Here is a 288,358-nt window from a genome sequence, read left to right as displayed (position 1 = left end):
TGCTTCTGGGATGCTTCTGAAATGGTTGAGGTGCTTCCAGTGGGGTTACAAACATTGAGTAGAATGGTGGCGATCGGCTCTGGTGGCCACGGTGTACCCGGAATGCATTGCATCTGTGCCCAGTGGAATTAATGCTCATGCTTAAACATACGATAAAAAGTGCAAAAACAATATTTTGACGAGTGGACATTGTTGGATACAGATATTGTTGGAAAACATACACATTTCAATGACGCATTAAGTTTTATAGCTTGCTGTGAGCATGAATTACCTCGTTTTCCACATTGTATTGAAAAAAAGAAGTAATCTAGGAAGTGTTATGTTTCCTCCAAAGTATTTGCTGGTGCAAATTTGTGGAATGTGAACATCATTTCTATGAGGCAGGGTTCTTTTTTTCTAATTCAAAAGAATTCGACAGAAAAGTGTGAACGGTGTGAAAGATGTTTCAGTGGCACTCTGTTTTAATTAGGCTGGCAGAGGTGTATCACAACAATTATTTTGCATTATGATGCATGTTTGCAAAGCATTTTATGCTGTTAACTCTGACGTCAGTGATTTTGTCAACAGCCCATCGCCACTGAACGTAAAAATGTGCTGAAATCTTCAAGATTAAAATTAAAATTGCATCGTTACAGTTCACTGAAAAGGGTCAATAAGTAACTGCTGAGTACAAAAATGTTTAAGAAACCATCTCTGTACTGCTGATGCTTACATGATATGCACCACACTCACCTGCATGATTCAAGTTTGATCTTCCAAATAAGAGACATGGGCCTCACCAAAGGCCACTATTATCAGTGACACTGAAATTAATCTGGGTTTCTATCTGCTGCCAAAGTGATTTACTGAGACAGACTGTTTGCTCTGACTTCCACATTAAATTAGATCTATTTTCCACCTTTTGTAAGCCCTCACAGAACACAGAAAGCAGACATCACGGCCTAAGTGGTTTTGAAAGGCACATCAAAAGAGTATATTTAAATCCCTAAAACATAACAATGAGTTGCCTGATTTTCATGTAGCTTTGATGTGAAATGTCTTGATGTTCCCTCATATTTTTCTCTTGTAATACAAAATATCTGCACATAGTGAGACTTGGAAGTGATGAGATGTGGCATGACTTCTGTAAACTCTCAAACCTTAACTCTTAGTAGTTTCTTGAAAATGCAGCACCTGCACATATGCTTTATCAGTAGACTAAGCAGAAACATTAACTGATATCTGTCCAAACTTCAGGTGATGTTCAAGTTGAACATCTATGTGTTAATATATATTCATAACAGATTTCTATTTGACAACATTGCACAATGCCAATGGTGATTGTTTAGCAGGATAACCAATCTTTTATAAATCATATTATAAGTTTTAATTGTGAACTTGATATTTAATCATGAAATAAGGATATAAATATTTATTAACTCCTCATCTCCGATCTGTAAACGTACACAATGAAAATGAAATTTGAATGATTAATCAATCAAACAGATCTTGATTGAGAAGAAAACGGTTTGAAGGTGAAGATAATATCACTCATCATAAGCTCATGAATTGGTAATGGAGCAGGCTACTTTTCAGATGAAGATTTTTTTCACTTCCAATAAACCCGTGGAATGACCTTGGTCACATACTCAGGATAATTATCTACCAAAATCAATGGTGGGGCCTTTGACAAATGTGATCATCAAGACAAGTCAGTATGCTTGAGCACCACTTCCTGTTTCAATCACATCTTTTCTCAGTGGTCTATTGTCTTAATACAAGGCCAAAATGGTCTGTATATTGTACTTTTTTGCTTGGCTAGTAAAGTGATTCAGTTATTGAAATCTCAACAAAATTTAAAGGCAACCGCTAATTTAATTGGGTGACATTTCAGTCCATTCAATGCACATGTACTGTCAACACATATAGTGAATTTCAATGTGAAATAACTGCATTACACTGTGCTATGAGTAACCATCACGTGAAGCTGTGTGACAACACAGTTAAAGGTGTTTCATACCCTGATGACATGTTGGGAGGTGTAAGATTACCCACACTGCAGGGCACAGTTGATTCCTACTGCCCTTTATATAATGCGTTATCTTTTGACTGCACTCTCTTCATCATTGCACAACTGAATTCATCTTCCAATTGAAAAAGCACTGAACATTTTCCAAATATACTTTTTTTAGGATACATTTAAGGCTATTGTAAGACTATTGTATGAAGCCTTTTTTTTGGCTTTAGATATAGATATGTTACATGAAGGAAGGTAAGAGTAAGACAGAACATGTTATGTGCTTCCAAATCAAACGTCTGACAAATGGGAGCCTAATAGTCTCTCTAGTTCATCCCAATGACTCCTAAATTCCACTGGGCAAGGCTGAGCATTCTATCTGTGTGTTCTGGCTGTATCCCGGCTGTGGGGCTGGTAGAAGAGGCTCTCGCTCACTCAGCTCCACGGAGAATACGAAAAAATATGGATCCCACGACCCACCGCCTCAAGCAGCACATAGCAGATAGCATTTGCAAGGTCAGAAATGGCATCAAGAATCTGGTCAGTTTTCAAAATAAAATCTGGCGGGCAAAAATTCTCCACTTCTGAAATGTTCCTGATATGAAGCAGTGTGGAGAATGGACCAAAACAGTGCTGCAGTGTCACACAGCTGTGCCAGGTGAAATTTATGCATCAGAGTGTTCAGTCATTGCTATGAGGGTGAAGCAATGCCATGCAAAACTGAAAAAAAGTTGCGATAGTCTTCTACAAAGTGCAAACTAACTAACTAACTAGTAGAAACTGTGATACAGGTAGACCCTCTCACATCTAAACCTAACAAAAGTATACCAGTAGCTCTAGTTTACCAGCTGTTATACACAGCATAGCAGTTTATACAACATACTATAAAGCTTCTTGTTTTTCACATGTGTTTATATTTTAATTTATGTATACATGCACTTCGATCTAACTTAAACTGCAGGTATTTTAGTACAGCTGTGCCTTTCATACATATACATATAGTTTTTATTACAGCTAAGACACCCTCAAGTAGCGTTTCTGTAATCTGCAGTGCTCAGCATGTGATGCCCACACACAATAAAAGGCACACTCTGGGCTTAAACATCTCCATATTCCTTAACATTTCTATGGCTGTGGTGTATTCACAAATGTTTAAAAGGGGTAATAACAATATGGTTTACCACTGAAATCACTAGTGAGTTCTTCATTCAGGCTTTCTCTTCTCCACTGCCATCTCTTGGGTCTCGTAGATAATTTCAGTTCTAAAAATGACTAATGTTATTGTTACTCCTGACCCTACTAAGGTAGAAATAGTCTCTGAAAAAAAAAGTGTTGAAAATCTGAATGCAGGTGGTGAAAAAACAAACCTCAAGCTTCACCATGAACTGAAAATGCAAGGCAGTACATTTCTGACATCGCTGCCAAAAACACAGCTTGTCACTAGGTCAAATGTCACCTAATAATAATAATAGAGAAATAATAATAATATAATAATAACAAAATAATAATATAGTCATAATAAATAATAACAAAAAGGTGGGGCCTCAGGTTCCCCCTGTATAAAATTCAAAACAACAAACAATTTGAACTGGTATCTTTATTCTCAATTTTTTTTATACTCAAAACCTCAACAAACAGTTTTTTCTTAGAACCTCTAAAAACATTCTTGCATCACTTGTACCTGCTACCAGTGTTGCAGGGCCAGTGGTTAGCACTATCAAATCTGGTGGCATCAGTTATCTCCACCGCCATTGAAGATTTTCTGCCCTGCCTACTTGGCTTTGTTCCGTGGCGCAGGAGGAGGGTCTGGGCTACCAGCCTCTGGAAGGAGAGGAGATCCTTCTGCCCGCTTTTCCAGGACCTAAATGAATGACAAAACAAGCATGATAGATGCATGAAGGTGCCATGTTTTTGTTTGCATACAATGCTATTGATGAATTATTAATATCATCCTTTCTACAGTGTCATGCCCCATATGTAGAATGTTCTGTAAAAACAAATATCACACTTGAGTTTGTGATGTTGGTCTGGATATCGTCACTGTTGCTCTTGTCGACCGAAGAGCACTAGCGATGACCTCGAGTCAAACATCACAAACTCGTTTGTGATATCGCTAAATAACATACAGCCTTGTGTACCTGTAATAGCACCAGCTGTTCACCATGGCACTGTTTAGGGCCCAGCTGAAGCATGGCCACCACCACTTCGTGGAGCGGATGTTGACTCTGTAGCAGCTGACAAACTGGTCATGCAGGTCCACTCCTCCCATGTGTGCATTGTAGTCCTGGATGCACTTGGGCTGTCTGACCTTGTCCATGGTCCGCTTCTGTTTATTCCACCTCTTTGCCTCAGTTTCGGTGAACTCCCTCTCCATGTTTGACACCACAGTGACCATGCTGTTGTCATTCCACCTTACAATCAGCTTCTCTGCCTCAACCAGATACTCAGCATCTCCTCTGGGTGTCTTCTTGAAGGTCTGGGGTGCTACGTAGGGAACGTTATAGAGCTGAGTTTGTCGCATCGTGCCACAGCTGTCATAGCCTCTCAGGGTCATCTCATCCACCAGGGACAGGGTTGTGAAGAGGTTGTCGTAGTAAAACTTGACTCCAGGTGGCACTTCAGCTTTCTCTGCCAGGCCAAGAACCACACTTGGACCCTGACCAAGTCCAGTTTCCACCAAATGTGTGTGGCTTCCTACATATGGCTCCATCTGATGGACAAACCCGGAGGAGGATGCTAAGCTCCATATTTTATACCCAAAACGAATAGGCTTCCCTCTAATAAACTGTTTGCACCCATGCCTTCCAAAATATTCAATCATCATCTCATCTACTGCCACATGTTCTGCTATCGGGATTGTGTTGTTGATGTCATTCAGATGCTTAAACAGGGAACGCACCTTGAAGAACGGGTCAGCTGTGATCTTCATGTTGTCTACTAAATGAACAGAAGACATAATCTCATCAAACCTGTTCCTTCGCATGGCATCTTTTACAGCAGTGTTGCTGACATCATAATCGTCTGACCAAAGAAGACCTTGGGACTGTGTTGTATCCACTGATCAACAGAATCCCTTTTTGTTCGGCATAGAGATTGGACATTTCCAGTGTGGCATCTCTGAGGGACTTGGGATAAAATGTGAGGAAGATTTCCACTGGATCATCTGATGTGAAGCCAGGATCATGTTCTTTGGGGACATAGCAAGGGATCTGATATTTTTTGTTGGCTTGTGCTGGTGCTTTGGCCACAATCTTGATTTTTTTGAATTTCCTGTCTTGGTTCTTTTGTGGAGCATGGGCCCAACGATCTGACTGGTCACCTTTTCATTTGTGCCACTGACCTTTCTAGTCTCTGTCTGACTCACTGAGGATGAGCACCCCGGATCATCATCGGGGGGATTTGGCAGTTGCATGTCTGAATTAGGTAGAAAGCCTTCACCTTTCAGTAATGTTGATGGGAGGCGGTTAGGGTCACCAGTGGCCTCATCATCAGACTGGTTACTGTCACAGTCTGTGTCATGTGCGTGCATTTCTGACTCAGGCACAACTGTGATGTCCGCCACCGTTTCAGAGTCCTGCAGCATGGCCAGGACCTCTGCTACAGTGTACCTAAGGAAAGGACAACATATTTTTTTAATTCCTGTTTTGTGGGTTTTTTGAGCTGGAAGCCCAAAATGTGTAAAAATAAACAAATAAATACTTGAAATTGTTTGAATTGTGGGCCCTGAATCTATAATCTATGAAAGTTTAACCTTTTTAATGGAATTATGGAAATAAGTAAACTTTTCTATGATATTCAAATTTTTTGGAAAGGGTCTGTACATGATTGATTTTTATTTTGACCTATGTTATTTTATGAAAAATGCTTTCATACATAGCATAGCAGAGGGAAAAATGAGATTTGTGTGTGTGTGTTACCTCAGTGAAGCACAAGCTAACGTTACGATACATCATTTTCTTGCTAGCTAATGTCAGCTAGCAAGAAAATGATGTATCGTAACGTATAAAAATCCTATACACACAGGCCTTGAATACCTTTGAATTTATTTAGCTAGGAAGAGTATTCTAAGAGGACTAAAATGAGCCATTGTACATCATTCTACAATTTTAAATAAGTAAATTAGGAGCAATCCTGCAGACAGTGTTTTCCTTTTGTTAGCGACACGCTATGTGCCCACTGGCAACTTTTGTTGCCACTCACAGAAATAAGCCCATAAACAAAAAAATATTTATCCTAGGTACTCTGGGGGAGGGTTACTCTAGAGACTTGAATGATTAAATAATTATGAATATGTTTGGGGGGAAAATCATAAGAAATGTATGAAAATTACCTCTTTCCAGGACGATTTGCATCCGCCATGTCTTCAGCCGGAAAGAGCAGGAAGCAGATGATGTCATGTGATAGGAGAAATCAAAACTTTTGTCTAAGTTGTCTACTAGCATATAAGTGGAAAAACTTGGATTAGTACCTTTGAGATTTTTTTTATTGTGAGTCGAAAATAACAGTGATACACTTTGGCAACAATTGTTGCCAGTGGGGCAATATTGTTTTCCAGTTGTAATTGTCAAAGTGTTTTATATAATTTATACCATATATTTATACCATCTTTGCCGTGTATGGGATGTTATAGTCTTCATAAACATGATTCTGATTTCAAACCTCCACACTGACATTTTTTCTTACATTAAATGTTCAGATTATTATCAAAAACACAGTTAAAGTGTGTGAAACCACATTTTATTATATGTTTTGGTTCTGGAGAAGATCAGTCCTATGAAAACAAAAACAGATGAACTTCAAAACAAAACAAAACAAGCTACAGTAAAATTAGCTTGGCTTCAGGATTAGTGGTAACCTAATCCTAGTTAACATACAGAGCTCCAGGTTCCAAACCCATTTTATGCTTATTCCATAATAGGTTTCTGCATACATGATCTGTGTATTGGTTTTATTTAACTTTTTTAAAACCTGAACTAAACTTAACACGATGTTGTTAGCACCTTGTTGTTTTAACAAAAATTATATCTTTCAGACAAAAATCTGTGGAATGAAAGCTACACCAAAACACATGTCAAGATTGTGAACTTGACCATTAAGCAGAATACTGAAAACAAGGCTTGCCCATATATTAAGCTATGTCGAAACCATGGGTATTGCCCAATGCAAAGTCCATGTTTACCTGAAAGTCTTTGTACAATGTGTGCAGTGGTAACTTCATAAAATTAATGCAGGTGTTTGCAATGGGCAGTGTAGAGGTGCTTCCTGTGTCATAGTCTTGGTGAAGAAAAAGAAAGAGAGAACCCAATTGGTGGAACAGTATTGGCTCCAGTGGCAAATGCGAGAATTGTCCCCATCTTCTCTGTTCCCTCTTGATCTAGAGAGAAAGACATGAGGAAGTGAGAATATTATTTCAGTTCATAGAGGAATAAATAACACAAGCTTAAAATATGTCTCCATTAACCTTCTGCATCTGTTAAGTAGTCTCACCAGAAAGGAACAACAACTTCTTCATCACACCTTCTGTTGCTGCCAACTGGAGATAGACGGAGGGTAAAGAGGCTGTCAACTAGGTCAGCTGTGAGTATTTTGGGAGACCAGCATAAAAGTGGGCGAAAACTCTCTGGGTGAGCTTGAATTTTGTTCAGCACACCAAGTGTTCTCAGTCCATCCCGAAATCTTAGTAAAAAAATAAGAAAAAGTCACATGCAGCAGATTTAAGAATCAAAGAGAAAACATAATAAAAAATTGCATTGAATCGTTAATAGGTAATTACCCCCGCCCCAAAACATTGGATAAAAACGTACCTCTCAAAAGGACCACACACTCTGTGTATCACTTGGAACATCAGGATGTCATCTACAAGAAGATTCTTGTCCTCCATTTTGTGCAGTGGTCTCAAACAGCAAGCACTGGCCAAATACTCCTCAACTCCGTTGTTGACAACAGATCTTCAAATGATATACACTCCGTGACCTTCCAAAATTTGAAAGTTCTATCTTTAAACATCTCTACACTTCTCACTGATGTAGAAACAGACAGACATACACCACAACACATTCTTGAAGTAAGAGAAACAAATTACCTGTTTATTTTTTTTCTGCAGGTCAATATCTGCAACATCTTCCAAAACTGGCTTAGCCAGTCTGGTCATCTGGTCCGTCAACAAGGCAAGTGAAGAGAGTTAAGGGACAGAATTTCTGCAGGAGGACCACTGCGTACAAGGCTTACTGCTGTTATGGAATTTTCTATCCTTAGGCTACACATGGTCACGTGTGGGCCTTGAGGTCCTCGGCAGTATTAATTGTTTGTCTTTGACTAGGTGCCACCATATCTCAACACTGTGGTGGCCAGGGTCGAAGAGACCTATTGCTGCCTTCCTAGTCATAATAGATAGCTTGTTGTTGATGTTCCAATCTGCGTAAACAGAAATCTGTGTCTCCAGACTAGAATATGCTGACAATAACACCTCCAAGGGTGAAGACATTCTCTTCGATTAATTCTGGGCATATAGTATTTGGGGTGTGATCTTTTGGTTTAAAGTTTATCCACCATCACAAGTTCGTCAGAAACCAACTCAAGCACTTCTGATGTACTTTGAAAGGGTCTTTAATTCTCCTTGGCCAAGCATCAATAAATAATACAGCATAAGACATCAGAGGCTCCTGAACACTTTCTTCCCTCCTGACCTCACCATTGACCTTTGACTTCAGCAATTTCTCCACAACAACTGCAATGGCCCTGCCTGCAATGAAGTACCTGTCCTCTCTCGTGGCTAGAAAAAAAACTTAAAAAATTATTAGATACTTGACAATGCATGCGTACAAATTGCACCTATATGAATGTAATAAGTGAATATCTTGAGTTCAGCAGCTCAAAGATATGAGATTACAATCAATACATACCAGTACTCTCAAGGACCACGTTCATTTTGCCTTCCTCTCCCTCAAACATTTGAGATTGGGGCAAAGCTTCAATTAGAAGTCTTTCTCTTCTTGGTCCACCTAAGTCAATAGCCTCTTCAGGTACTCCCATATCATCAGAAAACCTGGCAGAAATGGTGTGACATGGATGTATGGCCCTCGTTTAAAACATCTGATGGCTCCATCCAGGACTGTAGATCTGTTAATGTTGAACTTGGTTTTCTTCTGATACTGTAGTTTATTTTTGTTGAAAGCTCTTGCAAAATATCACTCGCTGGCACCAATCCTGTGGTCTTTCTGAAACAAACAAGATAAATACGAGTTCGAATATACACACCTGCATTATGTGTGTCTTCATGATCAAAGAAAATTCTAAACTTAAGGTCATACATGTTTTGTGTAGTACAAAGTCAAGAGATTGTGATATGTTGCACAGCAAGCTTTCAAAGTTGATTAAAATGCATTCCCAAACATGCTCAGTGGCCATTCATGTAACCTCTTGCCTGAGGGTAACAATCTTATTGCTGTTATTAGCCTATGGAGCCATTTTTGAGACACACTAAAGCAATGGCACTCTCAAGGGATGGAGGAATATGTGACTGAAGTGTTTGTTTTGGACAACAATGGCATTCTACATCACAGAAATGTCAGCCAAACATACAAAGAAAAACTTGTATGATATACATCACTAAAACTGGCTTTGATGGTCTTATATAGGGCCTTGGCTTTATATACTTTATGTATGAGATTTGCATCCAGCTCCTGTCCAGCACGCAGTTGGTGGGAGAAATCAGTCTGTTGCCACATGCCATCGAAAACTCAAGGCTGAAAATTGCAAAAGTCCAAATAAACATTCTTGATGATGGAAAAAATGGACAAGACATTCGTTCTTTCAGTTTTCCATGTCCTCTTTGGAGATGGACATAGCAGAAGACCAGTAATTAGAAAAATCAATAAAAATCTACGTAAATGGTGCCACCATATATAATATACTAGTATGGGTAACTGGCTTAATAGTTCAGATTTAGTTTGTATACATAATCTAATTTCACACAGCTTGCTGTAAATGCTGAGCGGTATACTTTACATTATATTTAAGTGAAGTGAATTAAGAGATTTTTTCTCCAAAGGCATCTCTTATTTGTTCAGTGACAGTCCTCTGCTCCCAGGATTTCTGGGACTGTTGCTGTAACTGTGTGTAACTGTTGCTTTGTGCAGTGTTTGATGACTTTTGTGCTTGATGGACCCGGAAGAAAGATGACATCCTTGTTGAAAGTATCATGATAATGTGTTCTGGCCCTACAAAACAAAGCAGACATTACATTTGCTATTTGTGGATCCTTAATAGCATCAGCATTATCAAATGTCCAACTGCCATAGCTTTTGAATAACAGTCTTGTAATTTGATGAATCAGCCCTCCTGTGTAATTGCTATCCCATATAAGAACTAAACAAGATGGCCTCTATGCATGTTATTTCATCTAAGTAAGTTTGAGCCGTAACTGTCAAAAGCAATTAAACGAAATATAGTTCAGATAAAAAAATAAAAAATAAATAAATGTCTAATAAATTGACAGGGCAAAAACGGTGAAACATGCCATGCATAAAAAATTAAATATTGGACCTGTAATAATTTCCAGTGCATAAGAAGGCTTGGGTAAATTAAGTATTATTTGGCTAACAAACATTTTTCATTTAAAACGAAAAAGATACATATCCTGCTTTTGTTGTTATTTTAAATCAGTCAGTTCATGCAGATGTCAGAATCAAACAAATATACGTGCTAGATTACCTATTATATGATCATATTGAATGACGAAATGAGAGGGAGCTGCATATCATAGTTAATGATATTATTATATTATAGATTTGTTGAATTAAATATGTGACTACTTACTGAAAACTTGAACTGTTTTAAATGTGTTATTTTCTATTGTGTTTTGAAGTTGCCATGTGTTTCTTTTTTTATTGCCTTGTATGGCTCACTTAAAACACCCTTATTCGCCATGTTGTTGAAATTTTCTGTACAGATAAACTTGTCTTGCCTGGAACTGGGTCATCATGGATCACACTGCTGTAATTTTAAGCAATTAAGTATATCTATAATTGTCTGGACTTTGTTTACACCAACATTACATAGTTTACTTCAGGCTAAAAAAGCAAGAGTAGTTCCTCTGAGACATTTCAGCTGTGATTTTCAGAGGTAGAACAGTAGTCTCCTCCACCTGAATAAAAAAAAAAAAGAACCCATTTTCTAACACATTTTATTGGCAGCACTTTTATTTTTATTGTTTTGTTACTGAAGTATCTTTACAGCTTGAGAAAATGCAATCAACCGTCCAATCCAATTACTGTCATCATTATGATATATTAAAGGCAATTCTGTGTGCTTGGCTTATTACAATGGATTCTAAGGGTCATTTGCTGCTTAATTGACTTGCCAAAGAACAGGAAACCACATAGCCGAAAGGGTTTTCTCACTGTTTACGTTTCCCCTGTGGCAGTCTTGCTGTTGATCATGGCAGCAGGTGCATATTGCAGGATTACTTTCGGGTGATATGGATTGCCTTGGGATAGTGTGGAAGAAATGGGCTTTGAGGGAACAAGGAGTAACTGTGCAGTTTAGTTGACACAGGAGTGAGGGAGCTCCGAGGACTGCCGTGCTTTGCTTAGCAGGGTCAAGTAGAAAATGCTGAAATAGCTCAGTGACAGTCAGAAATAATTTACTGTGAGTGGAAAAGTTGTTGTAGTACGTGATGGGATTTTGAAAGAATGCAATTGGTCTGCAGAAATTACAATGGTTGGTATAGCTAGTCTTGCAAGATTTAAGGACAATTTAAATTAACCACGATTCAACCTTAGAGTAATGAATTCTGTCCAGTAATAGTCTTTGCAGCAATAAAGATTTCGAGGTTGACAAGGCTGCATATTGAACAGTGACTTAACAGGATTTAAAAGTCAGCTGCAGTTTGGAGGCTATTTGGCACGAAAGCAACAGTTTATATCAACACAAAATGTCCAAATTACCTTGTGAAGCCTTTGGAATGCAAGTAGGAGAACTGGGTCTCTTTTGCCAAGTCTGGAAATTTATCAGGTTAATAATTCAATCCTCAGTGTAATTGTTGCATAATGCCTCTTAGGATATCTTAGCAGTATCTGATGCTGTTTTCCGTGGGAGAGAAATTAATTATAAAGAGGATGAGATATCAACCAGTGGGACGCTTCACACAAACTCTGGGGTCCTCCAGAAGCCTAATCACATCACTTAAAACATCTTCAGATAAGATTTTTAATGAAATTAGGAGAATCACTTCAGACAACCCCATTGGCTTCAAGTCATGATGTTTAGTCTAGTATCGTATAGATGTGTCCATAATGTGTAGGTAAGGGGAACACTTTCAAGGGTGAGTGTGAATTTTAATGAAAACAGGCCTCTGCTGCTTTGTTCTGTCTTTTCTACTTTATTTATTTTTGCAGTAAGCTTACATATTAAAGACAAATAACCTGAGTTTGTCCTCTCTGTACATAAAGCCCTCTAAATCTTGCACACTTACACTTACATGTTTGTCCCATCTTTTTTATTGCCTTACTTCCACCCCTCCCAAAATAAAAACTCAATTGAAAATATACCAAAGTGAAACAAATAAAGAAAGAAGATAATGTGCATTCATTACATAACAACAAACTAACAAAAAAGGGGGGACAAACATTATATATGTACACTATTGTATCTTGTGCTATAACTGATTTATTTTATGAATAGATGCATGGGTTTATGTCCAATTCCATTTTTATGATTTTGTGAAACAATGAACTGAATCCCAGATCAGCAATTCATCAAATTACCAACACAGGTGAAAAATGTTCCTTCTTTTGTTTTACATTCAGAACAGTTTGGTGAGGTGTTTTGGAATTGTTTTTGCATCTTTGCAGGAGTCAAGTAGAATTTATGAATGAACTTTTTGCTGTAAATGAAAAATGTATTCTTTCACAAAGGTTTAACCAGGTACTTTCATTCAAAACCTTGTCTATCGTGTCTATGTAGATCTTTAATTTTGTATTAACTTTAGTAAAGTTAGTAAAGACCTGTTCTAGACCAAAAGATCATTAATTTTTGCCTTTAACTGTAGTCGAGGATATAATTATATTCTCAGCTTCAGATGATTCAAAACTGTTTTAATTTTTAATGAGTGGACAGACCGAGTTTGATATTTTAAAAATGAATAAATCATGTTTGTTCTTAAATCAATAAATGATTTTACTTTCATATTTTTATTTATTTATTTTGTTTAAATGCAGACATGATTTTGCAGATTTGCATATATTCACTGTAGATTGGAGAACTGAAGTTCAAGTCATAATACCAAGTTTCTTAATGCAATCCAGCAGTACTATTTATCAATATTTTTAAGGGGATGGCAGGGGATCGAAGAGGTTGGCATCCATCAGGACCCATAGTGAGTCCAGCCTGCCTGCATAACACTAAGTTTCCTAATTGGGCTGAAGATTGGGGAGACTAAGACCTCCCATAGACCCTGGCTTATGACGGTCAGGCTACAGATAAATAGTGTGGTAACATTTAAAAAAGAAAATCTTGGAAGAATATTCATACAAAGAATATGTATTCTAATGGTAATAGTATTGGTAGGGTGGAGCATTTACACATGTCTGTTTTATTTTTATCCATGTGACATACTGGATCTTGCCAGGTCAGTGCAATACGAAGAACGAAAAGGGGGAAACTACCTCATGTGATGCAGCATGGATGCAGCTGGCACTGCATTTGTTTTCCCTCTGGGAGTAGCTCTTACATCCACAGGCAGGCCAAGATCCACTCAGCACTGAGCATACTGAGCTGTGTTGAGTGATCTTATCTAAGACTATAATCCCTGTAAGAAGCACTGAATTGTGATACTGTCTCACCAAATGGAAAAAAAAAAAAAACCCATAAAATTCCACCTTGAATCCTTTTTAATGTTCCTCAAATATTTGGATTTTTGCTTAGGAAAGAAAAATAACAAGTGCTGCATTGTTAATCCGTATGCAAAACACGAAAGGGGGAGAATTCAAAAGGAATGGTTTGAATAATAAATGCCCACAGCTGGAGAAAAACAAAATATGTAGGAGAAAAAAAGAGGAATAGGACTGCATCAGCAGATCTGGGACAAACAAGTAGGACAGGGGGGCTTGGCACAGGCTGCAAAATTTTGACTTGTCACCCTGTTTTCCTACCGGCTATGTGAGCAACTGGAAAACAAAGAACTCAGCACTTGACTTGGACCGCTGAAGCCCCTCCTACAGATTCATTTGCACTCTGCTTACTGCATCACATCCATGTGTTCTCTCTCTCTATCTAGCTCTCCACCCCAAGAGCCAGCCTCCTCCCAGCATTTCCTGTGTCTTTACCTCACTCTCTCCAGCTTCCAGTCCTTCAGAGCCAGTTGAGAGTCAGCTTACACTAGCCATGTCCCAGTTGTCGCAGATAAATGTGTTTGTACCTCATAAATCTGTGCCTGCTTGTCGCCTTTGTTCACAAGCAGGAAAGCAGAATTGACGTTGTTTGCTGGTGCCCCCACTGCTGTTCTCTCCTGCACAATGCAAGGGGACGTGCAAAACATTTGCAAATCCAAAGCTATGTTCTGCCTGGAACAGCTTTGGATATGAAGCAAGGGGAAGGAGGATTAAAAAGCCACCATGTTGAGCAGAGCTGCCAAAATCAATGAGTGATGTTTGTTTTTATTTATAGAAACGCTACGAAGACTGCAAAGTGAGATGCCAGTGGGGGTACAGTTGTGTATAGTGATGTTTAATTGGCTGGATGGTTAAATGGTTACTCATGCCTATGTAATTGTTTTATTTCCTCTTGAAAGTCCACAAGATGCCAGCTTGATTTCCTTCACATCACTTTTTTCAGACAGTAATGCATAGAAGTGTGTCACAAAGCTGCCAATTTCAATACAGAGAAAGGTATATGTGGCATAACTGAATGTGATGCAAGTGTCAGAGATAAAATTGGTTCAGTTGCACTGTTTTTTTATTGGGATAGCCTGACTGGCCACATTGGGGTGCATCATTTAGAGCTGATCTTTTGTTGGACGCCCTATTTCTCACTTACTCGCTTTGAAAGCTCTGCATGAACAAGACGCAGTTGATTCATGAGGCTGAAATGAGAAGTTATCTATACAGTGTCTTCTGATTTGACTACAAAGACCTACATAAAGTACAGCTGACTGGAAAGAGATCTGAAGAGAGGAGGTGAAAGTTTCAAGTAAGAAACTAACTGTTGGCTGTGTTGTCATTTCTAGTAAATAATATCTTAATATAAAACATGTTTATCTGTTTCATATGTACAAATATTGAAAGATAGCAATGACTCATCCATCTTTTACAGCTGTTATGTCTTTAGTCAGATCTCAAGTGCACAGGTGACAGGCCTGTGGTTTGTTTCCATGACATAACAGAAGTGCTTATGTGTACCTGACCACCATGGTCGTGGTTTAGAGAGGGTGCTCGAGGTTTTCGCCTCCTAATGGTAATTTCATCATTTCGATTGTCACTAAGTGTTTTCTCATGGTGGCAATTGTTGCATCTCTGTAAATGATATAAGAAGTATGATCTTGACCTGCTCTATAGAGAAATTGTATTTAGAATTGTAACTTGCTATGATTTGGCTCTATATAAATAAATTGAAACAGATTTAGTCTGGACAGAGTGTCCGATATTAGGTGATAAGAGTTAACTGTTTGCTGTTAGGATGCGGTGTTAGGTAGGCCTTACTACCTTTTGCATATAGCAAGCAAATCACATAGATAGAGGAATACAATGAAATCCTTAAAGAGCTGAGAACACATTTCCACATATACAATTTCATCATCTTAATTTAGCGTCATGCTAACATTAGCTAATTACCACTAAACAAAAGTTAAAACAGAGTGTTTTTCAGTCTGTCTGTGGTTTTGAAGGTATTTAGTCATAAAGAAAAGACAATTTGTTGAACATTACTAAAATGTTGACGTCATGGTGGATATATCGCTAACATTAAGAGACAACCAAAGTTAGTATACAGTTCATCGTGTGTTGGCCAACTCTGATTAGCAAATATTGCTAAACACAACCTCGACAAAGAGTTTATACAGCAGATTTATGCAGTACAGATGTGTGAAGTGTCTGCTTCTGTCATATGTGACTGACAGATTGATACATTTTTGGACTACTTTACTACACTGTGCACTCTGAATAGACATGTTTTTCAGTGTTGACAATGAATGCAAAGTCAGAGAGGCAAGCAGGCAATAACAAACTGTTTTCTAGCAAATGATGCCAATCAGACTTGTAGAGTGGCGGGCCACTTGCATGCAGTTGAAACACTGACAATAGACACTTATAAAATAACTAAATAACAACATAAATGAAAGACAATACAGAGCAATCCATTCTTCTGCATAGACTCTTTGTCACTGTTAAATAACGTGTCCTCACATTCATGCAGACCATTGCATTTAGAGTGAATTTGTGCCCTCAAAGTGCTTCAGAAGTCTCTCAATTGAGTCCTAAACTAACCAATATCTGACCACACTAGCACTCAATCAAATATTTAAAGCAAATTTACAGATAATTGTCCAATGAATGGTTCAATTTGATGATTTTCATTAAAATCATTATTTTGCCCCTCTGGTTTGGGCCACACTTAGCTAATAGTCATTAGATGGGCATCATTAATTATGTCTCTCCTGACAGACTGAAAACCATTTGCAGCTGGTGGGTTTCATGCCAATGAACCATGTTTTTAGAGAGCTGCTAAAGCTTCCTTTGGTCTGAATACAATTGCTTGAATAATGGAGGGGTTCATGATAGCCCAACTTGGTCCAATCCAATCCTCTCTTTGTCTTCTAATCACTTTGGTACTTTCCGTTATCCATCTGGAAAGGCTAGAGGATTTTGTGGGTTTAAGAAGAAGAAGATTTACTTTATTAATCCCTGATGCATGCATTATTTTTTTTCACACAGGCCTGAAATACAATCACACACACAGGGCGTATAGAAATGCAAATGTGGAGAGATGATGGAGTTATATTGATCTCACTGATCTATGAGCAGTTTGGGCTTTGGTGTCTTGCACCTCTGCAGTGTTCAGGAAGAGAACTGGCGTAATCCATATTGTGGTCTTAAACTGGCCGCCCTTCTAGTGCTAAAGCTATGTCCCTACACAGTAAAATTCTATAACTCTGTTTTGGGTTTTTTAAAATCTAAACTGCTCATTGTAATCAGTCTCTAGTTTGATCCTCCTTCAGAGATTTCCATAATGACAGTGAGTGCCCAGCCAGAGAGAACAAGTATAAATCTGTAGTCATGTACAGTTTAGATATGCAACACATTTTGGTAGGTTACACTAATTTAATTGTGTGTACACATCATTTTCTTGAGCAAGAAGCTGTTTAGTATGGAAATCTCTCCTCTCATGAAATGTATCAAATTAATGTACCATCTACAAGCTACAAGCACAGGCTGGATGAAAACTCCTTTTTTCTGAGGAAATTAAAGTGTGTGCATGTCTTTCCGATTGCATATGGTTGGCTGCTGTCATCAATGCATTGATAGAGGTGGGCTTAGAGGAATATTTCACATTAAAATGGAATATGATTGTGATAAACAGCAGCCACTTGTGTAAAGTCTTACACTGTCTGCAACTAAACACTCTGATGATGAACTTGATATAATATCCATACTGAATACTTCATATATCCATACTGGATACTTCATGCCTATCACAACTGGAGATCCAAGCTTTCTGATTTCATGGAAAAACCTGAGGATGCTTAAGAAAGAAGCAACCACTCTGTGGATCTGGATCTGATTGTCCACAGATACATTCTGTGTTAAATAGTGCAATTCACTCTTCGCTGGAAACTTAACCATTCCCAGCCAAATATGGAGCCTTCTCTGGAAATTTAATTACCTCCAAAGAACAATCAATCAATGCAAGTGACAGCAAAAAACCTAGCACTTATATCATTTGCTAGGAAAATTCCACCACAACCATTATGGCTGAACATGTTTCCACCTGCTTTCATTATATGTTTATATGATATATACAATCATACATATACAATACAATTGGACCATGTTATAAATACAATGTGCAGTTACGTATAGATCAAAAATGTAGCATATAGCTCCTTTAATTTTGACTACTTAGTCGGAATGCTATGTACTGTCATTAGATGTTGTCAGTCATATACATGAACAGGATACACACTAAGAGAATCAAGGGAGACAATGAGAGAAAATCACAGCAGATGACCGTCCAGCATGAGTCAGGTTCTGCTCGAGGTTTCTGCCTTTTGAAGGTAGCTCCCTTGCCACTGTCCCCAGGCATTTGCTCATGGTGGAGATTGCTGGGTCTCTCTAAATAGAGTAACCACGTACAGTTTAGACCTGCTATATTTGGAAAATGTCATGAAATAACTTCTGTTATGATTTAGTGCTTTATCGATAGATTGCACTGAAAGTAAACAGATTCAGTCTGGACAGAGAGCTGTTAGATGTTAACCTAAATAACCATACAGTACCCACTCTACTCTCATAGTGATGACAATGAAAAATCACTGTATTTTACAAGTGCTTGCATATTTCAGAGTAAAATATGTCTGATGTCATGAAGTTTGTATGAAAGCAGGTCGGTGCTGAATAATCCTCACAATAAATGGTGGTGGAGGTGATTTGAATCAGTTTGGCCATGCAGGCACCTTTATGGGGCCAGTGTACTCAGAATCTCTTACGATTCTAAGACACACCTTTCCAATGTCGGATTAGAGGGGGGCTGTGACCGTGTCCATACCTTTCTGAAAACGATGATTCAACATTCACACCCACTTCACACCATGAACAGCCAGCTGCGCAGGGGTGAGAGAGCAACCACGGGATTATGGACGGGATGCAGTAACCTCTAAAAATACAATTATTAGGTTGAACATAGACTGAAAACTGTAACTTATTATTATTTTTGTATCATCGTGTTTCAGCTCTACAATACATTGATGATAGATGAAGATGATGTTTACAATGAGTGAATTGCTCAAAGATTTTTGCTGCACAATTAATAGGAATATTCTAAATGGATTGATTTAACTAAAATATACCTTATATATATATATATATATATATATATATTTAAATTTGAATAAATAAATAAATGAATTTTGAATTAAACATTGCATGACTGACCATCTAGCAATTGACTTTGGTTTTAGATTGCAGAGCACATCTGTGTCTGTGGATGGCATGATTTTGAGTTACAAAGAAAAAAAATAAATTATTCAAAATTACAACCAAGTGCCAGACTCATCTTTGTTTTGACTAGTGCATCATGCATTGAACATCTATAAAAGTTGAATTTTTGTTGTTCTTTGCTGGTTTTATGTGGGTTGTTCTCATTTTGCTCACTTTCGCTAACAGGATTCAGACACAGAGAATCTGTCTTGGAGATGGAACACTTCATACGTAGTGGTTTCAGCAAGATCAGTGTATTATTTAAATCTAGTAAAGATTCGATGGCAACGTACCACTTAACTTTGAAGACTGAGCATGCTTCTCAGTTGTTTTCTGTACACAAGCCTATGGTGAGACAATGTACTCTTTTACGGGATTTACAGAGCGTGTGATTTGCCTGAGAGAGAGTCAAAAAGAAACAGAAGATTTAAGTTATGGAACTGTTAATCAGCTGCCACTGAGATATCCTTGACTGTGGCACTGATATCAGAGCTGTTTGGTGTTCCCACATTAGACGACAGTGATTGCACAGAGCAGCTTGTAGGCACACCTTTGTTTAACCATAAATTCTAAAATGTGTTTGAGCTTAATTTGTGGTTCGAAGAGCATGAGTAATTAAATGACAAAAACACATGAAAAGGTAGTGTTGCAGTATTGCAGGACCCTTCCTGCTGTGAGGATTTTATGGATCACTTTGCAAATGTATCAGATGTAAACAAGATATCTGTTCTTAGCATGTATGCTTCAAGCTCAAGAGCCACTTTATCCTGCAGTTCCCGTAATACAACTCAATAGCATCGTCATTATATCCCCCATTCTGATAAATGTCTTTCAAACTCAACACTGCTCATTTTTTCTACTGTATAAAGGTCCTTTCAAGCCCCATCTCCTCGTGTCTACCTTTTCCCCAAATCACTTTTATGCTCACTTTCCCTCTTCTCTCTCGTTACAGGAACCACAGGGGGAATAATAAACCCTTGAAGCCTTACAGTACTGTAAGTGTGTGTGTGTGTGTGTGTGTGTGTGTGTGGGGTGGGGGGGGCCCTACCCCCTGGGTTCCTTGCTACAACACGTGCAGGCATGATCATTGCTTTGAATTCGATCCTCTGTTCAACCCCTTGTGAACAACATTAAATCATTCACTCTCTGCCCCATGGTCTCATGCATTTCTTTTAATTTCATTGAAATCTATTAATATTTATTTATTTCTCTATTTATTTATTTGTATGTGCTCCTGATAAAAAAACAAAAAACAAACAAAAAAAACAAAACAAAGCAAATGAGACTAAAAATGTAACCTCCTTAATAATGGATGGTCCAAAATATAGACATTTAACTAACAAGATAGCTAGCTAAGATTGGTTCATTTGATAGCAGAATGTGAGGGAGTATTACCCAATGTGATGCAAAAGGGTGAACATGTAACACAACTTTGAATGTTGTGGTGATTTAATTTGATCTAACCATAGTAATTATTGGCTAATCCTATATATGCAGTCCAGCCAAAGAGGCCAAATGGGCTGCTACTTCTGCAACTTTAACCCAACCATGTGCACATCAGTGAGAACGACACAAACAAATGATCTCTGATCAATCATGGTCATGGTGAACAGAGACCAGTGTTTACAGTCAGTTTAAACAAAACGAAAACAGAATCAGCCTCCTGTGTCAAATCCTGATGTTTTTGTTGATCCATCCGTTCACTATGACCTCCTTCTTTTGTGGCTCTACAGCATTTCACCACAATATGTTGAAAGAACTAAAGTCTGATGGCGCTTAAATTGGGAAATGTTTCAGAGTAATTTGTTTGCTAAGGCACACGTAACGTATTCTGCAGTCTCATTGGGGAAATATTCTTATTTTCGTTCTCATCTGATATGCTACTTCATGCACAGGTATACTCATGTTTAGTGTGTTTAAGCAGAGTACAACCCCCCCCAGAAACTCTTGAAACTTGAAAATGAACTTCAGGGAGGAGGTTTGTTTTTTAAATTCATTATTGTCATTACACAACCAGCAGCGCACTACGATAAGACTTGATTGAGTGACCGAGAAATGCTGATAACAGGGGAATTAGGTAGCTTCATTCTGTATCTCTCGCCATGCAAATCAATGATACCCAGCTGTGAGACACAACAGCCCCATAACAAAGAGAAGCTGCTAAATAAAATAAAAAAACATTTCCTCTGTAGTATTTCACCAGGAGCCCAGCAAATGAGCTCCAGCACTGCTGCAGTCACTGTTGCTTTGCATTGCAGATGTAATTGCATCCTTCAAAAAGATAATGAATCAAGCAGGAAGAACATGCATATTGTTGGAGGTTGAAGTGGAATACGATTAGGCAAATATTTGACTTGAGTGGCACAATAAGGAACATCTGTATGGAGCTATTTTTGTCTCAAAAATAACCGTAAACGCACAGAGAGTGATCTACAAATGTTCCTTGATTTGCACACGTGTTTTGCTATCCACAAATACAAATTTCTAATTCGTAACTTGTATTTTGGTTTTTACAAATATACGTGTATTTGTAGAATATATTTCCTATTTGTAAAAACAAAAAAGCCATTTGTGAAACTGAAAATTCTGTTTGTGAAGCGTGATTCTGCATTTGTGGATCACCATTCACACACACGCTTCTCTATTCACACACACGCATCTCTTTCCTCAGTTACGCTTTTTTGAGACATTCCTGCCGAGATCCGCAAAGATCCACAAACAAATATTCAGGATTCACAAATGGCCGCCCTCCTCACCACTAGGTGGCAACGTTGTTCTATGTTGTTCTATGTGTACATTGAACGTTATATTTATTCAGCTTTCTGGCCGTAAAAACAACATTTTAAGATATATCTGGCATTGTCTGAGGACATTTCTAGCGAGAAATGTGCGTTTTACTCTCTAAATCTATGTTGAATGAAAGCAAATCGTGTTTTATCAGTCCTCTAGCGATAATTTATCGTCATGGTTACCATAGTGTAGCAGTTAAATGCTTTCCGGAGCATGGATCTATTACATCCATGTTCTGAGTCTAAATCCTTGATGAGTTCTGTATTTAACTGCTACACTAGCCAGCCTAACCCTGTTACATCCAGAACATGGACGGAGGAGTCTGCCACTGTTGTTATGGTAACCATGATGATAAATTATCGCTAGAAGACAAATAAAACACAATTTGCTTTCATTCAGCATAGATTTAGAAAGTAAAACATTTGCACTAAAACTTTTCTCGCTAGAAATGTCCTCAGACAATGCCAGATATATCTTGAAATGTTGTTTTTACGGCCAGAAAGCTGAATAAATATAACGTTCAATGTACACAGAGAACAACACGGCCACCTAGCGGTGAGGAGGGCAGCCATTTGTGAATCCCGAATATTTGTTTGTGGATCTGTATGGATCTCGGCAGGAATGTCTCAAAAATGCGTAACTGAGGAAAGAGATGCAGATTGCAGAATCACGCTTCACAAACAGAATTTTCAGTTTTACACATTTTTTGTTTTTACAAATGGGAAATATATTTAAAAATACACGTATATTTGTAAAAACCAAAATACGAATTAGAAATTTGTATTTGTGGATAGCAAAACACGTGTGCAAATCAAGGAACATTTGTAGATCACTCAATCTGCGTTTACGGTTATTTTTGAGACAAAAATAACTCCATACATCTGAGGTGTAGTTGTATAATAACATAAAGAAATGTCTTGGTAAGTTATAATTATATGAACACACCACCTCATCTTCGCAAGCTGACGTGACCCTGAGGCGTTCTAAATACCATTCTTTGTTTTCTGAAAGTGTGAGCTATGCTTTCATCTCTATATAAAGGAGGATAAAACAATTTTAAACAAGCTACAGTTTGGCACAGAAGTCTGAAGGTTGTTGTTGTTGTGTTTGCTGCAATTCATGCAAATCTCACCAAGCTAACAGCTTATTGTCCGTCAAGACACCAGACAGACAGCCATCTGACTTTTATATTTCTAATTCAACTTTTTTTTTTTTTACCTTTCTTCTTATTTTTTCTTTAGCCTATCATCTTGTACCTAACACCAGTGAAACAACATACTAAAAATATGCTAATATGTTTTGTTAAACACACAATGCCTCCTCAATTATGATTTTTTTTTCTGCAAAGAGTGTCTGTCAACAAATATCCACATAACTAAATGGTGATCAACTAATTTGTGGTTATATTTACGCAAATTAAACCAGCGGTCACAACATTGGAAGAGTTCTGGTAACCACACCATGTTTCTTACTCTAAAAGCATGTTTTAGTTGACTAATAATGGGATGTAATGAAATGCAGGACATAAATCTGTAGTGTTTGGCAGGCAGAAAACACTATGCTTTTGTCCTTAATATAATTTAGCTATGCTTTATATATATATATGTATATATATATTATATAGAATATAGATATATATATATAATATATATATATATGAAGTCTTTTATTGTACAACACATTTAGCATAGCATATCATTTGTACGTAAATATATTCTGTAGCAGGTGAGGATAAATGATGACACAAACCAGGCTAAAACAGACAAAGCAAAAAGGACACCAATGTCCAAATGCTGCCTTCCAAATGCTATCCCCCAATGGACTACCTGAGTACCAAAACTAGCTGACAGACAAAGCCACCTGTGACATGCAATAGTTCAGAAAGAATCACAGTGTTCACGGTTTAATGTCACCTCCTGAATCACTTTGTATCCTGCAAGATTTTGTCGACTGTCAATTCGACAGCTTGCCAAGTACGGCTGAAAGTCTCCTGTTGGTTGACCTGTTTGGTACCTCCTGTGCCAGACCTAGCAGGGTTGGGACATGTTAGTCAGGGTTAGGGGTGTGGAAATTGCTTAGTGATGTGTGGAAACTGACATTTTGCAAAGTCGTATTTAAAGCAATTTTCACCGCTTGTTGGTGCGGTCACCTACTGGTTGCTGTGATTTGATGTCTTGTCAGTGGTCACTCTATTTATAATGACAGACCGCAAAGGAGGTGGTGCATGAAAATCCAGTTGCTGTCATATTGAGGTATTAATGAAAATACTAACTTTAAAATTCATTCAATCTCTGCAAATGTAACAATATTATAGAACATGGGATCATCACATTGCTGAATAAAATAATTATTTTTCATTATGCATTATGAAATTGTTTGTTTTTTATTGTTTCATTCTTCCCATTCCTATAATATTGTATACAAAACTCATTATGGTGCTGACAAAGTACCTAATTTTCCTCCTCAGTGATTAATAATGCTTGTCTCTAATGAATGTAATGAATCTAAGAAATTGGCCATGATTTGTTCTTCTTTTTTTTCCCTCTATAGAAGGATTATCTATTTACATATAAATATATAATTTTTGACCAAGTAAATATTTAACTTAATTAGTATCCATTAGGTTTTTACATTATAATCTGGTTAAAAAGTTGCCAGTGCCATTATATACATCCATTATATAGATACATAGAGAAAAGATTTGGTCATCTGATAGTAACATTGACCAAAACCAGTAAAACATAAAATAAAGAAAAAAAAGGGCAACCAGATGTAGGAAGGTGCATTATCAAGACAGAATGATTGTGTCATATTTTCCTTTCAGGAATATGATGGGCTGAACTTGCCTTACATTTTTCACTACAATATCCCTTTTCTCTCTCTGGAAGATTCATTACTTGGCCCCTTTAACAATAAAACACAGTAAAATCCAATTTTAACAATGATATTGCCATTTGTGTTCTCTTTAATAAATCCATTTTCACTTTGACATAGCAACACCTTTAGTAGCATAGTATCCAAACTATAATTATCAACTGTTAGAAAGGTAAAAAAGGAACACCTTGAGATTGGGTGTTTCTTTGTAACTTCAGGCATTTTCTGTGTTAGAAAAGGTTTCTTCCTATTACTATTTCTATTGTAACAGAAACGATTACCTGCTAAAGAAGGCTAAGAGTCTACAGTCATGCATGCTAACATGTTATAAGCAATATTTAAAATTTGCTGTTTCCAATAGAGCCATTTCACACACATTAAACAGCACTAGAAGGAACGTCTAGAGATAACTGAAATACGTGGGATGCAATGTCTTGGAAATGTAAATATCAGCACAAAACTTTATATCAATCCATCCAGTAGATGTTGCTTTTTAAGATGCATGTGTCTGTAGAGCGTAAGTCAAGTTATCAAGGGAAGGACGCCCAAAATATAGCCAAGAAACTTCATGTTTTTTTGTGAATTTTAGTGCTTTCCAAGAGTCACTAATCTCTTACAAAGGTAAACATTTGGACAAAAAAGCAGCAGCAGATTGCACATTTCAGTCAAAGCGGTAGGTAGACAGATAGGCCCTTACCCGATGACTTGCCAGCAGAAACTATTGCGTTCATACCTCTTACTATGTAAATTATTTTTTCTGTCGGCTGTTAATGTGTCATTATGAAAATCTCCACTGGCAGTCAGCCTTGGCTACAGGGCATGTAGAGTGTGGGTTTCCATGAAGTGTGGCTATTTAAAGGAGTTTAAAAAACACATATACTGTAGCTCTCCCAAGGGACTATGCAAATGAGATTACAGAGTTTTACTCATCCAATAACAAGATATTTTTTCAACTAAATATTTACTGTCTTTCCCTGAAGGTTGCTGCCTGTGTTCAAGCTAATATGCTCAATTGGGCCTGATTCCCGGATTGCTGAATATGTATTTTCATGCTGTCACGTTAGCCTGTTATGTCTGAGAAGGTTCGTGATCTGATATTTTATCAGACTTACTGACTGCAGCCACAATTAAAAAGCTCATGCATATTTTGGGTGTTAATTATCTGTGACAAATTATAGAGGACCATTCCTTGCAAGGTTTGCACACCAAAGCCACATGACCTCTTAAGTAGCTCATGTATTGATCAGAAATTTAGTAACACAATATCCCATGAGGTTAGACATGTTGGTCCTGTGGCCAAACTAATCTGAAGCCATTGACTGCAGTTCACTTGGAGGACATCTGAGACTTGGAGTTTCAGACATCTTGGTGCCATTATTTGGTGAGCTCCCTAGTTCAAAGAACGCGGTTTGGTTCTCCTTGAAATAGTCCTCTAAAGTTTGAATATACAGCTCCAAACAAGCTTGATCACACTTCCTAACCCCAGAGACATGTAGTTCTTAATAATATTGGTCAGAAGTTCCAAATCCTACACTTGGACACCAGATTTAACTTCAGTGAAACAATACAAGAAATTATATATATTTTTTCTTTTGGCTGTAAAACAAAACAAATACAAGTTGCAAAGAAATTAAAATAAATGCATTTTCAGATAAAGCTCCTCAGTTCCTCTCTCACAACCTAAAACAATGAGCCATACATTCAACCACTTAAAAATCTGTTAAAACACACAACTTGCCTGAACATGTCTGAATACTGAACACCTAGCCTATTGGTCTTTTTATTCGAGTCTTCTACAGTATGTCATCAAGTTTAAGCAAACTTAAGACTGACTGGCCACCTGCGGTGCACAGTAGTTATAACTTAACATTGATGAAATATCAGCTTATAGTGTGAGAGAACAGATGACTCAGACACATTCTTCTGAGTCATGTGTGTGTGTGTTTAATATCCACTACTCTTTGGTCTCTCCAACTTGATGAATCTGGATTTTTAGCTGCTAAGTGTTTCACTTTCTTCTTCTTCTCTTCTTAGCTGCCAAGTGGTGGTTTGCCAGAGCTTTTTTTAGCTGAAAATAGCGGCTTCCTGTTGTTGCTGCTGCTGCTGCTGCTGCTGTTATTGTTGCTGCTGTGGGAAATGATTGTTATAGAGCAGCCAAAATGAATATAAACCATATAGGTGCAAGTCTTAAAACATGATATAACGATTCTAAAATGCTACATAGAGCTGAGGTGAACTGAAGAGTTTGGTATTACTTCATCACTACCCATTCACATTGCACACTGTCGATTCTTAATATAAAGTATTGATTCAAGATGTTTAAATTCTTAGCTAACCCCAACCATAAACCTTTTTTTTCTAAAGTGGTCTAATTTGTATTTTGAATCTGTCTAAAATCTAAGTTTTTGTAGCTCAAGCTATTTTAAATCATTCCATCTCTCAGTAGCACCAAGCCATAGTGGCACTTGTTTGTCAGGAGGATAGTCCACTGAAGGTTTTTCTTTTTTCATTTTCATTAAGACGGCAGAAAGCCTAAGAGGGCTAAACAGAGTAAACAAGGCACAGGACACTGTGATGTGAGAAAGTAAATACAAAGCCAGCACTGTGCCAGCAGCATGCTAATTTGAAGCTGGTTTGATAAATCAGACATTTATTTACCTGCTCTCAATTACCTCAGCTGTGTACTCCATACTGCCTGAGAGTAATTTAGAGAGCACTAACAGCTGAATCGACAAAGACACAGAAATGAAAGTGTGAAAAATGACAAAAAGACTCAAAGACAAGGACGGTGTCCATTTGTTCCAGACTTCTAGAAGTCATTTTCCACCATTTTCAACGTTGGGAATATGAGGAAACAGGGACAAAAAAGCCTGATTATATGAAGATGCTGAGATGACTCGATCACCCGTGAATTCATGGGAGCATGTTTTCCTCCAGCAATAAAGAGGCTTTCATTCAGTCCCACCATGAATTTGTACAAGTCACAGCAAATTCCACTTCATGCTCACAGCAGTCAAAGAACATGTACAAGACTGTATGTCAACACGTCAGGCCAAATCATACTACCAATACATTTTTTGTGAAGGAAAAGCATTTTGTGTACTTCTTATAATTCATGATTTTTGGTACTCAAGGAACATCCAATTTGCATCCCCCACTGAGTATTTCATCCATTGTGCACAGCAGCAAATCTCTGCCCCACTTGTCTGGAAGTGATTCAGCTTACAAAGACTTTGCAGAGTGGTAGGGTTTTCCTGGGGGTAGTGCTCCTTACATGTGGTTAGGGCTGAATAGGAGACTAGGAAGCATAGCAAGAGATTTATTTTTTTGTCTGTGAGAGCATTTAGACTGTCTGTGTGGTAGCCAAAACACATAGATGCTCTGTGAATATAATATAACTCAAAAGATTTGAGACTTTACATTTTAGCCAACAATTATTGTAGATAATTCCTTGAGAAAGTACTTTGCCAGTCCCTCATCCCTACCAACCCGATGTTTAACAGGATATGTAGTACCAGCAGAGCAAGCAGAACTTTATTTAGTGCATGGACATGCATTGTGTCTCACAGAATAAAAAAGCAATTACTGTTGCCTTCAGTTCTAGACATGTTAAATTAACTGACTCATGGTTTTGGAGTCATGGAGGTATCTTGCTAAATCCTTCATTCATGCCTACACTAGTTATCATTTCCAAGCAGCCCTGCAAAGCAGTAGATGTAAAAACAAGAAAGGAAGACAGAACAGATTTGTTGACGTCCCTGGGCCACACCACCTGTTTCCAAAAACCTTGAGGTACGATTGCAGCGCAGACAGCCGACAGACTCAGTGATCCACGAAAGTGACATTCTTTACTGTATTGTGATCAGACAATAGTTTGAGAAATGCTATTGTATGCTGTGGTGAGGCTTCAGTCTTGGATCAAAACTACAAAAGGAAAAAAATAACACTGAGGTAGGTTATTGTACTGCTGTCATGAAAGAAAAATCACAAAAATTCTGGTGTGTCTTGAATGGAGTGTTTCAGTATGCGCAAATACAAGACTTTGATATTTTGCTCTGTCTGTCTGTCTGTCTGTCTGTCTGTCTGTCTGTCTGTCTGTCTGTCTGTCTGTCTGTCTATCAAAACTTGATCGGGTCCACTGATCTAGATGAAGAGAGAAAGGAAAAAAAAACGACTACATTTAACCTATAGTTGCATTCTAAGACAGATACAGATACACAACAAGTAATTTTGAGTTTAACCACTCTCTATTCAATATTATCTAGTAACTGATTCTGGATGTGGTCTAAGCTTAGATGTCAATTATCCTCTTTTAAGGCTAGTACTGTAAATCTTCAGAATGGTGCACTCAAAAGAAAAAAAATAGTGTAGTGAGTATAAAAAAGTCCACAAATTTTCTGATTTAAATAACCCCACTCCTGCCACATCTAAAGGATTTTTTAAAACATACATATTAAGAGAATCATGATCATTTTTAATGATAACAAAGCTGAGTGCATGTGCTCTGTTTTTTTTTTTTTTTTTTTTTTTTTTTTTTTTTTTTTTTTTTTTTTTTTTTTTCAAGATGACCATCGACCTGAGATGAATTAATGAGGAGAGGTTGCATGAAAATTTGGCACACCAGCTGTCAACATCAGGGTGCAGCACTATTACATTTATCCCTGTCAGAGCGGGTCACTGTTTCAGAGACATGTGTGACAAAAAAAATGTCAAAACATGTGCAAATGGCAGAGTGTAGTTCCTCTGGATGTACAGGGCCTTATTAGCATTCATGACTCTCTGTAGTGGTATTGCATTCACAAATAGTGTGTACAATACATATTGAAGGACATGTTTCATGGTTAGATTACAGATCATTCTCACAAGGAAAATACATGAGATGTGTTTTAGAAAAATGGCAGACAAATTGTTTTACAGTACTTCTTTACGTGCATTGTTTACACTCAGCAGCAAAATGAAATATAATACAGGTGCTTGTGAGCAGTCTAAACTTATTGTCATTCAAAAAACACTTGACGCTGTGTCATTGAGGAAACAGAATAGCCTTCAAGTCATCTCAAATCAGGCCAGCAACATCTCTTTACTGGTAATTTTAGCCAATTGCTGACACTTCTGTATGATTATTTTATGTAATGTTATGTAATAATTTCAATATTTATAGAATATAATTTCAATATAAATGAAATGAGGAAAGCATTGAGTGACATCTGTAAGTATTCTAACCACAGAGTGGAAGAATATTTTACTCACATAAAAGTAGAAATGTTTCAATATGAAAAAAAAAAAATCTTATATCATGATATTCTGTGCAGCAAGATTTATGTAAAAATCACACATAAAGTATATTTCATATATATCAGTTTCAGTAGCTAGAGTGACTGATCCTAAATCTTATCTTAAATGCACTTCTCAAGGGTCAGCTTCCTGACTGACTATGGTATACTCTAATGCAAATGACAGCTGTCAGTTTCCACTATGCTCAGGAGAGCTCACTGAGCATGAAATCGTCTAAGAAAGATCACTGTCGTATGTTGTGTGTACTGTTAGTCAGCAATAGAATCAATCTACTCAATAGATGTTTAGAAATTTGTGAATGGTGAACATCCCACTAAAATGTATTAAACAAATCCTAACCTCTTCTTGACTGCAACAGATTACAGATCAAAAACAAAATAAGCTGATAAACCTACCGACTTGAAAGTAGCTCACCATTAGTTAACTATGTGCATCGCCTTTTTCTATACTGTCAAAGAGAAGGTGACCTTTTAACAGACACAGAAAGATAGCCAACAAATGAAGATGCCCACGCAAAGGTCATGTGCTTCTTTAAAAAGGCCATCAGAGAAAAACATCAACTGCAAAGTGTTTGGGGAAACTTTTTTGGGCGAACTGGTTTCATAAGTGTATTTAGGGCTGGATGGCAGACAGATGCTGACAAAGAATTGTGGCGATGCCTCAGTCTTTATTTATTTTTGCAAAAAGGGACTGTGTGCGAGTCGATGTGCAATTCTGATGTAATTCAGTCTGACAAGTGACAGTGATGCTTTACCACTCTGTGAACCCACAACGGTGCTCAGATAATAACATTTATAAAGGTTATGGAAATCTTCATGTGATCCTACCATCTGGTTCTTGAAATGACTCAAATGAGTACAAGGTTAGGAAAGCCTCCAACTGTCTTTACTGTTTTCTATAGTGATGAGAGTGCATCCAGACTGGAGGGTGGGCCGGAGCGCCCTCATGAGAAGCCATCATGTTGATCTGTTGAATTGGAAAGACTGTGACTGACAAGGGGTATCTTCTTAGCATAGATAGAAAGCTAAGGTCTTCACACCAAACTTAACGTTCGACCGAGGGGGCACAGAGAGCATGGACTGTCATGTTTGATTTAGATTTGCTCAAGTCAGGTGCATACTGCAGGTCTATATATGTACAGGGAAGTATGCTATCCCTCTATACCAACAAATGAGTGATTTAAGACAAATCTGTAAAGCATATTGTTAAATAAAAAGGCACATAATGCAAGCAAAGAGGGGACAGTAATCTGTGGCAGTTACAATTTCTCACCAGAATTAGTCTTAGCATTTAGCATGTGTTTATATTCAACACAAGTGAATTGTATCTCGTACAGAAAGTACACTGTTCACTCCCTATCACATAAAATCACATTAGATAGGATTTATATCCACATAGATGGACAAACACTGTCAATAATGCACCCTTAAATAAGTGTTCTATAATTTCTGAAAAATAGCTGCTCTGTCCAATTTAATCAGTAAGTTTTGGAATGTTGCCAATTCAAAATTACTGAGCTGGAAAGCGATTATGTAAATGCAATTTACAAAATGCTGTCACTTACTGAAGTTTATGTGGTGTGCATACTGTATATTTCAAGGTGTCTTCTATGTGAGCATTGTCGACAACAATATCTGTGCTGCTTCATATATTTAAACAAATGTATGCATTAGTTTAAGCTTTATTTTCATATTTGGAAAACATATCGCCTGCAATCATTAAAAGAGAAAAAAGACACTCCATCCACTCCATTTCATCTGAGGCCGTGCCTGGTTGCATTGTGAATTCTTGCCAATATAATCCTGTACATGTCTGACTTTAAACAGGTTTTTAGTTGTTGTTCATGCTCACCATCTCCTATGCTGAGGCTCTCTGCTAACCTTGGCCCAGTTTTGCATGAAATCTGTGATCTCTCCTTGCACCTCACACAACATCAGACTGACCTGTTCGAGACTGTCAGTCCAATGAGGCCTCATTAAAATGGTCTGTGTGGAGAGGTTAGATGCAAAGCCCCCACCTTACCTTACCATTGTCTGAACATCAACACGTCATCAAATATTGACTATAGACCATAACATCTTATCAAGACAGCTCACGAATGGACGTTATGTATGTGCTTTGATTCGAGATCGTCTATAAACATATGGAATTTTATATGTCTGGAAGTGTAATGCTATACTGTATTTCTACACTATGAGCAGAGCAGCCGATACTGAAATATGATTATCAGTCATAACAGCATTTTAGTATAGACTGTATTGCACTTTGGATAAAAGCATACAGCAATTAGAATATGGGATATAGTGGTAACTCTTTTGTACGATGTTGAACCTTCATACCTTATAAGGGCATCAGTCAATCAGTCTGTTGGTGCCTTTAGAATTAAAGAAATGTCATATTAATTCCATTTAAAAAAAAAAAAGATCTGCAGATAGTTTGAGAATAATTTAGCTTTAACTGTCTTTCATTATTGAACCAGGAGAGTCACCAACAGCTGTTCCTATGTAGGCTATATAGGTGCCACCCTGTTTTCTAGAAATTATGTTGTCATAATTTGCAAAAGAAAATGTATTTTGAAGGAAACATGATGCTGACAGATGATGCAATGTTCTTAATTAACATGTCTGGCAAATTGCAAATGTGTTGATACCAAACATACAGTAAAATCTTTACTGACAACAGATCCCATTTGTTTTCCTGCCTCAATATCCAATCTTGCAATGTAGTGACTGCAGCACAGCTACCTTTTTATGGCTGATTTCAGACACTGGCAGCAGGTCAGGGAAAGAATATGGTCTGCAGAAAAAGTCTCAAAACCTTAAGTGCTTTTTGTCTTTTTTGTAGCCACCTCCCTGTGACCCTATAATGGTGTATGTGGTGGTTGTAATAGAGCTTTATTTGGTCAAAAATTCCTTTCATTTCCTCTGAACATAATCCAGGCAGCGATTATGTTTGCCATCACGATGCAATTGGGAAAACAATTTAGTACTATACATTTCTAGGAGACTGAAGATTGGCAACACAGGTTTCTCTTTGTTTTTGGACACACCAATGAACTGATGTTAATGTGACCTTTAATAATACAGGAATTGTTATATGTAATTTGAACTCCCTAATCTTGTCATATTACGTAATACATATTAAGGTAATTAAAGGTATAAATACAACTTTAATTCTCAACTTCAGGCATATTAAAAGTGTAAGTACAAATTTAGCTCTCACATATCATAGGATTTGATCATATTGTTAAAATTTGAGTACTCCACTTTGACAACGTCTGCGATTGTTGGCTTTTCATGGCCTTTTTTTTTTTTTTTTTTAATGACTTGAAATTACAATAACTTTCTGACGACTAAGTCTGTACAGAGTGTGGAGAGAGCTCTGTCTGAATGTGCTTCTTGAATATCACAGTCTTTAAGGTATTACCGGCAGCAGAGAGATGTGTTTAGGATTCATAAGCATGAAAAGAACAAAACCAAACTTGGAATCAGTATCAAAACTTTGTGGTATCGAAGGTGTGCAGCGTAATCCCTGCTTTCATATCCCGGTCTACAAGTCTGTTCCAATCCATTTCCCAAACTTTAGAAATAAGCATTGGAGCATGAGCATTAGTAATTGGCTGCTTCACATGTTTGTTTGTTGTTTGCTTTGACCAGAGAGACAGCGTTTGACTACCTTTGATGTGAGGACCGTCTGTGATTTGAAATGGGAGCATAGGCACTAGTGAATGTCCCAGCTGACTTATCCCTTCTTCAGTGTTATTGGAGGCTCATCCTATCAAACACTACAAAACAAAATCATAATTAAGGACATTTGTAGTGGGATTCAACTTTCATTATAGCACAAGCCAGTATAAAGCCCCCAAGCCTGGTACATGCACAGCCAACAATGTCATAAAGGACAATATGGCTGCTGTAAGGTCCACAGTGACAAGACCAAATAACTCTCTAGCTAGAGATAATCAGCTTTGTACGTCATGTTGACATGAACAGGGTGTTTAGGCATATTGCACTTTGAGGCTGGCAATGTTGGCACAAAGCTGATTTTGAAAAACGCAATTGGACAACACAAAAGGAGACATTCCCACAGTGCCTAACTGGCATCTGCATGAAAGAACAATCAGGGAGCATAAGCTGGTTACGAGTGGCTTGGTGCATTAGGACTTAAATGAGTGAGGACACTTAATGTCCATTCTGCAAAGCTCCAAGCTGATATTGGATCCATTAAAGGAGTTCAGCCTTCTGGCACATCCTTCTAGAAAGGTAGACAGCTGGCATGGTGACCAGAACTTGAGAAACACTGATGAACTCAACAGTCACCAAATGAACAGCAGCCAATTTTGAGAACAACCTGTGCCTGGCCACTGGCTGTACTCAACATCAGCAATGTTTAATAGGTGGTATTGGGGAATTTCTGCTTTATGAGGACCAAGTAGAGAGTGTAACGATGCAGGCGGTGATAGAACAAGAGGGGGAAATCGCATGCAGCAAAAGTTTCGAGTGAGATTTTTATCCACTTTGTCATGTAGTATGCACCTCAGCCTGCTGAGCCACAGGAACCCCAGCAGGGTTTGAGAATTGTTTTGGTAGCAATGATAATGAGACAGAAACCATAACATCTTCAGCTGTTTTTTTTTAAGAAAAATGACAAAGCCACCTCACATAGCAGTAGTGGTTAATCTATTCCACCCACAGACTGGTGAGGAATGTGTTATACAACCTGTAGTTTATGCTCAGGGTTCAAAGCAGTGTTTCAAAAATTGCCTGAACCACTCTTGACTACGCGGTATTTGAAACCAAGACAAGATACATTAATATTGTATGTGCGCATATATATATATATATATATATATATATATCTAGCACAGACATAAACCATTGCAAACCTAGCTCCAAGAATCAATATCAAGACCCAGTTTCTTAATTTCTGCAGTCATGTGATAAATGAGGGGATGGGGTAACAGAAATACAGTACGAGGGGGGGAATAAAATAACAGAGAATATCAGTGCACACAGCAGTAAACAGGAATGTTATCTTAAAAAGAACTGAACAAGGCAACGGGTCATTAAATCTATGAACAGAATGTGATTTCTTGCGGGCAGATTTGCAAAATGTGATTATCATCTTTTGTTTGCCTCATACATAAATTTGTTTTCCCTCCAGAAGTGTGGGACAGTTGCTGATAAGTGTTCATTTATTCACCGTGTGCTACACGTATGCATTTTCTTTACAGGCTGAGGGGGAAGACAGAGGCTAGAGTGGCACTAGAAAGCCTTTGCATAGTAAAGTTGACAAAACCTGGGCATCATTTCTAAATCTTTTATAAGTCTCTTTACATAATAATGAGAGCAACCCCATTATGAAATCCATAATTTAAAACACACGCTTAATAACATTTTCACAGATAGCTGAGAACCCCACCTCTACTCCCCTCTTCATGAGGCACAAACAGAGGGGCACAGTAATGCTTGATAGGCGGCATTTAATTCCAATCCATTATTAAGAGCAGGTATGTATATGATCCTGCAGCACAGCAGCCCACACTTTGTATTCAAAACCGTTTTCTGGCCCCATGCAGTTGTATTACTTTCACTTACAGCTCATGAATAACATCAAACAGACCATGAAGTGCATAGAAATAGAAAATGTGATAACTATGAGGGTGTATCCAGCCACTGTTTGAAGTACCTTCGAGCCTCCGGATCTTAAAAATGTGGGTACAAGGAAATGCACATTGCTGTAGTGCTGTGTAATAAAAATCACTGAGTAAATTGGTTGATTAGAAGATTATGGACATAGTATGAGAGAAGAAATAGCCAAAGGCGTTATAATAATAAAATCAGAGGCTGCAGCTTTCTAATGTTGGCTTTAAACCAATATTTATTCAAAACCCACATCAGCTTGCCTTCTGCCTTTTGGAGGATCTTTGAGAAGAGAATTTTCCCAACCACTTATGTGAGGCACACATGCTCATGAGTGATTTGGAATTTCTGTATTTCGGACAGGTACCACTTGGTATTTGTACACCTACCACTGAAGCATGCCAAATGGTTGTAGAAATGCAAATGGGTGTTTTCTAAAGACCATATTCTGCATTTCAGCAAAGGAGCCATCAAGCTCATGCTTGAATACACAGTGGAGGGCTCGCTCATCATATTCTTTGAGCTCTGTGAGGTTAAATTCATTACCTATTGAAGGATAACAAAACACTTACCTATACGGCCTTACTAACTATTCCCTGTCAAGCATGGATTGGGGAGGCTTACGTTTAATGAAAGAACTTAATCATCACTGTGGCATTAAACTCCACTGATCGCAGTAATAATTCTTTTATGTGAACCACGTGACCCCCTGAATGACAGCAGGGGGTATGTACTCAACAGGGACAGGGTGTAATTTTTTTAACAAATCCATTCAGACATATCAAATGCTTGTTACAGCACCAGTACTGGCAATTCAGTAGTTAATCCACCCACTTTACCCTCCGGGGAGTGCAACTTCCACTACCTACATGTAAGCCAATTAAAATGCTTCTAGACATTACAGGCAAACACAACAAGGAATGCATGTAGGCACTTGATGCTGATTTTTATTTATTATACTGTACATATACTGTTTCTGCCTTTAGAGTTTCAAATGTTTTAATTGACTGATGAACCTATATAAATATTTGATAATAAAGAATGTAAGCCAGGATAATATACAATAATAATGTTTGTTTCTGTTCATCTTTGATGATTGTGACAATTAGATTTTGAATCCTTTAGAATTAACGTAAATATCTGAAATAAACTGGATTAAAGCACTGTACTGTATAAGTGAGGGCGCCTAAATTAAAGTTTTGAATGTCTGTGTGAAAGTGGTCGCTTGTTGTACAGAGTGTCTTTCAGCATTATTTTAGTTCACATATTGTTCTCATAAGTATTGTTTGCAGATGTTCTAAAAACCAATGCACTGAATGATGGATGATGATTTATTTTTTTCAGCCAAAAGGTGTCTTTTTCAAAATTCTCACATATGAAGTTGCTAATGGGACCGTAGAAGAAGTCTGGATGTGCTTTATCCATTTAACACTGGCTCTTGCCCTCAAAGGCTAAATCGTTGAAGACTAAAGCAAATCAAACAGAAGTTTGAATATTTGACATACACTGGTCAGCTAACGGACACACAACACCAGATAAATGTTTGTTTCTTCATGTCTGCTGAGTGTCAATAAGCTACTGTTTGCTAACGCTTTCATCTATGAAATCTATAGGGTGATAGCTGTGAGGTGATTTTTCAGGCTGGGCTCCAGGAGAACAAAGCCGTTGATACAATCTTAACTCAAAGGTCTACTTACTAGCTTTTACCATGTTTCAAACTGCATCTCAAAATACATCCTGGGTAATGGAACTCTGATATACATTAGTAAAGGTATTATCATTATCATTTTGCTTTAGATAGATTGGGGCATTATGTACATTCAAACTGGGCACATCTGATATAGGCTTTCGGTTACATACATATATGTATACATATGCATTACATATACATTTATAGTGTTATGTCTATTACAATCAAAACTACATACTGGGAAAAAGGGATGAATCAAATATTGATTTCTGGGATAGAAATATGGCTTATTGTATGAGATTAGAAAAATAACACTTCATCCATAAATTATAAAATTTGGAAACCTTTTAATCCTTATTTAAGATACAGTGAGGCTGTGAATCTCTTTATGTTTAAATATAATAGTCTACCTTAGCACTTTTTTCTTTTACTTTATTTGGTTTATATTTGGCAGATGTCTCATCACAAAAGCTCATATAAGGAGAGAGATCATGATCCTGTCACTCTTCAAGTACTGTCCTACTGACATCAATTCCCTCTTTGATCAGTGATCGGAGAAAAATCTCTGAGGTTATTCACATCCAATGGCATTCAGATCTTTGAACCAAGACTGGGGCTATGATCTTCTTCCCTTCATGTATGACCACCTGTTCTTGAATGTGAAGTTCCACACTCATGTAATGACACCTGAGCCACCGTCATTCAAAAAGCGAGGTTAATGTAGAAAGACCATAAAGCTCTGGAAATAGATAGGTAGAGGTCTGACTTAAAAACTGTATAGTTCTTGTTCTCATTCATTCCCCCTGGTTTGATAGTAGTAATTATATGTGTACTTTGTTTAATCCAGTAAATTGACACAAAATAATGTCTTCCCTTCCATGTTAAACACCCGCTCTCCCAGAGCAAGACTGTGAGGGGACTGAATATATTTTTTTCTAGCCCTTCAGAAACTATTTAAGCTATTAAAAATGAGAGTAGAATAGAACTTGCTTGCTGTACTTCTTATAATTTATTATTTATTATAATTCAGCTTTCATGTTTATCTCTCCAGAGCCAAGACTGAACTTGTGTTGACTGAACTCCCATCAGCCTTGCAGGTCTTCACTCTTGCTATGTCAGCTCTGATCCAAACAAAAGCAGTCTTTGACTAATCACTACACCCCGCCACTAATACTGATCAAATAAGGGCTGAAGGTGAGCCTGATTCAAATGCCATTTTTCTTCACTTCACAGAGTGGTGAGGCACACTGCATTCAACAAACACTGACACATTTAATATGAAGCACTTTCACAGCCACTTTTTCTTATTGAACGCTTTCCGACTTGGCAGGCGTACGGTTATTAAGCTATAATAAATAATGGCGGGCGTCTCCTGTAGGCTGTCCTGAGTGCCGGCGGTGACGAGAAAGCAGTGGAAATGAGAAAGCATGTGCAAATAGTGCAACACTGCAAACAACAACAAAAAAAAAGATCATGGTCTTTCCTTTTATGGAATATATGTTTGATCCTGTGCGATGATGACGTGACAGTCTTTTAAACAACTGTTATTGCAAATTACTTGTTATATGTTGTTATATGTATATATGTATATATATATATATATATATATATATATATATATACACTTCATATACACAACACTTCATCCACCCGTATCCAACCACAAGCTTCTTTAGTTCTTTGTCACGTGTAGTCTGCTGTTTAAAAGTTTTGCTGCAGATGGCTCATCTTTGGCAGAGTGTATTTCTCCGAGCTTTACATTGTTGGGCTGTTGTAGTCGGTGTTTGCAGTGGAAAGAGACTTGGTAAAACTTTCACACAATTATTATTGACAAAGATGTCTTTTTGACAACAAATCAAAGTAGAGAATATTTCTAACCACTGAATGTAAGCGAGTTTTCCTCATCTTTCGAGCTAGCTTGCCGCTTGGTGATATGCACTAAAGACGACTACTAAAAAGGAATCTGGGGGTGTGATTGGGTGCTGGATTTCAAATCAGTAGGGGGTGACATCAAACGTAAAGCTGTAATGAGTTATTGATAGGGATTGTACAGTAATAATATTGACATGTTATCAGTGATTCATTACATTCGTTACTGGTAAAGGTAGTAATGTGTTACTGCCCAACACTGCAGAAGACACAAAGGTAAAGACAGAATACACCGCCTCAGATCCACAGATACATTGCCGCACAGATCTCATTTTTCATTGTATGAGCTCACTTTGACAAATGAGCCTCAATGATAGCTGGGAATTTGTGCATAGCAATTGATCATCCCATGGCACTGTGCCGAACCTGCATGAAAACCTTGATCTATCGGCTCAAGTGGTGTGAGGAGAGCAGTTAATGTTTGAAGCCTTAATTGGTGATCTAAATCTTCATTATTCACTTGTTTATCCGACAACAGTTTATGGCACCACTTGATCCTGCTTGTGCAATCAAAAGCATGAACACCCATAGCAAGATGGCTGCTCATTCATTAAGCTGCATGGACAAAATAAAAGAAATGAGTTATAGAGGCACCTTTGTGCACTGCACCACTTTAGCTTCCGTAATTGTGGTCATAACTTATTTCAGGCATTTCATCCCACACAGCAACCTACCTGATGGCACATTGCTTCATCTCTCTGCTTGGGGCGCGCTAACCCTTGCGTACACGTATTATATTGAATGTTACCTGAGTGTCCATACTGGCCAGAAGCCTAATACATATGCTTAATTTATATGCATAGTCTCCAGTACTGTGTATCCTGCTATGTCATCTTGTGCTGTACATGATGTGAGCCGGCACTCTTCTATATGTAGGTAACATGCTGACCTACCACTGCATATTATAAATATCAAACAGCTGTTGTGATGCCGATTCAGATTACTTTCTCTAATGCAAAGAATTCACAGGATACATATAGCATCTTATTGTGGTATTTCCACCACAGTCTAGTTTTTCCAGATGTATATACTAACCAAATTTACTCAAATAAATGGTGGAAATTAAAATCTGTAGCTCACATTGTAGCTGTGATCGGATGTGTTACATTTGGTATAGGCTTCAATTTTGTTTGAATTCCGCCGCACAACAAAAATTGAAATAGCTAACAGAATCTATTTTTAATAGTCCCTGCCTAAGACATGGATCGGGTCCTCATTAATATTTATAAGCACATTTTAACCATACATCTTTAAGCTTGTGTAATTGAATACCCCTTTCCTATGTGTGGCTTTTTTGTGTTTCTTGTTTTCTAATGACACATTTTCACATTATTCACCTCATAAATCTCTCTCAAAGAGCTATTTCATATTAGTGCCACTTCTATTATTTGGTACACTTGTGCAGATTTAAATTAACTATGTGCCAAATCTGCAGCAATGTTCCAGTATGCAACATAAAGATTCTGCTCACAGTCTTTTGTTGTCTGTTGCACTTTGGGTTCATGACAGTGAGCCTTATACAGTTTTTATTCTTTTGGATGCTGGTGATTTGATCGTGATCACCATGATGATTAATGTGTGAGCTTCAGCAACATGTGAAAGTCTGAGGTAAGCAGATGGGGGGTGCTCTCTTAGAAATATACACAAGCTCACCTTTTTCTCTTTGATGAAGACGTGGCATTTGTAAAGCTGCTGGGCATCACTGCAGGGGTGCTGAGCTACTGTAAAAACTTCATGTTTCCACTGACATTCTTTAAGAGCATGGTACAAGTGTTAGATGTTTTTCTGTTTGAGATGTGCACCAAGCAATGGCATATGCCAAAGAACATCCTCTGTTGAATTGCTTTCCATTTAAATTGATACATTTAACTTGTGTTGCTGCTTGGCTATCTTAAGCAAGTACTTATTGGTTTTCCCTGTTTTCCCTTAAAACTGTCAAAACTGGATTATTTCTAGTTACAGTCAAGAGGCAACCTCCGTAACAGTGAAGTACAGCCAATGTGAAAATGCCAAAAACTGCAGGCCAGGTCAGAGCCACCACACTCAGAGCTTCAGACATGTTTGGCTTTCATGGTTGCAACTTTCAAAATGCCATTAAATTAAATTACAACTGCATTAATGCTATTTCAAAAACACAGTTTTATTCCAAGGACAGTTATACAGAGAGATGACATCGTGACTATTGAGCTTTGAGATTGACACTGGGCCCAGAAAACAATACGACAATATGATAAGCTAATTCATTATAATGAAAAAAAAAAAAAGATAAAGTCTAATCAAAAACTGTCTGGGTGTGTGATTCTTTTAAGAGGCGCAGAACATAATTTCAACTGGATTTGAAGTCCCCATGCACTCAAAAGTTTGTGGGGTTTTTGTTGCTACTGCAAAGAGATGCTGATCACCACAGTTTAGTAAATTAGGTCCCCCAGCAATGTTGACAGCTCAGAAAATGCAAAGTAATAGGAGAAAAGTGGAGAGAAAGCACAAATGAGCCCCACATTTTAACAGTGAAGAACAAAAACAATAACATTAATGGTATGGTGAATGCAAAAGAAAATAATATATCATGATCTAAACATTCCTATTTCTGGACAACGTGAGGTTCATAGGACAACTAAACACAAACACTAGTTTTGCCAGCATAGTTAACATAGATATATTGTTACAACTGCAGTAAAAGGGGGGCAGCAGTGACTATAGCACTGTCCATGAATATATGGAAAGCAAAGAAGCATTACTTCCAGAGGGGGCCAAAGCCTTTTCGGTCTCAATTTCTTGAAGAGATCTAATCTAAATACTTTTTTGAATTGATAGCTTTGACATTTTCTGCCTCCTTCAACCACCGTTCTCTAGTGGTTGACTGGACGATTGCTGGATGACCATTTAAAACCATTTTAATTAAAGGAAAAAGCAATTCAGAGTTCTTAGTGACCGATAGTCAGATCTGGAACAGTGTGTAGTACCATAGAGATGATTCTGTGCAGAGTGTGATAACAATATAATCAGATTGAATCAAGTAAGCAGTACAAATAAATAAAAATGGAACTGGACAACATGATAACAAGCCTCATGGAAAATCCCCAGAACTGTCAGACAAGAATCTTATTATATTTTATATTGGATTTAGATTACTGCACACTTCTGAAACCCGTGTGAGGATGATGATAATTAGATTGTAATATTTTCCCACACTGTTTGGTAGCTCATTACAAAATGCAAATGAAAATACACTTTGTCCTTTTTCTTCTTTTGGTAGAAAATAGAAATTGAGTCTGTCTGCCTCCAATATCTTCTTTAAATATATCTCACCACAATTTTAACTTACCATAAAGCACCTGTATTATAATTTTTACCCCATAAAAGGTCTGGTATATCATTAATGCAATATCCTTACAGTCAGTGAATGAACTGTTAATATGTTAGATATATACTTTATAGAGGCACTGTGTCAGTGGCTTCTTATGTTCAAGTGCTCATCTTCATCAATGTTTATATCATACAGTAATTCATTACTTTGACCCAATAATGTCTTTCTAATTAATCACAACTGCTTCTGAATGTGTTCACAAGCTGTAGCTTTGTTCATATTGTCAATATCAGAAGGTTGAAACATATTAAGTAGTTCACTCAGTACTTCACGTGACATTGGATAAAGAACACACCTAATTAAAAACCCTCACCTTTCACATTTAATACCACACATACATCACACCAAAAAAAGAACAGAAGAGAAGAACATCCATCCATTTTCCATAACCGCTTATCCCTATCAGGGTCGTGGAGGGCTGGAGCTGATCCCAGCTGACATTGGCTCGGAGAGAGGCTGGTTGCACCCTGAACAAGTCCAGATTTGAAGAAAACCATGTCCAAAAAACATATGTTTTATATATTAGACATACGTGAAAAACATTTTTTACTCAACTTCAGTGTCGGGATCTTAAAATCAAGCCATTTAACCTGTTCTGTTATATATGTCACAGATGAATTATAGTAATTTCATTAGATTCGCACACCATGTCGCATTTTCATTAAAGGTCTAGTGTGTGAAATCTATTGGGCTTTATTTTAAAAAAAACATGACATAAGAAATTAATGATAATATGTTCAGTTTTAATTAGTGTATAATCAGCTGAAATTGTTATGTTTTTGTTACCTTTCAATGAGCTTTCATGTGTACAGATGTCGCAGGTCCTCTTCTACCTAATGACAGAATAAAGGATGGACGCCCTATGACATCATTCTGTTTTGAAGCTCAAAATCTGAGCCAATGCCATGTTGGCTGTCTTGCCTCTGCCTTCATCTCAAGTGGACGTTTGAGGAGCTGCAGTTTTTGGTACGTCAACACAGGCTTCACTTCACTGCTTCCCTGCCATGTTTCTAGATAAGGTCTTTCCACTGTAGGTTCTCCTTAACACTTGACTGAGTCGAGTGTGGTCTAATCGCTAGATGCAACTAGTCCTGCACATTGGTCCTTTAAAGCAATAGCTTCAAAAAAAAAAAAAAAAAAAAAACTTACTGTAATACAATATATATTTTATGTCAAAAGAACCATAAACATGTTGTAGGTGTCTGCTCTGTTGCAGGTTTCCTTTGCCTGCTGGAATTCACATGATGGGGTCATTGTTGTGAAACTCTAGAATGACTAGTCATAATTCTGCCTTGACTGACATCATACATCATGTTTAGCAGCACATGTATTGAAGTTAACCCTGCATGATTTATTATACTGAGATATCAACGGATGCATTGTCATTTTCCAGTCACTATGTCCCGTTGTATCCTTTAGGAAGCAATGAAGCAGCAAAAAAAAAAGAAAAAAAAAGAATGAAGAATACAGTGGACATGTTGTAACAGTATATGTTTATTAACTGCTTTTATTCTACAGTATATTTTCTTGGGTTTGAATTTTAGATTTTTGTATTTCTGCAGTATATTCCCTCATATGTTGCCGTATGGTATTTACTTTTGATGCTAACAATAAATTGGCCACTAACAAAAAAAGCTAGATTTGTGTTTTACATGCTACACACTGTTAAAATATGCTGCAGCTTTTTCTGCTTTCAACGATTCAATGAATGCAAAAATGAGGGCAAGAGGATGAACTGCAAAGCACTGATGCAGTGTTCTAATGCAAAATAGATAGCAGGTGTTTGAACTGGCACACCTTCTTACCAGCTGACTGTGATAGGTGTGACAAAGGAATATGATGAATGACCTTCCTTTTCTGCATGTTCGTGTGCGAGTGTATTATAGAAGACTGGTGTTTCATTTATTCGATGAAAGGAAAATAAGGAGAGGTTGACATTGTGAGTACACAATAAAATGTAAAATGTAGCCGTTTACATTATATATATATATATATATATATATATATATATATATATAACTCTAATTCCTTCCTATCTTTAAACTAAGCACTGCCCCCAATGCAACTTTGAGCTCCTGCAGTGAATGCCATGAATAACAATAACACTCACAAGTCATTTTCATTAAGCTGTCTCCATGCTGGACCTGTGCATGATGTGTGTTGTTGCTATTAATTAAATTAGCATCATAGCACTGCAGAACAACTGTTACAAGACATCGCTCATTCTGACGCACCCTAGCTAAAATCCTTTCAAAGCCTGTAGCCATCAGTTTACACTAGGTATTGAATATTCAAAGAGTGTAATATTTAAAAGTCATCCTGCTTGTGCTGCCTTGGCCTTCAGTCAATATGACCCCACCGTGACCCCAGAATTAACCACCTGGCAGTGGCTGGATCCCTACCAACTTCCTCACTTACTGTATAATAATCTATAATTATCTCTCAAACCTTGAAAGAGGTTGTCCTATTCTCTTGTGTGTGAGATTCTGCCTGAAGTGCTGCGTTAGGCTGTCAACAACTGCTGAATAAGTATATGCTGAAGCTCTACAGGGCACTTTGATGTCGTAAGTATGTTTCTTTAATCAAGACTTATCCAAGGAGATAATGGCTTCATAGATAATAAAACGAATATAATGTGGTGGTCATTAAGGATTAAACATTTAAAATTACAAGTGAATGGACAAGTAAGCCCTGAAGACTGTCCTGTCCTTCACAACTCCCTGCTGTCTGCTCACAGGCACACATTAATACTGCAATAATCCTCTTTGACTTTTTGCCATTTAATACACACAGTCTATTATGAGTATGCATAAATTCACCTCAGAATTGTGATAGCAAAGTCCCTTTATGAGCAGAATGAAGACTATTACCCACTTTCAATTCTGCATTAGGTTTATTAGTGATAATGCAGACTTTATACAGAAAATTGACACTGAGAGGAAGTGTTGTGCTTTTAATCCATCCTTTACCTAACAAGATATCACGGCATGCAGTTATTTGCACTAAATGTTAAGAGACGTTGCAGTGAAAATTACAGTGAAAATCACCATGTGACGTTGTTTTGTGAGTTGGGATTTGAGAAACCGTACTTAACCTCTCAAGTAGGAACTCAAGCAAATGGGACTGCGTTCCCTGATTGGATGTGGGGAATGCAGAGGTCCAAGCTCTAATTGAAATTAGGGTTAATTATTTTTTAATTGTTTCCCACAGATACTGAACCATTGCTGAGCTAAAGTTGAGAGAACTCTCAATGAGTTTTTAAGTCAAGCAGAATCAGTCTTAATTGTACTTACTTACCCTTATGTACATTTTGTAATCAAAAGTTCAAGCACGTTAAGTTCAGATGACCAAATTCTTCTAGCTAAACCTGTGCAGATTAGTTGGCAAGTTACACTAACCCTAACCCATGCAAAGGTTGGGTACACGCAGATCAGGGAAGAATACGATTGTATGATTTAATGTCAACACTCACTACAGATGTGAGAGAAGATGTATTGAAGCCAGAAATTGTATAAAACTCATCCATTGCCCTGATCTTACATGTACTTTCCATGGCACTGCATAACATACACACTTACTCCAGGACCACCAATGCCTTGCTGTTAGCAACCTTTCTGGGCACAGTGGAGAGGTGACCTGGCCAGTGTATCACATCCTCCCAAATGCTCAGGATAGAGTCATTAAGCTGGTACCAAAAAAACATGAATCACTTTATTCTATTCTGCATAAGAGCAGACTGAGAAAAGAGCGATTTTAATGTTGTTGATGTTCTGCCAAACCTGATTGAAGCAACAGGCTGTATTTGCAGCAAAGCACCTTCTCTAAAAGCATTTGAATTACAAACAATAACCATCCATGAACATACCAATCTGTAATTCCAACCTAAATGAGTTGAGGGTAAATTCATGAACATCTAAATTGTCTCTAGGTGATAGAGGTTAAACCACCATGAACTCTCAGACCCCTCAGGAACAATCAAATGGGCTAATTATTATCCACATTTGCACTTTCACTGAGTGTACCACAGATGTGCTGGAAGGCTGTTAGACACGGCAGGCAACTCTAGAGCTAAGTTAAAATCAACATGATTACCAATATAGAGTATACTGTATATAAGCAGGTATTTTGAGCCAGTTGCCTGAGCGCAGTTTAGTAACAGCTATTGTATGACGACGATTTAGCATCTGGTAGCAGGTGTTTCTGGCCTTACAATGTAGCAAAAAGATATCCGAAAACTGGATAATGGATATTCGTGGCAAGACGTCCTCTGTAGTCCAATTATCACCTTGATACATGAGAACAACAGGAAAGACACACTTCTAAAAATGTCTATAAATAGCTACCTGCTGCTAATTCAGAATACAAACAGAAAACCTCCACTGTGAAATCTTGGTCCCTCACCTGATTCTGCATTGCATATATCCATTCATAGAGATTAGGGACTTGAATAAGCTCAGACTGTGCACTGCATTTAAGAACATTTGTTTTCATTGTTCACTTAATCTTAATACTTCATTTTCATGACATTAGGATGGTGTTTACTCTATTTAGTTTTCATATTTTCAAAGATTGGGAATTCATTTTATGCCCAAACACTAAATTGTACCTCTTATTGTGTTAACAGGTGCAGCAATTCAAAATTAACATATTTGGCATCTTTATCAGGCTTGGCCTAAAACTTAAGACATAATTCAGACATCTACCTCAGAATAAATTATATTGGGGATTTATTTTCATATAATGGGGCAGATAAAACTTGTAGATCACAGGGATGTGCTGGATGTCTTCCTGATCTTTATTTTAATGAGGCTTAATGAGGTATTCCCCCCCTAATTAGTTCTCCTTTAACATGTCAGAGTTTCAATTCCACTGTTGATCAATGGGGTGGAGACGAGCCATTTCATTTACCTCAAGGCTAAAAGTGTCAGACAACATTTTGTGGAAATCCCAAGCTTTAATGATTCTAAATACGAGGGCTGACTATGCAACCAGAGCCACTAGACCCACAAGATAAATGGTTAACAAATAGCCAAAAAACAGAAACAGCAGCATAAATACTGCCAGACATGAATGTGAGTGACCAGGCAGGTTCATGGGCAACAGTTCAGATACACAGAAACACCTCTTTGGTAATTGTGTCAAGACATAGGTCTGAGGATATGAGGTGTTACAGACACACACAGATAACCTGATCTGGGCTAGTCTCTTTCATCTAACATGTTAGACTGTACACAGATGAAACATTCCCAGGGGCATCATGGACTGAAACGCTGACACTGGAAAAATCCAGGCTCTCTAGGATCAGCATATAAAATGGGTGAGGTTGGTTCGTCTTTGGACTGCAAAAAAGGCCGATAATCATCAGATGTTTTCAGAAGTCAGCTCTATTGAAGGAGGCAAATCTATGGGGATAGGCACACATTTAGTGTTGAAAAGAAGCATACTGCATTTACTGAAAGACTGCACTGACTAAAGCACAGTAACTCAGCTCTCAGACAAACCTGAGCTTAGTTATTTGCAAAAAGTAATGACAATTACAAAACAAAGATGTTACAGACTGTGACAGACAAAGTTAATTGACTTTCAGTATAAACCAATGCTAAATGATAAATGGTAATATATTTATATAGCTTTACACTACATATCTCATTCACCCATTCACACACATTCATACACTGATGACATTGGCTGTCATTCGACAGCTGTTCATCAGTTTTTAGGAGCTAACCATTCACACACATTCACACAACGATGGCACAGCTTTCAGGAGCAATTTGGGGTTCAGTATCTTGCCCAAGGACACTTCGACATGCAGACTGGAGGAGCCGGGGATCAAACCACCAATCATCTGATTAGTGGACGAGCTCCAAGCTGTGGCTGAGGAGGTAGAGATGGCTCTGTTTGGTTATGATGACACAGCCAGGACAGGCTGCTTTTTCAAGTGTCTGAGATTTTATTTGTTCTATTGGATGAAGTGACTTAGGCTTTGAGTAAAATAATGATGCTAATGGCAAAAGTGCATGTCAAAGTGCAGCAGCGACTGCAGCAACAAGATTTGAATGAGCTCACTGAACCCAGAGCGAGGCTAAAGAACAATTATTGACTGACTAATCATAGCTGTACATATATGACAGAGTATTAGGGCCAGACATCGACATTTCTATTTGGCATTTCAAGAATTAAGTCAAACCAAACCTTTGATTAACCTCGTTTTTTGGAAAGGTGAGTTCAATTTCACTACCCACAACCAGGCCTGACTATTGCCAGACCTGTTAAATCAGGAAATCACTAAAATAGAACCTGACAAAGTGAAGTGCCGCAATGCAATGTCATTGAAATCTATCAGTTGGTGAAGGGTTACAAAGCTACTCCAAAACCTTATTTTTGTTTTACCAGCTTAATGACCTGAGTATTTGGAAGCATATGATACACTGGCCAGATCGTCTATAGTCTCCCACTGTGTGCAGAAAGGTCATTAACAGCAAGCCATTGTTGGGCTTGACTTCATTCACATGAGTGTTTATAAATACAGAAAATGTAATGCTCTGATCAGATAATGTGTTTCTAATTGAATACAACTGCCTCCGAATTTTTTCATTAGCTGTAGCTCTGTTAAGATTGTCAGTAACATATTTACATGACATTGGATAACGAATAAAAACTAATTTAAGCTCATTTAGGGTTTAGGGGTTCTATTCACAGAATATGTAAGGAATGCAATATGTCATTCATAAGTGTGTATGATAATCAGTTAGTCATTTGTTAGAGTACAATCAAACAGTGGCTCTGGACACTGTTTCCCACAGTCCTATTCACTGGACATTTAAATCTATTCACATCTGTTCTGCATTCATAATTTTGCATTACATTAACATTAGCACACATATACAGCAGCTATAGTTTGCAGCAGATTACTTACATCTATCATTTGGCAAAGAATGTGTCCTTATCTCCAAAAAAAATAAAAAATGGAACGGCTTGATACTAAGTTCACAAAGTATTAGCTGATGAAATAATCAGACTCTATGGAATGGGTGAGGTATGCAATATACACTTGCTGCCAGGCTAATCGACTATCACTCTCAAGGCTGGATTTGGCCACTTCAGTTGGTGAGGAGCTGTGCTCTTTTTGGTTTGAAACACCTCTGGGCATTGCTGATTGATTACAGTATGTGTGTGAAATACATTAAGATTTACCTGGCAGTGGTATGTTAAATCAGTACAGTGTAAATTTATTTTTCAAAGGCTTGCTCGAATGCATCAGACGCTTTATGAGTAATACTTTACCAATAAGACTTATTATATTAATCATATTTTATAATTTGAGTTTGGTGATGCCAGTAAAGTAAGCTGCCAGAAACTAACCCAGACTGTACAATTTGCAGCCTGGTACAAAAAACAGTTTTGATCTCTATAGCTTATTTCCCGGTTCATGACATCTGTACTGAGGGTGAATTGGATGTGACATGGCACTCTAAAAAACTGGCTGATAAGCTGGCTTTATCGAAACATGCTATCTTAAACATGTTTATTCCTGCTATGCAGTTGGGCATTTAAATACGGGCACCTATGGAGGTTGAAATGTTCTGTAGCCAGCCACCAAGCAGCTACTCAAGGGAGGGTTTTTTGGCACTTCCACACTGGCTTCATTTCCCAGCCCTGGAGGTTGCTGCCTCGTCACATCATGCCATGTTCAATCTTTGTTTCTTCGAATGGAAAAGCGTCCCAGAGCAGCTAGGCTGAAAAGAGACTTGACATAGCACAGTCTAAAATGCAGAGTTATTCAATATTCCTCAATTTACAGAATCAGAAACACATTTGTGTCCCATGCCTAAAATTTTGCCCAGGGTTACAGTACCACACAGGAGGAACTCACGTAGCTTCCACTTCTCTTGCTCTGGATCTTCCAAATGAAAGGCAGTGTGGCAGTATGGTTGCTAATAGGTAATTATCCCAGGTGTTTCAGTTTAACAAGTGATCCTATTAACTAGTGACTTTGTACCGAAGGCGCCCCATTGTAACCATAGCATTGCTATTCAGCTGAAAGTTGCCAGCTAACAGGGTCACTTGTTAAACCCAAACACAGACAGACCCGGGAAGCAGAAGGAGAGTGCAGGTGATTAGTACAAACAAGTCCTGAGTTATTTCTTCACCACCAACACTGTGGGTGGGACATGTAGTCATAATATGTTGTAGAGACAGTGTTTATTATATATATTTTTTAAACTTTTGTTCAGCATATGAATCATACGCTGGTCAAAGCTGCCCATACACAAATGCTCCTCAAGCCTGACTGTGCCAGTTAGCATAAATACTCCCTCGTGGCTGTTAAGGCTATATCCTCACATGACACTGAACTAGGATCACTTGCTCACCTCCTCTTGGCAGCGGTGCTGGATTGTGCAGTGTGATTTGTTTCTATGGTGATTTGTTAGATGAAACTGGATCTGCCAAATAGAATCCCAATTCTCTAGTCTTTTAGGGTTCTCCTCTGTGAAAACTATTTAATAATGTATTGGGCCAGGTTTTTGTCCTCAGTCTTTAATCGTAAGTTGCAGTAGCAGGGAGTGCAACCCTGTCATTGCTGGTCATTCCTAATTTAGGGAATAGATTGCATGGCAACTCCATTATAGTTTAGGTATGGGTGAGGATATCAGCTATCATTAAAGGTAGGTTTATCCAGGTTTCCATTTCTGTTCAATCCTGTTGCATTGTATGATTTTTGATTATACATATTTAGAATTTACATTTAAAGCAAAAAGAGAAACAAGTAGATACATCCAAACTTTTGGTAGCCTTTTTGAGAAGTTTACAAAAGTTGCAGTGACAATGGAATGGCAAATAGATTGTAGTTGCTGACTGTTTTGAAACATGGGCCTGTGGACAGTTGGTTGGAAGCTGTGCTGCCTCCATAATGAGATTCAGAAAGGGCCGTGCTGGTGCCTCAGCCAGAGGGCTTACCCAGGCTTATCTGTGATAGAGAGTGATAGCAAGAGTGAGAATGGGGAAAGAGAGAGGGGCATTCTAGTATAGACACTTGCCTTTCAAAGTAAACACTTGTGTTAAATATTAAAGGCTGCTGTAAATCAGTGAACATTCGTGACATTTTTAAATTGAGTATCTGACATTGTCAAAACGGACTGATCATTTAAGTCTGCAACTACCAATTATCTTTATTAATCTGTCAATCATATTCTCAATTTATTGATTAGCTGTTTGGTCCATAGAATGTCATAAATGTCCTAAAGTCCTTAAATGTCTTAATTTGTCCACAACCCTAAGATACTCAGGTTACTGTCATATAGGATCAAATAAATCTGAAAATATTCACCTTTTTCTTAAAAAATAACACAAGACAATCCATTATCAAAGTAGTTTACAATTAATTAGTTAATTTCATAGACAACAAATTGATCAATCGACTAATCGTTGCAGCTCTACACACTGTGTTCCAACTGTTGGAAGAGCAGTGAGGTGAGTGTGCGTCTTTTCTTTTGAGTATGGACTGTGAACATCGATTAGCCAATCTAGCTACTATTGGCCACAGTTGAAGACGTGCCTGAGATGTTCTCTGTCATGCCTGGATGCAGTGGAGCTAAATTCAATGTGCAAGTGCTGAGAGATTTCACTACGAAAACTATACAGTTAGCACTGTCAAAGTTGAAACTAGATCTTACACAGATGATGTGTTTGTTCATAATTGGCTTAATAATGTTTATGTAGCTTCAGGCATATATACACACATTGTAAATGCAACAGAAGCAGCCAATGGACTTGTATAAATGGACAGTATAATACAAAAGCCTTTTTTGCTTCTTTTCTTTTCTTCTTTTTAATTTTAACACTAAATTAACACTGCAGATGTCACAACTGTGAAATAACATATGGTAATATATGGTAAACAAGAAAAATGTATACAAAGCAAAAAGTTGTGTTATAGCCATGATGTTTGTTCCATTGAATTTATGGAACATGCTTCTGCTACACTTCATGGTGGGAACCACACATGCAGATATCATCAGTTTACCTTCTCCTTGCCATAGCACAGATTACTACAGTAGTTGAAAAGAGCTGTTCACTGTATCCCAACACTACCTCTGAGCAACATAACTGATGGCCTCAAATGCATTGTACTAATTAACTTTTCTAAGGGTACATCTGTTAATTTAAAGGCACTCCAGAGAATGTTACTAATGTGTACAACTGTAAACAAAAGCAAAATGAGGCTACTTTAAAAAATTTGAAATGTACATTTAACGGACATATTGTGCCTAGTTTACAGTGTTTCTGTTTACCACATGATTCCATATTTGCTGTGACTTAGCCTCGATGTCTTCCATTTTCTCATGATAATGAGTTAATTTAATTTGTTTTCTCAAATTATTTATGTCATTATCTTGGGTTAACTAATGTTCAAGATTCGAGAAAACAAAAAGGAAGTCTAGCATATTAAATCATTGCAGGAAACATCATTCAGTTTAGAAAAGTCAGAGGGACACGAGTATATTGATCAGGTCAGCATGTCATGACATCAGGTGTCACTTAATCTCAGGTCTATGACATTTGATAAATTTTGTCATTTTGAGAAAACAAAGTTTGAGAGATAACGACAAATAACTCAAGATGTTGAGAAAAAAAAATGAAAATGACTTGTTATGAGACAAAAGAAGAAAATGTATAAATGCATGATCTTAGGGCTTCCATACTGAATGAGGAGGCATGACCAAACTTGACCACACACACTGTCCATGTCAAATTGCGTCACCACAGTATTGGTGTTAAAAAAATAAAAATAAAATGCCTGTCTGGACAGTTGTAGTCGAGGTGAAGTATTGGAGGTGTGCCATTCTGAGGGTTTGAGAGAGAAACAGTGAAAGGAAGGAAAGGAAATAATGCACTCTGTGCACACTACCTTGGTGTGAGTTGGTTTGTTTAGTTCCAAAAGTGTACTTTTTTTTCTGGTTTAGAAAAACAACAACAACAACAACAAAAAAACACTCTGACACTGTTGACATGACTCCCCAAGGTACATGCACATGATGGATGGAATATAGTAGGCAAGTGACCCTGCCAGAGGCACTTTAACATTTGGCTCAGAGCTTTGGTGACAAGGTGCTGATTAGATGCGACCTTGCATTGATAATATCAAGGTCAACATCCTCTTATCAAAACCAGGTGCACATGGAACCCATGTGTAATCTGCATACTATTTGTCCTGTTACAGTTATACATGACTGACAGGTTACACTGTGATTATGCGGCGGGGATCCTAATTAATTAATTGAACGTGCGGTTGAACATGTCGAAGACAAGCAACCTCACGTGGACAGTGAAGTCCAGGCTTAGTGAGATAATTGCTTGGCTTTAGTAATGTCAGTTATTCACAGTAGCTTGTGTGTAAACAGCTATTGTTGACATTCAGCTTTGAGTACATGACCAATCGACGATGCAGAATGGTCTCTCAGTAAATACATGTGGCGAGGTGAGATACTGTATGTGTGGGATGCTTTTTCAGAAACATTTCAGAATTTTGTTTCGTGTCTAATTGTTCATTTTGTTTATCGTGCTGTACCTTTGAACTAGTAATCACAGAGTATGTACACACAATGATAACAGAATTTCAGGCAATTTGTTTAGGTGGTTAATTATATAATTATATAGCTGCTAGTGCACATGTATTGTCCTTGTTTCCATGCAGTGTGCTGCTCTTTCTCGCTATTTTTATCTTCCTCTTCAGTCACTCTTGACAGCTAGCCAGCAACAACTACTGAACAGACTCCACTAAACAAAAAAGTCAAGAGAAAAGAGAGATGCAAAACGATGTAAACTCTGGGGATATTTAGTAATCAGGTAACTATGAAGAAAGCAGATTAGACTGCCTCTTGGCTCAGTGTTCTTTTCCATGCTGCTGCGCCTTTTCTTCATATCTATTTAACTTTACATATTTATCAAGCGTTATTTGTTTCTCTGAGGAGTATGGGCAGTGAACCTTTCTGTCTGACATGGCTGGCAATGGCACAGCGGTAATTGTGAAGAGCTAGGGAAGAGCATATGCGTGTGTGTGTGTGTGTGTGGAGGTGTGTGTGTGTGAGAGAGGAAAGGAGAGGAGGAGAGAGAAAACGAAAGGGTGGGGAGGTGCAGTGAGACGCAAGGGAGGGGGCATGTATGAGGGAGGGTGAAGGCGAGAGAGAGAAAGACGGAGCGGGAGAGAACAGGCGGCTTGCCTCATTCTGCTTCTTCCTCAGCATCCATTCAGCCTATTCCGGAGTGCAGAGAGCTACACAACAGAAGAAGAGAAGGAAAGGGAACACAAATCCATTGAGGAGGGAGGATATCAAGGAAAATAACATAACCAGGGCTCAGTGGGATCCACTATCACCTCTTCTAGCTTTGGCAGTGGTGTCTGAAAGTTTCCATCCAGGGGGGAAAACCCTCCCCTTTTTTGTGGGGATGAACAGTGGATGCTGAATTTCATTCCTGAAGGCAGGAGGAGATCTGTGAAGACCGGCTGGATTCACCAGTATTGGAGCTGGTAGTGCGCAGCAGAAAAGATCCTACAGTGCCTCTTTCTCTCTCCCCACCTTCGCTCAGTCTGTCACACACGCATTTTCCAGTAGAATACATAACACTATTTCACTGTGCCGAGGTGGAATATCTGGGAAAGCAACCCAAAAAAAAAATAATTCTCCCAAACCAGGGGAGTCAAGGGGAATGGATTACGTACAGAATCAATGAAGGACATCTTGATCACAAAAAAGTAAGTTCTAATCAGAAAAGATTGGAATTTCGATTGGGTTCAGATTCTGAAAGACTTGAAGGATTTTTTGCCCTTTTCTTTGTTGTGGACCAGCACCGAGCTTCAGACAGCTTATCTTGTGGAGTATAGGTTTCTGGATGGTATTTGAAGGTAAGACGGACTCTTGTATATTAATAGCACTCTCCAGGTTTTGGAGAAAAGGGGCTGATTAGGGAGCCGAAAAGCTCAACGTGAAAGATACAGCTCAAGTGGGAAAGGGGAAGGAAGATGGAAAAGGTGTGTGTCTTATCCTGGACTGTATCTAGTCAGTTTCAAAGTTGGAATAAATGTCTTAATAATACAATAAAATGTCCCAGACCTCACAGAGGATATGATTGCTATTTTGGCTATTGGATCTCTACTCCCCTCTGCAGAGAAGAATCTATCTATGTGCATCTGCATACTTGTGCATGTGTGTTTGCTGAGAGGGGGAGATGCCTGTCTGCAAAGCAATTCATCTTTTTGCTTCCCTGCTACAGAGCGGTTATCACCAGGGGAGGCTGCTAGTGGATGGGGCATAATTGCGGTCGCTGTTTGTCCTCGTCTTTGCAACAGCTAGTGTCTGCGAGCGCAGGGAATTACTTTGGTACAGTGGCCACATTTTATTCATAATGGTGAGTGCCTCTCTGCATTTTAACGGCTGCTCTGTCCCTTTTATCTCGGCTCGCAGAGAACTGATTGTGTCCACTATTACACTATCTGAGACGCCCTACATTATACCTTCACCTTCAGTTTCTATGTGTATACAAGTTTGTGTGTGGGATTGTGTTCGAGCAATGCATTTCTTTCTGTGTCTCTTTAATCTCTGTTTCTCTTGCCCCCTTCTCTCCTAATGGGGAATTGATGATACAGTAATTTCTTCATAGCTCTCGCTTGCTAAGTTCCCTTTCAGATAGAAATGTTTCAGGAGGCTGAAGGATAAAGCAATACAATTGTGTTCTCTTTTTCAATACGCTGCCCTCTTGATCAATACCAGACAAGTGCAAGGCTACCTCCTTTTGTAAGGCAACGGTTTAAATATTAATGATTGCATGAGCATCCTGTTGGTCCCCTGAAATATTTAAAATAATTGAATAATAAATAGCCTGTCTAAGCAGCCAGAACCCAATTTTGTCCTGGGCAGATGATTATAACCCCCCCCCTCATGTAACATGCAAAACAGTGACCATTAAATGCCTTTGCCTCTGGATATAAAAATTTCAAAAGAAGTGTCTCCTCTTGCAGAACATCCACTGGGGGGAAGTGGAGCCTGATGGGAAGTTGATGACAGCTCCTGTGTATCTGGCACTGACTGGCTATAGGTGGCTCAAGTCGCCAATTGTTCCACTGCATATACAGCTTGATTGCAAAGAGCTGCCGTGCACAAATATTCTATTGAAATCACATTTACCATTCAAGAGGCGTAGTATGCAAGTCCTTCCTCTTGAAGATGCAGAGATACCTCTCATCTGCTATGCCTGCTGTATTCATTTATTCTAATGAGCTATATATGCAGCATGTATATGTCAAAAATGCATACTAGCGTGTGTGTATATAGGTGTTTTAAGAGGGCGTGCGAGAGTGAAAGGGAGTTTCTGAGTGTATCTAGTGTGTGCGTGGGTGTGTATTTGTCCAGAGCTCTGAGCTTCATCCCTTTTGATGTTTTATTGAGTGTTAACTATGGTAGGACTGACGCATTGCCTTTGCTCTTCCTTGTAGTTCCTTTAACTCTGAATTAGCAATGCTGTGTCTGCCTCTTTCTGCCTCTTTCAGCTCTTTTGGATTTGGTAAACGATTTGGTTCAGGCACTGTATATGTGCACTGGTGCAAGACTGTGTGGGTGTGTGGGTGTGCTTGTATACATCTGTGTCCATGTGTATAAGCATGATGGGTATATGTGCACTGTGGCCATGCATACAGGATGCATTTGAGGTGTGTGCATAAAGGCCTTCCTGTGTCTGTATATACTGTAGTCTGTTTTTTTGTTTTTTTCCTGTTTTTTTTTTCTTTTTTTTCTGCCATTTCTGATGTTAGCAAAGGAGCCAAAGACAAGGCCCTCCATTTTCAGTGATATTATGCATCCACTGAATCACAGTATGGACGGAACCTTCTTCTACCTCGTGATTATTCAGTGATGTTGACAGCATGATCACATGGGGGCAGAAATCAGAGGAAGCAACTTTGATGGCAACAGTGTTGGCTTTTTGATTTATTACTCACAGAAACGGAGTTTGAATCAGTATGCATGCACGCCGGTAGGCAGCTGAAATCTGACACACCTGCTTCCAAGTATGATAAATCATTTGCAATCATGTGTGCCTTTTTAGTTTGAGATCAGCAGGACATCAGTCAATTATAAGATTTAGCAAATAGGGCCTAATATTTTAATATCAGTTTTTATATTGCTATTAATACCATGAGACTTCATATTGTCAAGTAATCATTCAGTAATATGAATATTTTATGTATATAACTATGTGTTATACACTTTATACCTAAATATTCCATTCCTCATTTAGTTAGCTTTAAGGGCACGCCACACAAAGTCACAGCCTGTGGAATTAAAAAGTTTATGCGAGGTATGTGGAATATCTAGTGCATTGTTTGTTGAAGTGGTGAATGTAAACTGAATCTAATCCCTATGTTAATGGAGCAGTAAATTGTCTCTGTTATTAAAAGAAATGAAACAGAACAGATGACCTCATTAGAATCTTTCATAAAGATGAGATGTTTATGGGGGTGGTCCTAACTTCTCTCTACTAAAAGTAAAGACTTTTCTTTAATTTATGTGTTATTAAGTTTGACGCTGTCAAATGTGCGAATGTTTTCATTACATTACATATCACCTTTTTTGAATCTGTCAAAAGAAAGCAGAAAATGGCAGAACAAATATATGTGTTAGTTGATACTTGATAAGCAAATTAAATCTGTGAAAAATGAAGCTGAGATTGAAAGGAAAGATCCAGTGTGTAATATTTACGTGGATCTATTGGAAGAAATGGAATGTGTTTTTTATAATTATGTTCTAATTAGTGTATAATCACCTAAAAACTAATTGTCATGTGTTTTAGTTACACTAGAATGAGCTCTTCATAGCTGTATAAACCCCAGATGGGGTCTTTCTGTATGGAGTTAGCATGTTCTCCATGTGTCTGTGTGGGTTCTCTGCAAGGTTCTCCAGTCCAAAGACATGCAGGTTACTTGGTTAACTGGTGACCCTACATTGTCCACAGTTGTGAATGTGAGCATGTTTCTCTCTGTGTTGGCCCTGCGATGAACTGGTGAACCGCCTCTCGCCCAATGTCAGCTGGGATGAGCTCGAGCCCACCGCGACCCTGAAGTAGATAAGTGATTACAGGAAATGGATGGATAATTTTTTTATAGCACTTAACATTTTTTTGATAATATTTGAAAATGTGTTTAAAATATGTGACTTGCTTTGTTGTTAAAGGACAGAGAGCTCTGTCAGAAACAAGGCCTGTACCCAGAAGCAGAACAGCATATTTTTAGCCTATCCATTAAGGACATGGAAGAAAAATCAATGATCACAGACTGAAACACTGGGTTTCAAATTTAAGTTTTTTTTTTTTCCCCTCTATGACCTTTGGATACAGTTGGGAATATGTACTTTGTAAATATCATATTCTGAGTTGGTCACTGAAAGAGTCCCATGAATGCAGTTTCATTTATTTAAAGTAAACTTAATTTATTAGGTAACTAATACATTTATGGTTTGTTTTTCTCTAGTGTCTGGGAGGGATTATTAGTTTTCATATTTATATTGCACATCTGTGTGCCTTTACCCATACTTTCAATTTACAGGCCAATAATATGTGTTTAATTGTTGCTGTCACTTAGAAACACATTAACATGCTCAAGCTAGCTATCATGAGCCACACATCTGTAGCGTATATATCACCAGCTGACTGAGGCAAACAAAAGAGCTTATTTTAAATTAGAGGTCTGGTCAGCTGGAGACCAAAGCCGTGAACGGATTCGGCTGATCTGTTGTCAGCCCCTTTTGAATCCCTGATGAGGCGAAACACAATATGCTCCAACAGCTGGGTCATTTATGCAATATGCTTACTCATCATGGTCGACTGCCACTAAAAGGCGGGGGAACGAATTCTGTTTTAATAGAGTATGCTTTACAAGAAAAAAAGATTATTTTAAATGAAGCTCATTTATTAACTTACAGAAAAAAAAGTCAGGCATTTACTATGGTGGATTTAGGGGAAGACCTCTGCATAAACAGGACACGTACTGCACTCACCATGATCTTATAAAGTGATGTCAGTGAAGTATAAACCAGAGGTTATTTTAGTTACAAAAGAGAAAAGGTAAATTGTGATGTACTTAGTGACTGCTGGTGGCAGTGTAGCCCTTCTGGGATACAGTAAGCAGGAAGTGGTTGTCTGAGGCATGAGGACTGATCTACAAACAGCTTCCATCGACAGTGACCTTGCTGTCTGTGTCACTTTGCAGCGTGACATTCCAGGGCAAGCTGCCGAGGGCAATAAGTGTCGTGCCACCTTTGGAAAAGCCCCTTTCCGTTTGTGTCAACAGAGAGTATTAGTAAGGGTCAGGGGTGAGGTAGCAGACTAAGAATAGAGGGCAGAGGACGTTGCGCCATGTGGCAGTTGAAGTAGAACAAGAGGAAAAGAGAAAAGTCTTTTGGGCTAGTCCCCTGAGAAAAAAAAACAAAGATCAAATGTCCCAAAGCAGTTTTAGCGGCTTATATGAAGACATCTTCTATTATAACCTCAGCCTGAACTTTTGCTTCCCCTAGTATACAAGTCTTCCCCTAAGCAACCAAGCAAGTGCTAAGAGCTGTACAGTATCTGTAACCAGAAAGAATCCCAAAGTATATCTGGCATAACCTGAGTTCTGAAATGCCACCTTAGTAATTCAAAGTGATATGAACACAGCTGATTTTCACACGCAGAGTTTCATATTGTAATGTAAGTGTAAAAAAAAATCCACATGCAGGTGAAATTGCAAAAGGTGCTGTTGTGATGGGTGATATTATTATACTGGTGCTAGATTTGCCTCCATAGCTTCTTACCACCAGTGTATAAATATGCTGACAGTCAGTTCACTTGCAGTCTCTTGTCTAAACAGTGGAGTGCAGTGAAGTACATGTGTTTTATGGACTTTTACATCCTTGGCTGTGATGTTTTACAAATACCCTTTGTATGTAAGTGTATGTAAGAGGATACCTTTGTGTCTTTGTACCATGCATATTATCTTATGCTATGTTATTCATTGAGTATTCATCAATTAACCAATACATTGTTGAAGCTACAAACATGCAAACACAACAGTTAAACCACTTATGTGCCATTACTGACCAGTCCTTTTTTAAATCTAATTAAGGTTCATTAAATATTCACACAGTAGAATAACCTGCCTATACCCTAATAGCAAGGAAAGACTGATACTGGTTCTTTTCTGGCGAGGCCAGTGTTGAAGCCATCCATTTTGTGTTTTGCCTCCATCAGCCACTTTAGGATGTCCTTACAGTGACTTTGCCACCCCCATCCTTTCACCACACCCTCAGTTTTCAGCTGTGAAGCAGGGTATTTAGAGTATTGACCGCTTTGCTCTTTCCATGATAAGAGAAATGCTGCATCTCTTGCATCAAGGTGAGGGGCTACTTACATATTCAGCCCCTCATTATGTGTATTGTTTTGTTGAGCTTTATCTGTACTCTCATTAAATAGGGTATCAATATTAGAGGAGCAGATCAAGGGATGAATATCAAGGTTGGGGGAATTATTCATTTAGCATTTTTACACCAAAAAATAAATGTGTCTATGGATTTGACAAGACCAGACTTCATGTTCATGTGATGTTTTAGTAAATAATAGTATTAGGCAGACAGCAATTTCATTGTATCTTTGAGCTTATGTCATACAATATCCCCACTAATGTGTCACAAGTAGATCTGGAAATGTCAGTGTGTAGTCTTTTCACTTTAACAATAGCTGAAATGTCGGTACATGGATACTCCCTCTCCCTTTGAGGGGACTATGGACTCTCCAGCAGCACTTGTGTCTCTTACATTGGACAAGCTCCCATAACCCCATTCTGCCCAACTATGAAAGGCTTACAGCAGGACACCGGTCCTGCACTTGTTAGTGCAGGTCACTGATCCCAGGCTCCTTTGGGCTCACAGCTCATATAGGATAAAGTACAGCTTGGATGTTTGTTAGTTGCTTATGCTTTAACGAGTCTGTGGAGTACGAACTCCTACACACCGTAAAACCCCACCAAGATCAGAAGACTTGTCATTGTTATGGGAGAATGAAGTGCCTTATTGCTCCAGATGTTGGAAGTTCACACAATGATTGAGGAGCTTTCATCTCATGGTGGGAAAAGGTTCCAACATGTTTCAATGTGCGGTTAAAGAATGAAAGAATACGAGACAAAGTTGAGGTCATCCAGAAAGGAGAAACTGGGTCTAATACAGTAGTTATCATGTCTATAATTGGTGTCCCTGTCTTTTCAGAACCTAAGTTTCAATTGTGACTATTCTATTGGTGTATAGGAAGAAAAGAAAGATGACACATGACTGATTCCTGCACAGGCACTGAAATTTCCTATTATACCTGCACCGTTCTATTAAGATAGTGACAGTTGGCTGCTATCCACTAAGTGCAACCAACCCAATTTGATAACGGCATTGCTTCTGAACTCACATATGCTGCAGTCACCTCCTGCTCTATTTCAGACTTTTGCATAACCTGCCAATAAATTGAGAGGAGGGACTGTGATTCAGTGTAGCCCTTTTTAATTTACTGCATGCTTCTTTCTTACATTCCTATAATCTCAGATGGCTGTCAGTTGGTCGAGAGACTCATTAAAACCTTTGTCATGTCGTTGCTCCTGGGCTGGGGGAACATACAGAGATAAGAACTCATTCTGCTCTCCCAGCTTCTCTCCCCTTCTCATCCCTGCCTGCTCAGTGTGTTACCAGAGGTTTGACTGTCAAGTGGAAAGCTTTCGACATTTCGGAGTCTTTCAGGGAGGCGATGAAGGTTTAGAAGGCAGCACATAATCTTCTGCCTGCTGCGATCTCACTCTTGTTCGCCTTTTGCTTACAGGGGGATGTTGTCCGATGATTCAGTTGTTTGTCTGGGGCAAATGTGGAAATGTGTGTGAGAATATGAGTTGCGGGTTTATGCATAGCTATTGAAGAGATGCAGAGAAAAAGGGATTGTAAGGATCCAGAGTGTACAACTGAGTGAATCTTAGGACAGGAAGTTGTAGTCTCCTGACAAATCAGCTGTACATAAATAATGCACAGAACATGTCATATTATTAGTAACTGGAAGACTTAAACTGACACTGATTCTGATAGACGACCCCAAATATGCCACCATGAACACCATGTAGTTATAACTGCTGGTTATATATGTCATTACTGGGTTAGATTGGAACATTAATTCATTATGTTCTTGTGTATATACACTTTAGTGGCTACAAGCCATCCAGTAGGTGTGAAATGAGATGTCATTTGTTATTAACATGACATTTTCTCTGAAGACACTGCCTGCCCACTGTGGCTGTTGTTATACTGAAGAGATTCATAGAATTGAAGACCTGACATCACTGATAGATTCATAGAATTGAAGACCTGACATCACTGATGTCATTTGTGCTGTTGACATCGACAAGCGACTGTATGTCACCACCAACAAAATTGCAAACACTTGTTTTTGCTTCCATTTTTTTCTGAGTTGAAGCAAATATCTAAGACTTTATTTCTCTCTCTGTCAACATATTTTAAGAGATATAAACCTTTTGTGCACATAGAAGTCTTGGATCCCCCACTTAAACCCATAAAAAATGGATATCACTCACGGATCTGTGAGCCACACTGTATAAAGGTCTTCACTAAATGGCACATGGTAGCTGGATCATAAATGGGTCTATACTTGTATATATTATATTCAGACATACAGACTATGGGATATAAATGAAATCACATGTCATTTTGAATAAAATTGTGGATGAGCTACCTCTCCTCTGCCACCTTTAAAATGCAGGAAATGCATGACAGATTAAACATGTCCTCAGAAAATGCTCAACACAGTGTGAGTTCAGCTCGCCTGCCACATTAGATATTGCAGAGACTTCACCACTCCTGTTTGAGCTGGGAATTAAACCTCCGAATTTAAACATTGACCTTTACTTGCAAGTATACAAGCACCACTGCTATTGTCAACATGTGTAATTCCCAGCCTTGGATGCCGGCATACTCGCTGTGAATTATAAATCAATGAGCATGTATTAGTGTAAAATCCCCCAACACTTGGGGCTTTGCTTGTGAGGGAAGAATGAATAGGAGGGAAACATGGGTACCACAGGGGATGCCAGGCTGTCCAACTGTAGGTCTGCTGGTCACAGCCTGGAGCTCGTCCATACAGATACACAGAGAGAGGGGGCTTATGTAGCACTGGCTCTGAAAAAAGCATTCCTTTTGTGTTTCGGTGTCTGTGTGAGTGTGCCCAGATTTGCGTCAGGGAGTTTTAGGAATAGTTGCATCCTATATAACCAACAAAGGAAAAGGCACTGTTCATAATATAAAATGTCAAACTAAAAGTCCATGTTATTTTTATATTTGTCCATCTGGTTATTTGTCTGGCAGCAACAGTGGTGTGGAGTCATTGCAGGAGGGATAGGCTTGGTTGAAGCAATAAAGATCACCAAATACTGTACAGATAGTCAGCCTTCATCTCCCCAAAAAGAGGAAGACCACACATACTGAAGATGGGCTTGATCAAGTGATCTATGTGATGTGCAATGCAAATACAATGAAGAAATGGCTGCTTAGCAACAAAGATGCTGCCCATGCCATGAAAAAAGGGGGAAAAAACGCTGAAAAAGCATGACGTTTTTGGTTTTTGATAGATTGTTCAGTGAGCATGAGAAATGTTCGTAGAAAAACTCTTTGGTGTGGATATGACCCACACTGTATCTTAGCAAGTTATGGTCCTTGAGCAACCATAATGCGTTTGAACCTGTCTGTCTTCTGGAAAACACGAGATTACGTCTGAGTTATGTAAAGAAGAGGCATTGGATGGCAACATTCTGACTGAGTTAACCTGTTTGTAGTGGAAAATCAGCTTGTTCTGCTTGGCAATGCAGCACATGTATGTTCATGGGAAAACAGTCTTATACCGAATGTAAAATATTGGGGGAAAAAAACTGTTTTGAAAGATAAGTAATGGTAATTTGTATTACAATATAGCAGATTATGAATTTCAGCAATATACTGCCTTGCTTATGACACTATATCTTAAAGTGGTGTAGCTATGACAGTATTAACTTAAATTTAAGACATATGTGTACCCTAAAGGCATCCCACCATCGCCCACACAAACCCAACACACATGCACGGACACATGCATAAAAACACATAGCAATTTGAATAATTTAGAAGCTATGAACATGTTAAGATGCATTCTTTCTAAAAAAACACCCAACAGAAAGTAATGTGATTATTGTACATGACTGCATCGGGGAGTCTGTTCAACATGTCTGCATTACATAAAAGGGGGATTGTGCTTGGTTTTCTTTCAGCTAATTAACAACCTAATGACCTGAGACACTAAAATGTTAAAACAAAATCACCATATTTATTGTTTTATCGTAAGTAATTTATACGAATACGCGTTGAAAGCAACGTTCCACATGAGGTAAACTCAGAGGCAGATTGCACAGTTGATGATCTCACACTTATTTGCCCTGGAGGAAGAAAAAGAAATGACTTTCAACAGCTTACTGCAGTGGTATATGTATGGCTTATTGAGGTCTGAAAGGTTGTTAAAAGCGCTTTCTGAGCCCATAGTTATGATGGCATGGTACCCTGTGTACAGTGAAGTTGAGGAGTACATTATCTTGACAATTACTGCTGTAGAAGAGATGATGAAAGCCTTTTACCACATTGTTTTGTGGCCACTGCCTTTGGTCCACAGGGCTGCACATATACTCGGCGGCCCTGGTTTCCTCTCTTCCGGTGCATCACCCATCTAATCCCGTTACTGTTTGTGACTCACTACTTTCAACTGTCGGGCGGAAAAAAAAAAAAAAAAAGTGCATAAATAATGTATTCCTTGGGTGTATCCACCCCCGGATCAATGGCAATACAAAGACCATCTACAAAGACGGTTGGCTCAAGGCCATATTTGATCACTTCCACTGCGCACGATCACTGCTCCCTTTTTTGTCAGCCCGTCGAGACTCAATTATTTCCAAGTGTTTGTAAGCTATTGTTGAAAGAACACGAAGTGAATATTTAAAGTTGGTGAGGGGAAGAAAAATCTTTTGATGAGACATGAAAACAGCAGATGGATGGTAATAGTGAACTGTTTAACAGAGAGAGGAGGAGAATAATGTGATGCAGCATCCCATTCCTCATAGGGATACTGGGAAGCGTTCTATGCATGACAGCAGGCTAGCCTCTGCCGTATTCATGCAATATGAAAGAGGGAAAGGACAAATTATAAAGCACTTGATCATTTGAAAGCAGCTGATAGAGCAGGTCACAGTATTTAACTGATCAGTAGGAACTGGAGTGCAACTCGGATGAACTCTCTTATCTGGGGAGGATATAACAGTGTTTGGTGAGCTAATCTCTAACATCTAAAGCGTTGTTCAGTGTTCAGCAAGGTCCTTAATGAATACAATGGAAAAGTTGATGTGTAGCTTTGTTGTCCAAGCAACAAGTGACAGCAAACTAAATACCACAGTAGTATAGATTTATTTTCTCTAACATATCCCTAGCTGGGTTTGTTCCTCCCTAACCCAGATGGCTAGGCCCATAGTCCAAGATACTCACCATGAAAAAAGAAATCAATTTTTCAGAATTTTATTTTTCATTTCCTCCAGTGCAAAATCTTCGCTCCTTCAACAAGAATTGATGGTACATCCGTTTGGCACTGTACCACCACTCCGACTATGCAATGGATAATGAGTACTTGTGTGAAGGGCAAAGCGCACACACTAAAATTAGATCAAAGGTCTGTACTAGGCATCAGTGGACAGAAGTTATGCTCCAGCATCAGTACTGCCATTCCTATTCAGTTACTTAGATGTCATATAACTAGTAATGACTGGATCTGCCTAAGAAGACGCCTTTTGATGTGCAGTTCCCAAGTGAGGATATCTTCATATCTTCATCAGCGTAATTTACATTCCAGACAATATTTGAGGGATTAAAACTGTGGAGCTAATCAACAAACTGTTGCAGTGTGACTCCACAATCACTAATCAGTGTTCTTTGTACACATGCACAGGACAAAGACTCTTCCTGCTACAAGACTCCTTAGTCTTCCTTAGCTTGCAGTACCTCCACCTGCTTGATGTTGCACCAAGCTTTTGCTGACACTGGGCAGTATCTCCTTTTTAACTGAACTAAGAAGTGCAGTGCATAAATATGGAAGGCATGATAGCACGGAGACTGAGAATGTTGAGCAGAATGAGAATGTTTACGTTTTGTTCCATAGGAGATACCCACGTGAACTTTACACCTGCCCCCAGCAGCAGGAATATTGAAAACCTTTGCTCACCTATTGTCCAATACATTTTATATGAACATATAATATGTCAAGAGTCAGCTTGCCATTTGAACTCCAACTCCAGCAAGTTATTACAGAAAAGCACTTGTTGTTCGACTGATGTAGAAAATGAGTTCCAATTTGTTTTCTTCTGCTTTTTTGTTTTACTGGGAACTGTCCAGTACTTTGTTTAGATGTTGATTTTGTAAATGTGGATGATTCACAATGACTATGTTGGCTGTTCACATGTGAAATGTTTAAATTATCCATTTAATTAGAGAAAGCCTGGGCAGTGATGAGAAAAAATCAATCCCTCCATACGGATAAATGGTTGGTATGTTGCAGTTTGTGTAATTTGAAACCATATAGACATAATAGGAATGGGTTGGTTTCCAGTTTTGAAAGTTCCAGTTTGTTGCTAATTAGTTTTATGAAATGTGTTGCTGGAAGATGTCAAATCATATGTCCGTCATATAAGAAATACATTAACTTCATTTGATAAATAATGGTAAAGGGATTAGCAGAAAATCTGATACCAGCACAATTTGCAAGATTTGTCAGATTATTCACATGAAAGCACACATATGAGACACTGAAATGTTAAGAGAGAAAAAAAAAACGCCATCTTTGGGTGATGATGAAAAAATGAAATAAAGCACTGTGTCATTATTTATTGTTTCATTATTTCTAAAGTTGAAGTAATGACTACTGTGTTTTGGTTTATCATCCACTTGACTTGCACCTCACTATCAACGACTGAGAAAACCGTGTGCGCATCACTGAAAATGTGCCACAGATTGTGAGTTGATAAGCATGAAGCTGGCTCCCATCATCGAGGATTTGATTACAAAAGCCTGTGACGTTGGCAGGATCATCTCCTCTTGTCACTGCTGTCTGATTAAGTGGAGTTAACACCTCGGTAACGGAGCCAACCTTTCAGCATGTTGAATTGGTTGCATGTCATGTGATCCACGCTCACTACCTGCTGTATAGGAGTGGGCCACTGTATTTTAATCCCCCAAGAATGTTATTAAGAGGTGATGAATTGATTCACCATCCAACACAAAAAAAGGAAACAGTCTACAGAGGGAAAGAGATAAGGTTTAAAGTGGAAGTCCTGCTGACATAATAGGCAAAAAGGGTTCAGTTTGTTTTCATCTTGTTTTCTTGATCAAGCCTGATAAAGAGCCACTCATCTGATTGTTACAGTATCCTTCATTGAGAACGTGGTGCCTCGCAAGCTTTTGTGAAATGTTCAAAATGACTCCTTGTTGACACTGAGCTCAGGTAACCTTGTGTGTACTACTTCGATGAGAGAGTGGGGGGGGTGAACTTTCATTAGATTTTAAGTAGGTCACTCTCTGTGCAGGAGCAAGATACAGTAGATTATATGCCTGCCAGCAAGAAGCACACCTGGGAGACAGGGCTTGGCCTTGGAAGTAGAACACAAGCTTTATGTTCTATCATATTTAAGACATTAATTTAGGCCAGTGTTATTACCTTAGCTTGATTATTTTTCAGAACGTTCTAATATTCTTGTGTTCTTGGTTGAGGGACACTTAAAAGTGTCTCTGAATGTTTGATTAACTATTATCTAAATGTTTATGTGTGCAGTCCAGACTGTGAAGCTTCAAAAATGCAGGCAGAATATTGTTCTTATGACGTGCATGGCTTAAAATCATTGTAGATAAGCAACTGATATTGAGATATTTGAAACTAGAAGACTTTTTTTTTTTTTTTTAGTATGTATCTATGTGCAGATGGCTCACGAATCGCACTGCTGCAGTCTGTAGCATACTTCTCCCCTGCTGTCATCTGTACTATATACTGCATTTTATTCCAGTTGACTGTATGACTTAAAGACACGTCTCCTATCTTTTCTCCCTGTGTTGAGATTGCATTTGAGATTTCAGTCTCATGGGCATTCATGGCGTTGCTGAACAAAGACATTCAACAAAATCGTGCTCGGTATGGATTTGCATGTCTGCTCTGCTCTGTTTTCTAAAGTTTAATTTTGCCTCTGAGTTTGCCTTTACATTGCGTAACATGCACGGAACAATACATCCGGCTTTTTACAGGTGATGGTACTTTTTTGTACAGGTGGGTGTCTCAGGCATGGAGGCTGGAGAATAATAACCAGTAGTTTACAGGTTTATATCTGGTATCTCTGCGCCTTCTGACCATGAATATTCAACTTCCACCTGGGTTTAGCCTTACCAGTACACTCCAAGAAAGAAGATGTAATCTCAGTGATATTGAGTGATACTGACGGTAGGTAGAGTAATGTGTCTATACTCACTTATTCCTGTAAGATTTTAAGGAGCCTTTCAACATAAGTTCATAGGTTCAATGTTGCAGAACTTATACAGTCAGACACACTTACACTCCTATTTACGTCTATGGAAAGTCTTCATATCTTTATACTGTGAGAGGAAACCTGACCTTCTACATGGTCAAACTACCCCTGCCCTAACATTCTAACATGGTGAGGACACAGACACAGACAGCACCAGGACTGAGGTCTGAGCACAGGACATGTCAGATCAGGTGACAGTTCCAGTGTGTAGGCCGGGGCACTGAGTGATAGCCCTTGGGTTTCAGGCTCTTACTCCAGAGATCCTTTGTAGGTTGTATTAGACTGTCTGTCTGTCTGAACCTCTAAAGGAAGAACTTTGATCTCTCTGTCGCTCTGGGAGGTGGTGACATATGGCTAGCTTTGACCTTTTGAAGTAGTTTTTTTTTTGTTTCTGAAATTAGATTCAAGAGGAAGGAAGTATATCTTAGTCTTGTGAGAAGATTTTACTGTAATTTTATCAATGTATTAACCGTAACGTGTGAATAATCCTTGATAATAATACTGCAATTAGATAAATAATAATTAGTAAATCAATAAATCTAAATAAATAATTAGATTTATTTCTGAGCTAGATTTTTATATTATCGTAAAAAAATAACAACAGAAGCTTATCAGATATAATAAATGAATGGACCGGTTGAAGTAACCATGTTGTGTCCTGTTTCTTAGACTTTGTTCTCTTTGGCCTGTTTTTTGCTTTAAATATGGAAACACTTAGCCCAGTAGAATTGTAACACAATGAGACAATAACATTTGGCTTAGGAGGATTTTTATCATTTTTAATAAGCCTATTAGAGGTTATGCTTTTCCCAATAGACATCACCTCCATGCTGGTTTGCTGGAGTTGAGTACATAATGTACCCTATTTATAATTAAACAAACAAACATCAGTTCAGTTGGGGAGTTAATTTCACATTATCAGGGAAAGACTTTGTACTACCAGACTGCAATATTCTCAGCATCCAATTAGCCAAAGTATTTCCTCCATTGATTACAGAAGCAAGCAGGAAGATGATAATTTGATTTGCCGATGAAAGGGCAATATTTAAAATGGAACTGGTAGAGAGAGTGCCCATGTTTTCTTCCCTCTGCCTGGTCATCTGAGCTGATTTCTCAGCTGTGGTTAACAGAAATGAGTCAGCTAATGTAATAATAATAATAATAATAATAATAATAATAATGTAGTTTCCTTTGCTTTAGAAATGGATCGACATGAAGAAGCTGCTGAGTGCTTGTGAAGTCTATCATGACAGGGGGAAATGTCATAAATAGTTGGACGAACTTTTCAAGTAGTCTGCTCATGTTAAATAAGTGTATCAGAGAGACTATGTGTGTCACGAGTATAAACCTTTAAATAACATGAAATCGGTATTTTTGCAGTTTAGCCCACCCCAGTTTCAGAGTGTAATCCCACTGTGGTAAATATGGACAGCTGTACACATGTATTTGTTCTGATTACATTACTTATAATCAAAAACTAGCGAGTCCACAACTCTGCTAACAGCCAAACATCAAGCAAGTCCAGCGACACAAGACACAGCAGCCAGCTGATGTTACTGACTAGTCCAACAGGAAGAATCAGTCCTATATTTACTCTTGTCTGGAAGCTCCTTAGCTCCAGTTCTGGGATGACATTGTCTGCATTCCCCCACTCCCAAAGCCTGAAAACCTCCTGAGCTCACAGTCCGGCTAACAAACTGAGCTAACATTAGCTAACAGCAGCTATAGTTTATAGTATAGCAATTTACTTTACTGTTCACTCATCCAATTGCATGTCAGTGTAGCATTGCAACATTAAAATCAGTTTTTTTCTATGGTAGAAAACTGACACAGTGTTGCTAACGAAAGCAAGTGGAACTTTCTGACATGTCAACAGAGGAATGGAAAATAGAGCCAGAGTTATAAACTCTGCATATAGCTGTAAATAAAAATGTGTACCTAAAAATAAAACACTCATTGTGAAAGTCAGCCTTCTGGAGTGAGGTAACCGTAAGAATGTTATGACCAATCAAACCGGGCACCATGGCCAGCAGTTTTAATGAAGTTATTCAGACTGAGAGTAAGCTTTAATGAGCGAGGTGAAGAAACCCACATTCAGTTAAAAAAAAAAAAAAAAAAAAAAAACAATTGTTGTGCCTGCATTTCAGCAAGTTTTTGCATCATGCAGCTGAGGTGCTGCAGTGCACAATTTGAACTTGTTGATGCTAGGTTGTCAGATTTTTTTTTTTTTTCGTACAAACATTCCTATCATAACAGCTTCTCACTGACAGTTTGACGGCTTTTATCCAAAGCGGAATGTCATCAGACACTATGAAAACATGACAGTATACAAAATGATTAATAACACATAACACACTTAATTTAAAGAGCTGTCTAAATGTGTCTTATCTTCATAGATACAGTGTTGAATTAGAATGTTATTTTACCCTCATAAATACAGGTTTGTCACATCACCTACAGTTTCAACTTAGAATTAGTTTAAAAATACTTCTACCTCAGGATCTTCACTACTAAATTTAAAAAATACCTTAAAAAATAAGCACTTTATTCATACACATAACATGGAAATATAAAGTGTGTACATATAATGCATAAAGTAGTCATCATTTTTTATGCAAACTGTCCAGATCATGTCCTCCATTGAGGTAAAGGGTGTCTGGTATACTGTAGTTTCAGCTGGTAATGGAGATCCCAGGTCACAGTGGACATCCTGAGGTGTCTTCCTATGGATGTTCTGATGCTGCTGGCCATTGTGCTGTCTTTAGGTTCTTGCTGGGCTGAGGCGTGATGCCTGCCAAGCTGCCAAACAATATGTTCCTCCTCCGATGGGTCCAGGAACACCTGAGCTTCATCAGGTCACTCATATGATCTGTAAAAGATGTCGGATTCAGTGTTACTTGACAAATGACTTAATTGTGACAATTTCTGCTTCCACCTTGTGTCTGTAACTACCATGTATTCCAGGCAATCCCCAGTGTTTCCTTGTATTTTTTATTTATTTATTTTTTTGTAGATTTTTGGATTCTATCTGCTCCTTTAGAGTTTTGTTTGCTTGCGATGGACCCTTTCCTGACTTTGGCCTTTGCCTGCCTCATGATCCCATAAGCCTTGCTCTTTGACTTTATGTTAATAAATCATTGACCTGTACTAGTGCCTCCTCCTCTAGCATCTGCATATGGATGCTTTCTGTTTCCCCACTTGCACACGTCGTAACACGACGAGGATCACAGTGTAGATAAGTAAAGGAGGAAAAGGCTGTACTACAAACAAGGTATCTAAGGCAGTTCAGAAATAGTTTTTTTTAGTTGGAGAGAATAACTCCCTTGGCATGGACTTTACAGATGTTTTATATAAAAGCTATCCTGTGCAGCACACTGAAGGGGGAAACCCCAAAAACATAATATGGGCTCTTTAAATAAAGGGGATAACCAAAAGCTGCGCTCTGTAATGTGACCATAGTGAAATAATTTTCTGTTGATACCACCTTTGCTTTGTTGTGCCATTTATTTGGCATGCATACCATGCATACAGTACATGAGGGATTCTTCCTTTATTGGAATGAACAGTGCTCTAAATAAGCACTGGGAATAATTTCTCACTCAAAGTTGTTTGAGCATAGTAATTGAGAGAGCAGCAAAGAGCAGATAATTTGTTAACTTATGGATCTTGGACATTTGCCCATACCTAATCCTTTCTCTGTTCCTTGTATTTCAGCCTTACTTCCTTAACCTCAGACCACAGTCGTCACCACCACCTTGTTCTGTGGTGAGCATGCTGGCATTCAGAACTTCAAATAGTGTTTAATCACTTTGGTGAACGCCTAATACCTGGAGGCACAATTTCAGCTTCTCTCATTTCATCATTTTAACATTTTGTTAAACATCATATTTGAAAAGATCTACTCCATGAACTCAACACTTACATTCCTTTAACTCTGCAGCACTAGTAAACTGTTTCTGACCATTTACTTAAATGTTCAGTGTTTAAGATTTGGAGAAAGTAGCGTGGAGGCTGTTGAGGTCCCTTTAGATACATATATTTAGAAATTGCATTTAGATATTTTGTAAAATTATAGGTCAGCATGATTGTCATTGTTACTTGTTCCACATTGTGTTAGGCTGTTTGTCGACTTTAGCTAGCTGGTCTGATAATAGATTGAGTAGGATGATGTAAGCCGTTCTCTGTCCTGATTTAAACATGCTTCTTCATGTTTTCGCTTCTTTGATGCAAATATTCCTGCTCCCTTGGCTCTTCTTCTGCTAAATAATTAGTGTGATCATCCATTTGTTTCTAACACAACACAGTTGGCTAGAATCACCAAACGCTTCCTCTTCTTCTTCTTCTTCTTCCTCTGCATCACGTCAGTCTTCTTCATCTACTTCCTTTTGTCCTGCTATGTTGGCAATGTAGTCATGAAAGGCTGTCTGCAAAGTCCTTTGTCTGTTCTGGGCTCCTGCTAAAAAGACATCAGTGTGAGATGTTTCTTTTTTTAATGTGATTATATATTACAGAAAACTTTTTTTGATCTACCAATCAATCACCCTGAAAGTTACACACTGAACTTTAAAGTTTGATGAAAGCAACTATTAAAGGTCCAGTGTGTAAGATTATTATTCGTATAATATTAGTATCTATTAGCATGAATGGAATACATGTTTTATTACTATGTTTTTATTAGTGTGTACTCACCTGAAGATAAGAATTGTTGTTTTTGCTATCTCAAAATGAGTCCTTTAGACCTACAGTGACAGCAGGTCCTCTTCCATGTCGTGTTGAACCGCCGTTTTTTCTACAGTAGCCCAGAACAGACAAATAAAACACTAGATACAGCCTTTTGGTTTTCATGTGAATTTAGTAGCCAGTTTTTCCTATATCTTGGAAGAAGAATTTATTTGGTTTGGTATTTTTTTGGTTGCAATCTGCAACTAGGCACAGCATGACTTCTTTTATATATATAAAAAAAAAAGGTCTCTCTTTCTGTAGATTACAGCATTCCTCCATCAATTAAGTGACAACAAGACTATTCACTGCAACATCAAATCATGAGATATGAATGCAGTGTTTACATTGACAATTATCACATACTTTTTCAAAATATGATGTCACAATATTTTTGATCATATTTTCTATGTAATATGACACTACACCTGCATGTACAGTGTTTGGTTGTTTGCTTACTATAAAACAAACAACTAAACATCTTCATCAATGTAGCAGGAAGAAAAAGAGGTAAGGCCAGTCTGTTGCTGCTCACAGCCCGCACATGCCCACTTGGACATATCTGGCCTGTTGTGAGATAAGAAATCAAAGACCTTTGTGTGGGCATGAGTTTCCTAGCCAAGCCACACTGATAATTACATGCATTTTTTTTTCTTTTTCACCTCACCTCATTTTATGATTTATTGCTCTACCACAGCTGTCAGATCCCTGGCTTCACTGATTGGCTCTTAAATAGGAATGTTATTAAAATTCAAGTGCAAGGCCACTGAGCAGCGCAAATGGTTAAACAGAGGCCCCCGATGGTAAGCTGCAACCAGCGTCGAGCCAGACAGCTGTTTCTGCATGGTAAAACAGGGTGTTAATGAGCAGAATGGATTGCAGATGAGGATCACTTCACCGTGACATGTTGTTTCTTCACCTGAGACTGCTATGCATCATCTGCCAAAAATGATTGCTCAATTTAAATCCACTGTTACAGAGTAAGCTATAAATATATTGTGATATGATGTTTACAGGGGCATGTCCTCTCCACGTAGATCAACATATGATCATCTGTTCACAGTCACAGCTTCACACAGAAGACTGCTTCTTACCAAAGGGGAGCTTTTACATACAACACGTGTCCTCTTCAACACCATATGCATACTGTACCCCAGAACAGTCAAACTAGGCTCTAGAAAATTGGCTTTGGGTAGGGGCCATTTATGTTTTTCATAGAGTCGGTGAGGCAAGGGGTTGTAATCAGTAACTACACCACTAGTTATCACTGCATATATAGAAACAGTAATATATGTCTCACTCAGGCTAGTCAGCAAACATTCACAGACAGAATTTATGAACCTCTCGAGAATAATCATGATTAACCAGCGATCAAATGCATAACAAATCAGAATTTTGCATCGCTTTGACAAGTATCACAAATATAACTAAGTTCACAGATGTTCTCCAAATCGTCACACACAAAGAACAGACTTGAATAAGCTAAGAAGAAGAAGTCAAAAGCTCTCAGATACATTTTTCACTCTACAGTAAATATTGTTGAATAACAATCCAAAACAATGTCAACATGATTAGCTAGACTGCAAGTCAAAACCTGTGGGCATAACTCCTCACTGCTGCTGCATGTGTGCAAAGCGGAACGGAGGGAAGAACGCTTGTGCGTGCAAGGGAACGAGGCTGTTATTCTGCATGTCAGTGTATTTGTGTAATTTAAAGATTTGAAAGTAACGATAATAAACACTTTATAGTAATATAAACAAATAAACAAATAAATAAACAAACTGCAAGTCCAAACGCAGCTCATTTGCCAAGTCCTTTTTGGTTCATTTGCAGCTCTCTAGTCTATACTACGGCACAGTACACATCAGCGGATGAACATCCACGGCAGTGTGAATGATCATGTTGTGATCATTTATTAATCTATGGGTTCACTGCATTGCATGATCACATCAGCTCTTTGTGATCTTCCTCATGACTATTTTGACAAACTGATTTTTCTTTCCTGTGTGTTTCCATGGGCAATGTTTGGCAAATCTGCTCCAGTTACTTAGGCACTTAGAGTTCATATGTGTGTGAAAAACCATCTTAAATTGTGAGTGGCAAAAATATACTGAAGGGAGCTGAAGATATGTTTAGCCTGCTGATTAGCATCTCTGGGATCCTGTCTATGGTCTTAGGTTACACACGGATGCGTAAACACAGTGACCATGTAAAAAAGGTGCCCGGATTGCACTCAGTCATACAAACAAGCTAATACATGTCAAGAGTACAGAAACAACAGAGCCTATCTAATTAGCTGCACGACAGAGCAGCAGCTCAATAAATGCCTTCTGTTAGACTGGACCGCAGTTACAGCCAGAAACCTAATGGTTCATTGAGAATGACTGATTATTGGACCTTGAGTCTTTGGCAGTTGGGACTCGTTGAACCTTTTTTTGCAGAGGTATCTTAGAAACACAATTCAAATGGAAGAACACGAGTTACCATACATTAAAGATTAAAGATCCATTTCAGCCTACCAAGGTTTAATTTTACAAGATAAGTGGTTTATGTCACTGGGCCTACCTTCTGCTACAGTATGCATGGGAATGCATGAGAAAAACAGGGAAACATGGTGATGTTCATGCCATCTGAGTTACTTACTGGATTCTGCATTGGTGTTTTGATGTTGGCTGACAAAGGAAATGGTGTCTATCTGTAAATGTTAAAGTCTTTAGAAACAATAGGACTTGCATGGCTTGAGCCGTTGAATATAATCACATTCATTTAGAATTGTGTACATGTTGGCTCATGTTTTTCTTGGAGGCCTGGGCACATCCAGAACACTCAGATCATTATCTTAGGGCCTTTGAATGGGTCCTCAGTCATCAAGCTCCAGCCTACCCTACTTTGTATGCAGCAGCATGTGTTTACCATCCTACATGTGAAATCCATGAGGTAATTTTTATGGTAATTGGTTCCATGGTTAACCAAGCCTTGCAGTAGACTTTGAAGGTGTTTTCTGGTTCCAGAGGTGTGCACCAGACACAGTGGGTGTGACATCCTGGTTTTAGCTCTGCTCCTGACCTTGGTGGAAGGGCATTTCCATCTTAAATTTTACAACAAAGTCATCCAACACCAGTATAACAAAAGTTGGAAACAAGTACTGGCCGTGGAAGATCATCATCGAATTTGTTGCAATAGATTGGTACTGGTGTCGGTAGGAGTAGTATACTGAAGAATTTGACAGGTTGACAGCTACTTTAGCACTGAAGAAAATGGAGTCAACTCCTCTTTGGATTTGTTAGACTACCACTGCTACAGTGGATCATGATTTTTTTCTTCAAAATATATATATATATATATATAAACATGGATACATTTAAAGCATGATAAATAATTGTACCAAAATAAAACTAATAACATCAGATTAAATTTAACCACTGGAGGGTCAAGGAATTACGTACATTTTATTACATTTCAGCAGCTCAATCAATAATTCTAGAAATAGACATTTTCAAATAAAAGTCTTGCCCACAAATATGCCTCAGACTGATGCACGACAACTATGCAAGGAAGAATGGAACCTCCTGGAGGAGCACATGTCAGTATATGAGCCAATACACTAAGTCATCACTTCATCCTCACATAGAAGTGTTAATCAGGCTGGAAGAGGGTGCAGGATACTGTGCAGGATAGGTTGTGTGGCAGAGGTGACAGAAGGCTTTCTGCCTCTGACAAGGCCTTTCCATAATCTCTTGGCAGTGATTGGGCAACTTGGCTGTGGGCATAGTATAGCTCCAGGCTATTTCTCTGTACTCCTGCAGTTTTGCATTCCATAAATAACAAGGGGCAGACAGAGGCAAAGACAATGAGCAAGTGAGGACAATGTGGCAAGGATGCTGAGAGCCTGAATAAGAAACAGACAGTCAGTTGTCCTGAGGACAAAAAAGAGCCAAACAGTGATTTGTTGTTCAGAACAGAAGCAGATTGGGAATGAATAGTAGCATGACATTGGGAGAACAAAAAAAGAAAACACTGCAGTAGAGAGATAAGGCTCTTGTATAAAGGTATGGAGAAAATAAGACAAGATGCTCTTTCTCACCCTGAAAAGGGGTTTAGGCAAATTTACTCGGTTCATTCTTGCCTATTTATGTGGTTACTGTGCAGGGGATGACTAAAAAAATACTAAAAAGTAACAATATTTCTTAGCAGTAAACAGTGCACCATATTAAATTATACAAAATATTAATTAGCAGGTCCAAGACTGGAATCATGGTGCGGAATAGGTTCAGTTAAATCCTGTTTAATTTTTACTGTTAGTACACTTTTAATCATAATGTAGTATCTCCTAGGTTTGTATGTAAAATTAACCACTGCAGTATGGACTCAATTAGAAATTGTTGTGTATTTAAAAAGATTACTCTCTCACCAGGATATGTATGTTTAACTAAGTTGTAGTCAGTGCTGGAGGCCATCGGAGTGTGCTATACTGTTTAGCATCTTCTATATTCTGTTGATATTTAAATTATAAATGAGTACGCTAGTAAAGTAAGACTGAAAACAAACTGTAATGTAGCAGACAAATGAGAGAAAAATAGATTTGGACAGTGTGAGGGAGCAATAAAAGAACATACATCACTGTATACTATTATGCAGTCTAAGTGTCTTTTGCCCCACTAACTGGCTTATGGCAGATTGTCTTTATGTTTACAGTTGGTGTTGAGATGTTCTAGCTTTAAATCCATTATTATTTCATAAATATACATTGTTCGTGTGGTGGAGCTCTCATCAGTCACTTTTCATGCTAGTTTCACCACATGAAAAACGGTGCCACTCTGATATATAAGGGACTAGTTCCACAGGAAACTATAGGGGGTGGGGAAGCAGCAGCGTTTGCGTTGTCGAAAGAACCCTTTTGGATGACATGTTTTATTCATTCAAATGTACACAGAGAGCATTAAGAGCATGCATGCATGGGACTGCTACCTCTACACAGCCAACACAAGGACATTCTTATTTTTTTTTTCGGGTTAGTGAACAATCTTGGGTTGAGTATGATAGCTAAAGCAGGCATACCATGAACATGTGACACTGCTTGCAACGTTTGTAACACGACATTCAACGACGGTGATAAGACTTAATAAAACACTGTTCAGGAATGAACTAATCATGGTGTGACTTTTTCCCACTGTCAGTCACAATTTATTTCTTCTTAACTGTGACTCACCACACAGTACAGAGGATTAACTGTTGAATAAAAAGGGTGACATCAAAAGAAATGCCATACTCTCAATGCTGCAGTAGGACTGATTTAGATTACTGGCATGTCATGTTCAACAGCCTTGCTGCTAAGTAATTGGGGAAAGAGTTCAGATGATATGAAATGATATTTAAAATGTCTCTCTATAAGGTTGGGAACAAATGTGGTGATATTGAACCTGCACAACTGCAGTAATTAGGTGCAGGCTTGGCAGATACAGACTGCACTGTAGTTGATCATCTATGAAAATTCTACCAGAGACTATTAGTTAAGAATGGATGACGAAGCAGTGTGAATCATATGCGGCTGCAGTCTTAAGCAGCTAAGAACATACAACAACAAGTCACAACTGGCTTGAACAAATATCACACTAAACCACCTAGTGAAGAAGTAATATGGTATTGAACTGATCTCCCCTCTGCTTGTTGAAAATTCTTTGTTTGGTGAATTTCTATTTATATGTGGGAATAAGAGACCCTCTCCCAACTTCGGAGGGAGGCATTTATAAATAAATCATGCTTGTCCAGCTGCATTGACTTAATAAGACTGTGCCCTTCTAACTTTAAAAAGCTCAGTGCTCATTAAAATCGTATTGGCTCTCTGGCCACATCCTTTGGATTGGACCCAATAGAACAAGTTTTCTTTAGTCTGGGTGCGATGTGTGACAATCCGTATTGTGAATTGTATGGGGTACAACAGTGAGCTCACTTGCTGTGTGTGAATTGGCTGCCAGTCTGTGGACATTTCTTGGATTGCTGTTTCCTTTATTCTTTTGATTTCTTTCATCCACTGGTTGAATTCTAGTTGTCCTCCAGTAACAGTGTTTCTACCTTTCCAAGTGGTCATTCATCCAGGGTTCTGCACTTTGCAGTCTGCTTTAGATTCACTCTACTGTGACAGCCAACGGCATCGTCAAATCTTTGCACAAACAACTAGAGCCAGACAAATCAGAACGCTGCCCTGCGAGGACCGCAATCACAGATGTTCATGTTGCTGAGTAAGGAATTATTTTTTAATTAATCCATTCCACTGCCCCAGAGGCCTACAAACTTCGGGATAGAGCCCTCATTCCCTTTGGTCGACCTGGAAATGGTCTTGCTTGCACTTGAGCATTGTCTGTTTTAGCCTTGAGTCATTGGTGCTCGGAAAACATTACTCTCCAAGTGCCTACGGACAGGGGCGCAGATAGTGGGTGTGTCAGGTGTGTCATGACACACCCACTTTTGAATGACCGTAGATCCGTCCCACCCACTTTTATGTAGCTTAACGTTTTGTTTTTTTTTTGTTTGTTTTTTTAAACTTTGTCTTCTTCAAATCTTCTGATTCAAGCATCACGAGGAAACCAAAATATGAATTAACATAATATTTGGTTTACTGAGGTGTGTGCTGATGTGCATGCGTTGTGTGTAACAACGCGTACGCATCAAGCAAGTGACTCGTTTGGACTGTGCAGCAAAGAGTGTGGAGTCGTCGTCGACTTTGGTTGCCACGGTTACCAACTGATCACTTGGACAGCTAGCTGCACGTTCAGCACGGCATGGCATGATGAGAAGGACAACAAAAAAGCAAAATACTATTGCGTCATTTTTTCAAAAAGTCACTTCTGTAAGTAAATTGTACTTTTTAAATATATACTTCATCACACCACATTGCATTTCTGAGAGTCTCGAAGCAATGTCCTCTCGTGAAAGTAAAATCGTACGAGGCAAGAGACAAACTTTCGCCTTCTGTCTCCGCGTAGCCTGTAGCCTACATGTAAATACCTCGTTGGACATTAATAACGTAATGCCGTTAATGTTAATCTGACTTTCCTCGCCACGCACGAGCATAGGCCTACTGTTTAACAAGGACTGACTAAACGCACGTAGCCCACCCAGTTTCTCAGCATTTTTTTAGGCTGGCAGCCTGAGGGGGGGGGGATTTGGGGGCAGCTTCGTCCCCCCCAGTTTCTCAAACCTATCTGCGCGCCTGCCTACGGACAGTTCACGCAGGAGGCAGGTTTAAATCCTCTCCTCCTGATCTACATTTCTCTCCATAATAGTTCCCATTTGCAGGATTGTAGTGTTTTAGAACTTTTCATTTTAGCTCTGCTCACAATTTTCCCATCAGTTTAATTCATAACAAATCGTATGTGCGCGGTTGAAGTTACAGTGCTTACATTGAAACAAAATATATTGCGCGGAAGACGGAACAGATTATAAATCACATTTCAGCAATCTTATAGTTATTTTATTTGAATTTTAGTAGAACTTTCACAATATTATATGATTTTAAATTAATTAAGTTCATTTAAAAATTGTAAAATTGTTCTATGTACCACTAGAGGGAGCTCGTGTACCACAGTTTCATTAATCTAAATTACTAAAGTTATTAAAAAAAAAAGAAAAGAAAAAAAGATCTACAATCAGGACGGTGTCATCCGTGATTGGTTGACCATTGGAACCTCGCTCATCTCTTCCTGTGTGGTATAAATAGATAAACAGATTGTCTTTTTCTGTATCAGCGCTGTTTGCAGGTTGTTAATTAAAACTTTTTATTGAAGCTATTGAGTATGGTTTCTTTTAACACTAGTCTTGCACAGTTTAAATTTGGGTGTCTTGACATCCTTAATCTGTTGGTTTACCTAAATAGGCTTGTCCTTGAAACAGTATTTCTATCCGCCATCATCTCTCCAATGAATGTAGGTGAGTTCTAATCTGTGTCACTTTACAGTGACTGATGATTCCCGCATGAAGCAGTATGTGTACTCCACTTCCCTAACACTGGATTTCTTCCAAATCTTCTTGTCTGAGTTCTATTTAACCCAGTCAGCTGAGCTGCGGTCACTCTTTTTTCCTCGGGGAAAGTAGGAGGTTGAGCAGCTAAAGTCTAATTGCACCTGGTCAGGGCCCTGGCCCAGTATTCAGCACACTCAGGATTTGAGGCAACTGATCAGTTGTTCATCTTTTTTAAATCCAGTTATTTGGATGGGCCTAGGTCAAACCAAGGTCGTGCAACCGTGGAGGCAGTTCAGCAGCATAAGTTCTTGGGTGCTATAGCTCTGTTTCTTGGACATCATGGCTAGGAAGCCACTTAGACTTCTTAGTCCGAACCTAGAGACTCTTTGATTTAAAACCGGCCTGTGGCCTGATCCTTTACCATTTCATTTGTCTCCCATAACTAGTTTGGCATCCTGTGGTCTGGCCTGATCATGCCTTTGATCTCACAGGTTTAGCCTCCACATTTGGTGTAGCTTTCACATGTTCTTCATTTTTCTTTTCTTTTTCTTTTTTTTTTATTATGACTGGATCTCCATTTTGTTATCATGTTATGCGATGAAGCACATCCCTGCCAATGGCTTCACACTATTCCCATGATCAACAGGTGGCTTTAATGTCTGAAGAAATGCAGCAATATGCTAGCAAAGGCAAAGGAGAAGACGACTGCTTACTGTATCAGAATCAGAATCATATTCAGTTTGTTACCAAGTTGCTTTGCACTTATAAGGAATTTGACTTGGTGTAGTTGGCACAGAATAAACTTTAAGTTAAAATAATATTAAAGAAAAAATAAGAAGATAAAATACCAAGTAATAGCTTCGAAAACGAAAAAGGCTTTTCAAATGTTTTGTGAAGAAGGGATACATTCATTGTAACCTTTGAGTCTTGGAACAACTTTCCCTGATTGGCTGTCCCTTTGCAAACGATTTGATTATGTGTTGTTGGTTGCTATGCCATTAACTGCATTTATTACCCAATCAACAGCATACCATCTTCTGTGAGGCATCCTGTCTGGGATGAATAATTGGAAACTAAGTTTGTGATTTCTTGCAAAAATAACTGAAAATTGTGTCAAAAATGAACAGATGCACATAATTAGAAGAACGTGTGAAACCAGTTGTTAATTGCTGCCACAAACACAGGGAATCTGATGTTTCTTTCTCTAGCATGTATTTGAAGATGTTACTTCATGGAAGCAGTTGAGAAATAAGACACTAAATTCCTCAGATGCTTCAATATATAGCCATCCACATCACTAGGAACAATGTGCCAGACAGCACTGGAAATAAATGCATGCATATTTAAACTAGAGTATGATCTCTTATTTACACAAAGAGCATTGCCACTCATGTCACACACGATGCATGAGAACTGCTGAAAAGGAAAATACAATTCTGTAACTTCTCTAAATAAATCTAATGAGGTCTAAGCCAAAATATATGGGTGTTTGTGTCTGCCCTCTACTTTGAGTAGACACAAAGGAATAATTGAAGTCACAAACATTTCTAGTATAATTTATTTTATGCCAAATGCAGTCGACTGTTGAGTTGTATTGTTCAGAGCATTTTTTCTGCCCAATCTAAAAGCTCAAATCCTGCTGAAAACAAAAATCTACATGGGAAATGGTGTTGAGAAACGCAACTTTTCACATATGGCAACACACTATGTTGATGATGGTATGGTATGATGGTTAAACTATGGGACAGGTACAGTAAAAATGTGTATTCAATATATTTTTGAAATAAAATCTTGACTTTCAACTTCAATTGTGAGCAGTGCACAAATCGTAGCTCCTCCTTTTTTTTTTTACATGGCTCCCTAGTATATGGGGAACCGAACATAAATGCAGTTCTTTTCAAGTAATGACAGCTTGAAGCCTTCAGCTCATGGGCATCATCCAAACCCTTAATGTCTTCCCTAATGATGTTTTACCAAATCTGCACTGCAGGCATTCTATAGCGTCCTGCTTTTTTCCAGGGTTCTGGTCTTTGCCAGTATGTTTTGGCACAATGGGATTACTTTCCTACCACATGATAAGGCGTGGACACATGCAAAAGTTTGCTTTTGATCAAGTCTCTTTGTGGATGTCCGCTAATGGCTATGACAGAATTTGTCGAGGGTCAGGTCTTTTTAAAAAGACACATTTTAAAAAGGATCATATTGTGTGTTGGAGTGCACATGCTGGCTTTACTAATATGAGGGATGTCTGCTCTGTGATGTGCTTCTGCAAATGTTTTTCAAAAGAAAGCATAGCTTTGTGATCAAAGTCTGACATGCTGGAAACACATGACAGTTAATTTGGCCATTGCACTGAAACAAACTCAACTTGCTATACAATCTAAGACATTTGTAGCAAGTGCAATTAACTTTTTGCACTTTTGGGCTGCTTCAATTCATGAGCAATTCCTGTGTAACATAGAGTGTCTTACATTTATACAGTGTCAATGAATTCCTTCAAAGTAGTGAAGGTATTCACACATCAACACCTTTAACAGCGTGAACAGTGCAAACTATATTCATGCACTGCATTTATTTAAAAAATAAATAAATAAATCGGAGGCAAATCTCTAAACAGCTCATGGGCTCAGCTCACTTGTGTACATGTGCATCCTTGAGCACAGGAAGTGAGGATGCACTAGTTAAAACATTGCTCCATGGCACTACTAGTGGTCAACAACTCCAGAGGGTAGCTTTAATGAGATAGTAGTCATGCAAAACAACAAAACAGAATACTTTCAAAGCAGCTTTGATGGTGAAAACTGAGGAAATCACTAGGAGCACAAATGTAATACACTCCAATTGCAGTAAGTTTCATAACATTTGGGTTCTTTCTTTCAGTGATGCAGTATTATGGTTAGAAAACGTGTTATAAGTGGATAGATGAGGCAGTCACACAATCCCTGGTCTTTGTCAGAGGTACCAAAAGGAAAAATATAAGCCCTGCTGTGAAACACAGCCTTCTTAAAAAAAAAAAAAAAAAAAAAAAAAAAAAGAAAAAAGCATATTAACAGGGTGCTGATTTGAGATACATTGTCTCTGTTCCCTTTAATGTGAAAATGAACCTATTCATTCTTTTGTTTGATACATAACTGTATGAAATAATTAAAATCCAGTGGAAATGCTGTTAGGAAATTAATTAGATTTACACTGCTTGAACTGTTTCACAGTTATTTTCATAAGTAATAGACATAGTGGATATAAGTGATGCTCTTTTTGAAACATTATAGTTTTAATTTGAAATTAAGTCCAACAAATCGCATTAAAATGAAAGATCTTCATAAAAGCAAACTGGAAATGGAAGCATTAACACTGTGTTTGTCACAGCATATGATGACTCTGATTAGACTTTATGCTCTGATGGCTATACAGATCTGTTGTGTATTAATATTGCAATGGCAGTATTATGTCGAAATTGCTACTGCAACGCAGGTCTCTTCTCAGACATTAACTTGGCTAATATGTAGGCTGAATTATCATCTTCTGCATGGAGTATAAGGAATTAATTTTAAATCCAAACATTACAATATTTTTGCTCGAGTTGGTATATAGTTCTTCAACTAATACTTATAAAATGTGGCAATTTTATTGTTATATTTTCTTAATGTTCTCCAAGGATACAGAATTAATTATTTAATATTTAAAATTGTACTCAAATAACTAAGGAAATTATCATCATTCCATATGTATTTCTCAACTGAATTATTTGCTTTTTTTATTTATGTATAAGATGTAAACAAAATATATTTTCATGCTACCTGTCTCATATTGGTACATTTGCTAGGATTATAGGAACTGACAGAAATGCTAACCTTTTATACTCCACACATGAGTTTTTGTATTTTGACTTCTGACTCCTTCAGATGATCCAGACCTGAGTTGTAATACCTCTAAATTACCCTTCACATACTGTCTGCTGGGTTGTACAATGTTCACGTTTCAAAGTGTCCAACCTTTCCACCACGGTCTGGTTGCAGTACCTCTTTGGGGTTTGTTGTGGCAAACATGCATGATTCAACACTGAATGGGATTCTGTTTCCTGTGACCAGGAGTCAGTTATAGTTATTCTATGTGTATTTTATTCTATTCAGTTCAATTCAATTTAATTTATATACCGCCAAATCATAATGAATGTTATCTTATGGCAGGTCTAGACCATACTCTTTGTAATATTATCTACAGTGACCCAACAATTCCACTATGAGCAAGCACTTGGTGACGAGTCCCAAAGAAGTGTCAGTGCTTTTGTGTACATCATACAAAAGCTGCACTGTTACAAATCTATCAGTTGGACAAGCATTATGTAAAGAAACATCTCTGTGAACACTGATAAAGTCAACAGAAATACAGATCAGTGACAGCAGTTGTCAGACAATGGACTGCTACTTAGATAGTACAAATATTAGCTGTTTATATCCATACAGTTTTTGTCATTAATATGTATTTATGTTGATTTTGACGCAATTGCGAAATAATGATTTGATTACCACAACAACTCAAATGATATTTGCTGAAATCACTATTTATAGTGTATATGATAGTGTTATTTCTTTCTCATTTGATTGTCAGTCAACAGAAATAGGAAAACATATAATTGAAAATAATTACATAATGAATTCAGCTGTACAATATAGTTTAACACACAGAGGGATAAATGTACTGAACGTGAATGATTCTGTGTGCACCTCATCTCACAAAAGTGTGTCACTTCCAAGGAACAGAACAAACGTGAGTCTGTTCAGAGTTTGGATTTGGTTTACATCCGCATGAACCAATTCAATCTTCATAGTGGTCTATATATAACTATGTAGACTGAACTAAGGCTGCAGCTGCTTAAATGTCATGCTTATTTGCTGTTTTGTAAAGATGCAACTCCCACACTGCTGACTGAGGCATCCATCAAATCTCTATTTTAGGATCATAAAGTTCCTTGACAGAATCAACAATCAAGCTAAATGACAACAGCTGTACTGTGTGATTATTACTTTTTTTAATTTGTTGATTTATTTAACAGGGATAATACACATTGATAAAACATTGCTGCAGATGCACCATGGTTAGCCAAGAGGATATTTTTCATCTGGAATCCCTGGACAGATGTTACAAATTCACCCTAAAAACAGAACAGTGATCTGTGATCAGTGACAGTGTGATGCACACTGTCACTGATGCAATTTCCCTTTGTATAAACAATATTTCCTTTTTTTTAGTATGCCAAACATAGCACACATTTTATACTTACACTAAAACTGGTCAAAACTGAGTGCTCTCAGCAGTCAATCACAGTCAGCACAGCAGCTGTCAGCTACTGGTGGGTGCCAGTCAAATACAGTAAAACACACAATCACAGCAACGACCTGTCAGTAAAGTTTTTTTTTTAACTTTTTGCATGTGGACTATACATTGCGGTTCCCACTAAACTTGTCATTCTTTTCACACTGAGCATGGAACTCGAGGTAGCTGTCCTGTTACAGGACATTATAACAAAAAATAAAAAATAAAAAATAAAAACAATCATAGTGCTCTGTCCTTTTAAAACAAAGCATGTTGTGAATGTTCCCCCTATTATACTCAGATTATACTCATGCTATGCTGCGATAGAAATGTGCTGCAACCACATCGAAGTGGGGCAATTCTTGCCATAGCATGAAACACTTAAGTGCTACTTCTGTGCAGGATTCTCTACTGGATGTAAACGTTTTTCTTCAGCAGTGTATAAAATCTCTCTCACCAAACACTCTCTTATCTGTCTCTGTTGAGGCATTTAAAAGCCACAACTGAACCTTGTGTTCTTTCTGTTCCAAAGCCTTCATGCCGTGGCCTACATACTGATTCTTGAGATTAAAAATGTCCCGAAAGTATCTGCAAAGGTCTCAGTGGGATATGTGACACTGTTTACAAGACTGCTCCAGATATTTTATTGAACAACTATTATCTCAATCAAGATCATCAAATCGAAGATAACTTTTTTTTTTTTTCTAGTTCAAGATGCCCCAGAACCTTTGACTGACGATTGCGTACTGTTTTAATGTGATCGTCGGTTAGAAACTCATGAAAGTTGTTTCCAAAGCCTGCAACACAAGAGCCAAGACATTACGCACGAGTTGCAGCTGCTAGATTAATAATTAATGGAAGTCCAACTTTGTAATCAGTTGTTTTTAAGAGAAGTTCCTGTCTTTGAACACATTGTTTTGCAATTAAATGAAACTAGTACATAAATCTGGATGTAAAAACATAATTCACAAATGTCTCATTATACACCAGTGATGGACTTGCTCGAGCATGTTTGGATTCCCTTGTTTGTCTCTCTTTTTTTTTGTAGTTTTCCACCTCAAGGTACGTACATACTGTAGTATTTCATTATTTCACCACTTTGCATGTTCATAATAAAGTGTCAGTAGTTCTCTTTAAAATTAGCCGTAACTATTTCTCTATCTCTTCATTGTCTTTGTTGCAAACCGAGGCAGCCGAGACAAACCGGGCCTTTGATGTTTCTGCCTGTGAGGCTCCATTATTGTAATGAAAGTGTATTGCGTTGTCTCAACACCAAATGTTTGGCATGACAGAACACAATACTAATTCTAACTGAGGTTTGCCTGCTTCCGCTGGTTTCAAAGCTGCTGGGGCTTTTTGTTTCCCAAGGGAGTTACAGGCACTCCCTCACAGAGCCAAACAGCTTTCAGGCCCATCAATTATTTACCGCCTGTTGCCTTCAGGGAACTCCTGAGAAATTATGATGATGAATGCAATCAGGAGACAGGAAATATAAATGTATGAATCTATATTTTTCATAGTAGTTTTAATATCATTTGATGAGGAGTTGCAAGGCAAAGACTGATTGAAATGCTGTGGTTAAATCAGAATGTTTTGCAGAACTGTCTATCCATATCAGGACAAAAAAACCCAACATTACAATCACAAAAAAGCACTTTGGTAGTTAAGAGAAGCCTTTGAAAGGATTACAAAAGGCACTCTGTTTATAGTGGGTAAATACCCATGTGATGTTGAAATGTTTCCCCTACTCTCTAGTCTGTACTGAGTCCTTTTATTATGAATAAGCATGAATGTTTTAGGACTGATAACTAGTACAACATGCAGCCAAACAAGAACATTGTTTTTCTCTTATTGAAATTTTATAAGAGGACTAAAGGATGAGTCTTTAATGGACTATATGGATTATATTGAAACACTAAATAACATTTTTAAAGCACAGATTGGGACATTTCTTCCAGGCTATGACTGCTGTGTACTATATGGGATTTTCTTTATGTTTATGACACAATAAAAGAGCAAAGAGGATCTGAAACGGGCATCAATGGGCAAAAAAAGAAAATGAGGATCGGTGCATATCACCTTTTGTAGTCTTTTGTAGGCTAAAGGGAAGGTAGATGATGGCATAATGTTTGATGTGTGAGCCTCAAACCACAACAGTATAACAAGGTGTAGTGAAAAGTGAAGTTAAAATTCAATCAGAGAGAAAGAATCCATGTAACTTTTATGGCGCAAGATGCTGAAATGTGCTGTTTTGATGGAAACCTTTAGGTCATAATGTGTGCTTCAGTGTTTTTTGCTCTTTTTTGTGATGTACAACTGGGCAGCTATTTTTTTTTTTTTTTTTTTTTGTCTTTCTAAAATGTTTCCAGTGTTAATATGTGCAGGAGCTTTTTATAAATTGTCATTTACTGTTATTTAACCATAACAACACGTCAGCTATATTTTTAGTTTATCCCACAATGAAAAAAGTCCCTCAAATAGCTGTGTGTACAGTGTAACCGGGTTGAAATTATAACTTTACTTTTACATTTGAAATGTCACCAAATCCTGATGAATGTTGTTTTCTATATGGTTGAGATGTGTTTTATTGCCTATTTCTATGCCTAAATGTTGTATTCAGACCATGGTGTTAAGACCTGTACTGCCACTTTAAGAGGTCGCAGGCCTCGTCGTCATCCCGGTGCTTCTCTCAGTTCGCGCCAGACTAGCTGAGAGGAGGTAATGTTACTATTTTGCTCGTCACTTTTGAACGTTTATTTCGGTTTTTGGACAATGTGAACCTTGTTTTGTGTATGTATAGATGTTCGTTTTAGGTTGTAAACATGCAGTTAATGTGCCAATTGAATATAACGCTTGTAAACTGACTTTTTGCAAGTTAAAGTAGACATGTTTCCACATGCTAGTCTACAGGGTTTTCTGTATGCTTATTTGCTAACAGGAGCTGAGACCTGTGTGCTGTGTGGAGGAGACTGCATGTTACAGGGCCTTATATGTTTTTCTGTTGATTTGTACAGGTATGTGCATTATGTTTATTACAATTCATTCGGCATAGTGTTCACGTGTTTATATTAGTTGTATTAGTCCTATATGTACGTGCAGTTCGCGCCAGACTAGCTGAGAGGAGGAGCTGAGACCTGTGTGCTGTGTGGAGGAGACTGCATGTTACAGGGCCTTATATGTTTTTCTGTTGATTTGTACAGAGACAAATCCATCGTCCTGCCTTCATTAAAAGAACAACCAACAGCTGGTCGTGGTCCGAGTCCTTCCTTCATTCGGCGCAACATAGAACACAACGCAGAACGTATAAGGGATAACGGACGTGCATCCAACCTGATAGAAACTGTCAAAGACAATGCACGCCCGTTACAATGGTGCCGTGACCTTTCAAGGATTGGTCTGAAGATCGACGTCAGCTCGTTCGCCGCGGGAAGCTGCATTCATGCACCTTTTACTGTAGTCAGGTATTCCCTTGGACTGCATCCGAATGATGTTAATTTTTTTTCTCTTCATCAATATAACAGCGTCTAAGAGAGTGATTTACAAAGTGACTACTATTGATTGCTGATTGATGTGATTATCCAAATCTTTTATTTTGTGCTCTTCCTATTTAACCATTCAGGTTTAATTTTTTCGTTTTTTTCTCTCGTGTTTTTTTATCTGTGTGTGGTGTGACTGAAATATGGCAGAGGGCGATACATATTTTGTTGAGGGTGGAGGTGACATTGCTGAGCGTGACTTTGTTGAGGGCCAGTTTGGTGTGGGGAGGGGTTTGTTCATTCAACCTTTAGCGTCCAGAACACCAGGGCCTAGTGTCACAGCATTACACACCCCACAGCTTACCTCTACACGTTATGTAGATCGTGCCATGCCAAGCCAATTCGAGCAGAATCCAGACTTAGGCTCACTCATTACTCAGTTAGCTGAAAAGCTAGGTGAATCCATTACAGCTAAGCTGCAATCTGACAGGAGCACACTAAACACTAGTACTCCTGTACAGCCCTCAGAGATGACATTACCTAACGTCAAGGTGGTCATGCAGTCAGATGCAAAGGAGCCTCCCATATTCAGGGGTGATAGCTCAGACAAATTCACAGTTCATGAGTGGGAAAATCTTATGACTCTGTATTTAAAGAAGCGGGCTATTCCAGTTCATGAGCATTCACAAGAAGTCCTGGCAAGGCTTATGGGCAGAGCAGGGGATGTGGTAAAGATAAAGCTGCGTAACAACACATCTATTAATCACATTGTAAATCCTCATGTGATCTTTGACATTCTGAAACAACACTTCAGTGAACTGACATATTCAAGCATGCCTCTAGCAGATTTTTACAATACACTGCCCATGCCAGGTGAAGATGCTATGGAATATTGGATAAGGCTAAATAAAACAGTTGATGTGGCGGATGAATGTCTGAAAAGGCAAGGTCGAAGCATTGATGACCCAGGCCATGAGGTCAGTATGATGTTCATCAAACACTGCCCAGACCAGCCTCTTGCAAGTGTTTTCAAGTTCAAGTCTGCAGAGAAATGGTCGGCATGTGAGATCCAAGAGAGGCTTGATGAGCACATGCAAGGAAAGAAAGCTCAAGCTGCAGCTGTTAGGCCACTTAAGCCGAGCATAGTAGAGCACAAAGTCCATTCCCAGTGTCATGTGCCTATACCTGATAATATACCAGTCCCGAACACCACTGTACCGTCGGTGCCACCTCCAGCACCCATGACTACTGCAAGTGTTGACAATGTCTGCATGAGGAGTTTGGTGAACTTGTTAGACAAACTGGTCACACAGCAAACACAAGTGCCAGCTAACCTCAGGGCTCAAGCCACAGTGCCTCGCTCTTTTCAAAAGGTGTGCAGGGTTTGTGGGGCTTCTGATCATTCCACATTGTCTCACTGCAGGCAAGAGAACAGGTGTTTAAAGTGCTTATCACCTGGTCACTGGAAGAGGGACTGCCCTGATCAGACCAACCAGCGCCGCTCTCAGCCTGCCAACAGCGCTGGTGGACAGAACCAACAGTTAAACTAGAAAACCCACGCCTGGAGAGGGGCGGTGTGGGTATTGTGGATGAATCCCTCTCTGATGCACACGACCCAGCTCATTTATACGAGGACTGCTGTGCCAAAGCACCTAAGGGGACTCGAATAGTCATTCAAGCCACGCAGAAGATCGAAGCTTTCAGTGAGTTGTTTTATGCTCCTGTCCTTGTCAATCACAGTGTGCAGCTTAAAGGCATGTTGGACTCTGGCTCTATGGCATGTAGCATCAGTGAACACGCAGTAGAGAGACTCAGCTCTGCTGGTGTTTTGCCTGAGAAGCAGCACCCTGAAGAAAATATCATTTTGATTGGCTGTGGTGGTCTGCAGACTCGACCTGAGGGTTTTTATGACTTGGAGATGCAGCTTTACGGTGTTCGCTGTGTCGTACCTACCTTAGTTGTGCCTGGTCAGCATGACGATCTCATCTTGGGCTCAAATATCATCAAACATGTGATTCGTGACCTGAAGGGTGATGATGACTACTGGAACATGGCATCCAGACCTGAGCATCAGTCTGACCCCGAAATTGAGCATTTCTTGTCGATGTTCACTAATGTTGAGCGCTGGAGAGGAAGTGAGGTTCCTGACAAAATAGGCACTGTCAAGCTCACCCAAGCAGTGACACTCCTACCCAGGCATGAACACTTAGTCTGGGGTAGACTTCCTGCTAATGTGCCGATGTCACCTGGAAGCACAGTTGTCGTGGAGCCAACCAACTCCAAAGCCATGCCACGAGGTGTTCTAGTGGGTCGTCTTGTCACACCTCTCTGGGGTGATAGATGGGTGCCAATGACAGTTGTAAACCCATCCGACAAAGCTGTCACACTGAAGAGAAATTGCAAATTGGCTGATGTGTTTCCATGCTTGGCAATCGAGGATCTAGATGCTTTTCAGGGTCTAGATAAGGCTTCAGAGAAACAACCAGACGCAGACAACACACAACCTGACATTGAGATACAGCAATCTCATACAGAGAAACAAGTACCTGACACACTGAAACAGAAACCCGACACCTCGCCCAGTGCCTTTCTTGCCGATCAGTTGACTAAAAGCCTGTCAGAGTTAGGCCTAAGTGACATTGACATTGACTCATGTCAGGTCAGTGAAGACTGTAAGTCTCGGCTCACACAGCTGCTAACTGAATATCAAGACATCTTCTCCAAGCACTCATTGGACTGTGGTGAGGTCAAGGGATACACACACCGCATTCATCTCACAGATGATCGCCCTTTTCGCTTGCCATACAGGATAGTCCCTCCAGCCCACTATCAGAAGTTGAGGCAAGTTCTCACTGATATGGAGGAAAAAGGGATTATCAGGAAGTCCTCAAGCGAGTATGCTTCACCACTGGTGATGGTGTGGAAGAAAGATGGTGGGTTGCGGATTTGCACCGATTTCAGGTGGCTGAATGCCCGAACCCTAAAGGATGCTCATCCTTTACCGCACCAATCTGACTGTCTGGCTGCTCTGGGTGGCAATTGCCTCTTTAGCACGATGGACCTCACTTCTGGCTTCTTCAACATCCCGATGCACGAAGACGACAAGAAGTACACAGCCTTCACGACTCCCCTTGGACTGCATGAATATAATCGCATGCCACAGGGACTGTGTAACAGCCCAGCGTCCTTCATGAGGATGATGATTGGGGTCTTTGGGGACATGAACTTCACCAAACTCCTGTGTTATCTTGACGATCTTCTTGTCTTTGCACCGTCAGAGGATGAGGCCTTGTCCAGACTCCGCACAGTGTTTCAGAGGTTGCGAGAGAACAACTTGAAACTGGCCCCTAAGAAGTGCCATCTGCTTCAGAAACAAGTCGGTTTCCTTGGCCATGTCATTAATGGTGAGGGTGTGGCCGTCGATCCTGCCAAGGTGGAGGTCATCACTAAGATGACAGTACGAGACCTCATGGAAGACGATGAGTGCACGCCTTCTCTCCGGAGAATCAAATCATTCCTTGGCATGGTATTTTACTACCAGCATTTCATCCCAAACTGTTCCTCCATTGCGAAGCCCTTGTTCGCACTTACGGCTGGACAGAAGAGACGGGGACGGTCAGCTAAGGATAGGAAGCCTCTAGGTGCCTATCGTAAGCTTACACCTGCAGACTGGTCAGCGGAATGTAGCAATGCTTTTGACCAGTTGAAGACCATGCTGTTGGAATGTGTTGTGCTGGCCCATCCGAACTTTGACGAGCCATTTATCCTGTCAGTTGACGCGTCATTGGATGGACTTGGAGCGGCGCTCTCCCAAGTGCCACAAGGAGAGTCCAAGGCCAGACCTGTTGCTTTTGCAAGCAAGACCCTCAGTGCGTCGCAACGGAAATACCCAGCTCACAGACTGGAGTTCATGGCTTTGAAGTGGAGTGTATGTGAAAAGTTCAGCCACTGGCTGAAAGGCCGTAGCTTCACTGTCTGGACGGATAATAATCCACTCACTTACCTTCTAACAAAGCCGAAGCTTGACGCATGTGAAATCCGCTGGGTGTCTAAACTTGCATCTTACTCCTTTGATCTCAAACACCTGCCTGGGAAAAGAAATGTGGTGGCTGACGCCTTGAGTCGCAACCTCTTCACAAAACCCATTTGTCAGAGGCTGCTGAGGGAACCATACCCCACTCTGATGCAGGAAGCTAACAGGATAGAGGAGGGCTCTGTTCAGGATGTTTTCAGGGTCAGCTGCCAGTCTCAAAGCTGCAGATCAGAGAACCATCCAACACCCATGGTGGTGTGTGATTAAGCTGAGATCCGAGCTATCTGTCAGGCACACTGTGACTGGATTGATGCAGCAGAGTCCAGGGCACTCTGTCTGGCCCAACATGTCCAACAGCTGTCGAGTGGTCAGGATGTTTCACCCATGTTCTCTGCCCAGGAGCTGCAGCTCAGTCAAGAGCAAGACCCCTGCATCTCCAAGGTGTTACCCTTTGTTGCAGCCGGGAAGCGACCATCTAGGCGTGAAAGGCATGGCGCTGACTCGAAGGTCCTCAGGTTGTTCAAGCAATGGGACAAGCTGGAAGTCCATGATAAAGTGTTGTATCGGGTGACGAGAGATCCCGTGTCCAAGCAGAGAAGATCTCAATATGTGTTGCCTCTGAGTCTAAAGGAAAAGGCATTGTCAGGCATTCACGATCTGGCAGGTCATCAGGGTCAGGACCGTACTCTCTCATTGGCAAGGCAGCGATTTTACTGGCCTGATATGGAGAGGGATGTGAGAGCACATGTCAAATGCTGTCAGAGATGTGTGTTTGGAAAGTCGCCAGAACCTGCTGCTCGTGCGCCCTTGGAAAGCATCAAGAGCTCCGCTCCGATGGAGTTAGTGTGCATGGATTTTTGGTCTGCGGAGGACAGCAAGCAGCGGTCTGTGGATGTCCTAGTGGTCACCGACCATTTCACCAAACTTGCTCATGCATTCCCTTGTGCCAATCAGACAGCAAAGCAGGTCGCCAAGAAGCTCTGGGACAATGTGTTCTGTGTTTACGGTTTCCCTGTGAGAATACATTCCGATCAGGGCACTAATTTCGAGAGCAAGTTGATTGCAGAGCTCCTTCATCTGGCCGGTGTTGCAAAATCTCACACAACAGCCTACCACCCAATGGGCAATGGGGGGACAGAGCGATTCAATCGCACTTTGGGCAGCATGCTCCGTACTCTTCCCCTTAAGGAAAAACACCAGTGGCCACAACAAATTCAGACTCTCACGTTTGCCTATAATGCCACCATTCATGAGACTACGGGTTATGCGCCCTTCTTCTTGATGTTTGGGCGTGTACCCAGATTGCCAGTGGATATTCTGTTTAAGCAGGCGTTGAACGATCCAGGAGTTGTTGACTATGACTCATATGCCAAGTCCCTGCTCTCCTGCCTCAAAGGTGCTATGGAAATCGCCCAGAAACATTCTTCCACTGAGCAGCAACACCAGGCCCGACAGTATAACAGACGTGTCAAGGGTACCTACCTGTCTGTGGGAGATCGTGTCTTGGTAGCAAATAAAGGAGAACGGGGGAAGAAGAAGTTGGCCGACAAATGGGAGGATGGAGTGTACACAGTTGTTGGTGCAAATCCCAATATCCATGTCTACAAAATACAGGATGCAGAGGGACACACAAGAGTGGTGCACAGGAATCTTTTGTTGGAGGTCAACTTCTTGCCACTCTCTGGGTCGGATGAGAGCCAGAATGGCCATCCAAATGATCAGTCTTTGACCAGTGAGGAGTCTGATCAGGAAGACTGCGACTGTGGCGATGATGCAGCCTCAGTGTCTGAGTTATTGACCCAAGATGACAGTGCACAGAAGCTGTCTAGTTCCGGAGATGGAGAGAGGCTTGAAGTTTTTTCACCTGAAGTCCCGCCTGAATCTGATTCGGCTGATTCAGAAGAGCTGGTCCAGTCTACTCCTGTACACAGTCCTGCTGGTGCCATTGCTGACTGCCCATCCATTTCACCTGCACCCCCCTCAGACACTTCACACTCACCACATGCTGACGTCTTGGTTCACACTGACCCGCACACACACACTGCAGTTGATGGTCATGTTAGAACACGTGCAGGGAGAGTAGTGAAATCAGTGAACAGACTGATAGAATCCATGGTTCAGAAACCATTTTTGAGGGGATCAAACATTTTATTTAGGAGCCGTTCCCAATCTTTCATTGCTTTGTAGAGATGTGCCTTCATATTTGTTGGTAATGTTATTTGGACATGTTTTTTGTTGTTGTTTCTTTTCTTTTTACGGGCTGGGTTATGAGCGTTGCTACATGCAAATGTCTGTGGGACAAGTTTTGGGCCAAGTGTTGTGTGGCGTATCAGGCGTCACATTAAGCTAAGGGGATTCAGAGATCTGATCAACCTCTTTCTTCCCTGAACCTTGTATGTGAGGTAACTTTTAAGTTGACTGTGGACTAGGTCCTTTGTTTCATTTGTGCCAGATTGTGTCAGTAGTAGACTTATTGTACGCTCTTTGCAGTCCTGAGTCTTTCCACTATCAGGATGTTGGTGAATTTCAGGAGGGGTGAATGTAACCGGGTTGAAATTATAACTTTACTTTTACATTTGAAATGTCACCAAATCCTGATGAATGTTGTTTTCTATATGGTTGAGATGTGTTTTATTGCCTATTTCTATGCCTAAATGTTGTATTCAGACCATGGTGTTAAGACCTGTACTGCCACTTTAAGAGGTCGCAGGCCTCGTCGTCATCCCGGTGCTTCTCTCAGTTCGCGCCAGACTAGCTGAGAGGAGGTAATGTTACTATTTTGCTCGTCACTTTTGAACGTTTATTTCGGTTTTTGGACAATGTGAACCTTGTTTTGTGTATGTATAGATGTTCGTTTTAGGTTGTAAACATGCAGTTAATGTGCCAATTGAATATAACGCTTGTAAACTGACTTTTTGCAAGTTAAAGTAGACATGTTTCCACATGCTAGTCTACAGGGTTTTCTGTATGCTTATTTGCTAACAGGAGCTGAGACCTGTGTGCTGTGTGGAGGAGACTGCATGTTACAGGGCCTTATATGTTTTTCTGTTGATTTGTACAGGTATGTGCATTATGTTTATTACAATTCATTCGGCATAGTGTTCACGTGTTTATATTAGTTGTATTAGTCCTATATGTACGTGCAGTTCGCGCCAGACTAGCTGAGAGGAGGAGCTGAGACCTGTGTGCTGTGTGGAGGAGACTGCATGTTACAGGGCCTTATATGTTTTTCTGTTGATTTGTACAGAGACAAATCCATCGTCCTGCCTTCATTAAAAGAACAACCAACAGCTGGTCGTGGTCCGAGTCCTTCCTTCATTCGGCGCAACATAGAACACAACGCAGAACGTATAAGGGATAACGGACGTGCATCCAACCTGATAGAAACTGTCAAAGACAATGCACGCCCGTTACAACAGCATAAAGCACTCTTCATCATTAGACCCTCCAGACTACCGTAATGGAATCATTAATGTTTAAATGTTTTAAAACATAAAAAAAAAAATAATAATAATCTCATTTTTTTAATCAAAGTCACTCTGTGAAACATTAACAATGTGTTAGAGAGGTGTTTGTTAACCTCTTTACTAATTCGAAGTGCGGTTTGTGTCGTAGGTACAGCTAGTCATTTTTTAGTGTGTCTGGAAGCAATTTTTTTTTAATACCCAGGAAATTCAACAAGCACAACATACAATTTGCTATTTGATTAGTAAGACAGTAAAATAAGTCAGGTTCACAAAATAAATATCAGAAGTTCCACGTAGCGGGGATAGTATGCAATGTCCTCCGACGTGCGGCGGAAGGTGTGATTTTAGCTAAACTGCAGTGTATTTACTTGGCAAAAAAAAAAAAAAAAATATGCCAGTGTGTCTGTATGTTAGGTTCATAATGAATCCAGCTTCTGTGCACAGACTGGTGAATCTATACAGGCGGTGGAAATAAAAAGACAAGTGCAACCTTTATTTTATTCACACTGTTCATCAGTGTTTGTTTAAAACTCTTAGGTGTGGAATATCTCATTACGAGAAACATGCAGAGCTGATCTTTCTTTAAAAGCATTTGTGGTCAGAGGAAATACATTTTAACGTCAGTGACACTATTATTTCTTGCATTATGGATATTATCTGGTATTTTATTAACACTTTAGTAATTTTCCAACTACAGCTAGCCTTTTTTATGTATGAGTCCGACAGATATGTCATCACCCGAGCTAACTTCAACAAAGGCATTATTAATAAGATATGTGATATGTGAGTTTTATATGAAAGCCTGTGGTTTTAACATATAAAAGATAGACCTCTTTTTAATGCAGCATTAAGAGTGAAGGGTGAAAAGATCTCGAAATTACCAGAGACCAAAGTAATAACACGAAAGAGAGCTGGAGAAAGTGTGCGTCTGTCTGTGTAGGTGTACAGGCACAGATAGCCAAGTGTGAGCCCAGTGGTAATTTAGCGGTTCTCAGCAGGTTGTCTTCAGGGTAGAGCTAATATGGGCAGTGGGTTGCTATGTGTAAATGTGTGTGTGTGTGTGTGTGTGTGTGTGTGTGTGTTGGGGGGGCAGTGTTTCATTTCACACTGAGAGTTCTGCTGACCTTGGCATACTACTCAAGATTTCATCCCAGTGGTGTCTCATCCCCCCATCTCATCTCCTTCTCTTTCTCCTCGTCCTTTCACCCTTACTCCACCCAAATCCTTTTTTCCAGGACAGCGCTATTCTTCTCCTGTTGTGAAGAACAGCCAAACTGAACCAGCAGATCCATGAAAAAAAAGGGGGGGGCACCAGCATCTCTTTCACCTGAATAAATCCTCACAAGGCTGTGATTAAAACAGACAGGATGTGTGGCGGTTAGACCGGTTAGACTGCCAATACTAAGCCCAGACGCAATCATTAAGACGGCTCCGTGTTAAAAACTCTTGTGGCTGTTTGACTTTTTCTGTCGTCCTCATTTCTGCTGGCTCATACCTTTCGGGGTAAACCATGGCAGAGATCTCATTATTTCAAAACATCGCTGTCAGAAAAGGCAGAGATGCAGTGAATGGCAGATTGAGGTTTTTCTGCACTTGTTATTTTTCTCTTCTCTTCAGACACAATCTCATCAAATACAGTAGACATATTCTAGTGACAACTCTAAAACTTAGGAATTTGAATGTTAGAAGGCTTTAGAAATGAGCACACAAACCAATAGCTGTTAGATGTATGAACCGTTTTCCCCAACAAAACTTTAATATTACAAAGTGAGCGTTAATAGTTTTAACACTGAAAATGACAGTGGGAAGTTTTGACTGCTACAGTACACAGAGGCAGATTTCTGTGTTTAAAGAGCTTCATTGACAGCAGTAGAAGTCACCCAGTGCTGCTGCTAGTCTTCCTATGGGGAAGCAACTGGCAAAGCAATTTCAATTGAAATGACAAGTGCTTTTTTGTGTTGTTGGTAAAAACACCGTCTATATACACATACAAAATATTCATGAGGCTTTGATATCATCGTGTCGGATGAGGGAGGGCGATGAGGATCATCAAGATATATTGTCTATCATGATCTCTTCTTTGATAATCTCGTGTATTACACGCCTGATAGAATCATCACACTGATGCAAAAGTCCAATAATGCCATAAAGCATTCCTGCTCATCCTTCTGTAACATTGTCAACAATGGTTTAATGCAAATGGGAACATTAAAGGTATTACAGAACCATTACAGCAAGAATATACACTGATAGAGAAATCCGGTCTTACAGAACAAAATCATCACTCAACGCTCAACGCTAACTCCAGTCGGAGGCCATTTTCATTTTCTAATTTCTTGTGAAAAGAAAGAAAGAAACAAACAAACAAAAAGATTCCAATCACTAATAAAGATGTTGGAGTTGAAAGATTATTTGGAAGCTACGAACCGGGGCTTGGTTATACAACTCAATATTGGGATTATTGATGTTGGGATCATATACCAGCATGCTCAAAGGTATTGAATCATATTTTTATGTTCTTAAAGGCCTTTATGGACTCCTGCAGGATATTGTCTCCTAATAGATCAATAACCTCACTGGAATCTAATTTTGCGATCTTATGTTATATCATACTGTGTTAATACTGTTCTCTGTGCCTTAATATAATAGGAATCGTGGATTGGAGGGATATACTGTAGAGCCTACGGTGTACATCTATGTTTTAGGTATCCAGCTGGTGTGCTGTAAAGCACAGTGATTGGATGACACAAGCTTCCTGCATGCTGACATTCCAGATGTTTCTGATGTGTCTCTGTCTCATGGAATAATAGAAGCCATTATTGCGTGTCCTTACAGAAGTCCTTTCTCTTTTTGTGTTTCAGACTGAATCTGTGGAAGCACCTTTCCGCTGGCCTGGCAGGAAGCAGACATGTTCTTTGCCTCTGTTCCAGAATGGTAAGTTAATCTTTTGTGTCTCTATTAGCATGAAAAAATGTGTCCCTCAGGGAAAAAACAGCAGGACCTCTTGCATGACTTGTTATAGATTTTGATAACCACGTGTTGGCTATGAATATTCTTAGTGCTATGAACAGTCCAGGAATGTCAGACACTACATGCTTAAAAGAAAAGCTGCTCTTAAAATAAGAGTGCCGTGGATGTGGAAACCAAGATAACAGATGAAAAGCTCACTCTCTTTTTCTTCCTCTCTTGTTTATCTTTACATACTTTGTAAGGGAAAGAGGCAATTTGGACACTGTGGGAACTGTGACATGACTGAAGCTTCTGGCATCTTTGCACTGTGTCAGATTCCCTCTTGAATGTGGTAGTTATATACAAACTCACCCGCAGGTGCATTGATAGCGGGTGAATCCGTGGGTGGCTTTTCAAAATAGGCCAGCAGAACACACTGTTCTTTTCACATGCAGCTTTTTGAATGTGCAGACAGTCAGAGCAGATTAAAAAATAACATTGCTCTTTGTCAACTCAGCAATTTAAAGATAAAGAACTAATAAACGATAGCACTTAGGCTCTACTGATACTGTACTGTACAGAAAGATTCTCAATCTATACTATTTAGAGCTGTGGACTATGCACCACCATTCTGTGGCTTTGAAAAATATGTTACTTGTAGCAGCAACTCCGTGCCTCCTACAAGAAAAGATTGTAAAATTATTGTTGCATAACCATACTAATCCTTCTAAGATATGGTTGCCTCAGTAAAAACTTTAGTAATGCATTTTATAGATGCTATGTTTCAGTGCTGCAAGAACTCTCTATCTGTTGTTCAAGAGCAGTCACAAAATGGACGCCCAGCGGCACAAAACCAGAGTCAATAAAGCCATTGTCTTGTAAAAATCCCAGTCATTGTGCTTAACATGATAAAAGCAGCAGCTCACTTCCATGCCAACCACTGTGCCCATTCAACAGTTCCAAGTTGTTCTGGCTAGGTTATAGTGGAGGACATGGCACATTGGGATAGAAAGCAATGGAGCATGATGTAGCCAATTATTGCAGAATTGTTCACTGCTTATCATTGCTTTCCTTTTTAAGGAGCGTACGTGTAACTACATCGATACCTCTTTTATTAAAGGCATGAGCAGGTTATTTAATTTAAATTGCCAATATGGCTAATCAAAGACAGGGTGGAAATGTTGCCTTAGTTTATGGGGCTCTAGTAAAAACCTAGATAGCTCTGGGGAGAGTGACGGAAGAGAATCAGACGTTGCTGTTACTAGCCTGCAGTTACTGGTGTTGTGATGACAGTAAAAATGATGTATACCAACTGCAGCTTTTCAGGCAGCTTGTGGGTCTTTGAAGACATATGAAATGCTGAGTGTGGAACACAGAATGGAGGTCCAGACAGTCATTTGTCTTCCACCTTTAAAAGAAAATCACATTTGAAATATTGTTTGTGCTGTTTGTACCACCTTGAAAATGGCCATGTTAGATTACTGAAAGACAATAGCAGGTAGAAGAAGTAGGTTGACCATATTCCATTAAAGAAGGAGGCCAACAGTTTGTCTGAAATATCTATAAATTGTTTGTTTGTTTTTTTTACAACGTTCCAGGGAGACTTTCATGTGTTCTTATAAATGGAAACTGACATTTCAAGTAATTGTAAAGCTTGAAAAGTAATTATTACAGCATCCTGGGGGATTTACTAGGGATGTGAGGTCACATGTATTAAGGTAAGAGACCTAATCAATGCAAAACAAAGCTAATTTTGCTGCACATGCTCAAACAATTAATTATTCGGGAGCTTAATAAAGTGCACTTGATAACATTTTAATTAAACAAAATACTTTAACGGATTTTATTTTTGGGATACTTTTTACAGATACTGAGTTGAAAGTATAGTTCCAGTGTATGTAACTTTAGTTAAGATAGTCACTTGAAGTCTATCAAATTAAGTTCATTGCCAACAAAGTTTGTTTTGATGCCAAAGTAGATATGAATTAAAAACTAAATTAACATGTGTTTGTGCATAAACAGATAAAACTTGGGCAAATAACTGTTTATTTGATGATCTAAGTGAAACCCTTCAGTGTTTAAGGATTCTATTAACACAAGATGCTAATCACACCAGAATTTTTTCTTAGACATTAGCGACAGTACCTTTTATCTTTTGATTAAAAAAGCTTATTATTACTGAGGAATGTATTTGTATTTATTGAAGAAGCAGTAAACAGTCATTAGCAATATGCTAAGATAAACAGGTATAAAACATTTAACCTACCCAAAAGATTCAGTGTTTTGAGACTTTAATGAGTAACACAAAGAAAGGAGGGTCCTCCACATTTGTGGAATCATGTAACATGTTACATGATTCCACAAATACATAAATGGATAAATGAAATGTTAGAATTGTTTATGATTTCTATACAGCCTGAGATAAAATGTCCTTGGTTTCAGACCATTATTCATTCAAGTAGGTCGGCTGTTGTGCCCAATGACAGCCATTTCTGCCAGCTGAAGTAACAATTCTGTGTAGGGGCTTCAGACAGCATTACAGCAGGGTGCAGTGTTGCCACTGGCAGATGCAGATGCACTAAAATCAGCTCTTGTTTCATTTCCCTCACTGGTGTTTCTGTCGTTGCTATAGTCACATGACGACTTGAGCAAGTGTTGAACCATCATCATGGACTCCTCCTCCACTTCAGCTTCATGTAATTAATATAGAATTGACCAAAAATATTTTTTTTATAATTGTTCTCACCAAATGCATTGTTCATTATTTAGTCACAATTAATGAACTTTGAGATCAACTGCTGAAACAACCTCTATACAAAAAAAAGTGTATTTGTTAAAGTATTGCGGTTTTTATGGCAGTTGCTTAGATAAACTTTGAATTTATGAACCTGACTTCAAAGCTGACAGCCAGCGGCCCTGCAGCTAAGAGCGACTTTTCTTAATTGTTAATCCTGTTTTGTAGTGTTTGGGAAATAAATAGAATACACTGCGGTCAAAAGTTTTGACAAATTTTTAATGAAACAAAAGAATAAAATTATGGCAAACACTGCATGACATACTGCATAAACACAAACCATATACGACGTGTCAAGATGCTGTGACTAATTCTAAAATGAATACTAAGAGAAATGAAAAGCAGCCACAGCTCCAAACATCTTCATAAAAACTGTTCAAAAATCTGTTTAAGCAGCCAACAAGTAATATTTCAGATAATTTAATAACACATCATCACTAAATTAGTTTCTAATGATTTAAATGTAAAGCAACAGCCTACTCCGCTGCTCATCTTTTAGACTTCCGCTCATTGCTTTGGATCCACACATTCACTGTATGGTTGCGTATCACTCCCCCTTTATTTACCATCTACCATATGGCATGTGCATATTGCCATGACTTAATAAAACAGGTCTTGATAAATTATACTAAACATACTTAACCTGGTTGACAACAATCTGAGTGAGGCATCCATGCTCCCCCTTGCCATTCTAATTATTTCTTTCCCACCTAATTTTACTGATCACCTACCTATCTGTCTCTCTCGCCATGACTTCCTTCCAAGCCAATTCCCAGCACGTATACCATTATCAGAAACACATCAAGACATCACACTAATCCAAATTACAAGTCTAACTGGTGGCTTCATATCACCATCACACCACCCTTCACATCTGGTAAGGCAAATAGCATATATTTTAGAATAGGTGCACAATTGAGGACCATTTCCTGGCAATTTTATTGCTTTGTTTTTTTTTAGAGCCACATCTGCAAGGGTGCTATTATTTTAACAGTAATTTATAATAGTTTTGCCATGTTACTGCCATCGTCATGTTAGTTAATCAATATGCTGTAAACATATAGTTACCTAAGCAAAAAGGGTACAGCTTACCCCAATCAACCTTTACCATCGGCAGACGTCATCATTTTATTGTTGATTCGCTTCTTTTTTTAAGTGGATTCACATCTAAAGTTTGCACTGCACCTCAGATTTTCCTTTGTAGATTTTATCTGAACATCTGACATTAATATTCACACTTACTATGTGTGAATAAATTAGGTTTTGGGTGGAGGTGAGGCAATCAATACAGACAGTGGTTTTTAAACGGGTGGTGTGTGATTCACATCGCAAAATGATCAAAGATCTTACTCCGTAAATGGTCTGTCCCCGTCTGAGGAGTACTTGATTTACATTTTCGACAGCATTTCTCTTAAGTGTCCCCATTGTCATCCATGATGCATGATGCAACTTGTTTTTCTGTCTCGGGATTGGCACACATTCCTTTGTGCACTCAATAAAGATGGAGATCTTACATTTTTTCTTTGAGACAGGTTTAATGAAGCCCTGGGCACAAGCAAAGAGGCAGCAACAAGATATGGACAGGCCTGTCTGGTGCTGTAATCCTGTCGAGGAAAACAAGTTTTTTTTGTCTATTTATTTTTTTTATTTTTTTATCAAAGTGGATTTACCATGTCTGCACTGCAGTGAAGACAATGTAAGAAAAGGCTTCATCGGAAGCTTCAAAGTTATATTTTTGTTGAAAGATCAAAGTCGGGATTAGGTATTATGTCGTTTTGCAATGTGCACACTCTCACAGGCACACACAGAAATAACAAATAAAGAAGAATATGTTACCTTTAACATATTTTAATACATCTAAAACCTCAGCATCTACCTTGGGGCCTAAAACTGACAAGAAGACTGTTTGATACCACCTGCTGCATAACTGTTCATGCAAACCTGCATGTTGTGTTAGCGTCTCTCTCTCTCTCTCTCTCTCTCTCTCTCTCTCTCTCTCTCTCTCTATTTCAACACATCATCATCACTTTCTAACCGGAGTAGCACCAGGGGCCCAGCAGCAGCTGTAGAGCATAAGCTGCCACATCAGAGGCTCTTCTAGTGAACTGACAGTCAGTAGCATCATGCCATCGGGTGAAAAGGTGGCAGAGCATGAAATATATTTGATTGTATACAGATCAACAAGAAACCAGAACCAGTTCTATTATGCATTGATTCCAAAGACATCAATCCTTGAAATTTAGCTTTACTTATAGCAGCGAATGTGAACATTTGCTTTTTTATTTTGGATCTCCTCAGTTGATCTGTTTATCAGTTGTTTGGGCGTCATCAGCCACCTGATAAGTCTTTGCCAAAACTGATTGAACTCATGAAAGTGCTCTTTGTTGCGACCAAGTTGGAGCCACTGACAGCTGTTCTCTGCAGTGACTTAGAAGTGAATGTGCAAGAGAAGTGATTATCGATCTCATCGATCTGACACAGCGAAATTTACGCCCGTGATTGCTGTTGTTTTCTCTCAGAGCGTCAGAGCTGCCGGCGCCGGTGCTGCAGTGTCTCTCTTTGCCACTGACACAGTGTAGCAGAACTCTCTCGCCAGTTGGGTTAGTTGTGAGTGTGTAGATAGCAAGTAATGCATAAATTTGAGCTCAAGTGATAACGGAGTGGAGCCACATTGTGACAACATTGGGGAGTTGTGACAACATAATCAATCATTGCAGGGAGTTCCAGCGGACACAAAGATGATGCATTCCTTGTTGGAACTTTTGAAATCACCCACTGAGACACATTTCATCTGTACGTCTGTTATCACTGAATCACTCATCGGAGAAAATATAAGATCTATTCATCAGATTGAGGCAGAGTAGCTCAACCTTTGCATCCTAGTGTTTTAATGCTGCAACAATTTGATTTAGAATTGGAAATTGATAGATTGTGGGCTATTTGTCATGAGTAATCTGTGATACTTTTATCACTCACTCTTTGAGCAATCTCCAAGTCCCTCCTCTGTCGCTCTAGTGCCAGGTGATTTGTATTCCCAGTGCATTTGTCGTTTTTGTTGCCAAGGTAATAAGAGGGGTTTGACAGCAAGGACAGAATTGTTGACATTTGATTGACAGTGCAATGTTCCAGGAGAGAGGCAAGGAAATTATCTGAATATTCAACATAAAGATTAATCGTTCTCCTCGTATACTCCTGAATATGATTTTGTGTGAATATTGGACAGATTCAGTACCTGGCAATATAGTCAAAATGTCTGCATAATTTTAACATATGTGGAACCTACATAGAACATTACCGATTGTTGCTAACTGTTATTACAACTTCATTTTATTTAACAAGAGGGGTTCACCTGCTTTGCAGCCTTTTGGCTTGACATCCTGTAGAGTCTGATGTTTTAACAAGAGAGAAAGCAGTTCACTCGATAAACTCTACTGCACTGAGCACCAACACCTTAAGTAAGATGTAACGGCATCTCAGTCAGCCATCTAACGTCACCAAAGTCATTGCTCTGTGTCTCATTTCCCAGAGTATTGATGTCTTCAAGTGAGTTTCCCAAGTGCCTGAAGGGAGTGGATCCTGTATAGATTGCTCTCAGGAGGTTGGGACACACCTGACTGGCGTAGCGCCAGAGTAGATACCCATGGCTGTTTTTTTTTTTTTTAAATACTTGGATGAACATTTTTTGGATGAGAGGGTAATATTGATAGTGTTAAAAATAAGAAATAGATAGGCCTTTCCATGAGCAAAATGCTAAACAAAATAGACTATTACCACACTTTTTTTTGTCCCCCTAGAAAGCTACAAAAATCAAACCAAACCTAACTCACTTGAAGCATTTTCTGTTTACTTACTTCAAAATTACAGTCTAAAGGTAGTCTTAAAGAAGATGTGTGGACACAAACATTGGCTTTGTCCACACAGATGAAAGTGCCATTTGAAAAGGAAGAAAAAAGGGGAGGGCAGGGGGGTGGTTCACTGTAAAGGAAAGTAAGGGGGGAAAAAAATGAACTAAAATAAGAATCAATACTGGTCCTCTGCAGCATGGCCACGCAAGGGAAGTGAATTGGATAGAGCGCTTAGATGGATAGTTGTAGAGTTGCTGGAACCGGGAACAAATTGTGTGATTCTGGCCCCCTCTTAGAAGCTGCTCTCCTGGAGTGGACCCCTTCCAGATTGACCACCCCCTTCAAATCAGCAGTATGTCAAAGTCCACTGTCTGGCTGATGTGTATCTGTTGAAACTCATCAAACAAAGAGCTCCTATCACAAGCATGTAGGCTAATAAGTTCAGTTCAAATAAGCTTCATGTTTCCTTAATTCACTGTATGTCATGTACATGTTACAGCAGTCAGAGCAATTTTATAATCATAATGTGTAAAACTATCTTTTTTAAATATTCCATTATTTGATTTTTTTAGTGGATGTTTTTTTTTCCATAATAATTTCACAGAGGCACAGATGTTGGGTTAACTCATACGAGGATGAAGAAAATATGCTACCACCTGGTCAGTCACTCCCGCTGGATCAAATTCAAAACAACTACATTTGCAAGCATGCAGAGACAATCTGGCGGAGGCACAATCTCAAGACAACATAATGGTCTTACCCAACTGGATAAGGACCGACAGTGATTACAGAAAAGACTAGAAAAGAAGTACTCTGCGAGAGAGGCTGGGAGAGTGTAGGCAGCTGGACTGCAGTAATTATTCGGCGAGGCTCTTCGTGGTTAATGGGCAGCTGACCACTGGCTTTACTTGCTGGAAAGAATGACAGTGGGCCTTCCCTCTCACAAACATAACTGTGATTAACATCAGCAATTACTTGCAGAAAATGCAACCCCTTTCTTCCTTCAGACAAAGAGAATTGAATTGTCTGTAAAGTATAGATAGTCTCAAATACAATGGGCTTTATGTTAAAGTGACATGGATAACTATCTAAAATGAGGGTGTGTTTGCGAGTTAATGAACGTTCCCTGTTCCACAATTCTTGTCCATGCTCTTATCAATTAATCCTGCCAATGAATGGTTATTTAGATTTGTTATATCAAGAACAGAACCACAGCTGCTACTTCATTGGCTTTTATGTCACTATATCATACAGTAAAGCTGATTTTGGCAGATGTAAACAGTTTTTAAGTAGAATGGAAAGTTTTCTCTTTTTTTTCAAAATCCTAATTAAGGAAAACAACAGTACCCCACCACAAGACAACAGTGTCAGATGCTGAAAAGTCATTAAAAATTTCCATTTGATTGGGGGACCATGCATGAAGCAATTTATCTTTTTTTTTTTTTTTTTTAAGAGATATTCTCTGCAGTAAAGTTAAGCACTTTTTATTCATGCACCTATCTAATCTAACATTTGAGAAGGTCTAAAACTGAGCTCTCTGATCTCTACTGCTGTCATTTATGGTTGAGCTAATGAGCTAACCCCACGACACCTTGAGAATTTGTTGATGTTTACCTCCTCAGAATTGGGAAAAGGTGGGAGAGAGCGATGTAATATGCACATTAATGAGCATGTCACGCGTACAGCAACTAATTACAATGACGCATTTGGGGCCTCATTTGGTGATGGTGTCAGCAGTAAATGCCTTCCGGCAATTTTAGTGTCCACATTAGACTGAATTAACATAGTGAGTCCCTCTGGACGTCCGTCTTGTCTGCAAACGTAAATGTCTGTCAAAGAATGAAGGCAGAAAAGCTTTACTTTTGTTTTTCTTTAACTTTTTTTGCCAGAGAGTCACAAGAGCATGTTGCATTTGATGTGAGGCAGAAAGACCTGAGATGTTCTTTAGTGGTCCACCAGGGAATATCCATGCTAATTACAAACGTGAATATTGCTCCATTTGTAACAAAAAGTAGAAGGCACCTTGGGTCATATTTGAGTGCCAGCGTTTGTGGGTCTGGTGGACTCGCTGCATTTTTGGGTTTTTAATTCAACACAATCAAACAATTTATGCTGAAATTCTGATTTTTTATAAAAATGGAATTAAAAAAAGAGAGTGGAAAACATTCAACAAATTTACAAATGAATGAAGTTTCTTCTTAAATATTAATTTTCATTCATTCATTTTCATGAGAAATTTAACCCATTCAGGTCATGTTAAATGTCCTGCACATGAGTAACTGCCATCCATGTTGGCCATTTTGTGCATCCTTATCACATTTCTTGGACAAGAAGACCATTCCATTTTTTGACTTGCTAGCTGCTGACTGGGGTCGGCTGCTCACTGTTTGGTCCTGGGGCTGACTGATGTCTTGCTAGTCCTGTGGTTTGTCTTCGTTTTGCAACCTCTTCTCCAAAATCACTGTCAGACTTTAGAAATGTGATCTTTATATTCTGAATCATCTTCCTCTACATCATCATCAAAAGCTTCTCTGGCCTCCTGTGTGGAGAATCTTTTGGCCATTTTGATTAGTTGTATTGTATCAATTGTCACTGGCAAAGCTCTATTTATGGTGTCCCGCCCTAAATTTACAGCTGGGATAGAGTATGGGAAAATAATGATTAGATCCCACAAGAAAGAGGGAAAAAATGTGCGGGAATGTGAGCAGGTGCATTTGCAAGTGCTTGAATGTTACTTCGACACACACACACATACATGCACACACCCTAACAACAGGCCCAGAGAGGAGGAGGACAGAGTTTAGGGACACAGGACCTACAATTTCCACACCTTTATTAGGCCTGGGTCCAGTGGACCCAAACATCATGTACATAATATAAATTTGTATTTTGATAAAAAAAATGAAAATGGGTCCCACAGACCTGAACACCACACAAGGGTTAAGGTTAGAAAACCTTTTTTTTTTCCTGCACTCTTTTTTACCCATTGTTGGAATTTCATTTGTTGGCAAGAGGCATGAAAATCTGTCAAATTTAAATAAGTCTATGAGCAGTGCATTTGTGCAATACCATTCCACCATTTGTAAGTCATACTCGCAATAGCCCAATGCACACAGAGATGTAAGTGGTTATGTGGCAGTGTATATATTCATTGCAAACCTAGTAAATTTCCCTAGAAATGAGCAAATGTTTCTCTAACAAAATAGAGGTTTGACTAGTGCTGCCTGTACATGGCTCCAGTTTTTTGCATATTACATGTTTAATGCATTCAAATTATGGCACCACCAATATTGATGATATGGATAGATATAGTCTTTCTCAAGTGAAGTTATACTGTAATCATTCAGATTTATGTTGTTGGGCATTTTGACATGGGGGCTTATGGAGACTGTTGGAGACTGATTGTTGACTAACTGTTTTGTAGACAGCCTCAAGTGAAGGTTTAAGGAAGACACAAGGAATGTGCTTTGGTGAATTGGTGCATAATATTAATAAACAGAGAAAATCTACATGTGCGTAGTTAAACTAAAGAAAGAGCTGCACAGGTGTACAGAAATGTACAACGTATTATAAAGGGAATTTGAAGTCCAGCCACCAGTTTTCTGTAACTGCTTATCCTCATCATGGTCATGGTGGGGCTGCAGCCTCTCCCAGCTGACTTAAGGCGTCATGAGGGGTACACCCTTGACAAGTAGCCAGCTCATCACAGGGCACATAGAGACAAACACGCCAATTGAGAGTCACCAACAACCTATTAAGTGAATGTCTTTGGGTACTCCGGCTTCCTCCCACAGTCCAGAGAGAAACAACGCAGACACATGAACGTAGAGAAAACTCTACACAGAAAGAAAAAGAAACCAGCAAGAAACCATCTTGCTGTGAGGCGACACAGCATGAATTAAAACAAACATTTACAACGTGCAAGAAGGATTCCAGGAGATGTGCATTAATTTAAGACATAGATTCAGGTGTGCAAACTTAGGTGGGGGTAGTGGAGGTCCCGGACCTTATTAAAGAGGCCAGCTGCAGATGGGAAGAAAGTGTTCTTGTGGCATGAGGTTTTGGTCGCAGCCTCCTGCCAGAGGGAAGTGTTTCAAAAGTCTTGTATCCAAGGTGGGAGGGTTCAGCCACAATCTTACCAAGATGCCTCAGGGTCCTGGAGGAGTACATTTCTTTATTTTTTTCATCAACAATCTTTTTATGTATTTGTCTTTCTCTTAAAATTGTGCATCCACATGCAATGGATTTACAGGAAGTGGCGCAGACATACAGGATGTGATGTGAAGGACAACATTTGGTACATGTGCCACTTCATATAATCCAGTAGACACTGACTTTCACCACCATGAGGTTGACCTCTTTTTAGTGAAATGTCGCAACAACTATTGGATGGATTGCCATGCCAGCTGGTACAGACATGATGTATTGTAATTATTTTGGAACACATTGGTTTGTTACCACATGCCTGCAAAACTAATAACACAAAGTACAGCTGAGGCTGCTGAGAATATCTAGTGCCAATTAGTAAACAGTATCATACCATTGTTTCCAAAGACACCATAATCTCTATTATTACAACCTGTTATTGCTTCTACCATCAGTAACCACAGGTATTGCACAAATAGAGGAAAACATTTTAAATCTGAAGCATTATGAACAACTAATTAATTGGTTTAACAGGTTTTGGGTAGAGCATACTGTGCTGTTTTTAAAATTGTGCTGCAACCTTAGTGGATAACCTGCAATTGAAATGCAGAGAGTATGTGTTTCTTTGAACAAATGGCAGAGAGATGATGTGCCTTCAGGAATGACAGGCAGCCAGAGATGGAGAGACAAGTACAGTCTACTGAGAGCAGTAAATCTGGAAATCACAAGAGCAACAATGTGAGAAGAGCTGCAACGGCAATCATTAGGTATAAAAAAAGAAATTAAAAATGTATGTGTCACACATGTATCTGGGGGCACTGATACACTGAATCCTGCAGTCTTTCTATGATTCACCACCAACTTTTGTCATATTTAAGCAGTTTGAATCAATGTTACTGTATCTTAAATATTATGGTTGGTTTGCATCAGTGAATCATGGCTCTACTATGAGAAGTTGTCTAAAGCGATGCAGATGATCATTTTTCACAGGTCATACGGACTCTAACAGGTTCATCATAAATAATATACAGGAGGTTTGGCTGTTCAAGGTTTCTAAAGAAACAGATCCTCATTGCAGCTGGACCATTGGTCATAAGTATTATGGGCAATTTAGCTGACAAACACGCTCCACCAAAAAGCACAACTGAGAATAATTATGCTCCTTGGCTGGATAATGAGTTCAAATCCTTAATAGGAGAGCAAGATGCAATGCTAAGATGCCAAATGAATCGCTAGCAGGTTAAATAGTTCGTCTGACTGCATGACATACTGCAAACACAGTGGGGACACTGTTTCCAAGATTTACAGATAGAAATGGAAAGCATACTGCAAACACGAACTCTTACAACAACAACCAAAAAAAAATAAAAATAAAAACGTGAAATGAATTGAGGTTTATTGTTGTTGGGCTGCTGCAAATGTCCAGCTATATATTAATATTAGTTGTCTAAGAAATGTTTTATACACATGATATATGCAGGCATATGTAACTGGAGTAAAACTGGGTTTAGATATGCTACATGCTACTAGGAATGAATAAACAGAAATGAATAAACAGAAATGCACTCATTTTACTGTCTGTCATTGATTTTTGTGCTCCCTGCCTCTGCTGGGCTGCTGTCTCATTTCTTTTAATGCCTTTGGCTTTTTCAATGATTTCCTCATTTTACTTACAGTACTAATAACTGACCATTAAGCCTTTGCATAAAATTGATTCCAATGGATAAATTAAAGTTATATTTGTTATTTTAAGCATTTACATCATTACTTTAGTCAGTTTTGCATCACTGACTTGCAAGATCCGCATACTGTGTCTTATCCTAACATAAACTTTGACTTGTTTCTCTACACAAATGAAATTCCTCCTCTTCCTCTCATTTTTCCAATAAAGCTAGACAAAACAGTTAAATAATAGCAACTGTGAGACTGCAGAATGTATCAAGTGGAAGATGACATTTTTCATTCTCACTGTTGTTTTAAATAACTTTCTCTTTTCTCTTCGCTCTTTGTTGTTTGAATAGAAAATTTGTGTGGTTTCATTATTCATTCTTAAACAAATGATCTACTATTTTTAGTAGAACTGTCTAATTAAATGTATTGGTACTGGCTGTCATTAGTTAGTTTACCAACAGGGTTGTTTTTATCTGTCATAAAATAATTTACTTGCTAACCCTTTTAGGCATTGAGGTACTGTTGTCATTGTTGTGTTTTTTCTATAAAAACAGTTTGGTAAAAAAAACATGTTCAATAAGGTCAGTAGCTAAAGAAAGAATCAATGTGTTTTCTGTTGTGAGAACTGTAGTGAAGCCCCATTGAATTTCAGTCATGCTTACTATTGATTGTGAGGACCATAATTTACCTTTGTCCCAAAGCAAGCTTTTCACCTCATTACGCCCCGTTCATGACTCTTTAGCCAGAGCCAGTCTTGGTCTCCATCATCATTAACACCTGCCTGGTCATTAAATTCCACAGCCAGATAAAGGGACAGAGATTATAGATTCCATCATTGCTCTTCACATCACCCTGGCTAATGGTTTTTGTAAAGGTCCGATGGCTAGCGTGACAAAAGGCCAAACTGTGCCAAAAAGTCACAAGCTACATCACCTGAACAAGTGTCAGTGTGTTGGATTGTTTTGTACCCTCACAGTTGACATCCATTACAATACAGAGGTCCTTACTGGTCAATGAGGCCTGAAGTTGAGTACACAGTTAATTCTTTAGAATGATCTAGTTAAACTAATATGGGATGTGTATAGTCATCTGAAACACATTGGGATTTAGAGAATAATGACAACATATTTGTTTAGCCCCTTCTTTTAAAAGATCCAGATACTGTACTGTACCTCCTGGTGCTTCAACTCATTTTGGTGTCTTTTGAGACATTGTGTTCATATGTATACATGTTTAAATTCACTTCATACACATGCTCATTCCCAGACAGTTTCCTTTTTCCTTTATTTCTGGTAGTTTGCCATTTAGAAATGTTTAAAAGGGACTTTAAAGTAGACCTTGTTAGAAAAATGTGAGAGTTGGATTACTGTGACTGTCCTCAGGCGCGTTAGGATGCTCAGGCTTTTGCTAACATCATTTGCCTTTATGTTTTGTTTTAACCCTGATACAAACTAAAGTTGAAGCCCAGGAATTGATTGTCAGGATTTCCCACCGAAATCCACCTTCTTTCACTGAGAACACTGACTATAGGGAACCTGAAATTTCAACCCGAAAACGTACTGACCAAACCTGTTATATACTGATGCTTTGTAAATTTCTAATTCTGCATGTGTTTCTTATACTCGTGGCTTCTAAATTAATCTCTTTTACAATACATTTGTTAGAATAAATGTCACCAAATCAAAAGTGTCTGTGGTCAGTCAAGTGTCTACACTGAGTGTAGATGATGCCCTTAAAATAATCCTAGAAGCATGTGTCTATTCCTCAAACCACATAAACAGCTTGATAGAACTGTTGCCAACATTGTGCACAATAGCATGCTGTGCTATTATAAAACAACTCTTGAGCTATTTGGTTTTCAACAAAGTGTTTCAACATCGCACATACTGTTGTTTTTATTTTCCCAATAAAATCATTACATTTGTTATCCACAAAAATGTTAATAATGAACAAGTCTTTCGCCAGCAAATGGATTCAAATCTAACTAAGGCTCAGAGTCAATACAGACTCGTCTGTAAAGCATTCCCTCTGAAAATGTCAACTGAACCAGTAGAGCACCGACACATCAGGAAATAAATTAGGGTCCTCATCTAGGTGGACTAAGGCCCCCATGTATCATTTAGGAGTTGGATAACACCCGAAGTAGCTCGAGAAAAGGTCAAGCTTAAGAGATTGCCAATTCTCAAAGACTAATCCCTTGCTGAATAAGTTCAAACTCTCAACAACATAAATCAAGTGGAATTAAAATGTTTGCATTTAAACTAAGAGCTGACATGAATTCTATTGATAAGCATTTGGGTGGATCAGTTGGTGAATCGCTTGAGAAAATACATACACAAACACCACTAAGACGCAGCAGGAAAGGCTCACTGGAACACAACATTACAGATATGTATGGTTACATTATGCTGATGACCTTCATGTATTCATAAATAAAGGTTAGAAAACTGTAAACGTTCTGTCTGTATCCTCAACGAACTCTGCAGGTTTGATCGCTCTCATTTTGTGTGTGGATCTTCCAGCTGGCATCCTTTTTGCTTGCACATTGACGTTAAAGTTTGATAGAATGTGAAAAATCTTTACTGCCAGCTCTAAATGAGCACTGTTCGCCAATACTAAGCCTTGGACTTTACCAACGAACAAAAATACACCATATAAGCGCAGCCTGTACAGATAGAGGAGACTTGAAGATCAGACGTGTAAGTCTATTTCTTCAAGACTGACTCAAGAATTATATGTAATGGTAGAAACAAAAAGCAGAATAACTGGATCTGTCCCCAGTTAGCAGTTGCCAGTCATCGATTCAAGAGGTAGCTTGACTTTTGTTGCAGTGAAGATTCAATCCCCTATTGATCCTTAAAGTGTCAAGTTCTTGTCAAGGAGGCCTACACCACTTCCTGATGCAATGCTGGCACAGCAAACAATACATCTGAGCAAAACAGAAGAGGGAGAAAGACAGATGGAGTTTGAAGTTATTGTATGTGCGTGTGTGCGTGGGTGGGGAACAGAAGGAGAAAGTAATGTTACTGAACAAACAAACAGAAGTAAAAAAAACTGCACTGATTGAGTGGTTGGTCACGAAAGTAGTATCACATTGTTATGCAACTACAAATTCACAAATTTACACTCAAGGCTGCCATTCATTGTAAATGTGATCTGGGACTATAGGTGATAAGGTGAGAAAAGCTAAACTTTATGTAAATGCCCTGCAGTGCAATTCAAGCTTGGAGTTGTTTACTACTCTACCCCACCATTGTGGAGTGAAGATTGTTTTAGTGCAGATGCAGGACAGCAATGTCCATCAGCTTTGCAAGCTCGGGACTCATGGTTGTACTAAAATTGTTCCATCAATATGTGGAAATAAACAACTTCCTTGTGGTTAGTACGGCCGATATCTCCGAAAACAACTGTCCAGTGTAAGCAGAGTATGCCCACAGAGCTGCAGCTTCATGGCAGGCTCCTTATCTGTATCTATATGTAGCATTGGGAAGGAGATTGGGATTGGAAATTCTTGGTTTATTGTGTTGGGTAATCTCCTTAATCTTAACCAAGCAGGTCTAGCTGTCCATATTTAAGTTAACCATACTTTTATCATGTAGGTGACAGTAGGGCTGCACGATATGGCCTGTAACCAATATCTCGATATTTTTAAGCTATATCGCGATACACGATATATATCTCGATATTTTTGTTGTTGTTGTTTTGTACTCTTTTTATAGCATTTTAACACTATTTAACACTACTACTACTAATATTTTTTATGAATTTCTAATGCATTTCATAATGTACATATGAGCTTTAAAGCAGTGCAGGATCATACTTGGCTTATGAGACACACTTTTTTAAATCAAATTTTAACCATTCTTCATATTTTATAAATAAACCTTTAATAAATTTAACACTCACGTCTTATTTTGAAAACCGGAAGTGTCCACACGCTGCAGTAAGCTAGTGCTGACTTTCCCAGTTTTCTCAAAGTATTTGCCATAAAGTCGGCAATAAGGGCGCACTTGAAAATATTGGAGCAGCTGACGTGACCACGCGAAAACGAGAGACGGCTGGCGTGACCGCAGTTGTTTTTCTTCGGAACCAAGTCGTCCGTCTCCATCTTCAATTAACTCGCTCGGGCTCTTCACTTCTCTCCTCACTTGATACAGAAAGTACGCATGTGCGCAGGGGATTTTTCTGGGTGTGCGGGGCAGTGTGCTGCGTGCTGCGAGCAGCACCAGGAGTGAGTGACAGGCGAAACTCCGGAGAATTAAATGCAGACGGCTTAAAACATTTACGAGACAAGTACTCGATGGTCGCGATATAGTCATTTCATACATCTCACGTAGAACAAGCCGCGATATATCGAGTATATTCGATATATCGCCCACCCCTAGGTGACAGATTGGTGTGTTGGTTTCAAAAGCAGAAAATGGACTGTTCTGTTTATTAAACAATTTGCTCAGTTTTATAAAAGAAAACAAGCAAAAGAGAGGTCTAAAGATTGAATCATAATAATCTGATACACTCCATGCTTTAACTTGCTTCTTTCTACATGATGGATCCAGTCACCTTAAGTTCACCACACTTATTTCCCTTCATTTCTCACCACACTAAGAGATTCAGGCCCCTACTTCACCTTTACCTCCCTCTCTGACCCTGTTGTACTTGACTAAGAGCTTTATCCCAGTGCATTTGATCAGGTGATTGATGGTAGCTGCGCTCTTCCTCTCCAGGGTCATGCTCAGATCCGCACAAATATTGGTTTTCACCTCAAACACACCCACCCAACAGGTGCAAGCATACTAAAAAGCTGTGGCAAAAGGTTGTGCAGCAGTCCAAAAATACTTTTACATGGGATTCAAACCATCGTCTTCAGCATTTTTTCTAGGAAACATCCCGGATACTGCACAGGGACCTCATATTCATTCGAATGTTCAACTTTTATTCCAGAAAAAAATGTTGCTTAAAGAATTGAGTCATTTTTTGTTAACCAAGAAATGTACAAAACACTCTACATACTACAATGAGGCCTGCCTACCTCCAATGTCCATGTATCTGTTGCCTGACACAGTATGTGTTATTGGCAAGTAGCCTGCTGGTGCTGTGTTATCTGATGTTCTGTAAATATGAACTGCCTGCTTCACTAACTGTTCATGTCAACCTGCTAGTGGTAACTGCAAGTAGCATATGTTGGGGTTGCTGATTTCTTCCAACTGGCATCACAAAATGTGTCAGCACAAGTGGTGAACAGGAGCGGCAGTTCTATTAGTGTCAGCAGTCTGAGGTAGGAAGAATCACAATTAGCAGTTCACACTAATACGATCAATCACACTCCCAAAAAGTGAGAAGCATCAGTTGCAGTGTAGAGTTGAAACTTAGAAATGACTTTGGGTGTTGGCGCACTGAGAAGTCAGTCTCATGCAGAACACTAAAAAGTCAGTTTGAAGCATCTAAATCCACTTTTCTGAAATAACTAAATCAAAGCTGAAATCCAGTAATCAACATCTGCGGTATCTTTGCTATCGTGCTGAATGAAATCGCTTGTTAGATTCAGAGGCAGGAAAGCGCATTGGCTCTTTCTGTAAATAGGATAGCAGCACTTCCTCTCACCTCGGGTTATAAAATTATCTGTTGATTTCTAAAACTTACTGAGTAGGGGGCAAAAGTCCTGTCAAAGATTTGTACTGCAATCTTCCTTAGCCAGTGATCCGTTAGTTCAATAGTCTCTTTCTCAATATTTAGCCTGTAGTGTTCCACTCAAATTTAGCAGGTCAAATGTTTGGTCCAGTAATGTGAAATAAGGTATCAACAGAGCAAAGGAGGAGTTTTCTACAGGGAGAGAGACTTAAATAAACTTGATTTCTTGGCTTGACATAGTGCTGTCTGCTCAAATATTTTGTGTTTTAGTCTTATGTCATTGCTTTGCATTGACTGTCCGTGTTGGATGGTTTTTCTTGCCCTAGTTTCCACAAAAGCTTTTGAATAAAAATGTGCTTACAAGAGACTTTGTAAAGTATTGATGAAATATTTAACAAATAGTGTGCAAAAAAATAATAATGCAATGTGTAGAGAAGAAAATCCCAAAAGATTTGTGTATCCTTGAGTAACCAAAATTATAACAATATTATAATCTGCTCTCGATATCAAACAGGGCAATGCTACTACCCATTGTCTAACAAACGTGAACGTGTGATGACCCACAATGCATATTAGCTGGGCTGAGTTGTAGACTGGTTGTACAGCATTACATTTTGACTTGTCACAACAGGAAAAAACACAGGTGGACTTAACAGCATAACAACCCAGTGTCCCAGTGACAGTGAACCAACATGCACAACAGCAGAACCTCCCCTCAGTGGAATGCAGCAATCATTAATACGCCTGCGAGTTTCCTGCCATGCCATGTCAAAAAGTCCGCAGCGCAATGTCCGCATGTCACCTTGACTGATTCTGTGGCTTCTCTCACAAACTGCATGACACGGGAGCTTTTCCAAAACTTCAGACTCTTTAGATACTGTCACAACAGTCACGGGTAACAAACCACTTATTCACAGCCTGCTTTATTCCAGCTGAGCTTTCACACTTCTACAAAGAACACCATCATGGCCTATGAAGTTTTTTTTTTCATCATTTAAGCAGTCAGGAACAAGGAAGAACAAATTACAAAAATGGTCCATAGCATAGTAGATAATACAGAAATTGAACTGGCACAAAAAAAGACAAAATGACCTAGAGATGAATGTACAATATATCATTTAATTTAAGGACAATTCCTGAAATTCAATGGGATATTGCCTTAAAGGTGAGTGTTAATTTGCTACAGTAATGTAATACCCTGAATATGATATCACAATATAGATTTAGGTATTCTCATGTTGAATGCAGAACATTGTTCTACAGTCAAACACTATTGTGGCTGTGGTAGAAATGTCTCATTTCCATTTGGTCAGCTGTCTGTAGGCAAAATAAAACAATAACAATAATCACACAGTAAAATATATGTGTATATAATGCATTGTTTGGATGTTTTGTCACATGATTATACCAAAAGACACACAGAACATCTGACATTTTGAATGTGCTGTTTTAGTATGACAAAAACCATATAGAATATATACACCATGGGTATAGGATAATGTATCTCCATGATGTGTCGACATGCAATTAATTAATAATAGTAAACGATTAGTGTGTTGTTTAGCTCAGTTGGTAGAGCATCCGGCCCATGTACAAAGGCTCAGTCCTTGCCACTGCGGCCCAGGGTTCGAATCCGTCCTGATGCTGCATGTCATTCCCCATCTCTCTCTCCCACATTCCTGTCACTCTTCAGCTGTCTCTGTCAAATAAAGCTCAAAAAAGCCAAAATAATAATAATAATAATAATAATAATAACAATAATAATAATAATAATAACAACACATAGTGTTTTTGCGATACTTGAAAAGAAAAAAATAATTCATGAATAAAACAAGAAAACAAAATAACAATACACCCCACGATACATAACACTTCACATTCATGCACACTGTAACCCAACAATACTGTAATTATTATTATAATTCCCACTGTTCTCCCACAAGTTACACCAACAGCACAGCATTTTAAGTCATTCTTTTAGAATGTTTAAAGTGAAATAACTCCCAAACCGCAGTCAATTATCACTTCACATCAGCCAAAAATAACCAATACTGCTTGTGGTGATAAGCCAATTGATTTCCACCTAGGATGAAGGAAACTGCAAAAAAATCCAATGTCTGTCTAACAACGGCCTTAAATACATTAACTGTATTCATCAGACATGAATCGATGGACTCATTTTTTATCCTGTTGACTTAAGGATGCACAACTTTGAGTCGCAGTGGCAGTTGCCATCAGTGGTAACAAGCAGACTGGGACTGTGGCAGAGAAATACCTGTCTAGATGGAAGACCGAGAGAAATCAATTAAAAAGGATGCAGATAACGTCTGACATTTCTGCTAACACCAAACAGATTTTTATCTATGAGATGAATGCTTGAGCTGGGACTGTTCGATTGGACTGTGCTCTCTGACAGCTGGGGCTGCAGAGAGGCCATGTTACACTGCATTATAAGCATCTCATACGACGTCTGACATTGTTCAGTGTTACTGTCGATTTAGCATTTGTTTTTATGGTTGCTCATAAAAAGAATGTCGTCACGAGTCTGTGTTGCTATAACCTCTATATTGCTAATTTTTTTTTATCACATTATCACATTATTGTTTTGTTTTTGACAGTTCATTTCAATTAAAAAATGTCACAGTAACGTAAGACAAAACATACCAACATATGTTTGTATTTGACTCATATAGATTTTTGACATGCAGGGTCCCTTTTGAATTTTTAACACCAAAAGGAAAAACGCATTTTGATAGTTGTATGAAATCACTCACTCACTAATCTACTCATTTGAATTTAGCATAATGACTTAATAAAACTATGACATGATTCACTTGTGTTTCACTGTGACTCAAGTCTTTAATTCATGTGCCTGAGTCATTCTGTTAGACTTCTCTAATAAAAATTCATAAATTAATAATAATAATAATAATAATAATAATAGAAAAAAAAGCAAATTGAATAATATAAAACAAATTGTGAATTCGAGGGCACAGAGCTGTGCAAATGATTTGAATGAAACATGAAATATGACACCAGCAGCTATGTGAAATTTTTCATGGGTTACACAGATACAGCTGATGTTTGCTGTAAAGCAGTTGTTTGTGTAGTAAAACACTATCAAACACAGTGCTAAGGGACAAATCGGGTTGTCACTTAAAGATGGATTCATTTGAGAAATAACATAATTCTAATTGTCCGGAAACCAGTTCCCCATCTTCCCATCTGCGTCATCATCACCCATGAAATTAGATTTTCACAAGACTAGCTCTGACTTTATAGAAAACGCTTCAGGTACCAAAGAAAAGGGGGAAGAAAATCCACAGTGGTCAGTCGTTATTAATTTATTTATTTAAATTCTATTTATGTACTTTTAAAAATATATATATAATATTTGCAATGCAATCTTGAATTGAATTCATTTCTATTAATTCAGTATGTCTTGTTTTGCAAATTGCGAGGTGACAAAAATGGAGCTCTAGATGCTGACTGTTTTTTTTTTATTTGCATCAGAAACTCTACACTATACTATATATTGCATTACATCAGCTGCTTACAGGTAGCCTACCATTGTGCATACACTTATTGAGTTTTGATTGACTCTATATCGGATTCTACAGTAGATTTAACACTGTAAATATTGACCTACAGTTCATTTATCATTGCTGAAGTCACTGAGGGATTAAACCTCCACTTGATGACACGGTTTGGAACCATGGATCGAAGCTCATCATGCAAAAAATACAGATTTTATCCACAAAAACAAGGTGGATGACGCTTCATCCGGAACTGGAAAGTTAGTGCTAGTCAAACTGCAGTATTATTTATTTCCATCAAACAGCATGTATAATGATTGATTTACGACTTTCTGAAAAGTTGAGGGGTTTAATTAACACATCATGTCACATCATGGAGAAACGGCCCGCTTCCTTATTTATTTTATATAATGTCACCTTCTTGTGTGGCTGTATTTGTGTTTTCCTTGCAGTTGGCAGGTGTAAGGACTAGAGCGAGCTGTACAAGTGTAAGTGACAGGCAGCAGGTATACCTCCTCGCATCGCTGCAGGTGTGGGAAAATTCACCAGGCATCACGTTGAGTGACAAAATAATGCTACCCTCACCTCCTTCAACCTTTTATTTGATAGAAAATCGCACATCAGAGGTGCTAAAAATGTGGAAAAGATTATGACATACCGTGCTCATCATTGTTTACCCAACATATTAGCCTAATTACTGCCACCGAATAAAAAAAAAAGAGTTGCTTCATTAAACCTGTCTACTGCTTTGAATTGGAGAGACACTTGTGAGCTGTTCAGTTATCTTAAAAGGAATGGAGCTGCTTTTACCTGGAGAGAGAGGTCATCCGATTTATAGAGACTCACTCTACAGTAAAAAAGAGAAAATCAGTCAGCCAATTTATATGTGGTGTCCACAATCGGGTGTGAGTGAAACTTTATGTGTGGATTAAAACAGTGCAACCAAAATAATTGGCTGTCTATTTATTTTCAAAATATAGCAGTATATTGTAAAGTTAGTGCAGGTTTTGTCACAACAAAATAATGAAATATCATAGACACATAGAAGAAGTTATTTTATTGGATGTAAATGTTTAGAAAGGTATAAGATTAGACTGTCTTATATTTTAGATGATGCTTAGACTTGAATACTTTATCAACACTACCTCAATTACTGTTCAAAGTGAATGTTAGATAATTATTTTGTATATTTGCATATGTATACAGCAACTCTAGGGATGGCTAAGTCCATTCTGTGGCTTGAGCTGCTAACAATAATCAAATCAAATCAGATTTTGTTTGTATAGCCCAAAGTCACAAAGTACATTTGCCTCAGAGGGCTTTACAATCTGTACAGGGAGTGACACCCTCTGTCCTTAGACCCTCGGTTCCAGTGAGGAAAAACTTGCCCACAAAAAACCTTTAACAGGGAAAAAATGTGGAAGAAACCTCAGGAAGAGCCACAGAGGAGGGATCCCTCTCCCAGGACGGACAGACGTGCAATGGATGTCACGTGTACAGAACAAATCAACACAAACATATTGTACAATTACAATGAATGATAAGGTGACAATGAAGGGGGTTCAAATTCTGAAGCAAGTAAACTCAAAATTAGGAGTTAATTCCCCTCTTCCCGCAAAAAGGTGTTTATGTTTGTGGTCTTCAGTGCATTGGGTCCTAGAAATGCCATCTTTGTAAATTGCTTGCTTCCACATTGTTTCTCTATAGTCTGAAAGTCCATTACCATCTTGGACTTCCAGGGAAGCCATTTTAAACTTGAATGCATGAGTACAGCAGGCTGCTCTGTTGGCTGTCACAAGAGCCAGGAATGCCAAATTTCAACCAAGTGAACTATGTTGAGCAGAGTTTCAACCTGGGCACTCATTTGTACTCCAATATGCCAATAACTCGCTTCCACCTTTGGAGACATTTCTTTGTGTCCACTGGCTTGTCTGAGGTTTGTTATTCTTCACCAGCAGCTCCTTTACTTGAACTGGAATTCTCTGTTTCTGATGAGCTGGATACCTCTCTAAACCCTCACACCTTCCAGCAGTTAAACAACCACACGTGAACTGGCTCATGAAAATTGAGACATCCAGCAGAATGCATTTCCATAAGTCTTCTTTCTCTCAATTTGCTTGCGTGAAATCCTTTTTGATCATGTGAAATCCCTCCTCAGTACCTGGCTGCTGACCATTTTCTACACACAAATGTCCATTTGGCACAAAGAATGCAGCAGATATGATTCTGCTTAACATTTCCAAGCTGGACAAATTGGGCTAAGATACCAGCTGTTAAGCATGGGCAGGCTAATCAGTTTAGCAGAATGCTGAGGATTATGCAGTCAAAGAAGAGTTGTTGTTCTAAACACAATATTCTGTAGAGGACAATGCATCTGCTGTTGGGTTCGGTTATCTGAGATATTTCCTCTTGTTCATTTTGGAAGCTTGTCTTAGCCTCGTTATTTTCTTACTGCTGTTTACCACAGGCCTGTTGTGAAGGAAGTGTCCAATTAACTGTGGATTTGGTGGCATGTGCCATCACATCAGGGTTCCCAGAGTCTCACGTCATCTGCGCTTGTGTGGCAGGGTGTGAGGGCTTCAGGCCAGCAGTTTTAAATCACTCCCCTCAGCTAAATGTGCTGCATAAAGCATTGCATGTCTGCATGCAATAGAAAAGAAAGAGCTACAGAGAGAGCTTCAGAAAGACTGTCTGTAACACAGACTGCTTGTGTATAGGCTTAAACCCATTACAGAATAATAATTTGTAAGACACGATGGGACACTTTTATTCCTTGCATTTAAATTAGCTTAATCAGTACATACTAATATGTTTGTTGATTTTTCTAGTTAGAAGGATATTCACTTATCTGGGAAATGATGATGCACTACTTAATAGTTATTTTATTGTTAAAGATTTTGGGGAATGCTGTACTTATTAGATAATACCTGCTTCACTGGTGTATCCTCTAGTTGAGTATTAGCTAGTTAGAGATAGTTATTCTCATTCTGCTTTATTAACATCACTTTGTTTATGCCTCACAGTGCTCAATGAATAGCGCACTGTGACTATTTGAATTTTACAAACGTTACCGTAGAAATTTACAGATGCTGTTTGGGAGATTGTACATCCTTGATCTGTAACTATTAAATGTTGTTTTGGGGAAGATGGTTTTAATATATGAGAACTCTGAAAAACATCCTTTGGATAAAGGTAGTCCTATGTAACGGTGTAAGATTCATGATATATATGATATATACTACTATAATATATAAACTCTTTCATCATGATCCGATGTTTGACATTTGCAGAGGATTTTGAGATTACATGGATGTTCCTCTGGATTTATTCGTATTAGGGTGGTACCTGATGAACAGAGTGAAACATTGTGTAATCAATACATTTTCTCAGCAGTAAGCGAGGCAGTGTTCTTCCAGAAAGGGAGTTTTTTTTTCCTCCATTCAGGTTGATTTTTTTTCTATACAAGTAGCAGACATTGGAACTGAAGTTAAAATAACCTTGGGTTTTAAAATGGAAGCATGTGACCTGTTCACATAGCACATATCTATGCCAGGACACCAAAGCATCTAAAATATTCAGTAAAAATATCAGTTCCTGTTCATCTAGTTCAAATTCCTGATGACATTTAGTAGTTGTTCAATTAGGAGAATGGCTTCACATAGGTGTTGACACTGTATCATGTAACCCTTGTGCTAGGCATTAGATGGTAGGTGCAGGCTCTTTCTTTTGTCTTCTCTCTGCAAATTGCTGAAGACTAGCCCCATAAAACAAGGTCCCAAGGTCCAAACACTGTAGGAGTCTGACTCAGGAACCATGTGCTACAAGCAATGATGCAATAAACCTTTGTTTAGGGAAGTAGTCACGCAGCATTACACTGTGGTGGTCACTGAGCTCTCAGCATGGGACGAATACACAAGTACTTTCCTGTTTCAGCCTTTTTTCCTCCCCAAAGAGGATGTTATTTCCACTGTCACATGTATGGTCTGTTTTTCTTTTACTTCTAAATACTAATTTATTTTGTGTTTGTATTTATTATTATTATTATAGTCTGGCAGGTGGATGTGCCTTCATCTTCTCCTCTCCATCTGTTTATGTTTAAAGTACTGACATTTTCCTGACACCATTTTCTTTATTCACCCATTTTCTTTGTTTTATCCAAGCTGTGTGTATATAGATCTGCTTACAAAGATATACCTCTGAAAAAAGAAAAATAAAGTTCTGTGATTTCTTCTGTGACGTTGAAATGACCTTTTGAACCGATAATCTCCATGTTTCTATGCTGTCTTTGTTTTTCACACTTCCTTTGTGTGTGGAAAAAGTAAGAGAGCTGAATTTGCTGTTTGTCTATTCTCTATTATTCTCTTTGAAGAAAGACAGATGAAAAGGAGGATGGGGAGGTTATTAATACTTTTCATAAAGCTACTCCAGGCAATATGGATCAGAGGCTGCTGACAGTGTCTACATGTGCATGTAGCTTAGCTACACTGTCTAATCAAGTGTCAGAATATGTAGAATGTTGTCATTTCCATCAACCACTTCACCTGTAAATTGAAAATAGCATCTTATTCTCCTGGATAATGTAATGTGTTATTTTTATTTTATAGTTTTTGCTATACTGTATGTCAAGCTCATATGCCACATTGTCACTTTGAATTGTAGTACACTCAATATGATAGATCTTAAGTTTACAGGTAGCAGATACCGGATGTGTTTAGCCACACATCAAGACAAAAACAACAGAAATAAGATCCTGAAATTGTAGCAAAGCATTTTAGGGTTTTATCCAAGCACCAACCATCGCGACTGTGAAGTGAAACCAGTGTTAAAGTGCCAAAAACTGCAGTTCCTCAAGTCTCCACTTGAGTCTGGTTACAGAATGAGTCAGTCTCCATAAGTCCCCATGTTAAAACTTTACAGCAGAAATAAACATGTTTACAGCTAATTCAACATTCATGACAACTGTACTGAGGGTTTTTATAGAACTCTAAACCTGTTCAGATTGTATTTTGGATTAAAGTTATGCAGAATTGACAGCATGGCCATTTTGATGGACCAATGGTTGTTATTACAGAGAGCTTATTTAAGCACCCAGGCATCATTCAGCCTGCTTCAGTTCCATGAATGATCCATGTCTTTGCTCATTTTTAGATTAGCGGCTCTTCCCTGTATGGCTGATGCCACATATACAATGCCCATCCTTTCTGCTATGAATGGTTTTACCACAATACTCACTTTAATAGCTTTGTATTTCTGGCACTGTGAAGGAAGATAATATTTATCTCAGTTATATAGTTGTTGCTATGCTACTCAGTCCAACAGTACAGGGATCTACGTTTGTTATTTAAAGATACAATGTGTGAACGGTTGTGTGTACGCCGCATCTACACTAAATAATATTCATTTCCTAGATCCCCTTATTGTAAACTTCAAATGTGGTATCCACTCCTGCATTCACCAAGCATGCATCCAGGAAGATATTTCTGATCAGTACTAATGAGTAGGGCTAATGTTAGTTCAGTCAATGCAAGAGCATGCTTTGACACAACATAGGGATGAAATAATTGTTTTTAGTGGTCCTTGTTGTGCATGTAATTTAATTGAGCTTTGGATCAATGCAACTTGGCCTAAAAGCCTCCTTTGGCATGTTCGTGTCATCAATTGAACTGAATGCACAAAGTTCGACTTGGCCTTCAGGTCCGGCTTTGTAATGAAATTGCTGCCTGGGGTGTGGACTGAGTAACACTGTTGCAGATGATGACTCCAGTCCTGTCTCGAGTCTGGCTGAGTTCAGACCTTGAAACCCAGTGAATTGAAATGTGAAATAATTCATGATGGGGGATGTAAAGTCTGGTCATAAATCCAACAGGGAAATAGTGATGTACTACATAGGCTTACGGAAACGACCCAGTGATTCAGAGGATTTTATTGCAAAGTAACTGCAGCCTGTAGCGCTGGATTGAACTGAAAAGAAAAACAACAAAAAGCAAACAAAAATCCAGTCAAAGTGATACAAATGGAACTACTTTATCTTGTGGACGTTACCTGTTCAACTTTAAAAAGCAGGACATTCACATGTTCTGGTATTTATGTAACAAGGACAAAAAGACAGTGAATAAGCACTGAAGTGAGTTGAGCCTTGTTGACAGTGTGCCCTTTTGTTCCTGGCGAGGACAGTTGCTAGATTGAATTGATCTGACTTTAGAGCCTAACCATTTATCTTGGTCAGTCATATCTGATCTGTGGCTGTCGAGTGGAGACAGGCTCCTCTGAGAAATAAACTGCTTGGAGAGCAAGTGAAAGGTCTACTTTACCTCTCTACCATGACGGCAGCATTTCCTTTACAAATTATGTCTGCGTGTTCCTCCACAAGAACGACCCCATTTTCCACAATTGGAACAATTAGTCAATTAATCCTTTAGTCCATCAATTGAAAAAAAAAATATATAGGCTATACATATTTTTTAAATATGATCATATTCAAGGCGGTTTGCAGCAAAAAGGTTTCTGGTTTAACCCCCTCCAGCCGCCCGGGGCCTTTCTGTGTGTGAACATGAGTTTGCATGTTCTCCTCTTGTTTTTGTGGGTTCTCTCCGAGTACTCCGGCTTCCTCCCACAGTCCCAAGACATGCACTTAATAGGTTAATTGGTGACTTTAAATTGGGGACTGGATGGATGGATTATATTCAAGCAAAAATGCCAAGTATTTTTAAATTTCCTAATTTTCAATTGGGAGAACTTGCAAATAAACCATGTTATTTGATGTTTCATTGAGTTTTAGGGATTTTTAATGAGCATTTTTCACTATTTCTGTACATCCTATAGATATAACAAAATCAATTTAGGAATGTAGAAGCTAATCGGCAGATGAAACGGCAGTGAAACTAATCATTAGTTGTACAACAGTGGTGAAAATGTAGTATCGATTTTATGATCATATCTCCATGTAATTTTTTGGTTCCTATAATAATGTCAAAAACTGCTTAGCCAAAATATTTTCAGTTAGGTTTTATTGCAGTTATAACACCATAATATTCAGTTGATAATATAGTAAGAAAAAAAATACACTCAATTTAGCACAAGCACAGTAACATTGTAGGTTATGATCAAATGGGGAACTATAAATAACAAAATGCTCCATTACTTTCCTCCTGCTGCAACAGAATGTTGTCATTCCAACAGCCATGTTTTCCTTTGAGGATTTTCACTTTTCTCTAAGGACCCCACTGCAAAAAAATAAAAAAATAAGAATAATATTCTTTTGGCGCAGTTGCAGTTCAGCACTGTCACTCCAATTTAGAAGGCTGTGAGCTGATCCTTTTGACCGTGTCTTCTGCTACCTGGGGCATTTCTAAGCCACAGATGATAATCCTCAGGGGACCCTCATTAAGTCTTTGCTCCAATTAAGCCACGCTCATTTTGCCGCAGCACAATTGCTCTGTACCACAGTGCACAAATCCTCTAACAGTGGATTAGGCTGATCTGTGGGTGGGATGAAAATAGCAGCACTGGTAAGTCAGTGGAAGAGGTGAGCATTTCTTAGGTGTCAGCAGCCACTGCTTACACGTCTGATGGTGTGCATCAAAGAATCTGAGTTCAAGGAAGCTATGTCAGATGTGAAATTATACTAAATTTGCAGCTACAGTAGATATGGCCTATTTAAGTGGCTCAAATGTGGCTTAGCAAGTGGGAAGCACAGAGCAGGCCAGCACTGCTGAACTTTGATATAGTGAGTAAATTGCAGCAGGCACTAAGAGTTTTGGGACCAAAATTTTCCTCATTCTTCACAGTTTTATAATCTATTATGGTGCCAGATGCTGTATGTATGAGGATGGCTGGAGAAGTTGGCTTCACTAAAGACATAAATCTCGAGTTGTGATAATGACATAACAGTGTCAGATATTATAGATGTATTAATATAAACAGTCAGATGATATATTTATGAGTAATCTGCAAAACGGTAACTCCATTTCATCTGAATGATATATTAAAGGTTTAAAGGTCTTAATGTGTTTACTCTCACCGAAGAAAAAGAAGAATTATGATCAAAATACATAGGTTTTACTAGTGCATCAACACTCAATACACAACAATGTGCAATATGAAATACTGGTTTCTGCTCGATCATGTATATCAAGTAGCCTGATAGTCCAGAGCTCTAGCAGTTAAAGGGATTGATTTTATCGGTAAGCTTTCAGAAGCCAGTCAGCACATCATTTTGAATGTTGAATAGTGCTAGCACAACTTCTGACAGGCCACATCGTCGATAACTTCACCCTGATGAGGTGACAGCCGGTGGGTCTGACAACCAAATGTTTTGGCTAACAGCTGACTATACGTTCAAGAAGATACCTTCCAGCCATCATTTGATGCATTGAAATGATTTACTAACCCATCGGATTGCTACTTTTAAACATTCATTATTTTATTGTAAATTGCCATGGATTTTGGTTGTTCACCAAACCATAGCTTTCTTTTTCCATATTCTTATAGACAAACTTGCACAATGAGATCACTTCAAATGAATTTCCCCTTGATTTGGTTCACCAAAGCAGTATGTATCTCTGGCATTCTAAGAGACAAGCCTAGGGGCAAGGGTACTTTTACAGATCATGAGTGCAGTCTGGTGGCAAGATATACTGAGTGACAAGAACAAGTGAACCAGTGTTTCACATGGTGTGCATGCCTTGCAATCACTTACCTGTTTAATTCTTGCTGCTTTACGGTCGGCTGAACCTGCTGCTTTCTCGCAATCAATGAACAACGCTGTCAACCCAGAAAATCACAACCACAGCAAGCATGGGCGACTGCAGATAAATCAGGCAGTACAGGTGATTCTTTAGAAGGCAAAGTAGCTAACGTTTGCTCAATAAGTAGCAACGTTTATCGCCATGCTCTTCTGTCAAATAAAGTGGCTAAAAGGGTCTTAAAAAGTTGGTTGCTTTCATGTGTGCTCCATTGAGCTGCCTTTTAAACTGTTGACTCGTGTGCGTTTCAACACTCACTCGTCGGTAAAGGACATTTGCTGTCCAAGCCTGCACCACAAAGTTGAATGGCGTGAGCCCCATGAATGCTACTCACTCGTCTTCCCCTGGCTCAAATGGTGAGTGTAATGAGCCGTCCTCTGGCAGCTGTTTAAGCAGAAAAATGATCAAGTTGATCAGGCAAGGATAGAGATGCTGTGCATATGTCACACGGGTCTTGCCTACAACCCGGGTGTTGTATGTTCAGCTAATGTTCTTCCTTGGACTGACATTTCTTCAAGGGTGTTTATCCTGCATCGCTGGGCATTTGTGGTGGCTGAGTCGGTTTTAAGCTGTGATCTCACTTCTCATGTCTGTTCTGGTTTGTGTGTCTTTTGTTTTATTTCAGACCCTGGAGTAAGTGACCTGTGAGTCGAGTCACACGGGGATAGGAATTCTTTGCCTTGCTAACAGTGTATGGACATTTGACATTGGGAAGCCCAGCAGGTATGTCACAATAAATTTCTATCTTGTTGTAATTGTAGATGCTGTTGTCTTTTTATTTCACTTCAGGTTTGGATTTAAAGGTCAGTTTTGAATAATGAGAAAACTAAATTATACGGCCAACAGTACTTCAGTAAAATCCACACCAACCTGCATGGACATGAACTCTACATGACATCATCTATACAGAACATATCCACATATAATTGGACAGTGGTTTACAAGACAGAAATAGAAGAATATAATGTTTAAAAGGTAACTGCATGGTGTTTTATGCTAGAATTCTCTTCCACCATATAAAAAGAAATGCAGCAGAAGGGTAAGGGACTTGTGATGTGTGACACAAATGGTCACGGGACACGTAGTGTTGACTGACCAGCACTCAATTGCACGGACATCGGCATGTAACTGTTAGTCCGAGCTAACCAGCCATGAGAAAGTACTGCTTCTCTGCTGAAAGACAAGGTGTCTGGTGGAGCTTTAAAAGCACATTTATGGCCCTTTGAGAGAGTCTGTGTTGGTACCGGTGTAGCTGGCCGAGCAGCTCTGCTATGAGAGGTGCGTATGTCTGTGGGGACGTGTTAGTACATAGCTGCTACAAGGTCACTTTAAGCAGGAAATGCTTCTTTTTTTTTAAATACAATATGCATTTTGTTGGGGAAAAAATCATCAGTATTAACATGAAATCTACGTGAATATGTGAAAAAAAAGTGTGTCTTAATTTATTAACTCCCCACTCGGTTCAGCGGCAGCAGCAACACACTGAAAGTGGTGCAAGGCAAAGTTCTGCCTTATTCTCAGAACTCTCTCTCGCCTGATGTCACTGTGCCATCTGCTCCCCTGACAGCGAAAACCCAATTATCCCCAGTTTATAATATATCACATGTAATTAATATGTTTGTCTTTGACTTGCACTTCATTTTATTTTCACCATTGCACAGCCTGGAATGTATTACAACACATGTGTGGTAATTGGTTGTCTAAAACACACACACACACACACACACACACACACACACATATATATATATATATATACAAGATAACATCATGTGGAGAGGCAAAAACATGGCAGACTTATCCAAGTTGTATATTACTCAATGAGCACTGTGGAGTATAGGGGGGTACATGTCAGATTTGTCTTCCGTGTCCTCATTTCTGAAAAAGCACTGCAAGTGTGAGGGTGAGAAAGAAAAAAGGTTGCGGTGGTGCTGCTCACTGGGATTTTTCTATTTTTGGAAATTATAAACATAGATACCAGTATGCCTTCTTGTCTTTCCGGACATCTTACTCAAATAGCCTTAGCAACCGCAGTGTGAAAACCTAATGCTGTCACATTTAAAGAACAAGCCATGCATGGTATTTTGCCAACGTAGACATCTGCTGAGGTCATGGGGGTTTGACATGACAGATAACACGGCACATGTCATGAGATGATGATATAATGACAGAATATTTCAACGCGATTTTGAGCAATTTTATTGGGGATCAAATTACTCTGACTCATAAAAGCAGGTGAAGGGAGTTCAGCCTCTATAATAAGCATTTGCCTTTTTAGGACTTTTTAGGAAGTTCTGCTAAGACAAGTGGCTTCTAGCAAAGAAGGAGCAGCTTTTTCAAAACAGGTTTGTCACTGTGGGCCAGTACTTCTCACTGCAGGTGGGGCATGGATGACCCAGGGAAAAAAATATGGAGCATAGTTGAGTAATGCTATCCTACTGACCTTTATCTCACTAAAATTCAACCAAATCATTTTTTTATTATTTGCTCCTCTATCATTGTTAATGATTAATACAAAGTGGGGTGAGTGGGTGTCAATCAATCAATCAATCAGTTTTTATTTGTCAATTTCTTCACATGTACTTGACATACAAAGGAATCGAAATTACGTTTCTCACTTTCCTATGCGTTTACATAGACAACAACAACAACAGTAGTAAAGTGCAAGTTCACAAGACAAAACAAGACCTAAGCTAAGTTAAAATAAATAAGTAAAGTGCAGTGGCTTAAGGCTACTGTTACCTAGTGTTGCTAAAACCAGGTATGACAAGACAAGATGACAAGACGAGATAAGACAAGACAACACTGAATGTGTGTATTTAGAGGTAGTTATTGTAAAAGTGATGGCTAGTGCAATAAAAATATAAATATACAGCAGCATGTGAGTGCAATTTTTCATATGCAGAGTCTCACTTTAGGTAAGGTGGGGGTGGGGGTGGGTGGGTGGTGCGAGTCCAGTTTAGGTAAGGTAGGGGGGTGAGAGTCCAATGTCCCTAGACTTCCATAGACTTCTGGCTGGGGCTGAGGGTGAGGGTCTCAGTTTAGGTAAAAGGGGGGGGGGGATGAGAGTCCAATGTCCCTACCTAGACTTCTCCTGCCAGCCTGGTGTTCCTTCTGGCTGGGGCTGAGGGTGAGGATGCGGAGGGGGGGGAGTTCAGCAGTCTCACGGGTGGGGGAGGAGAGAGAGTTAAGCAGTCTCACGGCCTGGTGGACGAAGCTGTTCGTGAGTCTGGTGGTGTGGGAGCGGAGACTCCTGTACCTCTTCCTGGAGGGCAGGAGGCTGAACAGACTGTGTGCAGGGTGACTTGTATCCTTGACGATTGTGATGGCTTTGCGGGTGAGGCGGGTGGTGTAGAGGTCTTGCAGGGATGGGAGTGGTACACCAATTATCCTCTCAGCTGTTCTCACGATGCGTTGTAGAGCCTTCCTGTTGTATTCAGTGCAGCTCCCGCCCCACACGGTGATGCAGCTGGTGAGGATGCTTTCAATGGTTCCTCTGTAAAACGTGGTCATGATGGGTGGTTGAGCACTTGCCCGCTTCAGTTTGCGCAGGAAGTAGAGACGCTGATGTGCTTTCTTGGCCAGTGATGCAGTGTTGGTGGTCCAGGAGAGGTCATCACTGATGTGCACCCCCAGGAACTTGGTGCTGCTCACCCTCTCCACTGCAGTACCGTCGATGGTCAGTGGGGGGTGTTGGGTGTGGCCTTTCTGGAAGCTGACAACAATCTCTTTGGTCTTGCTGATGTTTAGCAGGAGGTTGTTGTCTTTGCACCATCTGGTCAGAAGCTCCACCTCTTTCCTGTAGTGGGTCTCGTCGCCGTTGGTGATGAGGCCCACCAGTGTCGTATCATCTGCAAACTTCACGAGGTGGTTGGAGCTGTGGGTTGGTGTGCAGTCATGTGTGAGCAGGGTGAAGAGGAGGGGACTGAGAACACAGCCTTGTGGGGCCCCTGTGCTCAGGGTGATGCTGCCTGAGATGTTGTTGCCAACACGCACCGCTTGGGGCCTCTGGCTGAGGAAATCCAGCAGCCAGTTGCAGAGGGAGGTGCTGAGGCCCAGTTTGTCCAGTTTGCAGATGAGTTGTTGTGGTATTATGGTGTTGAACGCTGAGCTGAAGTCTATGAACAGCATTCTCACATATGAGTCTTTCTTGTCCAGGTGGGTGAGCGCTGGGTGGAGGGCAGAGCAAATTGCGTCGTCTGTGGATCGTTTTGCCCTGTATGCGAACTGGTACGGGTCCAGGCTGGGGGGCAGGGTGGATTTTATGTGTGACAGGACTAGTCGTTCAAAGCACTTCATGATAATAGGTGTAAGTGCCACAGGACGGTAGTCGTTGAAGCAGGATGGGGATGATTTCTTTGGCACAGGTATGATGGTGGCAGTTTTGAAGCCTGATGGCACAGTGGCTTGCCTCAGGGAGGTATTAAAGATGTCTGTAAAAACATCTTTCAGCTCCTCTGCACAGTCTTTCAGCACCCTACCAGGGATGTTGTCTGGGCCCGCTGCTTTCCGGGTGTTGATGGCGGAGAGTGTCCTCTTCACGCTGGCAGCAGACAGGCACAGAGGCTGGTCGTGCGAAGGTGGTGGTGTTTTCTGTGGGCGAGTGGTGTTCTGTTCCTCAAAGCGTGCAAAGAATCTGTTTAAGTTGTTGAGCAGAGTGATGTCGCTCTCACAGCTTTGTGATGCAGGTTTGTAGTCTGTAATGGCCTGAATGCCCTGCCATAGGCTCTGTGCATTCTTGCTGTCCTTAAAGAGGGAAGTTATCTTGTTTGTGTACTCCTGTTTTGCTTTCCTGATGCCACTGGACAGGTTGGCTCGCGCTTTTCTCAGAGCTGATTCATCCCCAGCTTTGAAGGCCTTGTCTCGGGCCTTCAGCAGCCTATGGACGTCTCCTGTTAGCCATGGCTTCTGGTTGGCTCGGGTGGTGATGCTCTTGACGTGGGTCACGTCGTCGATGCACTTGGTGATGTAGGAGGTCACAGTGTCTGTGTATTCTTCAACATCTATGAGGCAGTTGTAGGTGGCTGCTTCCTTGAACATTTCCCAGTCCGTTGTCTCAAAGCAGTCCTGTAGGGCTGAGGTCGCCTCCTGTGGCCACACTCTTACTTCTTTCAGAACAGGTTTGATGGCTTTCACTCTCTGTCTGTATGCAGGCATTAGCATAATGGTGAGGTGATCAGAGGCGCCGATGTGGGGGAGGGGGGTGGCTTTGTATGCTCCTTTGTGCTGAGTGTAAACACAGTCCAAAGTGTTGTGTCCTCTTGTTGGAAAGTGGATTTGTTGATGAAATTTGGGAAGAACAGTTTTGAGATCAGCATGGTTGAAATCTCCAGCAAGGATGACGAAACCGTCTGGTTGTGCTGTTTGTTGTTCACTGATGGCCTGGTACAGTTCATTCAGCGCCGCGCTTCTGTTGCTGTTGTTAGTTGGGGGGATATAAGTAGCAACCAGCAGGATCGAACCTATCTCCCTTGGCAAATAGAAAGGGCGACACCTCACGATCATGAACTCCGCCAGAGGTGAGCAGTGTTTGTATACCACAGTGACATCTCGGCACCACTCTTCGCGGATGTAAACACACACGCCGCCACCGTGCGTCTTCCCTCCTTCTACGAGAGCCCTGTCGGATCTGTAGCAAGTTAGCTGCTCCAGTTGTATCGCGGAGTCGGGGATGTTGTTATTAAGCCATGTTTCAGTGAAAACTAGCACACAACAGTCACTCCCTTTTCGGTTTGCTGATCTCAGAAGTCGAATGTCATCCATTTTATTGTCCAGTGATCGTACGTTCGCCAGAAGGATAGATGGAATGGCTGGACGAGTTGGATTAGCCTCTAGCCTAGCTCGGACACCTCCGCGCTTACCTCGCTTCCTCGTCCTAGCACACCGCTTCCGACGCCTCCTTTCCAGGGGAGGGGTAGCAGGCGAGTCCGGTGAGTTAGCAGGCCAGCGTAGCAGTCCCAGTTCCCTTAGCGAGTTCTCCAATTCCGTGTTCAAAACTTGGCAGATCTGGCTTCTTCGAATGTGTAAGAAAGCCCGTCGACTGTACACATATTCCGACGTAGACTGACAGGAAAAACTTTCAGACAAACACTTGTTTGACGAACAAAACAACGCATTGTTGGGAGAGCGTGAGGTCGCTGCGTCTACACGCGCCGCCATCTTTTAGTGTGGACTTCTAAAGTGGGGCATGCTAGAATAAGAGAAGCAGATGCAGCTAAAGATGAGAGTTCAAAACATGAAATCCACTTAAACATCCTGGTTGAATGTTGTCTGCATCAGCAGCGGGCCAGCTTTGTTTTTTTGTTTTTTTTTCCGTTTCCTTAAGTGAATCACAGGCCTCGACATCCCTTCCCAATGCTTAGAGGCATCAAAGTGACATTTTCTTCCCAAAGGGCAGACATGACACAGGATGACTTGGAGGGTGTCAGACACATCTAGCCAACATGCTTAAATGCCCAGCTTCAAATGCCAATGCTGCATGTTTCTGGTCAAACTGCTTGTCTGCTGAAGTGTCCCACTGTTTATTTGCCTTTTCATGTCACTTTTTCAATAAATACACCCAGGCAAGATGTGGCAAGAAAGACTGGGAGACGGTCGGAAATTAATGTGATCACATCGGAGAGGAGACTGTGCCGAACGACGTGTGGAAAGAAAATGTGTCTGTCTGAAGTCCCCTGCTGCCGTGAGCCATAACACAATTAGACTTTAGATTGTTTTTTCCTCTCCCTCTGCCCATCTGATTTCTTCTCTTGCCAGGCTATTCTCTTTCATCTGCTTTATTCCTCTGTATTGTCATAATGTAGCAGACCCTGAGTGCTCTCACAGATCACTGGTACAGCTTATCAGTGAAGTGGTGCCGCTTTAAATTGGGTCCTTTAATTTAGTCTCTCTACATTCATTCTTAGGATTACATTTTCAGGGGGAAAAGACTGTAGTGGTGGAGAGGGTAGATAAACATACTTTAGGTAGAACAATCTAGAGTACCGTATTTTCACGACCATAAGGCGCATATAAACGTCTTATATTTTTTTCAAAATGTGCAGCGCGCCCTATAGTGCAGTGCGCCCTATGTGTGTTGTTAAACCTGTGTTGAGAACAACGTGCCCATCTCACAGCCGATGTGAAAAAAGAAGTGAAACAAATGAACGCTGCACTTGTTGTTATTCCGGGGGGGCTGACAAAGGAACTCCAACCGCTGGACATCGGTGTGAACCGGCCGTTCAAAGTAAGGCTGCGAGCGGCGTGGGAGCGATGGATGACCGATGGAGACCACAGTTTCACAAAGAGTGGCAGGCAGCGCCGGGCAAGTTACGCCACAGTTTGCGGATGGATTGTAGATGCGTGGGCTAACGTGTCTACTGGCACTGGTGTTCGAGCTTTCGCAAAAGCCGGCATCATTTCCGAGGGGCCGCACGGCACGGAAAGTGACTCTGACAGCGAAGAAAGTGGAACTGGCATATTTGATTTAGCGCAGCTGTTTAACTCAGAAACGGAGGATGAGGACTTCGATGGGTTTGATTAATGACGATTACCGGTAATGTGCTTAAAAAATGTTAGTACTTTGTAATAAAGACTTAAATAAAGCACAATCAAACTCAGTTTTGCTCCCGCTCTATTTTTAAATACGCACACTTGTATACTTGTGTGTGTGTTGTTGTAAGGCGGTGCGCCATATGTGTGTGTAGACTGCGCCTTTTCGTACGGTGCGCCCTATGTGTGTGTTAAATACAGTAATGGCATACATAACGGAGACTGCGCCTTTTCGTACGGTGCGCCTTATGGTCGTGAAAATACGGTAGTACATGGAAATCTCATGAAGAGTTTAGGAAGTGAGGAAAAAGAAAAGTTGCAGTTCTGAATCTTCAGAATTTTTCACTTTTGGGAAAGACTACCCTGATCAATCCTCAGCATTGAAGTGGAGGGTGGAATGGACCAAAAAATAAAATATGTTTATAAAAAATGAAGTTAACAAGTGCAGAACAATGCGCTGGTGTAATTAGGGATATCATGATTATAGATTTTATTTCGTGAAACAGATCTTTAAAATCACATGAGCATTTGTCGTTGGTTTGTTGGTCCACTCCAACCGTGACATTTTAAACAGTGGCTAATAGTGAAATCAGTTAATCGTTGCATCCCTAACTGTAATTAACCAGTATTATTAAAACAGCGAGAGTTACATAAATAAAGCAAATGGTAATCACCCATCTTTTTCTATTGGGGTGTTTTTCATCAATCAAATCATGCTTAAAATTACAGTTCATATGTTTGCACATATGTTGCAGCTGTGAGCCTCCTCATTTAAAAGCCTCTTTGTCTCCCTCTGAAACTGCACAATCGCTCCCATAGAGTGTTCATGGTGAATGTTATGCCATAAAACACAAGCACATTAATGGGAATCTTTTCCAGATAAGTGATAATAACAACTGTGTATTGAAATACAAAGTTCAATACTGTATGTTAAATATGGCCTGGTTGCATTAGAAACTCCATCTGCATACAGGTTTTTATATAGCAGGAAGGAATGATACAATCCTTCTGAGAAGTCGCTGACCTTGATTATGCTGCCATACTACACACTGCACTATATATCCTGTAGAAAGTAGAGAGTTTAAGGACAGGGGAGGTCAGTGTGGCCTCTTGAGAGGGGGAGAAGTACTATAAGCATGCACTCTACACTAAACTCTCTTTCCTACAGTACAATTACAGCCATATCCAAATTCCCACCTCTTCCAAGGACGGTTTTAACACATAAACACGGTCTGTGTCAGAAGCCTGAAAATTCAGAGCATGCCTTCAGAGGTATGTTTCTTCCTTGTGGTTCTGCGTCATGAAACAAATGATATCCAGTCTTAATCATAATTATTGTATTTGCTAAACATAAGAAAAGGCAGGAATCCATACACAGTACACTCATACTGCTATATGGAGTACAACAAGAAGTGCCTACCGTAAGTCACATAGGTTTCAAACGAGCAGTGGAAGATGTACCAGAGGTGAACACGGGATGTTCAGAATGGTTCCACAATAAGCACTGAAGTAATGGCATACATGGTTGCAGCTGTGGAGGGAGTCCAGCAGAGTATTTAACCATTGCACTTGCAAATTTGACTGTATTTAATGGGTTTGTGTCGGCCTCCTGCATCAGGATGTGCTCCATTTTCTGACTCGTTGTCAGATGCTGATGTTTCAAAGGCCCCTTTCAACGTAACCAGAGCAGCTGTCTCCAAATTTACATTTCAAATTGTTTTAGGCTTTACTCACGGATGTGAGAGTTAAAACAATATTCATCTTTACTGGAACCAACGTAAAGGCATGATTAAGCCATTAAGGACACATCTGCCAGCCTAATTCTTTTTTAATTTGCAAGAGAACTCTGCTGTATATTGCTACAGTGGATGTGACATTTTGATTAAGCAAAGGCTGTAAAAATGATTACCATAAGGTTGCAGAGGGCCACTGCTCACATAACTGTGGAGAATAGTAACCAGAGGTTCACGCCGGCTACCACTGCCAGACCAGCACAGCACAGAAATCATGCTTACCTCCCTGCTGTCGGCACGTGGCACACATCGAACGCAGAGAAAGGTAGAGGGAGCAGGCATTGATTTCCTCTGTTTGAGTGGAACATGGTGCTTTTATACCTGTGTGTGTTAGTTTATGGAATATTGAGGTTATAACATCAGTATGTTTAAATCTATTTTAAAGACTTTTGTTTTTTTCTGTGGTAAATCCCTCTTGAGATTTTCTTTCTTTTTTTTTTTTTTTTAATAGTGCCGCTGGCATAAACACTGCGGCTGGAAATAGAACTCTCAGATTAATTTGGCACACAGAATGCCAACTTGAAACACTGAAGCGCAGACAGAAAGCATGAATGATGATGCTAAATACTGTAAACATGTTTAACTAAATGATATCAGTAGATAATCCCTTATTCATTGCACAAGCAAAGCCTATATTCATGCTCAGGGCTGCTGTAGATATAGAACTGATGAATTATTTGACTCAACATCTGCTGCTATGGAATGACTATGGACATCAGTGTACCAGTATGTGTGTGTTTATGACCCTATGCCTACGAGACATAAAGATCTTTAGGCAGTCAAACATAAACAGGGGGAGGAAGTGCATTAGTCCTTATCAGACAGTTGCTGATTTGAATCTCCAGGAGTGCTGGATATCCAAACTGGAAAATTAATGGTTTTCACTCTCCCTTCAGCATCTGGTGTCTGCAGTGAGGCTGTTCAATAATAGAAGGAGGAAGAGTGTGACTGTACTGAGCTGCTTTCCAGTACATAATGTACAAAAGTCCTCACTCTCGCTGTGTGACAGAAGGATTTTGAAGCGCGTTACTGCTGCAACACATTTAATATATGAATCCTTATGCTTATGTAAGTCAGTGAGCATATCTATAGATAGCACCCAAGATTCAAAACTTTATGATATTAAAGAGTATTTACAGCTTCGTATTTGCTTGTTGAAGTGAAGTGGATGTGATTTTCCCGACAGTATGAATATGTATGCCGAGCTGAGAGACTGCATCGGTTAACAGTGTAGTCTCTGCACAGCTTTCATGCTCAGCAGCACGTTAGCACATGACTTGACATTATAATCATGCATTGTTATAATGTCATTGTAATGACACACATTTTCCTGTGACATTCAACAGAATCTCATGAATTCATTTGATGAAATTTCTGTGTCCCAGAACGATGGAAATATCAGACACAATTCAATTCAGCAAATGCACCGGAACACTGGTAGCATGCAATTATAATCGACTGGGGGATTTTAGGATTGTTCAAAGCGTTCAGCGCACATCCTTGTCAAAGCACAGTTTGACTGGTGTAGTGAGTGGGATGTGGCAGACAAACAAAACAGGGTGAGGACTGTCTGAAAGCGGTGATGGAGTTGTCTGTTCTGACTAATGTTGCAAAGCTTACAAGCAGAGGAAAGCAGCCAGCAGAGTGGACAGCTTCGCTCCGTGTCATGTTCTCGGGACCTTGGGACAGCTCTCCAGGGACCTGACCACAGTTAGACAGTTCATATAGTACAGTACGGCAGGCAGAGAGCCGTGCATCTCTTTTTCTTTTTCCTTTACTTCACGTTCACTGTACTTACATAAACAATTTCTGGTGAACTACAATCCCAAGTAGTCTGAGGTCCATTGTATGCACAAGATTATGGGTCAGTGTGCTAACTTTGTGCTTTTCTAGCTGGCCTTTTCGGACTCAGGAACCCACTTTAATGTGAGGTAACCATGGTAACCTGTTACTAAATGGTTCTGGTGCCTGTCTGGCTAGCGGCCAGTTGTCTGTCTGGAGAAATGTGTCCAACATAGAGGAATGCTGCATTCAAATAAAACTGCTGGGGATGAGCATTTCTGAATTTTTTTTTTGCTTTTTTGCTGAAGAGTGACAGTAGAGAGAGGGAGAGAGACAGAGACAGAGGATGACCTTCAGCAAAGGTTGAAATCAAATGCAGGCTACTGCAGTGAGGACTGAGTCTGCACATGGGGCACATGCTGTACCAGTTCTACCAATTCATTTGAAGCAAAAATACTATTCGGTATTCACTAGGAACTATTCACCAAACACACACGTCTATGTATAAATGTTGTAGACTGAGGTATCTAGCTTTACCTGTTTACAGATTCCTGGCCCCATACAATATTTCTCATATCCAGACATAGCTACATGTTTCAACCTACAGTACACCCAACTGACTTCAGAATCCCAACATCTTTGAACTGATCAAGCCTGACTCGTAGCTGGTGACTAGCATAGCAGTCCAGACAATCTCTGCTGATGAAGGATGGCAGCAAGGCGTTTATAAATAGGAACTTTATCTCCTCTGCGGCAGGATGCATGCTGCAGTATGAGCATTTAGCCCATCTCACAGCGCTGTAGCAAATGTTAAACTACGTTTGCGCACAAAACAGCCGAACCGAACCAGCTGCAGAGAAAAACAAAGAAAATCTATGTTTTTAGATGTGACTAGTCACAGAATTGCAATTAAAAATACTATATACAGTATGTATACTGTAAATGTTTTATAAGTATACATAATTCAAATTTGATCATTTGAAAAATCATGACCTTTCTATTTATTAGCAGGGAGCTTTCTGCAGGAAGACTTATTATAATCACATGTCTATGTTCTGAGTTTAAATTGGCTACCTTCAGGCAACACTGAGCAAAACACAATTAGACACTATGGCTTGTTTACTCACATTTTAGTATCTCACACAGTAAAAAAAAAAAAAAAGAAGAAAAAAAAAGTGTGGATTTTGCAGGTGGAATATAAATAAAAAATATGCCGCACACATACAAAAACGATACTTTACTCCCTGTGTCAGATGTGACATTGCCCCCAGCAACAAGCTGACACTTTATTATGTCAATGTTTGTAGCCTTTTCAGGTCCTGGCTATAAACAGAGCTTCTAATAAAAGAAGACAGCTAGTTAGTTATTGTTTCAATAGGCGAAGTTCACTGCTGCAAACCCTCTGCACTTGGAAAAAATATAAAAAAGCAGGTATCCCAAACAATGACTGGCTGAGTGTAAATGGAAGCTTTTATATTTTATCACTGCAGCCCCAACAGGCACGAGGTCGACATGAAAAGAAAGTCTTTCTATAGCTGCTGTATGACAGCACATTAGTTCACGTTACCCTGAACCACCTCACCTTATTTCACTATTTATTACCCCTGTACAATGTGAATGTAATCATACGATGATTGGAACATTCATGTAGTTTAAAAAGCACATAACAACCACCATGACACTGGTTATGCAAGATAACCCATGTTAAGTCCAATGAAAGTGGCTGTGAAGGCTTTCTGTGACTGGTTCAGGTATTAGTTTGCTGTATTGTGTTTTGTTTGTTTTTACAGATAAAGGAAAATTAAATGTCAGTCTAATTCTTTTAGAATATAGATATTGGGGAATAAAATAATTCTGAATGACAGCATGAGGAATGGAGTCACATCTGCAACCTCATCTGCAAATCAACATGATTATCGTTTTTCACACAGTCCGACCTCAACTGTGAGATTGCTGAGTCATACTGTGTAGTTTCAAGGAGCAGGATATGTGTTTCCAGGTTTTTCAAACCTTTCCTAAGATTTGTAACGTAGCATGAATGTCCTCTTTCATTGCTGCTTTTGTCTTTTGAGCAAACAAAAAATGTTAACATGAGCAGCAGTATTGTTTTTCCCCTAGACTGTCAATGAAAGTTCATGAGTACTGTGACAGTTATAAAGGATAACACCTGTGTAATGTTCCCTTTTACCTGCTTATTAATTCCTGTGAACTCTCACTGATGTATTTCGTAACTTCAGATGCTGTTGTTGTCTCGCAAAAAAACTATAAAAACTATAAAATCATCATGACAGTTAATTTACTTCCAAAATTGCAAAAAATGATTTCCCTTCTCTCATTTCTGTGCAATGTTTTTCGCTTTTTGTGAGAAAAAGAAAGATTAAGAGAATGGTTCTTGTTACAGCTATTATGTTTGCATGATAGCCATTAATAGTGTCACATTTATCAAAGTATCTGTATCTTCTAGCAGATGTTTTATGATTCAAAAGCCCAACTTGATAGAAGTGTTTAGATTTAGACAAGTAGTAGTAACATTACACCAGCTGTATCCTGTGAGCTAAAATGGCTGAATTATCTCTGATCTCTGGTGGCACCTCAACAAACTGACTGTTTAGTTTGTCCAAGTTGTGAAATACTCATGTTTTTTCTTTGTTTGCTCAAATAATTCTCTGTTGCTATATAGTCACACACTGGGCAATGACCATTTGCTCAACTATGTGCAAGAATGGCAGAAACATAAAGTTTGTCTTATATCCATGACAACATGTCCTGCTGGTTTGATTATTAATGTTACGGTTCAGATTTCTCTACATTGTTCTTATGTTGATGCCTTTTCCACCTGAACTCAAAACAATGAGACCGAGCCAAGAATGAGATCTAGAAAATGTGCATAATTTACTATAGATGTGGAGTACTTACAACTGTGAACGCAGATCCCCGGACCACTGGACTGTATTAATGAGCAGTATGGTGACAATTATATTACTGTTGTGATAAATACAATTCTTTTATAGTGCCAGAAATATAGAGCTATTAAAGTGACTATTGTGGTAAAACCATTGACAGTAGTCACAAAATGGACATCAGATTTGTGATGTCACCCTTAGTTGAGAACAGTACAGTGTTGAAGTTAGCCATAGAGACCAGGCTGTAAACATGTTCATTTCTGCTATGAAGTTGGACATTTTAACATGGGGGCTTATGGACATTGACCGGTTCTGTATCCAGCCTCAAGTGGACGTTTGAGGAACTGATTTTTTTTTTTTTTTCATATTGGCTTCACTCTTAGTTGCACTCTTCAGAAACCATTCAGATTAATGAACTATTTGGTGAATAACCTCCCTCCTGACTGGATGCATGAAGCACATCGTCTAATCTTAAAAAAAGCAAGCTGTGATCTAAATTCCCCTCTGCACATTCATGTTTATGGATGGTAAAAATGGTGGAGGTGAGTTTCCATCATGCTTTGACTGTAACACTTCAAGGCATAACCCATCTACGAGCTGGCATCACCCTGTTCTGTCCTCTTCATCTTCACTGCAGAAGGCTGTTTTCACACCTGCCAGAGCTTCCTCCCCCTCTCTCTCCCTCTCTCTCTTCCCTCCTTTTTTGGCTAAGTGTGATTTGTGCATCCAGTTTGTTTCCGGCCTCTGCCCATTGTTTGATCTATCTGTGACGCTGATGACGTTGCAGCTGGAGATTGGGCAGTGATTATTATGAGTCTTATTCATACAAGATTGAACGGAACTTTCATGATATAATTCATTCATAAAATGCAAACTGTGCCTATATCTAACGCCAGTCAAGCACCATGAAACAATAAATGTAGAGACATTCGCTATTGTGCTATCGGTTGAAATAGACACTGACAAGATTGTCGCTGTTCATTGGACTTGCACATGGTCAACAGGACATCACATCCAATGCAGAAAGACAGATTATGGAGAGCTGACTGTAATGTGCAATTCACTGGGAAAATAAAATAACTGCAGCATTAGTTAAAAGGGTGTTACAGCTATAATTTTTTTAAGACTGCTCTCCTCGACATATTTAATCATTTATTCCAGTGGTTTCCTCAGCAGATGCACCTGCACTTCAAGCACAGATCATCATAGCCTCTTCGGATGTTTCTGACATTGCGTGGTGATCTCAGCATACCAAAGCGCTGATTGCCAACCATTCTTTATCGCTGACAAGCACTGCTAATTGGCATTTAACCAAATATGACCCACCTTTTGGAGCAGTGTTTGTAATTATGATTAAGGTTGTGTAATGCCCTTGTCCATGAGGTGTTTACATTATTTTATGGGGCCTGTGCATCACTGTAGTGTAGCTGTAATGCGGGTGTGCGCCAGGTGGCAGGCAAATTAAAAAATAAAAAAGTTTACACATCGGACAGCTTGTATTTTAATAACCTTCACATTTACGCTATTTCATTCAGCGCTAGCTGTAGTAGCATAGCATGCCTCTCCTACTGTGGCCTTTTCACCGCATGTTAATCAGAGCACGGCGGTAGACAAATGGTGAAGATGCGACCGGGGGGGGGGGGCCTTGTAAAGAAAAAAACATTCACTCTCTTCTTATTGTGACTCTTCTGAGCGCCCCTTTAGCGAGAGCTTATATCTTAAACTGTCTGCTCAATAACTCAATTCAAGCCTTATCTCGGGCACAAGGAAGAGATTTAGAGTGAGGTGGGAGAGCTTTCTCTCATTCACCATAGGGTGTCTCCCACAGGCCAGACTGTAAAGAAATACAGAGCGCCCCCATCAATGATGTCTTTGAGAGATTACCGTGAAGATGAGTGTTAATAACATGACGCAGCATGTCACAACGGATGGTTTATTGATAGGTGCTACAGAGGCATTTGCAACACAAGGTGGGGGTGATAAATTGTTCCACAGATAGGACTACATGGAGAGTTTATAAATGGAAGAGATGGGTCTATTTGCTACATTGATTTTCTTTATACTTTTGCTACTAGCCTGGTCTGGTTTCAACAATTACTGGAATAAAGGAAAGGGAGTACAGGGGTATGCATTGCTGCGATGTCGATACCATCCCCTTATAAAATCAAAATGTTTCTGGTTTTTGCGTATTCTGTGGTCAGCATCTTAAAGCTGCATTGGGTAATATTTATGGAAAAGCAATAATTTAGAGAAGGGAGAAAAAAAAAACACAATGTTTGCTGGAAAACGTCTTGTGAGATAATATGTCAGGATGCTGGAAACACTAATTCCTCTGCTATTCTCATTTTTGAAGGAGAATCTGTTGAAAGCCATCTGTGCAACGAGACCGCTGTGGTAGAACGTGTGACTTGGTGTCAACCACTGCCAGGGGGGTGCGAGGAGGAGGAGGAGTGGGAAGTGTTGTTTAGGTGATCAATGTACGTGTTCTTCAAGGCATCTTTGACTTTGAAGCAGCCTTAGGTGGGATGATGGCTTGGCTTATGCAATACTGCTAGATGTGCGATGCATAGTTTTCCCTCAGGTACAGCCATGCACAGTATAAACACTTCAGACTATGAATACCTTAGCAGTGTCTTTTACAAGCATGGTGAATGTTTGTGAGCGCCGTCAATCATGAATCTTGATTCCTTTCGCCGATGTTCGGTCTCTCTACGAACTAAGCCAGTTGACGCTTTTTCTCATGACCCCTTGAAATGTCTATTTAGTGTCTTGTGTCGCTCATCAAGGCAAAATAAATGACCTCTTTGCAAGCTTTGCTTTGCCTTCTTTAGACCTTGGATTTATCTTCTGAGCCCTTTTCGATCCACTGTGCCAGGCCAGTGTGACACCATCCACTACCTGAGCTTCTCCAGGTTCCATTAAGTGAAATGAAGGAAATGTTTAATAGGTCAAAATAGGTAATGTTGGCAAATATATATTTAATAAAATAAATAAATAAATAAATAGTACAAAAAATCTAATTATTTATTTCAAGATCTCTCAAAAGGGAACAAAGCAGCGGCAGTGACAGGATGTAATGATTTGATTAGGTATTATTTGGGAAAAAAAGAACACATTTAGACTAATCTGTCCCGACTCCAGATATTTGTTCTCTGATTTCCTTCACTTCTTCCTTCATTTAAAGTTTTTCTGTGCCTTGCCCTGTTCTCAATTTATTCTCCCGCATATTTATTTATTTCCTCCATTTATTCCCCTGCATTTATATGTCTGGAATTTGTATGAGACACATTATTTGCATTAGTGGCTGTGCAGAATAAAAATTGAACTCCATTTTCTGGCTGGTGTGGCGCACCCGTGTTTGTTCCCTGCCCTTTATTTCCTTCGCTCCGTATTTGACATTATTTGGCCAACTTGTTTGTTGCCATACTCGGTTTGTTCCACTCTGTGTTTGTCTGCCTTTGTATTTGTCTTAATGTTTACAGAGACAGATTTATTTGTACTGTCTTGTTTTCTGTTGCTGTTTAGTGAGGATGTTTTGCTGCTGCAGAGAGAAGAGCTGTGCTCCCCCCGTCATAGTCACCTGCTGATATTTGAAAGGCAGCAAAACATGAGCAGTATAATCTAACCCTACCATTAAATGCCACTTTTGAAAAGGCTATGGAAGCTTTCAACCGCACCTTCAGACATATAGAACTCTTATATTACAACTCTCAAGTTACTTAAGAGTCATTATTGTCGCAATAGTGATGCAGTCAGCGCCAAAGTCTGTGAGCGGCACTAAAATATCAATAATAATAAAAACTAATAATAAAATATATATAATGTAATAATAATGTATGTAATCGCACATAAAAACGCTAAATTGAGTTGCTAACTCAGTCTTGTAGTGCTAAAAGAAATAATATTTTTCCAAGGACAGATTTAGCTCCTCAACTCCGTATGTATTTTTAAGATAATAGCACTTTATTTGCAACTCACTGCACAGCTGATGGAGGATGCGATCCAAACCTTTCAAATAACTCCACAGCACTGTAAAGTCTAAAAGTCGAAATGCATTGGACAAAGATTGATGTGATCATTTCCAAAATGTTTTTATCTAATGAAATGTTGCTCTTCAGTCCATATTAGTCCACCTTTAGTCTTCAATAAAAACAATGTTGTCTCTGCGATCACTGAACTGTTTGATCTCACAAATACAGAATATTCAATACGGATATTTAAAATTCAGATGTATTAATTTAAAGTTGAATTATTACAAGTTACTCATATTTATTTACATGTTCTATATTTTCAGGATGTGACAATGTGGAGATTGCAGAGTAATATTTTTATTTGTGTCAGGTGTGCTGTAATGCTAATTTGAGCACATTGTAATTGTCTACTTGGCCAATCAGACTGCTTGGTCACTACTTGTTGTATAATGATTCATATTTATATGTCTTATATGTCTACAGGCCCAAAATATTTGAAATCCAGTCACCAAAATAGGGATTTGGATTTTGAACGCTGTGTGTGCACAGTGAGTTGTTTATGACATCCCAGCCCCACTGTGGAGCCACAAAGGTTGGAGAAAACAAAGTAGAATGTTGACGTGTAAGCAATAAGACCAGAGAGGGCTCGTCCTCTTCTGAACCAACAATGGGGTCATGTTTGTATAAAGCCTCCCTGTCTGTGTGTGTGTGTGTGTGGGTGTGTGTGCGTGCGTGTGTGTGTGTGTGGGTGGGGGAGTCCATGCCATCACATGAAGACGGAAATGCCAGGCCTCTCTGGTAATAAGAGAAAGCTCTGAGGTGGCAATGACCAGCGTGACATCCACCATACTTCCCTGACCTTTGACTTTATGCAATCTTTCCATGTTCAAGCAAACATTATCTGGGTCATGGAAATACAAATGTCAAGTATTCCCGCATGAGAATAGTTGTGATTTGGACCCTGGGGACAGACAGGGGGCCTCGTTGTTTCTTTTCTTCTCAGCTTTCCCTCTCATTCCTTCCTCATCTTCCTCATGACTTCTCGTTCCCTTTCCTTGAACTCCCTTTCCCTCTCTGTGTCTGCAATGTGGCACACAGGTCCTGTCCACTTGCTTGTAGAGAACGTTGTGGTAATGTCGTGTGGCAGTTGCGGAGGACAATGGCCTGCGGGTGTTTTGTGATGTAATGATCCCTGCCATTGCCTCTCTCCCCCCTCCAGTCAGTGAAGGGGAGAAGAGAAGGGGATGGAAGGTAACGGGGCAAGTGCAAACATGCATAAGGAGAAATACTGCTGGGAAACAGTATCCAAACGGAGCCAAGCTTGTGACTGGACAGTTGCCAGCTCAGATATTGTACAGGAAAATTAGTCTGTGAAGTGAAGTATACAGATTCTTCTCTTTACTTAACAACTACTGCTGAGGTTCACTTGGACAAAGCACTCAGCGTCTAGAAGTTCCAGTGAAGCTGAGCTACAAAGATGACTGCTGCTCTGTGATGTGTTTAACAAGGTTTGGGCAATATGGCAAAAAAAAAAAAAAAAAAAAATTCTCATTAAGCATCCATGTCCTCCGACAGCAGCTTAAGCTTAGGGGCGGCAGTAGCTCAGTCCATAGGGACTTGGCTTGGGAACCGGAGGGTGGCCGGTTCAAGTCCCAAAAATATGGAAGGTGGACTGGTAGCTGGAGAGGTGCCAGTTCACCTCCTGGGCACTGCCGAGGTGCCCTTGAGCAAAGCACTGACCCCCCCCCCCCAACTGCTCACTGGGCGCTGGTCTGGCTGGCTGCCCATCACTCCACCATCTCTCTCCACATTTGCATGTCTATGCCGTTGTATTGTGTGTGTGTCCGGGTTAAAATGCATGTAAATAAAAAAAATAGAGTGAGAGATTAATAAAGTATATCTTCTTCTTCTTCTTCTTCTTCTTCTTAACCCTTTCTCAGGCGGGGAAATCATATATGGTCACTTCCATGGGCTTTTAAAATGGTGCCCCAGGTTTCCCAATAAAGGAGCAGAATCATGTGACTTTCTCCAGCCAGTCAGCAAATGTCAGGCTGTGTTACAGGTCGTGTTGCTATGGCCTTTAATGGATCCTACTCTAACCCTCAACCCTAACATTTTTTTTTGCACTGTTTATATGAAGGCAATAGACAATTAAAACATGAAAGATATTATTCTATATTAAACAAACCTATTTGTCCTGAAACAAAAATATGGACTAAACAAATTATTGGGTCATTATTAAATAAAAAAATATATAAATAAAAAACAATATACCTACCTGCTAGGAGACCCAGTCCCAGGTTATTTTACCTCCTAAAATACATAAGGAGCCCTACAACGGAGTGTCCCCTTTGGAATCCCACCTGGAAACCGATAGTATCAGCCTGTGTTAGTGAAACACACTACACAGCTCAATTTATTGACGACTATATGAATCCCCCATTGAATATACATATTGGCTACCTCAAAGATACTTACCGTATTTTCACGACCATAAGGCGCACCGTACGAAAAGGCGCAGTCTACACACACATATGGCGCACCGCCTTACAACAACACACACACAAGCATACAAGTGTGCGTATTTAAAAATAGAGCGGGAACAAAACTGAGTTTGATTGTGCTTTATTTAAGTCTTTATTACAAAGTACTAACATTTTTTAAGCACATTACCACAGACCACATTAGCACATTGCCGGTAATCGTCAATAATCAAACCCATCGAAGTCCTCATCCTCCGTTTCTCAGTTAAACAGCTGCGCTAAATCAAATATGCCAGTTCCACTTTCTTCGCTGTCAGAGTGACTTTCCGTGCCGCGCGGCCCCTCGGAAATGATGCCGGCTTTTGCGAAAGCTCGAACAACAGTGCCAGTAGACACGTTAGCCCACGCATCTACAATCCATCCGCAAACTGTGGCGTAACTTGCCCGGCGCTGCCTGCCACTCTTTGTGAAACTGTGGTCTCCATCGGTCATCCATCGCTCCCACGCCGCTCGCAGCCTTACTTTGAACGGCCGGTTCACACCGATGTCTAGCGGTTGGAGTTCCTTTGTCAGACCTCCCGGAATAACAGCAAGTGCAGCATTCATTTGTTTCACTTCTTTTTTCACATCGGCTGTGAGATGGGCACGTTGTTCTCAACACAGGTTTAACAACACACATAGGGCACACTGCACTATAGGGCGCGCCGCACATTTTGAAAAAAATATAAGACGTTTATATGCGCCTTATGGTCTTGAAAATACGGTACTATTTTGTGCATACAATGAAGCAATTCCACATCCATCCTGTTCACCATGGACAATAAAAGCTTATACACGAATATTGACATTGATGAAAGCATTCAGGCCATAAAAAACACATTTATTAAGGACCTGAAAAGGAACTTCGAAGACCTCCGCCCTGGCATTCTGTAACAAAAAAACCTGCACACTATTTTAGATACCTCGATGACATCTTGGGGGTCTGGCCCCATTCTATGGAGGACTTCGATCAATTTTACTCACTCACCTTGAGTAATCATAACGCATCAATTAAACTGAAGTCCACCACCAGCACCACGTCGGTTGACTTCCTGGAAACCACGACCTACAAAGGGGTTCATTTTCACCAGAGGAATAAATTGGATATTAAAGTCTTCTTCAAAGAGACAGACGCCCATGCTTTGTTGCATAAGACAAGTTATTGTAATATAAAATTTCATGCCTTTAATCAGAGGCCCCTGCTATGGGCGCTTCAAAGTTTGATTTTCTTCTTTCCACGAAGACTCTCTTCAGAGCTCTAGCCACCAGAGGGTACCTCCGCTCCTTCTGAAGGGAGGCCCTGAGGACCTTCCTGGAAGCAAAACCTGTTGATACATCTGCAATCCTCCCCTTTGTCACCACCTATTCCAGGCCAGCAATCACACTAATTAGAAAAATGAAGGACAATTTTAATAACAAAATACTTAATCTGGGACACCTCAAATATCATAAAACAATAGCAGCCTTTAAAAAAAACAAAAAAAAAACCTTCAGGATTATCTAGTGAAGGCGAAAATCAAACCTCTAGCTACCTCAAAACCCAGAGGTCATGGAGAATTTGAAGCACACTTTGTGGCTATGCAGCAACTTCAATACAACAGTCTTCAAGACTATGGCCTGGGGAAATCCCCACTCAAAAAACTGTGTCTGTCTCATCTCATTTCAGAAGCGGAGCGTTTAGCCTGCCAGACTTTGTTTACTTGCTCAGACTTGGCCAATTTCCCGGTGTATGTTCTTCTAAATATGCTGCTACATGTGTAAATATGATACGTAGTGAATTAGTTTCACTTTTGTCTGTTTTAGTTTGCACAGTATTTTATTTTGAAAATCGGATTCTGCTTTTTCTATGTCTGGCTTCCGTCCACTTGAGGTGCTCTGTGTAGATTAAGGGTCTTAATCTCAAATAGAATTTACCTGATCTGGAGCAGGATGGCGTGATATGTTGGAATAAGTGTCATAAGATCTGTAAAACATATGTCTGGTTGTTAATTTGGAATAAATGTTCCACACATTTTTGGGGGTTTTCTTTTTTCTTTTTTTTTACCCAAGGTGAGCAAGTTATCGTATATGGTAACTTCTTTGACTTTGATTTGCAGCCTAAAACTTTTTAAAAAGTCAAAAAAGAAAAAAAAAAGTCTTCTTATAGCTACCAATAACACTCCAGGGTTGAAATTTTTAATTTCAAAGTATTTTATGAGTGCCCTATGAAGGGTTAAAAGTAGAATACCTCGTATTTTCTGAGTATGTGACTGTGGATATTATTGAAAGTGGCAATGTGAAGAGTCACTAACGTTACTACTCCATTCATTGCTCTACGTTTAGAAAAAAAAAAAAAAGACAAGTTCCAGCCCTAATATATAGTTTATTAACACAGTTTTCCATAACATCTTATCCTTATCAGGATCCTCGGGGGCTGGAGGCAAAGCAAGCTGACACTGGGCGAGAGGTGGGGTACACCCTGGACAAGACGCTCACGTTCATCACAGGGCTGACACGTAGAGACAAACAGCCATTTATGCTCACATTAACACCTTTAGAGTCAGCAGTTAACCTAACCTGCATGTCTCTGGACTGTGGGAGGAAGCCAGAGCACCCGGAGAGAACCCACACAGACATGGGGAGAACTGCAAATTCCACACAGAAACATCAGCCAGGGTTCAAATCAGGAACCTTCCTGCTAACCACAGTGCTAAGCATATAACACAAAGTAAAAATTTGTGCATGCACGTCTTGGTTTAGAATATATTTTCCTAAAATCTTTCAGCTGATGAAAAAGTGGATTTTTGCTGTTTTTCTTTGTTTTATAAATACAATCTATTGAGGTTATGAATAAATTTCAATTTATTAATGCTGGCTTTGGAATGAAGTGATATTAGACTTCATAATTCATTGATTATTTTAAGAAAATAATCAGTGGATTAACTGATAATCAAAATAATCCTCATTCCTTAGTTGCAGCGGTAGATTCTATATATCTCATCTGCATGAGAATAACATGCTGTGAGGGTATACGGAAAGACGCCTGCTCGTGTTTTATTCATTTTTTCAGCACGTACAAGCCTGTGCAATGCTTGCATGTTTCTTTGTTGTTTTTATTACTGCAGGTGTCATTGTTTCCTTGAAGCTGTGGTAAACATCTCTATTCTGATGGCAAGAGCACAAACATACCATGAATCGGAACAGTGGTAAACAAGCCTGAAAGCAGACCGGTGGAGTTAGGGTGGAAGACTGACCTCAAGATCAGACAAAACCAAACAAACTCAGTGTGAAAACAGTCAAAGAAGCTGATGTTTTTTCTTTTTTTTCTGTTTTTATGATCTGTGACTGCATCTCAGTAACGTATTCGCCTGATAGACTATAGCCATTGATCCAAGGTGCATTTTGCTTTATTGTGTCCGCTATCGTCTGCTCAAGTTGTGCAGTGAAAGAAGAGTTAAAGGCACCAGACAGTAGCAATGACTGCAGAAGAACGGGATCCATTTTGTGAGGTGGGATAACAATGTTTTGTCGTTGCATTTTGAAGCCACATATTGAAGCCACACCCCAAGCTGATGAGCCACCGTCAAGTAACATGACCGAGAACAGGGCTTTGTGTATTGGGCTAACATCGCAAGTCATCTCTGGAGGACAGAGCAGACCTACATATCCCCGTCAAAATCTGTCAAATACAACTAATGGGAGGAAAATTGTCGGTAATTAAAATGTACGTCAGAACTTCTTGTTGAAATACACCACAGGCTGCTCTTCCATCTGTTAATTACTCTACGAGTGGCTTGTTAAGTGAGTGCCTTGGCAATATACTCCTTTCAAATACATTCAGCTGATGAGCATGACTTCAGTGATGAGGTTTAAATTTATGTTCGTTAAAGCCAAATTTGATACATTTCTCCAGAAATGTCCCGTCTCTCTAAATAACATCAGTTTTTTTTTTTTATGCCAAACACGAGACATTCCTTTCTGGGCACATTTGTTTTGTTGCTGTTTGAAAAAAGAAAAAAAAAAACATGCTCTAAAATATTTTCATCTGCACAACATTGCAGAATTCAACCACGTTCCTTGGCTGGTTAGATTTGCATAAATTTGTATTTCTCTGCCCGGCCTGCTTGGTTACATAAATGGGTTAGAAGATGCATGGTATCACTGCTGTCATAATATTCTGTCTGCCCAAATGTTATTCCACATGAGCGAGAACATGTCCGAAAAGAAACAAAAACAATGTTGCAATATCATTCACTGCACAAACATGAGTTTGGATTCAGATACAATGTTTGTTTTATATTAATTATCCAATCTTGACAGCTATTATCTTCATGCTCCATCTTTGTGCTCACCAAGGCACGCTTTTAAAAATCCTCATCCATCATGGTGTCAGCATCTTGCTGAGTCAAAGCTCCCCGAACAACTCGTCATTGCTCCTGTTCCTTTCTTGTTCCTGTGTCATATGGTAGGAAGATTTAGCTTAAATCAGAATAAAATCCAAGTTAAACATGCTACAGTAGCTGGTTATTTATTGGATTATAATACAAATGTGCTGCATGAAAACATTAGAACTCTATGAACATAACTGAATAATACCAAAACGCAGGTTATTTTTGTGAGCAGGAACTGTTATAAATCCCTGTTAGTCACATCTCATTTCACATTTGTTATCACTCCCCATTAAGCCGATAATCAGTCTAGATTGGACTTGAATGCTCCCTGTAGCCACTGTTTTAAAACTAAAGCATATCCTTGTATCCAAATAAATGCCATCATAACCAATTTAAATGGTTATTACCAAAACTAATATAATTTTAGAAAGAGACACTTCTTTGTAGTTATATGGATGTTTATTTTCAGTTACATTTTCCTCACGTAGTTGTTTTTTTTTTGTCTGGTACAACCGTGATTCCTAAAAAGTTTGGACACTGTGTAAAATGTAAATAAAAAACAGACTGAGTGTAAAGTATTATAGAATATAGATAATCAGTTTGAGCATTAAATATTTTCTTTTCCGGGCTGTATTCATTCAAACAGGAATCATTCAGTGTTAGAGTTATGTGCATAAGCTTTTCATTTTCAGTGACTCACCAAAGAGCCTGGTCTATGCCAACTCTCTGCTTTGTAAAGCTTCTTTGGATGGACTGGCAAAGTCTGAGGCGAGCCAAGCTCTGCAAGAGCTGAAGAAGACAATTGCTATACTGAGCAGCTACCAGATATGTGTGTGCAATGGTGTTAAAATTCAAATCTCATTCAACTATGTAAAAATATTTGGCATGAACCTTGCCTTGTTCTTTACATACACGCACTCACTTTGAGTATTAAATGTTGTTACAGTGTTGTGCTTATTAGGATCAGAACAGAACAGGGTGCTGAGCCTGTAAGTCCCAGCATGGTCGAATCATCTCAAATGAATGTGCTCAGGTTACACAACTGCTCATTATCATGTTAGAGCTGAAGCCAATGGTGTGTTTTCCCATGAAGAACGCCATCACAATGAATTCTGATTGCAATGATTCACCCTCAAAATTAGTCGTGTTTCTCTTCTTGCGAGGGACATGCTCCCAGCGACAAAAGCATGTTTGTGCACTTTCATCTGGCTATCCCTCGCTAAAGTGGGATCGCCCACACATTCCCCTCTCCGCTGAAAAAGGATTTGATCACTGCTGCCAAGCAGAGTCAACACTGTGGAAATGTATTGCAAGGAGTGGGAGAGATCTGTGTGCAAGCTGAGCTGTGTTTGTGATGTCTTCATCAGGCCTATGCAAATAAAAGCATTGCCACATTTCAGCAAGGAGTGGAAAACATCTATGTGTTTTGATGCAATAGAAGGATCCAGAACAAACGTGTTCTGTTTTATTCACTTAATGATCTCCTGTACAGTGAGGACTGTGCACTACATTGCGTTTTCTCTTAATTTTACTCGTCAGTTTGGTTATTTGTTTACTTTTTTAAAATATGTCCTTAAAAATAAAGGTTTGAGATAGAACCTGAAGTGGTTCTTCATGGTGATGGCATAGGGGAAACTTTGCTGGTTCTGCAGGTAACTTTTTACCCATTGGATTCTCAAAGAACCACTCATTGCAGTGTCGAACTAGTATTCAGTATTTCTATATATATATAACTTAAAGAACCAGTAATCAGTCGTCCAAAAAACATTTAAAGGTAACAAAATATTAAATTTAAAGCATTTAGTTCCACAAACAAAACAAAAAAATGTTTTAAGGACCAAAAAGGTTCTCCAGAGAACTTAAAGTGCTCTAGACCAGGTGGTCTAATACATTTGTTAAGCACTGTATATCATTGTGAAAATGTAACTACGTCTTTGCACCTCAGCTATGGATTTTCACACAACTCCCACAACTGTCTCAGCTCTCAGCATAGTCAAACAAGAGATACTCTGTACATCATCTCGACAAACGCACTGTGGCATTGGCAAACGTTTAAAGTTTGTTTTTTGTTTCTCTCTTTCCATCTCTGTCCTTTCTTACTTTCGAGTGTCTTTTCCACTGTCACGGCCCCCAGGAGACATGGAATCATACAGCCGACAGAGCTCACCTTCACACGAACCACTGTCATTCATGTTTGACTTTCCGCCTGGGAGGCATGTTATAGACAGCAGACCTTAGGAGAGAGACCCCCAATCACGATCACACACTTCAGCATGCACACTCATCACAATCCACTGCTTGCTGAGACAAATTGCCGGTTTTCACCATAAAACAGCCAGCAATCATGAGACACCACTTCTATATAATTCAATGCAAATGTAGTATTTAGAAAACTAATCATTTTCTGTTTATATAATTTGAGCCCAGCCATTTATGTATATACAGTACTCTGTATGTAAACAGGCAAATCAGTGCAGTAGTCCTCAAGCCCAAGCTCTAAGTTACGTTACGTTAAGTTATTTCCCCTTGGATTGGGTGATTTAAGGTCCGTGTAAAGGCAATCCCATGTTTTCTTTCAAAACATGTTGTGAAAACATGCCGAAAAGACTGAACGATATATTACTGAAATATGGAATTAGAAGTTTGAACAGTTTTTCACCAGTTTTCAGTCCAGGACTGACGCATTGAGGTGAGCATACCCCTAATGCAACAGTACACAAGCTTTTTGGTCTCTCAGTGTCACACAAATCACAGAGCCGAAGATGCAGCTGGTTTGACTACCGTATACTATACAGTAGCCTTGTGATTTGAGCGTGTTCAAGAACGGAAGAACGACTCATTTACTGTATTTTCATAAATCAAAGACATAGAAGTCCCTGTAAGGCTGACCCTGAGTCACAGTGACATGGCTACTGTTGAATGAATTGGATATATATATTTATTGTTATACTATTTTTTATCTGATTTGCTTGCCTTTGCTGAGTGTGTATTGGTCTACATATAAATTAAACAAAAAGAGGTTCTTGCTGCATAGAGTTTCATTTATGATTCATAGCCAGCCCCCCCTCCACGCCACTCCTCAGCCTGCCACCTTCAACACCTGACCCTCACCAGCCCACCCCCCGTTTACATGTCTCTGTAACGGCCCACACATACGAGAGACACCTGCCTGGGTGTGACCACCTGCCGGGCGCTGTGCTGCTGGTGATCCCGGTGATTCTGTTTGGTATGTGCGCAGGCCAAGGTTCTTCCCTTTTCTGCAGGGAATGTTTATTTAATACATCATGTGGACACGCTTGTGTCAGTGTGCTGCATATTGTTTATTGGTATTCTTTGCATTGTCTCTGAATATTTGCTTTTGAAATCACCTCTTAGCTACGTTATTTGGAGCTGCCTGTCTAAGAGCACAACTTGAAACTATTGAAGGACTTCTTTTAAACTTTTCCTTTGACATCTGCCATCAAACTGGACTGGAGAGAGCCATGGGGATACTGTCATTAATGATATGTCTGTTAGACATGACATATGTTCTCTGTCATATGAACTCCCTTAAGGGAATTAATGATAACAACCAATGTACAGACCTGCCCATAAACTAACCCATCTAACCGCCCACTGGATGTATCATACCTGTCCTTCAGTGACTTGCGTCATGTCTCCAAGGCAATGACATACATGCACATGGGAAAACAAATAAAGAAATCTCATCTCTTTTGTTTCTCTGTAGACTAAATTTGACATGCACGTGCATCACGTGCATCAAGCGTGAGATCGTATAATGAGTCAGAGCCCTTCGGTGCATCTGGGTCAGCATGAATACAGCAGTTGTAAATAGACAAATTTAATCTGTTGCCTTCTGGAGATTAATGGCAAACAGTGCAGTTAACCAGATCTAATTGTCATTTAGTTAATTACAATTGGAATAGGCAACAAAGAGCTTTAAGTGCAGAAGTCACATTCCATTGACTGTAAGTCAAGAGTCAGCTGGCTTGTAGTGTGTGAAACATACAGGGACGATGTAGGGTGTGACTTTGAGCACTGAGGCATGGTGGGATTTAGAGCCACATCAAGTGTGTTAATGCACTGCTATCAGCCCACCGAATGAAAAGCATTTTCTTGCTGTAATGGAAAATACTCAGTGCCGTGCTGCAATTTTGGTGCTTTACATTTTCGCATCAAAAGTTTTTAAAGTTAGTCTGTCAAGCTTTCTGAAACCTGCCGTCAGGTTCTTAAACTGCCGGTTTTCATCATGACTCATGAGCGTGATGTATCAGAGATGTGACAATTTCTTGTAACAAGTACACTCCACATATCAAGTGTATGCTATAAAACATATTTCAGTGAATGTGACCCCGTCGCTGTGACTTCGGGTCGTATACAGTAAATGACATCACTTCATTTAAAAAGAGAACCAGCGTAACGATTTGAAGATGCTCAGGGAGCAATTAGCAACGTAAAGCCGCCTGAGCCTTGATGAAATGGATTTAGTCATTTGCATCAGTCATTATACTTTTGACATTGTTATTTAGGGATTATCTTTGATTTTGGTTCACTATAATATGTTGCTCATAGCGTGCTTCATCAACTGGATCAATACGACAAGACCCATGGGAGGACTATTAAGCCTTTTCTTGACGTGGCTGTAAGGCGGTGACAAGTGCTCACCTCCCAGTGTCAACATCAACAAAATGCAACCTTCATTTCACAAGACAGACTAATAATGATAAATAACTGCCTCACCACAGTGCGAGATAATTAAGGTGATTAGGCATTGTACCTCTGAAAATGACCTGAAATTGGAGTTGTAACAGGAGTCATGAAGCCGTAGTTTAAAGAGGAAAAAGGACTTGCACAGGGGTTTTAAGTCTGGGGCCTTGTGTGGGGCTGTGAGGTCGTGTGCTGCTCGTCTGATGTGCTTTCTTAATTACCCTTATTGAATTCATTATTTATTTGCTCTGTTGAACCTGCTTAACCTTGCTGCCCTTCAGCAAAAAAAAAAAAAAAGAAAAAGATTTAAGAGGCAATAGGGAGTTAGCAGAGACCTCTACCTGTGGGAGGACATCCAAGTTCACTTCACCTCTTTGAAAAGTCATCAAGCGGAATTAATCGAATTTTCAAACATGAACTCGGAGATATGAATTCAGTGTTATGTTATTAACATGACTGAAATGCGTAACATGTTTCAGAGGCTGCTCAAGAGTGAGTTTAACAATCAAAATATTTGCTGAAGGCAATGTTCAAATAATGAATAGCCAATTTATCTCCAGTTCATTTCACTGTTTTGATGTAAGCATTCCATTCTTTCTCTGACTCTGATATGCAAAACACCAAATAAAATCCCTGACAGTCATGTCATCATGTCTCCGTTGAGGTCCTGGCTTGACATTTCTGTCATGCAGTGTGCTGGTACATGTCAACATAGCTCATCACAATTCATACATCGACGACAAGAAACATGGTTTTGTCAAAAACCCATTAAAAATCTGACGGATGGGAAAATCGCTGCTCCTTTAGCAATGAAATAAATTATCTAGTCATTAGCTCAAGGTCTCTAATAACTGAATACAATAATCAGTACATCACTTTGAGTCGTATGAAGGCTGAATTCACCTGCATTAATATAATTTCTTTATATAAAGATGATCCCACTGTGAGATTATAATGTGCTACCATACAAATGTTGCCAGAATTACGGGTTTATATTTGTACTATTACATGAGTAAAGGTTAAAGGGAATTAAAATGCTGTATAAATAAATTAAATTATATTAAAACAGACATTAAAAATTTCACTGATGTGTAATTTGGGGCCATCCTAATATTAAAGTATTTAAACACTTACGGATGGAAACATCTATCTGAAGCAGGATTTCAAACAGTAACACAATTCTGGAAGTTCTACATTCAGCTTTGATTGTGTGGTTTTGTAGTGGCTCTGCTCTTTGTGTTCTTATCGTGTTCTCTGTGGGAATCAACATGAGTGTTACTGTTCTGTTTCCATGCGCTGTAGGACATTTGTATGAAGTTGCACTTTTCTTCGCCAGTTTTCGCACAGCTTGTTGCCACTTTGCATCTGATGCTAGTTCCTCCTTGTGTAGCGGGTTTCTATCAAAAAATAACTGATATCCCACTGCTTCTCGTCTCGCTGTAGCCGCACGTCGTCATGCACTCTTAAGACTGCAAAAACAAAATGCTAGATTTGATTTAACAAAAAGATACTGGGCTGGTTTCAGTGATTGCTGATTGTGTTCTATTCAATAGCCTTTTTGAGTCAGCCAGTAAAAGATACTCTCCCATGCCACATTCAGTTAAAAAACTCTATGAACTTATGATTATATAAAAATGTCCTCCATCAGTCTTGCAGTATCTTAAAATCAGAGAAAGTTTTTTCTTAATTATGTCCGATGGGAATTTCAGCTCAGATAACTCTCCAGAATAGGATGTCATCCAAAATAGGGATTATAGAATGACATTGAGTTGCCAAAAAGAGGGGGGTAAATGTGGACGTGCACTGAAATGAGTTATAAACCCTGAACATGGAACACCTATCAGCTCCACTCCATTGCGCAAATGTTTCTGTTTACTCCAAGTCCTTGAAGGGCTGTGCTTTTGAGTTCGCCAGCTACTGGAACACATCTCATGGTCACATTTGCCTTCCGTTGCCATGGTATTGCAGGCAGAACTTGCTAGATAGTAATGATCATTTCTGCACACCTTTAGCATCCAACTCACTCTTGGCAAAAAATGCTCCGAGACAGAAAGAGAGAAAAAGCGTGCACCAATTTGTGTGTCTGTCTGTCTCAAGGATTGAACGAGGCACAGCCCAGCAAGAGAAGACAACAAGAAAAATCACAATTTGCCAGATCCCCATACCCACAGGCCTAGCATAGTAAGATTATTTATTTATGTGTCCCTCTTGCTTCTTCATAGATGCTTTGTGAATGATTCATGAGTTAATTCATACAGTAAATAACAGAAGGTGAAACAGTCTGTCTATAGATCGGGAGCTTAGCCAAATAATGCCCAACCTCTGTTGCTAACCTCTGCATGGCATATTTACTCATAAAGGATTCATGAAGCATTTGAACAGAGCTTTATTTAGCTTCAGATGCTGAAGTTTCTTGAAAGTTATGATCTGTTTGAGGTGAAATTGCTCTTTTTGTAGCAGTGTATCACATTTAAAGTCAAATTAGCATGAAGAAATAGCACACACACACAAAAAAAACAACTATCCTTTATATTGTGCTCTAAGGACTTTGAAGGAGTTTCAGTCTTCCACTTCTCATTAGCACTGTCTATGATTCTGTGGCAAATCAGTGGAGTTTGCTGTGAAGGCAAGAAAAATGTATTCAGATCAAACTGAATTATGAAGTAGCCCTGGAAAATTGGGGTCAGTGATGGATCCCTTTGATTTTTTTTCTTTCTAGCAGCTGTGTGTCCATATAACTGAGGTCTGATTTGAAATCCAAATTCAATGAAAGTAGTTCGGCACAGAACATTATGATCATTTGAGGAAAAATATACTCTTGCCAGTGAATTCAGGCTGTAGATTAAAGGATTATGTCTCCTCGTGTTTACTGTGATGAAGTCAAAAAGAGAAGCTGTGCAGATGTGTGACTTGTCAGAACAGTTTAACGTGAATATGTACAAGGTTTTTTTTTTCTAACATCAACACAACCTCCTGCACAGAATTCTCATTTCTTTGGGAAACAAATACACAGCTCTGTCAATTACCCATTTACATTGATAACGCAACTAGATAGATAAAAGGCTAATTTTACAGATCAACTGTACCACCCTGTGAGGGAGCTCTACTTCCACAAGTATAATTTAAACAAGCATGTAGGTCATTTCCTGTTGAATCAGGTTCAACGGCATTACAGCAGAAATATCTTGATTAATGGCTGTTTGGACTATTCTCTGAGGTGCTATGACTGGTAGCTGATGTTAAATTGTTTCCCTTTGAGTATTTTAGATTTTAGCCCTCAGTGTTTAAGGCACTTCAAGTCAACAGCACACTTTTTTTTTCTTTTATGCATTTGTTAACATGTCATAGAAGAAATTATATGAGTCATTAAAATGTCACGTTTTTTTTGTAAATACATTTAAAAAGAAAGAAAGAAAGAAAGAAAGAAAGAAAGAAAACATTATATCTGTTACTAAAGCAGCACCTGTTGGGGACTCGATCTGAGCATTAATGTTAAAAGCGAAAATTACTTTTTATCATTTAGCTAACATTTCCTAAAGCCCTACTCAGACCGGGGACATAAGCGCTGCAGAACATCTCAGCAGCAACTCTCCGCGCTGCAGCCTCATCGTTCCGTAGCACTTCTATTTTTGACACGAGCCGTTGCTAAACTGCGTGAATCTCAACAGAGCAGATTGCACCAGACAGGAAATCAGACACAGAATCAACGTAATAAACTCCCCCTTTCAAAATAAAACACAATACGCAGTTCATGTAGCCTATCACAACTTCACATCAACATTACGTCATGACCGGTGGCACCAGGTGATCAAAGATCGATCAAAGGGTCTCAACATGAACGAGGAGGGACTAATTGTTGAAGTGGAACAACACGCAATAATTTATGACACAACAGATGCTTTTTAAAATCTCCTCCACGTCGGAGAAGCAAAGGAAGCTGTTTGCTGTTGTTGTTTTCTTTATACAAAGTTTATCGTTGGGTATGTCCAGGATTCTCTCGGGATCTCGCGTGAATACGGCCGCATCGTTACGCTGCTATCACGCGTCCCCTGTGTGAATTCCCAGTAAGTCGATCTTTTTTTCTAAATGGTGGGCGGATTCAGCACTTTTTTTTTTTTTTTCCTTTTTCTTTTTTTTTTCCTTCTTTTTTTTATCATCCTTCTAGCACTCTGCAAATTGGACCTCATGTGGTGCAATGCAGGAGGTCTGGAACAATCTGGGCTTGTGACCTCACCTCAAAGAAAAACAAGCACTGAGCACATCCATAACAACTCTTTTTGGCGTCCTAGTGTGTATAACAGCATTAGAGCCACCCCGATCATCTGCCTTAGGAAGCTATGGATACATACATAACAACCCTGGCAGCCACGCTGTGTGCCTATCCTTCACAATGAAGCGCCTTTAAAGGAGCGAGAGAAAAAAAAGAAGAAGCTGAGATGGTTTCCACTTGTACAATTAACTGGGAGGTATTGTGTCACTATTCATTTGTAATCATCATGTATATTTGCATGAGTAATGAGAGAGAACTACAACAGGTGAGACACTCCCTCACTGTTGCAGATGATAAAGTTGCAGCACGGCATCTCTGATTACAAACCATTAAACGCCAATGGAGGTGGTTTACAGTCGATTGCATCCATCATTGCGAGAGAGCACGAATTTCTGCTGCAGACATGGCAGATACCTTAGCTCTTACATCACAATTATAACACACTGTGCCAGCATTAACAAGCTGTAGTCAGAATATAAAGTGTTTTTATTCAATTTTGTACTGGTGCATGTATTAAAATACAAACCAGCGGTAGATTTCCTAATTACTTAAAGATTTTAATCTGTTGATGCTGCCTGAACATTTGTTTTAATGTAAGTCTGCTTAAGCATTCTTAACACGTGTTGTATTGCTGTTTAGAAAGCCCCAGTAGAGCAATTTAATAAGCAATATTATTAAAAAGCCTTGAGAAATAAAGATGAAGCAAGTAAAGGAAGATTAGTGTGAGAAAACTTCAGTCACCACAATGAGATTCATATTTGTTCGTTTATTCGTTCATTTTACAAATTCCGCATTAAACAAGCACCAAGTCCGACACACTGTGTATTAATTAGATGATTAAAATGAATTTTACTGTATCAACGGTTGTAAAACAAAAGTGGTCCGTCATAATCAGCGGACTGCCACATTACTCTTCAGATAGCTGAAAACTGAACACGTTTCAATTTTCCAAACAAATTAATGATGAAGATGAAATAATAATGCAGTAATCATGATTAATGGCGCACAATAGAAAGTGTTACAAAATCAAATATGTGTGTATTAAAGCATATTATGTTATAAATATATTCTACATCTTCCTATAGCGGTTTTACATCGACTACAAAATAGTTTGAAGGCCATTAGTAACAAGTATTTGTATAGACCCAAAGTACTACATAGTAGCCCTAACATGTACAATAACACATGATGACTCACATTGAAATACATAGAGACAGATCATTTCTAATGTTATACATTACACGCCTATGAGAAAACAGACTTCTGAAGAGAAAACAGGGCTTACTAGAGGAAATGTAGAGGCTCCGTAACTCACTGATGCAAGAAATTGGGGTACAAATTGTGATCCTGTATGAGTCAATTGGTGGGAATAAGGGGCTGATTTACTACAGAGGTCAACCATGTTGGAAAAAATTTGCGCGGGTAAGACCATAATGTTCTTTAAATGGAAGCATCCATCAAAGACCATATGCTACTTTTGTTTTTGCACCGGTCTCGGTGCTCTAAAGCCATTTTCCAGCCAACATGCAGAACACAGTTGCCGATTTATGCTTTTCCGACCACTAAATGCATCACTTTATGTTAAAACGTTAAACGTTTGTTGCCCAGTTTCAACAGAATCCCGTCCAGATGTTCAAGCCCAGATGCACTGGCGTATGTTTTATCAGCAGACGTCCCGCGCAGCCCACTCAAAGGTGTTTCCAAGCCACACCAGCTCTAAGATATGTGCTAATGTGTATGCGTCTTTGTTTGCCTCACACAATAGCTATTGTGATGGTAAAACCATGCAATACTGCCAAAGTTTGCGTGCGTGTGTGTGTGTTATCCCAGATACTATACCATCATCAAATATTTATTCAAATCTCTGCTGAGGAAAGCCAGCTGTTGTGCTGCCCTATTTAACTGCACTTCTGGTTGCTTTTGAATCCTTGAAGCAAGAACTTCTCTGCCCTAGGGGTCTCGGAAACTTCCCGTGCTCACTGGCATGGGGGATAATTGAATAGCCTGCATGTGTCAAATATTTTTGATTAATCACACCAGGGCAGCAGATATGTATGGCCGGGTGCTTAACAGAACCATTTCCTGATTGGGAATGTTGCAGGTTTGAGCCAAAATTAGCCATCTCTTGTGACATGCCCTTGACCAAAAAGACTGAATCACAACCGGCTCCAGGTGTGCTGTTACTGAGAGACTGAGAAACGCGTACATTTGTGTCTTGGAGGAGAAAGAAGACATTTTAATTATCCTGTTTTGGTAGTATGATTGAAGTGTTCCGAAACGCCTCAGAAAAAAAACAACAGCCAGGGATTTTCTATTCAGGTCTGCATGTGGCACCATAGTAAACAAAGGAGGAAAAGATTTATTCCTTTAGGACACATTATGCTCACCGTGCGCTTGTTATAAACATAACACATACAGAGTTATTGGCCTCTCGCATGCACTAGTGTCGCAAATGTGATAGGTGAAAGGGAGAAATTGATATTTTTAAATGGGCGACTGACGCAGTGATTGTTTCAAGGTTACACGCTGTTTTAAATGTATGAATAGTCAATGCGTCCTATTCATTCAAAACAGTGTGTATGCATGTGGGTCATGAATGTAGAAATGACATTGTGCAATATGTCTCCTAGTCTCCATTTCATGCACTTCTTGTTAAGGTCAGAGGTCCAACAAAGGCTTCTTTGTCAAATGCCTCTCCTGGTTGACACAAGCATTTGCCGATGCTGATGTGTCCTGTGATTACTTTGTCTTTGTACTCATTTGAATATCAACCGTGTCTCTGGAAGTGAAAATATTATTCACATTAATGCATAGTTTGCCATGACTCTAAAACCTTGTGATTTTTTAAAGCAGATATAGGCCTTGATCTGACTGATTCTATCTGATTCTACCTCTGACGAGTTTAAAATTAATTAAGTCGGCTCATTTGTTAAGCAGTTTTTGATCATTATTCCTGTACATGAATGTGTTTTTACATCTATTGTCATACATCCTGTCACAGATGTATCCTCACGCTTCCAAGCAGAAATAGAATGTATTATTAATATGTATGTTTAATTAACGTTAAATTAAATTCTTTCAACAGTTTTCTTATTAGGTATCTAAGTGAAAAAGTCAAGTTCTTGTCTCAGATAGTTTGACATCAATGAGGACTGAACATGGGAGTGTTTTGATTCATGTTTAGTCTTGATTTACAATAAATGTATAACCTGTATCCATAGCAACGGTCTGTTATTCACAGCACAGTCTGCTAGACAGAATTAATAGATGTAGAACACTATAATTGGCAGATCAAGTATTCACTATGGCCATGTAATGAAGAGGACACATCCTTCAACCCAGAGAACATGGGGACACTTTAGGAAGAGCAGCAAACGCTATCATGCATCTAACGAATATATATTTGTTTTTCTACAGTAAGTTATTCATTCTCTCAAAGTGATATGGGCATTTTAATTTGGAAACGCAAGTTTTAGATCTTGGCTTTTGTGCCTTGTTTAATAAAAATAATACTAATAATAATACTAATAATAATAATAATAATAATAATAATAATAATAATATGCCTCCTTTAATATGATTGATTGCCAAAAAGGGAAGACCACATTCCCTGTATAATTTTCAGGATACATTATTTTGTGACCTAAGCTCGTAGATCTCAGATGATGAGACGAGAACACAATGTCAGCACTTTAAGTACGTCCTCATCTGAGACAAATTAAGTGATACTTTTCCCATTAACATTGAAATGAGCCTGATGGATTGATGAGCACGTCGCCATGTACCGCGTGTGAAGTGTCTGTCTCCAACCTGCCATCTGGTGGGAAAATGAAACGGGAGCTAAAAGGCATGTGACCATTTATTTTATGAGGCGGGACAAAAAAAAAAAAAGGAAAGACGCTTTTTACAAAGGGGTCCTCAGAGCCATATGTGGCCTGGATAAAAAAAAAAAAAAACAAGGGTTAACTGTGGGCTACTTACATCCTGGCAAACAAACTACATGAAAACCATACATTTTAACTATACATGGAGGCTTCATGTCTCGGGAACAAAGTGTTTTTTTTTTTCTGGGGGTGGGGGTTTGTAATTTGCAGGATTTTTTCAACTGATCCTGGTGAAAATGCCGCCTGTGCTGTGACATGTTCTTTGTACGGTGAGGAATCAATGAGAGGGGAGAGGAGAGGCAATCTCCTTCTCAGGTATCCTTTTTTTCCTCCATGTCTTTCTTTTTTCAGATTGTCAGAGGCTACAGTAGCTGTGACCCCCTGGAGCGACATCCAGGGGGTCAGATTCAAGGAGCTTGGAGGGGTGGGGGTCTGCTAATCTTAGCCGTGCAGGCTCCGATTTCACAGAGAGCAGGAGAGAGGGCTATTTCGAAAGCACAAAGAAGACTCAAGATAAAGGATCATCACATCAGTTGCCAGATTTTTGTCTTTTTTTTTTTCTATTCCATAACAAGTTGTGAAGCTGATCACTAAGGCCTGTGACTGGATGAGCTTTACAAGTTTGAGTGTATCTTCTGTTGTGTTTCTTATAAATCAAACAATGGAGTTAAATCATATACCACACACCACAGTATCTTAGTGATTTTAAACTCTAGAGACTAACACCCATTATTTTTTGCCACAGAAGAAAAAAAAAAAAAAACAGCTCATAATATAGATGCGTTGATGATTTAGACAATATTTTGACTGCTGCTTTCACTGCACTTGACTGCATACTGCAACAAACTTATTACTTACCTAGCCATTAGTAGTAGCTTGGGTTTCAACAGTATTGCATGTTATTCTTCAAAAACACATGAAGAAATCATTTCTATTTCATCTGCAAAAACTGTATTTGCAGTGCATTCTAAATCACGATGCCATGATTCAAGCCACCATTATGAAATATTTATGAGGCGATCATGCATATGCTCGAAATTATGTATGATGTAGCGCTTGTGAAGTCAGTGAGGAAACAAATGTAAACAGTTGCAATATGAGATTTAGAATGCACATTGTTTTAAATAATGAAGAAATGGGACTAAAATTGAGACGTCGAGAAAACTTTGACTCCATGTTGTGATTTCAGCTTCATTAATTAGCAGGTGTTGATGATATTTGCCGTCACGCCGAGTTTCCCGATGTCACCTGCTGTGTCACCACAAGTCAGGACTTTGCTTCGTAATTGTGAGGAACAGATCAGGAGTACTATTTTAGAGACTCCTTAAAAAAATTTTTTTTAATTTTTTAAAAATGCAAATGCCAAATGCAATTTGGAAATGATTGATATCACAAATGGGTCATTGTGTGAAGTGTAATCTGTGACAGAATGTCTGACAATTAGAGCTGGGTATCGCTTAAAAATGTTTGATACCAGTACCCTTAACACGATACGATACAATTGAGTACTTCATTAGATTTTTTTTTTTCAACTTCATTCAATAATAATCATGTGAAAAGAAAGCAATCGATCACCACCAAGATTTTTAGACAAATGCATTTTAAAAGTGCTAAAATATTATTGAATAATGTACTACAAACCTGTACAACAAAGTATTATTTGGGCTGTGTAATTTTTTCAACATCACAACCAACAGTTCTTTTTAAGAAATATTAATCTCTGGGCCAAGGCATGCCCTTTCCTGGCTTATTGTGTCTCCAGTAGTTGAAAATATTCGCTCTGCTGGAGTGGAGGATGCCTGGACACATGTATAATGAGAGGCCAGGTCAAACAAGATGGGGCATGTCCCTCTCTTCTCCCACCACCACTCAGCAGGATTGGTGGAGGTCAGCTCTGTAGGTAGAGCTCTGTAGAGTTCAAGAAGGTCAAGGAGTGGTGCTGCCTAGATGGTTTTCTGCACAGCTCCCCCAGTGCAGAGTTAGACATGGAGTGGCTCGTAGTCACCACAGAACAAAGCATTGACAGATGTGACTGAGTAGGGTGCTAACTTGCTAATTAGGTAAAATTACCAAGCAAGTTAGGCTAGTGTTAGCACACATGCCTACAACATGCCCAAAATGATTGACTTGGCAATAAATGTTTTAACGCAAAACTGAAGTTTTCTCCATGTTTGATGAGGTGCTTTATCATGTTACTCGTATTCCCAGTTTTCCCCCGAAATACCGCATTTTATGCATTTATTAGTACCCGGCGCCACAGGCGTGTAGTACAGCGTTTTGCTGCCATCTCGGAATGCTTCAACCTGCTTCACCACCATACAAACTGTTGTTGTTGCGGTGGTGGTCCAATCACACGGTGCATTGAATCAAAGAGCGCTTGCGGTGATTGGCTGCGAGCAAAACCAAAGAAACAGTTTTTTTCTTGATCTGGGTACAAAAAGAACCGATTGCAGGTATTGTTTGACTATAGATGTCAAAAACACATTGATTACAAGAATAATGATCAAAAACTGATTGTTTTTTATTATTCCAAAAAAGAACAGAAGGACTTTTAAACTTGTCAGTCACAGAGGTACAATCAGAGGAAATGGATGGCTGAGAACATGAAGTGTTCATCTTTTCCTCCCCAAAAAAAGAGAGAGATGAGTTTCAGCTTACAACACTGGGCATATTTCATTCATGCATATCGGCTGACTTGAACAAAGCTCATTGAGCTGAAACTGAACTGACGTTATCCCGATGCCACGTTATTGGCAGTCTGAGTTTCTGCAATATTTTTCATACCCATTGATTTCCAGTCCCTCTTGTACATTATGGCCAATACATTGTTAGAACTTTGCATCATAAGTCTCCTATTCAGTTACAAGTCTCAGGTTTCCTTCAGTATTCATTTACACTTTGAGATTATTTCACTCTCCAGGCTCCCTTGATGCAAACTTTATATGAAATGATTTCAAAGTTTGAGATAAAATTCCAATTTGGAGTAAAATCACAGCCGCTTCTGTCACAGAAATCATTACGTGTGAGACAGTCTTTATATTGTCTTAACACAGACACTCTGTCATCCTGTCAGATTAAACAAAATCTCAGCCCCTGAAGTATCATTACTGTTTTGCCTAAACGACGTTGATGTCCTTATAAAGCATGATGCGGAATGATACCTAGATGATTCCTCATGAGTTTGCGGAGTCTTATAACATCTGCAAGACTAAAAACCATGGCTCAGGAGGGAATGTTGTTAAATATGAGACTGTCAAAGCAAATATCTTCTAATGTATAGTGGGAATAAAAACACACATTACTCGTCTCGCTTATACTTTTTTTTTTCATCTTTTTCCGGGTCAAGTATGGTCTTTATGCTCTTGAACCCATGCTAATTTTAACTACCGCTTTCCACTTTTATAGATGGATTATGTGCAGAAAGTAGCGGATTGTTTCCTGTTGTGTTCCAGTTACTCGAATGTGAGTGCATTATGATTCACCAAAGCACATGGATGAACACCATTAGGCGAACGTTTGCTGGGCGTAAGTGTGAGCCCTATTTGAGATGCATCTCTGTCCAAGCAGAAGTGCACCGCTTAATTGGTTCATTTCATGGTGGGCAAAAAAAAAGCTTTAATTGGGAGCAACGCTGAAAGATGGATGGATCACGTGTCCTAAAAGAAATATGGTATCTGAGGATGGACAGTTTGTTGTTCTTTGAGTGTGAGTGTTTAAGAACATAGAGGCTTGAGTGAGATTATGTAACTATGGCACATTACGTCCACAAATAATATATTCTTTCGCATCACTATGGCTGTTATGCACAAAACAAAAGCGTCTGTGTATGTAAAGGCACCAAGGAATCAAACTACAACAATGTACTTGGCAATGATGCTGGATGTGGGTGCTGAGCATTCAGAGATACATGCAGAGCAGCAGCCCACACATATTGTAGTGATTGGTGGAAAATAGATAATGTGAATGATTGAGTTTTTTCTCCTTGTCAGCGTCACAGAGGAAAATAATGACTTCCAGATTTGTTTTAACTCAAAGCATCACCTTTGTGTTCAATTATGGAGCAGATGACGGCAAATGACATCAGCAGTTAAATTGTGAACTATTAGAAATCACATATGACAGACATCACCTAGAGGAAATACAGGTGCTCTCATCTCAGAGGAAATTCAAACAACAAGGCTTTTTTTTTTTTTTTTTTTTTGTGTGTGTGTGTTTATTTGTTTCCAGCTCGTTTTGGTTCGGAATAATTGAAATTGCAAATAACTATGATGATAGGTATTCAGGAATGCTTCTCCGGTCAATTGTTTTGGAGATAAAGAAGGAATAATTATGTTTTTTTTTTTTCTTTCCCATTTTCATAAGTGAGCTTATTATCATGGCAGATGTTGAGGAAAAGTGTTAAACCTTCTAATCACGTGCCACCTATTACTTTAATGATTATGTCTTCCCCTGTGACACTGGTTGATCTATTTTTATCTGTTCACACTAAAATTTGCAGTCAATTGCTGCATTTAAATGACCGGCTTTGGCAGCTGCGTAAAGAGAGTTTCTACAATTTCATGAATGACAGAGCTAAACAAAATCTTTTTATACTTACTCAAATGCAAAAAGCATACAATCTTGTGTGCTTTTGTAGTTTGACTATTTTTTCAATGCTATCATTCGTGACCCACAACCATAAATTAACACAGGACTTTAAGATTTTGAATACCTTGAATAAGTGGGATATTTTCTTTGACTCGTGGACTATGGCCATCCAGTAGTTGCACTGCATCAGCCATACGTTCTTTTAACTCAATTTGTTTATTTGGAATACAAAATTTGTATAACTGGTTCATCGCACCTGCCTAGGAGAAGCAAGAGAGGTGCTTTAATCACATTAAAATGACAGTTGCTCAGTAGCCAGCCATATAATGTAAAGAAAATAATGTGCCAGCAATGCAAAGTAAGCATTTACTAGCATTTATTTTATTTTATTTTTTTACTGTTAGCTTTCTGTGTTGTTAAGAATAAATCCTTACTTTCTTCTTTGTGAGACAAACTTTAACTCGAGTGGACTCTGCTTTGCACGTCCCTTTTTTCTCTGGTACGAATTTGCTTTTGGAGTGTAAAGAAATTACACACTCTGTTGCTCTGTACGATTCTGAAAACAAGGTTCAGTGCATATGCTGCTCCCTGAATCATTGTGTAAGGCGGTGTACTAATGCCACGGCTAAAGCTCGCTTTGTAGAGATTCTCTACAATGCGTGTGCAGAATTTCTCCTCAGTGATTCCAACCAGCAGTGGAATTTGTTGTCTCCGTTTGTTACTGTCATGTGGCTGGTTGCCGCTGGATGAAAACCTGTGCAACAGATGTTTTCAATTTTATAGTTAATTGTTATTTAACTGTTATTTTGTGGTTGGTAATGTTGTCCCTTGTGGGTTGCTGCACCTTTCTGTCTCTATGTAAAGCCTCAAGGGTCAACAATCCCAAACACAGACCTCACAACTTTGCACAGAAGTATGTTACGTTGGGTCTGCAGATAATCAGCCCAAATGTTTGTTGTGTCGACTTCTCTAAGCCGCCTGCTAGATCAAATTCCATTCTTCTCTGCCTATGGCTACATGCTGTTTCTGTAAAGTTTGTGTTTCCAAACATTTTTTAACGTGTCTGATACAGAAATTTGGATTAACATTCATTCATCACATTCATCTGGAGTCCATTCGACAAGTCAAACTCCACCATTCACTCTGCTCTTAGATCTGTTTTGTCTCCACCAACTCCTGAGTAAAATGTCTCACTCTCTAATGCTAGATTCTCCACCACATACACTAAGTAGATCAGAACTGACCCAACAATCAGTGGGCACAGTGTGCAAATTGTAAGTAAACTAAAATATTTTATTCTTGTTCGGTTCCAACATACGTGTTAATAACCACGAATGACTGAGTGTGGAAAATACATATTGTTACAAAATGTTCTTAAAGGGATGCACTACACTAAAAGTAAGAGAACAATTTGGAGGTGTTATTTATAGGTTATTATGCAATAGTTCTACTGGTCTGGCACATATGAGATCAAATTAACCTGTGTGGCCAATACACAGGTTGTATGTCTGTACACACACTGTTTCTTTAACTTTTAATTCATCTACACAGGTTCAACTGATTGAAGTGTTTTGCATTAAGACTAATAAATTGAATTTGATAGTCTACAGCTCCAGCATCTCACTGAAGTATAATGCTGGGTGAACACTGTTTTCTCCTTCATGCATTACCCATGAACTAAAATGAGTTTGACAACCCTGAACTAGATGCTAACTTTGTGTGTCTGCTCTTTGATCCTGGAGAGGTGGTGTACAGTTGGTTTTCCGGAGTTTTTTTTTTTTTAATGACATTGAGATATGTGAGAGTGACTCAAAACAAGTTGCAGACCATTAAACCGAAACAATGAGCTGAAATATGCTATGACTCTCTGTGCCACTGACGGGCAGGCCGGCAGAGTCAGCTGATGATTCTCTGTGGATTCATCACGATGAATGACCCTTTTCTCATGTACGCAGTCGTTTGGTCACAGTAATGTTTTCTGCTTTATTGCCTCCTGAAAGCAACTTGAGACCATGGCAGAAATAAAATGAAAATTGGGTTGGTCCAGGTATCTTGCCCAACAATGACCCACAAGTCATTATGAGCGAATTTTTTATGGTATTTATCATAAGTTATTGTCACTTCCTGGTAAACAATAAAAAAAATTGTTGATGACTCATTCTGCATTCGGGGCATGTACTAACTTTTCGTCCAATGAAACACAACAGTCAGTTGTACAGTGAGTCTGAGTGTTGCATCTATGGCCTCACTTCATAACTATTCAGTGATTTTGGTGAAACTGGATCAGATTTGATAGAGAATATATTTGCTGGTTTTCACTCTGATGGACAGATAGCTTTAGCCTAACCAATTTCTAACTGGCTAACCAGGCTCAGCATCCAGACTGGGTTTGAGCACAGCCTCTGAAACCAACAGGGAATAACAATACACTACAGAAATGACTTACAGACTTCTCTTAGCAAACTGCTGGCTGTTGTTAGCTCTGTCAGCAGTACAGCTAACCAAACTGACTCAACCATGTGATGCCAGGAGCCAAAACCAACAAGAAAACCACCTTGGTAGCCTACTGTATTCCTGGTTGGTTTCAGAGGTTCTGTTCAGTCATTGGTCCAGACATGTTCACTGGAAGATAGACGCTGACACTAGATCATAGTTCTACTTCCAATGCCAATCAATATCTGCAACAAGTCCCTCCATATCTCCCTGTTTTTACATAAATAAGCGCAGGCAAATAACACTCTGCTTTGTGTTTGACGAGAACTTTAAAACCTGTTTTCTTTTTGTTGAAATGCATTTGATGAGAGCATTAGCATGTTGCAGTGTGTAATTACAGTACATGATACAGAGCGAATCAAGCGGACACCTGTTCTGCTCAGCTTGGCAGAAAAGAAACACCCAGGTGCTCTCTGTCTCTCACCTTTCGGTCTATTTCTGTGTTTGTGTGTGTGTGTGTGTTCATGCGCATCTGTGAATGAGTGTCTATGCGTAGGAAACAGTGCGTGTGTGCATTTTTGTGTGCTCCAGCTATCCCAGCGGTACCTTGCACTGGTTTTGCCTACAAGCTAGCGACCTATTTTTCTCGGCGTTGAGCGGAGTAGACATTTGAAGAGAGAGAGGGAGGTGGAGAGAGACGAGGAAAGGGGGGGGGGGGGGGGGGTTTGCAGATCAGTTCCTCTGCTTTTATTCAGGCCTGTGGATTAATTACCCTGTACCTAAACCTGATCCCATGCTGTGAGCGAGACACTTTGGCATCACCCTGATCAATAATGCATTTTTCTGTCTCTCCATTTAATTTGCACGCAGGCCCCACACGCTGGCATTACCATCTCCTTTGAAAAGTGCAGGAGACACTTGATATCCAAAGTGCAACACTCCACCCCAACCCCCATGCCAGCCATGCTCCATGACACCCCCTCCCCTCTCTGTTGCTCACTGACAAATTGATTCTCTCTTAATGTGCTGTATGGAAAAAAAATAAAAATAAATAAATAAATCTCAATCCTCAGGAGGAGCGTAATAAGATACATGGCATGTTGGATTAGCGCACGGCTTTGTACACATTTGTTCCTCTTTTGGCTTAAATTGTGACACCGGCAGTTTAGGGAAAGCTTAGGTTTAAAGGAGCAAGAGGGCAGCTGCACCTCCCGGGAGAGGAAGCGCAGTGAGCGCGGCGCTGCGTTTGCAGCCGTCGAATAAGAGTGCCTGTTTGTAGCAAGGTCAAACTAACGGGGGAGACAGGTAGGTCATCTGATCTTGCGTGATTTATCTGCTGTGTGTTTGTGTGCGTTTGGTCCTGCATTGAAAGGAGAGCCGTACATCAGGACTCTTAGACTCGTGCTTTGTAAAGCTTGTGGTTTTCTTGGGTACCTAATTGCCACTCTCTAATGTTGAGCAGACCAGACTTAGTGACCTCGAGGGCCAGATCTGCACTTTGAGTCTGCCTTAGAGTTTCACCTGTGGCAGTCTATGATTCAGTGCATGAGGGTTCAGAACATCTCTACATCTTGGACAATATATATATTTTTGTAATCTGGAAAGTTTTTGTTGTTCATGTTTGGAATATCTGGACATATTTGATCAACAACTGTGTGTCACCAAACCTGGGAATAGCATCCTTTAAAGGAGCCGTGTGTAGTGACATCTAATTGGTGAAATGCCCTGTATAGAGGCAGTGTTGTATTATTTCATTAACTGGACTACTGTAGACTTCAGAGAAGAGGACCCACGGAAAAAAAAGTCTCATTCTAAGGTAACAAAATGTTTTTTCTTGTACAGCATTTAGTTCTGACCAAGTTGATTGGACAAAAGTCGTTCTACGAGTGCTGATATAGAGCATGCACTGGAACTTTTAACTGAATGCATCACTTCCGCTTTGCAGGTGTTCAGTGATGACGCTACATTAACGTTCCATTAACAGTCATCAGAGATTGTAAGGTTGTACCAAAAAGATGAACATATTTCTACAACACATAACACTAGAAAAATGACATAAAGGATAACACGTCAACCGTTTTCTTGTCAATTTGGCATCCAAATGATCCATAAATATAAACTGTGTACCTGGTTTCCTGTTTGGTGCTGAAGAGAGGACCTTCTGATGATACGTGATTGATTTTATCAGAATGTCAAGGAGAGGAAAATATATTTCCACCAAAGTGACTGTCAAGAGACTCATATTTTAGTGGCTGGATATACAATACAAAGCAGCTGGCCTGCGCTAACGTGTAGATCTACACTAAGTATCTTGAAAGCTAATGCACAGGAAATGTTTATGTGCTGCTTGGCAACCATGTACTCCCAGCACAACTGCAGAAGTGTTGGTAGAGCCACATAAAAGATTAAATACACAGACAAATCACTTATTACTGTTACCCAATAAATTGTGCCTGTGGAACTGTTGTATAAAAGCAATATAACACTCGAGGTTGTGATGTTATACTGAATATCAGCACGCTGTGCCTACAACTGATTTCCATGCTCATATTTAATACACTACTACCTCTCATGTGATATTACTTTCATGAAAATACAGTTATGCTATTATATTGCAAATCTAGTTATGCTATTATATTGCAAATTTATCATATTACATAGAAAGGTAACACATCCCACTTAAATTTACACAACAGAACTTTTTAAAAATTCCCTGGGTTTCGGATTTGGCTTGTATAATCAAGATGGAGCAAATATTTTCATTCAGTTCTTTCCTCATAAAATATTTGCAAAGCCAGTTTTTCAGAATAAATAAATAAATCTTTTCTTGCCAGCAGTCTTCTTTGTGCTTGCCTTTGTTGGCATATTGCCATGCTTGTTGTCACATTATCGCCACCAACTGTTGATCAGCAGATCAACAACAGGAAGATTGGAAGTGAATACGGTCTTGGTGCAACCATTTTGTGCCGTTTGGATCATATTTTTAATCAGATCTCAGATTCATGTTATCTAAACTCTTCCTGATCAGGATGTTTAGCCACGCTATACAATACAATAATACAGACAGAGTTTAAAAAGGTAATACAGGCAGGCACAAATATAACCATTCTAAATGTCCTTTATCAGGCCAAAACAGGATACAATCAAGTATTAAATACACTGATATGACACTGACTGATTGACCTCACAAATAGCTACATTTTTAGCATGTACAATCAGATCTCAGATATCAGATCCAAGCCATATTCAGTTTTCATTTCTTCACCTCATTGAAAAATGTTCCAGTGTCTTATGTCAAGGAGTCACAGTGGAATAAATCTATCTGAAAGCAGTGTGTTAATGGATTCAGACCAACCTCCTCACGCATGTCAGAGTAGTGACGGGCTGGGCCAAGTGAAGCAGTTTCTACCACACATGTAGAATCTCATGGGGAATCCACGATGAGCAGGTTAGCCGTCTCTGACATGAATTGTTAGAATCTTTCGAGAGATAATAAATGAGACTTGTCTGTTGCCTGTGCACAGTCCTCTAATTGGTTGGCCTGCAGCGTTAACAAGCAGCAAAACAATGTATAATCCATGAGCAGGGCACACAATTTGTGGGAATCCATATGTCCAAAATAATTGACCCTATTGTAACCACAAAGCATTGTGCGCCATCATGATATCATCCCATCCTGTATGCTAACATCAGTCCTGTGTATTGTTCTTGTGCAGTATGCCGCCCTGTTGTCTTTGCTCTGTGTTTGTTCTGTAACTTCTGATGTGACTGTACTGCTGCCGCGAAGACGCACTACAGAGCTGCACATTTATTGCACCGGTTAAGTGTTTCTGATTTGTCAGCGCTCACATGTACCTTTTTGTAGCTATCCAGACTGACATCATTAGTGCACTTAGGGCTTAGTACTTAGGAGAATGCTGAGCCAATTAACCAGCTGCCTGACTTCTGGCGATGCGGTGAACAAATAAACTCCACTTTCCACTACCTCTGTCTACTTCGGCATCTCATCTCAGTTAAGTGCGACGGAATATGATTTTAATCTGTTATTACGTTTAAGACAGAAGCTTACAATTAATTGCTGATTAAATCAACGTTAACCTTATGACACCATTTGCTACCGAGCGATACCGCTGTGGCAGAGGAGGGGGGATTAAATGGGAGCATTTTGTTTCCATTTGGTCTTTATTGTAAAAGAGATGAGGTGGGTGTATTGACTACATTAGGAACATATCTGCGTGTTGTTTGCTCTTTAAATGACTGCAGAACACAACCAGAGCAGCAGTCCCTCATTTTAAAGTATGCACTTGTATAACAGAATTGTGCACTTCGTATGTATAGACCAATAATCTCTCACAGGCCCCTGTGTTGTGTTGTAGGTTTATTATCTGTTACATTGGTTTGCAGTCATTATTGTAATTCTCGTTGTGAGTTTGATAGCCATTAGAGTGAACTTTTGGACATAAACTATGTACCTTTCTTATTAAGATACTTGCCAGCAATTTGGGAACATCTCGGTATTATGTAAACTGCTGCAACACTGTGCTGCAGGTCATGATTTAGAAGTACATTAAAGTGTTAGGACACAGTGTAACCTGCAGCTCCGATACATACATTTCACACAGTGATTGTCAGCTAGGCTATTTAAACAGCGTCTGACAAATACAGCAGACTTTGACTGAATGACTAAGTTTATTGCAGCAAATCTGCCAAACCAGAAGGCCATCTCATATCGCGGAGGTCAGGGCAAAAATAAAAATGTTTTTTTTGTTTTTTTTTGTTCTGGGAGGTATTAACATTGCGTTCAGGAAAACTAATGTAACATTTTTAATTAGCATTACCACCCACTGGTGTTTTTATAGTCACATTGGACTTTTATGTACTGATTAGCTTGCAAAATTATAAAAGCAAAACAGCAGACTGATGCGTTAACCCGGGTGCGTAAATAGAAAATGCTTGTTGTGTCAGTGGGTGTGTGATGATGCTCTGGGAAACCAGCTGATCATCAGTTGATGTGGGTGGCCAAATGACTCTTCATACGTGAGAAACCTGAGCTGTGGTTATCTAAAGTAAATCCATTTGTTCTAAGGCTCCTGCACACATTGATTGTACCTTTTTCTTTTTTTTTTTTTTTTTGCAGAACACACTGGGTTGATTGGGTATGACCTTGTAACTGTTTACCTTAACATTTAACCTGCACAGTCTGTGACATTACAAAGTTACTAACTCTCCACTAGTCCGTTGAGAGCAGAAAAAGCTATTTAAGTGGTTTATCTAATGCAAGCTAATGAAAACACAGGGGTAGTTTTTTTTTTTTTTTTTTTTTTTTTTTTGCCTTGGATTGGAATCTACAGTCGTGCTGTGACTGTGCACTGCACCGTGTTTGCTGCTTCCACCTGCCTCTCTGTATTTGTCTCCATTAAACACGGAGCTGGCCATAAAATCCAGACAGTTGTACAGTTTGTAAAACATACCACCTGCTGGTAAATCATATTTATATGTGAGGCTGTGTGTTGTGCTCTTGAAGACAAACCTGGCATTCAACATTTTCAGCCAGATGTGGAGACATAAACCTAGCAACCAGGGTAGCTCTGGGAGACAGTAATGTACCCTTGTAACTCAATCTCTAAGCAGACCGCTGAATGGAGAAATGTAACTTCTCTGGCTTGCACTCGTTCCCTTGTTGTGACCCCTTTCAGTTCTCCTTTAGCTTAGGGACTGCACTGATCCCTGAGCAGTCATTTGAGCAAGAGGAGAACAGTAAAGAGATAGCAGCATAATGTTTTGCCTTCACTTACAGTCATAGCATAGCAGCGGAAGAGGTTGTAGATAGCTTTTAATAGATTATACCACATCAGAGTAAGCAAAGTGAGACAGTAAAGCCTTATTACTGTTTTTTTTTTTTTTTTTCCTTGAGCAAAATAATTGCTCTTAAACAGGTATTAGAACGTCAGCTTTCCTAAAGGTCACGTCACCAAGCTGTTACTCTGGCCATCTAAATAATTACCTGTTATCCTTTGTGCTGTAGCTACAGTATTTCTTCTTTGAACAGGAACCAATTCACATCCCTGACCTCCATTAATTTACCTGTTCATGTAGATTTATCGAAATTTGCGCAAAGCCTCAAGCACTGTAGCAAATAATTTAAAAAGATCCATGATGGAACACAATGCCTTGTAAATATTGTAAACCCCCGAGAAGTTACTTTGGAAATAAATAAGTTATAACAGAAAACACCTCCAGCTTTATTTGATGCATTGCGTGTGTACTGAATGAGGGACTGCAGTTCTTTGTCCACCCAATCACAAATACGCCACTCAAAAAGCAGTGAGTGGTACAATATCTTCCCCTCCCTCAGGGATAATTACCTCAGACATATTCTTTGACCTACCCCATGCCTTAACAAGCGTAACAGTCAAGAGATTGATCGCTTTAAAGTTCATAAATGATGGTTTGATTATCTTTCACACATTAATGTTAAAATAATCTCCATAGACAGACAGCACACACATATACCAACCTGCCAACCTTGTCAGCAACCAGGGGGATTATATGGGGTTTAGTTTGTGTGTGTGACACACCGAAAGATACACACACACACACACACACACACACACACATGCTAGAAAAAAGGGTAGTCTTAGTTATCAACAGTGCATTTCTGTCTGCGGAAATGAGTTCTCATTGAAATACAAACAAGAATTCAGTTAAAGACAGAGCCATAATAAGTATTATCAGACAGATGTAATAATCTTTCTTTATGTTTTTTTTTCTTCTTCTTTTTTCTGTCTTCAGAATTACTTTCAGTCCCTTTTCCTTCTTTTTTTTTGTGCCAAGAACACTCTGGTTATGTTTTCCTGTGGTCAGATATTTCCTCTGTATATAGTAGGCACTTCGATGGAGAGATGAGTGACAGAGAGCGCAAGGTGTTTTGTGAGATTGGACGTGGCATGACATTGCCTGGTGCTGATAAGAACCGCACTTTGCAGTTGTGTCATTTGTTAAAATGAGCTGTTGGCGGGGGGAAAAAAACAAACAAACATCAGTGTGGCATCTGTCATTGGCGTGCTTGTCTTTTGACTGACACATCGCAATTAAAGTTGTGTAAAAACCTGCAGGCTTGTGTTCTAAAATATGAAACACGTGCTAATTATTAGACTCCTGTCCTGAGTGTTAATCTTCAAAGCGTGTGAAGAGTGAGGTATGAACACTGTTGCATACGTAATATGTACACATATTCTTTGGACCTGGCCTAAATAACAAGCCTGTAGAGACGGATGAGTGGCACGTTTGTGGGTGGAAATGTACTAACATAACGGGGTACGAAGGGGGGGCGAAAACAATCTAGTTCTGCTGTGGTGTATTCAGCACTACACATAAACCAAATGAAGCATTTCTATTGATTGCCACTTCCTTGGATTCAGCTGTTTGGGTAGGAGAAGGGGAGTCTCCTACTATCAGCTGACACGGCTCATTGTTCACCGCGGACTAATAAAGAGCTTTACTGGTACCATTATGCATTCTCTGTGGCTAGTGACAGGCTGATGACAAGCCTTAAAGATGGAAGCCATTTCACATTTAAACAATAACAGATGGAAGGCCTCACTCACTGGATCGCCCCAGGAGACATAAACCTGCATCTTATGTCAATTTATAGCACGGATGCCATTATGTATCTGCGGTTTCATTCATAATGCTAACAGGCTAATTTATTTATTGGTACAGACTGTGTTAAGTTTGTTTCCTGTAAAGAAATCATAAAAACTAGTTGAGCTAAAAGCTAAATTAACTTGTCATTGATTTTCATAGATTGTCCATAGAGTTTTATTTTGATACTCTTTATGCTTTCACTACATACCTCCATTCAACCTGATTCTCTTACCATTTAAAATCTGCAACCAACACAGCCTTCATGGCTGGGAAATGGAGCCAATGTGGAAGTGCTAAAAACTGTACTTCCTCGAGTGGCCACTTGAAGCTTGCTACAGAACATGTCAAGCCCCCATGGTAAAATGTCCAACTCCACAGCAGAAGTAAACATGTACATGGAACAAAAAAATTTTTGGTTAACTGTACTGAGGCTGATTTTTTTAACTAAGCAATTCAAATTGTTTTAAGGCCTAAAGTAACGCATAATTAACAGCATGGCAGTGATCTATGTTTTTGCCAATTTTTAAATTAGCCTGGAGTCGGAAGTAGGCAGTACAGCCAACATGGCTGTGACCAGAGCCACAGATTTTCAAAACTTCCAAACGGCACCTTGGAAACTTCTGGTCATAACATGGTAAAATGGCAGTTTCATCGGGAAAGTGAGCTGAAGTTTTGATTTGTTGAAACAAGCACGAGATCAGCGGATGAGCACAACACTGGCCTATTCACTAAATCATCAAAACAAGGAGTTTGTAGAATCAAAGCAGCCAGGAAGGTAGAAATCCAAGTCCTTAGCTGAAAAACCCCAGGTTCAATCGCTCATGCTCCCAATGAGCTTATCCACACTCCACACTATATGTGTAATGGTCTGCATTCTTAACCCACTCTATAGAGGGCAGAGACAACCCTAAAATAAAGAAATAAAAGCTTGGCCTTTCTGCTCCTGTCCTCTGTAGATAATTGGCCAATTGCGTCCTTTTAATCATAAACTCTTATAGGCCTGTGAAGAAGGACAATTGAGTCAGACCATTGCCATAAAATCCGAGATTTCATGCTCTCTTCTTCTCATCGCCTTGTCCACACAGCCTCAGTGTCACGTGATAGAAAATACTGGTATTATATATATATATATATATATATGTTGAATACGTTTGCAGGTGTCATTTGCAGAGCTGCCATCTCCTTTAGCCCTCACTTTAGTCTCTGATTGTCAACATACTGTAGTGTAGCTATAGCTGCTGGATTACCAGGAGTTTAGAGATGCTGTCAGTCGCTTAAAGCTGATGAACATGAAGAGAATGCACTGATTATGTTACTAAATGATGAAGTGCATGGGCTCCTTTGGTGTTAGCCGGGAAATTGCAGGTGGAGATGCATTCATAAAAGGATACATTAATTAAATCTGGAAGGAAAACAAGCCTCGCAGTGCGGACATTTTATGTGAATTTACCTGCAAAACACAGAGAGAGGAAGAGAGGCAGGCAGATACACTGAGAGAGAGACAGAGAGCTTTTTTTCTCCCCACTACGTACAATTTCAGAACACTTAAGTGATTCTCAATCCCAGCATGCCTCAGCCTGCCACCGCAATGACAGATGCTCCAAAATTGAATATAGATTTCAGTGAGCAAGGCAGGCGTGCCTGATGAATCTCAATTTGCTGCTGTCCATATTTCATAGTCACCACTATGGATAGCTCAAGGGGAGGCGGTGAGAGCACTTTGGCTGCACCTGCCAACCTGTCAGTTGGCTAGTGTCGAATGATGATCGGTACTTCATAAAGGGCCATATTTATCCCACACTAATTCATGCCCTACATCATTTTATCACCAAAATGTACATCCTTGAGTCTGGGGGAAAGGAACAGATATTGAAAAGACATGCTTCATTTCACGACTGCAGTGATCTTAAGAGAAAAAAAGAAGCCTGCATGATGACAATTGCTCAGCAGTAGAAGATTGTAGGAACGATGTACAGTAGCTTGAGGGTGGAACAAATGCAGAGCTTCCCCAAGGGGGGTGGTGGTGCCTTGGCTGCTGTGTACCTGGCAGTCTATTTATAACTTGGAATACTTCTAAAATGGCACTGGATGCTATTGTTTTGAAACAGAGTACTCCTGTGGAGAATTCTGCTATTCAAAATGATGACTGTTTGATCACTTGTTAGAGCTGTCACAGCATTGGCTGTAATTTAAATGGAAATGCCTTTGAATTTGCTTATGTAATCCACTTTATGACACATTGTTTGTACTTCACATTGCAGTTGACCACTTCCCAAAGAATATCTACAGCTTCATATAAATGCATCACTATGTCATCTTAGCATTCATTCCAGCACAGTCCCTGCTTAGAACGCCCAGTCCCTCTGCACTGTAGGTTGTACGGTAAAATTCTGTCAATATTACGGTAAAAGGTTATTAGCACAGTTGATTTCACATTTAAGGTTGGTTATTCCATATTTTGCTGGGTGTTTTTTTCATCAAAATAAAGGCTTGTTTGCCATATAAGTGACATGAAAATACCTTATAAATGCCACATAAAAGCTTTGCCATGACATATTGCAGTGTTTTACTGTACAATTAACAGTGTCTAATATTAAATGCTACTTTATTCTGTATAAATTCACTAAAAATGCATAAAAATAAAGGTTTGAATATGATATGTATATAAAAACATATTTCATGGTATAATTAAGGGTTTTTTACTATCATGGTTTGGCAGATTTTTACCATAAAATCTACAGACATGTTTGTGTGGAGGCCAGAGCCACTACAGAAAGACAGCCTACTAAGTTGCTATAAAGCTGCAATCAGTCATAATACTAAATGTTGCAGCACAATATTCCACAAGAAATGTAGCACATAAGCAACATAACTATAAGCACTTTTTTCTGTTCATGAAAAGACAGATGTTCTCATTGGCCTAGATGTGGATGCTACAGGAGCAGGAGGCAATACGATGATAATATTGACATGCAGACACTGATGAAGCGTTGTGTTGTATATGAGTAATGTTTTGTGGGATGGAAAAAGAAGGAACATGCACAGTCTAATTTGTATTACTCAAAAAAATAAAACATTTCACAAATATTTTTACAAATGTAGTATGTAGTATGTATTCATGACCAAAAAAAAAAAAAAAACATAAAGAAATGGAATAACACAGCACAGGTCTAATTCATTCTTAATTGTTTTAATAACAGCTTAATTACGCATATTAGGTGTAAATGTGTTTAATTGGCGTATAAATTATTTTTATGCATCTGTAATTTAATCTAGAGTAATTAAACACTGAACTAATCTATAATAATTAGGCTGGCATAATAGAAGCTCCATACCCAAGCCTACCTGGCAACATAGTTAAAAACTGAAAAAAGGCAGAGAAAATATGAATATGAAACAACATATAAAACGAGCAACGATTAAACGACCACTCAAGAGGTGAAATTAGTTAAATAAGCTGAGAGCAACACTGTCGTTATGTGAGCAGTAACTTCAAGTGTTGAGGGCAACGGGCAGTAGGATATTTGTTTGATGTAATGCCTCAGAAATATATTTTAAAACTCCTTACAGCTCCTCACTCCTCCTTGTAAAGTTTATGATGCTGAAATCTAATCTAGACCCCCACAGTGGACGTATCAGCCTGATGCTCAAAGTGCCATGTAAGACGCAGATAAAGAGAGACACAGAGTGTATCTGTCTCAGTGTTAATGACGATAATAACCAGATCGCAATAACCATAACCTACAGCAAAAAAAAAAAAAAAACGCTGCTCCTTAACCACTGTTTCTGCTACAAGCACTGGTGCTGTTTCTGCTTCTTTCTGTTATAGCTGCCGACATCCATGACAGTTTTTTTTTTTTTTTTTTTTTTATCTCATAAAAACAACACTTTGGAGTGAATTGTGTGATGCCACCAGGGGGTGCAGGAGATGGTAGATCTTTCTAGTTTAATTGGAGTAGACGTGCTACATGTGTCTGTGTGTGTTGCCGCATCTCATTAAGGCGAGGTATGGGCCACTGAGCCGGCTAAGAAGAACGGATAGGGAGCATGTGGCGGTGTAGTTTCCCTTCACCGCAAACCCAGCCGCTCTGCACTTTCTCTTCCTTTCAGGAGTCACGCTGAGGTCCCTGGAGCCAAGACCAGTCAAAGTGGTTCCACTTGATGCAAAGGCCCTGAAGGAGCCCACTGTCAAAATGAACACACACAGGCACAAAATACAATCTAAGCGTGCGCCAATGTACAGAGCGTATCACATCAAGCAGATGCACACATACAGAATGCGTACGATTGCACACACGCGGCGTTGTTATCACAGAAAAATTGGAAGAAAATGAAATGTGCAAATTTCTCTGATGAAAAATCTAAATGTCAATATGGAGACATGTGCACTGACATGTGCATACAGATCACTCTGTGATGTGCTGAGGACAAATGGGACTTATTTTGCTAGATTTTTTTGCTATGATAAAAATATTGACTGTGTTACACAGTTCATTAATTACTCCACCGTAGAGGTTTTTGTTACTTCACTATGCTACTCTCTAGCACACAATTATGGGCCAAAGCAAAGCTTTGATGGCTTCACCCACAGAGTGGTGAAAAAAAGTCCTTTCAGCACAATAATACACACCAGAAAATGCTGGTCTTTACAGAAAAATTAACAATTATCTTGACATTTCAGTTATACGAGTCCATTTGATACTCCTTTTTTTAATATTGCTTCTATACTTTCTTCTTTATTTTTATGGCTGCCAGTCATGCACTGTAGATCAAGCAAAAGAGCAAAGCCCCGGAGGTGTCTTTGCTTTCTTTTAAATTTTCCGACCGCCCACGTTGATAATCTTTTATAAAAGAGCTGCACAGCTCTTATTTAAAATTACAGTCAATTGTGTTCATGCAAATGTAACTCGCATTTTAGATTCGTAACACCTTCAACTGATGCTTATGATGACACGCACACAATATCCCCCGATCTCTGGTGGTAGATAACAGGCCTGCACAAATCCCGCAAATCCTTAAAACTACTGCTTGTGAAGAGGTTTTTTTTTGTTGTTGTTTTTGTTTTTAACAGAACACCTGATAGAACCTGAAAGCTGCACAGATGGGTTACAGTTGGCTTTCACTGTTGAGGAGAGGAGGGAATGTGAAATGTTCAAGTTCATGTTTTGAGATTGACGTTTGAATTAGTTTTAAGGGTTTAAGTAGAAATAATAATAGTAATAATAAATTGCTTCAATTACACGAGCGAGAGAGTGAAGACGAGAGAGGAAAAGAGCCACAGAAACCCACATCAGCGATTTTAGAAACAGCAGCAACACCAGGCTATCATCCATCAGTAAGAGATGTCCAGTATGAGGCAGTGCTGGTTGGTTATTGATTTTGCAAGACAACATTTAGGCTACCGAATCTTGGATGCGACGATCCCCTCATCACATTGACTATATTAAGAGCCCATTGATTTCACGTTAGCACAGAGACTTATCTCCTAGTTAGCTTACAGCAAGACTCTGCAAAAAAAAATCCATCTTTGCACTCACACCGTGTGGGCTTAAAAGGTGGAGGGCTTAAAAAAAGTAGGTTGTTTCCTCCATTAGCAAAGAGCAGCTCTGTTCCATTTACAACAAACTCCAAAACACCATTAGACAACAAAACTATTAAATCAATCAAACCTTCTTGAACCAGTCCTGCTCCATCTTCCACTTCTGTCTTCATTCCCTATCCCATTTTATATTTCAAAGCTACTTTTGCCACATTATGGCTCAATACACAGCTGCTTTGTATGTCTCACTTGAGAGCGTTCACACAGCAAACAGAAGCATGGCTATTATGATAATTATATTAAAACCTTCCACCTCATTTTAAGTGGAAAAGCATTTGCAAGCTAAGTTGCAAATGATGACTTGAATGTTTGGTGAACTCATTAGATTTAATACTTCATATGCATGTATTATTTTACCTACTGTCACTGTCACATTGAAGCTCGTCTAAGAAGTAAAATCATGTCATAACATGAAACATAACAGCATAATTACTCACCCTATGTCTCAGCTGTGTTGTGTTCATCATATCCACATATGTCTGTATAGTTTTAATCTGAGTTATAAGATGATAGTAGGAGCGTTTATAAAACAAAAATATAATATCTTAACCACAACACTGTCGTTAATAGTGTGTGAGACCAAGTCCTTTATTGGTGAATGTGTATTAGCAAACAAATGAAAATTATGTAGCGGAGGCCAGTGTGCTTAAATCTTCATAAACAGCACTTTAGTGGTAACATATGAAACCTTATCCATGTGGAGGAGTGGGAGTGATGGATGTAATTTAATGGCTCACATTAACTTCCTGGAGGGCCTCACTCTCACTTTTTCTTTCTTGTTTCCACCTTTACTAGAGCAAACCAACTTCGTAATTGGCATAATAATGTGTTTAATTGCTTTCTTGTCGTTGAGCCCACTGAGTTTTACACTGTAAAGAAGTATAAATCAGGCGTGTATTTACGAGCAATCAAACGCTCACCATCGAAAGGAACATATAAAAGGATGCCCAGCTGTGCAAAGTAATTGGTTCTGCTTTAATAGCTGTGCATTATTAGTTAAAGGAAATATATTTTGATCAGGAACATGAGTTTGTTTTGTGTGCGGTTTAATTTTCCTGATATTTAATGTTTCTGTTGCAATGATATCAAATTGTGTTACAGTTCTTTTTTTCTGGTAAAATTCGAAATCCCAGTCGGGATTCAATACTCACCTCAGGATGAGTGAACACATAACTGATAGAGTCATACTGGCTCAGACGTCGCCCGGGTCAACAAGGTCTGCACACATACAGTACAGCAACAGTAATCATGGAGATGCTTGGATACAAGGTGGGCTTGGGACATAACAAACAGTACCCACCATGGAAGAGACGATTAGAGGCCAAGATAAAGGCAGGACAGAGAGATGTTAGCCAGCTAGCTGAATTGCAGAAAGGAAACATGGTGAATAAAGCGGCACCTAGGAAGTACAACTCACTCTTCATACCAGAGGAACTGGAAACTGCCAAACAGCGACTAACAGCTCTGGCCACCCGGTTGAAGAGATACACCAAGGAGGGAGAGGCCAGGAGAATAAACAAGTTGTTCTCCACTGAACCAGCCAAGGTGTACTCTCAGTGGCAGGGAAACAACAACCGGTCAGACCCGCCAAGAGCTGAGGTGGAAAAATACTGGAAAGACATATGGGAAAGAGAGGCATCATACAACACCAATGCCCAATGGTTAGTGGACCTAAGAGCTGACCACAGCAACCTACCAGAACAAGAACCAGTAACCATCTCAATGGCAGACATCCAAGAAAGAGTGTCAAAGATGAAGAGCTAGACAGCACCAGGCCCCGACATAATCCATACGTACTGGCTGAAGAAGCTAACTGCACTCCATGAGCGCCTAGCAGCACAGATGAACCTGCTGCTCAGGGATGGGACCCACCCAGAGTGGCAGGACAGTCCTAATCATGAAGGACCCCCAGAAGGGACCCATCCTATCCACCTACCGGCCAATCACCTGTCTCTGCACAACATGGAAGGCTCTATCAGGGATCATTGCGGCAAAAATGAGCAGGCATGTGGCTCAATACATGAGTAAGGCACAGAAAGGAATTGGCAGTAACACCAGGGGAGCCAAGCACTAGCTACTGGTTGATAGAACAGTCGCCCGAGACTGTAAGAAGAGACAGACCAACCTGCGCACTGCCTGGATTGACTACAAGAAAGCCTACAACTCAATGCTGCACACATAGATACTGGAATGTCTGGAACTATATAAGATCAACAGGAACCTAAGGAAGGAGGATGCCAGGAATGAGTGAGAAATAGACTCACTGATCCACACCACCAGGATCTACAGCAATGACATAGGGATGTCATTCGGATTGGACAAGTGTGGCCAGATGGTCTCAAAGAGAGGCAAGATGATCCGGACTGAGGGGATTGACCTACCAGAGGGCAACATAGGTGATATCCAAGACAGCTACAAGTACCTTGGTATCCCACAGGCTAAAGGAAACCATGAAGAGGCCACAAGGAAGTCAACCACAGCCAAATACCTCCAGAGAGTAAGGCAGGTCCTGAAAAGTCAGTTGAATGGTAAGAACAAGGTCCAAGCCATCAACATGTACACACTACCAGTCATCAGATACCCCGCTGGCATCATAAACTGGCCAAAGGAGGAGATAGAAGCCACAGATATCAAGACTAGAAAGCTCCTCACCATGCATGGAGGGTTCCACCCCAAGTCCAGCACCCTGAGACTATACACTAAGCGAAAAGAGGGAGGCCGAGGGCTAGTGAGCGTCAAGGCCACGGTCCAGGATGAAACATCGAAAACACGAGAATACATCAGAAAGATGGCCTCGAAGGATGAACTGCTAAGTGAGTGTCTCAGGCAGCAGAACTCTGATGAGGGTGCAGAGAAGGAGGAACAGACAACCTGGAGGGACAAACCCCTACATGGCATGTACCACCGTCAGATAGAGGAAGTGGCTGATATCAAGAAATCCTACCAGTGGCTGGATAATGCAGGACTGACAGACAGCACAGAGGCACTAATCATGGCAGCACAAGAACAGGCCATAAGCACAAGAGCCATAGAGGCCAGGATCTACCAGATTAGCCAGACCCAAGATGCAGACTGTGTAAAGAGCCCCTGAGACAGTCCAGCACATAGTAGCAGGGTGTAAGATGCTAGCTGGATCAGCGTACATGGAGAGGCACAACCAAGTGGCTGGGATAGTATACAGGAACATCTGCAACCAGATAGAAGTACCTAAATCCCAATAGGCCATACCACAGAAGGTGGCTGAGAACACAGGGCACGTGCTGTGGGACTTCAGCTTCCAGACTGCAAACAGGTCCTGGCTAACCAACCGGACATAGTGGTGGTGGACAAAGAGCAGAAGAGGGTGTGGTGATAGATGTGGCGATCCCAGCTGACGCCAACATCAGGAAGAAGGAACATGAGAAACTTGAGAAGTATCAAGGGTTGAAGAGCAGCTGGAACGGATGTGGAAGGTCAAGGGTAGCATGGTCCCCGTGGTAGTGGGGGTACTGGGGCAGTAACCCCCAAACTGGAAGAGTGGCTCCGCAAATCCCAGGAAAACATTGAAGCCTCAGTCCAGAAGAGTGCAGTCCTAGGAACATCGAAGTGCAGTCCTAGGATACCACCCCGCGGTGAGAAGGGATTTATTTATTGTTTTATATTGTATTTATATTATATATATATATATATATATTATATATATATATATATATATATATATATTAATTAATAACACAGTGTGTCTCATTTAAACAGAGACAGCTGTATCAAACGGGCTCAAAAGAGAATAAAAATTACATTTACATTGCCAAGTTCATTCAAAGACTAGAACATTATTAAAAGCTGATTTAATATAATTCAAGGATACTTCTGACCTATGAGCGCTTTAATAGGCTACCTGCAGCTTTTCCACTACGACTTCATTTTTGCTCTCCCAGAATGAATCCTCCTGCTAATGAAAGCCTTGTATCTTTTTCTCGCTTTCAGCTGAGCAGTAAAATGGGAAGGAAAAAAAGAAAAAATCATCCCATTTCCCAATATGCTCCTCGCCATTCTCCATACTACAACACGAAGCGCCAATTATCAAGGTGTGGGCTGTGGTTGTTAAGAACAAATGCTGATGAAGCTCTGATGTCTATAACAGCATCCAGGTGCTCTTGCATATTAAGACACTTTATGGTCAAATAATTAAGGAGAGACACTATTGTCTTGATTGGTGTGCATCTTGATTCCAGGTGGCAGATAGCATGCTAATGCATCTTTACAAATCAAGGCTAAACTTGTGGCATGCAGGGAAGTTGATGATGACCAGAGTACACCAGATTGTCAGACAAAGGTTATTACAACATATTATGTGCAATCAATTACTGTATTTCTGTCTGAATCAGTTTTCTAAGCTCAGTAAATACACAAGGATTTGTCGTCGATAGCACTAGAGACATACTAGTGTCTAATGGGCTCTGTGAGGCTCCATGTATACACAGCAGATCTTTGAGGCAAATCACCAAGAACTGTGACCTGATTATGGCGATTATCCTGTGCCAAATGTCATGGCGAATCATCCGATAGTTCTAGAGCTATTTTATTCAGAGCCCAAAGAGTCGACCTTATGTCTGTGCTAGAGGAAAGTCAGAAGATTGCTAAACTCAGGAGGATACATCGTCTAGGCTCCATGAATATGTATGCAAAATGTTGAATCTATCTAGCAGTTGTCGAGATGACTCACTCCGGCCTGCTGGCGATGCTTAACGAAAATCATTTTGGTTCATACATGAACGCCTGTACAAAATGCCATGACAATCCATCCAATAGCTGGCTTCGCCATCTGCTAACTAGCAACGCAAGCACGCTAGGCACTAAAGATCAGTGCCAAGATTGAGTACCTCTTAGTATGTATCATTTGTGTCTAATATCATCATATTAAGATGATTGGGAGAACCACATCGACATCAAGGAATTCATTTTTCATCCTGGAATGTCAAAGACATTTCGCTCATCTGTAAAATCAAGGACAGACCAAAAAGAGAGGGTCATTATAAATTCAGCGAAATCACCCCCTTCACAGCCCATCAATATTCTGTGGCCATTGTGAAGAACTGGTTTCAAGCTTAACGAGGGGATCCAACGGATAAATGATCAAAAAACAGGACAGCTATTGTCCTTGAACTCTTAATGGCGTACTAATAGCGCACGGTGTCAAGAGTGATTTTAACAAGAGTGTCCTGAGTCAAACTTTTTTTTAATCTCTGCCTTTGGACTTAGAGGAAATAACTCTCTGTCTCTCTCTGTCTCTCTCTCCGTCTGTCTCTCCCCTGTCTCTCTCTTTCTCTCCACCATCATTGCCATCTCAGGCACGCCTTTTGCATAATCACCATCCTCTGTTTCCTCCTGCAGTCTGGATAAGGGGGCTCATTATAGTAGAGAGAGTAGAAGCTAGGGACCGGTGTGCATTTCGTAGCTTGCACTTCTTGCTAAGGATCTGGAAAAAAAAAAAACATGAATTTCTGCTAAATAAGTCTTTAAACAAAACCCTTACCGTGGACTCACATGTAAGCCTTGCTTGGGTTAAAATAAAATCGAACACGTCGTGTGATTTACTCATGTGGTTTGAAAACTGATGTGCTACTATCTATTTAGTGTCTCTTCTGTGTCCATCTCATTTCCAAGAATTGTGTTTCACACAATGTTTGAAATTGTGATCTTCATGTATTGATTCTCATCGTGGCTTTTAAGCTTACCTGTAATTACTCTTCTTAGTTCTACTTCTTCCCTCTCCTCTCTTTCCAGATAAAAGACCGAAAATAGGGAGGACCACAGCAAAAGCAGAGTGAAAAGAATGGGCCATGGCTGTGGGGATGATTGCTTCTCAAAGTGGTAAGCAGCAGACATTTACAGTCTTTTAACAGGTACCTTTATTCTAGAGAGACATGGACAAAGAGCACATGAAAAATCAATTTCTGTGGTCTTTCTCTGGTCACGTTGACATTGTTATGTTACTCAGTATATGCAGCCTACCTTCAGCTTCAGTTTGGTCCTCATTCAGCCATTTATGTCTTTTTCTATTCCTGCGTTACAATTTTCTTTCTTCATTTTTGATCAGTCAGAAAATATTCCTCCTCCAATCAAGGTCCCTTTTGAACCGTAAGCCTGGAATTTATTCTGAACCTCTTTTACTAGACTTTTATTCGAGATACACACTTTTAGCTATGTAACACTGGACCTGTTCAAATGTTACAGCTCCATTAGCTTCATGCTCTTCGTGTCACAGAGTTGCAGTGTTGACTCAGTGTCCCTTGGTGCAGGCTTTCTGACCGCTGACACCTGAATCATTGTTTTATAATGACTTGATCCCTCATCAATGCGGCCAGGACGAGCGGGTCAAAACAGCAGGATGGGTTCATATTGTCACCCTGAATTCTCTGTCTGACCGGGACCTTTCAATGTACAATGAGTGCATGAACCCTTCACGGCTTCTAAAGAATGCACCTGTAATTCATAAATAACTTATGCATTATGCATTGCACACTACAACATGTACTGTGTATTTCTCTCACTGTGTTGCTTTTGGATTATGATAGGAAGACATTCTGAGGGCATGTGTGTTGCATAATTAGGGCCCGAGCACGGAAACCGTGCGAAGCCCTATTGTATTTCGAATGTTTATTATTTTTTTTTTTATTTTTATTTTTTTTTTTTTTTTTTTTGTGACCTTTTTTATGCTGTATATCAAGATACGCACATGTCAGAGATGCACTAATGAAGAAACAGTTTGATACAGGGGTCTCAAACATGAGATGACCTGCTCTTTTCATGAAATAGTCTGACCCGGTGAATCCAGGTGAAAGCTGATCCCTCATTAATTTCGGTTCTTAATGCTGCTTCAAATTATCACAGGATAAGGAATAATGTTTGAAGGGAAGGGAAGAAGCAATTACAGATACAATTTAAACCCTCGTAGCAATAGAACATGAATTCTTCAAAGGGGGGATGCAGCTGAATATTCTAACAACAATCTTAGTAATTAGGGTGACCTGCTAGTATGTAATTATCTTGTGTCCAAGTAATTTTTACTGCACCATGCTATATATCTAAACAATCACAGCAACATATATGTTTTCCTGCCCCGATAAATCACACACGAAAGATACACAACATATATCATTTCTTTTGTAATACAGTATTTCAGTGTGACTGTCTACTGGCTGACGACATAGATAAATGCATGAAGGGCAGTGGTTTAATATGTCATATATAATCTAATTAAAACAGCCTTGCGCTGTGCACTGCTGTGATAAACACCACAGAACAGTGCATCCACTTGTTTTAGCCAGAGATGTTTGAGTGCAAATCCATCATTTCTTAAGCCAGTTCCAGTATTCATGCAACAAAACAATCATCCTGACAAGAGTTTTAATTTACAAGTCAAACTCCAGAGTCTAACTTCATGTGCTAAGCTTTTGTCAGATTTGAAATTGCATGTCTAAATTTGCGAACGTGCACGTGCAGGCATCCGCGGGGAGTACACACATATGCTTGGGCGTATGTTTGTGTGTCCAAACTTGAGTGTATGCATGGCTGTGTAGGCAAGTGTGTCTGCATCTGTGTTTTTGCGGCGAGAGAAAGAGATAGAAAAGCAGCAGAGGTGATGTTGTGTGAAGAGGAGGGAGGCTGCAGACAGATAGTGTCATTCCCTCAGTATCACCATCAAATCTTAATCTCCCGGCTCCTCATGGGAGGAGCCAGCCGAGCATAGGATTGTGTTTTGCATCTAAATCAAGACGTCGTGTTCCTTCAGCGAGGGCTTTATTGAGATAAAGTCTGATGTGTCTCTTCTCGACTTCACATACGTTTGGATGCGCAGGCTGATCACCCAGCTGTTGTTGTTTGTACGAAAATTGTTAAATTCAGTCGCCTCGTAACTGTAACGTCTCTAGTCAATTAAAGAATGGAGGGGAAACAAAAGTACCAAGGGAGTGTAGTTAAGTTATCCAACACTGTGTGGAAGTTTCAGCGGATTGCATCATGGGGGGCTGAGTTCTCATAGCAGTCAATACCACCACCAGCTAAACCCAGAGGCTGTAATTACATATTAATAATTTTCATTTTTTCTCTCTTATACTCTCTCATTGACAGTGTTCACCATATTTACTTGATTGATTCCAGGCTACAGTGTGCTAAAAATGACATATTGGTTCTTGGACCAACATTGTCTAGAAATTGTTTAATCAATTCTACATTTATGAAAAAAAACTAGGGTTGGCAGTATATTCTGTTGGTAAATGGACTGTACTTATATAGCGCCTTTCTACTCTTCTGATCACTCAAAGTGCTTTTACACTACACATCTCATTCACCCATTCACACACATTTGTACACTGATGACATCAGTTTTGGGAACTAAGCATTCATACGCGTTCACACAACGACGGCGCAGCTTTCAGGAGCAATCTGGGGTTCAGTATCTCGCCCAAGGACACTTCGACATGCAGACTGGTTAAGACTGGCGGTTAATGGCTTGTTACTACTCAAATATGTAATGTAAGAAGTATTCTGGACCTACTGTAAAGGAGAGCAGTCATGTTTTAAGAGTAATATTACTTCGGATTTTGAGGCAGTCTGTCCTGAAATGTCTGGCTATGGTATTTGTACTGTATGTAACACATCCATGACACCTTCTCAAAACAGTCCTCGCACCCCCATTATTGTCTGTGTCTTTCTCGGGGAAAGTAGAGATAACAAGTGAACACACACCATCTGGCCCTTATCACAACGAGGTGTACTTCCTCTCACGCCCTTTACTAGCAGGAAATGCCCCGTCCTCCTCTGCACCACCTTCTCATACTCTCAATTGGGAGAAGAGGTGAGCAGTCACAGGGGCACGTTCCATTTCCAAAAAGCCTCCGGGGTTACCCCTCAAAATTCTCACCTGACACACTTAATTCCCCGTGAACACACAATACACACACACACACACACACACACACACACACACACACACACACACACACACACAAAAAAACTGTGACAGAGCTTTTAATTATGTGTCGGTGCATGAGTGTTTATCCAGAGGGATTAGGTATTCTGGTACTGACATTTGCGGATAGGCAACATGATTTGTTTTTTTGTTGTTTTGTTTTTCTTATTTGTTTTTTTTTGTTTGTTTTTTTTTTTTCTCCGATGAAGTGCTACATTTTCCCCAACATCAATTGGATATGGTATTATTAGATCTGGCTGCACACTTTCAGATATGAAAGGGAAAAATAATCTCTCTGAAAGAGGTAGGCTCTGACAGCATACTGAGACGTAATGGAAAGCCTGGCTGCTGTTTCAAAGAGAGAACACAGTAAGAAGACTGGTTTAGAGAGGGAAGCCTGTTCACTGCAGACAAACAACAGGGATAATGCAGCAGAGATGCTCAGTTCATTGTGCTGTACCTATCGTTCTGATTTATTATGGATATGATTTTTTTTTTCTTTTTTTTTTTCCGTGGAGCTCCACTCGTGTCTTGAAGGCAAAGGTGCCCTAGGACAACTGTGTGAAGCATGCAGTGGAGATAATATATAGAAAATAAAAGAAATCTATAGCATGCTGTCTTGAAATTTGTTTTATTTCTATTTTATTACAATGAATGGTCAGAAATTATTATTTTTTTCATCATAATCAGATATACATGGATGCATTTTTTTTACTCATTTCTTGAACAACACATTAATGGTAATGGGAAACACATGGCATTCATCTTGTGTATAATAATTTCTGTGCTGCCCACATGCCTCATTATTCCCAGTAATAGAGTCACATCTCCACCAAGTCCATTGATTGATCATTATTTTCGCAACCTTTCCTTTCAAATGCATAATTTGAAGCCTGGCAGTTGCATTGTATAAGATGCCAAATGATGCTATATTGTTGTTGTTGTGTGGATGTGCCTGATATTAAGTTCTACTGAGCGTTCTGCACTCTGACATCTTTGGGGAGTAGGGACACATTAACATGAACACAAACACATGTTGCTATGACCAAAAAGTCGAACTTCTCATGACCTCTGAATGAAATGTTAAGTATATTTTAACATATGGGCCTGTGTGTACAGTAAGACCTTCAGTCAACTAGGCCTTTCTTTCCTAGCATGAAGGAATAAAAATATATGTTTTCCTATGATTGTACTTGAACCACAAAAAGGATAATTCATTTACAGCAATCGCTATTCTCAGGTGATTATACAGGAATGAAAACATACATCTGCATTTTGCTTTTCTGCCATATACTTCTCTTAAATCTCACACACTGAATCTTTGAAGCGGGAAACTCATAAATTTAGTGTACTGTAAACCACTGTTGCTACTAGACAAGCTCACTAGAAGATTCTAACAACCTTTTTAACTTAATTAACTAACTAACTAATCTCACCACACCACACACACACAGTGTAATGGGCATAGTTATGTAAGTAAGTAAATAAAGTACAAGTATACTTTCACAATAAAAGCATGAAATATCAAATTAGTGTGATAATAACAAACACAACAACAAGTAGGAATAATAATAATTGATTGTCATGTTGATTGTTTGAACATTTTAATATATGCAGAAAAAGCTCATGGTCATTCTGATGTGCATTTCATCTCCCCATAACAAAATCGTCTCTGAGTTAGATAAAGTGACAGTATTTCCTCATTTCTCATCAGGCTGCCCCGTATGTTCAGGAGCTCCCCAGTTACCCTGATGTCAGTTAATTTTGTGCCTGAAAAGGCACAAAATTAACTGACATCTCAGCTCAAAATGGGGGCACGTGTCACATCTTTCAGTAGGTGGATTTGACATCAAAAACCCATCGTTTCTTTTTGTTTAGTATGGCTAACCTTCCATTATCCACTGACCCTGTCCTCAAAATGCTATTATGAGCTGATTAGGGAAATGCCAGCAATGATCAGAATTTTTGGCCTTGATTAGAAAATATTCAGCCCTTTTGTTACTGTCAAGAATGATCAAGAGGAGACAAGGTTTGCTAAGTGAATGAACGTGACTGGGAACGTCATTATCATCATCTCTGTAACACAGTGGCCCCCTCATCTCTGAGAGGACATATTAACATGCTGGCACACTGTCATCCCTGTGCCCTATAGACCAGATGGGGCTCATTCAGGTCTTTCACAAAAACACAGGCGTGAAGGGATCTTAAATGTCAGTCTCAATATCACCAAAGCCATAATTAAGAATGAGCTAGCAGACGGACGTGTACTCTTGTGTCGTGGTTAGATAGTTGTATCAGGATCCTCACAGGTTGAAATGCAAAAAACCATGAATGAGCCCAGCGCCAAAATGCTACATAAAAAAAAAAAAAAAAGATTTGTATTTTTAGTTTAAGAATTCCATATTTATTTAAAATAAACAGCATGTTGTATAAACTTCTACTAATTAAACCTTCACTTTTACATGTGTGCGACTAGTCCAGAGACTCCATCAGTTATTTTATTTTTCAAACAAATTGCTAATTTTAATAATCAGTTCAGCATTTAAAAAAAAAAAAAAAAAGATTGATTTTTAGATGAGATTAATGAATAAACTAATACATTTTGTTATAGATTCATAAGTAACGTGAATTTACATGATTTTTTGTTGCTGCCTGTAATTTTTCACTGAACAGTACTGAACTGTGCCTAAACTTGCATCATTTTTATGTATACTTCATTTTCATTCCTTGTTATGTATGTATTTGGACATTGTTTGCACACAGCTAACTCTCCACTGGGCCTCCATGTTGGCACTGACTAAGGTTACCAGGCAATTTGTGCTGCATCTGCACAGCCTCTATAAATGCAAACTGATATGCATGACGGGAAGGGAGGCTTGTAAGGAGACGGCAGAGAGAGAACTAACCTTTGACAGCACCAGAGTTGAATGAAAGGGGCCAGGAACCAGGTGTTTATTAGATGTTCCTATTCAAACCTTTGCCCACGATAACCCACAATTATTGCAAACTGTAATAACAGCATGCATTGTGGGAAATCAAAGGGGATGCTCCCTGTGGCTTTCTTCCCCTTGTGTGTGTGTTTTTTTTTTTTTTTTTTTTCCGTTGTTTTCCATACAGGAAATGTGAGTCTTCTAATTAAGTCTTGGAGGGGGAGGATGAGGCTTCTTAGTTGGCCAACTGTGATCGGCTATCGCCAACTCTACTTCGATGTTTAATTTATGTGTGCTCTATTATTTATGGATGCCGTGATCTGTGTGCATATGGAGCGTGATGCAAACTTTGGGTCTGTGCAGTGTTTGTGAGTTTGGCACAATGAACGAACAACGAAATCTAAAATGTGAGGAAGTGTTGAGTGGAATATAGTAGGATCAGTGTAAATGTGGTCTGTCTGTCTGTTTTCATGTCTTTTTCTCCATCCTCACTTACTCATACATCCTCTGCACATTACAGAATGCACTCATAATATGTACATGCACATGCATAGTATGTAAACCCATGCACACACTAGATATGTTAATTAAAACATAATCTCTACATTCCTAACCTTATTTAAATCCAAAATTGCATCATATTACATTCAAGGCAAATAGTGAATTATTAATGTGGAGACCATTTCTGTACCTATTTAGAAAAGCCTGACCCAGTCAGCTTTGTGTATTCAAAAGTATGTCTCAAAGGTGACACATACACTCTCCCTGCCTTCTGCATACATCCTCTAAAACCCCATTTCTGCAAACTCCATCAGCAGCAGCAGATGAAGATGATCTGGGCTGTGAAGGTGGATAGGGTAATAACACCCATGACACCGCTGCCTACAATGGCCAAGAGGGGCCGTGTTTATGTTCCCTCCACTTCAACCTTAAATGTGCAGCGATGCAGCTCTAACCCGCTGAATATTATGCGCCAAGCCAACTGAGGGCTAAATCCATGCCTGCTTGGATCAGCAGGTGACTAGAGAGGATAGGCCAAATTTGAAGAAGCAGAGTTAGGGCTGGAAGGGAAAATAAATATTTCATGGAACATTCTCTCTCAACACAGTTAAAAAAGAGGGGGGATACACATCAACAGTATAAGGGATCTGGCTATGCACAGATACAGTTACTGAGAGGGGGTAATACAGCTCCAAATAGTAAGGGTATTGGCTTCATACCTGGGGTAAGTTTATAGAGCACTGGGTTTTGGTGGCAGAGGAATCTTAGATGCTTTGTTTTTCATAACCTATTACTGCAAACTAGCTCTGCTTCTCAAGATAACACTTGCTCTAAACATATTTTAAAAGGTTCTGGCTACAGATGATGGAGTCATCTTATTATAGGTGAGAAAAGAATGGGATACTGTGAAAAATTATCGTTTTAACCAGTTTGTTTAATACAAAAATTGAAAAAGTAGACCAGGAACCTGGCACATACTAGTAATTAGTCCTCTCATCACAGCTAATTAGCTGTCATTAGCTAACTAGTTTCTGTGTCACAATTTGACAAATTGTATCTGCAGAATGAAACAAAGATTACGAACAGATCACAACAATCAATCCATGTTATGCAGTGGTTGACCCCAGAACACTTTCAGACAAACGCAAGCATCAGAGCAGACTGTGTCTTTAGCTGGAAGAGTGAAGCAATAATGCAGATTGAAGTGGCCATGCCCGGTCAGCATATATAATGCTGAGAACACAGTGAGTGTTTTACATTAACAGCAGAACATCAGAAATAGGCATAGGCACTGTATTTTCTAACAGGGGTTTATGAGAATAGACATGTGTTGACTAGCTGCATGGTAGGGTTTAACCTGCAAATGAGATCCCCAATGTAACTTGGTGAATACATTATGACTGACTGGATGTGCTGATAGGTAAATGGCCAATGGAGCAACCTCAATGAAACAAACAAGGCTATGCAGGAAATTAGACTGAGAGGAGCAATACTGCACCTAACAAGCTTACAGCACTTTGAATAAGGTGATTGAGAGGGAGGCAGTTTCCTGGGCAGGAGCACTGGACCATCAACCTTCAGTCTCACATATCCTATGGCCCATGTCCAAGATCCACACACACACACACACACACACACACACACACACACACACCCACACAAACACACAAACGGCAAGGTGAGAGGAGGCACTTAAGGGCCTCTGCTTCACTGGAGCTGCTCAGTATCCAACAGAAAAACTGTGGTTGTGCTGCATACCAAACATCCTAAATGAGAATGTATGTTACTGTTTTTTTTTTTTTTAAATGGGAGCGTTCCTAAAAAAAAGATTTTAGGTAGTTCTAACTTTTTACCACATTGCAATCACCATGTCATTGCAATTTGTACCACTGCATGCTTGTAACAAGCCAATCAGAGCAACATAAACTTATATATGTGAAGCTCAAAGATATATCCAAAATGATTTGGACCAAGTTTGCTTCATTGATAGATACTTATCCTTGGTACATTTTTTTAAATTATTGCCATATCAAGAGATTTTCAGTTTAAATTCTCGTAGGGCAAAGTGTGATCAGCACAATACATTTTTCTCCACCAGAACCAAATCCCAATCATTTTTTTTCTAACGTTGTGTTTTACTGTTGTTGATCTAACATTTCCTGTCGTCTCATTGGTTGAAAAGGTCAAAGTTAAACTAAGCTGATCTTTGAGCACCACACTTGGTGGCAATTTCAAGCCATGCGCACCATTGAGGGTAGGGCTTTGCCTACTGGGGTGTCATTATTCTCCCCGTACGAAAACACAACCAGCGCAGCGTGGTTTTACCACGGATCATGTGCAGTGGCCTTTATATATGTGAGGGGTTATAAAACCAACTAATGGACTACTGCTTTCTCTAGGCAGTAATATCTAGAAGAATACAGGATAACCAGTAACCCAAGCAAGGCTGGTTTGATCCCCAACAGTTAAAAAAGGGTGCATGCATGTGCTTTCAACTGTAGGGCATTGCGACTGTGATACCATCATCCACCACCAAGTGTCTTTGAGCAAGTGGCAGTACCTACAACTACTCCAGGAGCACTTCACTCTGGCTGACACTTTGCTCTGATCCCTCTGATGAAATGCATATCCATTCGTATGTATAAGCTGGGAAGGTTATGCAAAGAGACTGATCTTTGAACTACAACAAAGACAGAATTGATGAATACATTGTGGTAAAATCAGCCTACACACTCAATTTCTCCAAGCACTGAGGTACCCACCTGCTTACAAATCCTAAACTGTACCCAGCCTGGGTAAATAAGACAATATTTGTATATTGTAATATAGTATCAGTACAGAGGGAGGAACCACTCTCTTCCACCACCCTATTTTACATCATGAATCCTTCCTTTCTTTGATGGACTTAGTCTTCAGCCATTTAAAGGGAAATATACGATGCGGGTAGCTCATAAGACTACATTTTATGCGTTCAGTTGGGAGTCGGAATGGTCTTGAGTGATAGTCTCGGTGAGAGAGTGGACTTCAGTTTTAACGCCTGACTGAAGGTGAACCTGACCTCTTGTGTGGGCTGGAAGGACAGTAAAACTCCAAGCAGTGTAGCATAAGCATACACAGCAAGTTCAGTGGCTCTGAGGGGTCATTACCCCAAGGAGATGTGCTAGGAACACTGCCAGGCTGAGGCCATTATCAGTTTGTTGGTACAGGTGATTATGGTTTACTGTACCATAAAAAATCATATAGCGCACTCATCCTGAACTATATTTAGTTGGCCTGCTGTATTTACAGATATCATGTTTATGTTTCTAAGTCACTTTCACTATATTCAAAGTGACAGTTCACCCAATATAAGGCATACACAGTATTTTGTTTTTAAGTAGACGGACATTTTTGATAGACATTTTTGGTAACCCATATCAAATACTTTTAAGCCAGTAAAATTAATGAAAAAGAAAAGTGTGACAAAAAGAAGCCTCTGTGGGAATAAACAGGAACAAATGTGGCATTTAGAAACTAGGCAGTAAATAAGGGAAGGCAAGGCATGCTGGGATGCAGAGGGGTGTGAAGAAATTGGCCATTTGTCAGCTTGGATAAGGTCACTATGTAACTTGCAAACGGCACAGTAATTGACTGCATTTGAGATGTTATAGCTAATGGTGGCTCAAATGAAAAGCCAGGGAACTTATAATGATGTTCCCTGCTTATTATCTCATTTCCAAACAAATGAACATCATCATCATCATCATCATCATCATCATCATCATCAGTGCCATCATCATAATTAGGACACTAAGTCCTGCAAACGGCAGGAGAGGTGTCAAAGGGCAAAAAAAACTCCCCCAGACACTGCCTTTGATGACTCCTTCACGTACATGCTGTTGAATTAAGAGTTGATCACCGTGCATGGACTTAAAACGAACATGAGAGGGTAATACAATGTCAGTATTTATAGCATGATATGTGCTGTGTAGGTAACATTTATGGCATCTTACTGACATGAGGAATATCCGCACAGCTGTGGGTAGCCTTCTTAATTAAGTTTGCAATGCTTGGATGAATGCATTTCAGATAGAGCCTAATTGCTTATGCACACATTTCATTCATATTGAGAAATACATGGAGAGTGCTTGACTACAGTAATGAAAAACAAAAAACAATATTAAAACTGTAACACATGTCACATAACAATTAAAGACATTTCAGAAAGTGACCATTGAGCTTATTTATATTTGTCCATTCTGTGTTTGTATGCCGCGCAATATGAGCCTTCGTCACCATTGTTTTCACAAACATGTAGGAGTGCCATAATGAGATGTGCTAGATAGCAGGAGGGTTTTTTGATGGGACAGCAAACAGCATCCCTGCAGCTGCACAATGAAGATTACTAATTATTCCCACACACTGTAAAGACATTATTACCTGCTGTGTTTGACCCTCCTGGCGAGTAATACATAAAAGCTACTCTCACAGCTTGGAACTATCTTAGAGTTTGGAGGAATAAAATAAATGATGAGTCTTTGTTTGCAGAATTTCTATAGTCAGCTATTGTTGTGGATTCTAGTACTGCCTCATGACATGCCATCCAAAGCGTGTTATTTTCAACAGCAAGCAATTATATTAGTTTTTTTTTTAAAGAAATGTATAAATGTAAAAATAGAGCAGTTTTTACATGCAATCCAGAAAAATTAATGACTGTAAAAGTCCATGCAGCAGATTGAAGGCATTATCAATTTAATTTGATGTTTTACTCCAAACTTACAGCACAACTCAAGCAAACAGTGACTTAATTAAAACTATATATTCTGATTACTGGGGTCTATCTTTAATGCATTCATCCAAGCATTGCTGACTTAATTAAGACAGTCCCACGGTCAAACATATGCCATATGTCAGTAAGATGTAACCTAACCTTTTAACCGTAGTTTAGACCAGAAACACAGTGCTCAACAGCCCATAACTAATTGCATTGCAGTAGCGTCTTATATTAATTTTGAAGTCCATGTATAGTAATTAACTCTTAGGGTCCTCACCCATGTTTAACAGCATACGTCGCCTACTTCATATATTGCTTTGTAGAGTGTCCCTTGTGCAGTCACTATGAGGGATAGAATCATGGGGCTTTTAACAATATCATATCTATATATCTTTCCTCCAGTGGAAATACATTTTTTATATATACGTCCAGCATTTAAAAACAGTCCATCGGAAATCATCAGCCATAAATAGTACACATAAATAGCACAATTAGTGCAATATTTATACTAGAAGAAATTCTTACAATGGAGACAATGGAATGGCCATCAAACCAAGCTTCTGTTGAATACTGTCACTTGGACCATTTCTGACTGCACCCCTGTCGCCCTCGGGGTCTTAAAAACTATCTTTAGTTGCTACTGAGAAGGATGAATGGCAGTGGTGCCAGGCAGCTGACTCTCTATGGCACCCTTATCTTTCAACTTGTCTTTCCCGGTCTTGTTTTAATTAGATTAAAAGTTCTCTGCACCTCTGGGGAGGAGCTGCAGACCTGGGTCATGTGCCTGAGTCATTGTGTGCAGAACTCTTTGTGTGTGTGTGTGTGTGTGTGTGGGCGTGTGTGTGTGTGTGTGTGTGTGTGTGTGTGTGTGTGTGTGTGTGTGTTCAATGGCTGCCAAGGTTTCTCTGCTGGGGTACTCGGATTGCTCAAACTGTGCCACTATGCAAACTTGTTGGCATTGGCATTGTTTTAAGGTGACTCGGTGGGTAAAATGCAGCAGGTTTACCCTTTGACTTTAAAGATAGAAAAGACTTGTCTTTTTCCCCAAAAAACACAGATATTCTTTCTTTAACAATTCAACGTTCCCGTGCTTATTTAGCTGTTTATCAGATGGCTGATGTATGCTAAGCATCCTGACGGTATTAAAGCTGTACCATAAAGAAAATGCACAAACTGTGAGGTCAGTATTTCAATCTACTGTCTAAGAAGCCTTTTGTTTTAGATCTATAAATCTGCATGCAGTTTCACCCTATTTCAATGGTCAGAGTCAAATAATTCTGCATTACAGCTTAAAAAGACCTTCCCTTGATAAGGTTTCCATGTGCTGCTTTTTTAAAGGTCTTAAAAACGAGATGTTCAAGCTCTATAATGAAAACTGATGACGCCTAAATCTGCTCTGAATGGAAAATCATTGTGAAACAGACTCATGCTGCTTTACTCTGTAGTTCTCATAATAAGGCAAAATAGTTTAGATTTATTGTCTGGACACATTTGCTTAGCACTGATGAAATATATACAACTAGAAACTATCTACACTACCTTATATCTGATGGAGACAAATGCTTCTGTCAGTAGTTCGTCCCAGTACATCTTCTTTATGATGTGGGAGAAAACAAAAACAGCTGAATGAACTCAGAAGTTGTTAGAGCTGGGAATCTTAATAAATATGACAATACAATTATGAATCTTGATGTCATAATTAGTAATTCTCGATTCAATAAAAACAAAGGGCAGTGCTGCATTTTGGCTCCTACTCCAGTGCACTGTGTGCCAAACCGGTGACTCCTGTCCTTTACCCACTGAGCTGCAAATAAAACAGGACTGACGGTTACACTAACAGGTCTTGATGAGGATCATTTGCAAATCAATTCTTATGTGAATCTTGTTTTACTTCACCGAGCTTTATCTATCAACACAGGTGGAGCACACACTTTGCAAATGTCTTCACAGCTAGGAGTAATTGTCAGGTGTGTTGGCGAGATGCCAGATGCGTGACAGTCTAAATTACTATTTCTTGCCCGGATACTAAAAGCTGCACAGTATTCTCATATGAAGTGACGTGAGGATGATTCACTGTAATGCAGATCAACCTAAATTTTATTTAAAGAACGGCACAGCCCTGAGCAGCTCTTCAAGTGCAGGAACCCCAAAGGAAATCGAGCTGTGTTAGCTGGAAAACTGCACTGACATGAACCAAGATAGCTCTTTTAACTTCAGCTTATGTTTCAGATGTGAGGAGGCTTACTTAGCAAACTTATCAGTAATTTAGGTCTAGGAGATAGGCCTCGTTAGGTCTCGCACGTCTGCCTCAGTTAAACATAGGTCAAGATGTATCAACCTCAATGGCTTTCCAGATCCAACCGGAGCTAACCACGTTCCCTGAAACACAAGGTACAGTCACATTAGATGGTGTAAATTAGGATATTTCCAAATGGTGATTACGGTATTTTGACGATGAGATCTGAAACCAAATGTTCTTTGTATTTTACTTATAATGTTGATTAGAAAAGCAATGATGCAACATGAAATCTGCGACTGAGACGCCTTATTTTCACATGTAAGCACTCCATGAGACATTCTAGCTGGTGAAGCAAATTTTTTATGGATCCTGGACATAATAAAGATAATGCTGATGGTATGGCAATGTGCTTTTGCTGGAATTGCTTTTAATTGAATTCAGGAGGAGGTTGCAAGCAATTACACTGGGTGAAAAGTAATAATCAAACAAATAGAAATAGTATTTTAGGATAAGCAGAGAAGTATCTGAGGAATTCTCGCTGGCTAGCAGTGCCGAATGGAGATTTCACTAACTCTCCAGCTTTAATGTCCAAACTGATTATAAATATCTTGATAATGCGTCCTACCTGCTCTCTTCACTCAGATATTGTGCTGACAGAAGGGAGACGTGTGTGCCAGTTAAAGTAGTTTGAACGAAGCCAGTGCCAAAGCAATATTTTATTTTATTTATCTTACTTCTCCTGCTATTCATTGGTGCTATTCATTACCCCTGTGACAGCCCAAGCCATGGCATACATTGATATGTAGGGAAACAGGCTGTAAAGTGTAGGGGAATGTTTTAAGGCAGACATTTCCATTCATTGCAAAGAAATATCAGGATAACAGACAAACATGTTTCATGTCCAGCTGTATTGATTCAAGAATAAATATTTGTTCCCAAACAGATTTTCATTGTCTGAGTAAGGCTCTACTCTGCCAAGTACCATTTCAAGTGCATTAAGTGAAGTGCAGCAAGGTCTGGAGTGATCCACATCAAAGTTGAAGGGTTGGGTTTCACTGCACATCCATTTCATGGAAGTGAGCACAACTGCTCTTATCAGAATCCACACACATCTTCAATACTGACCATAGTTACCGTGCATTATCCTGATTGTTTGTGTTGGCAAGAGGCACAGATTCTCACTGGATCTAAAAAGCAAACCCTAATGAGTCTGTGTTTTAACGTCTGCACATGCTGTTAATGGAAAGGGATATTTCTTTAAAGGCAGATCTCAGCTGTTGTTTGTTTCTTATGCAGTGCAGTTGATTACCCTCATCACTCTATCAATGAACAGCGAGTTTTATGAAAATAATCGATGCTTTGAGTTACTTGACAGTCGTTCTTTGTCAGTTCCACAGGGAACCGTCACAAACTTGCACAGCCGATAATTACTCTATTCCATTTGCATACAGTGTGCTTGTACCCCCTTGTATAACTGACCTGTTAGCATAACACGACCTCTAGTCAGAGATTAAACAATGCTCACGAACATGGCTTATTGCTCTTTGTCACAAAGAGGACAAGATAATGAGTTCTCGGGGAGAGGCTTTTTGGAACAGTCGATTGAAATCCCTTCCCCTGAAAATGAAGGCTTTTGGCAGCGCATCTCAGCGTCTCTAACTGTATTCACGGGAGTGAGAAAAAAAGAAAATTGAAAATGAGAAAAGAAGCCCGACTTGACCTCATGCTGTGTCATGGCGACCGCTTGTTGTTTATCTTTGTGTATTCGGCAGGATTGAGTGCATTGTTTACAGGATCAGGCATCCACATGGACCAGCTATGAATGCAAACTGTGATAATGTTTCTGTCCAGCCAAAATGGCAGTGTAAAACCCGAACAGATTACCAGTGACTGTGGCTGACTAGGGGTGTTGGCCATACCACGGTGAGATGCCAAGTAACAACGAGCAATGGAGCAAATAAAGGTCTTCCATCACTAAAATGAGTCATTTTGAACTTAGTATTCATGTCAAAATTTCAGAAATCAGTGTGATTTATATATATACATATATATATATATATATATATATATATTTATGAAGTCAGGCAGGTTTTCTGTGGATGGCAACAGAAAGAGACAGGAAACATGACTGATCACGTGTCCTTCATGTGTATCTACGGTTAAAACATGTGAGTGAGCATGGATGAGAGACATGGAGAGGAAGAGGAGAAGAGGTGAGATCAAGACGGTGAATGCCGCCTTGCTTTGAACAAAGACATGGCCCTTTGCAGACAGCTTGTTAAAGCTGCAGAGGATGAGTCAGAGAGCAGTCCCCTTACAGAAGCCCTTGATGTTCCGAGTCCAGTCTGGTTTCATCTTGTCAGCCTTGCTCAGGGCAAATAAAAAATAAATGAAAAAATAAAAAATAAAAAAAAAACAAACAGGAAGTCTTCTCCATGTCCTCATACTGACGTTTTCCCCTCCATTAAATCACCTCAAGGCTCTACGATCATTTCCTGTCCCAAGATAAGTTGAGACAATCTGTGTTAACTGAACTATCCCCAAATGACAAATTATACTGCTTCTGTTTAAGATTTATTTTAATCCATATTATATATTATTTAAGAAAAAAAAACAAAAAAACCTCTTGCTTGAATAGTTATATATAGATGGAGATGCACTCCAGCCAACCGGGAGGCTTCCATGTGAAAATGTCTGCAATGGCCGTATGAGTAAGAGGTCTAAATGAAATTACATTTTGATTTACATTTGCTGTGAAAGCAGTGCAATGATCAGATGACAACAACAACAACAACTTCATCATATGTTTAGCCCAGAGCCTTAGCTGTTACTGAAGCATGAACAGGGGTTAGGGAGACAGAGAGGCACTGCTTCATCAAGCCAGCATTAATGCAGTATTAACTGTGATGCTGAGATTCTCTGAAGTGCATTGCTTTTTGTCGAGCGTATTATGATTTAAGTATCCTGACAATTTCTGCAACACATTTATTTATCTCTTTAAAGTCATTTAAAACTCTACTGACATTCAGGAGATAATATGTAGAGGACTCGCTGCAAGATTAGCGAAGAGGCCGGGATCATGATTTCTATAAAGCTAAACCCGAGTTTGGTAGATGCACTCGTGCGTGACTGATCTTTATTTCCTTTATTTTAATACAGCACACAATAGGAGGTACTGTTTTTCTGGGAAATGTGCCTCTATTAACCTGTAAAAACATCCATCCTCATACATTCTGCTCAGTGCTGTCTATCAGCACTTTATACAACTTACAGGTAGAGCCTTACAGGTGCTAAATCCCTTTACTAGCAATAATGGAGTACCACAGGGACTATTCTTAATACTGAATGTCACTGTTTGAGCTGTTTTATTGTAAATTTAATAACATTTTATGCCCTTTCTATAATCCACTCAGGCTGTTAGTCATACTCAGTCTACCTTTGATACATTTAAGGTATCCACCTCTCAATCATGAGCTCATTCTACAGGCAGAAAAAAAATAAAAAGTCATCTTTTGTTAAAAAAAATCCATACACATAAGACTTTAGTTTGATCGTATTTTTATGATGTGAAACTTTTTCCAACGTTGCATGTTGTGTATATGGTACACAGTTTGCATATACAGTATGTTATGTACATGTCTTTTATAATATATTGGAACTACCATAACACACAAACTAATTCCCACCTGTGTCTACATTTCCATCACAAGCGGTTCATCATGAGGCCCCGCCAAGGCTTCTCAGTACCCGTGTGTGTCACAGATTGAAGGCTGTTAATATTTCAGTGCACTGGAGCTGCATTTGGCGACAGCCAAGGAGTTGGGTCAGGTTAACAGGGCCGTTGCGTGCCAGTGCCCAAGAGAGTCTTCAATATTTGATTGCCTTTTTTTTTTTTCTTAAGCTTCCTCTTCCTTTAATGCACCCTGCCGAATGGATCCCTATATTTGTAGTTCAAGAATAAGCCTACAGAGACGCCATGTTTCTTTACTCTGTGTTTCTGCTGTGTCATCAAAGAGGTCAGAGGAATCTTTGAAAGCTCTTGTACTTGTCGTGATTAATTTAATTGCAAGAGCTTCAAAATGCATGCACTGGTGTATATTTTATGACATAACTTGTATTATTTCTTGGCATTATGTAAATGTTTTAAAACATTCAGGTGTAGTCTGCTCTCAACAGTTAACAGTGTTAAAAGGTCACTTTTATGTAATCACAGTACACTTCAAACAGCATCCTTATGATTACCATCCTTTACTGCTTCAAAGCACACTATACCACAAGACACCCAAAATAGTATAGTGTGTTAAACCTTATCTTGGAGGAACCATTTGGATTCAATATATGATTTAAACTTTAAATGTGTTATTACCTGTGGATTGAAATGGAACCCACCCAGTGGCAATAAGCATGAGTCTAAATTGAATGTAATAGGACAGACTTCCCTGTTGCAGCACATATTTGGATCACACAAAGTTAAAGACACCAGGATTATGATATAAAATCTTGCTTAGTGCAGATTTAAGTGTGGCTGTAAAGGCAAAGTAAAAGAGTGACTTGCATTATCACTTCAAGAAAATTGAGAAAAGTAATTCACAGAAAAGTTTCCAGGAAATACAAGCCACAGAGAGTTTTCCCTTTATCGTAAAAAAAAAAACTACATCTGTAAAGCAGAGGCAGTGTTTCCTCATAGCCTCTTCTGTAAGCTGTAGCATTAGCCACTGATCATTCCAAGTGGTGAAAACCCAAAGTTTTAGATCATTCGGCTGACCTTTAAGGCTTTTCAGACTTAGCGGGCCTGAATGTGGAGACAAATAATGCCCCTTTTCAAGAGGGTAGTAGCTTTCAATTAGCTCTCAACGGGCCAGTCCACATGACAATGGAGCCACAATTTTCTAACATTTGCAACACAGAGAGCTTTAAGTTCAGTGAGTCACAACAGAAAACTGTATTTGCTTTGAAATACCAAATAACAAAAAAAATAATAACACAGTCAGGATAAAGAGCAGAAACTGTCCCGCTGTGATAACCTGGAATACCAAAAATTTGGTATGCATCAAAGTGAAATTAATTCACTCATGCATGTCTGATGCTGCTGTAAAGAAAATATCTAATGGTAATAATATGTTCTGAGGCCCATCTGTCAAGAGCTGGTAGATGGAGAGCCATCACAAGGAGCATCAGTGTCGCAGGTAATCTATCAAGTGGCTATGATACAAGTTCGCTGCAAGAGCAGCTTCTGCTGCTGTCAGACAGTCACATGTACTGTATACTATAAGGGCTGTGTGGATTTATCCTACAGCAAACACAGCTCTGCAATCACTGAGCTACCTCCGTTCATTCTATAATCAGCTGACCCATTAATCAGCAGTGACAGGTCTGTGTTCAGCTCTTCACATTAGACTAAATAAATAATAATAAAACGGAGAGGAAAACAATACGAACCTATGATTTAGAAAAAAGCTATTTTAGCTGATAATACCTCCAGAATTTACAGTCTTTATCAGAGGCCAATAATGATTGTAGAGGACAGGACACAGGTTTCACCCCCCTGGAGTGCAGACTGTGGTGATGGGAGACAGACAGCGGGTGAATGATGGAACCTCATTCTCAGATAATTCTCACAGGACAATCTGAAGATAATGGTGGTGATGGATTAGGAGGTGGGCCGTGCAATTTCTGCTCCGTACGACTGAATGGCAGGTTCAACAATGATATTTAAATATAAGCATCCATCAGCCAGCTGCGGGTAGGAAGTTGGATTGGTTCGACACAGTGACGTTTGAAATGTGTGAATGCACTGGGCTCTGTGTGTCAGCTTTTGGAGAGCTAATATTTGAGAGCCATTGTATTTCCATCACAAAATGCACAGCATCTGTCCATTTATACATTATCATAATTAAAAAATCTATTTTGGGCCTTTGTGCATGAGCAGTACTGTAACAGATGGATAAATCAAATAAATCTTCAGTGATTTGATTCTGGAAAGTGAGTAATTCACCTGTCATGGGCATTTTTTTTTAACATTTACTTTCAGACATACAATAGCTTTGGCTCAAATGCTTTGGATTTTAGCAGCTATTATTATTATTATTACTATCATTCATGGACATTCATTCATTCAATTTTCAAAATTGAATTTAAAATAGGTCACACAGATGACTAGTCAAACCAGATGAGAATATCTTTTTGTTTTTTGCCCATATGTCCAATGCAATATAATATAGCAATAATAGCAAACAATGGACCAGATGGATTAACTGTCTGTTTTCGCTTCAGGTTTGTCTTTATTTACACTGGAGTAATGACACTGATCCTAGATCAGTAATTAATGCCTTAAGTTTGTTTCCCTCAGTTTATTCTAATGCATCCTTTTAATTAATTCATTATATTGCAGGGGAAAGCAGGCTTGGATGAACACTTTTGTAATTCTGTTAACTCGATCAGCATGACAGTAACTAAAAGTCATCAGTAATGAGTGTATAGTAGCTTAGCCAGTGTGTCTGTGTTTTTCTATGCTTGCATGTCCTCACCTTTTTCGCCCATAAGCGCTTTCCATACTGTAAATTTTCCCTGTCACCTTTTGAAAGAGATGCACATGGATACAGAGAGAACATAGCTTCCTCTAAGACTTACTGGTATGGAACATGTTTATCAGCAGACCTGTCTGAGTCCCATCAATTCCCTCCAAAGAGCTATTTGTCCTGGGTTTTCTTTGTTGTCCTATCAGAGTGATGTTGCACAGCAAATTGTGTGAGATGAAGAAAAAGAAGACGGAAGTGACAAGGGTGTTACTATCGGTTCAGTTGTTTGATCCCTTTTCTCCGGGAGGTTAAGAGTCTAGGAGGAGCCAGGGCTGAGGTTCAAAAGAAGGGACTGTCACCCAGTCTTTATTCAAAGTGATGCCTGTTGCGCCATGGCACCCTCCTCCAATTGTCCAGTTAAGGGGCAATTGAAAAGTGAAACATCTAGGGAATTCCAGCTAAACTGTCAGGCAACTGTCAACTCTTCATATCAAACACTCTTGCTGAAGAAAATGCTATTTATTTTGTTATTCCCCCAGGACACTAAAGCCCTTTTGGACTGCATTTTTATAATCTATCTGTTTATTTTGTATAATATTATCCACATGAGTTACTGGCAACAATACAGGTCAGATCAGTCCCAGTGATGTGAGTAATCTGCCTCGGGATAAAAAAGTTTAAAGCTATCGATTCCTAAACAATTCCTATTATGTTTTTCCACAAATATTGATACAGCTACAACTGGAAGCTCACTACCTGTTATAAAAGTTATTGACTGGAATAAGTGAGCCTCTGCACTGCCTGCAGAAAGCGGACAATGTCAAATAGCCTATGATAGATTATGGTCTCTGATCGATGAAGATGACTGACATAAGAAGAAGAAGGAACTGTGGAACATGAAGGCATTTATATTATGTTACAATACTACACTGGACACCAGTTTTAATGGTTTTGAGGTAGTGCTAATATGTCAATTTCAGCAGAAAGTAAGCATCTAAACTTTTTATTGATTGACCCAATTGTATATACGTCTTTAAAGAGCAGATTCATTTTCTTTTATTTCATTCAGTTTAGATAAAAATTAATACGTGACATCCTATGTTAACTAAGGCATTATAGCTCATTAACACTGTAATTATTCCTCCCAAAATGCTTTTAGTCCAGGTTATCACTACAAGGCTGATCTGTGTTAGAAAAAAACAAAAAAACATTTTTTTTTTTTTTTTATTCATTTGTTCCAAAAAAATACAAGTTTCGAAAAGACATCATCCTGGTACCCTGCATGAATGGAATATTACCCTGCACAATGGCTGCAAAATGGCTTCTTAGAGCTCATTTAAAAGTGTACACAACATCTTTTATCCCTTGTTTAATAACAGTGGGAGAGAAAGCCAGTAACAGCTGGTGTCATATTCTACCAAGCAAACTTTATAGTCATTTCACTCTTTCACGCTCCCCTCTGCCCTCCTACCTGTATTTATCTCTCTCTGTCTTTTCCCTCCGTTGCATCAATAACATTTGAAGAATCACAAATATTTCATGGCCTCGCCTGTGGAAGGGTTCCATCAACTTGAGGTGATTTGCATTTCTTAAACTAGACAAGCACGCTGCATTATGCAACACCGGCAATGCATTCTGCATAAATCCAGTGCTTGAGTACATATTTTAAAATCTAATAATTCATGGAATCCTTCTTTCTGGAAGTAACAGAAGCAACGTGTGAACCTGAAACTGTGCTGAAAATTATAGCTGTGGATATTTTCAGCAAACACTTTATCTCTATATGTAGCACATGTAGATTTAAAAATAGGTAGGTTTGATAAACTGCTGTGATTTCCTAGAAAGCCATGTCCACTTCTAGAATAGAATAGATTTTATTGTCATTGTCACAGGTACAACAAGATTGAAAGTGCTTCTAGTCAGTCAGCAACATAAATAAAATCCTAGCGTTAAAGTGACTAGTAAGTGTTAAAATAACTAGAATAAATAAGAATAAAGATACCTGAGACATTAAAATGTACTAAAATAAATAAATTAAACATATGCTAAAATCAAAATAAATACTAAATATGTGACCGAGTAAGCAATCATTAACACTGCTGTTCACAGATGACTCTCTGAAGCGCGTGTTAAAGGCTCAAATGCCTGAATATCACAGCAAAGAATAATGGTATAGGGCTCAATTTTGTTTTCCGCAGCTTTGTGTTCAGTGTCCACCTGCTGTCTGGAGCATGCTGTTGTTTGCAAAAAGGTTTCATTGGAGAATACTGATCAGGTTTTTGTAAGTGAGTCATGCAAGTCAACCTCCTTCGTCACAGAAGTTAAAGCACCTCGAATAATGGACTTTTTAGAAGAATCACTGTTAAATGTGGCTGCTATAATGTTAGTATGGGTCTCTGTTAGTGTGGGAATGAAAGAAATCTGGTCATTTGGCCTATGTCCGGAATCTTCCACTATAAATATACATGTAGCACCCTAAACTAAGTCTGTCCTCAATAAGTCACCACAAAAAAAAAAAAAAAAAACATTAATTGCAACATGAAAAATGACTTTACTATGAACATACGAGCAGGATGCAGCAGATAAATCACCCCAGCTTTGACTCTATCAGAGCGCCCATAAGAAATGATTTAGTTGCAACTAGTGTTAATGACAAAACACTGAGATGGCCAGCTTCCATCCACATCAATCTTCATCAATCTTCCTCTCTTTAGATCAAAGGCCTCGATCATTAAAGAGTCCTCAGGTATTGATGCTTGTTTTATCACCAATCCTGGAGCCCATTATTGGCCAGGAAGCTGTCTCTCTGTGTCGCCTGATAGAGGTGACACTCTGCATCACTGATAGTGTAACTTTTGAACAGTTTCCACTGACCATTCACTCCTCGCAAAACGCTCAAGACGTTTATTGGCACTGGCAGCTCCACTCACATTCATTCAATTCCTTTCTGACCCTTTCTGTATCAGCCTGCTTGCCACTATGCAGACTTGCTGTGTCTTAACAGTTCAGTGCACGGAATGTTCTATTTATTTATTAGTATATAAGTGATGAAACAGTATGTGCTTCATACAGATCATTGCGGTAAAGAGCACAGATTATGTATTTCAAGGCACAGCCAGGAAGTGACTGGAACGATAAAACATACAAAAAACTAAATATAAAACGAAATTTCCATCAGCTTAGTGAAATGACAAGTTGGATATCAACCTAGAGTAAAATAGGTTACATCTTCTGGGTTCATGTGAAAAAAAACATTTCTAACACATTTCTCATGGATGTATCGGTGCTATGAGATAAGACGTGGCAGCGATACCTCACAGCTTCACAAGGCAACAAGGTGAGGTACGGCAGGTAACTTAAAATAAGCATCATGGTTTATTTGTAAACTCCGTTTGGCTAGTGCCTCTCTAGTAACAGTCATGCAGAGTGTTGAAATTGTCCATGGGGTTAGAAAATATGTCGAGCACTGATAATTCATGGCATTAGATCATGCTGCTGTACTCAAAGCAGAATATTTTATACATATATTTCATATACCGTTGTTGCGATCAGACATGCAGCGTGTTGCGCAGTACTTTACGCTGTGATGCCGAACCTCAGACACATCTGCATTAAATTTTCACTATAAAACTTAGGTTTCATCTCATGCTTAATGTATCTCTAATTGCGCAATACTGGATATACCTCTGTAATATAATATGCGTAACTATGTTTTCATTAAAGTGTAATCACCTGAAAAATTAGACTTGCTTTTGTTACCTTAGAATGAGCCCGAAGACTTTTATATCTGCAGACGTGTACGCAGGTCGTCTTTCACAGAGCCTGCCCTGTCCAGAACGGACAAACTAAATAAACTCTGAACTAACTCTGGATGGGGACTTTTGTGTGTTGTCCTTAGTAGCAAGAAGAGGGGAAGGCTGGGGGGCTGCAGTTAGGGACTACACTACTAGATGGCACTAAATCCTTCACACTGCTCCTTTAAGAAGAGTGGTCATATTGCTGAAAGCTATTTTAGTGTAAAAATGTTAGATGATTATATATTTGTCATACACAAGGTGGCACAATGGGAAATATTGTGGAAATATTGTATTGTTCATTTCAACTTAAATTCAATTTTATCAGTTTCTTCATCTATCATTTATCTAATAATCTCTGTCATGACATTCATCTTCAGTAGTATATGAATCTAGTTTCCAAGCCATCAGCCTAATGAAGTATGTCAGACAAATAATAAAGATAGAACAGTTTGCATATGAGCAGTGTGACAGCCTCTGATTTATAATTCTGATTTTGTGAGATTAAAGAAATGAGGGAGAAAAAAAAAAGTTTGATAACTTTAATTATTCATACGAATGGAATTATTCCTCTCATAATATTGTCATTCTCTGGAGAAGCGTCATTCAAATTTAATAGTGGAGCAAGAGATAACCATTTGGCTCAATTCAGTGTCTCTAAGTATCTGAAGGATCAGATTCTATTTTCTGCCTTAATGTTTGCACTGGTCCCACCAGGTTAGCCATGAGGGGCGCTTTCTTTAGTTTCAGTCCTTCTTTATTGCGTTTATTTTAATTGTTTAATATTATAAAACACATGAGAACTAACCAAAAAAATGTATATGATGAGGGTGCACAGTATGTGTGTGGAAAATGATTGAAGGTAATGAATTGCATCCTTTTCTTATTATCATCATTATCATTATGTTTTATTATTACCATACTGGCAGCAACTAAACATTACTCTTCAGCGTCAGTGTTGCCATCTTTCTCCAATTTCTGTGTAGTACATCGCTGTTCCTTGACTAAAAAAAGAAAAGAAAAGAAAAATCATACTCCAGGCAGAATTCAAGAGGCCTTAAAAACATATTTATTAAAGCAATTAGAATTTTTTGCTTAACAAAGTTCTATAAAAACAGAGAATAGAAAAGCATTTGGCTGGAAATCATTGACAAAATATAAAGAACAGAAGCAAAAAGATGTAGGTACATTTGAAGTGCAAAGGCTATTTTATAATTCATGAATAAAATAAAATAAAATAACTATTATTTTCTATTCTTAAATACTTTGGGAAGTATTGCTGTGTTGCTCCTCCTTTACACTCATTTGATCTGTTGAGTTCTGGCTCCAACAGATGGCACCTGCTGGTCTGGTTCAGTCTAAAGAGAGACAGCCTTTCTCCCTTCTATCTTTCTTTAAGGACAAAAGGGACTTTTTTTCACTTCCCCAGGGCTGCAGCACGCTCCCCTGCCAATCAAGAATTGGTGATTGAATTAGTGCCAGGTCCGCTAGCTGGTGCTTCCGCTGAACGACAGCGAGATCCAGAGCAGAGATTAGGAGAGTGTGAAGTTCACCCTTCTTCAGAACTCCTCACATGCATCTCTTTCTCCCAAGCTCTCAAAGGCACCTCAGATGAAGAGAGCTCTTGCCTGACAGGCCCTGAATCGTCCAGCCTGTGCAGAATGCAAACTAGGCGGATGCCCATCTCTTCCTTCACAACTCTCTAGGAAAGAAAAAAAAAAAAAACATAGATGCTACATTTTGCCTTGCAGTAGCGCTTCTCATGCAATTTCTAAAAAGCACTTGGAGTTGAAATGAGTTGTGAGTGAAAAGTTGCCTATATCAGAAATGTGGAATTTCAGAGCACAAGCTGACAGATAACATGCACCCTTTGTTGTTTCAGTTGTAGTGTACCTGAAAATCAAAACTGAACATTACGCTGTCAGTCAATCACAGATAGCTAAACATGTAATCTATATTACTGTACGTATGACCTCTTGTCCTTTAGGTTAAATGATTGTGTGCATATTAGTGTTTCATCCTGAACAAAGACCCCTACAGACCCATGTAAATGTTTAAATTCAAGTCATGTGTCAGCCAAGTGCTGTGTATCATACTGGAAGAGCATAAGAGAAATGCTTTAAAGAGCAAGCCGACAGAACTCTGCCTTGACAAACAATTTAGCCAACATCACTTCAGTAATCCCAAATTCTTTCCCTGTCCATCGCCATTCCTCAGAACGAAAACAGAGGCCCGTCTTAAATGTCCAAGTGGTTCAGCAATGATTTAAAGAGAGAAAGCAAGAACAATAAAGATGGCATGTCACTGAACTAAAGGGCCTTGTGTAAGCTGTTCAGGAAAGAGAGGTGCTTTATTTGACTTTGTCTGGAGAGTTTTACAACGCCCATTCTGGTCAGAGTCCTTCACTGGGAAAATACTATGTTTATGTTACAGAGCTAGTTTATCACATCACAAGCATAATTTAATGACCAATGGTCTGTTTGCAAAACTGATAGTTTGCATTTTGACTTGTCACAGCAGGTGACTTCATAACAGGAACAATGGCTCAGTTAACAGTAATAAGAGCCCCAGTGACAGTGAAGAAGCAGCACTGTCTGCAGAACAATCAGTCCATTTTCAAACTATTTGGATTACAACATGCATGAAATGGGAATAGATACCATCTAAAAATATTCTCACCTTATCCCAACGAATAAGCACTGTAAAGAATTCTTGACATCTTTCACATATGACATACTCTACATTGATTGTAACTATGTTAGATCTACTAGTTTTTGTGGTTATGACTGGCACATGCTCACTCATCAAACCACTTTTATCCACAGGTGGCGCTACAGTTACAGCTACAGCAGCTAAAAGTTCTAAGAGTTTGTAAAGCTCCCATTCTACGTGCAGCCTGTGAGTTTAAGAACGTCACAGCATCATCATAGCTTTAAGATGCCACTTTACCTCATTGGTTCCTGAATGCAACACAGTAATTAAAACTGTTGTTGGATAATTGCAGCAGCAGCAGAAATGTAGATCTCTTCTTTTGTCAGTTGATATTTTTGATGTGATATAAAGAGTTTTATCACAATCAAAGGCCTAAAAAGTATAAAATTAGAGTATAAAAAGAGTATAAAATTTCTAATTCCTAATTAGTAACCGAAGTTGGTGATATTCTGCAAATACTTGAGTGTTGGTGCCTGTTTATCCTGAATGTTTAGTGAGTCTAATTAAGCAGGGAAGACTTTCAACTAGGTATTAATTAGCTGGATAAGATTTGGGTGAGCAGCAGGCATATTTATAAGTAACTAATACCAAATCTACCAAGCTACCCATGACGGTATGGAGCCATTTGGTAGGCATTATTTCCTGTCTGTCTCTGTAATTCTCTGCCAGATCTTTTTTCTAACTTTGAAAAATACAGGAAGATGACAAAGCCATGCAACGCTCTACATTACTAATGATAACATAGGCAGCTGTACTGGCAGTGTTACAATTTGCCATGCAAATAATGGCACATGATAATCACATTTTATGCCATCAGCTGTGGGTAATGTGATACCGGCCAGAATCCCATTATCATCATAGTTATTATCGACCACTGCTGCACAGTCTTAGTGACTGCCTAAGAGTTTTACTCTAAACCAGATATAGAGAGACTTGGAGGAGGGGGGGTGACAGAAGAATAGGTTTTCTGGGCTTTTACTGAAAGCCTTTGAGTCTTCTAAATCATCACATATCTCATCATAACTCCAAAGACAAAGGGGTGCGATGAAAAAAAGATTTTGTATTTGCAAAAGAAAGAAATCGTGATTTTATTAGACTTCTAAAAGTAGCAGGAGACAAAATGAAGCACCTGCCTACCACTTGGGAAGCTATCATATGGAGACACAGAGCTTGCCATTTGATGTGATGGGAACACAAGCAATGCTAAGAAACAACACAGGCTAACCCTGCCAGACACCCTGAACTGAACAAAGTTCTTACTGCAGTACATAGTTCTTGTCCACAGTGCTCAGGATTTACTTACTTAATGTTGTGATGCCCTGGCATTGATCCTGACATCCAGTGATTGTTAGAGCTCACACTAGTTTGTACCCTTTTCATGGTATATACCTTGGAGGAACTAACTAAAGAAAAAATGAACAAATTCTGAGATACAACTATAGTAATAATTGTAAGATATGCATAAACACTAAACCTCTCCTGACCAACAGTCATTTTAATGCAATCTTTTAGTAGTCTATGAATGTCTCGTGTGCAGTCAGGGAAAATACAGTGCACAGTGGTGCCTGCAGTGATCACATAGGGGACTTACTCAGAAGGGGCAAATAATCTGCTGAACTAATCTGTTTCTATACCTGATATGAGGGAGTTGCACTCTTCAGGAGGTTCACAGAGCTCAGCTCCAGTGTCATATGAGCAGATATCATCACAGCTGTTAAGGATCTGCCAGACTTGACAATATACACATAAAAATCAATATCTTAATCTTTGAAATAGGCTAGATTTTTTCAGTTTAGATGTAAAACAGTATCAAAACAGAAGAAATCAATAATATAGATGTGACCTTTTTTCTGCCAAATCATTCTTCAAAGCTTTCAGCCTACATTTTAAACTGTCCATGTTTCATGTGACATCTGGTCAGTGAAGAATCTTTCCAAGTTGGTGGTTATAATATAAACTGACTGAAATAATATTTTGTGCTAATACTAAAACCATCAGACAGTTCCACAGGCTACTTTGAGTGCTAAAAGAAACTGGTTTATTCCAGACTGGATGTGTACTTCTGTATGTGTGCACTGTTCCAGCCCTATCCTCCAACAATCAATTTCTTGGAGTGCTGGATGCACTTGAGTGATGGGAGCGCAAAAGTAGTGACACTCAGCCATCACACAATGAGAGCATCAAATGATTGCCTCAGAGAAATTGCTGTATCTTCAAATGTCTTTGAGAATATCTCCCATCCCTGTCTGCATTCCCTCTATTTGCTCCTCGCCAACACTTGAAGAGTTTCCTTTTGACTTATGTTATCAGTTTGTGGTTCAGTGCAGTGCACAGTCTTGTGATATGGCTGTTTGGTCCTGCAGGATGCCCGTAGTGGAAATTCCATTACCTTTATTGAAGATTCTAACCTTAGATTTACAGTTAGTAGACAGCTGTGAAGACCTAACAACACTAACTCAAGTATTTTCTCTAGTTGCAAGGAATATCGACATTTAACTAAACTTCCCACATAAATACCGAAGCAGTCAAAAGTTTAAACATTGCTAAACTGAGTCCCCAACTGTTAAATGACAGAATGTAGAAAGCAACATGTCTGGTATGCAATGAACTTCTTCTCTCTCTCTGTCTTCTTTCCCTGTCCCTCATTTCTGACATAAACCGGCCTGGGTGTCCTCCATCAAAGGACAACATACAAAGGATTAATTCCCCAGAATTAATGGTTTCTGAACTGTCGTCCGTCACGTGAGCAATGGTAATTAGCAATAACAGAGACTAGCTACAGAAGGAACTGAAGTCCTTGAGATCACTTTAGAGGATGGCAAAGCCGAAGGACTCAAATAGGAATCTTATTAGTATTTCATTAACACGCCTTTTACCTTGTTCTCCAGTGTTGCCTGGGTAATTAACGCTGTGTTGCGTTCTGTGTTGGACCACAGGGGGCTTTTTTTATGGAAGGCAACTCAGTTGAGCTAGTTCACTGCAGCCTACTCTTATTTTCTTATCACTTAACATGTACTAGTTTATGGCAGATCTGAAGTGGCAGATATCTTTTTATGATAATGGTTTTCCTCTTAATGAATTGTGTATTTCCTCTCCGACTAGCATGCTGCGTTTTATTGCCTCTTTTTAATGGAGAAGACCTGTAAAGTCACATCAGGAGGGAATGATCTGATATTGAATTGAAATAGAGGCGTTTACTCGTTTGGAGGGAAAATATTTTTGTTTTTTTTTTCAGAATGATCATAAACTGAAGTCTTAGGGGTGTGATGTGGATTCAAATAAATGTTATTTAAATGCAAAAAATGTGCAAATATCTCGGGGCATTGTGAGGTGAATATGGTAGATAAAGCACCGAGCAACAGGGGCCTGCTGATTTTATTTTCACTAAACTATTTGTGCTATTTGTTTGTTAGTGGATGTTTTTTTTTTTTTTTCTGTTAGCCTCAGTACTGTTCATCCTTATTAAGATGCAGGTCCTGCACACAATTAACTATTGCTGCCACGTCATAGGTATACAAAATAACTGATTAAATGACACTGATTAATTGTTATTGTTATGTTATTGTCTGTGATTGGTTTGATTGAATTTGCTTCTTGAGTCACATGCAAGGTGCTTATCACCCATAAACCCACAAAACAATTACTTATAAACCTTATCTTTATAACCTTTCAAAGCAATATTCTGTGCCATGCTGCATGCCTCTTAGGTCTAGGAAAAGTAGCTAAGGAAATTCAATGAGGCCAATAATGAATAGTAAAGTCTCATCCTGGAAGAATGAATATCAACACAGTGGCTCGTGCAAGGTCCCAGCTCCTCAAAGAAAGTGCAGCACAGAACCTCACCAGTTTCAGCCACATACACACCTTCAAACCGCTCTCACCCAATGTCTCCATCCCCTCTTTTCACACTCCATCGAAAAACTGCCCTCTGAATGATGTATGGGAGAGAACAGGTATGCGGATGTCATTTTTCACCTTATCCACTCACTTTCGTCTCTCCAATGTTGGTTGCTGGCTGGGCTGACTGGGCTGGGGATCCTATCATGCTGTAAAATGCGATTCCAGGCATCTATATTTTTAACGGTCGAGAGTAAATCCACATGATGTATACCCTCCCCTCTGGATAGAGCTTTTTGAGGAGAGCACTACTGATCCAGCACTGTCATATAGTAGGTAGCCTGTAAATCATTAGAATATTGTTTGAGGGCTTCAACAAAAAATAAATAAATTAGTATTCAATTATTGTGTGTTTTGGTGCATTTTCACCATCAGATAATTAGGAGTTATCTCCCATAAGAATTGTCAATTAAGACTGAAACAGGAAGTGGCGCCAATGACAAAACCTTAATACTGATTTTACTTTTTTTTGTTCTATGAGGTGTTAATTGTTGTGCTTTGATTTTAATATGTCCCCAAATGCCTTAATATTGTTCTCTCTCTATTTTCTTCTTTTGCTGCCCTTCATGTAGGTAAGTGTATTTGTTCTCATGTTCTTTATGTTGCTGTATGTACCTCTGTATTCATCCACTCAATTTCATCCAAATTGGAAGCAGTTCTGCACAAAAAAAAAAAAGGAAAAAAGAAAAAGACAGGAAAAGTTTGAGACACCTTGACTGCTTGAGATTTCTTTCTTTTGAAAACTTTTCTCATTTCCAGAGAAATAGCTTTAGGTTAAGGTAGTTGTCAGTCAAAGACCAAAAAGTATATGACTCCCATTATATGTATGATTATTCTTTTAATTTATATTTATATAGAAATGGTCACAACTTGCCTGTCTGTGTTTCCTATAGTGTGTTTTAATGAGAGTCATCTGCAACAGCAGCATGTGATGATGGGCATGGACTGTGTGTTAAATGTCAATGGCATCCTCGTTAAACCTTAATGAAAGAACTTTATCCTTCGTGCTCATTCTCCGGCTCACCGCTGTTTGGCAGGATGGAAGAACAACTTGCTCTTCTGTTGCCATGGAGACTGTTGTATTTGTTCCTGTGTAAACACAGTCAACGTTTAGATCCCTACAAACTCCTTTTCTTTTTCTTTTTTTATGAGTAGGTTAATTACTAGTTAATAATTCACCATGCTGCGTGTTAAAAGACGATATAGATTTAGTGACAGTAAAAGTGATTTGCGACTATTTTAGCATCTTTGAACCCATAGAGGATAAATGATACAGAGGTGGTATTTTTGTCACTTTGCATGGAAATTTCAAAACACCCATGCACTCCCTCAGTTTGATGTTATATGAATCTGTTTGATGGGGTGTAGAGATACTGGATTCCTGCAGGACGAGGCTAGTGAGGAGCTTAAGGAAAGGATTTACCCACTTAAAACTCATACGAGTGTCGCGGTGTAGTTTCAGTGGGATTCAGACTCGCACGGCTCAGAGAGGTCATTAAGATTCAATGCTGTTTTGATCTGAGAGGCTGTAGCGTGTTGCACTGTGTTCTAGAGAGAAAGGTTGATGTTGAATTTATTCTCGCGTTGTTCCGTAATCCAGGGTTGAGACGGTGCTTTTCAGGGATAGACGACGATACCATTATGCCTTTTCTCTCAGCCGATTCAGAGTTTTTTATCTTGCAGTTTCCTCTCTTATAGCACCATATTATTGATCAAAGCAACACAGGAGTGTTTCCTACATTTTGCATTCTTAAGAAATGGACAGCACAAACTGCAGAAGCCCTGGAAGGTAAGAGAGAAATATAAATTTCTGGTGATTCATTTTCTAAGTCTGATCAACATTGTTTTCTGTTCATGACACTTGACAAAAAATGGTTTTACCAGCATCAGTTTTCAAGTTTTTTTTTTTTTTTTTACTTTACTTACTAATTGTATCTGTAAAAATGGGTGATTTATTTCTAAATGTGATACCATAAAAAAATACAGCTAGTATTAAGGATGCTAAAAAATGACTAAGTAAAAAGTATTAGCATTAAAATGAAAACATAATTATTATCCTTTCAGAACCTTTTTCATAAACACAAATCACCAGATTTTTATTCTTCTCTCTCTTTCAGGCTCAATAAAAGGAGAGCAGCTAAACATTGCTCGAATTCTCCATGTAATGCACTTGTTTTCAAATTGTGGAAATAAGCTTAGACCAAAACGAAGGAAAGAGATCAAGTTTACAATTTCAGCACTGGTGCTTACACCCACAGTGAGCATAACACTAGCAGAAAGCATCTGTTAGCTGGTAATGAATTCAGACCCTTGCCCCATAGCTGTCTATCTAGGCCAAGAAACTGCTAGAAGGACTTATTTGCTATACCTGAATTTCTGTGGGTTTATCTGAAGCAATGTCTCCCCAAAGCAGGCCTAATCTGGGAGACTGACCCGTACTGCCCCAGGCTAGATCAAACTCAGGGCTGAAGCTACGGCTCTCCCACAGTCCCAGCTATGCCACCCTTTGATAGTTGAAGGCCCAAATCCTTTAAATGTCGGGCAGACTTTGAGAGACACTACAGCTCAGGAAAAGAAGCAGGCACTTGCTGGGAGCTTACATTCTCAGGGGAAAAGTAATGTCCCACTTTCAGAAAAGGGGGGAGAGTACCGTCACATCACTTCGGGCAGCACGTGGAGGCTGTGGCAGCAGGTATGAAGACATTCATGGTCCCAAATGGTTTCGTGAATGCGGAGAAGTAGCCTCCATCTTACTTCTTCCCATCTCATGCATCACGCTTATGAAGTGATAGAGGGTAGAGGTTGGATCCAAAGGGAGTTCAGTCCACAGTGCAACGTGCTGGCTGACACCCAGCATTGTGTTAGTCTTACAGCAGTAGTGTGCAACAACAAGACTGCACACACAGCCATGGAGACTGTGTTTAATAAGTGATATATTTATATGTTTTGATTTGCATAATGATTTGTATATATTTTAAATTCAACTGTGGGGGGTTTAGTCTTTCTGTAATGTATATTGTTCAACATTTGTCGGTAGCCCAGTTGCACAGTTTGTCTACATTCCTTATATGTAAAGGTCAGACTTCATTCACGACCACACTTGGACACCTGGCAGTTAAATGACAAGTGGTTCTGTTAGCACAGTGACTCACTGGATTCATGTCTGACAACATTAATGAAGGCACATAATCCTGATGTATGTTTTAAAACACAGCGTAGCTCCATCCAAGTTAATGGACAGCTAAGCCACTTTAGAAGATTTTGTTAGCGTTTTTATACAGCTACGGCTTGCATATCTTAATACGTGAATGATAGCACAAACAGCTAGAGGTTCAGTCCTCACTGGTATTACACACTTAAATTAGCTTTAGATTGTATCTTTGTTTCTGAATTTGCCTCCCTTCTTAAGTTACTTGTGTCATGAGAATTTTTAGGAAGAACCCTTAAATAAAGAGGACTGGATTCAAAATATCAAAGTTTAAGTTGAATTTAATATTCTCGACAAGAAGGAGTGCAACACACAAGAGGGTTACAGAGAAAAGGCTCCCTGAGGAGCACTATCAATAGGTTCTTATACATTGTTCAAAAATGGGCTGTCTCTGACACCTCCCCACTGATACCGATAACGTCATAACATTCCTTTAGTTGGTTTACTACTCAGTAATGAGCACTATATTTTACATCTACATGGTACTCCCCTAGCCCGTCTCTCCTGTCCTTATGCCACTAATTTATAATTGTCCCTCCCTACCAGCCTCAGGAAATCAGAGGCCAACTAAGGGAGGTATCCGAGACATACAGATAGTGTGTGTCTGTCCTGTTCTTTGTATGAGTTAAGACATCTGCACCCCAGTATAATCCTAAATGACTTGTTGTCATTAGGGAAACACATAAGGCAGCACAAAAAGCTTGTGCAGATGCCTTTGAAGGACATTTTCAGGGGGACCTCAGGGGGGGAGATGTCTCAGAAGAGGATAAATGTTTCATTGCCATCGGGCAACAGGGAAAAAGAGATTTTCCTGGGTGTCAAAGTGGAAGAGGAGGCATTGGGCGCGCAAAAGTGATGAGGTGAAGGAAGCTATGATGCATTGACACAAACAGAGAAAAATGGAAATGGGATAGAGGGTGACGCAAATATAGTGTAGAGGGGGAGTGCATAAATGAGAACTATGAAAGCTGAGACCGAGAGAGCTGGATAGGCAGGGATTAGAGCGACACTGACAAGCATATTGTGGAAAGGGAGATGAATGAAAATGATTAATGTGCACACCAACCAAGACTTTAGGGTAAAAGACAAAGAGAAAGGAGACTTATGCTCTGAGGCTTCAGGTTGCTCACCGTGTCTGCATCAGGGATATTTCCTCCGTGGTATTTAGCTGATGACACAACAGTGTGGTCGTGGACAGCAGCAAAGGCATGTCGCAGATGTCAACAAGCTCAGTTACACTGACAACAGATTGGTTTTTAATTGATTTAACGATGTGCAAACAGAGGTTGTTTCTGTCTAATAATTCCGATCTGGGCAGAGATTGGTACTGTAACACATAGGTGCCATTCTGTCTCACTGTCACATGTTCTGGGGAAATATAATAGCTGTTCCGCTACTCACATAACTGTTTTATCTCATTTATATTTAGCTGAGAGTGCCTTAAAATAGTGAGACACAGAAGAGGAAGTTCTCTCAGTAGGCAGTCTTTTTTGACAACATGGGAAAATGTGGTTCATAAGGCAGGGATCTTAACTGCAGCATCATCTTCAGGCATATTTTTCTCTTTCCCGCACCTCTGGGAAACCGGAAGCAGGACTGAACTGAGCAGCAGTTCCGTGTCTTGCCTCTCTCTCTCTCTCTCTCTCTCTCTCTCTCTCTCTCTCTCTCTCTCTCTCTCGTTCTTTTCTGCTTCTCTCTTGTCTGAGAGAAAGTCTGAAGTAGGGTAGCACTCAGCGCTTGCACAGGGGAGGAAATTGAAATGCTGAAATAAGGAGTAGCTTGGGAGAAGATGGAGGAGCTATAACCGGGACAAAATTGCCCCGCCATGATGAGAAGGAGAGACATATCTGCTCGGACACAGGGGAGTTCCTCCACTGGCCAATCACTGAGGCATGTTGCCATCCTTTATTCTTCATTCCAATCTTGGTTTAGTGTCAACACCGGCCTTGTGAATACTTTTTTTTTTTTCTTCTTCTTCTTCACTTGTTGTATCCACATCCCCTCCGAAATTACATTGCCACGCTGGGGTATACTGGTTTGTGAGTGTAGGGATTTAATACACTTCAGAATGAAATGGGCATCCTCCTGCCTGTCCACGCTCTGTTCTTATGAGAGATTACTCCAGGGACTTTGATCAAGCAACAAGAATTTAAAGCTGCATCTTCATTGGCTCCTGCCTTGTAAGCGGCACACCACAACACACGCAAATACACACTCTCAGCTCACCCATGCAAAGCACGGAATATTGTCACACACACCCACAACCCTTTTATTGTAGTGTGCTCAAGCTAAAGCATATTCCCCCTCTCTCCTCAGCAGTTCTTTTATTATAGTGCTCCCTTGTGGCATATCTTCTGTATTTGTTTTGTCACACTACATCAGCCCACTCGCCATCAAACACTGTATCTATAGAACGATATGAGATTTTTTTTTTTCTCTCCTTGGTGATATTGATAATTCCAATTTTATACTGAGTTGTATTACACACACTGCTCAAATTGGATAACGAAAAAAAACAAAAAAAACAAAACAATGAACGCTTCCTGGGGAATCCACATCTCAAAACCCATTTGATCAGTGTTTGAAAGACACATGCTGAGATCTGTTGACAATGATGTTTACGCTCTAGCTGCGTAGCAAATAGCTTGTTGTTTTATGAGAAAGTGAAAGAGACATGGGAGAGTGGCACAGACAGTTCCAATTCAATAACCCATAACACATGGCACGTCTGATTCTTATCAATATGGTTTTTAAGGGTTGTCACTGTACTGAATATTTCATAGGAAGCCAGGCATCTCTACTGTAAAATACCCCCCCCCCCCCTTGTGTCTTGCAAACAGTACAGTCTCCATTTTTTCTTGTCCTTGCTAAGACCTCCATTTTACTCTTTAAACACGACCCATGTGCAAACTACATTTAACACATCATTTAACAGGAGTCACATTTTACTTCACATCAGGTTTATTCAGTCTCCTTTTTAGGGATACTAATTTACCATCATTGATTTACTGACTAGTGATTTAAATACTGCACCTTATAAATCTAATTACAGTTGTCTGTGATCTATTAAAACAGAAAAAGGATAAGAAAATCCTAGGCTATGCACCAAAAGCTATTTATTCTTTGTTGATTTTGATGCAGTTAATTTATTGACGGATTCTGACTTAAACTGGAATCAAGCTCGACTACATTATGCTCTAAAATGCCAGCAAGTTGTGAGTAAGTTGTGCAAACCTGCGTTTCAAGGATTCTGACTGTTAGATCCGACTCTACACGAGTACAAAGAAAACATCCACCTGAACATCTTTTAACATTCCTTACACGTATACTTATGTGCAGCCTAAAGAAGCAAGTTTCAGGACTTCAAAAATGAATGCATCAAAATACCTGGCACCTTTTTGAAGTAAAAGATTCAAATGTATGTTTACTGTGAGAATGTCACATATTGCTAGGATTAGTGAACTTGTTTGACATCACATTCAGGTTATTCCACGCTTCTTGTCTAACAATCTAAAGAATTGGCTGAAGAAATTCTGGTATTATGATTTAATCCTGTGTTTAAGCTCTGGAATAATCAGCAGGCTTTGCTTTTTAACGCAGCATGGCTAGACCCATTCTCTGTAAAACTTTGCTTCAACAGTATTTCATAGCACTGATCATGTCCACTTTACCTCAGCACTACAGTCAAACAGACTAAACAAAACTATGACTGCCTTTGTCCTAGTGCTCTGTCGCACTCTGCCCTGGTCTGATCACCACTGGGCCATGTCAGGGCAGACTATTTTCAAAGAATTTCCCCAGTGGAGTGTCTCATGAAAGAGGACTGCGAGAACAGAGGTGATGGCTGGTAAAAACTCTGCCCCCTTCCCCTTTGCCCCTGTATCTGAACAACCACTGAACTAAGACTAGCTGCTGGGCGATGATAATTAGACTTTGTCAGCTGTCTGCGCTACAGATTACTCTTCTGCCACCACAATCTCACCCCAGTTTTTAGTGAGGTTGCCAGTGTTGATCAAATCAGAAGGTCAAGTGAGCTTCCATGCCCTCACCCAAGGATACACTGTCTTCTGAAACATGGATCAAAGGTTCTAGTAACCCACAGCCTTTGACAACCCCACAGAGTTGAATCAGCTAGCACTGCATAGATCTTTTATAGAACTAGAGTTACAATATGTAACTTCTTTATTGTTTGATATTGCCAGTCACCAAAGACAATGATGAACAATTACGTAAGAGTAAATGAGAATTTGACAGTGTTTATTTGATCATCATGATTACCACTGCTCTTCTGAGATGCTCAGAAACAATATAGTTAGGCTACAGAGTATGACAGCCTTTGTTCCATATAATTTGGTATGATTAGCTTTTTGTTTTCTCTTTTTTTTTTTTCTTAATTGCTGTAACACCCTGACAAACACCACCTGAGGTTCAAGTGGTTAAAGTTTAAGAAATAGCCTGTTACAAAAGGGAGAGACCGTTTTAATGAACTACACAGCCTGCCTGTAAGAAGATTAAGCCTCTACCAACTGAGAGAAGGCTTGGTGTCCTTCCCTGCAGGATCAACACAACAAAGAGCTCATCTTCATTTCACTGCTGAACAATATGTAAAGGCCACTGACCACTGTAGACGTTCAGCAGTGTTGTCTGTTTACTGCAGCAGTCCAAACATATTCAATGCGTGCTGCATGTTGTTTTCCATTATAATGTATGTTTGTTTTTTTTTTGTTTGTTTTTTATAGCTACATGGGCATTTGTACTTCTCCTTGGCCACATATACCCACACATGGAGATGCATGTTTACAGTGCAGACACACAAGCTGATTCACACGGAAATACTGAGCAAAGAAAAAGCAGATGCAAGAACTGTCATCTGTATGTGCGCCTATATATATATATATATATATATATATATATTTATATATGTGTATGTGTGTATGTGTATGTATACTGCAGAGTTTGCAGTTCTCTCTGTGTCAGCATGGGTTTGTAGGTTAATTGGTGACTTTAAATTCCCTGCAGGTGTGAATGTAAATGTGTGAATGTCAGCCCTGTGATGAAATGGCAACTTGACATGGTATTGGGCGAGAAATTGTGTACAACCATCTGGGATTGGCTCTGTATATATATACTGTATACATACACTCTGGCTCCTTCATCAGGTACCCCTTTACAGTCTAACCAAACACAAAGCTCTATAATTTCTATCTTTACAAAGATAATAATATATTCAGCTGATTGACACTGTCAGATATTCTTTTTATTTAACTTTATGTTTATGATTAAGGTCATGGTTTGCATTGTCATTAAATCGGACTGCTTTATATTGAGAAGTGTTTTCAATATTTTGCCCATTTCATTAGCATATATGAAAGGACTATAATGATAGAAACTCCTTTCAATGTAATGCACTGCAGAACAACAACACCACCCACCATGACCTCAATCATGACTATAAAATTGAATTATTACCTACCTGACAAAAACACTGAAGGTTAGGGTTTGTAAAAGAAGTATACATGGCACAGGTGTTTTATTAAGAAAACATAGTCTCGACATAGGACCGAGCACGCGCCACAAATCTGTCACATGTATGTGTCAGGGTAAGCAACAAATATCTGCAAATGGTTTTAGGCATGAATAATTATTGTGAGCGTTGCCTGTGGATGGATTGGAAGTTTAGTTTCTTAGTAACACTGAAGTAAGACAGGAGGTTGTGGGTCTGAAATCAAGGCAATAGCTGGTGGCATTGTGTCATCACTGGGGAATTGCTGCAGCATGTTTGGACCGACCGTGGGGTACGGCTTTGCTGACGCAACAACAAGAATAGCTAGATTGTGCTTAAATTGTGTTCACCTTTCCCCAGAGTCCGGTGTTAGTGGAACTGAGGATGCGGTTAGGCCCGTTGGGTTTAAAATCCTCTCGGGCAGCAGTTATACCTGTCACTTAACGCATCCCAGCATGATCAGATGATAACATTCACACTGAAAAGACAGGTGTAACCGTAGCTGCAGCGATGTTACAAATAAAAGGCAGGTGGCTAAAACCCAGCACAAGGCGGCACTGGCTGCAGGCGTTCATGGGCAAACTGTCGCCTGTGATGTACTGCCATATTTACATTGCTCTTTTCATACATAGTGTAGCAAAACACACACACACTACACACACACACACACACACACACACACGTGAACAAGCAATCAAGGTCTACTGCAGTAAGTTATAGACATTCCATACACATACTTTACACTACAAGCAAGAGCCATAGAGGGCAGACATAAATGTATGCACCATCAGCACCATCATTAGTTCCTCAGTCATTCACACAAGCCACAGTCATGCATGCAAATATAATCTTCAACACACACACACACACACACACACACACACACACATTATTGCCCATGCTTACACTGTGTGAGACCTTTTATTACATGTAAGACAGACTGAGTGATGCCAGGCAGCCAGTATTCACCCTCCCCTCTCTGGCAATCTATTCTTACCTAATTATTGGGGGAGGGGGACTTTGAGACCTGCCTTAATTTGCCACTATGCAGTGTGCAATTAATCAAGGCCCTTGCTAACTGACAGCCTTAATGGACGCACTGAGCTCCACTGTGATTGTCTGCTTACTGCCTGTTCCTTCAGTGCGTAGCCTCAGAACCCAGACAAGCATAGCCTTCAAGAGCAGCTACAGATACGAGGACACTTGCACTGAATTGAATGGTGGGGTGGAGTGCTGAATGAGTACATTCATCTTCCCTTACCCACACCCACCTCTCAGTTGCACTATGATAATAACTGTGTTAGAAATATCAGCCTTTGATTCTTTATGATACCGAAAAGCTCATAGAGAACTGGAGCGTTTGTGGCGTCAATTTAGATTGAGTTAAAACAATTCCTCCTGTTTTTTTCCTGTTTGCTTTGCCTCTCCTCTGAGCAGAGGAATGAAGGTTTTATGATTGCGTTAGAAAAAAGAAAAAAAGAGGGAGAAGCAAGTGACACAGAGACAAAGGCGAGCATGGTTGCTTTTAAGGTTTTCAAATAGTCTTCTGGCACTTAAGGTTTTTAATGCACTCAGATGGAGAGAGAGAGTGCGGATGTTGCCTGAGGTGTAATGCAATGACGGGTTTGTGGCTACATTTACACCTGGAAGAAAAAACTTTTTCTGAGAAAGTCTGCATTCTCCAGAGGCCTGACCTCTATGAGGATGTGATGAAGTGTTATATAAAGCATTCGTTTTAAACTTGAGGGCACAATTCAAGTGCATTACACCTCCGGAGAGACCTTTTTATATTGTATCTCAGGGTCAGATGTTGGAAATATAAGGCTCATCATGCCACTTAAGATTTACAACCACTTTAGCTATCACTTTTAAGTACTATAAATGTACTATGATTGTTTTTTTTTTCTCTTAAATGGACAACTGACATAGTTTGATTTCATTTTATATAACTTCACACATGGTCTGTTGAACCTTTCAACTGTCCTCTAGTTTCCGCCTCCACTCTCACTATCTCTCAGTCCGGTAAAAATAGTTCCATGTGTCTTTGGTGAGTGTTAAAGCACTGATCTCTATTCAGCATGCAGCGCCTCCGAGGGTAACTTGCAGCTCGGATTCAATTAGCCATCGGCTTGGTAATGTATGTGGGAAAAACACCTGTGTGACTTGAAGACTGACCCTCTTCCATACTTAGCCACATCCGTCTCCTTTTGATTTCAGTGGCAATCATATGAGAAACATCTAGGCTTGGATGAGTCAGTCGTCACATGTAAATTGCCTCTTTTTAATTTTTTTCTACTAAAGCAAAAAGCCAAAAAATTTTAGAAAAATATTAAACAAATTACTCATGTGCACTCAATGGTGCTAGACCATTTCCCGATTCATTCACTCATTTTGAAGTGCACTTCCAGTCAGAATTGCTTTAAGGAAAACATATCCTTTTATGTGCCTCAGTGCACAATGCTGTGGACCAAGATAGAATCCTAACCGTAGTTATCATTGTCTATTTCCATCATTGTTTCAGCTTTATGGCCCCATAGGCAACTAGGAATGGCAAATTACTGAGAGTACATGAAGATGAGTTGTTATAATGAAAGCACAAACACTGCCAAAGATGAAAGATGGCTGGAGACAGAACTGCCAATGTGATGATACACCACAGCGTTGGGTAAAAAAAAAAATTCCCGACGAAATTCCCGAAAGCAGCACTACTGATGTTTCTTTTGACAGGAGTGCTGCAGAGTGCATCTGAACTCACAATGAAAAGTTCTTTAGGTGTAAAAACACAGAATGGCAGGAAGCCTAACTAGGTCCTTTAAGCATTGTGCCAATCTGACTCTCTCCCCATCAGTTACTCTATCAGGACTCATCGGGATTTTTAAAAAGATGAGACTTTGGATCAGTTTGCAGCAGTTGGCACAAATTAACAGCATGGCCTACCATCAATTAAAATGAGATTATTTGCACATATTAATAATTTACAGAACATCACTAACTTTGCAAACTTTACAAATAATAGTGGGATGCAGAAGATGCAGAATATTATTGTGTCCATTAGACCATGGTTTCACAAAATGAATACATGCCACAAAAAAAAGCCAGTCTTTGTGAAGAAAAACTCAACATTTAATTTCTCCCTCATGTTCTGCCAAGAGCAGTTATTTGTTCCTGTGTTGAAGAGACATCCATGGATAGTAATTATGTGAAATCATGTGAGTTATTCTTCAGGCTATTTAAATATTCAGCTACTGTGTCATACTGTTATTGTTTCCCTATTTAAAAATAGGCAGCTTTCTGGCAATGAATATCCAATGAGAATTAGCCTTAGAGTTATCGTGTTCTATAGTGGTTGACCCATACAAGAAATATGGTTGCATGCCTATGGAAGTTCTTGTATTGCTGAAAGCTATTGATGCTTACTGTAATGAGTCACGCACATGCTGTTTGAGTTAAATATACCTCCCCTTTTATAAATGTATATGTAAAAGTGTGGTTCTGCCTTTTCTGTTTATTTGTATTTATTACTGCAGTTATCAGGAGCTATATATTGACTTTTCGGACCTTTATATGAGGCTGTCATGCTAGAATTGAATTAAGCTTTAACATAACCCTCAAATTACACAAATGACCACCAAAGCAGTGTGCCTGCTCATGTCATTGCGAGCATATTTGGATGAAAATATGCACCAGATGGCATATGCTAACCCAACTGTGACAGCGTTGCTTGAGATAGCAGTGACCAGAAAAAAATGCAGAAAGTGCCACACCCAACAATGTGAGCCGCGACCTTTGTGGTGTCTCAGCCAGATGCAGAGTGTACACTGATGGAAAAGCCCCAGGGTTATGGTGATATGAATGGCCAAGTACTGACCTTTGACCCCTGTGCGCTTTACCCCCAACTGTGAATAAATGATTCTAAAGGGCCCCATCCCAGTGGATTAATGTGCTCAGCAAGGCTTCAAGCTGCTCACAGGGAGCAGACAGAGTGAAAAATGTGCCACTGACACTCTACACTACACTGATACAGTGACAGTGAATTTGGAACAGCTCTGTTAGGAATCCTGTATCTTTTGTCATTCAGGAATCAGCTCTGTGTTAAGGACGATGGAGGTGCCACAGTTGGTGCCAAGGTGAGATTAAACATAATGTGCAGCACTGTGAAGTAATGGAATATATTAATCAAATCAGATAATTGGTACCTGCACATTTTACTCAAGTCAAGGGCTAGTTCAAGTTAAAATTGATCATGTAAAGTAGCGGTTCACAAAAGGGCATGATTATGATTTTGTCCATGTTCTTAAATCATCATCTTTCACATTAGAACATAGAATTGTTTCACTTACATACTGACACACACTACATTCTGTTGGCAACCAAGGAAATTACATGAATTACATGTTTGAACAGGCATTGTGTCTCGACATATTTTTTGTTGTAAAACACAGAATGAACCACTAAATTTGTAGGCAGCAAACGCAAACACCTGTTGACATATTTGGGAACAAGGAATAGTTGTACAGTTTGGGTAATAGGTTTATTTACTGTCTTGCCAAGAGTTAGATGAGAAGACTTGCACACCTGTACATCAAATATGAAGTTACAAGCAACAGCTGGTCAGCTTAGCACAAAGACTGTAAACAGGGGGAAACATTCTACTTGGATACTTGGCTCACAACAAAGTTAACAAAATCTGCCTTTGAACACATCCAAAGAACCATTTCCAAACTCAGTGATCTGGCTCCAGCTTCATATTCACTGTACAGATGTGAGAGTGGTACCCTCATTCATCTAAGTCTTGACAAGAAACTGTCACTGTCAGACCACACTGTAGTCACTGCTTTTATTCATTTATTTCCATTATTCCATACTTGCTCAGATCTAATCAAGGTCATAAAGCTAGGACATGCAATCCAGTACCAACATAGCAACAGGTCACAAACATGCTTACATTTCATCTCTAGGCCATAAAAATGATGTGTTTGGATGGTAAAGTTGATACATTTGAGGTGTAATGATAGGTGATCCATAGGGCAGAATATTTTGAGTCAGTGATGTATCTCTGACCACAGTTATTTCAAGGCACATCAAACTTCAGAATTGCTTCTTCAGAACCGAAGTGGGAATAGCTGGAAGGAAACCAACCGGATATTAAACATGAAATAATTTTAGTGTGAAATTGCCATTTTCTGTTTTCTTCTACATTTTCCCATCTATTATCTGCCCAATGTCTGTCCGTTATTGTCAGATTTGATTTCAGACAAAATGGATGCAGCTGATATGCTTTCATATTCTGATAAATTTTCCAACAGGAAGATAAATAGTCCAGATATGTTTGTGCTTGTACAAGCGTTTTGCAGGACTAGGACATTTATCAAGTGCTGCTGACACTGTTGTGGAGGAGTCCTCATGGATCACTTGGTATCCAGTAAGAACGTAGACCAGAACAGACGGTCGGAGTCATTTTAAATGGAGATGCCATTCTCGCATTTCTTTAAATAGGGCATCAGACCACCCCACTATGTCAGACCACATAGGGTATACTATATGTATTAGCAGCCTCGGTGTGTGGATGTGTGCCTGATTGCTGGTTTCCACCCACAAGTGGAGCCACAGAGCATGGGGTGAATTATGGCTTGTCAGCAGAGTTTTTTCTTATGCGAGTTGAATACGGATCCCCCCCCCTCTACTCTGCCTCTTTCCTGCTGGTAAAGTCGGAAGCTGAGAACATTGTTTAACTGTAGGGCCTAATTAAGCACAGGAGTGAAAATCAGAGAGAGAGCTGGGAGGAAAGAGGTCGGGGATACCAGTAGAATAAAGGGTTGTGTGTGTGTGTGTGTGTGTGTGTGTGTGTGTGTGTGTGTGTGTGTGTGTGTGTGTGTGTGTGTGTGTGTGTGTGTGTGTGTGTGTGTGTGTGTGTTGGGGGGGGTGAGCCTTAGCACATGGCACAGAGAACAACCCTCACTGTTTCACCATGTGTTCACAAGCCGTGGCATGATGATCACCAGCTTGTGATTCTCTTTTCCTTCATCTTGAAGTCCTAGTTTGGATTCCACTTCTTGATCAGAAAACACCAATGGACAGCCCCCTGCAGCCATCACTCCAGGAGCAAGGCTCGTTGGAGTTAATTAAATCTGAGCTAAGTGATGCAGTGGAGTTGGGTGGGATATAATGGTCTCCCATCTTCAGCTAGAACTGTGGAGTGTCCTGTCCAGCGAGAAAGCCCAAGTGATGCACTGCCTCGGAACGGCACAGGAAAATAGTTAAGGAGGACGGGGGCAACATGCCGTAAAATTGCATGGGAAAGATCTTTAAGACAGGACGCGGCTCTCAGGGAGCAGGCAGAGCTGATAATTTCAACGTCTACTAATCACATAAATGCCACTGAGTGCTAACAGCACCTGAACATGATGTTTTTTAATAGTTTGTTATCTCAGTTGGTAATGATTTGTTGTTTTGTTCTGCTTCCACAATCAATCATAAAACACTTAATCAAACAGACTTGAGGATTTAATGAGAAAACACAGTATCCCTTAGTATGGATTTATCTTTGATCGACATATCATGTTTGGAGTTGTAGTACTCTATGTTATCATTTCCAGATATGTGTAAATAATTGCTCCTTCTGTACACAATGTAAAATATATACTATTCAGCATTTGAATGATATTGTATTGTAAACCCCGGGGCTCAGTTACTCTCTTTGAGTTTATTAAATGCCCAATTATCTTTCTTTAGGAACCAAACTTTATGTTGACTCTCATGTGTACCAATATAACTTCTAAAGCTCAACAATTGCAAACATTTTTTTTTATTTCATATACTGTATTATTGCTTCAGGGAACTAAACTGAATATAATACAGATCCCAGACTATTCATCTTAGTTACATCAGGAGCAAACATGCAATAGGATACACCTCTGACAGATCGGGAGAGATCACCTACTGCAACTTCTTAAATAAATGTATATGTATAGCTGCATCATGCATAGGTGAACAAGGAATTGACATCTCAGTCATGCATGCTGGGGGTGTTTTACGATTAATCATAATGTAATTATGCATACAGCCATAGTTCACAGTCAATCACCATGAAGTCTGAAACAGTGCATATCCCCTCATCCCACCTGCTTCATCCAGGGGGCTTTTACACTAACTGTGATGAAGTAGCACTAATGGAGGAATTATTTCACAATTCATACTGCATCCGAATTCTGATTTTAAGGATTTAGCACATGCATTCATGTACTTACAGTGGGTAATGTTCTGTGCCTGTTTGCTCTGTTCCATTCCAGTTGGAGACAGCAACTCTCTCTTGTCAATTCATGCAGAAGTTCAAAATGTGAAAGCCGACCTTTCTCTACATCAGTGGGAACTATCACTATCAAGTATTTTCTGGTTAACTGGGCATCGATTCATTTACTGACTCTTCATCTCGGTGTGTAAAAACCTCTTCACCTTACTTTTGAATTCTTTCAGTACTCTGAAGTAATGAGAAAGCTTTTCAAGGCAAGCTTTCACAACAAAAGCTCTTAGCATTCCAAGGTTTTTGAGTTTCCTTCATGTTGCAGTGACATATTGAGAAAGGTTGCGCATGGATGAGTACATATTTCAGTGCTGACCTAATCTCATCTCTAGGAGTGAATATGGCACAATGTTCCCTGCCACAGCTGATGGAATCACATTCAGCAGGGCCACAAAGACAGGCAAATTGAGGCTCATTTTATTTGAGTTTACATTATAATATGTTATGATCCCAAAGCTGTCAGAAGGGAAGAGAACTTGTAACTACGGCTTAAAGTTTCTGGAAAGTCTTAAAAAGTGTATGGTCTTCAGTGTACGGGCAAAAAAAAATGAGGCATCTGTGTGTGTGTATGTGTGTGTGCACCCACAATAACACTTTGCAGTCTTTACAATTAGCAGGTGCATGCTTAACAAGCCAAAGAGTTCTGTTATAATTATTTTTTTAATTATATATATATTTTTCTTTTTCTAATAGATCAAATTAAAAAAGTACTTTGAAATACTCAAGAGTACAGTCTGAATCCTAATGATGATTAATGGTTAAAGGCCCTTAAAGCCTATTTTCTCTATCAGCAGTTTACTGTAATTAATGGTCTGTCACATGGACAGAAAATATTTTTGCTAAAACTGAAGCAGTCTTGTGACATCATGTACTCCTAAGCAACAAGCAGGCGTCAGCAAAACTAATCAGAATCTGTTACCTAAGTCTGATCACAGAGCACTCACACTGGCCTATTATATTTCTCTTAGATGGCTCACCAGTATTACTGTATGTACTTTTGAGCGTTACAAACCCTGATTTGGTGAGGTGTTGGAGTTAAGGTGCAATATAGACCTAAAACGACATGTCATAAGACTGCTGTTCTCTTCATGAAGGTCAAAAACCCCATGCAAAGAAGCCCATAATGTGACTCACAGTACTCTAAGCCTGGAGATGACAATAGCGAGAACTAGAAGCTGCTCTCTTATGAGGTCGAATATGATCCAATGGATGGAGTGGAGAACACATATCCAGGCTAGAACACCTGCTGCTGTCTTATAAGACAGTTGGTTGCCAAAGATGACACAAATGCTACTGTGGTTTCATCGTATAAAGAGTAGCTTTTCACAGGGAGGAAGAAAATCATTTTAGACATGCAAGATGTATCCTTGAACATGACTGTGTGAGACATGATAATTCGGCCACAGTATTGCAAAGTAAGAACAGCAGGGGGGCAAATACTGAGCCCTGAAGCATTTTTTTCTCCCTGAACTCTCATATGCCAGCAGGTTATATGTCTGCTGGTATGTGTGCATGAAAGTCTATACTGTATATCAAAGCAATATTGACATGTGATATTAGGCTGCTTAGGATGTTGCTCATGACAGATTATGAAGCTTTTTCCAGCAGCTTTTGGGGTCTATAAAATCTGCAGTGAACCCTGCCTCGCCCTGCTTTTGGAGCTGCTAAACTGAGTACGAATTTCATTAGCATGTATTTTAATGGAGGGTTTTTTATTCCGGGATGGTCTATTGTTTGCAAGGTTCATCCATCTAGAAAGAATATACATAAGCTGTCAGCAAAGTTATATAAGACACTTAATACAAAAGTGTTGTGAATCAGATGGACAAACTATGCTCCTTATTTCCATCTCCGCTCACCATGAAAGGACAATCATTGGCTTTATCACAAAGATTTGTATATTTTCTCTAGGTGATGACATGACTTGGACCTAGCGATGGTGTCGGAAGTTATTATCACTGAAAAATAACCTTTAATTTTTCAGTGCTTACCATTTCAACTGCAACAGGCTTCATAAAATCGGATGAATCTGTTTTGAGATTTCTGTAATGTAATCATGAATTAAGAAAGCTGTTTTCAAGTTTACACTTTTAAAGTGTACACTTTTTTTAGTGAACCCTTTTCTGAGTACAATCAGTACTCACTCAGGTCTTCTTGTCTCTTTTAAGCTGTGCCAAAATGCAGAACACACACCTTTGGAGATGTTTCTCAGAGGATCTGAGTAGAGAAAGCTCAATATTTACCTTTTCAGCCTGCTATTTGCCTGGAATCTTTTCATCATTTATTCTTGATTAAAACATAAATATAGACAGATTGAATTAGCTATTAATAGTGATGCCATGAAATATCTATACATGTAGACATAGAGTAATTGCACTGAAGTTATTAGTCTACATAGTGCACTAGTGTGGTTGTTCTACATTAAAATGTGATGGATATTGGGATTTTTCAAATAGAGCTGCAAAGATTAGTTGATTAATTGATCAGTTTTAAATTATTGTTGTGTATTGTTTTGATAATCTATTTTGATATCAATTAATTGTGAGTCATTAAAACAAACTGGTTTATTTACTTCTCAGATATGGTTAACAAGGCATTTGAGGACATCACTTGGGACTTGGAAATGGTGATCTACATTTTATGAACTGAACAAGTAATCAATGAATGAAGAATGAAGGAAATTCTTAAAATATTTATCCACAATGAGATGATAAGTTGAAGCCCTAATTTGAAATGCAAAATTAAATACAACACACAGAAAAAAAACATTCCACAAACACCTCTGCTGCCGCACCACTGGACATTCTGTGTCTACATGTAATCTTGAGGGCAGATTTACCAGGTCTGTGTACTCACAAAGGATCTAAACAACAACCTGCACTCAGGATACTTCTGCTGTTATCTTTTTTCTAGATGTGAGATAGGCGGATAATTTCTGGGGCAGCGCTTAAGAGATAAAAACCAGACATAGCTGCATTTGCCCTCAAAATAAGAGATGACTAATCTAATATCTGATGTGATTCACACTGAGAACTATCATATAAAACATGGGATGGTCTGATAAACAGTCTGCTGAAGCTTTCAGATACAAAATACATTTATATTGTAGATAATGTCCTGTTTCTATAATATACCTGCACTATACTGCAGTGAATAAAAAGATACAAAGATAGTCTATATTCAAAGTTTGTTCATGTTTCCTTTGGGAAAAACAAAATCTACAAATACAAATCAGGGAAAATATCGGTTTATTTTTGAAAAAAATAAACTGTACTAGAAATACAGTATCGTGTTTTAAAATCTTACATAGTGATTTTATTACAGTGATTTTAATTTCAGCGTTACTTCCACTATGACATAACCGAAAGACGTAAAAAGTTAAGACACAATTATGATAAATACTATCTACTATAAATATATACAAATACTAAGTGTCCATCAGTGTTGTGCAGACATTCTTTACCTTGATGCAGATGTGTTGAATTAGGCTAATTATTGGTTCATTAAGACCTCCTTTTAATTTATATAATCCACTTTAGTGTCTGGTATTGGATTTGCCCCATCTAACCTCTGGATGTGCATGTTTTTTTGTTTTTGTTTTTTCCTAAGACTGTCCTATGAAATACTAATCATCATTTCAGCAAATGTCTAAAAACATTATTATTTTCAAACAGTTGGTAAACTGCTGACCAGAGGTATGTTTTCCTGTCAGTCAGAAACTCAATGTAACCATGGTATAATAATGTCAAAGTTAATCACTTCCCTGTGTTTGGAGATCATTTGTCTTTCAGTCAGTCGGTCAGTTAGTCCGTTTCTACAATAATGGAACCGATCGAAGGCCGCCACACTATCTTTCACCTCCTTCCTGCCAAATGTTGAAGGTCTGGAGAACTGGGCTCCTCATACTCGGCATCATAGCCTCATCATTCATCATTCAGGATTTTCACGTCATAAAATGGGCTTTTAATTATTTATTTTCCCGCTGTGTCCTGTGTGATTTGGGGTCAAGGCCTTGTGGTGATTTACACAAAGGCCTCGAGGGATGATAAATGTTCTGCCCTGGTGATATGGCTGGAACCTTTACGGTCTTCCTCCAATTCCCTGTTCGTTTTAAGTGTACCAGCAGAACCAAAGAAAATGTCCAATCTTTTGGGGTATTTTTTAGTGCTTTCTTTCTCATGTAGCAGTACAGGAGTGTCCTTAACAATAATTTGTATTACCCCACCTACTGCCATGTTATGTCTCACCACAAAACCCTTGAAGCAGATATCAAATTACAGACGCTATCAAAATGTCTTTAATGAACACGCATTATTAATTGCTTTTTTTTCTTTCCTGAATAATCAAGCTTTCCGCACAGGTGCAGTACAAGCATAGATCTGCAGAAAAATATATTTTCATGTATAAAAAAGACAAATTTATGTTCTTGCTGGGGTTTTGGAAACACTTTTAGTCAGATTTAAATAGCCCAGTGGTCATAAAATAGCCCAGGAGTCCCTGAACACATGTAGCAAAGCAAAGCAAAGTAAATTTTCTATTCATGTAATTGTGAATTACACAGAAAAAAAATAAGAAAAAATGTTTTGAGCAACAGCAGTGACATCCGTGCTCATCGCGCAAGAAGAAAAACGTTGTTTGGACAGATTACGCTCGTAAGGTCTGTACCATTAGATTGAATGGGAGAACCGGTACATTACAACAGATTGCTAATGATCACATTCTGTGTTGAATGACAAAACATAGATCAGTTAAATGACTGTAATTACATTATACTAACTAACTTCTCGGTAAGAAACAAAACCATACAAGGTGAAGCACACTATCAAAGACAAAGCATAATTTGCTGGAATATATTGTTTTCTTCCCATCATTTGGCCAAAACAGTCTCCAGAGAGAAGCTGAGCTAAAATGTCACAGAGGAGTTCAGATAAAAGGCCAAGGGCCTGTGAGTTCACACACTTTTCTCTCTTTTCTCCTCTTCATTTTGTGCAGAGGCACCATCATGTGTGCACTGTGGTTTGATTAAGAGCTCCCCAGGGTTTGGCAGAGAGAAGAGAATGTGTTTACTACAACACTTTTATGCCATATACAATGTTCAGTTTGTGGTCTTGATTGAGCCCAGTAGGCCCATCGAGATTGCAGCCTCTGCTCTCCAGGGGTTAATTAACCAGACTAGGTAACTAGCTAGAAGCCTCCAATTGCAATAGCAGACAAACAGACCTATTGAGTCTTCTTTGTCTCTGTCTTGCTGGCATTAGACAGTGTTTACAAAGTTCATCAGATATTACGTCGAAAATGTGAGGAAACAAAAAAGACAAAAACATTTTCTTTTTTCTTTTTGTGCACGAAGAATGCCCTGACAGTCGCTTGTGTCGTAGTTTTCTGCAGCTGTGATACTCTGGAGAGATTTCTTTTTTCGGAGACCGAGGCAAACACACAGGATGAAGATGTGGATTCTGTTTTCTGAGGGACTTTTTCTTGGCTCGGTATGCTTTTCCTGCAGCATAGTATTATCAGTGGGCCACTCTCAGACTGACTGTGGTAAGACCGCTTTACTTAAGATCTGTATTAAAAATTGATTATCTTTAATCTGGCTGGATTATTGAGGTTGATTTATATAAGCCCTGCATTTTCATTTGATATTCATATTTTAGCATGATTCATATCAATATAATACCATGAACTGATTCATTTGTGAATTGATAATCTCCAACTGGAAAGGGGAAACGAGGAAGCAGAGTCATGTCTGCGTTCAGTTTCGTGTAATCCTCGTTAATATGTTTTTTTAATTGTTAGAGTATACACACGTCTGCATTAAGCCAGTTGCTGGAAACATTCTGAAGCCTAATGTAGAGGCTTTGGCCTTTTAAATAATGTACAAAATATATGATACATCTTTCATAATCTATAATACTTAACTCGGGATTTGTTGCCTCAAATAGTTAGAGATTGTGTGTGCCCTCATTTCTGACTCTTACACAGATGGAAGTAAATCCATGTCATCCCACAATGTCAGTGTCTGTCAGTGCTGCCAAACTTTACAGAAACATCATGATGCCAGATGCCCTTTGTGGGAAATCAGAACAGCTTGCGTATTCCTGCGTTGTCCTACTAAGCTGCATCCATCTTACAATAGAACTTTTTGTGTGCACTACCCAGCCCATTATCCTATTACTCATCTGCTCCACATGAGCTGATGAGCAATACGATGCTGCGGCGTGGTGGAACAGTACACTGAGTGCTTAATGCATCTTTTCTACGCAAGTACGCGATTATAATGCAAACGTGTGTCTTGTAACCTGCAACTCTTGTGTTACTATCGTGCGTCAGAATCACACCTATTACCGTCTCATCTCTTTTACGCACAGTGTGGCAAAGGGAAAAGGGAAATGACTCTCATCCTGAGATTTCAGATAGGAGCTGGATGCCTTTGGAAAACAAAGCAGGGCTCAGGAAGAGACAAAGACTCTTGCAGGGGCATCTTATGCGTGGTACTTCCGACAGAGCCGTACTTCAGGCTTAATCTTCCTCCTGCTAAAATGGTGTGGAAATCTGAGCCATTATTGTTTTCAGCAGCGCGGTGTATGTGTAATGAGCATACAATGCTACTCTGAGAGTTTTTTTTTTTTTTTTTTCAAAGTGCTGAGGCTTAAGGAAAAGAGGAGCGTGATTCATCGTGTTTGTAAGACGAGCCTTTATTAGGGGCAGAGTGAGAAAAAGGCCTTGGCTATAGCTCTTCCACCCCGAGGCTCTGTAATTGCTTTCAGCTGCACCTTGAGAATTTGATGAGTCAAGTCAAGACTTCTGTTTGAGTGACTGAGCAAAAAAAAAAAAAAAGGAGAGCTCTTACAGCGAAAGTGAATTATCACAGCATCACTGTGGAAACACAAAAGTGAAGGCCACGGGATGTGAGCAAACTTTAATGCATTAGACATCAGGACTCCTTAAATTAGTTCACATGCATAATTGCTTTCATATTGCTTTAATGAAAGAAAAAATAAAAAGCAGCCTGCCGTTAATTCATGGTGTTTCTAAAAGCGAGGCGTGCCCAACTCGCATTTACCATCAGCTGTGTTAACAGATCTTGCAAAGCATTATCTGGAGCCACAGCACGATTCCTCTGCTTTTTTTTTTTTTTTCCAGCTTAATCTTTTATTCATGTCACATGCAGCATAAATAAGGATCATCTTCACATCAGCGGTAACCTGATATCGTCACTGCTGATATGTGTTGTCTTAGAAAAGCTTAAGATTCAGTTTGAAAAGACTAACAAGGCACTGGAGTCATTTAAATACTCATTTACACTGTGCTTTGCACAACACAATTTGTTGACACTTTTTTTTTGCCTCCAGTGATGATGTCACATTTTTTCATTTGCACATGAACACAGTATTCCTAAGATGCGTGTTAATGCATCCATTTAAAGGCAGTTGTTGTGGAAATAAAACAAGCTCTGCTGTAGCAGGCCCAATGTCCACCTCTCTCACTGGCGTACAACAACGGGAGACGCTGCCTAACATTTCTTTGTACTTCTGACGAACCATTACCATAACTCGAACAAGGCCCTGCACATAATGTAGCACATCAAAGCAAGTTACCCTCATCACCCAACAGTAAAATCCCTTTATGTTTCCCCTTTGTTATATCTACAGATGGTTATCTTCACGCACACCTCTGACTACTATGATCACACGAGCTCCATGACTGTGCCTTGTTGTGCTGTTTTGACTCTCTACTCTTTAATTACAGCTAATTTCCATAATGCCCCCTCTCCCTTTCTCCTCCCCCCGTGGACTCCAAACCCTTCTAAAAGGGGCACTGTATATTCTTCCAACTAGGAACTGCCACCTTGTAAAAATAGGCTTTTGTATGAGAAGACACAGGCAGCTTTTCTCTCTTATTAAAGCAGACTGAGTGTATCTGCCGAAAGAAGATAGGTTTGAAGTGTCTTCACAAGACCCTTTGGATATCCTGGATCTTTTAATAGGTCCCATGGGCTTTGTCATACATGATATATCAAATTGTCACAAAGAAAAAAAGATGGAAAGTGGCCAAGACAAAATCTACACATCATCTTTATATTGCCGGGAAAGAAAGTTGTCCAAGCTGTCCTGAAGTGAAAGATAAAACTTCCTTCCCATTGTTTGACCCGTCAGATCTCATTGTATTTGCTGTTCTTTTATGAAAGACTTTGTTTTTCCAAATAAGGTGTCATAAATTCACAGTAACTCCTGTTTATCACAACTATATCCTGGAAAATGTACTATAAAGCACCTATGTTTTCTCGGCTGAGGTCAGTTATCTGTGTGCACATCAAATTTAGTATCAATGGAAGAGTTATGTTTTTTCAAAGATTATTTTTTGGCCTTTTCAAGCTTTTAGTTTGATAGAACAGCTGAAGAGTGACAAGAATGTGGGGAGAGAGAGACGGGGAATGACATGCTGGAAAGAGCCACAGGTCGGATTCGAACCCTGGGCACATGGGGCGGCTGCTTTACCGACTGAGCTAAACACCGCCCCCGACATGATGTTTTTCAAGCTTTCTGATAGATAGACACACGGTTGGTATGAATAAGGTCACAAAATGTCAGTGAATTTCCAGAGAGACAAAGTGTTTTTTTCTAAACCAAATCAAACGTGGCAGGTATACCACACAAATATAAACAATCATTTTCTGGACAGAAACAATCAATCTCACTTATTCGATTTAATAAGAACTGAGGATGTGTTTGTTCATCCTTTTTGGAGGGGTCCTGGCCATGTGTCGCACATGGACATCCAGTAATTAATTGTTGGAAGTCCTACCTATTCAGACCATCTGGACTATAATTAGGCCACAGTAGTGCCCTCTAGCCTAGAGTCATCATGTTTCCTTTTCCCCCTTCCAGATTGGATGCAATAACCTTTTCCTTTGAACTTTTCTACCATCATGACACAGCGTCCTTAGAAGCAACCCTAAGGGGTACCTTGGAACAAGTAGTGCATCGTAATGTTGTTTTTGGAAGAAGTCTTTGTGGCCACTCACAGTGAAACCTTAGTATATGGAGTTGGATCGGTAATGAAACCAAACAACATTCAAGACAAATTCTGCATTCCTAGAAGTGTATTATGTCGTTATGTTGCTTAAGTAAGGAGCACAGTCTGGAATTTACTCTACAAATGTCTCCAGCTCCTGATATGATGACTGAAAAAATCCTGTAACAGTTCATATTTTAAACCATTACCAATTATATGTCAGCTGCAAATTGTGCACATTTTGGCAGTCCTGCTACTGAGCAATTTTCACAAAACTGCATGCCAATTATCTTTGAGAGTTATATAAAAGCTATATTAACATTTAAACATAACACACGTTAATGCTGCTCCCTGATAGCATTAGTGACCTAACTGCTGAATGTTCACTCACTTGCACTTTGTGACTGGAACTATATTACCTTTATATTTTCATCACTTTAGTGTTAGATAACATGTGACTGATAATAGATTTGTAAGTATTCCCTGCAATGTTTTGTAGCAGAGACACAGCAATTCAAAGAGAGAGACTACTTTTCCTCATCTCAGGAACATTTCCCCCTCAGCACTTGGCCCTTAAATTACAGAGCAAATTGATGGCGAATTTATCACTGTGACATATTCCAGAGCTGTTTGGAGGCTTGCTTGGATTTGTTCATATGTCAGTGACTGAAGTTGCTGGCAAGACAGACTTTAGAGTGTAAGAAATGACCACAGTATCTCTGGTATGAATCTGTCTGTGTGTCTCTGTTGCTTCAGAATCTGTTTGAATCTTTTAATGTTATGCAAATAAAAAGCTGCAAATAAATTGTGAGTGTGTGCATGGGAAACAGTGATATTGTCAGCAGACAGCAGCAGATGGACTGTGAGGTGTAGTAATGCCTGGCCAGACAGAGGCTTGAAGGTGCGGCAGCCTTTATAAAACAGCTGCCATGGCAGATAAGCTGAGAACTCGGAGTGCATGTCCTTCCTCAGCAACAGCTTACCATGAATACTGCATCCTCTAGTTTCTAATGTGTCTCAGTATTTCACATGGATATCTTCAGACATTCCTTGACCACAAACCTAAACATGAATATACATAACATGAATGGAAACTGGACAGCAGTTTGCAAACTAAAAGAGAGTCTGCAGTGCTGTGAGAGGAGCATAATAAGATTTTCGAAAGGCAGTCCATAGTGCAACTGATTAATCCGAAGATTAATTTAATCTGTTTTCATAATAAAGCATTATTAGCCGTTCCCTCCTCTAAGCATTACCTTTCAGCCCTCTTAAAAGATTATACACTTCCCAATCACTTACCTGGAAGCAGTCAAGAAAGTCATTAAGTTAAGTAGACACTGTCAGTGTTCAGGATGCTGAAACTGATGGGAGAATGGTGCATGGAGATGGTGCCATGAGAAACGACCATGTTAATGATTTCTTTGCAAAAGGGTCGGTAGAGTTTCATTTGGGGCTTATCTTCAGCAAACACAACCTTGATGAAACCCGCACTCAGTCCCCAGGTGGCAACAAACTTTTAATGTGAGAAAGGGGTTGTGCGAACTAAAAAAGAAAAAAAAGAAAATCCACCACAGAGCATCTACAGGGTTTGGCTCACCAAATCTGCTTCCTCAGCGCAATGGATCATATTCATCATCATCTTTACCCATCTGTTTTAAGAAGAATCTGGCTTATTTACTGTTTATTAAACATCAAATATTTTATGATTCAGTTTTTTTCCTACCAGCTGCTTGAATAGAAGAAATCTTGTTAAATGATGATTTTTCTTTTTAACAAATAGAGAAGCATGTTTTAATATAGTCTGTTTTACACACCAAACCAAACATAAAATATGAAGTTGTCTCACTGTTTTGTAGATTAGATTGTCATGTAAAAACAAACTGCCTCACAAATTATTGTCCCAAACATGCTCTGAAATCCTCTCTATTATCCTCAGACACGGTTGGACTGTGATCATAGTGTAGATACCTTATGACCCATTTTATTACATTTACATACAAACACAGTATATTATGTAACCTGAGTCACTGTGCAGTTGAAAGGCGAGATGAAATCAGAGTACCAGACATGTTATCAAGTCATGGAGGTGAAATAAAAAGTTCAGCACCCCAATAAAAATATACAATGCATTAAGCAAGCCTGGCTTTGGATTCACAGTAAAATAAAATAAAAAATAAAATCCCTTGACAGCTTTGATGATCAAGGTTCATCCGAAGGACGACTGCTTTATCCACAATGATTTGACTGGATGAAGCTGAAATGTGTTACATATTACCTCTCTGATGTGTAGAAAAACTCAATTACCATTAGATCCTTTTGACTGGTTCTGAACCTGACCGATCCCTTTCGCTGCGTCAAGTAATTAATCATTGTAAATAATGAATGAATAAGTAATGAACTTCCTGCTTAGTACCTTGTGTTCAATTTGCAAACGCATATACCGTCCTTGCTACAGTGTAATGGCTACAAAATTTTGGTAAACTCACGCTGCAGTTTGAGCAATTTTAGATTGATGGTTGTTTTATAAAATGGCAAAGCAGCAATTTGTGCTTCCTTGCAATTTCGACATAGTTTAATGTAGTTTAATGTATGTTTTTTTTAAACCCCCAGCTGCATGTTACTCTGTATAGTAATGCTTTTGGTCTTACTATCAACATTTTCCAGTAAAGACTACCATTAGACATAAACAATGCACTGAAGTATTAGTATGTGGACCCCGGAGGTGTTTCCATGATGTCCACCTCACTCACAGATGCAACCTAGTGGTCATTTGTGCACACAACATTTCCAGGGCATCCAGGGTGAATTAAAATGCAAATGAACTTCAATGTCCCACTGGTGGTTCAGCAGTAATGATACTGAGCAGTTATGACTGATATTCAACAACTGCGTGTGGGTGGGTTAGGGTGATTTGATCTAATCTGCGTATTATGCGGTAGAAGTACACATCAAGCTTTGCAGTGACTGTAGCTACCACAGTGGCTTGGTAAACCTACTGTTAAAATATTAGCTTCCCACGCCATCCCCGTTCCTAGTGCTTAAACCAATCACCCAGGGCTATTGTTAGCTAAACTGCTGCTGTGTACTGAGCTACAGTCCCTGGATGGATCCAAATGCTTCCTCACTGCAAAGCAAGCAACTTCAAGGAAGACAGGGAGCGTAGTGAAGTGAAGAAAAGGAGGATGGGAGAGAAAGTGGAGGCCATTTTGGACGGTTTATTTGATATACTATATACATAATCGCTAAAGTGATACTCGCTGTAACATTAAATGTGACTTTTCAAGCTGTAAAGACACTTTGAGTTAAGAAATGAGACCATTCACATATTTGTTTTGTCGCACAGTGCTATGGTCATCTAAAAGAGCACCAGCACATGTTTACTCCCACTAGAATTGTAACATATTATGATAATCACACCTCAATACAATCAGTTTGTTTTTATGGCTAACTTGCAGTTATTGCACAATAACACAGAACATCCACAGACTGCGTGTTTTATTTCAGAAACATTACTGAAAATCCAGTCATTTATTCATGTTGCTATGATCAGGGGCGCAGATAGTGGGTGTGTCAGGTGTGTCATGACACCCCCACTTTTGAATGACCGTAGATCCGTCCCACCCACTTTTATGTAGCTTAACGTTTTGTTTTTTTTGTTGTTGTTTTTTTTAAACTTTGTCTTCTTCAAATCTTCTGATTCAAGCATCACGAGGAAACCAAAATATGAATTAACATAATATTTGGTTTACTGAGGTGTGTGCTGATGTGCATGCGTTGTGTGTAACAACGCGTACGCATCAAGCAAGTGACTCGTTTGGACTGTGCAGCAAAGAGTGTGGAGTCGTCGTCGACTTTGGTTGCCACGGTTACCAACTGATCACTTGGACAGCTAGCTGCACGTTCAGCACGGCATGGCATGATGAGAAGGACAACAAAAAAGCAAAAGACTATTGCGTCATTTTTTCAAAAAGTCACTTCTGTAAGTAAATTGTACTTTTTAAATATATACTTCATCACACCACATTGCATTTCTGAGAGTCTCGAAGCAATGTCCTCTCGTGAAAGTAAAATCGTACGAGGCAAGAGACAAACTTTCGCCTTCTGTCTCCGCGTAGCCTGTAGCCTACATGTAAATACCTCGTTGGACATTAATAACGTAATGCCGTTTTAATGTTAATCTGACTTTCCTCGCCACGCACGAGCATAGGCAGGGCCGGTCCTAGCTATGGGCAATGTGGGCGGCCGCCCAGGGCGCATTCTCCGTGGGGGGCGCACGAACGCCCGAACGCGCGGGCGCCCCGGGAGCGGGGTGTTGACAAGGCAGAGGGGGGCGTCGGACAGACCGACGGGGGCGCACGCATCCAGGGGCGCACGGCGCATCCAGGGGCGCACGGGCGGCCGTTAGGGCGCACGAGAAAATGTTCTCCTCGGGGGGGGGGGGGGGGGGGGGGGGGGGGCATTGGGGGCAGCTTCGTCCCCCCCAGTTTCTCAAACCTATCTGCGCGCCTGGCTATGATCACAGAAAACACTCTGTGAGATCCTGGAGGGAGTGTAGTTCTGTGATTCGTACTGAGGGTGTTCCCCTGCTCCATTCACCCAACACCCAAGGGAGTCAACGGAGCAGGAAATGTGTTTCAGTTTACCATAACGATGACAGCCACCTGAGGAAGGCCATTTGTATGAAACCTGAGCTTAGATACTTTGAAACAAAAGTAATTTATTTTATTTTATTTTTTTTACAGTATTGTACTTTTACAAACTTCTCCAATTTGAATATTTCCAAAGTTTCTCAAACTGTGTCTGGTAATCTTATTCCAGTGTTTGTACTGGAGGCCATCTGCAACGGAGAATGAAATTTAATTAAACTTGAGCATGCTTATTTTGATTAAATTCTTGCTACATTGTTTTGTACTGTTTTCACAAGTCAACATTGTTTAAGTGGCAACATTACCTGAACACCCACAGGCAATGCAAACACAACCCTGCCTTCTCCTGAATGCAGCCTGTGGCTATTACCTTTGACAAGCAGCTCTGACAGATCAGTATTCAAATTCAAAAATCCATTTCATATTTCGTCGCTCTGTTTTCATTCCACTCCCACCACGTGCCCGTCCCCCACCCTGTTCCAAATGAGAGGTGTGTGAAAGATATATGGAGACCACCAAAGCGTCCTCATGAATTATTCAAAGTGTATGTTGTGAAGCTATCATAGTAGAGTAATTAATCTTACAACTATATATAGATGAAGGATATGTTTAGTTGCTCAGTGTCTTCAGGGCAATACATGAAACTTACATCGGTGCTGGGAAAAAAATAAATCGTGTCACTCATTACTGCACTGTAGAGAATTCCAATGACTTAACATGTGACATACATACGGCAAAATCTATGTCACTTCTTACATACCGGCTTGTTGGAGTCACATTTACATGTGGATGAAGAGGAAAGCTGTTTGTTTTGTGGTTAAAATAAACTCAATTTAGTTCCACGTAAAGACGCACAGCATATTCTGTTCCAAAACCAACTTCACATTTAGCTGTAGTAGTTCAGAAGAAAATCAAATACTGACCTGGTGTGTAATGTGTGGGCCTGAGGTGACATCTCCAGTTGTCTTGTTTGTCTGATGAGCCATACACAAGCCAAATATATTAAACTTACAATAAGATAACATTGAGAAAAACAACAAATCATCCTACAGCTGAAAACAGAGGATTTGCTTATAAAATGACTTCAATCGTTGATCATTGATTAGAAAAAATAGTTATTGTGACTGATAATGGATTTTTGTGTGGCTGATTGCTAAAATTACATGTTTATTGGCTAAATCTTTGTGTTTTTATTATTATTACTCCCTTATATATAATGATTTTGACCAAAATATGTACTAAGCAGGGCAATTATAATTGGAAAGATATATTTGACCATGCCCTCTGTTGGATAAACTATATAATAGTGATATCAAATCAACGGTCAGGGTTTAGTCACGTGACAGTGGACTAGTCAAAACATGTGGTAGCAAACAAAGAATAAGGACATACAGATCAATGGGAAACCCTTCAAGGTTAATCATTGGAATGTATCTCAAAGTGATGTAGAGAAGTGTTGGCCTTCTAAAGGAATGGAAATGGAAAAGTAGCATAATGGAACTGTATAATCACTATACTTAGTTGCTTTGGATAAAAGCATCTGCTAAATGCAATGTAATGTAATGTAATGTAATACTTGCTCTGAATTACTTTGTCATTTTGAACTTACCTACATATATTACACACATGCACAGCACACGTTGTCATTATTTCTGATGAATATAATGATATGATGACAAACAATTTCAGTAAACATGGTACGAGCTTTAGGAAACCTATCCCACAGTGTTTGAAGTGAACATGATCAGCATGAAGCTCCATAAATGCAATATTGACTGAGACATTCCAGACAAGAATCAGCAGGACAGTCATTTTGGACATTATCTTTTGCCACCTGCTGTATCTTTTATTTTTTTTGTTGCTGTTGTTCTACAGCAACCAATCCACATGACCTAATCAATACCCAATAAGGCTTTGTGATCCTTGTATGGACTATAATCCCATGGGACCAACCATATTTGGTGGCTGATAAGGGCGAGCCATAAACACAGTCAAGTCACTCAAACGCCTGCTTTGATCTATCTGCCGACACGTCATTAACCCTTTGTAAACCCTCTCTCTTCAGCTATAACTGCAGTTAGATTAGCCCAGCTGTGTGAATTCCCTTGGGTCATGATCACGCTGTGAGTTCTTTATGTATCCGTTTTCACTTGAATCAGCACCGATGTTAAATTTACATTTTGCCATTGTAAAACCGTTGCTGCAGTAGCGCACGCAGCAAAAACAGTAGCATCAACATTGTGATACCTCCTCCTACACCTATTATAACATATTTTCAATTGCTTCGTCACTTTGAGTTATGCACTGAACTGGAAACATTATATTAGAGCAGGGAAGTCGAGTGGAATCAACTCTGTGACCATTAGTTTATTGCCCCCGGCTAGCCGAGCTTTCTATCTGCAAATAAAAACACCTGAATGTATGCTTTCTACTATCTACTGCTTTTCTGTAAAGTCCTGTAAAATGTATATCGAATGGTAGCAGATGACCCTGACAGACTGGATAGCGAGATGGAAAATTCACAAAAGGCTAATATGTAAATATAATTAGTATACAGTAAATACTTTTTTTTATAGGACAAACGTCTCAGAAATCTCAGAAGAGCAACAGAGAAGGGATCCCTCTTCCAACACAACACAACATTCAAATTTATGTTGCATACACACAACAGACAGAAATTGTATTCATAGTATAATAATTAAGTTACCTTTATCATATATATTTAATGTGGTGATAAAGCCTTACATAATGTAAACACAAATATGAAGACACGGTACTAAGATTCATTTTATGATTAAAAATTGACACATGTGGATTGTCAATATTAAAATACATAATCCCTTAAACCTTTGCTGTTTGTTGAAGGATTGGGAAGTAGAGTGTGGAATACCATAGATCCATCATAGTCGATCAATACATCATTACCTTTCCTGACCGTGTTTGAAATACAAGCAAAAAAATAATCATACATGTATCTTCAAAGCTTTTCTCGCCAAACACTTCATATCAGAAGGTGAGACTGTACGAGAGAGAGAAAATATACAAGCAGACATCAAGGGCTGATATTAAGTACTGCATGATGCTACATTGTCTTTTCCGAGGCGCTACAAGCCACAGAATTGAAAGGACTTTAATGGCATTGAGCTGCAAGGTCATAGGCCAGATCTCTTGATTGGGTGAAGAGAGAAAACTAAAGAGAGAGACAGAGAGAGAAGGAGAGAGAGAGGGGGGAAGACAAAGAGGGAGACACACAGAAGAACAAGCATCACACGGGGAATAAAATAACAGCACAACAGAATGATATTCAAAACAAGGAGCGGTGAATATATTCTGATTTAAAGGAAGAGATGGAGATATGTCTCGCGGATATTTGTACAAGATTTCCCGTAAAGTATACTGAGAGGCTGCTGGAACAAAACGAAGATGCATGGGTATGTCAGAGCTTTTAACTAACATCATGAACACTTTCTGTGACTTTAATTTAAAATTGTATCTCTTCATTTGTTTGTGTTTGAGGTGGTGGGGATAAACTACTTCTTTGTGGTCTCTCATGGGTGTGCAGCATGATGTTAAACGGCACCGGTTGCTTTGAAACATTTGTTAACGAGCTTGTGCAAAATGTGACAATATGATAATCTAGAGTAATGTGAATGAATTTCTTATCACTGTGAGTTGCTCGCAGTGTCTCATTCATACACCGGAAAGCATCCCCTCAGCACAGTACTTGTTCTGAGCTGATGCACTAATAGGAAGCATGATGCTTTCATTATGCTGCAGTAACGCTGTTTGTTTTCAGAATTCTTGCTACAGGCATTTAAAAAGTATTTTTTATTAAGGCTGATTGTTGTTGTGTTTGCTTTATTTTATTTTTTTATTTATTTTTTATTTTTTTGTCAACCATGCAGCATTCAGACTCTTTTGTCTCATGCTGTGTATCCTGTATGTTATACTTTGATTTTTTCTGATACCGTTTAGATGTAAATATAGGGCTGAATGGTGTGTGTGTGTGTGTGTGTGTGTGTGTGTATGTGTGTGGGTGGGTGGAGGGGTAAAAATGGGGTTTGTCAACCACCTTTACCTGTCCCTGTGTTTGAGTCATAGCACTGATGAAACAGCCCCTGACTCAGACCCGATGTAGGCTGTCCAGACATGGAGGGGTGGGTGGTTGGTTGAGAGAAGGTGCAAGAAGCGAATCCACAAGGGCTCTCAGGAGCCCACACAATGTGTTGATGGCTGCTGCGGATGCATTTTAATCAGTTTGCATGGTTTATCTCATGAGGCTTTTTAGTTCAAAGCCAGAGGAGGAAGAAATTCACCCGAGGTTCTGCTTACCGTTTCAAAAAACAGTTGGATAAAAAATACTAGTGTGGGTCAGTGAAACTATAAGAGGTCAGTGTGAGAATTTTGAGGTTACTGGTTACCCAAATTTGTGATGAAGCCATTAAAGGAAAGAGAAGATTAAGAGCTTTTCTCTTTGTTTTCTTTTTCATTGGCAGCAGTCTGCCATGATTTAGAGAGCAGTTCATTGACACCTGCAGCACCCAGGTTCAAGTTTTTTTTTTTTTTTGGCATGCAGGTACATACAGTCCTAGATGTTCGCATGAGCAAGACACAGCTTCTCTCTGGCGCTTCAGGGCTGCTGTTGTTGTGTAATCTCTTTGTGCGGGCAGCAGGTGGGGAAAAAAGAAAATCCCTGCAGGCATCACACTGACTTATCACTGTAGCCTTTCCTAAAATGTGAAATGAAAAATGTCAAACCTGAGCCACGCTCTGTGTTAGTCACACACAGTAACGTCATATGTCTTATCGTAGTTAAGTACCAATCATCAGTGGTTTGTTAATATAATCCATCAATAATATACCTGCACTAATCCATATAAATGCTTGCATAACTCTCGTGTGACAGGGATTGTGATCTCTGATGCAGTTATTGATTTTTCACTCAATACAGACAGAGTAGGCTAGTGAGCCACATGTTATATTTAGTGTTTGTGTAATGAATATATGTAACTTAGCACCTGGTGGTGTATGTTATCAATCTAAATGATGGTCCGGGTGGTAAAAGATCTGTTTTCATTATCTAAAAATACTCTTAGTTATTATGATTCATGATTGTGGTTTTGCTCTCCTTAATATTTGTGTAATGTTCTGCGTGTTTAAGACAACACAGACGTTTATCAGCCGCATGTCACATTAGATAAGAGATTTAACAGGTGAAGGTGTATGATTTATATCTGTTATTGTAAAATAAAATAGATTTTTGCATAATCTACATATTAATGTTTTTTAGAGGCTGACAAAGCTGGAGTTTTGAGGTTCATACTGATAAAAAAGTTCAAATGCCTGATAATGATCTATCATTCGGTATTCACTCTCTAAAATCATACCATGAGGACTCCAGTGTGAGCATCTACGTGCTTTAATATGATGGACAGGTTACATTTATGCAAATGTATGAGTTAAAGATGATTCATCACAAACATTCAATGTTTTTATTTTTTTACCTTGTATTAGGCATATACCAAGAGATAACAATCATGAGGAAACAGGGTTTGAAAAATGTATAATATAATGTATTTTTATTCTATTTTATTCTATTGATTGTGCCTCCAAAGGTTTGTCCTTGCTCTCTAATAGACAAACAATATACCGTTCATTCCACAGTCCATAATATGGTACGTCTGTACTGCTTATTAGCTGAGATATAACATAAATAACATATCTGCAGCCACAGTCAAATCAAACACTGAATGATTTCCAAATGTCAAACATGCGATCATGCAGTTAAAGTCAGCACAGAAGAGTTGCTGGCAGTCTCACCATATCTGCCGCCAGAGAAGCAAGAAGTGCTCTTTAGGAAACACATTTGATGTATATGCTTTAGGCCACTCACACCTATTTAGACTATTTGCCCTTGTTAATGTGAGATTTAGTGTCTGTCCTGAATGTTCTAATCATAGTGAAGGAACACAAACTTCTCTCTGGAGAGCATTCTGACCTGCTTAAGTGGTGCTAAAAAGCACAATAACATCACCTCAATAGCAATGAAAAGCTGCATTAATGTTTATATTGTATGAATCTAATGGGAGTGGAGACAGGGTGCCATTTTAATTTAGAAAAATACACCTGCTATAAAAGTCTTAACACATAGCTCCCTAATGAACTGACAAATTGGTAGATTTTTCTTTTTCACGTGTCACTTTGTAAATGTAATAAAATGACAATGCTCTGTTCCCCAGGCCTTATTAAGTCCTTTCATATTCTCACTGTTGTACTTTTATCCCCTGCACATTTAATTACCAAGTTTTGTTGCCTTCTTTTACAAGCTCCGTCTTGTCTCCAAAGTTCAGAATTTTTTAATAGCTATTAAACATCGGATTAACTCTCCACTCTGAGGGGCTTTTCTAGTGGGATAAATCCAGATCTGACTGGTTGATGCCTTTTTCGACTCTTTCCAAAAATCAAGGGTTATCAGACACAGACACGAGCAACTGACTCAATCTACCAAATTTATCTCTAATTAACACGGATTAATTGAGCTTTGACTTCGCTCTGCAACCCAAGCAGAAGGGCAATTTGTGCATGGAAGCCTATTATTGCCCCGAGGCTGTTGATCCTCACTGTTAAGGGCTCTAGGTCCCAAAACCCTCGATCATGTGACTGCGATGGTGTTGCTTTTTGCACCGTGTGTGTTAATGAATTCTACAGTGTGCCACGTTGAATCCTGTTTATGAAAAAAGACAAAAAAAAAACAAACAAAACAGAACTGTCAATAAGGGTTTTCAGATCTTTTGCTGCCATTTGTGGGCATGAAATATAATCAAGGTTGCTGTCGCTGCTGCTTTGTGTTTCTCATGCTTAGCTGTCTCTTCCTGTTGATCATTTGTGTTTGGAAAAAAAACGATGGAGGCTGAGTTGTTTCATCACATCCAGGTCGCATCGTGAGGAGCCATCATGTTGCCTGAGAGGTCAGATTGACAGCGCTTTATCAAGGAGTACAGTGTCATTCTGCATGTTGGCAGGCTCACCTTAAAGCCTCGCTGCCCTTTACAAAGATCCATTCAATAATGGATAAGGCAAAGAGCATCGCGGTCTCTTCCCTCTCATTATGATCTCACTTGATTACTCGCCGATGCTCTTTGGAAACGGTGGGTTAATTGCACACTCCGACTAACCTGCAAGTTAATAACATCTTTCCTTCAGGGTAGCATCATTATAAGATATAAGCCTCATTAAAATAAAATGATGATTTAATAACTTTCTCTTACAATGACCCTTATGAGGATGTACGGTTATTTTGCAGTTTTCCAGGAAATTAAGACATCAACCACAGTATCCGAGGTGCTTTTACTTGCCATGCTGTGCGTATGTCACAGTTATTTCTGACTCAAGTGGACTTATGTTTTCTTTTTAGCCTTCCTTTTTGGCACTTTATGTAAGACTCTTATTTGTTCCTCATTACAACCAATTACACTGCGATGAGTTGGACCCAGTGACGCGAGGGCAGCCATGTCAGATGCTAATGTACAAGAGAGCTTGCTGTATCACTACTGCACCCAGTATGTAGCACATTCGCTCCCTGTATGATTACACATAATGTTGCTTTCATTATTGCTTTATTCCTCACACAGCCCAGTTCCTGTGCGGCTTTCACTTGAGCCCTGAGAGTTAATTTTCCTCCTCTTCCTTTGCCTTTCCAAAGTGGCTCTTCCTCCACAGCAGTCTTCTTAGTCAAAATATCAAAATTTGAAGCTTTGATTATGCCTTTTAAGGGGTGTTGATAATTGCCGGGTAAAGAAAGCAACTGTCTACTACCATCCACCATAAACGCAAGGAGGCTCTTCTGTGTGAAGAGGATTCACATTATGTGCAATGATCAGTGCCTGGGGGCCACATCAAACACAGTCTGAAAACCTTTCTAGAGTAGATAGAGGCAGGCCAATTTCACAAGTAGCTTTTTATTGGTTGATTGCGCAGAGGCCAAGTTGTTATCTAAATCCTCAAAATAAGAAGTGCCCTGTGAGTGTTCAGGGTGTGCAAACTTAGCCCTCAGGAGAAAAGCCAAAGAAAAATGTTTACAACCAATAGTGTGCCAGGATTATGGCTTAAGAGACACACTGTAAACAGTATGGTTACAAAGTCAAACAGTGACAAACAGCACCATTGCCAGTGCGGAAAATACATAAAGTCATAGTTTGTATAATCTTTTGACGGACGGACAGGTTTCGTCCCCGCACAGCTGGCATTCAGATCAATTTAAAATCAGATTAAATGAATATTTTTAAATTCAACAGAGGGTTTAACAAGCCCCCTGTACTGTGAAGTTTACTATTGAGGGATTTAATTCTTCATTTTGCATAATCACATTCACTCCATATTGGAGCTGTTGGGCTAATTAGTTGGTAAATAATTTGAAATCAAACATGGATAGTGGGTGTCCACTGCTCTGCCCATGAGGGGGAGAAACACTGATGTGCAAACTGACCCGTGATTGCTTGATTCAATTTACTCCAATTAGAACAAAATCAACAGCCGTGCTTCTGTGGAGATTTTGGCTACTGAAACTCAGCGGAGGAAAGAGTAGTTTAGGATCACGGCTGTGTTCTGTATCTAAAATGATCAGATTCATTCGTAACGCTGTTATTCAGTGCGCATGGATGCTGTTTGAATGTAGCCGAGCAAAAGAATGCCGCAGGACGTGAACTCAAACTTGAGATCTTCGTTATTGATGTTTCCCATAAAAGAGAATCGATGAATAAATAAATGTCAGTCATTCCTTTGGATATTACTGCATACTGTATATTAAATAAGCTTCATTAAATAAGCTTTTAGCACAAGGTAATTATTTGTGGTCTACATCATCACAACAAGATACCTTAATAACCAATATAATTATTACAGTAAATATGAATCTTTTTGTCTGGTTTATTATTTATTTTAGTGTGTTTAAATATCAAATGCTCTTCTACACTTATTATGTTTGTTTTTGTCATTAAAATACAAGTACAATACAAGTAAACAAATCATTACTTTTAAACTGCAGTATGATTTCTTAGCTATGCTTCTTGCGCGTCCCTATTTTTAGTGAAGAATAAGCCATAATCATGGTAATTGACCACCTTTTTTTAAATGAAAATTGCTGACTTATCTTTTAAATTGTGCATTCACTTGTTTGTCACATCCTGTTATTACCACCCTTGCACACTGTAGATCCTACTCTCTGTTCTAAATTCTCATCTTACACATTAGTTTGTAATGGGAATAGAAAACTGTACTCATATTAGAAATGAGCATGGTTGGCAGCCAGTTCCAGTAGCTCTGAACGCTTGTGTGTTTTTAGTATTTTTCGTATTAGTATTATTTATTTAGTATTTTTCATGTTTTTGACACCAACATCCAACTGCTTTGTGTGTAAACTTGGACTTGGAACAATAGAAATCAGTGATTTTTTTTTCTTCTGTCATATGGACTATTTCATGATAAATCGGATGACCCATTCAAAAAAAGCCACAGCTCTGTTGTTTAGACTTGAGAACACCTGTTGGGCTAGGCAGCATTAGCACATGTTAGGCCGGAGATGCCTGCTGAAGTGAGGAGAAGGAGATTTGTACTGTCTGTTGTCATGGGGAATGTCAGATCTCCCCCCAATGAGATGTAGGAGCTCACAGCGCTAACCAGGCAACACAGGGAGTATGGAGAGTGTAGCATCACAGAGACGTAGCTGAATGAACTCACTTCAGACTCGCTGGAACCTCTGGACGACTTTCAACTTGTGAGAGTGGACAGGAGAGCAAAGACCAATTTATTGTGCATCTTATACAAGCTGCTGTATCAAGTGAATTGACCTGGTGTGGGATCAATAAAGTCTGTCTTGCCTTTTGTTCTAATATATTTGTCATAGTGGAAGAGTAAATCATCATTTAACAGCCCTGAGTGTTGCATAAGTTTGAGATTCACATTGGGCCATTTGTATACATACACTCGGGATGATGGCACCGCGGAGGCAACCTCAGCAACCCGACGAAATGTCTGTTCACTGATTTATGCTGAGTCAGACACCATTAGCTGTTATCCTGGCCCTCTCAGGATTCAACCCTGCGCTAATGTGGGTCAGGGGCCACATTATAGAAACACCTTCACCGTGCAGTCTTATCTCATAGTGCACGGCAGGATTTCAGTCACAGGACTGTTACTGAATGTCACCAGAATTTTCTAGAATGTGGTGATAAATGGAAATGTTGGAGAACATGGTAAAAACCTGAAGTCAATTTATTTATTTATTTTTTGGTATTCGTTGTATTCTGGGAGCTATTTTTGACAAAGAAATCTTTCCAAGATTTATTTTGCAGCTGTATGGTCTACTGATGTCTTTTTGTAGAGATGCTGGCTCTTTTTCCTTCATCTCTCTGATTGGTGAACATCAGTATAAAATGGTGGATCTTGGTGGCATAATATATTCTTCTGGCCTCTCTAGTCTTACCTTAAAAGTGTACATTGTACCACTTATTCATATTAATCAGAAATGTTACACAGCTAATAGGATTTTTCATTCAGGGCCAAAAAAAACAAGGCAAAATCACACTGATTCTTTTTTATTATTATTATATTAAAAATGTATGATCCTTTTGAAGGGCACAAGTAGCAATCAGTCAGTGTGAGGATGTTGCCCTGGAGGTTCTGCCTAATTCGGTGCAGCATTTTCTCCTGCACAGGACACTCTTCAGCAGGTGCTACTGATGATGCACTTATATTATGCTTCTCTCATTGAGTAGCGCCCAGGTGAGAGGGTCACATCACAGGCTCACTCTTACTCTGATTACACACTGTTATAAAGACCTTCAATCATTATACTGATTAGACACCCTCTTTGTAAACCATCAAATCATATGGTGCTGCTATTCAGGTGGCCAGTGTGTGAGTGCATAAGAGCACCATTACGTGGGAATAATTTGCAGAAACACAAGGACTGGAGATAATCTCCAGATGCATGTGTGTGTGTGTGTGTGTGTGTGTGTGTGTGTGTGTGTGTGTGTGTGTGTGTGTGTGTGTGTGTGTGTCACAGTCAGGTTAGCAATGTGTATGTGGAAATGTTTGATTGAAGGTTGTGGTAAACAAAATCATAATGTTGCCAATACATCACAGGAAGCAATATTGTTTTTCATTATTGGATTAATTAAAATATGTTTCATTTTAGATCAACCCACATAAGTAGGAACTATAAATAAAATACAATCTACAAACAAAATTGATTGATTGAATTAAGATAGTCTTCTCAGACCATGAATCAGTGTAAAGATTTAGTACTTAACAGTTTTTAACTTGATATTAAAACCAGTTTCAGACTGTAATCCCACTGTGGTAAATATGGACACTAACGCTCCCTCTGTGCTCTAAGATCACAGTCTGGGCAGCATGGCTAACAAACTGAGCTGGCATTAACCAACAACAGATGTTTGCAGTAGTTTACTTCACTGTTGCAGCAGAGCAGCCGGTGGACATTAGATTGTAATAAAATATGATCCAGTTTCACCAAGATCAGTCAAATAGTTGATCATATGTGATGTACTTCTCGCGGGAGCTCGAAGGCGAAAGTTACAAAGTAGCATTGCAATGTATGTAGCATTAAAATTAATGTTATTATATCATAGGAAAGTTACATAATGTTTCTTTAAATGCAGAATGTCCTATTTTGGTTCACAAAATGGAAGATGGCAATAGCTGAAACAATAAGCCAGGTGAAGACAGACTCAGGCAATTAGCATGTCAGTATGGATAATTTGGAAAGGTGACACTTTTAATGCTGGGGCTAAAGATTTAGCTTTACACTTCAAATTATTAGAAAGCTGCTAAACACTTAAACAGGCGAATGCACATTTGGCAATGTTTTCCAAGTCAGCAGCAATGGAGAGCCAGACATATGGTGCCCACTAACTATAGCAACAAAGCTTTATAGCAAACTGGAGCAAAGGGAATGCAAGGACACAGAGAATGAAAAGTCTCTGAATATAAGTAACTAATAAATATTTATGAATTTAACTTTAAAAATCCCCCCAAAAACATGACCAATGGCTAATGATGTGCTACCATCTAGATGCTGTATAACACATAAAAACAAATCGAAATGGAAATTTTTGCTGCATTCATGTCTGCAATTTGTAAATAGAAAATAATGTTTGTTTGTTTTGTTTTGTTTTTTTGAAATTGTAAAGTGTGAAAACAGTTATATACTTCTGATGTTGTTGTTGTTGTTGTTGTTGTTGTGTATCGAGGTTTGTGTCATTCGAAGCTGACACACGGGTGCTTGGTCTTTTGCAGTTTAAGCTTCATATGTTCCATATTTTGGCTGTTTGAATTGATTTCTTAGGTTTACATAATGTTTCTCTTTAAACAGAAATGCCATCATATTATCTCTCTGCACTGTAATCTGTAAGCATATTAAGAGCCTGGGGAGAAATTCAGATTATTCCTCTTGTTAAAATCGTTTAAATTTAGCACAGACCATGACACACCAAATGAGGCAAGGATGGATTGCAATCTTTGCAACCTGTCACCCATTCTGTTTAGGGCAAGCAGTGCATTCAGGTCATATGCCTGCTTAGCCTGTGCTTATGTGATACATATGAGTAGGTGTTTATGTGATAAACATACAGAGACCTCATGACAGAGACCTCATGAAATCAGAAGTCAGATCAAATCAATCAAATGCGGTTTTTGACCACAATGGTACAGAGAGAAATTCCTCTTATTTATTTACTAACATGTGCCTAAACACTACAAATGGTTGATCAAGTTTATTAGGTGAGCAAAACATTGCAATGACAATAAAATAAAAGAATTGATTGTAAAAATAAAATTGTAAAATATATATTTTTTTCTGATTTCAAAATTAAACTTTAAACTTGAACAGAATATTATATATACTAAATGATATCATATGATATGATATATTTGTCAGACAGTCTCTATTTTGCCATTAGGGTTCAACTGAGATGGATTTCCAGAAGTGATTTAATACATCTGCCATTTATTTGCATACTGCTTGAATGCATTTCTAAAATGAATTCTGAAATTGGATTTAAAAATATTGAATCTGGGACCTCTGTTTATTGTCTTTGCGACCTTTTTGGTAATCCCAATCATATTTTCTTCCAACACTGAATGATGCCCTCGAACAATTTTTACTTGTTGATTGGATTTGGTCACACTTATCCATGAACTGCATAAAGTGTCAAGCATTGTTGTCATGACTGATGTCTTTCATTCTGCCACTTCACCACTTAAGAAATGATTCAGTGTGTTTTTTCTTTTTGTCTTTTTGCAAACACTATTAAAATTTGTAAAAGAAAAAAACAACATTTTTTTGTGAAATTGTTAAGGCTCAGAAAGTGAAGTGACACAATAAGCTACAAAAGCTCCACTTATTATTTATTAAAAAGTTAATCAGATTAAATACCATTGCTCACCAGGGAAGCATTTTAACCAGCACTTTTGTGTCTTGATCAGTATCCTGTGGATAAAAGGAAAACAAAGACAGCAAACAGATAAAAGTGATGGTTAAAAAATGGAAAGTGAAATTTATTTTTTATTTCAAAATATTTTGCAACCACCAATTCAACTTTTCTGTAGAAATTAAATGTGAAGAGGATGGCAAGAATGATTTTCAGATTTTGTATTGAAATCTGTTCAGTACAACACTACTAAAGATACCTAAAGCTATTTTCCATAAAAGCACACAGAGTCTTGCTATATTATTTGTAATATAAACAAATTCTACAGCCACACAGCTGTTACAAGATGCATCATGAGTGAATAACTGACATCTCTCTCATTGCTCTCTGTCTCTCTTTCTTACAGAACCGTGACAGAATGGTCGACTGTATGAGCAAAGTCATGCTGCACACGGTCGTCTCATGCTGGCAACCATTCCTGGGACTGGCCCTCGTGGCTGTCTTTGTGGGGTCTACCCTGGGATGTCCCTCACGCTGCGAGTGTTCAGCGCAGAGCAAGGCAGTTGTCTGTCACCGCAAGCGCATGCCCAGCATTCCGGACGGCGTCCCAACAGAGACCAGGATCCTGGACCTGAGTAAGAACAAGCTGACAATGATCAACCCTGATGACTTTATTGCCTTTCCTGGGCTTGAGGAACTTGACCTCAGTGGAAATATTATCAGTTATGTTGAGCCTGGAGCTTTCAATGCCCTGTTTAACATGCACTCGCTCAGTCTCAAGAGCAATCGTATCAAGCTCATACCTCTGGGCGTCTTTACAGGCTTAACAAATCTTACCCGACTGGATATAAGTGACAACAAGATCGTCATCCTCCTGGATTACATGTTCCAGGACCTACACAATCTAAAGTTTTTGGAAGTGGGTGACAATGATCTGGTTTACATTTCTCACCGTGCATTTAGTGGACTTATAAGCCTGGAGATACTAACCTTAGAAAGGTGCAACCTTACAGTTGTACCCACTGAGGCTCTTTCCCACCTGCACAACCTGGTCAGTCTCCATCTACGATACCTCAGCATCAGCACTTTACATCCTTACTCATTCAAAAAGTTATTCCGGCTGCGGCATTTAGAAATTGATAATTGGCTGTCACTAGACCATGTGCCAGCCAATACCCTGCATGGACTCAACCTGACCACTCTGTTCATCACCAACACCAACTTGTCCTCCTTCCCTTACCAAGCCCTGAAGCATCTGCCCTATCTAACACACCTTAACCTGTCCTACAACCGCATCAGGCACATTGAAGGAGGGATGTTGATGGAACTGGTTAGGCTTCAAGAGCTTCATTTGGCTGGAGCTCAGCTAACTACCATTGAACCGTTCGCCTTCCAGGGCCTGCGGGGACTCAAAGTCCTCAATGTCTCTCACAACCGACTGGATACACTGGAGAAGGGTATTTTTCAGTCTCCTGAGGCTCTGGAGGTTCTTCTGATTGACAACAACCCCCTGGTGTGCGACTGTCGTCTCATGTGGATCCTACAGAAAAGGCATTCCATACTCTTTGGAGATTCGCAGCCAGAGTGCAGCACACCTGAAGGTATTCGTGGCAGGCCTTTTAGAGAGTTTAAGGAGACTCTCCTGTCTTACTACGTGACATGTACCAAGCCAAAAATCCGTGAGAATAAAACTCAAACAATCACTGTGGATGAGGGCCAGCAGGCGATGTTGCGCTGCAGTGCTGATGGGACACCAAGGCCCACCGTGTCCTGGGTGTCCCCACGTCGACGTGTTTTGACAAGTAGGAGCCATGGAAGAGTAACCGTTCACAACAATGGTACACTGGAGATAAAGTCAGCAGAGGTACAAGACAGCGGAGTGTACCTTTGCCTTGCCTCCAACACTGCTGGGAATGACACCTTGATGACTTCATTGGCGGTGAAAAGTCTGGGGTCGCTGTATGCCAACAGGACCCAGTACTACACAGATCCCAGCAATGCCACTGCCAATGGGACAACCGGTGTGACCGTTGGTTTAGACCTAAAGACTATTTTAGTGTCAACAGCTATGGGTTGTTTCACATTCCTGGGAGTGGTCTTGTTTTGTTTCCTGCTCCTTTTTGTTTGGAGCAGAGGGAAAGGAAAACATAAAAACAACATAGATGTTGAATATGTGCCTCGGTCAAAGTCTAATGGCACTAATGTTGACTTGGCAGAGGGACAAGCTGGTCCTCGTCGTTTTAACATGAAAATGATGTAACTTCTTTCATAGATCCAAGATTCCAAAGTACATTGTATTTTTCTTTGGAAATCGGAATACTAAACCTCCCACTGCTGTAGGGAAAATGGTAGTGGAAACATTCGGGGCAGCATAACAACATGAGCAGTACCTTAAATCCCTGGACCTTCACATAATTCTTGGATACTCAAAAATCAAAAGGTAGTAGGACATCCTCTTAAGTAATTGCCAGTGGGCAACTTCAGCATGGATGAGGAGGGACAACTGTTGCCGCCATGGGGACCTGGATTGAATAGGTGTCATTTATCATCTTTTTGAAATTTATATGTCCAAAAAGAACACTACAGCTTTGGGTTGGATCTACAGACTGAGCTGAACCGTGTACAGTACAAATTTATATCTAAGCTATTAACCTACTTTGTTTTGTCTTGAGCCATGCTTATTCACTGAACAAATCAATGAAACAGACCATAATTTCCTATGTTCAATACTTTGCATATGTGTACCTAATGCTTCATTGTGTACATGTATGTACATATTCATTCAAAAGAACTATTCACAGCAATATTCATGGGATGCATTAGCCAAAATTAATATACCCCATATGTTCAGCAAAAACATTCTTCAGACTTTTGAAGTTTCCATGATTTCAGGAAGGGCTTCTATGGGTGGTTATACGTCCTTTCTCCCCAAATTGATTCATAGATATTAATGAATATATATTATTATTAATAATAATAAAAAATGAAGAAAAAAGATTTTATTTATGACAAATGTTGAGCCTTTTACAAAAAGCCAGTCCTCAAGTATTGTTCAGGATCTGGCATTACACTTTGATCATCATAAAGCTGACCCAGTATTGGTCAAAGTACCTACATGAACCACTTTTTGTCCTATTTTTGTCTCTTTTTATTACTTTAACTGTACCTTTGCTGGTTGGCAAAATACATGTGTCAATTTTACTACAGTGACATTTGCATAATTTTCCCCAGTAGGGAATTTGGACTTTGTTGTGGTAGTTCCTCATTTTGTTGTTGAATCATTTAGATTGTGAAGACTTCAAAGTAAAAGTCAAAAAAAAAAAATGTATGTGAAATAAATGAAGATGTATTTGTACCCATGAGTCTGACTAAATGGCTAACAACTTCTCTTCAGCCTCACTGACAGACATCACAATCTTCTGTAAACGACAGTATTCAGTTAACATTGCAACAAATAAATATAGAGTTTGCACTTAACTCATGAAACTTTAAGTCAAGTCTACAGAAACAGACACGCAAGTCACATATCTATTTGGTACGACAAGTTTAAAAAAAAAATACAGTATGTTATTACTTACTTACAAATGGCAATATATTAAAAGACACTAACATTGTACAGTGATGCACGGCTGTAATACTCCATTATAAAATTCAATGACTTGGCAGTACTGTGTTACTATTATTAATAAATGTTGTGAGTTTTTTAAAGAACAATTCAGTAACAGTAATAATGTACTTAGTCCATTTCCAGCCATTTACTGTATAAATGTATTCAAATCACAGCTGAATTACAAATATCTTTGCCAATACATTTTACTTCAGTTTCTACAAATGTACTGGCATAGTTGTAATGGGTAACGACCCCAGTAAAACTGAAAACTATTTTATGCGACAATCTCTCAAAGAACCATTAAATTGTTTTGATGTATGCTTTGGCAATTGAATCACTGATGACCTCTTACAAACTCACCCACCCGCAGCATATTTTCTGTACTTCAGTGTATGTTTACAGTTTTTTTCTAAAAAAAAAAAAAAACACTAAAATTAACTGTAATTAATTTAATCATACTAAAACTAGTTAAAGAAATTAGATGAACCTAATCAAACCAAATTTGTTGTGTTGTAATATTATAAAATTGTTTTTGAAGCTGAACTGAAACTGCTGACATGTGGTACAAAATCCCCCGGAGCTCACAGCCCAGGCAGCCCAGTAATAAACTGAGCTAACACTAGCTAACAGCAGCTACAGTTCACACCAGTCCACTTCACTGTACTGAGTTGAGTTGGAGCAACTGGAGGACATCAGAGGGAAAACCAGAAAACATTTTCCATTCCAATTCACCAAAATCAGTCAAATAGTTGGTGGTGTGTGACTTAGTGCTGTAAGGTGTTATGTACCTCTCTTGTGTCATTGTCCCCAAAGCACAAAGTTACACAGTGCACGAACAGACGTACAAACAGACTGAAAATGACACAGAGACCATTCACCTGATTTCAAGTCATTGTAGCATATTTTTTTTTATTTGATAGCGCAAAAGTTATAAAATGTTGCTTAAGTCCGTACATGGACTGTAAGAACTGGTTTCTTCTGACACAAACAACTTGATTCTACTTATATGAAACATCCGAAATGATTCCCTTCTCTTTCCATTTGTTTTCTTCTTTTCTTTTTTTTAAAGCATGCATTACTCATGCTGTCCCTCATTTGTGCAGTCTCATTAAGAGCCACGGACTGTCTTTGGTTTCTTAGCCTGCAGTCCCCTGGGCTGCTTCAGGAATCAGAGCACCGAATGCTACAGCTCCTCCAAGAAATAAGGTTAACTTTGTAGGTCAGCGGTGCCCACGTCCAGAGTGTTCATTTAGTCAAATTACAGGAAAAAATGTTTTCCTCGCTCAACCTGTGAGAACGACATTTCATTCCTGTGCAAATGAGGCCTCTAAAGTACAACCTCATTTCTCTCTGCTTGTATGCTCACATACAGAGGGTACATCATGTGTCCCAAATAATGCGAAAGAAATATGCTGTCCACTAAGATGGTGCTGTTTGTTATCTGAATTGCAGATCTCGTTGTTAAATGATGAGGAAACACTGGCATCCATCTCTATAGTAAAATATACGGATTACATATAGGTACTACACAAAGTAATGATTTCCAGTAGTGGCTGTACTGTTTTTATAGTATCTTACATATATTTGACAGCTGGAATGACTGACATTATTCTGGGTGAGCTACTGGATTTTTGAGTCTGTGTAAGCTGCATGGTGATATTCAGAACACTCATTTTGAGACATGCAGACCTCTTTATACTAAATGACTGCATTTTTGGACTGCATCTGAAAAGCTGTTAGCGCTGTGTGACTGTTTGTGCCCTGCTTATCAGTTATTGACTGATCTGACCACTCGTATTTTCAGACTAATTAGGGAGGATAATTTTTGCAAAACAGTTGGTAGGCGCTCAGCCTAAACTGACTAATGCAGTTTCTGTATAGAAAAAAAAGTGTACAAATATCAAATTCTAACATATGACCATTCTCAGTCAATGAAATAGATAATTTATAGGCTGTGGTGGTTTAAAGAAATATAAATAAACTAATATATTTTTCCTCTATACCAAAATGATAGGGGAATTCTCCAGAGCTGACACAACTAAAGTGAAGTGTGAAGGCGTATGTGTGGAGGTCAGGCTATGCATGATTAGTTGCACTCCTTATTTATAGCCAGTAGTGATCAACAACTGCTGAGCTAAAAACAAAGCTTACGTACTCTGCTGCAGGCCACATTTTAGCCTTTGTCATGCTTCAAAAATGAATCCAAAGAAGAGTTTGGCCCAATCTGGAACTGGTACATCTGCAGATTAATTTCATCATTAATAACCAATATGTTATGATCTACTAGAGTTAGAGACAAAACAACTACATAAAGAAAGAAAATATATGTATATCCACTATATGCTATGCAAACACAACTCTGCTGGTTGCATCTGACAGTTGTGTTGCCACTGCAGTAGGTGCTTGACTATTTGTTACCTGGTGGTGATGTGATCTAAAAATCAACCATGAAGAGACAGCACTGAGAGACGTGAGCAGCTCTGAGGCTGAACTGAATGTTAATGTCAGCATGCTAATATGCTCATGTCCTGCAAGTTTAATGTTTTGCTATGGTGCTAAAGAGAAGTACAGCTTTCAATCTTTATTTTGACAGAGACAGCTGAAGAGTGACAGGAATGTGGGGACAGAGAGATGGGGAATGACATGCAGCAAGGGGCCGCAGGATGGATCCGAACCCTGGGCCACTGCGGCAAGGACTGAGCCTTCATACATGGGGCGGATGCTCTACCAACTGAGCTAAATGACACCCACGTTGGGGTTAAAGTTTTAAAAATAGTTTTAATAAACTGAAGTCCAGGATTGCACTATATGCTACAGTTCATCCAGAGGGAAACATGAATGTGTCATATTTGTGTCAGTCCATCCACTAGTTGTTTTGCAAAGAAACAAAGATGTCACAAATGTCTGAGCCAAGTAAACACCACCACAAGCAGACACAAAGCAGAAGAAGTATTGCAATACTCAGAGAAGCTTTCTTCTGAACCTCAAAGGAATCCATTAAGATGCTGTGGGAATACAAACCAACGTACATCTCCCAACACACACCCATCACACAAAATCACATGGTAGATTACTTATTAAATTCATAAATAAGTTGTCTCATCAAAGTCAGTTTGTGTGTATGTAAATACACATTTGTAAAACCACTGTAAGGAATAAAACGTCCACATTTGCTACTGAGATCTCTGCAGATCTCTGGAATTACACACCCCTTTTTCTGATAGTTTTCTAAGCCCCGTGGGCCACGGACCCTATGCTATACATGAAAGATCGTATAGAGATGCGACTCGAGTGGGAAAAAGGAACCCTGGCAAACAGGAGCTGTGCATTTTTTCTTTGACGAGAGAGTGGAGCTGGTTGTAGCTAAAAGTCTAGGGCAGATGTTAGCCAGCAGGTTTTGGCTGTGTGTGCTTTCATTAGGTTTAGCTTTCATACGCTCCCCGGTGACAGGCTGGTCTGCCAAATGAGCTCCCGTGTGAGCAGACTCCAGTTCCAACCCGACGTCCAAAAATTGTGGCTGGCTGCAAAAGAGGAAGACGTGCATGTGCTGCTATGCGTCTTGCAAACACACAAACACTCACTAACATAAAATAAAAGGCATGCATCTGGTGAAAGACAACACAATGCTCCAGTTCTCTGGCACATTTTGAAAAACATCTACACACACTGCCTCCTGCATATCGTGTCAACGTTGATCTGCAAGATGAGATGGTTTTTGTCTGTGCTCACGACAAAAAAGGTAGATAAATGAGACCAGAGGAGAGTTATTCCCTTCTTTTGAAATATAAAGCTCTCTCGCTCTGCAAGGCTGCGGTGACAAACGTCTTCTAGATAATGGAGAGGAAAACATTATTAGCAACAACACTCCCTTACAATTCACACTGATGTTCTCCTGTAAACCAACAGTCGATATTTCTTTGTTAGCGTGTTGTTGCATTCTGTAATTAAGTTTTTGCCCTTTCTGGAAAACACGCTCATGAAAGAAGAAACGAGAGGAGGGAAATTGAATACTTTGCCTGTGTAATTGTTTAATGACAAATGGACTCTTAAATTGGAGCAAAGAGACAGAAAGTTTTACATTTCTTCCTACAGAGGTGAAAGCAATATTTCCATATGTAAAATATGATAATTATTTATTCAGATTATTCTCTTGAAGTGGCACCTTCATCCCCAAGTATGAATTTTATACAAAGCACTTCATAACCTGTGGTATATTTTGACAATTCATTCCAGTCTTTCACCTTCATCCTCATAATATATTAACCAATATATTTTTCCCCTATACCAAAATGATAACAGGTTCAGCCAGACCTTTCTCTAGAGCTGACACAACACTAAAGTGAAGTGTGAAGGCGTATGTGTGGAGGTCAGGCTATGCATGATTAGTTGCACTCCTGGCCAGTTATAGCCAGTAGTGATCAACAACTGCTGAGCTAAAAACAAAGCTTACGTACTCTGCTGCAGGCCACATTTTAGCCTTTGTCATGCTTCAAACATGAATCCAAAGAAGAGTTTGGCCCAATCTGGAACTAGTACATCTGCAGAATAATTTCATCATTAATAACCAATATGTTATGATCTACTAAAGTTAGAGACAAAACAACTACATAAATTATGTTAAGTTAGTTTATTATCTTTGCCACAATCTTAACATCTTATTGTTTCCTCATTTATCTAAAAAGCAAACAGTCAACCACTTAATAACCGGTGGTATATTTTTATGATTCATTCATTTTTCACCGCTGTCCTCATAAGATCTTAAATATCATGCAAGAGTTTGTTTATCTGCAGAGGCTAGTTGGTGTTGCTATAGGTCTTATGTTGCACTCGCTCAAGCTGAGAGGCAGATCGTGCTTTAAACACCTGCACAATGATTTAATTGGAACATAGATTCAGCCAGACATACTTTGTGGAACTGCAGGCTAATTAAAAAGTAGCCTTAAAAAGTCCACGTTCATGTTTCATGACATCACACAAGCTGATCTAAAGTCCCAGGAACACCAGGGCCGAGTAAATTGAGATCAGGGGTGGCTTATCGGTTTCCATGTCACAAACTAGCCCTTCAGTTTCAGTTATTAATTCTAAAATTAAACACCAACTTCATGTTTGGTTATATGTAGGCCTTATTCATAAATCATACACTTGCAAGTTAGCTGCAATACATGCAATACCATTGGCTGTTGGCATAAATAAACAGATTTGCTTTGTTCAGCTTCCCTTGTCCTCACTAAGCAGATGCTATCTGGATTGTTAGCTGCTGTCCAATATTGAAGAATCCGCCATCAATCTGTGACAGTCAACTGCAACAAAGCTCAGAGTTCAACCAAACACAGTTCTCCAAGATATTACTACAATATTCTGGTATTGTTAAAGGAATGCAGCCTACTGAATATAAGTCATAAACACCTTATCTTTGCAGTATGCCTACAACACTATGGCCTCCATGATCTAGTGGAATCTGGTGACTGCTGCCTTAAACACTTTCTCATCCTTTATTTTCAAATGATGCCCAGGACTCACTGCCTACAGCTTTGTATCTTTGCTGTTAAAGTGGATTCTGGTATTGGGATCATTAGTAGATCATTATCCCTGCCCCAGCATTATTCAAGATCTACCTTTGTACAATTTCTTGCCAGGAAAGTCACTTATGTTCTTCTTTCTCTATATTAGCATTGTTAATCTCTCTCAAATGTAAAGGTTAACATATACAAGACAGTCTTAAATAATTCACTTTAAGGAAAAGTTAAGTAACCCTAATTCCACCTTGCCAGTAATGATCATCATGTTCATTTAGTAGAAGCTTTTATCCAAAGTAACGTACAATGACAGCAAAGAGCTGGATTTTGCCTCACAGTTCTTCAGAAAATAAAATGGGATAGCATAGCGTTCAACCACTGAGGTACTGTAAGAAGGAGCTGTTCCTTTCAGTGCCCTGTAGGCCAGCAGCAGCGACTGTGAAATGAATGCAAACTGCAACAGGAAGTTATTAGTGGGGGGTTTGACATCAGACAGGTCAGCAAGCACAAGCTTCAGAGATCTGGGGCTCCACTGAAAAGGGAGTTACAGATGTCTTATGTAAGCAATCAGGCCCATGCTTCTAAGGAAGGGGTACATCCTTCAAATGTTTTTGGTGAAAAACAGCTTGTTCCCAAGGAGCACACCTAGGATCCGCACTGTTTGAGGAGCATCATACCTCCTCCTCAGTTTTCCTCACTTTTCACCAAATTTGCAACATTAAATCTGCAATTTTCAGCTGATAATTTCCTCTCTTGCATGTCATTTTTCACTAATGAAACAAATGCTACACTTGAGAGCACTGTAGGAATTACAACTGTATCTGCAATGTGCTAGTGATAATCATTTCTGAATCGGGAAGCTGTTTCTGTTTGCTTTCAAACAGTGCTTGCAAATAGCTTTTCTAAAAAATAATACTCAAATGTACCACACTCCAGATGGTGCAGAGTCTAGCCCTGCTCCTTCCTTGGTGTCCTCGCCCTAAAGCACCTCAAAATGTCTACAACTTTATGTTTGCATTCAGGTTACTCTATAAACCCCTGACCTCCACTGCTCCGAGCTCCACGCAGAAGTGTGCAGCGCCGCCTGGAAGATGTGCAACACAATGTAGAACATTATGTTTTCCTGATTTCCTGAAAAAGTTTGGAGTCGTGTGTTAGCGCTGTTGGAGCGCTCAAAAACGGAATTGTCTGCTTTTCATTTCTGGTGATAGACAATCACATTGATTGCTTTCTGCAGCATTTGAAACTGAATCAGAGCAAATGAGTCTGACAAAGACACTGATTTAAAAGTATCTTCAAAAGAAAGTCTGAGTTGTTTGAGTTTGACAGGAGTGAAAATCCTCCTGATTTTGAAAACAATTAGGCTAATGGCTTTTTTCAAAGTTTTCCTATTTAAAACGTTATTATTATTATTATTATTATTATTATTATTATTAGTAGTAGTAGTAGTAGTATTATTATTAGTAGTATTATTATTATTATTTTCAGAAAAAAATCTCACCATTGTGGTACACACATTGTCTGAGTTTCTACAATCTAGCAGCTATTGAGTCTGTAGTGAGCATGGATGATAACCTGGGGATATTTAATGTGCAGACACACACAAAGGTAGCATGGGCTGAAGAACTGGTGTTTTTCTCTTCCACACACACACACACACACACACACACCTATACACACCGACACACTTCATGCAGAGATTGCCAAAGGAAGTGGCACAGAGGGGTCTTGAGTAAACAACAGACTATAACAAGGCAAACATTTTTTTTTTTTTGTGTGTGTGTGTGTGTGTGTGTGTGTGTGTGTGTGTGTGTGTTTGGTGCATAAAGGAGGTGTACAGGCTTCTGGAAAAGCACACATGAATTCACAGAGGTTGTTGACGAAGACAGACTTCATACAAAGCATTATTAAAAATTCTAAGAAGAGGATTCATCTTCAAGGGAAGGCTAGTGCACGTCATTTGTGACTCAGAGGACATGAGGTCACGCATGCAAAAGAAATATTACAGTAGGATAAAATGAATGTAACGTAAATAAACAGTGTATGCTATGTATTGTTGGGAGCTGTGTGTCTTGTGAAACAAATATAGGGAATCAGGCTTGTTGACAAAAGTGGGCTCTGCAGGAAGGAGTAGTGTAGTAGTGTAGCTTGCAGGGCGACAGGAATCCCAGCTCGACATATATCCAGCCTGCTGACAAATAAATGAGACTGAATGTTCCAACTGTGGAAAATAAACCAGGATTTCTGCTGACATTTTGAATTGATTGCACTGAAAACGAGCTGACCCCACCTGTGCTGCGCAGAGATAAGAGATTTACAATGCATGCAGGTCTCAGTCAGCAGCACACAGCCCTTTTCCCACATAAAATGAATACAACATGAGGGAAGAATAACACAATTTTATCCGGTTGTTTCATCCTCTTCCTTTTCCAGATTCTGGAGGGACTTCAAGAGCTTCTTATTTAGTCTGTGAGATGAAGTTATTTTCCCGTGCTATTGTGCAAAGGGCCACCTGAGTTCATGTACGCTGGAACAGGCGATGTCACAACTCTCGGCGAGAGAAGATCAAAGCCACACCTTTGGGCTTTGTTATATATTGAGTTAACTTCCGCAGCTCATGATACATCTCTCTCCCTCAGCTCTGTCCCCTTTTGGCAAAATAGAGATTTAAACTCAACTCGTGTAATCACACGCAATCCGTCTTCATTTGCTAATGCGTCAGTGCCAGTTGTTACTGCATTGTGAGCTGAAACCAAGCAACACGGCTTACTTCACGGCTCGTCATACCGTCAGGTCTGTCGCTTGATTTTCAAGGTCTCTGACGACATCGCCTCTTTTCAGTGAGGAGAAAGGGAGGAGGAGGAGAAAGCAAAGCAGAGTTTTTTTTTTCTTTTTCTGTTGGTACATGATGTGTCGAGCCCTTTTTTTTTTTTTTTTTTTTTTTACCATAACCTGAAGGTATTTTCTATAAATTATGCAGGTGCAACCCTTGTTTTTATGTTTGATGAATTTATCCTGCCTGACATGAAGGAGTAAACTGAGTGATGATGGCAGAAACAATGATCCCACATGTTGGAATCGTGGATGAGTGACAGTCCACCTAAAATTCTTTATGTTGTTTCACTGATGTGGATGCATATTTTAGTCCTTACATAATAGAAACTTAAAATAGAGCATTTATTTTTCTCACTGAATTCAAACTGTGACATTAAAGATCACTGAACAACCAGTATTAAGAAACTGCGACAAGATTTTTATAAAAAAAAGAAAAAAAAAACTAAAAGTCCTGGTGAAATTGTAAAAAATACTTGTAATTTGCAGCACAAACACAAGCACAGCATTTTAACAAGCTATTGTTCTTTTTACTTGAGTGTCTCGGTGCATAATCAGCAGCTCGTTTGTGCTCTTTTCATTTTTTTCACCCTCACTTTCTATCAACAGAAGCGTTTTATGAACAGTGAGGGACCTCGCTATGCGGTGATCAGTTTCTTCTCACTGCAGGAAACTTTTGAGTATGTGGGCACAGAAATTGTTTGTTAAAGTCAGGTTAATTCTGGCTCTGGTGAAAATCTGTTAACAATATTGACCCTTATGTAAACTGACTGTTCTTAACTTTTAGCTTTAAAAGATGAGACAAAGTACTTTTTGAAGTTGCTTCAATTGTCTACACAACTCTATATCAACATGGTATCAAATCAAATTGGCAATTATTCCAATGAAAAACTGTCATTTAAGTCTCACAGCAAATACTGTGACACATTTGGACTGATGCTACACACGTACAACAAAGTATGCTCTAAAAATACATTACACAAAAGTCCTGGATTCAAAATACCACTTTAACAGTACTATCAGCAAAATATAATCATAAGTTAAAGTACTCTTTCTGTCTCCTGTGATTAATACATTAGTATTACATGATTAGATCATTAATACTGATGTATTAATGTTTGAGTCGTAATTTAGTGTGGTTCACATCTAAGAGGTTGTGCCCCTCCAAAAGATCAGAAGACACACAGGCAAACAAACACATCCACACCTAGAGGCAATTTGTGTGTCTCCATTTCACTTATCCTGTATGTCTTTGGGCCGTGGGAGGAAACCCACGCATGGAGAACATGAAACCTGCTGACACTGACATTTAACCTGAGCTGCTGTAGTTGAAAGTAAATGTATCTCTCCACCCGATCTTTGTACCTTCACACTCTCACTCTCCACTGCACCATCTCACTGTCATGCTGCTGCCTGGTCTTGTTTGTCTCCTGTCCATTTGTGGTGGAAATACATATTTCTCTTCTGTTTTTTTTTCCCACACAAAGGCATTTATTTGCATTTTGAAACAAGGTGCTCATTTCGCAAAATTTCACACAACCATGATGAGATTCACAAAAGAGAACTCAACCTGCTGCAAGCGGTCAGGCATATTTTCTCCTGCATTTGAAGTAAGTGTCTCACGCATTTGAATTGTATTTGTGCTGCCATTCAGATATTCATGGACTTTCGACAAGTTATAAATAGCATTTTTGTATTGTTTGTTTCCAGCAGCTGATGCCTGGCACAGTGAACAGCTCATACACTGTAAGCTAGAAACTCACACCCATATGAAGTCACATCAGTTCACAATAAAGATTAAATGATCAGCTTCTCATTGTTATGCATTACATGTTGTTAGGGTTCACGTCAAAGTCCATTCATATTTACCAAATCCTCATACTACTGACCAAACGACAAGCTGAGACTTGGGAACACATTAACAATTGCTTAACATAGGTCCAACTGGGCCATGTGAAATGAACATTCTGGTAATCATACATAAATATCTATCTAGCTTACAGTCCAACTTGTTTGTACTTGCTGGTCCATCTCCATCTCCATTTTCTTCCCCTTATCCAGGGTTGGTTCACAGTTGCAGCAGGTTTGGTAAGGCACTCCATATGCCCTTCTCCCCAGCAACACATTCCAGCTCCTCCTGGGGGATCCCGTGGCGATCCCAGGCTAGATGGACTATATAGTCCTTCCAGTGGGTTCAGGGTCTGCCCCAGGGTCTCCTCCCAGTCGGAGAACCCATCCTAATGAGCAGCTCTACTCTGAGCTCCCCCTGGATGTCCAGGCTTCTTACCCTATCTCTAAGGCTAAAGCCGGCACCCAGCGGAGGAAGCTTATTTCATCTTTTTATATCTGGGGTCTCTTTCTTTCAGTCACTACTCAAAGCTCATAACCATAGGTGAGGGTTGGAACATAGATGGACTCGAAAATCTACCCCCCCAATGGTCCAGTACAATGTCTGTAGTACTGCATACACCGTAACAAACCGCCGGTCCATCTCACGCATATTCCTATCACTTGTGAACAAGACCCCAAGATACTTAAACCCCTTTGCTTGGGGCAGCAACTCACCCCCAACCTGGAGGGAGTATTCCACCACTGTCTGGCAAAGAACCATACCCTCAGACTTGGAGGTGCTGCATCACAGCCACTTCATACTCAAATGGCCTACAAATGGCCCTAGTGACTGCTGAAGGTCACAGATCTTGGAAATTAAATGTTTTCTTATCTGACCATGCTTTTTTTTAGGGAGAGATCATGTTTTGGGTTAAAATAGGTCCTTTATTTAAGGTCAGGTCGGGGTTAAAAGAGACCTACATTAACTGACAGGAAGTGACAATGTGTTACGGTCTTTTTGTTGACCCATCTATCCACTCTAGTCTCTTTACTGTGCAGATCTTGTGGCTCTATAACAACATCACACGATTTCCTCGTTTGCGTCCAGTGGAGACACATAATTCATACAGCCACTAGAGATGCTTGTTACTCGATTGTAAACGGAAGCTGTTGTTTGACATTTGTTGAAATGACTGATGCTGTCAATTTTTCTTGGGTGGACAGTTGTCGTCTTTCCTTTAGACCCCCCCCCCCCCCCGTGCGATAAATGCCCACACTCCAGCCAGCTCTGACGAGAAGTCGAACTGGGAAAACTCTGTCTGGTATTGAAGACCATGTGATATGATCAAAATCTCCAGAACAGCTACAAAAAGGACCTTGAAGTGAGATTGTTTTATCAATTTATATCCCAGAAGTTTTCTGCAAAGGTCAAAATAGGTACTCAGAGCTTCTCCGCATTAAATTGCTTGCTGTAGTTAATTTACAGACCTATGTTAAATATTTAGTTGGTCGTACTCCTCTCAACTAAATGCAAAGGCCTTGATGTTTAATAGCACAGCTGTGTATGCTTTCAATCTGTGGGAGCGCTGAGCATCAAGGCAGAGCACTCTATTGTAATATTCAGTAAGACTGGTGCACGGTGTGGTGATTCATGGGGAGCAGTTAAATTCATTCATGTCAAGTTACGCACACTGCACAGTAAAATCAACTGATCTTATCTAGTGAGTTTTATCAGGGCAGAGCAGCTCATTCATTAAAGGGGAAGAATTATGAGATCAGATGCATTTTAAAATGAGTTCCCACCCCCCCGTCGTTTTATTTAAGTGGTTTGACCCAAGAATTTACGAGAACATGTGCTCCTAAAGGTGCAGAACGTCTGCCAGGACATAATCTGCACCTGCATTCAACCCACTAAGTATGAAAGACGATATTTATTTAGCTCTCTGTGAATGTGTGTTTCTATGTTTGTGTGTCACAGCATCTGTTTTTAGGAAGAATTACTGCCAAGTAAAAGCCATTATTCTGCATCTTTTTTCCAGGACTATTTACTCATTGTTAACGTTGCATCTATAAATATTTCAATGACCACAGGGATTATACATAAGTAGCCATGTAAATGTTACTTCAAGAAACACAAATTAATTAGACTGGGGCTTGTTTTATTTATGTTATGCAGAAAGAATATAAAAATGTACCAACTTTCTCTGGTCTGTTCATGATTAATTCTTGTATAGTGTCAAGTATAAATCCTGCTTAGGGAATTTATTCATTCAAAATAACCAGTATGTTATCAATGTTAAGTGTTATGATAAGTTGGTATTAACTCAGTTAATTATCAAAGCGCACGTCATCATAAAGTTTCTATTTTGCATTGACAATTTGGTTTGTTTGTGGGCTCACACCTTTAATAGCCCTTTTGAGGCAAGTAAAAGGTTGCATTCTTTGTGTTTGTTTTTTAATTTTGTTTAACTCTGCTTTTCTGTTGTTGTTGTTGTTTCATATCAGTGCCTGTAATCATTTGCTCTAGAAGTCCTGTGGTCCATGGGATTACACAAATCTCAGACAGATTTTTTAATATAATGTTTATTAGTTGGTATATGTTATATATACCCTGTATTGTCCCCCTGCTGCTGTTTTGCCACCCATTGTGATTTATTTTAGACAATTTGTATTGGGCAATTTGTATACTTTTTATTTGTGTTAATTAGTTCTTGTTGCAGGCAATTTAACTTCCCATGTAATTCCTGGATTGGGGTTTTGGCTGCAGCAGCAAAGTTTATTTATCTATGTAATGTCAGAGGTCAAGCAGGCAATAATCACGAGAAGTTTCTAAAGACATACCATTACCTTTGGCATTACCATGGACAAAGTTCTCTGTAGTTGCATGTTATGATCCAGATAAAGGCAGCTGCAGAGCTGTAGATGTATGTAATTGGCGGACAATCACTTTCTTGTTCAAGATGATGTAACAACGCCTCAAGGTACTTTCTCTCAGAGCAAGCCGACCAAGACGTTGATGGAATTGTGGATGATTTCTCACGAAGAAGAGCCAGGAAAAAAACTGCATTGCATGAAGTAAGTATTTTATGATTAATTCGGGTTTTTATAGGGGTTTTTTTTGTTGTTGTTTTTGTTAATATTAGCAGAATTCAGTGAGAAAGCGGTGGATTTTTTTAGCAGATGGGCCGATCCAGAAAAAATGACCTGTGCAGAATTTAGTTTCAAGACACAGACACAGGCTTTCCCCTTAAGTCAGCAGGACAATTTTTATTGGTTATTGGTAAACCTTTATTTGTCAAAAAGCTCAATGCTTTAGACTCACTATTAACATTTTTATCTTTCTTATATGTATGTATGTCTGACCTCGTTAAAGCATTACTTGTGTGTTGTTGTGTTCTCATTGAACAAGGTACAGTATTTCTTGGTGAGCAGTCTCCATGGTGACATAGAGTAATTAGAGCTTTGTGTGTTCTACAGCAGAAGAGTTCTGAAATGTACAAGTATGTTAATTAACACATATGTGGAGTATTTTAAACCGTTTTCTTACATCTACCAACCCATCATTTCAATATTTCGGTTGCTTTTTTCACTGTCATGCACTGTCAATTAAAACGTCTGATATTTAATGATGGAACATGGCGCTACATGTGAAATATTGAAAACAGACAAAAAAAGCTGCACAATGGTGAGTATGGACAATGCCTCGTATGTTTTTGTATTTATTTATTTATTTTTTATCAAATAATAATTAAAAACTAACATTTGGAGCGACACGTGGCGGCTTTTTGATAACACCTTGAGTACTTTTCCACCACAGTAAACCATCTGTGCACTAAAAACCATCTGACGGACATCACTTCACAGCTTGCTTAACTGCTGTTTCAAGTGCTTTTGAAGCAGAATTCTATGACAACAATAAATGTCTGTATGCAAAAACGTATTTTCTACAACATCATCAAGTTTATTCACACACTTTCAATGTTAAAACATTAAATCCTTTTCCCCTTTTTTTTATTACTTGAAACTAAATCAGTTCATGGAGGGAGTCACAACTTTTAGTCGATGATCTTGCATAAAACAGAATGACCTCCTTTTTAAAGGTGTCTAGCTATATGGTTCACAAAAGAGAGCTCTTTGTGATCTGTAATGAAAGAGTTCACACATTGGGAATTAGAAGAAAAACTTTTGACAGATCTGTAAAAAATCTATCCATTTCAGAAGCTGAAGGTCTGTTAAAAGGAGGTTTTCATGATTTTCATCAGACTGCTCTTGTTAGGATTATTAATTCAGGAAAATGATCAAATAAAATGTGGAACTATTTTAACTGTTAGATTTATTCAGACAACAAAAATAGATCCAGGTATGTCACAGATTTAATAGAGCGGCAGCATTTGCAGGCATGTTTAAACATGTAAACAAAGTGTCAAAGCCGAGATGTGAAATGTGCATTTATTCTCCAGTGTGGCAAAAGTGAAACAACAGCATTAACTGTTTTCTATATACAGCTCTCATCAAAGCATCGTCGCAGCTGCACATCAGACTGTGCAGGACTGTTCATTTTGAGGTTATGCAGAAAATGTCAATAACAGTAAGAACTTAGACTTTTTGTCTGTATTTAGTAAATGATTGCTTTGATACAATATATGATAATCGCACAACAAGTGTTGAGATGCTAACTTATCTGTGTCTCTTCATCTGTTAGTATTACATTCACTTCACTGTTTCTGTACCAAACAACTTCTGTATCTTTTGGACTGAATTTCCACGTGGACAATGAGCAGTACTGTGTCATGTCATGTGAGCAGAAACCTAAGGAACCAAATGCAGAGAGAAAGGCCTCTTGTGTAGCCAGATCAGAGCTTAACTCTCAGGCATCCTGCCAGGACAGCTGCACCCGTTTGGAAGGCTTGCAACCACAGTCACGATGTGCCTCAGAGGACTGTCTGATGCATGAATATCGCTGCCTAACCTGAGAGATGAGGCAGGAAGAGGCACAGATGGGCATAGAGAAAGGAGACCAATGCCTGCACATAGGAACAGCTACCATACAGACAGCAAGAGTGGAAACAAACCCTATTCTCTCTTGGGTGCAGTGGCTGATGAATTTTATAATGTACCACTCACAAAGAATCACACTGGCTGTATTGCATATTTGTAGCTCTTTTACTACAACTTAAGATTGATTTTCCTAGCTTCTGGGTAAATATTGGTTTCAATTTATTTACAACGGGATGAAAATGAACTTACAAAACCCAAATATTTATTTTAGGATAGGTAATCCATCACAGTGAACACTGTCTCCTTTAGTTGTAACTGTTTGCATGGTAAAGCAGCAGACTTGAAGCAGCCATTCTCATTACAGTACTTAACCATCTACCCTGTTCTTTCCCTTAATTACTCTGTGCCAC

The 288,358-nt window shown here is 39.3% G+C and overlaps 1 protein-coding gene across 4 annotated transcripts; it reads left to right on the top strand.

The window, feature by feature from the left end:
- The first annotated feature begins 54,940 nt into the window (after positions 1-54,940).
- lingo2 (leucine rich repeat and Ig domain containing 2) lies at positions 54,941-273,129 on the top strand. Of its 4 annotated transcripts, none has more exons than XM_027279439.1 (5): positions 54,941-55,529; positions 101,296-101,368; positions 132,373-132,470; positions 195,512-195,598; positions 269,569-273,129. In XM_027279439.1, the coding sequence occupies exon 5, from the start codon at positions 269,581-269,583 to the stop codon at positions 271,420-271,422; it is 1,842 nt and encodes a 613-aa protein (XP_027135240.1). In that variant the 5' UTR covers positions 54,941-55,529; positions 101,296-101,368; positions 132,373-132,470; positions 195,512-195,598; positions 269,569-269,580; the 3' UTR covers positions 271,423-273,129. The 4 variants fall into 4 exon arrangements, with proteins under 4 accessions (XP_027135240.1, XP_027135236.1, XP_027135234.1 ...); XM_027279435.1 differs by having other exon boundaries at positions 54,941-55,679; XM_027279433.1 differs by lacking the exon at positions 54,941-55,529 and adding an exon at positions 90,814-90,919.
- The last annotated feature ends 15,229 nt before the right edge of the window (positions 273,130-288,358 follow it).

This window comes from Larimichthys crocea, chromosome I (assembly GCF_000972845.2).
Source record: "Larimichthys crocea isolate SSNF chromosome I, L_crocea_2.0, whole genome shotgun sequence".
NCBI classification, from domain to species: domain Eukaryota; kingdom Metazoa; phylum Chordata; class Actinopteri; family Sciaenidae; genus Larimichthys; species Larimichthys crocea.
Note: the sequence above shows the minus strand (reverse complement) of the source record. Positions and strands in the feature narration are given on the sequence as shown.

Excerpts from the sequence above, each read along its gene's own strand:
- lingo2 (XM_027279439.1), top strand. The coding sequence starts at position 269,581 with ATGGTCGACTGTATGAGCAAAGTCATGCTGCACACGGTCGTCTCATGC.